Source organism: Peromyscus maniculatus, chromosome 7 (genome assembly GCF_049852395.1).
Source record: "Peromyscus maniculatus bairdii isolate BWxNUB_F1_BW_parent chromosome 7, HU_Pman_BW_mat_3.1, whole genome shotgun sequence".
Classification (NCBI taxonomy): Eukaryota; Metazoa; Chordata; class Mammalia; order Rodentia; family Cricetidae; genus Peromyscus; species Peromyscus maniculatus.
Genome location: NC_134858.1, coordinates 119,356,725 through 119,604,789, shown reverse-complemented (window position 1 = coordinate 119,604,789; position 248,065 = coordinate 119,356,725). Strand labels below are relative to the sequence as shown.

The 248,065-nt window shown below is 49.1% G+C and overlaps 6 protein-coding genes and 3 long non-coding RNA genes across 24 annotated transcripts; 3 read left to right on the top strand and 6 right to left on the bottom strand.

The window, feature by feature from the left end:
• Positions 1-10,026: 10,026 nt before the first annotated feature.
• Zbtb47 (zinc finger and BTB domain containing 47) lies at positions 10,027-20,907 on the bottom strand. 4 transcript variants are annotated; one of them, XM_016001476.3, is made up of 6 exons: positions 20,197-20,907; positions 15,701-17,203; positions 14,510-14,657; positions 13,610-13,725; positions 12,885-13,029; positions 10,027-12,757 (listed from the first exon to the last, which is right to left on the bottom strand). In XM_016001476.3, the coding sequence occupies exons 2-6, from the start codon at positions 17,120-17,122 to the stop codon at positions 12,483-12,485; spliced, it is 2,106 nt and encodes a 701-aa protein (XP_015856962.2). In that variant the 5' UTR covers positions 17,123-17,203; positions 20,197-20,907; the 3' UTR covers positions 10,027-12,482. The 4 variants fall into 4 exon arrangements, with proteins under 4 accessions (XP_015856962.2, XP_006982964.2, XP_042137908.2 ...); XM_006982902.4 differs by lacking the exon at positions 20,197-20,907 and adding an exon at positions 19,468-19,600; XM_042281974.2 differs by lacking the exon at positions 20,197-20,907 and adding an exon at positions 18,327-18,461.
• A 2,894-nt stretch (positions 20,908-23,801) lies between these two features.
• On the bottom strand, positions 23,802-62,642 carry Nktr (natural killer cell triggering receptor). Of its 4 annotated transcripts, none has more exons than XM_076577406.1 (17): positions 62,488-62,642; positions 62,267-62,350; positions 55,663-55,737; positions 54,865-54,972; positions 53,888-53,932; positions 52,056-52,143; positions 42,075-42,104; positions 41,440-41,585; positions 40,337-40,484; positions 38,995-39,150; positions 36,136-36,223; positions 34,893-35,038; positions 29,913-32,783; positions 29,026-29,121; positions 28,340-28,396; positions 27,714-27,818; positions 23,802-26,312 (listed from the first exon to the last, which is right to left on the bottom strand). In XM_076577406.1, the coding sequence occupies exons 2-17, from the start codon at positions 62,322-62,324 to the stop codon at positions 26,225-26,227; spliced, it is 4,305 nt and encodes a 1,434-aa protein (XP_076433521.1). In that variant the 5' UTR covers positions 62,325-62,350; positions 62,488-62,642; the 3' UTR covers positions 23,802-26,224. The 4 variants fall into 4 exon arrangements, with proteins under 4 accessions (XP_076433521.1, XP_076433522.1, XP_076433520.1 ...); XM_076577407.1 differs by having other exon boundaries at positions 40,337-40,559; positions 62,488-62,640; XM_076577405.1 differs by having other exon boundaries at positions 27,714-27,815; positions 40,337-40,559; positions 62,488-62,640.
• Positions 62,643-69,096: 6,454 nt separating this feature from the next.
• Ss18l2 (SS18 like 2) lies at positions 69,097-71,922 on the bottom strand. The gene is made up of 3 exons (XM_006982904.4): positions 71,766-71,922; positions 71,556-71,632; positions 69,097-69,382 (listed from the first exon to the last, which is right to left on the bottom strand). Exons 1-3 carry the CDS (start codon positions 71,832-71,834, stop codon positions 69,295-69,297), a joined length of 234 nt encoding a protein of 77 aa, XP_006982966.1. The 5' UTR covers positions 71,835-71,922; the 3' UTR covers positions 69,097-69,294.
• A 4,859-nt stretch (positions 71,923-76,781) lies between these two features.
• Positions 76,782-99,521, top strand: Sec22c (SEC22 homolog C, vesicle trafficking protein). Of its 4 annotated transcripts, none has more exons than XR_013053019.1 (8): positions 77,045-77,180; positions 84,466-84,673; positions 86,835-86,998; positions 90,027-90,206; positions 92,056-92,174; positions 94,358-94,423; positions 95,105-98,945; positions 99,025-99,521. XR_013053019.1 is itself a non-coding variant. In XM_076577403.1 (8 exons), exons 3-8 carry the CDS (start codon positions 84,492-84,494, stop codon positions 95,303-95,305), a joined length of 912 nt encoding a protein of 303 aa, XP_076433518.1. In that variant the 5' UTR covers positions 77,109-77,180; positions 77,439-77,691; positions 84,466-84,491; the 3' UTR covers positions 95,306-99,521. The 4 variants fall into 4 exon arrangements, 3 of the variants coding, with proteins under 3 accessions (XP_076433519.1, XP_042137911.1, XP_076433518.1); XM_076577403.1 differs by adding an exon at positions 77,439-77,691 and having other exon boundaries at positions 77,109-77,180; positions 95,105-99,521; XM_076577404.1 differs by lacking the exon at positions 77,045-77,180 and adding an exon at positions 76,782-76,910 and having other exon boundaries at positions 95,105-99,521.
• Positions 99,522-100,236: 715 nt separating this feature from the next.
• On the top strand, positions 100,237-103,899 carry LOC143274379 (uncharacterized). The gene is made up of 3 exons (XR_013053018.1): positions 100,237-101,938; positions 102,181-102,239; positions 102,746-103,899. It is a non-coding gene; the product is annotated as an uncharacterized LOC143274379 (long non-coding RNA).
• A 61-nt stretch (positions 103,900-103,960) lies between these two features.
• Positions 103,961-138,294, bottom strand: Vipr1 (vasoactive intestinal peptide receptor 1). 2 transcript variants are annotated; one of them, XM_006982906.4, is made up of 13 exons: positions 137,018-138,294; positions 126,151-126,256; positions 122,046-122,153; positions 119,927-120,033; positions 119,167-119,273; positions 118,649-118,781; positions 112,414-112,567; positions 111,888-111,948; positions 111,618-111,684; positions 111,215-111,306; positions 108,542-108,671; positions 108,299-108,340; positions 103,961-107,718 (listed from the first exon to the last, which is right to left on the bottom strand). In XM_006982906.4, the coding sequence occupies exons 1-13, from the start codon at positions 137,093-137,095 to the stop codon at positions 107,527-107,529; spliced, it is 1,377 nt and encodes a 458-aa protein (XP_006982968.2). In that variant the 5' UTR covers positions 137,096-138,294; the 3' UTR covers positions 103,961-107,526. The 2 variants fall into 2 exon arrangements, with proteins under 2 accessions (XP_006982968.2, XP_006982969.3); XM_006982907.4 differs by having other exon boundaries at positions 119,167-119,270.
• A 3,762-nt stretch (positions 138,295-142,056) lies between these two features.
• LOC121831157 (uncharacterized) lies at positions 142,057-144,830 on the bottom strand. Its single transcript, XR_006074559.2, has 3 exons — positions 144,516-144,830; positions 144,276-144,407; positions 142,057-142,435 (listed from the first exon to the last, which is right to left on the bottom strand). It is a non-coding gene; the product is annotated as an uncharacterized LOC121831157 (long non-coding RNA).
• A 32,343-nt stretch (positions 144,831-177,173) lies between these two features.
• On the bottom strand, positions 177,174-185,768 carry LOC121831024 (uncharacterized). 4 transcript variants are annotated; one of them, XR_013053016.1, is made up of 5 exons: positions 185,534-185,768; positions 183,518-183,935; positions 182,887-183,128; positions 177,888-178,395; positions 177,174-177,446 (listed from the first exon to the last, which is right to left on the bottom strand). It is a non-coding gene; the product is annotated as an uncharacterized LOC121831024 (long non-coding RNA). The 4 variants fall into 4 exon arrangements; XR_013053017.1 differs by lacking the exon at positions 177,174-177,446 and having other exon boundaries at positions 177,825-178,395; XR_013053015.1 differs by lacking the exons at positions 177,174-177,446; positions 177,888-178,395 and adding an exon at positions 180,624-181,473.
• A 41-nt stretch (positions 185,769-185,809) lies between these two features.
• On the top strand, positions 185,810-196,917 carry Lyzl4 (lysozyme like 4). 3 transcript variants are annotated; one of them, XM_006982909.4, is made up of 5 exons: positions 185,810-185,982; positions 192,091-192,291; positions 192,418-192,567; positions 193,579-193,657; positions 196,673-196,917. In XM_006982909.4, exons 2-5 carry the CDS (start codon positions 192,153-192,155, stop codon positions 196,740-196,742), a joined length of 438 nt encoding a protein of 145 aa, XP_006982971.2. In that variant the 5' UTR covers positions 185,810-185,982; positions 192,091-192,152; the 3' UTR covers positions 196,743-196,917. The 3 variants fall into 3 exon arrangements, with proteins under 3 accessions (XP_006982971.2, XP_042137918.2, XP_042137916.2); XM_042281984.2 differs by having other exon boundaries at positions 192,086-192,291; XM_042281982.2 differs by having other exon boundaries at positions 192,064-192,291.
• The last annotated feature ends 51,148 nt before the right edge of the window (positions 196,918-248,065 follow it).

The window sequence follows — 248,065 nt, the reverse complement described above, 5'->3', positions numbered from 1 at the left end:
TGAGGTGGGCATCAGGGAGGGAGCCAAAGATGATCGTGAGTGCTACAGAGACAGGTGGCGGACACAGCAAAACTAAGTGCGGTTGTTCCGTCCTGCCTCCGATGCAGATGACGCCCAGCCTGCTGGTTCCTGGCCCTACAGAGCAACAAGGCCCTGCAGGAAGGCTCGTTCCTGCCACAGACTGCACCCACAAGCCTCCACGAGTCCACGCAGGGACCACCACAGGGAGATGAAGCAGCAAGCATCCAAGGGAGGTGTCCTGAGCCTGAAACTCATTTTCCCGTTCAGACACAAAACTGGCCTAGACAGAGAGCATCGACCAAGGATTGAGAATATCACGACTTGAATGCCAAAAGAATCAACTGGCACCAACACGCAGGAAAATATTAAATGCTAGAATTATCTGGAAGGATTTGAAAGCAACAATCACAAAATTAAAAATCAATCAACTTAAAAATTCCCTTAAATTTCTCAAAGCAGAAAAATCTCAGTAAGAAATAGAAGTGATACAGAAAAACCAAGTGGGAATTACAGACCTGAAAAAATACACGAAGCAAAAGCTTCCTGAGTGGCCTTGACAAAAGTGAGAGACTAGCCGGGTATGTGTGTGTGTATGTGTGTGTGTATGTGTGTGTGTATATGTGTGTGTGTATGTGTGTGTGTATATGTGTGTGTGTGTGTCTGACACCTTTAATCTCAGCACTCGGGAGGCAGAGGCAGGCAGATCTCTGAGTTCGAGGCCAGCCTGGGCTACAGAGTGAGTTCCAGGACAGCCAGGGCTACACAGAGAAACCCTGTCTTGGGAAAAAAAAAAATCCCCCAAACCAAACAAACAAAAAAGTGAGAGAATAAATCACTGCAGAGAAGGGGCCTAGAACCCCCTACCAGGCAACAGCGAGGTGTTCCGGTGGGAGGTGTTGTTCCGGTGAGAGGTGTTGTTATGGTGAGAGGTGTTGTTATGGTGAGAGGTGTTGTTATGGTGAGGTGTGTACATAGTGACACAGAGGGTCTTGGGCCATGGGGCACAAACAGAGCCAAGAACTGCATTGTTTCCTAACGAGAGAGAGAGAGAGAGAGAGAGAGAGAGAGAGAGAGAGAGAGAGAGAGAGAGAGGAAGGAGGAAGCGAGACAGGTCAAAGGTTAAGTCCAGTAACAATGGCTGAAAATCCCCGAATTTAGCTAAGACACACCAGGAGAGGCCAGGACCACAAGGGCAGAGGTGTCTGAGGACCAGAGCTTGATAACTGGAACCACACGGTGGAAAGGTAACTGGGTCCCACGTGAACACAGCGGACACTCCACACACCACACCACACCACACACCACACACACACCACATACACACCACACCTCACACACACCACACCACACTACCACAGCACACCACAGCACAGCACACCACACCACACCACAGCACAGCACACCACACCACACCACAGCACAGCACAGCACAGCACACCACACCACACCACAGCACAGCACACCACAGCACACCACACCACACCACATACACACCACACCACACCACACCACACCACACCACACCACAGCACACCACACCACAGCACACCACACCACAGCACAGCACAGCACACCACACCACATACACACCACACCACACCACACCACACCACACCACAGCACACCACAGCACACCACAGCACACCACACCACACCACACCACACCACAGCACACCACAGCACACCACACCACACCACACCACATACACACCACACCACACCACACCACAGCACACCACAGCACAGCACAGCACACCACACCACACCACAGCACACCACACCACACCACAGCACACCACACCACACCACAGCACACCACAGCACAGCACAGCACACCACACCACACCACACCACATACACACCACACCACACCACACCACAGCACACCACAGCACAGCACAGCACACCACACCACATACACACCACAGCACACCACAGCACAGCACAGCACACCACACCACACCACACCACAGCACACCACAGCACAGCACAGCACACCACACCACACCACACCACACCACACCACACCACACCACACCACACCACACCACAGCACACCACACCACAGCACACCACAGCACAGCACAGCACACCACACCACACCACACCACACCACACCACAGCACACCACAGCACACCACACCACACACCACACCACAGCACAGCACACCACAGCACACCACAGCACACCTCACCACACCACACCACACCACACCACAGCACACCTCACCACACACCACACCACAGCACAGCACACCACAGCACACCACAGCACACCTCACCACACCACACCACACCACACCACAGCACACCACACCACACACCACACCACAGCACAGCACACCACAGCACACCACAGCACACCTCACCACACCACACCACACCACACCACAGCACACCACACCACACACCACACCACAGCACACCACACCACAGCACAGCACACCACAGCACACCACAGCACACCACAGCACACCACAGCACACCACACCACAGCACACCACACCACACCACACCACAGCACACCACACCACACCACACCACACCACACCACACCACACCACAGCACACCACAGCACACCACAGCACACCACACCACACCACACCACACCACACCACAGCACACCACAGCACACCACAGCACACCACAGCACACCACAGCACACCACACCACACCACAGCACACCACACCACAGCACACCACAGCACAGCACAGCACACCACACCACATACACACCACACCACACCACACCACACCACACCACAGCACACCACAGCACACCACAGCACACCACACCACACCACAGCACACCACACCACACCACAGCACACCACACCACACCACAGCACACCACAGCACAGCACAGCACACCACACCACACCACACCACATACACACCACACCACACCACACCACACCACACCACAGCACACCACACCACAGCACAGCACACCACAGCACACCACAGCACACCTCACCACACCACACCACACCACACCACAGCACACCTCACCACACCACACCACACCACACCACAGCACACCACAGCACACCACACCCACAGCACACCACACCACACCACAGCATACCACACATACTACACCGCACACACACCATACCATACAGACTACACCACACACACACAACCACATACACCACACTGCACACACACACACTATACACACACATACCACACCACACTACACACACACCACATACACACCACACATACACACACCACACACACACCACATACACACATACACCACACCTCACACACCACACACACACCTCACACACACCACATACACACCACACCTTACACACACCATACCACACATACCATGAAGAAGCTAAGCAAGCTGAAGACAGGATAGATGCAGAGAAATTCAGGCTTAAATGTATCATACTTAAAATTTTTTAAATCAAAGAGAAAGAAAAATATGTGTATGATCTATGAAGGGTGAAGGGCAGCTACTTGGGTGACAGTGTCTTCTCATCAGAAGTTATGGAAGCCACAGGAAGTGGCACACTTTTTATTTTTATTTATTTATTTATTTATGAGCTGACTGAACCCAGGGCCTTACGCTTGCTAGGCAAGCACTCTACCACTGAGTTAAATCCCCAATCCCACTTTTAACTTTTTTTAAGGCTCTAAAACCTATCAGTTGTGGATTCTATACCCAGTGAAACTCTGTCTGGGAAACAATCCCAGGGGGGCAATTTTTCGTTGTTGTTTAAATATTTATTTATGTAAGAGTGCTCTGTCTGCATGTCCTCTTATAGATGGCTGTGAGCCACCATGTGGGTGCTGGGAATTGAACTCAGGACCTCTGGAAGAGCAGCAGTCAGTGCTCTTAACGGCTGAGCCACCTCTCCGGCCCAGGAGTCAACTTTTCAAAAACCCAGAAATAGAGGTCTATGGTATGGCTCAGGAGGTAAAGGTGCTCGCCATTAAGCCTGATGACCTAAGTGTGGTCCCTGGGCCCCACATGGTGAAGGAGAGAACTGATTTTCTGAAGTTTTCTTCTGACATACACATGTGCCATGGCATGATCCTATCCCCAAACCAGGGATGGTGAGATGGATTAACTGGTAAAAGAGCTTCCTGCCAGGCCTTGAAGACCTGAGATTCATCCCAAGAACTGGCATGGTAGAGGGAGAGGGCTGACTCTGCAAACTGTCCTCTGATGCCCATATGTGCTTTGTGGCATACCCGTTTGGGGGCACACACCCCTCAAATAAATAAAATGTAAAAAAAATCCCAAACATATACAAATGTGATTTTGTTCACTCTTTAAAAGGAGTTCTGAGCCGGGCAGTGGTGGCACACGCCTTTAATCCCAGCACTCGGGAGGCAGAGCCAGGTGAGTTCGAGGCCAGCCTGGTCTACAGAGTGAGATCCAGGACAGGCACCAAAACTACACAGAGAAACCCTGTCTCGAAAAACCAAAAACAAAAAGAAGTTCTGACATCTTCTATAACATGCATGCAGCCTGAAGACATTATGCTAAAGGAAATAAGCCAACCATGAACTAAACCCTGTGACCCTCTTTGTATGGGACTCATCTGTGTATAGTTCTCAGGGGCAGTACGTGGAGAGGTGGTTGTCAGGGTGCGGTCACAAAGGACGTGGGATTCCGGTTTGGAGACCAAGCATTTCAGTTTGGGAAGTTGAAGGGTTCTGGAGGCGGGTGGTGGTGAGGCTCATACCTGTGAGTTTGATGAGGCCCATCTGTACCCTTGACAGTGGTTAAAATAACAGAACTGGGGCTGGGGCGGCAGCTCAATGGGTAAATCACCTGCCACAAAAGACTGATGACCTGTGTTCAGATCCATGGAAGAGTCAGATGCAGGGTGTAAGAGTCCACGTGCCTGCCAGATGGGCGGGGGAAACAGGGGGATCTCTAGACGGCCAGCTAGCCTGGCAGTGCATCAGAAAAATAAGATCCTGTCCCAAACAAGGAAGAAGGTCAAGACTGACTGCCAAGCCTGTCCTCTGACCTCCTCAGGCACAATGACACACTCACACCTGTGGTGATGTATTGTGTATCAAATAAAGCTTGCCTGGGGACCAGAGGACAGAGCCAGCCACTAGAGTAAACAGAGGTCAGGCAGTGGTGGCACACACCTTTAATCCCAGTACTTGGGAGCCACACGCCTTTAATCCTAGCTGGGCGGAGATAGGTATATAAGACGTGAGGAGACAGGAACTAAAGTCTTTTCAGCTGGACCCCTTTCAGCTGAGGACTCAGAGATGTTCAGTCAGGGGATTCATGAAGTTGGCGAAGTGAGACGTGGCAGTGGTTTGTTCCTTTGTCTCTCTGATCTTTCAGTATTTACCCCAATATCTAGCTCCAGGTTTTTGGTGTTTTTTTTTTATTATAAGACCATTTAGGATTCATGCAACACACACCAGCATTTACTTACACACATAAACACACACACAAACACACACACACACACATGCACACAATTACAACTCTTACATGTGTTTTATATTCACTAAACATACTTATACATGCATAAACACTGTGGGGTTGGGGGTGGAGCAGAGAGAGTGCCTTGGCAATCCTAAGACTAGATTTGACCCTTAGAGAGTCAAGTAAATGAGTGTGGCTTAGTAATGAAATCACGGGGCTGCAAGCCTTTGGGGAGACGCAGGAGAATAACAGGTATTTTGGGTCAGGGAGTGAGTCCTCAGCTCCAAGAACAAGACATGAAAAAGGGAATCGTGAACAACTAAATCTCAAAAACAAACTTTTGTTCTACAAAAGTCTGTGTAAAAACACATGGCGATCTCCAGAGCTGGAAGAGGAGAAAACATTTGTAAGCACACTCCAGGTTCCACAGAAGATAAAACATCCAGCACCCCTCCTTTGGACAAGGTTGGTTTTGCTTCTGGTAAAATCTCTGGTTCTTCTGAAGATTTAACTAATGTTCTTGTGTTCAGTCGCTCTCTGTTTTATCTAGACACGGTCTGTCGTTTACCACTGATAGCCCTGGTCCTGCTGAACAATGACCGCTTCTGAGGGCAGAAGAGGTGTGGTGCAGTATTTACAGAGCAAGTGGCTGGGACTCAGACAGACTTGTCATCTAGTTCCTGTGTCGATTAGTGTCTGCTCACGCAAGTGGCTTCAGTTCTCCGAGTTTCTGCTTCCTTGTGTCCTCAGCACTCAGAAAACTGCAGGCTGGGCAGCTACAGGGGGCAGCAGGGAGCTGCAGAAGCCCCTGGGGGCATGGGGACAGGTATGGCCACAGCTTCGAGAGCCCCATCTCCAGCTAGGCAAGAGTGTTGAGGAGAGTGCAAGGTGGGGTCTGCTCAGCTGCTGCTGGAGATGTGGAGAAGGATGGGACCCGTGCTCCCCAATCCCTCAAGGCCCCAGTGACCATCTGTGGACGGACATCTAGCAGGTTTCTCCAGACGAGGCCTTGGGGATGCTGCACCGTGTTGCCTTTTCTCAGACTCTCTTCACACTTTATATTTTTCATCCTCTACCCCCCAAAAAAGGTGTGTTCCGGGTAGGGATGTAGCTCAGTGGGTAGAGTGCTTGCCTAGCATGTACAGACCTGGGGTTGGCTCTCCAGTGTGGTGGCACATGCCTACCATCCCAGCATGGGGGGATGAAGGCAGAAGGTGAACAATAAGTTCAAAGTCATATTCAGCTACATACGGTGTGTGTGTGTGTGTGTGTGTGTGTGTGTGTGTGTGTGTGTGCGCGTGCGTGTGCGCACACACACATGAATTTGTATGGGAGATGACTGTACTGGTTGGTTTTGTGTCAACTTGACACAAGCTAGAGTCATCAGAGGAAGGAACCTCAGCTGCGGAAATGCCTCCATGAGATCCAGCTGTAAGGCCTTTTCTCAATTAGTGATCAATGAGGGAGGCCCAGCCCTTTGTGGGTGGTGCCATCCCTGGGCTGGTGGTCCTGGGATCTATAAAAAAGCAGGTTGACACCAAAACTAAACAGAGAAACCCTGTCTCAAAAAAACAGAAAAAAAAAAAACCCCAGCAGGTTGAGCAAGCCATGGGGAGCAAGCCAATAAGCAGCTCCCCTCCATAGCCTATGTCGGCATCAGCTCCTGCCTCCAGGTTCCTGCCCTGTTTGAGTTCCTGTTCTGACTTCCTCCCCAACTTGCTCTTTGGTCATGGTGTTTAGTCACAGCAATAGAAACCCTGACTCAGACAATGACTCGGGGTAAAATGCAGAACCCATGTGAAGCTGGGTACAGTATACGAGCCTGAAATCCCAGCAGCTCCATGGAAAGATGGGAAATAGTGATAGAAGAATACTTGGAAGTTTAGAGGCCAGTTAGCCTAGCATGCAAAGTAGAAAAACAAGAAATCCTGCTCCCACCCTCCAAACTGTGAGAATTCACACACACACACACACACACACACACACACACACACGCACCATTTTAAAAGCTGTATTCATTTTGAGACAAGGTCTATGTTGTAGACTGGCCTCAAACTTCTGGGCTCAATCAACCCCCTGCCTCAGCTCTCAGATGTCCTGCTGCCCTTGGCCGAGTAGACTGCCTGGCAACCTGGCCCCAGGAGACCAAGGCAAGGTACAGGAGCGGGTATTGCTGCCTGCTATAGTTCTAGAACTCTCTTCATTTCAGCTGCTCACCAGGGTCCTCTTTCCACATCACTCTGAAGTAGGGCTTGGCCATGGAATCTTAGGTAATGACATGTCATCTCTGAATAGCAGCACACTGTTCCTACCCTAGCTCGTCCTTCTGGAGACCCAGGTCAATATGGCTGTGCCACAGATCAAAGTAACCTGTCGTTCTGAGGCACCAAAGCCTCTCCCACAGACTTCACAGGGTCATAGGTGTTGTGTCACTGAAGTGTGGGTGGCTTGTCACCACCGTGGGATCCAGTCTCACCTGACTTACTATACACAGCTAAAAGGCCATGTCATAGCAAAGGAAGGCTGGAGAGTACTGCTAAGCCAGAGTGAATGTCTTATTCTTTTTTTTTTTTTTGGTTTTTCGAGACAGGGTTTCTCTGTGTAGCTTTGCGCCTTTCCTGGAACTCACTTGGTAGCCCAGGCTGGCCTCGAACTCACAAAGATCCGCCTGCCTCTGCCTCCCGAGTGCTGGGATTAAAGGCGTGCGCCACCACCGCCCGGCGAATGTCTTATTCTTATTGAATAACCAGGCATGCATAGACAGGGAACAGCCTTCCCAGCTGTGGAGGCCCATAAAGGTTTCCTTGCTTTACCCAGCAGAGCTGCATTAGAGGACTGCTTGACCATGTGCATGGTTATTAGGTGATTGGAAGGGTCTACACTTGGCTAACCCAGGGGAAGGTCTTTTGCTCCACCCCTCGGCATTCCTATAAAAGGCCCTTCTGAAGAGACAGAAGGGGCCGGTAGATAAGGATCCAGGCCCTCCCGAGGCTATCCTGTGTTTCTGTTTCTCTCCCCTCTATCCTTCTATCTAAACCTCTTATTCCTCTCTTCTCAAGAGTACCCTGAGGTAAAATGTGGGAGCTGGTCTCCCAGCTGGCCCCCCACACCAGCCAGGCTTCAGGAAGAGATAAGGCAGAGCAGCCTGGGCCCAGACCCTGGGGGAATAGAATGTTCTAGGCACTGCTGTGGGATGTTCTGTATGGCAAATGTGTTGCTCTGATTGGTTAGTAAATAAAACACTGATTGGCCAGTAGTCAGGCAGGAGAAAGTATAGACGGGACAAGGAGGAGAAGAATTTGGGGAAGAGGAGGGTTGAGTCAGAGACACTGCCGGCCGCCACCATGACAAGCCGCATGTGAAAATGCCGGTAAGCCACGAGGCACGTGGCAAGGTATAGATTTATAGAAATGGGTTAATTTAAGATGTAAGAACAGTTAGCAAGAAGCCTGGTATGGCCATACAGTTTGTAAGCAATATGAGTCTCTGTGTTTACTTGGTTGGGTCTGAGCAGCTGTGGGACTGGTGGGTGACAGAGATTTGTCCTGACTGTGGGCAAGGCAGGAAAACTCTAGCTACAAGGCACTCTGCTGTCTGACACCCACAGCCTATAGCCCAAGGCCCCGTGTGAAGGTGGCACACCGAAGGACAGAGTACAGAGGTGCAAGAGAGGAACATAACAGGATCCTCCCAGGAAGCCCACTTACAGCCGGGTGTGGTGGCGCACACCTTTAATCCCAGCACTCAGGAGGCAGAGGCAGGCAGATCTCGAGTTCAAGGTTAGCTTGGTCTACAGAGTGAGTTCCAGGACAGCCAGGGCTACATGGGGATATTCTGTCTCGAAAAACCAAACAACAACAAAAGAAGCAGCCCCTTCACATCACAGCTTGTTTTGAATCTTAGGCCTTTTTGAGACAGGGAGGGTGTCAATCCCATAGGGCAGGCTGGCCTGGAACTCACTGTGTGGCCAAAGGTGGCTTTGAACTCCTAACCCTCTTGCTTCTGCCTCCCAAGTGCGGGTGTTTCAGGCATGTTCTACCACATCCAGCTCTTCAGAGTGTCTTGAGTACAACCTGTTTCTTCTGAAGGAGACAGCAAACCCACAGGAATCTGCCTGGACAGCCAACTCCTCACCCACAGCCTTCCCCACCAGGCCTCCAGGTCTCTGTGGCACTCTGCACCTGTGAGCAGGGTGGCAGATGACAGTTGTAGAGACCCGTGTCTCCAGGGCCCAGAATTCCACCAAGCAGAGCACAAGTGGCAGGAAATACCTGTGGGGGCCCCTGGCTCTCAGAGCTCCCGGGGTCTGAAGGCATCAGACCCCAGGGGGATGAGAGGGGCAGGCCCTGCTGACCCCAGGACTGAGGCCCTGGAGTCTTATGGATGCTGCCTTGGGGGTTACCTCAGCAAATCCCAGAACTTCAGGTCTTTCAGACCCTTCTGTGTCTGGCCCAAGACCCGGAGGCAGTGTGGGGCCCGTCTCACCCAAACCTTTAGGGGGGAAGGTGGGCCCCATGGGTGCCCTAAACGCCCATGGGGGTTGTGTGCTGAGATTCTGGGACATATAAAGAAGAGGCTGGGCGGAAGACCAGGAGCGGTACCAAGTTTATTCCCCGTCACTCGTCTCCCTTGAATGACTACTGTCCCCACCCTGGGACCACGGGGGTGTCTATGCAACCAGACATGGAGGTTCCACACACTTGTGTCTGGCCTTCTCCACCACCTAGACCACTGAGGGGATATGGAGGTGGTCGTTCCTGGGTTCAGGGCCCACCATGCCTCCATGGAGACTCCCTAACAACTGTTCCAAGACCAGAACACCTGCATCACTTCAGAGGAGCAGGCCCAGGACTAGACCTACCAAGTCCAGCTCGGCAAGAGACCCCAGCAAGTCTTCCCAGAGGTGAGGGTCCCAAGGCCAGTCTCTTGGATGGGCCTGGAAAGTTGCCACCATGCTCCAGTTCCCACATGCCAACATTCAGCGACTTGACCATCTTTTTTAAAATAAAGTGTAAAAGCTGGCGAAGCAAGAACCCCAATTCTACAGCATGGAGAAGCGCAAGGGAGCGCCATGTGGGCAGGGTGAAGTGTGTAGCACCACACAGCGGCCTCCGAGAGGGGGCTGTGCCCACCTTCCACATAGCAACCATCCCAGCCAGTGCCCAGAACCCGTCTGGCCCCTGAGGGTGGGGGTATGTAAGGGAATGGGGACCCCACCTCCTGGGACAGTTTCATCTCCAGCCTCTACCCTTCAGACTGCTGCTTACTGAAGAATGCCCAGATAGACCAGGGTCCTGGCCCCATGAAGGCCACCAGGGCCAGCAAGTGACAAGCGGGGGGACCCCTTGAGGTGGTCAACTGTTCTTTTCTTTTTTAAATGTGAGCCAGCTCTGGAGAGCTGCCAGGCACTGGGGCCAAAGGTTAGAGACAAGAGGCAGGGAAAGGGTCCCTGAGGACATTGTGGAAGCCCAGAGATTAAGGGTGCCAGGGGAAGAACAGCTACAGAGAAGGAGCTGGAAGCCCAACCTTGGGCAGCGAGGCAGGAGTCTGCAGGCAATGGGAAACCTTCCTTTCTCAGACAGGGTCCCACCTGTCTCCCCCCGTGGACACAGAGGGACCCGAGGCCATGCTTGAGCCTGACTCTGCAGGCTGGGAGAGGTTGCCTACACCAGAGAAACTGGTCACTCAGTCCTTCCTAGCCCAGAGGACAGCCGAGTCAGCACCTGGGGCCTGCCCACACCTGTACAGAATAAAGTGCTTCGTTTATTGATGATTAAAATGTCCCCAGCCCTCTGTCCCAGCTCCATGGGCCTCTGAGGTCAGAGGGCTTTGGTGCCCTCTGCCTGGACCCTTGGGCGCAGGCCTCTTCCCAGTGTGGCATGCTGGGAAGGTGGTGATGGGAAGGGAATAAGGTGCAGAGTGTGACAAACAGAAGCTTATGAACAGTGGGAGACCAGAACAGCAAACAGCTTATGGAAACCTTCTCCCATTTGAACGCAGGAATAAGGACATTGAACGAAGACAGAGAAGGGTCACCTACTAGTGCCTGCCTCCCAAGGGGCAAGCACTGGGCACTGGCTGAGCCCCCTGGCTGGGCGGGCACAGCAGGCAGTGCAGAGTGCAGGGGGACCAGGTGCCAGCCAGAGGCGGGTAGTGGCCTGGCCCCATAAGAGGAGGCCTCATGTAGGCCTCTGGGGAGCAGACACAGATGCATGTGTCTCCTGATGGGGGAGGCCAGCCAGGCAGGCTGGTAAGGGACAGGGGTGCCCTGTGGACACCTCCTTGTCCCCTGACCCACAGATAGCACCGTGAAACCCTGAACTACTTGCCTGAGGCTCCTGTGAGACCCACCCCTGGGATATCATTCTCCTGCAGGACCCCTGGGAGCTGGGGCTGAGGAGTCAGCTTCTCCACCCCCCTGAAGGCTTGGTCCCCAGCACCCAGAGAAATTCTCTCCAGGATCTGGGGCTCTTTAAAAAGTCCTGCGCAGGCTGAGGATCCCTGAACCTGCCTGGCAGGGATGCGAATAGGAAAAGAAACCCATGGGGCCCAGCCCCTCCCGCCCCACTCTATATCACACAGAGGGGGTCTGCAGCCCTCACACCCTGCCATTCCCCTACCCTGCCATGCCTCCCCGGGCACAGGCCTGCTGGGGGGGCGGGTCCACAACTCCTTCAACAGGGGTGTACCCGAATTCCCCCCAAACCTTCCCGTCCTAGGGAGTAAGTCAGGGCACAGGAAAGCTGGGATGAGCAGGCGAGGCTGACCCAGGCCCTGCCTGGCTCGTGGCCATGTCTGCAGCCCAGAGTCCCCCTGCCCTGTATCTGTTGCCTCCAGCATCCCTCACCGGGAGGGGTGTAGCCAACCAGTCCCTCTGTGTTCCCTTACTCCAAAGGTAAGGAGCAAAACCTGCGAGGAGCTGCAGAAGGGAGCTCCCAGCATGCACCGGGACCCAGTGCCAGCCAGGGGCATCCCGCCTCTGCACAGCCCCCAGCCTGTGTTCCTGCTGTCCCTGGCCAGGAGGGCCTGTGCTGGGGGTCAGTTGGTGTCCAGCCTGGGAGCTGCAGGGGGGAAGAGGGGGGCTGTGGGCTGCAGGTGTGGGGTGGGCAGGGTGGCAGGGTCGCTGGGCAGTGGGTGGCTGACACGGAAGCACTTCTCCTTGTGTGCCTTCAGCATGTTGGAGAAGCGGAAGCGCTGCCCGCACACGTCACACGGGTAGGGCTTCTCTCCCGTGTGCGTGCGCCGGTGCCGCTTCATGTTGGGGCGGCTGGTGAAGCTCTTGCCACAGATCTCGCAGATGTATGGCTTCTCCCCTGCAATTGGAGGGGTGGCAGGGGTGTTATGGCCAGCCCGAGCTCCCACCCCACCCCATCCCACCCTACCCAACTCAGGGCCGAGGGGGCCCAGAAGTGAACGGAGCCCCGGGTGGAGGGCGCGCACCTGTGTGCGTCTTCATGTGCTCATCGAAGTACTGCTTCATGTTGAAGTCCTTGCCACACCACTGGCACATGAACTGCTTGTGGCCGATGTGGATGCTCATGTGGGAGCGCAGCTGGTACTTGTACTGGAAGCGTTCATTGCAGTTCTGTGGGGAAGGGCAGAGCTGCAGACGTCCTCATCCTGCCTCACCCAACCTGAAACTCGTGCGTGTGTCCACAGACAGATGTCCCCTGTGGTCAGCCTCTGGTGTTTCCTCAGGCATCCTCGAACCTAGCTGTTTTTGGCAGGGTCTCTCTCTGGCCTAGACTTTGTTCAGGCTGTGCTGACTGGCCAGGGAGCTCCAGGTACCCACTTGTCTCTGCCTCTCCAGCACATGCTCCTCCATGCCCAGCTTTAACTTAATAATAATAATAATGAAACAAAAACAAAACAAATACCTGGACTGGAGCTCAGGTTCTCAGGCCTCCAAAGCAAACATTTTCCTGACCAGCTGTCTCCCCAGCCTGCCCTTCGGTCGGCTGGTTCATGCGCCCCCACCCCAACTCATTGTATGACAGAGGCTGATCTTGAACTCCTGCTCATGCAGCCTCCGCCTCTCCAGCGCTGGGATTACAGGCATGTGTCACCAATCCAGACCTGCAGCTCCCTCTGACCTCCCTATCCGTGAAGATGGGGGTGGGCGGAGGTGGGACCACCAGGGGGACCCCGCAGCCAGCAGAGCTCACCTCACAGCGGAACGGCTTCTCTCCGGAGTGCTGCAGCGAGTGCACCTTGAGCGACATGCTGCGCTTGAAGGACTTCCCACAGGTCTCACAGGTGAAGGGCATGTCCTTGGTGTGGGCTGCGGGTGGGCGCCAGCCGTCACTTCTCCAGGGTACCTACCTGACCCCCACTTCCAGACCTGCCTTCTGGGAGCCCTGCACCCCGCAGTTTCCTGGGGGGTGGTACTGAACTCAATGGCATACCCAGGGTGAAGGCCTCATCCTTGGGACCAGTGACATGGAAGGCCAATGAAGAACACATCTGGAGACAGCCCTCCCAGCTCAGAGATCACCAACCTGTTACCCAGCATGCCCCTGGCCAAGACCTAGACCCCAGGGTCTCAGTCCCATCCAGTTTACACTGTCCAGTGAAGAAATGTCTGCCGGGCCATTTGTCTATCTGATCGATCCTTCCTAGTGCTCAGAGCCCAGTTGAGAAAAGGTAACCACAGGGAACTCCAGACACTCGGCCAGGTCCACCTGGAGGGTATGCAGCCTCGCCTGAGCACGGGGTGGCCATCACACTTGGGGAGGCCTCCTTACTGTGTCCAGGTGTGAGCCCTGGGGGAGGTTGAACGCAAGAGAAGCCTGAAGCCCTGTGAAGGGCCCAAAGGTGAGACAGTAGGAGAGGCTCGTGTCTGCCACACTGAGACGGGACTGCGCCAGCCCACGTGGAACTGTGTGATTCAGGAAAAGCTGTTCTTTTCCGTGGGTGGACAGGACCCACAGCCTGGCCAGCAGTGGGCAGCCGGATTCCCACCTTGCCAGCTTGCTCGGGCATCCCCTCCCGTCCCCCGGATGCAGTTCTGACACAGCCAGCAGCCGGCCCACCCTGGGCCCACACCCGCACTGGCGGGGACTCACCAACCATGTGCTTGCGCACATGTGCCATGGTGTAAAACTTCTTCTCGCAGATCTCGCAGGAGAATTTCTTCTCTGCGTAACCATGCACGATCTTGTTGTGCTCATGCAGGGACCAGAGCTTCTTGAAGGCTTTGCCGCAGGTCACACACTGCGGGAAAAGGAGGAGCTTTGGGTGTGGCCTGGGACTAGCTGCCACCTCGACAGGGCCTCAGTTTCCCCATCCGAAGAGTGCTGGTGAGATGGCCGGACCTGACGTTTCGAAGCTGGGTTGACTCCTCCCATACCAACCCATGTGGCTGCTGGGGTACCACTTCCAGGACCCCCTCTTAGGCAAGAGGCTGTGGACCATGTCAGGTAGGGCAGCTGCGCTGGTCGGTGGGGGGGCCTTTCAGGTTCTCGTCAGTGGGGGCTCTACGGACTGCAGAGGGTACCAGGACTTCCTCAGGCAGTGCAGGGTGGGTGGACTGAGACCTTCTCCTGGAGCCCCAGAGGTCAGAGGCCATGGGCTTGGCAGGAAGGCACCAAGGCTTTGCCGCCTGCAGCAGGAATAGCTGAGAAACAGCCCCGGGGCAGGAAACAGGTGCACAGAGTGGGGGTAGGCAGGTCACCAGGTCACACCTTCCCCACTGGCACCACAATTAGCAATTAGTGCAGGTAATTAACACCCGCCTACCTGTGGCCATTTTCCCCTTTGTCCTGGGCCAGGCTCATGTGTGTATGCATGCACATGCGGGGGTGTGCTCAGACAGACACAGACTGGCCCGAGACTGGCAGCCATCCCAGCACGGCCCCCCTACACACACACCCACACACACACACAGAGTCGAATGCAGGGCTTCCTCCCGATGGGCTGCCTGCGGCTCTGCCGTGACTGTGGCTGGGGGAAGGTGGCGCCCTCTCCAGGCGTGCCCCTCCCCTCTGTGCACACTCCGTGTGGTGTACACCCTATGCAGCCGCACAGGCAGCTCTGGGCCTTAGAGACTGGTTAAGACACATCCCTCCCCGGTTCCTCTTTCCCCTGACCACATGCATTCAGGTAATTCTCCACTCTTCCCACACACACCCTTGCTGCCCTCGTCCATCGGGTAAGGGTGCTGCCACAGTCCTCTGTTCATGACCCCACGGGCCAGAACAGAGCCCGGCTCCACCTCTCAGAGCCAGTCTGGGGACCACCTGGGCAGCATGTCTCACCTGGATGTTGCGCTCGCAGTCCGTCTGCCGATGTAGCTGCAGCTCACTCTCCAACAGGAAACGCTTCCCGCACTGGCCGCAGATCTGCATGCGGCTGTGGGTCACATTCATATGCTTCTCCAGGTACCAGCGGTTGTTGAAGACCCGAGGGCACTTCTGGCATGGATGCTGCTGTTTCTCTTCCAGCTTCACCTTGGCCCCCAGCCCATCCGCTGCCTGGGCTGCAGGAACAGCTCCAGAGGCCTTGGGCCTCTTCCCGCCTCTACGCCCGGCCTCCTCTGGCTCAGGGGTGGCTCGGCGCTGAGAGTTTTGTCCCCGGGACCGTGTGGACATCCGGCTGTGCAGTGGGGGCTCCACCTGGCTGCCCTGACACCCCGCAGGACCCGCAGTGTCCTGCCTGCCCTCAGCCTCCCCCTCCTCCTCGGAACTCTCTGCATCCTGCTCACTGGGCCCATCCTCTTCATCTTCATCTTCCTGCTCACTGGGCCCTTCCTCATCTTCCTCCTCTCCCTGGCTGCCTCCTTCTTCCTCCTCCTCTTCCTCCTCCTCCTCCTCTCCCCCTGCACTCCCTCCCCCTTCCTCCCCCTCTTCTTCTAAGCGTTCCTGCATCCCATCCTCCTGGCCCAGCACCACAGTGGCCCCAGAGCCTGGCTTGCCCTCAGACCCAGTGGACACATGCAGCGTTTGGTTATTGAGGTTGACTTCCACAATGATTTGTGACTGCTCCTGGCGCCCATAGGTGCCCGAGGCGCCCAATTCTGGCTCCAGCCCCTCTCCACTTTCTAGCTTGCACAGGCTACTAGGGGCCTCGGCCTCCTCAGGTGCCCCAGCCTCCTCAGGTGCCCCTTCCTTCTCCTCCTTGAAGAAGAGTGGCTGTGCCGGCCCAGGAGCAGCAGAGTCCCCGGCTGTCCCTGCCCCGTCCTCCACACGCACAGAGTAGGGGTCGGGGCCCTCTCGGGCATAGATCTTGGGTATGCCTGGGGTGTCTGCCTCCTGCTTGATGTCACAGTAGTAGGGTGGCGGAGGCACCGGGGCACAGCTGGTAGCCGGCTGTGCCAGGGTCACGGGGCCCGAGGGCGCCAGGGACCGAGCGTCCAGCAGCTCCTGGCAGGAGGCAGCGATGTCAGCCATCTGCAGCAGCGAGGCCGCGCTGAGCACCTCGTGCACGTTGGCTGCGTTCACCAGCAGCTTGGACGTGTATATGAAGTTCAGGATCTGCTGCAGGCCACTGGGTGCCAGCGCCTCGAGGGACAGTTCCACGCGCTGCAGCTGTTTGTTCTGTGTGAAGAGCGAGTGGAAGAACTGGCTGTAGGCAGCCAGCACGCCCTTGTGTGCGGGGAAGACGCTGCGCTGGGGCACCAGCACTAGGTCCACGTCGCACAGGTCCGGCTGGAAGAGGCGCTGCTCGTTCAGGCGGCCCATCAAGCAGGCGAAGTGCAGGGCCACGTCCTCCACCAGCGAGAACTCTGCCGCCGGCGAGTCTGTCGTCTTCTCAACCAGCAACTGTGGGGCCAGGACACAGGAAGGTGAGGCCCGCCACCGCACCCCCACCGCGCGCGCGGGGGACACCAGAGGCACGGCAGGAACTGTGTCCTGGGACTTGTGCCCAGGTGGCCACCCCAGGCCTCCTCCCAGAGCTCTTCTGTGCACACACAGGGCGGTCACACAGAGAGGGGAGGGGGCAGGGGCCGTGTGAACCGCTTGTGGATAGGTGGGGAACCTGGAGCTCCTTGGGATGTGGGGCTTTCTGAGAGGCCCAAGCATAGCAGGGCGAGGGGTCGCCCCGGGATCCTTGCTCACGGTGCCTCTATTTCCATCTATCCCCAGTGCGTCCTGACCGTCCCACCACACCGACAGACAAGAGCTTGCCCAGTGGTGAGCAGCCGGGGAGCAGAAGACCCAGCATCTGCTACAGCACCCAGGCTCCATCTGGGGATCACTTAGATGGTGGCCAGTAAAGGCCTTTAGGGTTACAGAAGACAACAGGCTAAAAACGCCCAGGCCTGGTCCATCATACCTCCCAGCCCTGGCCACAGCAGCTCCGGGGACCCAGGGCCCTCGCGGGAGGATGGGCCGCGTTCTCTGTTTACCACACTCCCAACAGGAGACTTCAGTGTGGCTGGGATGATGCGCAGGCCTACAAGCTCCAAGATGGCCCTGTCTTGGAGGCCACACCTCCTGGAGATCACCAGGGACCTCAGAGACCACTAGACCAGACTGCCAGAGAACTCCCAGCAGTTGGGTGCCTGGGGCTCGGCAGACACAGGCCAGCATTGGCTGCTTCTCAGGCTCTGCCTGGCAAGACAAAGGCTTCCCGTGTCTGAGTGCCGATTTGCCCCACTGGGGGACGTAAGCCCACCACCTCTTCCTCAGAGGTCCAAGGGTGAAGCTGCCCTGTCGGTCGATTCTCTGTCAGCCGGGGAGAAGCTGTGTTTCCGATGCAGGTGAACCCCGGGGAGCTATGAGCCTTTGCCCTTCCGGAGAGCAGCCCAGGGCAGCTCCACCAGCAGCGGACATCACCTCCCTTGAGTGCCCTCCGCCACCCACCTTCGACTACCCCAGAACTGCTGGCCCGTCGGGCTGGGACGTGGCATGGAGCCCCACCCGGCCCTCTCCTCTGACTCACTCTGATTCATCCCTTGGGACCAATTCCTGCTGCACAGATGGAGAAACTGAGGCCCAGAGAGGCACTGTGCTCTGGAGCTGTGGCCATCCTGCCCTCTTGGGTACCCCTTCCTTCTGGCTGGGACACTCCAAGTGGTTAGAAGGCTTAGTGAGTGCTGAAAGTGAGGTGGGGTGGAGGTGTGGGGTCTGTGAACATCCAAACACGGTCACTACACACCCTCCTCCGCAGTCACCGCGCCTGCAGGTGACCGGGGTCCGCACTGCTGAGGATGGATGGTGCCAGGGAGAGACCTGCGTACCACATACCCCACCCCACCCCGCCAGGGCCCACCTGCTTGGAAAGGGCCACCTGGGCCTGGCAGGAACCCATGTGTTTCCAGATCCACTTCCTAGCCTAACCCAGCCAGGCAAGCGGCAGGGCCCAGCTGTGGGCCCAGCCCCTCCCATCGGTGCCCACCAGCTGTGGGTCTCTGGCCAGATGCTTCTGCTCCCTGGAGCTGAGGAGGCCTCTCTCCACCTGGTTATGCCAGCTCCAGCAGCAGCCCTCCCCCAGGGGACACCTGCAGAGGCCACCGAGCTTTTGACTCCTGAGGGCCATCTGGTGAAACCTGGGGAGAGCCCAAGCCGCGCAGGGGTACGGGCTCGTGACTTCTGGATGCCTTCTTTGGAATGGCCTGGCTCAGAGACAGCAGGGGACCGGCCCAAGGTCACACAGGAATTTCCACTCCAGCTGTGGGCGCCCCCCGCCCTCGGTGCGAGCCGTCCCAATCTCCGGCAGGGCGGCTGCAGCGCCCACGTGGCCCAAGGCCTGGGCGGGAATCCGACTCCCTCTTTCCCCCCCATTACCAGCCCCGGGGCGGCGCCGTCCGGGCGCAGAGAAGCGCCCCCCTCCGCCCGCGTGCAGCAAGACCTCGGCCTTTCGCGCCTGCACCCCCACCCCAGGAATTTCACCCCTAGCAGCGCCACCGCGCCACCGCGCCGCACTCCGGGCCTGCGGACACCCAGCCGATAGGGTCGAGGACCCCCGGGGGAGGGGCCAGGTCGCTCCAAGCCCTGTACCGGGTCGCGCGGGACCGTGAGCTCCGAAAGGCGGCGCTCGCCGGTGGGCGGATAAGCGGGGGGACAGGCAGGGCCCTGCGTACCATGGTGCCGCGGCGCTGGGAGCTCACAGGGCCCCGCAGGATCGCGCTGCCCCCGGCGGCCGGGGCCGGGCCGCCCCATGAAGCGCCGCGCTGGGGGCCGCCCCCGCGACCATGGCCCCGGGGGCGCGGCCGGGCGGGCGGGCGGGCGGGCGGAGGCGCAGGGCCGCGGCGAGTCCCGGCCGAGCAGCTGCGGCCCGGGAGCCTCGGGCGCGGCGGGCGGGGGGCGCGGGGCGCCGATTGGAGCCCGCGCGTCAGCTGGGGCCGCCGTCTGGACGCTTAAAGGGCCAGGCCGCCCTGCGTGCGGGCTAGGGGCGCGGATGCGCGGTGTGCGCGCCGTCCCGGTGCGGCTGCCCTGCAGAGAGCCTCGGGGTCCCCGGGCCGGGCCGGCAGCTGACGTGGGAGCGTTTGAACCGCGCGACCCCACCCTCCCGCGCTGAGCCCCTCTCTGCGGGGAAGTTCGTCCGGAGTCTAACCCGAGTGTCCTCCCGCTGCTCCACGGGGGCGGGGCCAGGGCCCGGGTAGGCGTGAGGTCACTGAGCTGGGCGCGCCGGCCCCCGACCCACCTGCTCCCTGGAGCCGGGAGACGCTGAGGGCCCGAGCCCCGCACCCCAGCCACGCTCACCACCCGCCCCCTGTGGTCCCGGCTGCTCCGACTTGGGGGTGAGTCTGGGGTCCCCGGCTGCTCCGGCCTCCCTCCCATACGTTTTGCTCTGCGCCTCTGGGACCTACCTGGTGGCCTTTGGCTGCGCAGGGCCTCTGAGCCACCGCCGCAGCCGCAGCGAGGGAAGCCTGCTCGGGACAGCCGGGTGGGGGCCCAGAGGCCCAGGCCCGGCCGAGTGGCCTCTCGGCGCAGCCTCCACTGGGGAGATGCAGCCCGGCTTGCGGAATGCTGCTCTGGCACCGGCTCCGTGGGGGCAGGGGGCTGGCTGTGCTGGCAGGAGGCTGCGAAGGAACGCTGCCAGGCTGAGCGGCGGCAGGGCGGGACCACGGGCTACCACCGTGGTCTCTCCTTCGGACGCCCCGCACCCCTACCCAGCGGCCGCTCTTCAGCCTAGTCACTCCCCGCACTGCTCCAGCCTGACCGCCCCACTCCGGCCACAGCAGTCTCCCTGGGTATACGCCTTCCTCACGGTGGGCAGGGGCTGCGGCGCTTCCTCTAGAGCCAGACAGGTGCCATCAAATAGCTGAGGGTCTGTCCCCTAAGAATGCAAGGATCTCCCACACTGGGCTGGCTACCCCTGAGCCAGGGAAGCAGTCAGGTGGGATGAAGAGAGGTGGGGACAGAGGAAGGCCCCTTCCTCCATCTGAGCAGGACATGCCCTGTAGCTGGGGGAGCAAGCTGCTTGCAGCCCCGAATCTGCAAGAAGGCACAGATGCCTGACTGAGCTGTGAAACTGCCGGTTACCGGGATGTCTCCTGTCACTTCCAGCCGTTTCTCCTCTGACTGGTTTCTCTTCTGAGTGGTTTGCTACACTGACCCGGAGGTGGGAAGGGCAGGGCTATCTACCCACTGAGTGGACAAGGACAGAGTCCCACAGGAAAACTAGACATGCAAACAGAACCCTGTGCCAGGAGGCTGGAAGCTGGGCAGAGTGGCCAGCTTAACCACAGGCAGAACGCTGGACCTTTGGGGGATGCCCTTGGCTAAAGTAAAGGAGTGACCCCCCCACCCCCCGATGTCCTACTTGAGTTCCCAGAGCAAGAGCCTGAGCTCTGACCCACGGCTCCAGGACACACTGCAAAGGCCAGGAGGTCTGTCCCTTGTGCTCGTTGGCTACAGAACTGGGTGGTCAGGGCTGGGACACAGCCAAGATTCCCGTTGAGTGCACGTGTCCAGCTGGGGGGAGGCCTGAGAAAGGGCTGATGGGGGCACTCCACCTCCTGGAGGGGCACGGTGGGAGCAGAGAGCCTAGACCACAGCCTCAAGCTCAGGATAGAGGCCTGTGACCTCTGAAGCCCGGTGACTCCAGTCCAGACTTCACTTCTGGGGTTCCCTGTGCTTGGCTGGGAAAGCTAAGCACACCAGGTAGCATGGAGTGCAGTTTAGGTAGTACCTGGTGGTGCAGGCTGGAGGGAGGACGACAGCGGCCTGGTGATGCGGCCTGGTGGTGCGGTGCAGGGGGGGAGGGCCCTCCATCTGCCCGAGTTCTGGCTGCAGAGCCCAGCACTAATGGGCCACAGCTGCACCAGTGTGGCAGCCTAATGCAAACCAGCAGGTTCCCTTGCCCACACCAACTCCAGGGCCTTAGAGAGCCTCCCTGGTAGCTTCTAGAAGGCTGCCAGAGACCTTAGTCCTGCACAGCCCTGGGAGGCTAGTGTCTTGCAAAAGCCCCCACCCCCAGTTACTCAGTGAGGAGTAGCAACAGCCATGTCAAGGGCTGTTCACCACAGCTGCTCAGAGGCCCTCACAGTCCTGAGGAGCTGAGTGTAGGTTCTGTAGTGTAGGTCCTGAGCCCTAAGTGCCCCCTGGACACGGCCTGCAAGGAGGCAGACTCCTTTCCAGACCAGTGCAGAAGGGCTGAACCACCTATTTACACCTGCTTGCCCAGTCACATGCATCCTCTGGGTTCAACAGTTGGAAAACAAGGGTTCTCAGAATCTGTCGCTCCCACATGGGCAGCAGAGATCAAGGGCCAGGGCTCGGTGGACACAGGCACAGTCCTGGCCCTTTCCACTTTTTGCCTTGGTGTCTTCAAAGCTCCTTAGCCCAGGCTGTGGAGTTGGGTCTTAATGCATGCGTGGGGTGTGGTGTTGAGGAAAACAGCAGAAATACGGAGCTGTTCTAAGACAGGGAGGAGCAGCCATGGCAAGGGTGGCCCAGGCCTCAGAAGAATGCAGTCTGTGGGTGATTCCAGGGTGCTGAGCTCTCCCTCACCTCCAGGTTCCTGAAGGACTGCACCAACCAATAATTTGTCTCAGCCAAAACATTCTGAACTGTTCCAACTTGTTAAGATTAAAATTTATGGCCGGGCGGTGGTGGCGCACGCCTTTAATCCCAGCACTCGGGAGGCAGAGCCAGGTGGATCTCTGTGAGTTCGAGGCCAGCCTGGACTACCAAGTGAGTCCCAGGAAAGGCGCAAAGCTACACAGAGAAACCCTGTCTCGAAAAACCAAAAAAAAAAAAAAAAAAAAAAAAAAAAAAAAAGAAAAGAAAAGATTAAAATTTATGGGTGTTTTGCCTGCATATATGTCTATGTGAAGGTGTCAGATCTTGGGGTTAGTAGACAGTTGTTAGCTGCCATGTGGGTGCTGGGAATTGAACTGGATCCTCTGGGAAGAGCAGGCAGTGCTCTTAACCACTGAGCCCCATCCAGTCCCCACACCCCAGCTGTTACACACCCCAGCTGTTACACACCCCTCACAAGGACATCGGGGGCCCAATGCCTGGCTAATTCAGTAAGTTGAGACCAAAGCCTCTGGCAATGCCCCAGTACTGCCCACTCACCAAGCAGGTTCTTACCAGATGAGAATAAAGTTCTTAGAACTCTGTAAAGACCATAAGGGACTTCCTTAATGCCCTCCCCCTATCTTTTGAGGATGTGGAACAGGGTCTCATGTAGCCTAGGTTGGCCTTCCACTCATGGATCCTCCTGTCTCCATCTTCCAGGTGCTTGGATTACATGTTTGTGAGGCCAAACCCAGCTAATTTTAAATTTTACTTAATGTATTTTCTGAGACAGTCTTACTTCCCCCCCTCCCCAGACAGGGTTTCTCTGTGTAGTTTTGGTGCCTGTCCTAGATCTCTGTAGACCAGGCTGGCCTCGAACTCACAGAGATCTGCCTGGCTCTGCCTTCCGAGTGCTGGGATTAAAGGTGTGCGCAACCATCGCCACTGCCCAGCTATTGAGACAGTCTTACTATTCAGCCCTGGCTGGCCTTGAACTCACAGAGATCTGCCTGCTCTGAATACTGGGGTTTAAGATGTATACCACCACACATGGCACTTTCTTTAAATTTTAAAGGAAAGCACCCAGATTTGACAATTTGCAATTTCCTAACTTGGAAAGACAACTATTTAGAAAACTGAGTATCTGCAAACAAGTCAGGTTCCAGAGCTCACTTACTTGCCTGGCAGATCCTCACCTTTATGTGCAAAAGGTCACTGTGGTCTCCCAGAGGAGGTGGATGACGATGGGCACTGCAGTCGGGTGACTTGCTCCTGGGCCGAGAACCATGGAGGCTGGAGCTGCGCCCCACCTGAGAGGGCACTGTTCTGTCTGCCAGGGTTTCCCTGGCTCCACTCCTGCACCACTAACCTGCCATGGACACGTCTCTTCACCTGCTCTATCAGAAACTGACTGTGGACTCTGAGCAAGCAAAGACCAGTCAGCACAGACTCAAAGTTAGCATGTATTTTCATGTCTACAAGACCCTTTTCAAGTTGTAGGGAAATTTAATTGATGTATATACAAATTAGACACTGCTAATATGTACAAAAGTATTTTCTACATTTTTGACAATATCAACTATGCCATTTGCAGTAAACAGGATGTTACAAAACTGTCCAATAAAGCATTTTCTATTAAGCACATTACACAATGTAATTCAATTTTATTAAAAAAATAACTTCAAAATACAGAATGATCCTGGTTAGGAAAGAAAGCCATTTCTGTAGTTCACTTGAGTATAAACAGCCAGGCTGACACTGCTAAGGTGAGAGCCTGCCCGGACAGGTCAGGCTGTCCATGGTGGCAGGAGGTGGCACGCCCTGCCTCTTCCTATGCCAACCCCCGGAACCTGCCAACGCCTGTAACTCCCCTGGCCACCGGACTTCAGATATTTATCTCTGTTCTAGTTTGATCTAGTCACATGAACCTTTAAGACAGGAGGAAGGCAGAGGTTTTGAAGAAAGATGAAGGCTCAAAGGATCCCTGTTGGTTGAAGATGGCTAAGCCTGGGGCAGGGATGTGGGCACCCCCAAAAGAGCCCAGAGAGGCCCCAGCTGACAGTCTGCAAGAAAGTCACTCCTCCTCCGAGTCTTCATGAGGCATGTGTCCTTCCAGCCCTTAGCCACAGCCCTGAGACCCTGAGCAGTCAACCCCACCATGCCTGGCCATGAGTTACAAAGCTGATAGTCAGTGACACATGGGTACTGTTTTAGGCTGAGAAATTTGGGATAATTTGTTACACAGCTACAAAACAACGATACGTTGCCCAATAGTGACTTTTCCTTACTAATTCCATTTGGCAGTTTGTTTGGGCTCTGCTTGCATTCTTCTCACCAACTAGTAGATTCAAACATCCTTCTTTGTAGGAAACTTTTAGGGGAAAAAAAAAACCCACTATAAACCACAGGTTTAATCTTCAGCCAAGCAATAACTTCTGATGTTATCCTGTTTTCTAATGAACTTATATTTACTGGTATGCTGAACAATGGCTGGCCACCAAAATGCTACTTATGTACCTCATAAGGGTGACAGCATTATTTTTGGGGTACAAGAGCATCCTTACATGCTAAGCATATGCTACACTGAGCCACATGGCCCTGGAAAACCATTTTCACACATCGGTGCCTCCCTCCATCGGGCCAGGGCTGTAAGGTCCTCTAGCAGCTAAAGGCTTTTCCTCTTCCCAAATACACCGGCAGCAGGGCCTGAGATTGGATGGTATAGACTTTGACACCATATACAGAAATTCTTTCTGTGAACAGGATTAAACCGGCACTAAGGTGATTAAGTACACTTGGGGAAAGAATGCAAATTAAAGAGTGAAACAAAGAAACAAACCCAAACTAATTTCTACAGGTTATTTTAGGAGGAACCACGCAAAGCCACAAGAACATCTTTCTGTGCAGCAGCCTGTGATCCTTCTGCTCCCAACTCTTGTCCTGGGTTGTCTCCAGTCAGGCAGGGCTTCACGGAGCCAGTAGAGGTCTCAACACAAACAGGGAAGAGGTTGGCTGTTGCCACAGTGTGAGAGCAGAGCTTTGCCAAAGTGTCTCTGGGATGTGCTAACTAAAGAAGTGGAGTTTCTTCTGAAGTCCACTCTCCAGCTGACTCTTCCAGCACACACGTGCAAAGCAAGATGGCCAACCTTGCAGGCTCTGTTCCAAGACACCTGCACCACATATCTGTTTGGAAGAAGCCCTACCTTCATAGTGAACCCAGCTCAGAAGAAATAATTTTTGGTGCCAGTGAATTTAAAAAAAGAAAAGAAAGAAAGAAAAAAAAGCCATGATTCTATCTTCTGGCATCAGGACATGTATATGAAGTAAGGTGTAAGAGAACCAAAGGCACCAAGCACCAAAGTGAGAGCTGGAACAGCAACACGATCTGCAGTCTCTGTGCAAAGGCAAGCATGGCGGCATGCGCCACCACCCTGCACACCTGGCCACAGTCAATATGGATGTGGATGGCCTAGTTTGACAACACACACAAGACTATAACCAGCACAGGGATGTGGGGACCTGTAGCTTGTGACAGCTCTCCACAATTCTGTTTGGCAGCATGGATGCTAAAACCTGAAAACACTGTTGACAAACCTGAATTCTATGGACTATGTGAGCTACAAACACTGCAAATTATACTTACATCAACTTCACCATTTCTTGATTCAAGAAAATGAAAATTCCATAGTTGTCTACTGTAAAGTGGGGCATAAAAATATTTCTAGTTGACACCTGTACTTGAAGTGACAGGAACTATCCACTGTTGGAATTGAGTTCTAATACTGAAACACAACAGACTGCCGTCCAGTTTCTTAAGCTTTAAGTTACCAATTATTTACAGTTAAGATACAATCTGTGTACAAAGATCCCTCAGCTGTATCTGCTGCTCTCACTGGGGCTCCGGTGATGAGAGTAACTTCTGTCACTTTCACTGTCCGAGCCATACGATCGACCGCTCCTGCATAACAGAACAAAACAACACAACACAAAAGCCTTTAACTCCTATTATTTGGGTTCTAACTATGGCAACACTATGGGCTTTTCAAAGATGTATAAAATGGCAAATGGTAGCAAAATCAAAGTTAAGATAACAAAGAAACCTCACAATAGTGAGGTTTTATTTTTAAATTTACTTGAAATTCATTCATAAAATTGAGCAAACTACTTTTTTACTACACCCCAGTGAACATCAACATTGGATTAGACTGAAGCGGGAAGGGTTTAAAGGTACAGAGTCTCACTAATAGTGTGGGTGTGGGTTTGCATGTGAACAAAACCATTAGGACCCTAGCCAATGGGCTTGGTTATGGTCATAATTCAGTTCATGTAAGAGTATTTTCTGGCCAGGCAGTGGTAGCGCACGCCTTTAATCCCAGCACTCGGGAGGCAGAGGCAGGTGGATCTCTGTGAGTTCAAGGCCAGCCTGGTCTCCAAAGCGAGTTCCAGGAAAGGCACAAAGCTACACAGAGAAACCCTGAGTCATGGTAGGCATCATCCCACCACAAATGAGCAAACCACCTAAGGGCTCAAGGACAGTGTAAGACTGTGGACAGGTAGGTAGTGCACTGACAACCCCAAGGGTATATTCAGGAAGGAATGCACCTCAGAGTTAGCAGTGGGATGGAGGTGGGGGTTTCCCAGGGCAATGGGCTGCAGTGGAGACCCACTGGGAAGCAGGGGATTGCGGGGTGGGTGTTACATGATCACTTTAAGACACACAAAAAACAGAAATGATGGAGATGGCACTTATGTTTTTGGGCAGAAGGTTCTAGAACATTATAGGATGTTGGAACTGGAGCTGGTAATTGGAAGGCTTCATGTACAAGAGTGTAAGGCACCTGGACCTGTGAAGACAGCTGGCATCCCCTGAAACAGTTCAAGCAAGGGATTGGTCACATGCACTGTCTGTAGAAAGGTTTCTGGAGTGGAACTAGATGAGGGAGGGTGACAGCAGCCATCAGCAAGGGACAATACAAAAGTTTTTATAAAGTTTTACATCTTATTAAACAATACAATATAAACCTTAACCGTGCTGCTGAACAAATAATTATGATTAATTTAATAAAATGACAAACTGGCTGTTCTAGTAAATTAGCCTGACTTTCAGAAGTGAGCCATGATTTGGTCTTCTTACTCCTTCCAAAAGAAATATTTGGTCAAAGCTATACGAGTGTTTGAAAACCCACTTTAGTTTCAACTATAAAATAATAACTAACAACTAACTATTCACTGGCAACTCTTAGTATCAAAGCCATATTTAACAGCTGCCTGTAGGCCAATGGAATTCAAGAAGAGAAGCGTTGACAGTCCACTTGCACCAAGTGCCCAGTCACTTGTAGTGTTCTAAATCAGGACCCACCTGGACCGCCTGTTGTAACTTCTGCCTCGATGGTAACTGTCACTCCTCTGGCTGCGGCTGTGGCTGCGACTCCGGCTGTAGTAGCTATCATAAGTGTAGGATCTGCTTAAACAGAAACAGCACGCATTATATTTCCTCATTCAAATACGGAAAGTCTCCTTTTTAGGGCTGTCAGATGGTGCTAGCTCACATGGGCACTCTATGGAGGTGTGAGGACAGTTGCATAAGAAGTTCTAGAAACATCCAGCAACTGCCCCCAATTGGACTTACCATGTTAAAGAGAAAAATGCTAATTTCTTTTCTGCATTGAAAAACATCACAAAGTTAACACTGAGTTAGTTTGTCTGAGTCTGGATCTTATTATGCAAGTATATTCAACAAGCACCTGCCATTACAATTTGACATTGTTGCACAATGGGCCTCAGATCTCATTTTTAAAGAGTATGATTTCAAACGATAAACATTCATTTAAGTTATTTGATGGAAAAATCCAACATTTAGCTGGGGAGGTAAACTTCATGGCAGAGGAGGTGCTGTGTGCTGCACCTAGGCCCTGGGGGTCAAGCCCCAGCACTACACGCCAGCCCTCCTACCCCAGCACACTGGGGCCTCCCACTGCCACTTACCTGGAGCGACTGTGAGGGTCATAGGAGCTGCTCCTGGACCTGCTCCTGCTGGATGTCCTGGAATGTACCACAGGAGGGACTGTCACCTTGTGCATTAGGGCACAGGTCACATTAACAATCTAGACATTTTTGCCCATCAAAGTGAAAATATAGTGAAATCTTTTAACTCTTTATTTTTATCACAAGTATATTGGATTTTCTTTATAAAAACCTTGTATTTCATAAAGCTTTATGTAGTTCTCTGGAGAGACTCTCAGCTGGGTGGGAAGAGAAAAGGGCCATTTACATGAGTGGCCACAGCAGAAAATACCTCAAAATGCCAAAGGGAAAAGCATCTGGGAAGAAAAAGTGCACGCCCTGCCCTCTAGCACACACTTTCCTCTTGGTTTCCTCACTATAACCCCATTTTAACCCCTAAGTCAAGTCAAGAGGTGACTGTGCTTGTGACCCTCAGTAAGATCTATGTATGAAGGAGTTAAGAGTGACATGGCCTTTCCAGACTTCTGTTTCTCTGCCTCACTCTGAAGAAGGAACATCCAGGAAGAGTTCAGAGCTCCAAGAGCTGGATGAGAAACAGATCAGTGTGGTATCTGACAAGGACAGATCTACAGCTGTCCTGCTCTGTCCCAGAAGGGGTCCACTGCAAGTGACAGAGCACCACACAGCAAGGCAGGACCATAGCTTACCTATGGCTATGGAAACTTCCATAGGAACTGCTCCGGCTTCGGGTTCGGCCTCTGCTGTACCAGCCTCTGCTCCGGCTTCTAGAGTAGCTTCTTGATCTACAGTGGAAATGAGTGAGAAAGAGCACAATGTGTGTACTCCCCAGTTAGGATGGACAGTGGGGCAGGGGGGAAGCACAACCAGGATAAGGTCTCTCTCAAACTGCACGGGGACAGTCATGAACTTGCAAAGAAGTAGTCCAGAAGAGGCCACCATGGCTTAAACAAACAATGAGATAAAGAACAGCCACAGAAGACTGCTCATGAACGTAACCACTTACTGGTCTCCTGTCACCGGGACACCCCCCTCCCCGCCCTTTCATTAGTTGTCACTCTCATTCTTTGTATTCTTCAGTCTATCTTGATGACAAAGGCTGGATGAAACTTGAACAAAACATTTGAACATGATCACAAAACTTGATAACTTAGATAGAGTTGCCTTGGACATCAACTCTGCATCCATGGCATGTACCTTCCACATGTGTAAAAGGGTAGTTAGATCAACAATCCCTAAGCCCTGCAGATTCTGCTCAAAGGATTCTTTGCAAAAGCATGGCAACCTAGGCAAGAAAGCCAGCCACTTGACACCTCTGAAAATGGAGGGATTTGTCACTGGTCATGGCAAGAGAGCTTTCACTGTCCAAGTGATAAATCTACAGATAATGATGGTCTTTTCAACTCAGCCCAAATTTCTTCTCCTGAAATGCCCATTTCTTATCTATGTCCTCTATCTGTGGTTTTGGTCACATGGAATAATGCTTCTTATTCCCCTGTCAGATATTTGGAAACAGTGATCACATTTATGTTCTTCTGAGCTAAATGACATTGGGGGGGGGGGTGAAATTTCTTACCGGTAAGATGATGTGGAACTTCTAGATCGACTTCTTGAGTGACTATAGGAGACAGACCTTGTTCTGTGTCGAGATTTGGTTTCAGATTTACTTCGAGATCTGTGTGGACTCCTGGACTGGCTATTACCATCCCGACTAGGTGTCTGCTCATCACTGGAACTCTCTTGATTCCGTGGCCTCCGGTTTAGGCGTGCTGTCTTTCTTACTTCATCAAAGAGAGACCCGGGCCGAACTTTATTTTTGCTTTTGATTTCTATTCTCAAGCCTTGTGGTTTCACTTCAGGCACAGGAGCCAATGGCTTCACATCCAGAGCACTGGATGTGGTTGCAGTAGGCACTGCCAGATTCCCTACACCCTGCAATGGCTTCCACTTCTCTGTGAGGTTCATCTGGCTCTTCTCAGCCCCCTCCTTCTTTCCAGCAATTTCTACAGGACTGGCCAAGCTGGCAGAACTGTCCTGTTTTCCACCTTCACTTGAGGTTTTACCTTCAGACACAATGGTTTCTTGTTTCCCTCCTGCTCTGGGCTGTGCCATGTGCTCGACCTGCTCTGGAATAATGCTCACCTCTGGGCTGTCCAGCCTGTGGCTTGCTAATGGGGACACTCCCTCTCCCTTTGCAGGAGAACTCCTATCCGGGGTGCAAATGTCCATGTTGTCATCTGTCTGAAGCACGTCCTCCCCTCCACCTGGGACATGCTCTTCAATGGGCTGGGTGCTAGGGGGAGAGCTAGTAGCATTTTCCTCCACTTTGGGAGATGCAGGGCAAGGGCTGGGATGCCGATCACTCTCTGCAAGTGGGTGGTGCTCTGAAGTATCCTTCTTAGGGTTACTGGGACAGCTGCCTTCATCACAGGTTTTCTCTACTTTTGGAACATTGTCTTTTACAGTTTCACACTTCTCGGAGACATGCTTTTTTTCTCTTGGCTCCTGCGTAAGTTGCTTTCCATTCATCTCCTCCTCCTCTTCATCACCAAACTCTAGTGGAGGCTGCCAGTGAAAGGCTTGCTTCCGTTTCGGAGCCTTGTGTTTTTTGTCTTTTTTGGCTTTCAATTTCTCTCTCACCTTTTTTGTGTGATCCCCTTTAAGACTATCCTTTGGGCATTTTTGCTTCTGGGGCTCTGCTCTAACGTTTCCCAAGTTGGAGCAGGAGCCCTCTGACTCAGAAGCCGAAGACTGTGGTCTCCTAGACTTCCAGGCACCATTACTGTCAGGCAGAGAAGTGTTTGCTGAAGGCTTTGCTGGGGGTTTGGCTTTGAAGTGACTCTGACCAACTTCTGACTCGGAGTCTGAAGAGGCTTCACCCTCTTCCTTATCAGAACGTCTCCCAGGATCACTTTTCCTGTTCTTAGTCACATCTTGTTCTGAGTTCGACTCCGAGTCCCATTTACTCCCAGCACAGTTCTTCCCTTTAGACTTACTGCTGTCTCTAGAGTGACCAGAAAGACTCTCTTTTAAAGTTCTCTTTTCCCATTCAGGCTTGGATTGCCCTTCCTCTCTGCTTTTCCCCTGCTTATCACTCAATACTTCTGTTTTCCCCTGCTTCTCCTTCTCTGGGGCCGAGTGCAGTCCTGGAGCATGTGACTGTTCACTGTCTGAGGAGGAATCTAAAGACGATCTGCTTTCACTATACTTTCTGTGACATGGAGACTTCTCTCTGCCTCTGACATATTTACTGTGAAGTATCTTTTTTGAGCTGCTGCGGTGTCTTTTACTTGAGGTGACACTCTTTTTCCCACTAGATCTAAATGTCCTCGCGGCTCGTCTTCCATCATCACTGCTAACGGAAGTGTATGAAGATGACCTACTGCGCTGGGAACCATCACTGTACTTATTCTCTGAGTGAGACCTAGATGACAGAGACCTGGACCGAGAGCGTGAAGTAGGCTGACTTCGTGACCTTGACCTTGTGTATGACCTAGAGGATGACCTGCTCCTAGAGGACCTGCCCCCTGACCTCCCTGAGCTCCCAGAAGTTCTATCACTGTACCTTGAATGAGCACTGCCATCACTCTCAGAATGGTTTTCCCTTTTGTGATAGGAAGATGAACTCCCAGTCTCTTTAGTATGTGTTAAACTGTATGTGCTTTGGACAGGCAGCAGGTGGGTTGTCTTAGCCTTCATCTCCTGAATCCGCTCGTACGAGGGCTTCCAGGGCTTCTGTCCAGGCTTCCACCGAGAAGGGGGAGGGCTGTCACTCAAGGGTATTACAGGAATGTTTTCTGCTGCCACTGGCTGCACTAGCACACTTCCATTCTGTGGCATCGATGATCTTAAAGGTTCTGTCTTAACTGGCTTATTTTCACTCAAATGAGCAGGGTTTTTTGGTGATTTTGATGATGTTCTTCGGTGCCCTGACCTCGAACTAGATCTGGACTTTGATCTATTGTGAGAACGCGATGAGGACTTTGACAGAGCCCTTGATCTCGAGCTCCCTCTAGAATCCGATCGGGAACGAGACTTGGATCTGTAGGAGTCTCTGCTGGAGTGGGTAGAAGAGCTCCGGTCGTCCTTGTCCGAGTTAGACCAGTCCCGCTTTGATGAGAGACGCGAGGAGGAGGAGGAGGAGGAGGCACGAGATCTCCTTTCTCTCTCACAAGAGGTCTTCATTCGGTGGGTGGAAGATCTTGAGGGTTCCAAGTCAGGTGGCATAACTACTCTTCTCTTCTTTGTCTGTCTGTGTCTTCTGCAATGCTTCTGCTTTTTAGCTTTTTTTTTATGCTTAAACTTCTTTTCCTTTCTGCGTTTCTTGTGGTGACCATCAGAGTGTCTTGCTGTACTAAGATCAGAATAGTATCCATTATAGGACCACGATCTGGATCTCTGGGATAAGCTTCTTTCATCCCATCGGCTGGAACAGGGGTCACTTAGCCTGTAAGTGGGAGACACAATGTGCATGCAGTTATTTGCAAACATTTTCTGCGTCTTACAACACACTTCTTACTAACACAGAGTACCTAACTCCATACTTTAACATGAACCAGAGCGATGACAACTATTATTAGACTCACAAAAGATTCCTCTTGTTTCTAATTGAATCAAAGACTCTGAATGTTTGTGAAAAACACATCAACTAACCAGAGTCCTATGGAGACACAACTCCCCTATGATCTGCTCACAACCTTCTCCCTCCAAGAGCAATTTCTGAGAGAGTGAAACCAGGTTCCCAAGCAACCTCACTGAGGAGCCTCTACAGACATAAACTTGCAACTTGGATGACTTGTCTCTGTGGTGCTGGGCATCACTCAGGTGATGCATGCTAAGCAAGCACTGTAAACAGAGCTAGAAATCCAGCTTTGACTCAACTTCAAGAGTCTTCTTAAAAATTTCTTCTTTTAAAAAAATCCATGTGTGGGCTGGAGAGATGGCTCAGAGGATAGGAGCACTGGCTGCTCTTCCAGAGGTCCGGAGCTCAATTCCCAACAACCACATGGTGGCTCACAACCATCTGTAATGAGATCTGGCGCTCTCTTCTGTATACATAATAAATAAATAAACCTTAAAGAAAAATCCATGTGCACATGTATGCTTGTGTGCACATGTGGAGGGCACCCCAGGTGCCACTCTTAGGAACACCAATTCCTTTGAGAGAGTCTCTCATCCATACAGCAGACTGCTGTCCAGCAAGCCCCAAGGTTCCTCCTGTCCCCACCTCCCCAGCACTGGGGTTATAAAGCACTCACTGTCACACTGTGACTTTCACACATATTTGGTGTCCTCATGCTTGCAAGGCAAGCACTTTAGCAACTGGGCTATCTTCCTAATCACTTTGCTTCTGGTGAGACAGGTTCCTGTGATGTGGCCTAGGATGGCCTGGAACTCACTATGTGGTCTAGGCTGCCCTTAGCCTCCCAAGCACTGGGATTATAGTGCCATCAGGCCTGGCTAAAAAGCTGGGTTATTTATTTATTTAATTTTTCACTTTTTAAAAATTTAATGTGCATTGGTATTTTGTTCGCATGTATATTTGTGTGAGGGTGTCAGATCCCCTGAAAATGGAGTTACAGGCAGTTGTGAGCTGCCATGTGGGTGCTGGAAATTGAACCTAGGTACCTCTAGAAGAGCACTCGGTGCTCTTAACCACTGAGTCATCTCTCCAGCCCATTTTTCTTTTTTAAAATGTTATTTCTTTTTGAGATGTCTTAGTATACAGCCCCAGCTGGCCTGCGATGCACCATGTAGACCAGGCTTGAACACACAAAGATGCATGTGCCTGCCTCTCTTCCCCAAATACTCAAGACTAAAGGCAAGCATCACTATGCCCAGCTTCATTAACTAAGTAAGTCACATGACACAGAAATGTCCTTAGTGGGAATCTATTTACATGCTGAAATGACAACTACATTCTCTCCACTTCACTGTGGTAATTAACACTTTGTCCTAAGCTCCTATTAATTACAACAGAAATCAAACACAATGACACGAAACTGACAAAGGCTTTGTGATCTTAAGAGGTAAAGATGCAGCTCACAAGTGAGAGTGCTCAGCACCACGTCTACGCTATTTCTACACAGCAGCTGCCCACCTTTCCCTTGTTCTTTCAATTCAAAACCATTCTCTTAAGATGCCTTCAGAGAAACCAGAATCCTCCCATGAAGAATTCCTTTCCCACTAGCTATTCTGGAGCCAGACCCCTTTGGGAAACTATGGGGCACCACTGTTATCCAACAGTCCCTGGAATCAGAGATTAACTCACGTGTGATGCAGGCTCTGTTAACCAATCCATGCACCTGTGACGAAGGTATCTGTCAAGTCAGACACCTACTAGTAATGTCTAAGACCTGAACACTTCTACAATTGAGAGTCCATTCCAACTTTCAGCAAGGAGAAGCCGCACCTGACTGGAGAACCCCTTGGTCTCAGGTGGCAGCAATGTGCTCCTACTAGCTTCTCCTCTGGCCATCGTGACCCAGGTCTCAGACAGTGACGCCCGGCACTTAGCGCTCTGCCTCCCGGCTGTGCTTACACTCCAGGCACTTACTTGTCTCCTTTGCTCCACCTCTCCCCGCTTGGCGGCCGATACGCTCTTAGTCTCTGCATCTCCTCCTTCCAGTGAGGAGGAGTTTCACTGCTGTCATCATCTTCAGACTCAGAACGCGATCTTGACCTTGGAGGTGTGTGGTAGCGCTTAAACACAGAGAGGGCAGTGAGTGACTGTGGTGACAGTTTACTTGTGCTCTAACAAATAAAGCTTGTCTGGGGGTCAGAGGACAGAACAGCCACTGTATTAAACATAGAGGTCAGGCAGTGGTAGCACACGCCTTTAATCCTAGCATTCGGGAGGCAGAGATCCATCCAGATCTCTGTGAGTTCAAGGACACACTGGGAACAGAGCCAGGCATGGTGGCACACACCTTTAATCCCAGCACTAGTTAACCATAGAGGTTTGGAGGCCTGTACAGACAGATAGGAAGTGATGTAGCTGGCGGAGAGAGGAAGTGAGATAGTAGAGCACAGAAAGGATATAGGCGTGAGTATACAGGAAGTAGCTCTCTCTTGGGCTGAGGATTTCCTAGAGGTAAGAACTTGTGGCTGGCTTGTTCTATCCCTCTGATCTTTCAGCCCTCACCCCAATATCTGGCTCTGGATTTTTTTTATTAATAAGACTGTTTAGCAATTCGTGTTACAACTGTTCTAAAAATGCCCCTTGTAAGACAGAGTCAGCAAAAGTCTAACCTAGGCACTGATTTATATCAACTGGATAGTGTGAAGGTGTTTCAGGTACAAGACATTTACCTGAAATCCTATATAACAGCTTCCTGCAGTCCTAACACACGCCAGTCTCCATTACTCAAGAGACTACAATTTCTCAATATGCTATTGCACGTATTATTACATCACTGAATAATTAAATTCATCCACAGCTGTAAATGTATGCAATGGCAGTACCTTCCCAAACTATGGGAAATAAAAAAGATTTCTTAAATAGGAGGAATAGTCTTTTTGTCTTTTTTTTTTTTTTTTTTTTTTTTTTTTTTTTGGACATAGGGTTTCTCTGTTGTAGCCCTGGTTGTCCTGGAACTCGCTCTGTAGACCAGGCTGGCCTCAATCTCAGATATCAACCTGCCTCTGCCTCCCAAGTGCTGGAATTAAAGGCATCTGCCACCAATGCCTGACAGGAGAAATATTCTATCTAAAACTAAACCTCAGATTTTTAAAATAAATTTTAAAAAAATTACTATTTAGGTAAGCATTTTGAAAGAAAAACGTTCTAACATACGTACAATTGTGCCTCTTCCTTTAATTTTCCGTCCAGACTTTGATACAGATGGTTTCTGATCACTTACAACAGGTGTAACATCTGGAATGTTCCTGAAAAAGTTGTGATGACCATTAAAAATCAGCAAATGCCAGAATGTCTTCCAAATGTTCCAAGGCAGAACTACAGTCTTTACAAGGTTTCATAGTTCATGACATGAGAATTACATGAAATTCTCATCCATCCACATATTTCTGAGCTCACTCAGCTATGAGGTGCACCACACATCACCAGATACAGTCACAACTAGCACTTCAGGTGCTACATACAGGACCCTGCCAACATGAAGTGTGTGAGCTCTCGCTGCAGACTACAAGACCAAAGCTCTAACAACTCTTCTAACAGAGAATACTAACTTGAACTCTAGATAGGAGTTATCCTGCCCCAGAAGAATTCCATTAGTAAATATGTAATTTGAAAAATTAATATTTACTACTTTGATTTTTTTAAAAATAAAAGATCTATGGAGGAAGCCAACCATGCCAGCACATGCCTGTAATCCCAGCATGTGGGGGACTTCAATGCCAGCCTAAGCTATACAGCAAGACCCTGTCTCAAAAAGAAATAAGCAAAGCAAACAAGAAACTGAAGGGCTAGGGGTACAGCTCTGCCTGACTTCCCAGCTTCCTAAACTACTCACAGGAACTTCCGACTTACAGCAGGCACTGCAGCATCATTGTTCACAGAACGTAGTTTTCTCTCCTCCCTCTCCTTCCCCAACTCCCTCTTTTGAGACTAGACCTGGTCATGTTGCTCAGGATAAACATCACTCCTGAGGTCAAATAATCTTCCCCAATTGTCCCTGCCCCCCACAGGCTGCAGCACTCAGGAGAGCTGTCCCTGCACCTCACCTGGGCACACAATAGAACCAGCCCAGTTCACAGAGGTGTAGGCAAGCCATCACCGAAGCTGTAAGCATGGGAGAGCTGTCTCCACTACTTGTCTGTCAGGTGATGGTGTGGGTGGGGGAGAGATGCCCCTGTGCCCCCCCAACCCCTTCCCGTCTGCAACAGCCACAGCCGAGCAAGATGGCCCTCCCCCCTTGCCAGCTGCAGCACTCAGGAAAGCAGGCCCTGCTCCTCACCTGGGCAGCACAGCAGAGCTGGCCCTGTTGTTGCAGGTGTGGGTGACCTAGGCGCATTGATGCAAGGGAGAGCCGTTCCCTTTACTCATCTGATATTTGGCAGCATGGGTGGAGGGGAGATGCCCACCCCCACCCCCAATCAATGCCTGAGACAGGTGGAGGAGTTGGCCCTGGAATTCTAAGAGCACAAGGGTTGTCCCAGCCCCTTGTCAGCTGTAGCACTCAGCAGAGCGGCCCCTGAACCTCGCCTGGGCAACACAGTAGAGCTGGCCCTGATGGTGTAGGTGGGGAAGAGCTGACCCTGAGGGTGTGAGAGCAGAACTGGCAGGCTGGCCAACCCTGCAGCTGCCCAGGCCCAGAAGTAGGGCTGTGACTTGGCCCACACCAATATCTACCCCATCTATGATCTGCTGGAGCATGTGAAGGGGCCTGACACACAGACCCAAAGCTGCAAGATCTGCACAACACAGGGCAACAACAGAATATTCAAGAGGAGTCTCAATGAGGGCCCAGCATTGATAGTGTACTAGAAAACAGAGGTCTCGAACCAGACCAATGACGCTTTGCAATGAACACTTGCAAGTAAAGACATATAGACAAAGGGGTTTACTTTGTGACTCACTGTGTCACACAGCAGCTTCCATGATGAAATTTTAAATTTTTTCCTTTTTTTTCCTCTTAAATTCTGTTTTATTTGGGGGGAAGGGTTGCAGAGGTAGAGGGCGGATTCGAAGGGACAGGGAAATGAATGTGATCAAGATGCATGATGTAAAAGACACACTGAATAAATAAAAAGAAAAAAAAATCTTTTCATTTGTTTAAAAAAAAAAATCTTCCCCGTGGCTAGGCCACATGCACATGTCACCATGCTCATGTCCTTTTAATAATTCCAAATTTAAATCTAATACATGAAGTATATTAAATATTATTTTCTGAGACTAAACCTAAAGCCACAATACAGGGAAATTAACTACAGTAATATTATGATACTAAATTTTATCTCCAGTCACTATGTAATTAACTTTGCACTATTAAAAGTGAAACAGATTTCACCACTCAGTTGGATGCACAGGGCTCAATCAACCTGATAATCCTTTCTGAACAAAAGGCCAATCAGCAAGACCAGTAATATAACCTTTCCAAGACCTCTAAATAAGCACTTACCCTCCCTGCCAGGCAGGCAGCATATACATAGCTATAACCCTAATACTCTGGAGGGATAAAGCAAAAGGATCAGCAGTTCAAGGCCAGCCTGCAACACATAGCAAGATCCACAAGCAGACAAAAGCCACCGAAGCAAAACAACAAAACACACCTTCTTCAATGAATAACTGTCCACTTCCTTTACCTGTTTATGTACTCAAGTGTGGATTCCGAAAAGGAGTCATGGTGAGGGAGTGTAAGGTAGCAATGAAATAATGGATTTACCCATCAAAGAAACAAAAATATACAGTGTAATCGCTAATCATCACTGTCACCTCGACTGGATATCCAATCACCTACAAGACTGGGCATCCTAACTATCCCACGTGCTAGGGCCAGGGCAGATTAAAGGAGGAAGAAGGAGAAAGCCAGCTGAATGCCAGCATTCCCTTCCTTCTGCTTTTTGTCCACTGTGCTGTGGGCTGCTCCATGGTACCCCTCTGCAGTGATAGACGTAATTCCCTGAAACCATGAGCAAGGTGTTTCTGTCAGTGGACACAGCAGGGAGAAGATTAATACGTTCATCAGCCTACTTACGGTTCAGGCTCCACTGTGACAGCAGGCATATCTCTTCTAAGTAAAAATCGGTTCTCGGGAACTGGAGGAATTTCTTCTGGACGGACAACTGGCTTTTCTCTTTTAGCATTTGAATCACCTGATCTTTTTTCATTCACATCACTTCTCTCAGAATAACTAAAATATAAATCAAGCCACCAATTTAGATGCTAGTATTCACAAAATAAAGGCACATAAAACATCGAAACTTACACTCACCCTGAAGTGTTGACTTTTACAAACATATAAAAACATCAACATATTAAAAAATGCAAAGAAAATTTTTATAAAAAAAAAAAACAACTAAAATTTTGAAATGGAAGTTGTCAATTCTGCTAATGTTTCCTTTGTTTGTTGGTTTTTTCGTTTTTTTTTTATTTTGTTTTTTGAGACAAGGTTTCTCTGTGTGTAGCCCTGGCTGTCCTGGAACTCACTCTGTAGACCAGGCTGGCTTCGAACTCACAAATTCGCTGCCTCTGCTTCCTGAGTGCTGAGATTAAAGGTGTGCACCACCACCTGGCAATGTTTCCTTTCTTTAAATAGTATTTATTTACTTACTGGTGTGTGCTAGTGTGCCATGATGTGGACTGAGACAACAACTTGTAGGAGATGGCTCCCTCTTTAAACCAGGGGTCAAATTCAGGCGTGGTGAGAAGCCACTGAGCCATCTCAATTGCCATGCTTTAGGGAGAATCAAGCTTTCTTCAGGGTGTGGACCCTGGTGTCCTGCCTGTACCCCAGTGGGTGGCCTACACCCCTTGCACATCTAGGCCATATTCAATGGACTCGGTGGGTTACTGACAGAAGAAATAAAAGAGGAGGGAGACATAGTGGGAAATCTGAAGAGGGATTAGGAAGTAGATGATCAAATTAATGTATGAAATTCTCAAAGAATAAAAATACTGTATTAAGAAAAAGAATATCAGGCATTAGGACTGGCAAGATGGTTCAATGAATAGAGGCTCTTGTCACCATGCCTCATGTCTTGAATTTCATCTCTTGGGACCCATCTGGTAGAGAGAAACCACTCCTCCAAGCTGTCTTCTGACCTCCACATGTGCATCTATCACATACACACATCTCTGAATACACAAAATAAAACTTTAACATTAAAAAAAGAAAGTTCAGAAATACCTTCACCTGAAAACCCCACCAATCTTTGCTATGAGACGTCTAGACCACTCCTTGATTGTTAGAGGCATCAGGTTAAAATCCAAAGGCTCCCTCTGTAAGTACGGTAAGTAAGGACGCTGAGCTTGCGGCGTGGTCACTGTGCCTCCTGTTGCAGGCGGTGTGCTGGGTCGGACACTCGACTCACACTTACCCTTCAGGGCTCACTGTGCGCTTCCTCCTTGGCTCCTCTGAACTGCTCATTTCCTTCCGTCTCTTTTTAGTATGTCTGACTTTTGGCCTCCTCTTATGTCTCCTCCTTCTGATTCTCTCTTGTTCAACTTCACTTTCTGAGGATGATTCTGAAGAGGAAGAGGAATTGGAAGAAGAATCCGAGTCTTCTGAATGTGTTGGTTTCTTCCTTTTCTTCTCAAAAACTTTTAATAGATAGTAACAAAAATATTAGTGCTTGAGTCCAGTGCACACCCATCCAAGTGAAAAACGTGACTGCTGGTTATCATATCATGACTTCACGCATAGCAAACTAAAACTAAGACTTAATTAAACTTTTCCCCGGTTATATGTATAATAGTCACCTACAAACTTGAAAAATACCAAAGCCCTTACCCACCATGAAGTCTATAGTCTGAGTAAGTGTGGCAAGTGATGAAAGCTAAGACAGAAAATAAACCATAAAGGGAACAGAGAGATGCAGGTAGCTTAAGGTTACATTTGAGCAGAGACCTAAAGTAGGGAGGAGTCCTATAGATATCTTAACAAAGAATGTTCTAGACACCAAAGGGCAGGCACAAAGTCCCTTAGTGTCAGAATAAAGGTCGGTGTGGCTGGAGGACAATGCGTAAGGAAAAAGAAAGACAACAGAGACCACAGGCCTCTGTGCTAAGGATGCCACTGTAGGTGTGTCTAGGCAGGACGAACGTGTTTTCGAAATGTGGCTGAAGAGGATCACTGTGGTAGCTGTTAAAGACAAACCAAAGTAAAACAAGGAAACCAGCAAGGACACTCCTGCTGATCAATGGTCAGGGAACACAAGGAGACAGAGGCAAGGTAGGTAGCATGAGGGTACTGCGGTAACACAGGCATGGGCTGGCTTGGACAAGCCAGCAGCCAGGCAGAAGCAAGGAAAAGCTGACAGTATCTGCTGGTGGATGGGATAAGGCATTGGCACAGAAGCACCAAAGCTACCACCTCCACACAGAAATTGAGAAGGGATCTTAGAAACTGAGAAGGCAACTTCAAGTTGCCATACGCTTTACACTGATATCCCAGATTCCTCCACCCTTCAAAAGCTCTTACCATCTTTCGTCAACTTGGTGGCAAGCACACCACAGTCAATGACTCGGACATCTGCATAAGGTCTGCTTGCAGCATCTGTTTTCAGATTTTCAATCTGTTCAATTACTTCAAAACCGGAAATAACCAGTCCAAAGACGACATGAACCCTGTCATAATACAAATTCAAGAAATAAATTAGTCTGATAATTACATTATGAACAGTAATTGGGACAATGCCACAAAAAACATATCTACAGAATTGCAAACAAAGCCAAAGTATTACGAACCAGCTAGAAGGGAGTGACAACCTGAAATCTACTTCATTACAGGAAACAGCAACCGTTCATGTGAAGAAAAAATAGGACTGTTTCTGTAGTGGCTCCTAGCCTTTCTAGGGTTAAGAATCTGGTAACAGAGTATACTTCATACTGAGAAACCACCTCAACAAAGACAATCAAAACCACATGGCTGGGAAGACTACCCATGGGCACAAGTGAAAGACCTCTTTAATAACAGGAGAGATGGGCTCTTAAAACTACTGTCCTCTGTGCCCCTTCAGGAAGACTTTAGCTATGAAAAGACTAACCCCTGATCAACCAGTCTTTCAGGCTTAGCACCCAAATAACTCCCCAATATTTTAATAACTTGATGCTTACCCATCCAGGTGTGGAGCAGGCTTTGTAGTTCTGTACAATAAACATCAACACAAAGATGGTATCAAAAATGACGTATTCAGATGAAGAAAGCAGAAGGTTTAAACATAGCATGTAGTGAACAAAGAAGTAAAGATAAAAAGACAGAAAAATGTTAAGCATAATATATATCCAACCTTAAAGACCCCCAAACACCAATAATAGCCACTTTACTGATTAAAAAAAACAAGATTGCAATGAATTATAAAACCAACTCTATTAGAATATGAGATAGGTTTCATTTGCATTATAAAAAAATGTACAGAGTACACACTGAAATTAAATTTACTCTCAAATCAAAAACAATAATGGCAACAGAAACAAACAATAAAAAAAAAATTTCCCAGCAGAATTAAACGAGGAGGAAGGCCCCACACAAAGGAGTGATGAACACTGGCCACACACCCACTGGCTCTTCTATTTGTTACTTAGGACTGAGACAGTCTGCATATACTTTAAGGCAGGCAATGGAGAAGTCTCAGGAGTTCTATCCCTAGCTACAGAAATACCTGCCCCTCTTCTTTCACTCAAGCCTCGCCACTCACACTCTTGAAAATGCAATAGGGAGGGGCTTTCAAGCTGCAGATGCTCCTTACAGCAAAGTAAGAAATGAGGGGGGTATTATTGACATCTTCAATTTCCATGGTCCAGAAAACACCCCACTAGCTGCTCTGTGAATGTCCCACCGTCACTGTTGGGAACTCTGTGGGGTATACTTGGTTAAGATATTTTGAATTCAAGCTGGTTTTCCCGTAACATTTTCATAGATATTTGTATGTGAATTATAATGCAAAAATTCAAAAGTGGATAGCTTGATCATCATTAGACCAGAACCTTAACTAGTAAAGATAAAAAACAGATGAGCTATCAGGCCATATTAAAGCAGTCACTTGTGTAAGAAAAACTCATATGCATTTCTATGTACGTTTTAAAGCCATTCCAAGACACATGAACAGAACACAATCTAATAACCTTTACAACAATGCCAAAAACCATTACTGTACAAGAGACTGCAATGCTTATACTTACTTTAAGAGTATCCAGTTCTGTTAGAGGAGTATAGATAGTATTTAACTTAAAAATTTTCAATGTCAACTTAAGTTTCAGAACTTTAAATGAGTTTTGAGTTTTAAAGTCACAAGTCTCAAATATTTCTTAGAAAACTGAGCAGAAATTAAAGATAGTATAATTGTAAAATAAAAATAAAAACAGGTAACGAAAAAAGGGAAAGAAATGAAGAAAATCTAACAAACATTGAAACTATGAAACAATCACCCAGAAGCCATGGCAGACAACAGCCGTGAAACAAGATGCTTCCTCTATTGTAGGACTTTATCAAAACACAAACTAACACACAAGCTAGACAGAAAGCCCTTCTAAGAAGGTGTAAGGGTGCTTCCAGAAAGACAAAACTGCTCTGCCAGGCAGAAGATGAAAGCACATGGTTGTTTACTGATTAGATACACTCCTCCTTTCTTGGGCCTCACTCTCAGGAATCTAGTATTGAGAAGAGCCTACAGATTTTTCTAGCACACCGAATTTTCCAATTCAACCGCCACCTCATCTAATACTGTATAAGACATGTAAGGCAAACTCTTGAAGCAAATTCCAGATACCTGCAGCAACACAAACTCAGACTGAGGATGGAACAGTGATCTTAGGATATTCAAGCTAGAATAGATAACCTGTCTCATTTTGAGAATGAACCCAGGTCCCTCCCATGTGCTAGGAACATGCTCAACCACTGAACTACATGGTCAGGCCCTAGTTCTGTGTTTAATTCAAATGAAAACTGGTCGATAAACAAACCCAGTCCTTAGTGTACACATGAACAGAGGAAAGGGTCATCTCTGCCTCTGAGGACAACTTTCAATGTGCTCAGCTTTCAAACCAATGTGAATCTTTTAATTTCCTGGCGCCTACAATTCAGGACACAGAAATATCAGCTTGCACCTTAACTGGGATAGAATATATAGTAAGAACATGAACAGTATTTCACAAAAAAAGGAACTCTCTGGATCTGAGCCTACAAATTCCAAGAGGACTCACTGTAAGGCAGGCTCACTGAGACTGTGTTGACAGTACACATGATAAACAGTCAACAGACCACAGGGTAACAGGAGGGCAGGAGGGACCGTGTGCTCAGCCAAGTCTATGAAAGCAGACAGAGAAACCCCACCCACCAACTCTTTACTACATCCAATGTTCTCAATGACATCACTGGTGCCAGTGAGATACACACAGTAAATGAAGACTCAGAAGACCAGAGCCGAGCAGAGATGTGTAAGTTTATACACACTTATTAAAGCAAAGGAGAAACAAAGACAAAAAGAAAAACAAAAAACATTTCAGACTATAAAGCTTCAGTGCTCACATGTTTCTATTTTCTGCTATCACTTAGAGACACAGGCACTCCAGCCCCTGAATCTACTTAAAACAGTTACTGCAGGGGTTCATTTAAATCACAAACCCTAGAAACTGAAGAGTATTGCTGTTGTTCCAAAGAATAAACTACACTTATGCCATCATCAGACCAGCTTTTGGACCTTACTACCTTCTAAAATTCTAATCTAAAACACTGCCCAGTGCACACAAGAGCCACTGAAATGAACTGTACTTCTTAGGTTAACCATAAGCAACAAACACCCTTGTTTTACGTACACTGCTGCTACACAGAACAAGCAGAAAGCTTTTTTTTTTTCCTTAAAATGTTTCAATACACATAACAATAGGATTAAAGAAACAAAGGCAAAGAAAAAGAGAGAGCCTTAGAGTAATGAGACATTACCTTTGGAGCGCACGGTGTAACACTCTTTCTGTAAATTTTACACAAAAATGGCAAGAAATAAATTGTAGTACACTTTTAAGACAAGACTGAATCTATGTTCTAATATCAATATAACTTTGAAATTAAAATTTTATAGTTTTATGCAAAGCAAGAAAGCTTTTTAAAATGGAGGGCTCTAAATTTTCTTTCATAAGATATTTATGAAGAGATGAATATTGTTTTAGAAAGGCCTTGTGGAGATCTTCTCAGACTGATGGTATTTTAACACAGGGGATGGTAACAGCTAATAAAACATTAAAGCTCCATTTATAATCCCAGAGACTAGCTACGCCAAAAATCTTTCTCAAAAAGGTAATGCATCTTGAATATGAACACAGATATACAAATCCAAATACTAGAAGTAGGAACTTCTAGGAGAAAGCAATGACCCCCCACCCCTCTAAAAATACCAAGTTCAGATCATTCAAAACAGAACTTGAAGAACTTAACTATTTCAGTTCATTTTCATGCTTCTGCCTTTCAAACCCATTTTTGGTTATATATCACAACATAACAGAACTGACATATAAATATCAACATAAGTGGAAAATGATTTGGGCAGAGTCTAGACTATGCTCACTGCTTGTTGAACATACTCAAGCTGTTAAGTCACTGGACAGAATTAATAAAAACAGTCATAAGGGCACAATTAGAACTTTAAGATCTCCTCTGAGGCTCAAAAGGCAACAGAGGTGACAGCCTTAGAGCATAAACTCAAATCCTGGCCACAGGACTTATGTCTAATATGATTTTTCCCTTTATGAGAAGTCTTTTTTTTAAGAACACACACTGATGAATTTTAACTAATAAAACCTAAAAAAAAAAAAAATAACAAAAACTATGACTAGATAAACCAAAAACCCTACTAAACCACAAACAAAAATTTGCCAGGAATTTAGGTATATTAAGTAAAATGTTTAAAAGTAAATTAGAATCTCTCATATACATGAGATGATACATGCATTAGTGTCACACACAAAAAAAGTTTTAAATCATGCAGTTTTTCTTTTCAGTAAAACAGAAAGGTACTCCAGGCCTAAAGTAAGAGGTCACGAAAAACAACTATTCTAATGTCATCTTTGGTATACAACTCGTTCCTTCACAGCCTGAAACTACAGCTGTCACAAAGAGGGGAGCTGGTGTTCAGGCAGTGGGCAACTCACAATGCTCTGTGTCCCCAAGGTCACTCAGACAGAAGAACCTTCTGAAACTCAGCTCTAATACAAAGGAAATACACAGAAATGATAACTAGACACATCTCTTCCTGACTGCTAACATGTATGTCGCACAAGCACTCAGTAAATCTAAGCCCAAGTGTTAGAAATGACATCTGATATTCAGAGAAAGTGGCTTTGAGTTCAAATATCACAAACTCCTTCCCTCTTAAAAAATTTCTGAAGTTAATGCCGGGCGGTGGTGGCGCACGCCTTTAATCCCAGCACTCGGGAGGCAGAGGCAGGAGGATCTCTGTGAGTTCCAGGCCAGCCTGGTCTAGAGAGCGAGATCCAGGAAAGGCGCAAAGCTACACAGAGAAACCCTGTCTCAAAAAACCAACAACAACAAAGAAAATCCTAGATCACGTGTCCCTGTCTTATTTATGACCTCTGTAGTAAGCTGGGGATTAGAGATATGGCTCAGTGGTTAAGAGCACTTACTGCTCCTCCAGGACCAGTGTTCATTTGCTAGCACCTCCTGGTGGCTCACAACCAGCTATGTAACCCAGTCTCAGGAGACATGGTGCCCTCTTAGGGCCTCCAGAGGCATTGTGTCCATGTGGTACACTGACACACATGCAGGCAGAACAGCCACACACATGAATGGAGAGGAAAGAGAAGAACTTCGTTCATAGATATAAAATCAACAGGCTGGGTGTGAAGGTACATGTCTTTAATGCCAGCACATGGAAGCAGAGGCAAGTGGGTCTCTGAGTTGCAGCCAACCACAGTTTAGAGGACTGCTTGTACAGCATTTACAAGATCCTTAAGTCTGACCACCAGCACTGAGAAAAAGAAAAAAACATTTTGTTTAAAGGTCAAGTTGAGCTTTTCTTTTCATCTTGTTTTCATAAAAATTACCATGACCAGAAATAGTGGCCAGTGACAGTCTATTCACCAAAGCTTTGAAGCCATAAAAGGCCTACACTGGGGCTGGAGAGATGGTTCAGCATAAGAGCACTGAATGCCCAGCACCCACAAGGTGGCTCACAATTCCAGCCCCAGAGGATCCAATGCCCTCTTCTGGCCTGAGGGCATTGCATGCACATGATACACAGACATGCAGGGAAAACACTCATGTGCACAAAATACTGGTTTTTGGGCTGGGCGGTGGTGGCGCACGCCTTTAATCCCAGCACTCGGGAGGCAGAGCCAGGTGGATCTCTGTGAGTTCAAGGCCAGTCTGGGCTACCAAGTGAGTTTCAGGAAAGGCACAAAGCTACACAGAGAAACCCTGTCTCAAAAAAACAAACAAAAAAAAAATACTGTTTTTTTTTTTTTTTTTTTTTTTAAAAGGCCTGCACTGACCAATATTTTAGTAGCAGCTGAGGGAGTGAATGCTGCAGCTCCTGGTTTAGACAAGATGAGTCCTACGTCTTTCTGAGGAGCTTTTCTGATGAACATTATTAGGTAGCTATAGAACAATTTCTTTTAAAGAATGCTTGTACACAAATCATTCCATATATTCAGAAATTTATAAGACATGCTCTTTCTTCTATGACATTTTTGTACCAAAGTGTTTATAGTTTATCTTAAAAATAGGGCTATTTGGGGCTAGGCAGATGGCTCAGTGGGTACTTACTGTGTGAGCATGAGGAACCCTAGTTCTGATAGCCAGCACCCACACAATAGCTGGTAAGAGCATGTACCTGTAGTGCTGGAACTGGGAAGGGCAGAGGAAGGAGGGTTACTGGAGTTTTCCAGCTAGCTAGTCTAGGAGAATCTGGAGAGTTCCAGCTTCAGTGAGAAACTGTTTCAAAAAAAAAAAAATAAGGGAGAAGGGTCGACAAAGAAAGATACCTGATGACAACTTTTTTTTAAAATCAATTTTTATTTTTATTTTTATTTTATTTGCACTGGTGCTTTGCTTTCATGAATGTCTGTGTGAGGATGTCAGATCTTGGAGTTACAGACAGTTGTTAGCTGCCATGTGGGTGCTGGGAATTGAACCCAGGTCCTCTGGAAGAGCAGTCAGTGCTCTTAACCACTGAGCCATCTCTCCAGCCCCTGATGTCAACTTCCAACTTCTGCTCTCAAGTACACTTGAGAACAGGCACACATGCACACACATAAAGACATAGGCTTTTATAAATAACAAAAAGAGTAAAAAAATTAACTCAGGGTACAGAAAAACAGAACCAAAACCAAGATTTCTTTGTGTGTGTATGTATGTGTGTATGTGTATGTGTGTGTGTGTGTCTGTGTGTCTGTGTGTGTGTGTGTGTGTGTGGTTTTTTGAGACAGATTTCTTTTGCTGTGTGTCCTAAAATAATTCGGAACTCACTCTGTACTCAAATCCACAGCTGTTCTTCCATAGCCACCTGAGTGCAGGGAATCACAGGTATGAGCCACACCAGGCACCCTGATAGCTAGGTACATATTCCATCCCACAAAAGTAGTAATTGTCATTTTCTTTTGCAGCAGAATGTCCCTGACTCTGATACTTAACCACAGTGACTCAGAACACAGTGCTTATGACCCTGGAGCATGCCATCTGTCAGCAGCTTTCTTCTCCTGTCTTAACATTTTCTTCCAGAATGTGAGAGAAGACTCTAGAGCAGCCTAGACTGGGCATGTCTTTTCTTCCTTATTGAGCATTCATTCTCTATACAACATTAAACGTGTCCCACATGATCTCTAATTCTACAGCTTTTACCTGACTCGTTCACTGCTGCATCTATTTCTGCAGTGCTAGTGACTGGGCCTACAGCCTTGCACATACAAGGCAAGCTCTCGATCCCTGAACTACACTTTCTGCCCTAGAGCATTTATTGTTTTTGTTTGTTTGTTTTAAAATACTTGACCTAAAAAATGAACAGAAAATGACAAAATGAGTAAACACTAACAGGGGTTGACTTGGTGAGTGTGGTTCCAAGATTCTGAATTCATTTAAAAAAAAAATGTTTCAGTATGAATTCTTATTTCCTTAGAACTTTATGAGGATGGGGCCACAAACCATTTCTCTCCCATTTCTTGAGCAGTACTACTCCCCCATAAATGTCTTTTCTTCTTCTATATAAGCTCCCCAACAGAAGCACCAATTCATATAGCAGTCAATACAAGCAGCTAATAGTTAAAATTGTAAATAGCTGTAAAGAAAACCTCATCTTCACTATGTATGATCATAAAATATATATCTGCTAAAATATACTCTCTACACACACACACACACACACACACACACACACACAGATTTAGCCACTAAAACAATACATGTGAAATTATATTGATGAAAACAGTGTACACCTTAGGAAGGGAAGTTGCTAAATGTGTGAGCATCAAGACAACAGTTAGTGCACAGAGCACAATAATTGTGAGGCTTCCACATGCCACACTAACAGCACCAAATTTACTCCTTGGGAACTGTAAAAGATTTGTGGGACACAAACTGAGTACCATTTGTGCAGATGTTTTACAAGTCCTTGCAAGACCAATGAAACAATCTATAAGACACATGTGAAGCCTCTCTTGCTTTCCGTTTCAGAACTACTACTCAAGGTGCCACAGATGTGTGGTCAAAGAACAAAAGCCCAGAGCTGTTCCAGGAAAGCCACTGGGTAGGTCTCTCTATGATTATACACACAACTAAAGACAGTACATTATTCTTTTTACTACTTCCAACTCCAAAAGGACGTTAGCTTGCAAGATACAGAGTTTCAAAGACTTCCCCTTTATTGGCTACCATCTCTTTCAGGATATTTTGTTCAGAAATGTGAACATTAGTTTGATTTTAATCTTGCAACTTGTGGAAACTGGAATTTTCAGCCAGCATAAAGCAGCACATAGGCACACAAGTCACTTAAAAAAAATTAGAACAAACTTTGTGTGGGTGTAAAATGTTCAATTACCTCCAAGACTGTGAACTCCTCTCCACAAGGAAGTTTCAAATAAATTTCACCAAACTAAAGATAGATTTTTTTTTCCACGCATCCAGTGATTTTAGTGCTAGCTATAGTTAATTATGAAAACAAGCTTAAATTTTTTATTTCTAATTTACTGATTTAAATTTTTCATTTGGCATTCCTCTTCAAACAGCAGTCCAATGCAAAATTAGGCCACAGTGAAAGCAGTAATGCCTTTTCTAAATGTTTCTAGAGATTTAAGTAGCTATTAAAATGATAAGGTAATAGGATAGTAACAGAGGTCTGTATAAATAAGCTAACTATATGCAATAAAGGCAAGAAACTGCTACTACCTGATAAGGCAAATTTTAAATGTAATGATAAAAAAAGAAACTTTAGAGCCCTCAGATGGCACCATCCTGACAAATGAATTGTTAGTTTTTCATGTTCACAGTTCAGATAAGCTTAAAAATGGAAACAAAGAGGCCTTAGAGCAAACAGCTTTGACAAGGAGTTACTACAAAAAAGTTTTTGAAAATCTACCTCTTTACTTTGCACTGTCCCCGCCCCCAACAAAGAGTAAGACTAGGAAAAGTACTCCAGTGAAAAAGTGTGTAACTAACCATCTGTGGGATCAAAACAGGGCACATAAGTGACTGTCTCAGGTTTCCTTCCCCTGTAACTCAGCATGATCACTTTCTGCTAGCTTTCCATTTTTAGGACATCTTTAGGAAGAGAATGCCCCTTATCTGAACTTCTTCAGATCATGTTGGCAATCTTTCAAACTTAAAATGTGAGTTTTTTATATGAATAATTGACTCCTTTAAAGACAGAGAAGCGCTATTCATATTTATCCATTCAGAAAGATGTAAAAGAAAACGTGATAAACCATGAATAAGATATTCCTCCAACATACATAGAACAACAGAGATTACTATCAAAACTATTAAGCTGCATGCTGGGCAATTAATTACCTTTCATATGATGAGATAATAAAAAAATAGGTTTAGATAAGAATGTAATTAAAAGTATGCCAAAGGTTTTACTTAGAATTTTTACATGAGAATCTAGTCTTTGGTTGTGCATGCATATACAAACAAGAAAAAAACCATTATTACTGTGTATGACATCTGTATGTGTATGTAGGCACACATGTGGAGATTAGAAGACAACTTTGCAGAGTTGATTTTCTCCTTCTACCTTTATGTGGGTTCTGGGGATCAAACTCGGGTTGCTGGGCTTATGTGTCAAGTGCTCTACCAACACTGAACCACAGAGCCAGCCCAAAAGTTATTTGGCTTTTTGAAAAGAAAATTTAGTACTTTAAAGTTTGTTGAGTAATATTTACAAGTTTTGGGAAAACGACAGCCAATGTTGAGTTAATAATGTTCCTATACCTCCTTTTAGAAAATACTGTTACCTCTCTCAAAACAAGCTCACAGTAAGAGAGAAAACAAAAACAAAACCTCACATGATGATTTAACCCAAACCATTTTATGACTAGGGGTCCATCATAGACAATTTTTCTTTTCTTTCTTTTCTTTTTTTTTTTTTTTTTTTTAAGACAGGGTCTCACTATGTAGCTCTATAGCTCTAGCTGTCCTGGAACTCACTCTGTAGACCAGGATGGTCTCAAACTCAGAGACCGGCCTGCCTCTGCCTCCCAAGTGCTAGGATTAAAGGCGTGCACCGCCACATCCCGCTAGGCTATATCATGAACAATTTTTGCATGTTCATCATGAGTTCCTATTCCAATCTAGGTTTCTAAACTAAGCCTTCAAATGAGGAAAAGGCTACAAATTCCTTCCTCATGATGGCAGCATATTCTGGAAACAGTATGTGCCTTCAGGTTATATTTTTCAGTTCCATTCTTCAAATCCAGGATATGTGCTGAGCGCTGAAGAAGCCATTAGAGATTACAGTTACTACATAACATCAGAAACACAGAGTCAAACCAAAGCTGTCAAGTGTTTGAGCAGTAAAATGAGGTTAGCTATCCCATCTTTCTCATGAACAGCGCTTCTCTGTAGGAAAAGCTCATCTCTGCATTATGCCTACTCACATGAAAAACTGGGAACCATTGGTATGTTTCCCTCGGTTTGCCATTGACAAAAGGAACGCTCTGTCATGTTTGAGAATAAAGTTTTCATCTGTTTGAAGAAAACACAAATTTGTTAGTCTCCAATTATAAGCAGCTTTTAAAGTCATGTTCAAGTACTAAATTGAAAGCAAAGGATGAAATTCCTCTTCTGGTAGGTAAGATATTTGGCAATATTTAGAAAAAAAAAAATTAACTAATCAAGTAACGAAAGCACAAAAAGGCCGAAAAGATACTAATGAAAGCCTTGAGGAAAGAACAGGAACTGAACACTGTGCAAACAGCCTTAGAACAGTCACTTCCAGCAGTGCCCACTCGGCTAATGACATAAGCCACCGACTCTCAGGGAGACCAGCCAGAAGTTTCCAATTAGCCTGACACATGAACTATACGTAGGTGAGTTTAATAAGCCTAATCTTAAATGCTTAGCATTTGTAAGGTAAATTTATTATTCTACTGAAGTCAAGCTGGTCTATGAAAACAAAAATATTATATATATTAAGTTTTAGGAAAATATCAAATTAAGTATCAAAAGGATCACAAAATTACCTATGGAAGAAAGTTGTGTGAAACTAACATTTTAAAAGGCAAAATACAATCTTAAGATACAAAAGCATCTGCCACAGAGAATAGCCACATTAAAGCGGCCCACAACATTAAGTGTAAGTTGCTACATGCCATTAGAACAAGCTAGAAAGGGGGAAAAAAAATCTGCCATCACCATCATTTAGAGATGGCTTTAATTCAGTAGACTATCTTTAAAACTGGACAGCCATATCACTCTGGATGTGCCTGATCTCCTCTAATATCAGAAATTAAGCAGGGTCAGGCCTGGTAAGTATTTGGAAGAAACATCTTTAAAACAAATTTCCTTTTACATTCATACAAACAAATTTTTCTTTAGAACAAACAGAAACATAAAACTGTAAAAAAATGATTACCTTGGGGACAGGCTTCTGAAAAAAGAGTAGTGATCCATTTTCCCCAAAGGAAATATAAAAGACCATTCCACACTGAAGCTTTGATAGCGTCAAAGTCCAGCAATGCTGGAGCCCACTGTAAATCCCTGCAACTGACTTTTCTAAGGCTTTTTGGGGAAGTGCAATAGTTAGACTTATGAAATGTTACTACTGTAGGAATAAAATACAACCGTAAAGTTCTAGTACACAAAAGAAAACATACAAACCTTTTTGAAAGGAAAAAAATACCAACTTTTATTCAAAGAAATTGCTTGGTTTGTGGCGGGGGGGAACCACAACTAGATTCTTTTTTTCCCTGATGTAGAACGAATAACCAATTGTAAAGAAACAAAGGCACAGATGCATGTATGAAATCACATAGATTTTCCAAGTCTTCAAACAATACAGACATCCAGCCACCACCTGACCAGACTGTCCGTGGATTTATTAGGAGGGCACAAGGGAGCAGAGTGGAGTTTGTGTTACTGAGCTTCGTTCTCTTACCTTTTCATTTTGCAAAAGACCACATTCTCTATAAACAAAAGAATATGTTGACAGTTTTAGGCAGGAAGATAGGAGTTTTCATGTATATAGTTGCCTAACCTCCATGCTGAAAGTCATGTTTAACCTTAAAGTTAGCCTTAATTAATCTTGTCAATTAAAAGTTATATATTACAATATAATTTATCCCCAAACTCATGCAAATAAAGTATTTTCATGCAGCATTAGTTTCATGCAAAACGTGAACTACAAGTAAACCTCTTCTCATTAAAGTATGCGACCAAACTTGCTTTATATCAGAACTGAAACAAAAAAACACAAAATACCAGGCCTTACCTTTAAAGTATCCACCATAAATTGATTCTCCACCTTTTCCATTACCTGAAAACAATGAGCCATAATGAAAATTTGAAATATTCAACACATGAAAATTAGTATCTTTCAAACATCTACTAGTGTATGCACACATGTGTATGTGTGCAACAGTGTAAATGTGGAGGTCAGAGGACAAGCTGCAAGAGTCAGTTCTCTCCTTCCACCATGTGAGTCCCAGGGATTGAACTCAGGTCATCAGGCTTAATCACAGGTACCTTTACCTGCTGAGTACCTTGCCAGCTCCATTTGCTTTAGATTTAAAACACGGCCTCACTAGTGTAGGTCAGTGTGACCTTAAACTCAAAATCCCTAGCCTGTACCTCCCAAGTGTTGGGATTTTAGGTGTACGCCACCACATCCACCTCTATTACAATTATCATCACCATCATCATCATCAGTACTTCAGATTGAAACCAGGGCCTGGTACATACCAAGCAAATGCTCTACCATTCAGCTACCTTCCCAGCCCAATAAATTATTTTTGATGGCCTCAATATCTTGAAGGAAATCTTGAACCTTTTACCTGCTACCAAAAAAAACCTATGATTCTAGGTGCATTCAATTAATTTAATCTTTAAAATATCATGCTAAGTACTATCAGAAAAATGATCTCTATGACCCATTTATTTCCAGAAGTAGTCACACTAAGTCACACTAATTTCTAGAATAGCTGTAATTGGACAATACTGTGGTATTCACTGGAAGGTAATCTATGAGATAGTTATAATGTCAATAAAATAAACTACATACAATACAACATCATTTTTTTTTAACTTTTTCACAAATTCTCGATCTGTAGCATCTGTTCATCCAACAATGATGCACTGAGGACACATTATTCACATCATTCTGTGACACGATATTCACCATTAAAAAAATAATGAGAATCTTTAAAAAGTGACAGATGGATTTATTAGGAATATAACTTTTAGCTCTACCTTCACTGAAGTCCCCACCCTGAATCATAAAGTTTTTAACCACACGGTGGAATGTAGAACCTTTGTAACATAACTTCTTCCCAGTTGTTTTCCCAAGGCCTTTCTCCCCTGGGGGGAAAAAAAAAGAAGTTTAGCTACAAACCATCATTCTATGGGAATAACCAACAAGCTAATCTGCAGTCAAATCCCTCCCATGTGCTGATACTGTGAGAGATGTAAGACACAATGTATGTAGCACACATACATAACATACAAACTAAAATAAGTAACACAAAGCAGTTCATGTATTAAACTGATCCAGAAACAATTCTATGTGCTACAGGAGGTAAGAATGGAGATGAATAAAATAAATTAGTTCAAACATTGTGTCTCTTTGTGTTCAAATAAAGGTTTTAAAAATGAAGTTTGCTATTTCTAATGTTTAACATTTTTTTTTTCCTGCTTGGCTAGGGTATGTACAATGATACATAATAGAAAACAACACATTTTATAATTTAAAAAATTGAAATTTAGGTAAAAATTTTCCAAGATAAAATTAATTTTGAAGATGTCCTATTTGACAAACCAATACATAAAAATTGCACCACATGAAATAGAATCTTATCGTTTTAAAGATGATTTATTTTTCCTCCTGTCCTCTCAATTACTTCATTTCATATGAAGTAATGATTAACATTTTAGCTATAAAACTTACTTCACAGACAATTACGTTTTTATGAAAGTTCCCCTGCCTTAAAGCAGATACAGATACAAGTAGCCAGGCATTCTTACTGAAAACAGGTTAAAAACTTCACTGACCTGAGCATAGGCATAGGAAGTTTTTGCATGTTTTTGGACATATGTCTGAGAAGAGCTGAAACATAATTCGACCAACTGAAACAAAATATATGAGGGAAAAAGAACAGTGAACAAGTTAATACAAATATTCATGTAAGAACTGGGAGGTACCCTAGTAATAGTAAGTTTCTTCTTTGTTTTTTAGAGATCTAACACAGTGAGTTCTCTAGCACAAAAATTGTACGATTTAAAGTATTTTTTTAACAGAGCCTTCTTGTATATTCGAATCCTTTAGTACAGAACTAAGAACCCTCTTAAAAAGTATGACTTTGGTTTGCTAGGCTAAAGACCAAGCCCAGGGCCTCACACACGCACAGCAAGCACTCTCGTGTTGAGCTGCACACACTCCCAGCTCCAAGTGTTCTTAACTAAGCTGTGTGACCCACTAGGCCCTGTCAGTACATTAGTACCTCCCTCCATAACAGTCTATTTTGCTCAGCACAGTTAGAAGGAAAGTTCTTCCATGCTGTCTTTGGAGCTTTCTTCCCTCAGCTGTTTGGAGCCAATCACCTAAACTGTACCCACACTCAATGCTCATGTTCCACTCCCTGAGAGCCAGGGGAGAAAAGGTTGCTCAGAAGAACCAATGCTGTCTACAATAAACAACAATAAAAAGAAACACACTATGCCCTAAAAACTGTTCACAAATTCTGGTCTCCATATTCTTTTTTTTTTTTTTTTTTTTTTTTTTTGGTTTTTTGAGACAGGGCTTCTCTGTGTAACAGTCCTGGCTATCCTGGAACTCCCTTTGTAGACTGGCCTCGAACTCACAGAGATCCACCTGCCTCTGCCTCCCAAGTGCAGGGATTAAAGGTGTGCACCACTAACACCCAGCTCCATATTCTTTTGAGCTGTTTAAAATTACTAAGATGTTGTTAATGGGTTATACTTGTTAATCAGCATATATAAATCAAAACTCAGACATTCCTTTAAGATACAATATCCAAGCACATATTCCATTAGCCCTCAGGTCAGTGAAGTGAGATCTTCCTGAAAAGTGCAAATCCTGTTTTAGTATTATCATAAAAAATAGTTCTGAATCATGAAGTGGTATTGCACGCCTTTAATCCCAGCACTCAGGAGGCAGAGACAGGTGGATCTCTGAGTTCAAGGACAGCCTGGTCTACAGAATGAATGCTAGGACAGGTAGGGCTACACAGAGAAACCCTCCTGTCTTGAAAAACAAAAACAAATAAGAAACCAGTTCTGACTATATAGACCTGTTCAAAGAGTCTCAGTAAAAATATTTTTCAAGTTTACTACATATCCTTTTATTTATTGGGGGGAATGGTATGCATGTATTACAGAGCATGTGTTGAGGTCAGAGGACAACTTGCAAGAATGAGTTTTCTCCTTCCACTGTGTAGGTTCCAGGGATCAAATTCAGAGGATCAGATTTAGCAGCAAGTACCTTTTCCGGCTGAACCATCTCTCTGGCCCCCAAGAAATGGAGTTTTAGTTCATAATTCTCTCCTAATTCCATATCCTCCCTCATTCTACAAAGTCTTTTCCCTTATGGACATTTTATTTAAAGAAGCAGTATAAATCAAAATGAACTGTACATCAAATATGTCATGTTTAGAATAGACACAAACTGAGTCCTACTGTTTTTATTAACAGTTTTAATATATTTCTAGCTATCCCAATCTGTCCTTTACTGCACCTCAGATACCTGTCATGGACAATGTCAGAGGCCAGCTCCAACATGTAGAAGGGTTCTTGGGGAGGAGCGAGGAATGAGGAAGTATTAGACAGAAATACAGACGGAGACAATGAGAAAGACAGACATAGGATAGCTTCAGGAGGACCCTGGGTCAATACCCAGTCACCTGGACTTTATTCATGATGGGCTTTTTCTATATCCGCAAGGGGAGGGGCAAAAGACCTCCCCCTTTCAAGGTTGAGGTATAAAGTACCAACAAGTGTAGCTCCTTCAAAATACCTGGTAACCACGTCATTGGCCAAATCATCCCATTATGTATCTCTGCTGGGCAAAGCAAGCTCAGACTTGCAGACCTTGAGTAAGACCTCACTAGGGAGCCTCTGTGGGCCCCCACAGGACAACCAGAGGGATCATTATTGACCATCTATCATGTGAGGAAACTTCCCTGTGTCAACACTCTAAGACTAAACTCTGACAAAGTCAAAGTTTAAAACAATTTCAAAACTTTAGCTGATTCTTGAAGAAAAAGATACAAGCTCTGCAACTCAGAACATACTTAGATCTTTGAAATCATTGTACAATGTTTGCCTGTAAGATAAAATAAACAAACAAAAACCAATAGGGTGTGGTGGCAAGGGTCTTTAATCCCAGCACTCTAGGCAGGAGAGATCCCAGTGAGTTTTGAGGCCAGCCTAGTCTACAAACCAAGTTCCAGGCCATCCAGAGCTGTTACATGGAGAAACTCTATCCTGAAAACAAAACACAACATAAAACTATAGAGAGATCCTGTCTAAAAGAAGACCTGGGTTCAACTTCCAGTACCCACACCAGGAGGTTCACAACCACCTAAACTCCAAATCTAGGAGATTCCAGTGTCTACCTCTCTCTGCCTCACTCAGGAGGCAGAGACAGGTAGATCTCTGTGAGTTGGAGGCCAGTTTGATGGTCTACATAAGTAAGTTCTATGACAGCCAGAGCAACAGTTTCTCTGTGTATCCCTGGCTGTCCTGGAACTCCCTCTGTAGACCAGGCTGGCCTCAAGTGCTGGTTTTAAAGGTGTGTGCCACTACAATGGCTTCAACCTAGGCTTTCTTAAGATCATAGAAACATCTAAATCAAGTGGATTTTTTTTTGTTTTTGTTTTTGTTTTTCTTTTTCGTCTTCGCCCTAAAACTAACAAGGCTTTAAATCAGTGGCTCTCAATCTTCCTAAATGACCCTTTAATATAGTTCCTCATGCTGTGGTGACCCTCAGCCATAAAATTATTTTGTTGCTACTTCACAACTGTAATTTTGCTACTATTATGAGTCATAATGTAAATATCTGTGCTTTCTGATGGTATTAGGAGACCCCTGTGTGAAAGGGTTGTTTGATCCCAAAGGTGTCGCCACCCACAGGTTGAGAACCACCACTTTAAAATGAAAGCTGGTCAAGGTTTCTCCTTTACAGGTGACTAAGTTATTTATCTCCTAGTAGCACAATAAATTTGAAAATATGAAGTCTAACATTCAGAGATGTAGGCCTAACTATCATAACCTAACCTGATGTAGAACATTTTCTACTGGACTTAATCTCAGGAGGCAAGGGTTAGCAGCAAGTCTTTGTGTTCTCTATAGCACATTAGGATTGGAGAATAGACAAAAAATAAAGCTGCTATGACTTTAGTTTGGTGCAAGGTTAAATAAAAACACTGCCATATCAACTAGAGATGGCTCAGCAGTTGAGAATACTGGCTGCTCTTACAGAAGACCCACCTGGTAGCTCACAGTAACTCCAGTTCCAAGGGATCTTATGCCCTTTCTGGCCTCCAACGTGCTGGGATTAAAGATGCATACAGAAATACAGGCAGGCAGGCAAAACACCCATACACATAAAATATAAATAAAAACAAAGCAAACTGCTATCTGCAGAAAAATTTTTTAAAGTATCCTAGAGCAGTGATTTTCAACCTATGGGTCACAATCAACCCCTTTGGAGGTCGCCTATCAGGTATTTGCACTACAATTCACAACAGCAGCAAAATTACAGTTAGGAAGTAGCAACGAAATAATGTTCTATTTGGGGGTCACACAACATGAGGAACTGTATTAAAGGGCTGCAGCCTTAGGAAGGTTGAGAGCCACTCTCCTACGGCGAGGCTGCGGTGATGGCTCAACAGACAAAGCATCTGTATCACAAGTGTGAAGATCTAAGCTTGAACTCCCAGAGCCCATGTAAAATGCCAGATGCAAACCCATACACACATACGTGTACACACACACACACACACACACACACACACACACACACACTGAAAACAATAAAAAACTTCATTCATTAGCCTTCAGGACTGGCCACTAGGCCCCTGTACTCTTTATACCCTATGAGACAGTCTCCATTAAGTTGTCAGGCTGGCCTCAAGGTTCAAACTTAATTTCTAGCTCAAGAGGACCTTAAATTTACAAACTTCCAGTCTAGGCCAAATTCCTAAGAAATCTTAAGGAGGAACTGTTGAGAAGTTTCAGCAAGTCAAAGTGCTTATGAGAAAACTCCAAGGAAACAAGAGTCTTGTGGCCTCGGTTTCTTCAAAAACAGGGAATTGTTCTTAGATGTGTTTTCATGACCTTCCCAGGTGTGACAGACAGGAGTGAGTTCACTTTAGATTACTGACTACAACTGGCTATTATTTGTTTCTATGCCTTTATGGAAAAACATGTTTTTGCCATGAGCAGCTTGTGATTGTGATTAATCAGGTGACTCTTCTTAACCCGCAGAGTATAAACTGTGTGATGCTTTGAATAAAATTGGCCATAGCATGAGACTTTTGTCCGCCTCATTTTTAGGCTCCACTCTCCCAGGTTCATGCTGCCATTAGAGAGGTAAACAACACATTTTCAATCAGGAGGGAAAGATGAGCTATGACTTCAGACTATGGCAACTAATGCCTATGCACACAAATCTGACAAATTAGATAAACGCGTCAGTTTCTTAAAAGCTACAAACCACCACTACATCAAAAGGTAAGAGACATGTAGATGAATATTCCTCTATCAAAGAAATTAAAATATTCATTAAGAGCCTTAATAACAACAAAAGAACAGTCAGAATTATTTCCAATAGGAACAATTCACTGAATTCATACAGAAAAACTACTATATAATGTAAAGTTTTCCCCCCTTTAAATCAGTATTTGCATTCATTCCATAGTTTTATAATTCAAAAGTTAACCTGTTTTGCATTTGTACTGATGGTAACTGAAAATACACACTACGTTGTATTCTACTCTTAGCAGTGTATCTTGATTTCTGTACCACCTCTGCTTGTTAAAGTAAATCAGATACTGTATCTGTGATGCTGAGAGTTGAACTTGGAGCTTACATATGATAGGCGAGCACTCTCCCACTCAACTATATTCCTGTATGATTCTTACTTCATCTTTGCTCAGTAGTTAATCCATGCTCCAGATAACAGGAGTTTTACTAGTTTTTAAGGGTTAAAAACAAGCTGGGCAGTGGTGGCACATGCCTTTAATCCCAGCAGAGGCAGTCAGATCTCTTTGAGTTCAAGGCCAGCCTGGTCTAGAGAGAGAAACCAGAACAGCCAGAACTGCACAAAACAAAACAAAACAACAACAACAACAAAAAAAAAAACCTTAAAAACAGAAGATGCCCTAAAAAAAAAAAATAGACATTAAGCAAAGATTGTGCAGCCACATTAAGTATTTTCCTTTCAAGATCCGTATCTGTGGTGCTGGGGATCAAAGCCAGGTCCTTGGTCATTCTAGGAAAATGCTCTACTTCCGAGTTACGAGTTACGTTTCTAAGTAACTAATTATTGCTTTCTGAGTATGCTCACACCTTAGGTTTGCAAAGGTCTGTGAAAAAAATCTCCACAATAAGTTTGGTAAATGCTGAATGTACTGCAGAAACAGTTAAGGGTTGAAATGTTAAATGGGAGAGACAAAATGTTTAAGATCACTTGGTTCCTTTGTTCGGAACGCTTTGCTGTCTTCCTCTATCACGGAGTCAGGGTTCTCCTTACTCCCTTCCCTCCACTCCAGCCACACTGGGCCCTTTGCCTCCCTCGGAAACTGCTGTCCACGTCAGGCGGTTCTCAAATACACCCACGGGGTCCAGCTTCTCATCTACTTAACTGTCTTCACACCATGGCCGGCCTCTTCTCACCACCTCACTGAACAGCACTGGAAGGAATGTGTTTTTAACCCTTTGTTAACTGCCTGTGGTCTTCCAACAGGATGTAAACATAAAAGCGGCAGCTGTTTTGGTCACTGCTGTACCTTCAGAGCCCAGGACAAGCTCTCCTAAGACATCCGCAACATAAAATGTGTTAAAATTCCTGCAGTTTACAACTCTTGAGCCTAGCCGGCATGGTGCCACACGTCTTAATGCCAGTGCTTGGGAGGCAGCTTCGAGGCCAGCCTGGTCTATGGAAGGAGCTCCAGGACAGCCAAGGCCATACAGAGAAACCTTGTCTCGAAATACAAAACAAAACAAGGACTTCTGCGCCTGAAACAACTATTTCAGGAAAACAAATGTATGTTTATACATGTGTATGTATGTTTATGCTCTATGTGTGCATGTGTGTACATGTGCACGCCTGTATGTGTAAGTCTCCCTGTGTGTGTCTGTGCATTAACGAATGGCTGCACACTGGAATTCCTAAGACAACACAACACAGCGGCGGCGTATCCACGGCGCGGTCCCGGGGTTCGGGAACGCACACAAGCCCTTCCGTCGCCTGAGCGCTTTCCCCAGCGGTCCGCGAGGGAGACGGGAAGGCAGTTGACCAGCTCGTGACGAGCCAGGCTGGACGCGCAGGAGCGCGCTCCGCTGGGCGGCCCGCCCGCTCCTCCCCACGCCCGGCCCGCGGCGCGCTCCACCGCCCGGGGAGGCCCCGGCTCACCCGGTTCCCGGTTGATCTCGATGTCGAAGTGGCACTGCGGCCGGTCCTGGGCGCCCATCGCGAGCGCGGCGGCGGCGGCGGGAGCTGCGGACAGGGAGGAGGGCGCTGAGGGCGGGCGAGCCGGGGGGCGGGGCGGGGCCGGAGCCCGGGGCGCGGCCGCCAGGAAGCCGCCCGCCGCCCGCCCCGGCCGCGGGCTCCCGCACTCCCGTGGAGCTCCTCACCTGGCCGCACAGCTCCGGTCAGCGCAGGAGAACGCCCTGCCGGCGAGCCCAACGTCACCAACGGAAGGCCACCTCCTCCCGGCCCGGGCCAGCAGCCCAGTGCCACGCCAAGGCTCGCGAGACTGGAAGGAAATGTCGCGAGAGTCGAATCGCGCCGAGGGACGGCCCTTGTGCCCCGCCCCTCAGAATCAGCGGTCCAATCCCAAGTCCGCAGCCCGGTGCGAGCTGTCAACCACGGCTGGCGGCATCGCGAGACTTCCTGGTTGTCTGACCTGTGAATGAACGCGCTAGTGAAGCCGAGGTTTCCGGAGCCGACGTGGCCTTTTGGCTTGTTCTCCTTCTCGGGGTTGATACGAGTTTCCATAAATTTCCTTACGCTGCTTGTGCCGAGTTAAAAGACTCTTGGGTGCCGGGCGTGGTGGCGCACGCCTTTTATCTCAGCACTCAGGAGGCAGAGGCAGGCGGATCTCTGTGTGTTCGAGGCCAGCCTGGGCTACCAAGTGAGTTCCAGGGTAGCTAGGGCTACACAGAGAAACCCTGTCCCGAAAAACCAAAAAAAAAAAAAAAAAAAAAAAGGCACGGGAACCGGATGTGCCTCACTTGTACCTGCCAGGCTGAGACAAGAGGCTGGCCGCCAGCTTGAGGCCACCCTGGATTACTGAGACTTTCTCAAAAAAAAAAAGAAAAGAAAAGAAAAAGAAACCAAACAAAAAGCAACACCAAAGTCCCAAGCAAAACACAAACCATGGTGTGGCACACCTCGAAAGTGAAGTTCAAAGTCATCCTGAGCTACGTAACAAATATGCACGAATTTGAAGAAATGAAGCCAGGTGGCTGTAGCGATGGCGGCGCAGCACCGGTTGCAGCAGAAGTGGGTTCAATCCCAACACCCACAAGGTGGTATACAGCCATCTGTAACCCCAGCTCCAGGTCCCATCTGTTCTGACATCCGTGGACACGGGCACGCACATGATGCACAGACATACATGCAGACAAAACACTCTGCAGACAAAGGTGGATGTCTAGAAGACTGAGGTCAGAGGGGCGGGGGCGGAGCAACAAGATGTTAGCAGACCCGGACCAGCCACGTGGCAGCATATGGTTTTATAGAAACGGATTAATTTAAGATGAAAGAGCTAGCTAGCAAGAAGCTGAAGCCACAGGCTGTAGCACGACTCTTAAAAGACCTTATTAATAAAAACAAACCCAGAGCCAGGTACAGCAGGAATCTTAAAAGTTCTTATTAATAAAATCAAACTCGAGGCGAGTTATTGGGGTCCATGCTGGTAGATCAGAGAGACAGAACAAGCCACAGCTAACCTCATCTGGTCAACTTCTCAGCTGGTCTTGTTTCCTCAGACTGGAAGCTTCTGTGTCCTCATCCCAATGGCTCTCAGCTGAACTGCTGCTGGAAAGCCTGAAGCTTAACCAGCCAAAAGCCTCTAGTTTCTGGTCCTCACCCCTTATATATCTTTCTGCTTTTTACCACCACTCTCTGGGATTAAAGGCGTGTGTCACCATGCTTGGCTTTTTCCAATGTGGCCTTGAACTCACAGAGATCCAGAGGGATTTCTATCTCTGGAATGCTAGGATTAAAGGTGTGTGCTATCACTGCCTAACTAGTGGCTTTTCTGTTCTCTGACCCCAGATAAGTTTATTAAGGTACACAATATTTTGGGGAACACAATACCACCACAGCCAGGTACTCGGGTGAACGCTGAAAGATCAGAGAAACAGAACAAACCACAGCCAACCTCACCTGGCCAACTTCTCAGTAGATCCTGTTTCCTCAAACTGGAAACCTCCTTTTTTTCTTTTCTTTTTTTGTGGTGAACGCTGAAAGATCAGAGAAACAGAACCAGCCACAGCTAACCTCACCTCGCCAACTTTTTTGTCTAAAATTAAAAAAAAGCTTATAATACAAGAAAAACTATATCCAATAAGTATATACAATATATATAGTCAAAATTACATTAACAATGTCTAGTCCATTAACATTTGACAGATTCAGACAAAAAAAATTCATTACTTATCCTGTGTAAAACAAGTAGTTCCTTTTTAAAAGTAGATTCAATAATCTCCCTTTTTTATCGCATCCATATACTCTTTTTTTAGAGTAGATTCAAAAGTCTATCTTTTATCATTTCTATATCTTCTTTTTTCAGAGTAGATTCAGTGATCTAACTTTTTCTATAATAGGCCATACAGTTTACAATTAATATAAGCCTCTGAGTGATTATTTTATAAGCAGCTGTGGAACCTGGGGTGGGAGAGATTCGTCCAGACTGCTGGGCAAGCAGGACCGTTATAGATTTCCTTGTTAACAAATTCAGAAAAAAAAAATAAAAACACACTAAAAAGGTGTAAAGTGTATAAGTTTGAAAGACATCAAAAGATAGTTTTTGGTTGGTAATACAAGTCAGGATTGAAAGTGAATTAGGTACATTTTGGACTCACCAAAACAGAATAAATAATGGAGTGTTTTCTCTGAGTGTGTCAAATGTTTAAGGACTGGACATTGTTAATATAGTTCTTGACTGTATATATTATATATAGTTATTGTACTTTTGTATATAGTTTTTCTTATATTAGTTAAACCTTTTATTATTTTAGATGAAAAAGGGGAAATGTGGTGAAATATTGTGTACCCTAATAAAGCTTGCCTGAGGATCAGAGAACAGAACAAGCCACTAGATTAAACATGGAAACTAGGCAGTGGTGGCACACACCTTTAATCCTAGTACTCGGAGGCAGAGATCTGTCTGGATCTCTGTGGGTTTAAAGCCACCCTGGACTACATGAGATTGATTCAGTCTAAAAGAGAAACAGAGCCAGGCAGTGGTGGCACACACCTTTAATCCTAATACTTGGGAGTGACACTCCTTTAATCCTAGCACTTGGGATATCATGGCTTTGCTACCAGTATTTGGGAAGCACACACGCCATTAATCCAGCACCAGGAAGGAAGTGAAATGGCTGGGTGGAGAAAGGCATACAAGGCCTGAGGAGACAGGAACTAGAGCCTTTCGGCTGAGATCTTTTTGGCTGAGGACTCAGGTTTGCAGTCGAGGATTCGTGTAAATAGGATCTTGTCTCCATTTTGGCCTGAGGATTCAGTAATAGTAAGTTTCTCTAGTAGTTTGTTCCTTTGTCTCTCTGATCTTTCAGCATTTACCCCAATATCTGGCTCCGGGCTTTTCATTATAAGACCATTGAGGATGGTCTTATTCTGTCCTTGTTTACTTCATGTTTGAGCAGTCTTGTTGGTGAGATTTATGGGTGTAGCTTCTGACATTACTAGGGAACAATCTCACAACAAACTCCCAGATTCTCTCTCTCTTACAGTCTTTTTGTTCCCTCTTGGGCAAACATTCCCTAAGCATTAGATGTGGGAGTTGTTTTGAAGATGTAGCTGTTGGGATTGGACTCCACATCTTGATTGGTTGTAGTTTTCTGCAACAGTCTCTGCTTGTTGCAAAGGGAAGCCTTCTTGATGAGGGGTAAGAACTACATTTATCAGGGCTAGCCCCTGAAGGATGTCTCTTCTGCCAAAGTATTTATTTTGGTGGCCAGTCGACCCAACTTTTTGTTGTTTTTGTTTCTTTCCCTGGAAGCTGGGGATGTGGCTCAGTGGTGCAGGACCTGCTTAGAGCGTGTGAGGTTCTAGGTTCCGTCTACAGCATGGAAGGGAGAAGGGAAGCAAGGAGGAGGGAGAGGAGAGGATGGAGAAGGGGAGGGAAGAGAAAACCGATGTATCAACTTCAAGTTCATGAAAACTTCCTCCTGTTTTCATCTGGGAACTTAAGTTTCTCCTTTTATGTTTAAATCCAGTCCTCAGAAAACCATTAAAAATTGTGATAAGGATGCTGAAGTGTAGCTCTTCAAGGTTGACGGCTTCGGGTGGGGATGTGGGGGGGGAAGGGCTCAGTCTTCTCTCAGGGTGTCCACTGGGAGTTTGACATTGCCCAGTGAGTATATGAGCAACACAAAACAGAACTTGTTTTCTTCTTCTTCTGCTGTTTTGGAGAAGGTCACAATGGTCGGGGGCAGACCTGGGAGGACTGGAGTGAATGTGATCAGAGTGCATTATGTGAAATTTCCAAATAATCAATACAAAATTACATAATCAATCAATCCAGTCTTCCTGTGTCACATAGGATGGGGTTGAAATCTTGGAGGCCTGCCTGTGTTCCATAGCCATTTGTTGAAGACTTTTGTTTAGCTTCTTGTTTTTTTGACACAGAGTTTCTCTGTGTAGTTTTGGTGCCTATCCTCGATCTTGCTCTGTAGACCAGGCTGGCCTTGAACTCACAGAGATCCTCCTGACTCTGCCTCTCGAGTGCTGGGATTAAAGGCATGTGCCACCACCGCCTGGACATACTTTTGGTTTTTATTTATGGCTAAGACTATTTTTTTAACCCATAATTACTTGGCTTTATGACCATATATGATTATCAGTGCCACACTGCCATTTTTATAAAATTTGTTTTATAAAATTGTAAAGCCTGCATTATATTATCGTTACCATTTTTAAGTGCAGTTCAGTGGTATGAAGTACATTCACCTTATGGCACAGCCATCACCATCAACTGACTCAGAAGGTTCATCTGGCAGAACTGCAACCATGTCCCTTCACAAACTCATTTCCCTCTCCCCTTCACCCCTACTCTGCACAATACCTCCACTTTGTCAGTTGAGTGACTATTAGTACTTCCTGTTTGTAGAATCATGTTGTGAAGGTCTGTTTTGGTTATCAACTTGACTGCATCTGGAACCAACTAGAATCCAAGCCGCTGGGCACCCCTGTGAGGGATTCTTCTCATTGGATTATTTGAAAGAGGAAGAGTCATCCTGACTGTGAGCCACACTTTTCTTTTTCCAGATAAAAGGACCTGGACGGAGACTCTGGCCACTCACACTGTCACTGCCAAGTTCATCTGTCCTTTACTGGTTGATAGGAAAACCAGCTTCTTTGGGATTCCAACACTCTCCAGGGACCTTCCAGGCCTCCAGGGTAAGATGGGGATTGCTGAGATAGCCAGCCTCTTGGGCGGAGCAACTAATAGATTTTCAGTCTTTTCAGTAAGAGAGTGAGCCAATAGGCCCCAGTCTCCCATGGCCTTTGCTTCAGTTTCTGCCCCTAGATTTCTGCCCTCACTCCCCTTCATGATGGGCTATGACAGGATGTTTAAGCCAAATAAACTCTTTCCTCCATAAGTTGTTTTCTGTCACGGTGTTGTATCACAGCAACAGAAAGCAAACTGATACATTTGGTGTCTATCCTTTATGGCTGGCTTCATAACATAAAGGTGAAATACCTTTAAATTGCATCCATGTTGTATATCAAGCTTTTAAGTACGAAGGAGTCAAGAGTGATAGAAGTGAATATGGTCAAAATGCATTTTATATATGCATGAATATGTCATTATTCTCTGTGAGTTTGAGGCCAGCCTGGTCTACAGAAGAATTCCAGGACAGCCAGGACTACACAGAGAAACCCTGTATTGAAAAACCAAAAAGAAAAAGAGCCGGGCGGTGGTGGTGCAGGCCTTTAATCCCAGCACTTGGAGGCAGAGGCAGGTGGATCTCTGTGAGTTTGAGGCCAGCCAGTTCCAGGAAAGGCGCAAAGCTACACAGAGAAACCCTGTCTCGAAAAACCAAAAAAAAAAAAAAAAAAAGAAAAAGAAATCCATAGCCATGCCCTGGCGCACACCTTTAATTCTAGCACTTGAGAGGCAGAGGTGGGTGGATCTGAGTTCAAGGACAGCCTGGTCTACAGAAAGAGTTCCAGGATAGCAAATGCTACGGATTGAAACCCTGTCTAACAAAACAAACAAAAGAAAAAAAAAGAAAGAAAGAAAATATTGTTAAACCTATTTTGTATATGCTAACAAAAACATTTTTCCTTTTTCAGGGTCTCATGTGGCACAGGCTAACTTTGACTCACTGCCTCTACTTCCCAGGTGTGCCTAGTGCTGGTTATTCAACTTTTTTGCCTCTCAGCTCTGAATGCACCCTTTGGTTGATTCTCTGTAATGTGTAATTCAGCCTTAAGCAGGGATACTTGCTTCACCCTCTCATCCTGAAAAGAAACTTCGGTATTTTTTATAAACTAGGAGAAGAAAAGAGGTGAAAGAAAGGTGAGAACAGGGCTGTGTGATGGCATTAGTTGATTACAAAGAGACATTCTGGGATACCGAAGAGAGGTGTACATCATTGTTGTGGGATATATTGCTGTGATTGGTTCAATAGAGAGCTGAACAGCCAATAGCTAGGGAGGAGGTACAGGCAGGACTTCTGGGCAGAGAGGAAGGAAACGGATGAATCTACTTGTCCAAGAGACTCCAGGAGACACAGAAGAAGCAGGATGGGCAGTACGTGACAGAATATAGATTAATAGAAGTAGGTTAATTTAAGTTATAAGAGCTAGTAAAAAAAACAAGCCTAGGCTAAGGCCAACCTTTCATAATAAGTCTTTCTGTTGTTATTTGAAAGCTGGCTGGTGGGTCAAAGAAAGACTCATTACACATCATTTATTATTACATGATATCAGAGAATTAAGAAGCACTGTTGATTCTGGTGATATGGTATTGCTGTCACATACCTCAGTTTAGTTTTCCAGCGGGGTCTGCTTTATTACTAAAATATTTACACTTAGAATATAGTACAGTTAGCAGCAACTTTCTTCTCAGTCTAGAAAGAGCCACAGACTTCTCACCCAAGTGGCTCAGTTACTAACAATTCTGTCTCTGTTTCACAGGAGATGGGTTCCATTCTGTCATTCTGCATCAAAAGCCTCCTAGAAGATTATTCCACTGCCTTTGTAAGGCTGCCTGTGTTGGCATCTGCGATGGTAGCTAAATAAATGAGATTTCTATGCAACACGTGCTGGTACCTATGAGTGAAAAACAAGAATTAGAGGCTTGGGTTTTTTTGTTGGTTTGGTTTTGTTTGGTTGGTTTGGTTTTTTGAGACAGGTTTTGGTGCCTGTCCTGGATCTCGCTCTGTAGACTAGGCTGGCCTCTAACTCAGAGAGATCCTCCTGGCTCTGCCTCCCGAGTGCTGGGATTAAAGGCGTAAGCCACTACCGCCCAGATTAGAGGCTTGTTTTTACTCACCTTGCAAACTAGAAGAAAATCTGCCCAGTGTGGTGGAATGCTGTTCCCTCGACTGAATGACACAGGTCACCAACCTTTTTCTTACTTTTTGATTCACCTGCCTCTGCCTTCCCAAGTGCATCAACACACCTCGCTTCACCAACCTTCTTGTTTAACTTAGACTCTCATCCATTCTCACTTATCACTCACACATATGTCCTCTAGATCAAGCAACCATGACTTTTTTGTTTGGACTACAATAGTAGTTTCCTCACTCCACAGTTTATGATGAAGCCCTGCTTTATTCCCCAGAGTTGGAATGGTCACAGCACAATTTAAATCAAGATCCTGTCGTAACTGTTCTAAACCCCTCTAAAGATGCATCTCATTCCTACATGGTCTTAATGTGGGGGGGATCTCCAGTTACTTCTGTGTTCTCCTATGGCTTTCCCTTTGTTAAGTTCTGAACACAGGGCCTCCTTGATGTGGCCTGAGGGTATTCAGCACCTTTATCCTGCCTTACTTATCTCTGGGGCTCAAGGCTTCACTCAATGCTGCCTTATTAGAGAATTTCTGCCCCCTACCATAACTTACCCTACTTGATTTCTGCGGGGTTGGAAATTGAACACTGAATTTCCTGTTCATGACAGGCAAGGTACTCTATCACACCCCGCCCCCCAACTTTATCCCATTCAAAGCACTTATTATTATATATCTCATTATATTTGTTCCCTCTGGATTCTGTGTATGAGTGTTTTGCCTGCATGTATGTATGGGCACTACATACATGCCTGGTACATGGGGGATCATGCCTGGTGCCCAGGGCATCAGATGCCCTGCAACTGGAGTTACAGATGGTTGTGAGCCACCATTACTGGGAATTGAACTTGGGTCCTTTGAAAGAGCTACAAGTGCTCTTAAACTCTGAGCCAACTCTCCATCCCTCCCTCTGGATTCTGGACTCTAGAATGTCAGCTCCACAAGAGATTTGGAATCTTTTGTGCTTCTTATTCCCAAGTACATCAAACACTGAGTCCATAGTACACCCAACACTTGGGAGGCAGAGGCAGGTGGGTCTCTGAGTTCAAAGCCAGCCTGGCTTATAGAGCAAATTCACAGGTAAACCTTGGAGAGAGAGAGGAGGCCTTTCTTATGATCAAGGCAAGCATACGACGGTAGCACTTCTCAATTGCTTGCCATTCAGAAAGAATCAACAGACTTGGGAAGTGCAACCTTCACAATGTGAAAAAACAGGATAGGAGATTAGTAAAGAATCAATGTACTAAAGAAAAATGTGCAGCAGGCATTTTCTAAAAAACGAGAAAGTGTTAACTATAAACTGTAAAAAATCAAACCACCAAATGTTGGAGTCAAACAAACACCTCAGAATGGATTCTGCTATTCCATTGAGGTACTTGGAGAAGGATTGTAGGTGGCTAATTGTTGGACCAAATTTAGAAAAGGGTCTCGAATTCTGTTTCTTCTCATTCTGATATCCCATGGAGAGCACATTAATTCTATCCAGGATTAACCTTTGGTTTAAGGTGGATATCTCTTCGTTGGTTGTGCGTCTCTCTCACAGACTGACTGCTAGTTAACCAAATGCCCTGACTTACTGGGAATGGACGTAAAAACCACAAATAAAGAGACCGTGGCTCTTATCTGAGCCTAGCTTTCAGATGCTTCGCTGTCATCAGCTCACAGGGCTTATGCGAAACCCTGAATAAGTTCTACCATAAACTATATGGTCTTGAGTAGTAAGTAAATAACCTATAGAGGGCAGGGGGCACAGAAGTCTTGCTATGTAATCTTAGCTGGCCTTAAACTTGTGGCCATCCTCCGGCTGCAGCCTGACAAGTGCTAGGATTACAGGCATGCAGCGCCACTCAGGCGAAGTAACTTCTCATGTATCTCCCTTTTCTCATCCGCGACCCATCACCCAGACTGCCGCACGTCCCCAGTGGCACTTACTGGACGCACTCGTTCGCTCGGCCCTTGTTCTGATACTCCACGATACAGCGGATCAGCTGGTCATTCTCCTCCAGGAGCTGAAAGGAGGGCGAAAGTGCAGGGTACCATCAGGTGCCCCCACGCCGCCAGCAGGCGCCGATCTGGCCCGGCCCCCGGCCCTCCCCACCACGGCCCGGAAGCTGCAGGAAACTCCTGCACCGGGACGCTCACCCGCTGGATGGTCTCCTGGTTGACCTTGGCCTTGCCGCGAAGCCAGTCAGGGGCGAAGATGACCGACATGCTTTAAGTTCGGAATCCCGAGCCGGGGCAGCACGGTCGCGTGCTACTGACGCGAAGCTTACGCTGCGGCGTCCGTCCCCGCCCTGAGGAGGCGGGGCGAAGAGAATCGGCGACCATTGGAAGCGCTGCGGGGCGAGGCGGGGCTTGTGATTGGACGGACACGCGAGCTCGCGAACCAGCTCTTGGGAGTCTGTGACGCTCCTCTGGGGGCCGGACTTGGCGAGGATTGACAGCCACCGGCTGACCCGCCTCTCCCGCAGCCCGGCTCCCTGTACCTTCCTGAAGAAACTAGTTCCAGAGCAGTGAGAACTGTGGGTGTTGCCTCCAGCCAGCTCAAACCAGAAAGCACGGATTATAGATTTCCTGTTAGCCTGGAAAATACTTTAATATGCCTAGATTCTTTCCAGACCATAAGAAATTGAATATCAGAAGCTAGTGGTTAAGAAACTTAACTACTCTTACAGAGGACAAGAGTTTGATTCCAAGTATTTATGTCAAGTGGCTCACAACCACCTGTAGGTAACTTCAGCTCCAGGAGATCTAAAGCTCTCTTCTGGCCTGCCTGGGCACCCACATACACGTGCACATGAGTAAAAATTTGTTATGAAATCGTACTAGCTACACAGAGAAACAAACAAACAAACAAAAAAGAAATCGTACTAATTGCTTGTTGCAACCCTAAAAAGTATGAGTATTTTCCATTTTATAGATCAGAATATAGATGCATTCCCCTGAATCCTATTGGTCAAATGACCGCCAGACTCTGAGCCTGGGTAATATGGCTTTAGAACTTCATTTAAGGGGGAGATCTTGAGGGACTTCCTAGAGCTTCATTTCCCTGCCCTAGAACAGGTTTCCCCTAACCCCTTTCAGGCTTGTAAGCCAGCAGCTTCCACCTCATTTCCCAGCATGAGGCTTCAACGAGAGAAGTTGGGGTGACCTGCCTGAGTGGGGTCAGGACTCAGAGCTCCTTGCTTCTCAAGTTCCGACATCAGGTTCTCTCCCCACGGGAATCTCCCAGAGATTCTGCAGAAGACAGGATGGGCAGAAGCAGAGCCATCAAGAACAGGATGGAGACCTTGCTTTATGCCACTCTGCCTTTAACAATTCTGTTTTTTAGACAGTGGAGGAATGGCATTAGCAGGAGATGGTGTTGAGGGGGGCAAGTGCAGGGGATGGACAGTGGCCCAGCCATTGAGGGAGGCCAAGCCCTCCAGGGCAGGAGACGTCTCAGCGTGGAGATGTGCACATTACAGAGATGATAGGGCTCAACTCTGAATTTGGCATCTGCTGGATGACATCAAGGACCTGGCTGAGGGCTGGAGAGATGACTCAGCAGTTAAGAGCACTGGCTGCTCTTCCAGAGGACCTGGGTTCAATTCCCAGCACCCACATGGCCGCTCACAACTGTCTGTAACTCCAGTTCCAGGTATCTCCTCACACAGACAAATGTGCAGGCAAAACACCAATACACACCAAATAAAAAGAAAAAAAAAAACAAAACAAAAGAATTGACTGCCAGGCATGGTGGTGCACCCCTTTAATCCCAGTACCCGGGAGGCAGAGGCAGGCGGATCTCTGTAAGTTTGAGGCCAGCCTGGTCTACAGAGTGAGTTCCAGGACAGGCTCCAAAGCTACACAGAGAAACCCTGTCTTGAAAAAAGAAAGAAAAAAAAAAAAGGACCTGGCTGAGGTTGGCAATGTGTGTAGTACAGCTCCACGTGGCGGTAGAACGTACAACCCAGGAGGAATGGATAGTAGGTGGGACAGGATGACCGTGCAAGGGTGTCAGTGTGTCAGAAACAGTGTGATAGATATGATCACCCTGGGACTCCCAACTTATGTGGAAGGAAGTTAAAATGAAAAAAAGAATTAATGAAAAGGGCAAAGTAGAGGGACATGGACTAGAAATTTCTAGTTTGGGAGGGAGGCAGAAGAGGAGAGGACAGAGATCAAATGTCTAAAGTTATAAATAACTACTTGTGGAAGTTGTCTGTGGAGATGTAGAGATTGTGGGGGTGGAGAGCTGAAGAGGCTTGGAATGGAAAGCCTCTGAAGATGACAGTGGTTGTGAGCAGTCAGTGACTGGAGATGAGGGCTGGGATTATAGGTATCACATCTTACCCGTTTCCCATTCCATTCTACGCTAGTGCCAGGGGCTCACCAGGTGTACCAGACAGAAGGTGAAGGAACATTCTATCTAAATCACTCAAGTCTCAAATACTAATGTCCCAAGGCTCCATCCACATTTGAAAAGATCTTATTTTGTTTATTTGATTTTGATTTTAAGATAGTGTCTCAGATAGCCTGGGCTGGCTTCAAACTCACCAGGAATGATTGTGAGCGTGACTCTCCAGAGTGCTGGAACTGTAGGGGTTCATGTGCTGGGGGTAGAGCCCAAGGCTTCACTCATGAATGCTAGGCACACACTTTCCCACATGAGCCACACTCTAGCTTGGATGTTTCTATCTTGTTTTGTTTTGTTTTCATTTTTCCAGACAAGGTTTCTCTGTGTAACAGAGTAACTGTCCTGAACTTGCTGCCTTCCAAGTGCTTATTTATTTATGTGTATGAATGCTTTGTCTGTATATGTGTATGTGCACTGCATGCCTATCTGGTGCCTGTGAATGTCAGGAAAGGGTATTGAATCCTTTGGAACTGGAGTTACAGAAGGTTGTGTGTTGTGGAATATTACTTGAACTATATAAAGGTGTGTTGCATTTGTTTATGCTGCATTTGTTTAACAATGTAAAGATGTGTTACATTTGTTTATGCTGCATTTATTTATGTAAAGATGTGTTGCTGTTTTACCTTACCTGCCTAAGGCACCTGATTGGTCTAATAAAAAGCTGAATGGCCAATAGCTAGGCAGTAGAGAAATAGGGCAGGCTGGTGGGCAGAGAGAATAAGTAGGAGGAGGAATTTAGACTCGAGAGAGGGAGAGGAGAGAGAATGATGGAGAAAGAGAGAGATGCCCAGGGCTAGCCAGCCAAGCAGCCTCCATCCAGACAGACACAGAGTAGGACATACAGAATGAAAGAAAGTTAAAAAGCCCCAAGGCAAGCCGGGCGGTGGTGGCGCACGCCTTTAATCCCAGCACTTGGGAGGCAGAGCCAGGCGGATCTCTGCGAGTTCGAGGCCAGCCTGGGCTACCAAGTGAGCTCCAGGAAAGGCGCAAAGCTATGCAGAGAAACCCTGTCTCGGAAAAAAAAAAAAAAAAAGCCCCAAGGCAAAACGTATATGAAGAGAAACAGGTTAAAATAAGTTATAAGAGCCAGTGGGACAAATATAAGACAAGGCCCAGCATTCATAACTAATAATAAGTCTCTGTGTCATGTTTTGGGAGCTGGTTGGTGGCCCAAAAGGAAGGCTGCTACACTGGGTAGCGGGAGCCCCAGGTTCTCTGCAAGAGCAGTAAGTGCTCTAAACTCCTGAGCCAATTCTCTAGCCCCACTGTTTTGTTTTGTTTTAATAGGGACTTAAACTGTAGTCAAGCTGGCCTAGAATTCACTATTCCACCCAGGCTAGCCTCAAATTCATGGCAATGTTCCTGCACCAGCCACCTGAATACAGATAATACAGGTGTGAGCCACTACACTGGCTAAATCCAGAATTTTATAGGTCTAGCATCAAAGTTTCTCTAGACAGAGCAAACAATGGACAGGGTCTCCTTTATCTACCAGTTTTTCTCTGTGAATGTTATGACCCAGCCTTGCTGGGGCTCGTTATACACCAGCCCTGACTCAGTGTGGGAGGGACTATGGCAGGACTTGAATACCAGCAATGCCCAGAGGCTATCTTAGACTATCACAAGTCTTCCTCTGTTCATTTTGTAATTTGTCTGTGGTTACATAAGCCCAGTTTCCATTTCCACCCACAAGGAAAATGCCTTTTAGAAGTCTTCACTCAGCTCAGCTCTCTCCACCGACCTGCAACCTGTCTATCCGGCTGCTGTGTTTGCACCTGTACTAGGCTTCCCCACAATGACAGAACTGCTGAGGCTGTTTCTGTCTATGTGAGGATTTACTAAGAGAATGTGCTCACGTGGTGATGGAGGCTGAGAACCCGGGGGGGGGGGCACTTCTGGGGCTCACTGATTTGCACTTGGCCTCAGAATCAGGAAAGCAGACTCTGGGAATGTGGCTCAGTGGGCAGAGCTCTTGTCTAGCAAGCAGGAAGCCCTGGGTTAGAGCTCCAGGGCCACACAGACTGGTTGTGGAGGCACACTTCTGTAATCCCAGCACACAGGAAATGGAGGCAGGAGGATCAAGTTCAGAGTCACAGTCGGATATGTAGTGAGTTCAAGGTCAGTCTGACATACATAAGGCCCCTTCTCAAAAAATAAAAATGAAGTATCAGTAAAGCTGACAGTGAAACTTAGTGAGAAGCTGAGGTCCTGAGAACCAGGAAGTGGGGAGTCACTGATTCTCATTCTAAGACCAAAAGGCAGGAGAGCTTGGAGTTCTGATGCCAAGGACAGAAGATAGGGCTGATGCGGAGTTTTGTAGTTCAAGCATTCTACAGGGCTACATCCTCAGCTACACAGTACTGCGCACAAGCAAAAGTCTCTGAAGCACACCAGCTCTCCTTTGCCCAACCTGCTGCTACGTGGGGAAGCTTTCCCTGAGCCCCAAGTCCAAGCCCAATGCTCCTGTAAATTCTCTTTAGAACCCATACTTCTTTGAAGCATGGCTCATGTTTAGACTCTCCTGCCTCGTGCTCGACCCTACCCTACTCTAGGAGTTCCTTGATGTGTTCACACTGACCGGCGCACACTGCAGTGCTCAGCATGTGTCAAAACAGCAGGGGCCTAACTTTGCTACCCTACCCCTCCAGCCTCACGGCGAGGGTGTGTCGCTTGGGGATCGGACTTTGGCACCTCCTCCAGGCTGGCAGGAGGGACGTGCTCTTCGGATCCTCTATCTCGGGCCTCTAGCCCAGCTGCGTAGCCTGCAAGAACCCACGCCCAGGGAGTGTCACTCCAGTCACGCGGGGCCTGGACGTCTCTGGAGAACAGTCCTGTCCGCTCCGGGCCAGGCATCGAGGGGACATCGGAGCCTCTTCACACCGCTCGAGGTGAGATTCCCGCGTGGGCGGCTGTGGGGGGGAGCAAGCGGGTGCCAGCCCTTTAAGATTCAAGCAATTCCGAAGTCTGAACAACAGGACTGCGGAGACGCACCACGATTGGTCTGTTTGGGTGTGAGCGTCGCTTAGCAGCAGCGAATGAGAGTTTAAGGTGTGCGCAAGCGCACGGCATCCTATCTCCTGTAACCCGGCCGCCGGTGACCTGCTCCCGGCCGCCGGGTGGGCTGCGGTGGCCGAGGCGGAGGTCGGCCGCGGGGCGAGGTGAGGCTGGCGGGCCAAGAGGGCGTGGAGAGGCGGGGTCGGGGTTCAGGCCACCTGGGACTCCCCGAGGCCGGGCCCCCTGCACCGCGCCTACCTGCTGGGATGCGCAGCCCGCTGAACCTGCGGCCCGGGGCGGGGCCGGGGCCGGGGCGTGTCTCGGGAGGGGCGGGGTGGCGATTCCCTTTAGGTAAGCTGAGCTCTAGTCCTGGCTCTTGCTTCTTTTGATAGCAGACTTTCCTTAGCCTGCTGGTCTTGCAGGACTTGGTTTCTTCAAGGCCTGGTCATCCCTGCACCGACTTTTCCTGGACTTGGATACCCCAGGACAAAGGACCTACAGAGCAGGGCGGGCGTCTAGCTTTCACAAAGCCAAAGCCACGGAAGGAAGAGAGCTGCCTCTGATGAAAGGAGTTGGTGCAGTTTGTGGTTTTGTGACACAGGGTCCCTCGTAACCCGAGTTTGGCCTTGAGCTTGGGATCCTCCTGCCTCCAGCTCCCAAGCTCTGGGATCACAGGTGTGTGACTTCCATGCCCAACTTAGTTGGTGTGATTGGTGATAAGGTCAGAAAAACAAAAGCAACACCCAGAACAGCACCAGCGGGTAGGGCAGATGTCTGTAAAAGTCTACAGGAAGTTTCTCCGGGTGAAGAGCACTTTAGGGAAATGAAAGTGGGGACAGTTTTAAGCGGCTTGACACTGACTCGCAGGATTCAGTTGCACAGTAGCTCCCTCAGGAAGACGGTTGTACCTCTTAGTGTAGACACTACTTAATGTTTTACAGACATCAGAGAGGACATCTTGAGGTCCCATTTCAGATCAAGCCAAGGGTGTCGTACACCTTTAATTCCAGCATGTGGGAGGCAGAGGAGAGGCGATCTCTGTGTTTGAGGCCAGCCTGGTCTACAGAGCGAGTTCCAGGACAGCCAGGATTACAACAGAGAAACCCTGTCTCTAAAAGCCAAAACAAAAACACAAAGCAAAACAACAACAACAAAAGGGATTTCAGATAAACTATGCCCAAAATGTGCGTGGCCAGACAAGACAGCTGACTTTAGAGCATAATGCAGTAAGGACAGGCGGTTTTGTTTTGTTTAAGAGACAGGATCTCTCTATGTAGCCCTGGCTAGTTTTGAGATCTGCTTGCCTCTTCCTCTCAAGTGCTGGGACTCTGGCACCTCACCCACCGACTTTGTTCTCTTTTAGACAAAGTGTCATGTAGCCTAAACTGCCTTGAACATGCCACTTAGCTGGGGGTGACTTTGAACTCCTGACCTTCCTGTGTAAGCTCCCCAAGTACTAGTATGATCATAAACCACCATACCCAGCTTCTTAAGGGGCAGGTGTAACAGGTGTCACCTTGGGCCTCCTTCGCTACCAACAAGACTCTGGATTTTTTTTTCTTTCAAGCAGAGTCTCACTATATCCTCAGCTGCCTTGGGATTGCAGGTTTGAGCCCCACACCCGGCTTCTGGTTAGCTGTTTGCAGTACTACTCTGGAGAAGGAAGTCTTTAGAGAAACAGTAGCTGTGATCCCAAAGGTTTGGTTTGGAGGTCCTCGTGCCATGGAAAGAATGCAGGAGTCTGGGATAGAAGCCCAGTTTTACCTCTCAATCCATAGGAGAAGCAGTTTCTTCTCCTGTGTAGTGGACCAGAGGAAGCTCTGAGCGCTTGCTAGCATTATCCATACGAAGGTCCCAGTTCCTCTGCATCCTCAGGAGATTGGGCTCAGTTCATCCTATGCAGTGGCTTACTGTTTGTGAATAATATGTGCATATTCTCTTGTATGCTTCAGATAATATATTCATTACTTATAACGTCTTGTGCTTTATATGTGGTTGCTACATGGCATTGTTTAGGACATGATAAACCTATATATGTTCAATACAGATGCAGTTTTTTCTTTCTTTTTTTTAAAAAAATATTTTCCTTCTGAGGTTGGATGAATCTTTGGGTGCAGTACCCACGAATACAGAGGTTGGGTAGGATTGTTTCTCAGACTTTGGGCTGAGATCAAGTGTAGAAGGACAGTTGTGATGTTACCCACGTCCTATCCAGTTCAGCTTCCTTCAGTTTTCAGTTCCCTTAAAGATGGTATGGTTGATCTCTGTTTCCCTCTTTACGCCATCCCCAAGCAACTTGGAACCTACAGGATCTCAAGTTAGGTAATCACGTCTCAGATCGTGTGGCTGAGAGTGAATCCATCATGGGTTCCCTGCTTCCTTAGCATGCTTTCCTCAGAAGTACTGTGCCTGTGGTGGGTGCTTATACTTGACTAAGTGTTTGTGTGCTAAATTTGGCTCATTTTGCTAGTTGACATTTGTATTTTTGCCCCTCCCCCATGCCTGCACGTTAGGGGGATTTGTGGGAAGCTATAGCGTAAAATGATAATCACAGAGTGGCTTCTGGTATAGGCACAAAGTCTATGGAAAAGAGCAGGGATAATCTGGTGTTTGGCAGTTCCCCACATGGTAAAGGGAATTTAGGGAGTGAGGGAAGTGGATTAAGATATGCCATATAAACCTGCGGTTGTGGCCCACATCTTTAATCCCAGCACTCAGGAGGCAGAGGCCACACTGGTCTACAGAGTGAATTCCAGGACAGCCAGGGCTACACAGAGAAGCCCTGTCTCGAGAGAAAAAAAAATGTGTTATATAAAACATGAGCAGGGACCTTTTGATTATCACCCATGCTTCTGCTCACACAGAACGCCACCCATAGAAACCTTCCTTGTTTTCTCTCCAAGAGAACTACTGTGTGAGAATGCTCAAAATATGGTTCAGAAGTATGGCATACGCTCTGCAGACCCACATTTCTTGTTTCCGTGAACAGAAAACTCGGTTCCTTATCCATCTGCTCAGCAATTCTTTTAAAAAAATATTTACATTGCTTGATTGATTGGTTTTTTGAGATAGGGTTGCTCTGTGTAGCCCTGGCTGTCCTGGAACTCACTCTGTAGACCAGGCTGGCCTCGAACTCAAAGATCCACCTGCCTCTACCTCCTGAGTGCTGGGATTAAAGGTGTGGGCCACCACGCCTGGCTTATTGCTTCCTTCTTTATCTAATGGTATGTTGTGGTGTGAGTCTCCTGTGGCGTGTTTAGCTGTCCATCTGTGGGCCATGTTCAGTTCTAGCTTTTGGTTAGTGAAAGCCAAGATATAAGGAGCAGCTGTACGCAGTCCTGTGGGGTCATCCTTAGCCTGTTCTGGGATGAGTTCCAGGAGTGACATTGTAGTGCCCATAGTTTATTCTGAATGTGGGTAATTTGTCTTTTCTTTTTCTAACTTAGTTATATTGGTTTCTACTCTATTCTGTCCTACCTTCTGCCTGGACTTTTAAAAATATATTTTTATTTATTTATTTATTTATTTATTTATTTATTTATTTATTTATTTAGGCAGTGTCTCACTGTGTGCCAGTGGCTATCTTGAAACTTGCTATGTAGATCAGGATGGCCTTGAACTCATGGAGATACCCTTGCCCCCGAGTGATGAGATTAAAGGTGTGAGCCACCATGCCCACAATGTTTTTTAGTTTATAATATTTCTGTGTTTATATTTATATAGTTTTTTTCCCATTAGTTGAGCTATGTGTGTTTTTGTGTGTGTGTGTGTGTGTGTGTGTGTGTGTCTTTAGAGAGAGAGAAATCGTCACAGTCTCCTGATAAAAGCATTTTATTATTTCAAGTTAAATGTAGAAACTTTCCTGTGGCTCTTCACCCTCCCACATTTATGGGTGTAGAAGGACAGTTGTGATGTTACCCACATGAAATTTTTTTTCATGTGCATTGGTGTTTTGTTTGCATGTATGTCTGTGTGAGGGTGTCAGGTCCCCTGGAACTGGAGTCATAGACAGTTATGAGCTGCCATGTGGGTGCTGGGAATTGAACCCAGGTCCTCTGGAAGAGCAGCTAGTGCTCTTAACCACTGAGCCATCTTTCCAGCCCCAGTTATGATTGTCTTGTATGTTTCCTTTGCATACAGGAGAACCACACCAGACACAGCCATCAGGCCTGCTTTACAAAGCTCAGTGGGAGAATGGTCTTTTATGTTTCTTTTATTTCTTTCTGCTCCAAAGTTCCTGCTTTTACAATTTCCATCTTGCTAAGTGAACTTTCTTTAGCAGTTTATGATAGTGGCACATTCTTTAGGTATTCCTTTAAGCATGCTCTGATTTTCCCTTCATTCTTTTCATTTTAGATTTCGTTTATTAATTGTGTGTCTGTGTGTGTGTGTGTAGGTATGTGCACATGAGGACAGTACCTGAAGAAACCAGAAGAGGGCTTATATCACCTGGAATTGGCGTTATAATGGTTGTAAGCCACCATATGGGTGCTGGGAATTGAACATGGGTCCTCTGTAAGATCAGCCAGTGCTCTAAACACAAGTCATCTCTCCAGCCTCCAGACTAGTCTTTAATGCAAGGCTTTCCTAGTTTTTGAGGCTGCACCACTCCTGATTCTGAGTAAAGGAAGCAGGTTTTGTTGTAGCCATGGGGTGTGTGACCTGTGCCCACTCCCCATTGGCTGCTCTTAGTGCTGATTCTTCCAGCACTAGGTCTGAGATCTGAGACACAGAAGGGTCCCATAACCCTCCCGTTTGCTCTCTTGCTTCCTTTTAGGACCTCTTTGTGATTGTTCTATAGCTGAGGTCCAGGGTTTTATTTGCACTCAGTAGGACCTGGGAAAGCCTTACTTTGCACTTCCAGGAACAGAGCAGCCACATCTCCTCTTGGTCTCCCATTTTTCTCTTCTGAGTTTTGGAGGTAGGGTCTCACTTTGTATCCCAAGCTGGCTTTGAACTCAGGGTCCTCCTCCTTCAGCCACTGGAGAGAAGGGACAACAGGCCTCCAGGCAAGCCCTCTTATTCAGTATAGATTGCCTCACGATAGCTCATGGCCCCAAGTTCACAAACATAAATCCCCACAAAGGTCAGCCCTCCCTTTATTACAAACTCTTTCCATCTGTTGAAGCATGTAGTTCTTTGCTTGCCATGCTGGAGGTTAGCCCCAGGGACCTTGTGCTTATGAGATGAATGTGCTACTACTGAGCTACGTCTTCCAACCCCAGGGTGCATGTTATTAAAGGAAGATGGTGTTAAAAGCACTGTCTCCATTTTTTAAATTCTTCCTCAGCTGGTGTTAAGTCCCTCAGCCCCCTCAGGCAGCTGCCATCTCAGTTGCTCAGACAGAGGTGACATAATTTACAATGCCACCTTTATTCAAGATACTTAGAAGGATTCTAAGGTTTCGGTTCTTGGCAGCTCTCATATACCTGGACAGAGCTGAAGTCAGAACTTTTGTTTACCTTATTGAGGAAAAGCAGGTTTGGTCAGTCAAGTCTTATGGGTGAAGTTGAGGTCTTCTGGGTCCTTCTGAGAGCGGGCACACTGGTTCTCAGGATTATTGTCCCCTGGAAATGGCACCTATTTCCTCCACGCAGCCTTAGCAGGCAACTAACACATGGTAGTTTTTGTTTTTCGTTTTTTGTATTTTTCTCATTTTCCAAGACAGGGTTTCCCTGTGTAACCATGGTATGGCTGCCCTGGAACTCACTCTGTAGACCAGGCTGGCCTCGAACTCACAGAGATCCACCTGCCTCTGCCTCCTGAGTGCTGGGATTAAAGGTGTGTGCCACCACTGCCTGGCTGGTAGATGTTTTACACTGGGGTGCCTAGGGCTTGTCGTAACTCTTCTGGCATAGTTTTGATTTGTTTTTTCATTTTATTTTTTTTCGTCATGCCAGGTAAGACCATACTGACCATATGAGGCCCTTGTTTGGAATTAGTGTTTTGAACCCCAGGCCTGTTCTGTTCTCAGACTGATCCTGTGTTCTTCCTCTGTTTCAGTAGGACATTGTAAAAATGGTTTTAAAAATCAATATTGCAAACACAAAAGTGTGGCAGGTAGCGCCGTTTGACCTCCATGCCCAGTGCCCTCCTCACTGGGGTTGGTCTCAGCGTTAGCCATGTAAGGCTATAAAGCCTACAGTGCCCTCTGGTGGTTGGCCTGGCTCTGCAGGTGCTGCAGGATATTTGAGGCATGGCTTTTGTTCTGAACAACCTTCTGTAGGGGAAGTGCAAAACCAGGGAGACGAGAAAAGTGGGTATGTCCAGCCTGGAAGGTTTGGGGATATAATGGGGTTGAGAACTCCCTTGGTTTGGGTGTGTGTGGGGTGTGTGTGTGTGAGAGGGGGGTGGTGGTGGAGAGATTCCCTGTCCCTGAGAAGGGCACAGGTGAATAGAAGCCAGGAGTGGTGTTGGAGTAAGGTGTCTCCCGGGCAGTACCACTGGCGTACCACTAATGCCTCAGACGGTGCAAAGAGGACATGCAGCATAGAAAGACCAGCTGAAGCTGCTTGGCCACCTGGCCAGTCCTGGATGCAGGGCTGAATCCTATGCAGACGTGCAGGAGAGTCCACAGGAAGACCTCCCCCTGCTGGGCTGTGTGTTTGCGCTAGCACAGGTTTCTGTCCATCCTGAGAGGTTCCTTTTCCTCATTTGCCAAAGACACCACAAGGCCCAGATCTGTTTCCTCTTGTTTTTTAATGTGTTCTCATAGCATGACCAAATATTTATTATCTTGCCGTGATGCGATTCTCTACCTGATTCCCTTCAGCCATCTGTGGGGACTCATCGGTTTGAAGACCAGCTTGGTATCGTACAGCAGAAATTCGAGGATGTGCTCTCTTAGCTCCCAGCTGCCTCTGCTTCTCCCTGTCCCCACTGCTGCAGTGCCCAGACCCTCCTCCCCTCCACCACTGCAGTGCCCAGACCCTCCCCCCCTCCACCACTGCAGTGCCCAGACCCTCCCCCCCTCCACTGCAGTGCCCAGACCCCTGCCCCCCTCCACCACTGCAGTGCCCAGACCCCCGCCCCTCTCCACTGCAGTGCCCAGACCCCCTCCCCTCCACCACTGCAGTGCCCAGACCCCCCTCCCCTCCACTGCAGTGCCCAGACCCCCTCCCCTCCATTTTCTTGTGTGGCAGTTGGACTATTAGTACCACCTTCCTGGGTGACCTCACACACACACACACACACACACACACACACACACACACACACACACTGCCACTGTGTCAGGTACTTCCTGTCCTTTCAGGGCCTTGAACTCTGCAGCCTGCTGGCTGCTGTTGCTGCTGTTGCTCCTGAGTCCTGCTGGCCCCACCTCCTCTTCCATCCCTTTGTGCTTCAAGGTGGAGAGAATCGCATTGACGGAAATGATTCACAGTTCCAGCAGTGGAGTGTCTGGCGCGGGCACCGGCCTCCCTGACAGGGCGACCTTGCTTTCCTCAGGTTCCTCATGACTTCTCTTGCGGACCATGCCCATGATCTTTTTTGCCAGCGTAGTACGGGTGAGGGATGGACTGCCCCTCTCGGCCTCCACTGACTTTTACCACGCCCAGGAGTTTCTGGAATGCAGGAGGCAGCTCAAGGCCTTAGCCCGGAGGCTGGCTCAGTATCCAGGCCGAGGTTCTGCAGAAAGCCGTGACCTCCACATCTAGTAAGTAACACACGCACTTTTCCAGACATCAGCAAAGCTGGGGTAATTTTACCCACATGCTAGGGGAACACTGCTGAAGGCAGTGTGGGTCAAAGGTTAAATGTCTGGTCTCGGCAGTCAGGTGGTGCATGCTTACAACAGAATCAGAGAAGGAGTCGGTGTCCTCGGGGCCCCTATGCAGCACTGTTGACCCATTTGCTGTTGGTCGAGCACCCTCGAATGTGGGGAGACCTGGCTCCCCTGCAGTGGGCACCCTTTAGTCACTCTTTACTTGGATACGCCAGAAGGAGGGAAAGGATGAGGGCGGGGCGGGGGGGGGGCAAACACAGAAATTCCCCAGGCCACGTCCTTGGACGGTAGCTGAGGCTGGCCTTGAACTTCTGACTCTCCTGCTTCCACTTCTGGCTGCTGGATTTACAGGCATGTGCTGCCACACTTGGTTTGTGCAAGCACTCTACCAACCAAGCCTCATCCCAGACCAGTTTTCCCTTTTGCTATTCCGTGACAGGAACAGGGGAATGAAAATGAGTGAGGCTAGGTCTCTCCTTCAAAGAACTTAAAATCTCATGAGAGAACAAGAGAAATGGATTATTTAGTTAATAAAACAGGGAAAGCCCGTGGTGGGTACCAGTGATGATGATGCCGGAGGCTGTGAATACTTTGGCTTTCCTGTGCTTCCAGTGGCTTATGAAGCACGTGGCAGGATCCGGCAGGTCAGGCTGGGTCACGTGCTTTACAGAGGAGGAATTGAGGTCAAGGGACTTAAGGAAGCTTTAGCTGGTGATGGTGGAGCCAGGATTTGAAGGCAGCCAGTTGGGCCCCAGGTCCGCCACTCAGGTGCTCGGTCCTTCTTGTGTTGAGGGGCAAGGCAGGCTTTTAAATAGCAAAGTGGCTTGTTACAGACCTGACACCTGCGATTTCACTAGTTAGGTCTGTGCTTACCAGGTCCCTTCTCTTCCCCTTTCACAATACATACAACTGGCCAGAGAAATTGGCGTCACTTTAGGGCTGTTTGGTCTCAGAATCATAAAAGCAGAAAGCAAGCGCCAGCCTGGCCTGAGGGAAGGCTGAAGGGTAGTACCAGGCAGGGAGGGCGGTGGATGGAGACCTGGATGCCACCTTGTGAGGCTGCCTCCTCCTCCTCCTCCTCCTCCAACCATCTACTTGAGCCCTGAGAAGCTATTTGCGCATCAAACAGGACTCGCTTTTCCGGAAAAAAAAAGTCTCCGACATCATAATCAGATCCGGGTTAGCTTGGTAACTTTTAGAAAACAGGATTATAAATGCTCCACCTTTGCTTTTTCTCATTTGCTTGTCTTTGTGGTGCAGGACCCCAGCACCTGTGCATGCAAGGCCAAGGCTGTCCTCGTGAGTCACCGCCAACTCACACTATTTATCCTTGTCACAGAGGAAGCTTAGTCACTTTTTTTTTTTTTTAGTTTTTCAAAACAGGGTTTTTCTGTGTAGACCTGGCTGTCCTAGAACTCACAGAGATCTGCCTGCCTCTGCCTCCTGAGTGCTGGGATTGAAGGCGTGTGCCCCCACTGACCAGCAGTCATTTCTATTTTAAAATTGACTTGTTATCATGTGGTGTGTATGCACGTGTGCACACATGTGTTCACACAAATGTGGTTTTTCAGATATCGTAGCATGCACAGGGAGGTCCGTCTCCCACTGTGTTAAGGTCATACCTCCCTTGTTGTTCCAGGCTAGCTGGCCTGCAAGCCGCTAAGCAGTTCTGCCTCCAGGTCCCATTTTGCCCTGGGGTGCTTGGATTGCAGATGCACACCTCCACATCCAGCTTTTAAATTCTGGGCATTTAGCTCGGTCGTCAGTCCCGGCAGCAAGCACCATCATTTGCTGAGCCATCTTGTCAGCCCTAGTCTTTTCTTAATTTTTTTAAAATTTAGATTTATTTATTTACTTTTATGTGTCTGAGTGCTTTGCCTGCATGTATATGTGTACTCCAAGTCTGCCTGTAATCCTAGCACTCAGGAGGCTGAGGCAGGAGGCTCATCAGTTAAAGGCCAGCCTGGGCTACATAATTTGAGGCCAGCCTGAGCTACATAGAGAGATCTGTCTTTAAAGCAGAGCAGAGACAACGGCACAGATGGGGATTTATTCTGTTTCCTGGCAGCTCAGACATCACCTTCTCTTTCAGTTTTTCGTCATCGGGGGATGTGGCCTGTATGGCTATCTGCTCACACCAGTGCCCAGCAGCCATGGCCTTCTGCTTCCTGGAGACTCTGTGGTGGGACTTCACGGCTTCCTATGGCACCACGTGCATTGGCCTGGCCTCCCGGCCCTACGCTTTTCTCGAGTTCGGTTTGTGGCTGTCTTCTTGCTTTTCTTTTCTCGTATGATGTTACGTGTGTGGAAACTGAAGTTTAGGTTTGTCTTTAACCATCAAGGAAAACCGTGGGAGGTTCAGCACATGCCCTTGATTTCATAGCAGTTAAGGTGGTCATGAAGCTTACGGTTGCTTTCTGTGTCTTCACAGCCGGTGGGGAGGTGGAGGAAGGGAGCTGGAGTCAGCAAACCATAGCCTGTGTAGTTCAGAGCTGTGTTATAGAAACCAGGGCTGTTATCTATGCATCATAGATACCTGTCTGTGGAGGCTTTGCCCAAGGCAGGATGTGTCCAGCAGCCTGAAGTGTTACTGTCTTACACTTGGAGAAAGCTCTGCTGACACCAGTCCTGGGCAGAGCCACTCAGGAAGTTCCTCCATGGTGAGTAAGTCCAGAAGGTGGAGGAAGTGTTTCCAACTTCTATGGTGATTTCACATTCCTGCAATATTTTTTTCTACATTTTTTTCAAAACATCCTGCTGTGATGGTTTGGAAATGAGAAATTTTGGTCCTTCCTTCAGCAGGTTGACGAGGCCTGCTCTGGCAGAAGACATTTTTGTTCCAGGCTCAGCCAGAAGGGCCTGTATGGTTCCCAAGTCTACAGAACACAGCCTGGTGGTCACAGTGCGCATTTAGTTTTTGCTAAGCATGATTCATTTTGAGCTCTAGGGCAGCAGTTCTCAACATGTGTGTTGAAACCCTTTTGGGGACTTCTAAGAACCTTTTCACAGAGGTCACTTAAGACCATCAGAAAACACAGATATTAGCTAACGGTGGTGGTGCACACCTTTAATCCCAGCACTCAGCAGGCAGAGCCAGGCGGATCTCTGAGTTTGAGGCCAGTCTGGTCTACAGAGCGAGATCCAGGACAGGCACCAAAACAACACAGAGAAACCCTGTCTCGAAAAAACAAAACAAAACAAAAAACCCCAAACAAATGAACAAACAAACAAACAAAAAAACACAGATACTTACATTACAATCCATAACAGCAGCAAAATTACAGTTATGAAGTAGCAACAAAATAATTTTGTGACTGGGGGTCACCACAACATGAGAAACTGAATTAAAGGGTCGTAGCATTAGGAAGGTTGAGAATCACTGGTCTAGGGAGTCAGAAAGGTGGGTGTTGGATATTCAGTCTCTGGGGTGGACTTGAGCAGGGATCTGGGAGTGTGTGGTACAGGCAGTCAGGTATGAGGCCAGCACTTAGGCCATCTGGCTATGACTGCCAGAATCCTTACCTTCCCTAGGTGACTTCCTACCTGGCCATTGGGTGTAGTCAGATTTTTCTTTTGTGACCTCCAGCTCACAAATAACAACACAGAGACTTATTATTAATTATGAAAACTTGTCCTTAGCTTAGGCTTTTTTCTAATTAGCTCTTATAACTTAATTAACCTGTTTCTATTAATCTACGTTCTATCACGTGGCTTCATTACCTTTCCCCGTCCTGTATGTCTGACTTGTTCTGCAATCCAGTCACATCTCCTGCTTGCCTAGATTTATCCCTCTGACTTCCTCTCTCTGCTAGAAATCCCACCTATCCTCTCCTGCCGAGCTGTTGGCCATTCAGCTCTTTATGACACCAGTCACAGCGATACATGTTCACACAGTGTACAGATGTCCCACAACAATTGGGAATGGGTGGGAGCAGCACCCCCTGGCTGTCACTCTTGGGTAGGGACGCCCTGGTGTGCAGACCTTACTGTGGCAGACCTGAGGAGCTCTGGGAGGCTGTGAAGCTGCTGCCTGTGGACCCTCTGTTTGCTGTCAGGAATGTGCTGGCTGTCCCCAGGCAGACCACATCTGTGGCTCCCTTGGCATCAGTTAATTTGGAGAGGATGGCGCTGCATTCTTTGCCCCGAATCTCTGTATGTGCCTTCCTTGCACAGCTGGATCTGCCAGGAGACCTTCCCTAGCACCACCATGACTCCTTAGTGTTGGGTAGGAGTCAGAACAGTGGCATTAGGATTGTGTGTGATTGGGCCTCCAAATGCATGCACAGTTCTACTTCAAAAACTTGTTAGGCCAGGCATGGTGATACACACCTGGAATCCTGGCACTTGGGCCCATTAGGCATTCAAGGCCATCCTTGGCTACACAGCAAATTTGAGGCCAGCCTGGACTGTATGCCCTCTTGGCTTTAAAAAAACCAATTAAAACCATGTCATGATTTGTTGAAATGGGTTAATAGTAGTACAACTAAAAGAATCAAAACCAGTACTCCTCTCCTAGTTTGTTGTCTACTGTTGTGGTAAACACTATGACCAAGAGCACCTTGAGAAGAAAGGAGTTGTTTGGCCATATGTGTATGATATATATATCATATATATATATATATATATATATATATATATATATATGATATATCAACATCACAAAGGGAAGTCAGGCAGGAACTTACGAGGGAACCTGGAGTGGGAACTGGAGCCGAGGCCACAGAGGAACCCTGCTTACAGGCTTGCCCCTCATGGCTTATTCAGTCTCCTTTCTTGTACAGCTCAGGCCTGTCTCCCCAGGGGTGGCTCTGCCCTCCCACATCATAGGTCAGCCTCATGGACGTGATTTCTCATCTGGAAAGGCCCCTCTTCCCAGATGACTCTAGCTTGTGCCAAGTTGGCAAACACAACCTGCACACCTCCAAACATGGCATCCCAGCTTGTACATCGGATCCGGGTCGTATTTATTTGTGATTTTTGTTTTCAAAAAGCTTTTGATATGAGACCATTAGGGATAGTCCTTCCCCCTTCCAGGCTCGGCCCAGTGCCTCCTGCCAGGTCTGGGTCCCTGAGGTTGGTCTTCCTGCAGCCACACTTAATTATTCTGCTTTGAAAAAATGGATCAGATTAGTGTTAATGCGGAACAGTCACCTGACCTTCCGTAACTGACTCAGTTTGGAAATCTGGCTGACTTACTAGTTGCTTAGCAACAGGCGCTTCGCTTCCCACACGCCGTCTTGGAGCACCCATTCTGATGATGCTCAACTTGGGCTTCTTTCTGCAGACAGTGTCATTCAGAAAACAAAGTGGCATTTTAACCACATGAGTTCCTCCCAGATGAAGAGTGGCTTAGAAAAGATTCAGGAGGAGCTTGAGTTCCAGCCTCCAGCAGTTCTGTCCCTGGAGGGCACAGATGTGACAAATGGCGTGCTGAACGGCCACACCCCAGTGTACTCTGAGCCTGGTAAGTGAAGATGAAGGGATGCATGTCAGATAGAACTTTTTTTTCCCCATTGGAAAAATGGGCTGGTTTGGTGGTGGCATATCAAACATGTTGGGAAGAATCCAGATGGGCCCTATATCGGACCAAATGTTTGCATGGTTGTTGTAGAAACAAAACAAAAACCTTACTATTGTGATCGCAGCTTGCTTCAAGGAAGCAGTCTGATGACATTCTGGAGTTTCCAGACTGACTTGGCAGGTTGTTCGTCAAGGTGACGTTCACAAGTTTACCCGTCATGAGAACTGGTGTGTTGGAAGCCCCTCGTTGGACTGTGGATTCTCCTTGGCTTACCACATTACTGAGACACTGGAAGCCTGCGCTGGGAAGCCCCAGCCCTCTTGTTGGAAAAGGGGAATAGGGAAAGGATTCTGCCCTGGGGCCAGTGGGACGGCTCTGTATAAAGGCCTCTAAGCCTAAGACCTGGGTTTGCTCCCTGGGGACCACATGGTAGAAGGACAGTCCCTTCAGTTGTCCTCTGACCTCTGACCTCATGCGATGGCACATCCCCTGGAAGATCTGTCTACATTGTAACAATCTGATTTTAAAGATATCTGTATTAAACTCCAGGCTTGAAGTTTTAGGTGGCATATTAAATATGTTTGGTTTTGGCTTAATGTGTTTAAACCAGTAAGTTCCCAGGTTGGCTCACTTGCCAGTCAGCAAGCTGCCCCTGTTTATGTTGGGAGGATTTGAAGAAGGCTGGGTAACTGAGCCCAAGCTTCTCTCTTGCCATGCATGAACACAGGGACCCCTTTGTAATGTATGTTTTGTTTTTTTAAACACTTAGAAAAGAGGAGCAAATCCCCAAAGCGCCAAGTTACCCATCTGTCTAGGACATTTTACTGCCTCACCTAATTGTCCCAAGGCTAGAGTCCTCACAGGTAGCATGTTCTGTTCTAACAGGAACTCGAATTGCTCCATGGGAACTAACATACTAACATTAGCATTAGCTGGGCTGTGGCTTACAGGGGATGTGTGTGTGTGTGTGTGTGTGTGTGTGTGTGTGTGTGTGTGTGCGTGTGTGCGCGTGCGCAGGGAAATGTCAGGACCAGAAAGGATACTGAGGAAGGAGCACAGCAGGAGAACAGGCTGGGCAGCATCTGTGAAGCAGACTTCGTTTTAATGGTGACCTTCGGGAAAGAGCAAGTCTGCGTTCCCATTATCGTCCTGGCTACAGTTGTAGCCTAGACAGTCGGATTGTTCTAGGTTGACTACCTCCTCTTCCTGTGCATTTTAGTTTAAGGACTTGTCTTCTGTGAATTTCTCTGGATGCCCACATGACACTGAACATTGTCCTTGTTGGGAAAAGAGTGGAGCAGTTTACAAACCGAAGACTGATGCGGGTGGTGGGGTGCTCTGGAGTCTTGACAGTCCCTGCCCCCAGCATCTCAGCCTGACCTGTTGGCATGCAGTATCGGGTGACTCTGTGTTGGGACATCCCATGTCCCACAGGACGATTGACAGTGTCACTGGCACTTGCCTGTCCTGGTGACAGTTATAGATGTCTCTGGACACCTCCCTCTGGGAGCACATCACCCCTGGTTAAAATAAAAAAACAACTACGTGCTTACAAATTTGTGTTTGACACAAAAAGGGCTTTTTCCCTGGAAGAGGTTCACCTCCGTTTCTGAGATCCGTTCTGGCGTTCATTCCTGGCTTGCCCCGCTGACTTCCGTTGCTTTTTAGATGTGTGCTTGTGGTTCTGCGTTTAGCACCGTGAGTCTGTTAGCAGAGGTCTAGTCGGTGTCCTGTTCCCTTCTGTCATGGAGACGCAATTCTCACAAGACACTCTTTTCTTTTCATTGTGAAGCTCCGAATCTCCGGATGGAGCCGGTGACAGCGCTGGGTGTCCTCTCCCTTGTCCTCAACATCATGTGTGCTGCCCTGAACCTCATCCGTGGAGTTCACCTCGCAGAGCACTCTTTACAGGTGACCCCTTTACAGGTTCTTTGTGTGTGTGTGTGTGTGTGTGGTCTTGGAGATTGAATCCAGGACCTTATGAATGCTTCAGCATGCGCCTTTTGCCCTGGAGCTGCATCCCCAACCCTTCTTTACAGTCCGGATAGAAAGACGGGCACAGAAGCTGTCATGGGAGACAGATTGTCATGGGGTTAGGATTTTTGTTTGTTTGTTGTTTTTGTTTGTTTGTTTGTTTTTGATTTTTCGAGACAGGGTTTCTCTGTGTAGCTTTGGAGCCTGTCCTGGAACTCGCTCTGTAGACCAGGCTGGCCTCGAACTCACAGAGATCCACCAGCCTCTGCCTCCTGAGTGCTGTGATTAAAGGTGTGCGCCACCACTGCCCAGTGCTTTTTTCCTTTTTTTGAGACAGGGTTTCTCTGTGTAACAGCTCTGGTTGTTCCAGAACTCATTCTATAGACCAGGCTGGTCTTGAACTCACAGAGATCTGCATGCCTCTGCCTCTCAAGTGCTGGGATCAAAGGTGTGCGCCATCACCACTGCCCAGCACAATTAGTTTTTATGAATGTTAAAAATTCAAATAAAACGTTTTAGAAATTTTAATCCGTAAGCTGGATATGGTGATGCACCCCCATAATGCCAGCACTGGAGAGGTAGAGGCAGGAAGATCAGAAGTTCACATCCCATCATCAGCTACATAAGAGTTCCAGGCCAGCTTAGGGTAGAGTATAAAAATAAAAGAATCTGAAACAAAAAAAAAAATTGCTCTTTGTAGTAAGTTGAACGAATCTGGAAGGATCCCTTTGTGGATATCTTTGGAAGTTCTGGGATGTTGCTAAGAAGTAGGTAGCTTGCTGTAAGTACTTTGGGCTGCCTCTGAGCCCTTAGGAACCAAGGATCCACTATCCACAGGTTGCAGGTTGCATTTTCACATTGCCAGGCTCTGGGTAAAGATGTTCCCACTGAGTGGTGTGTGGCCCACAGGAGCCTCTTCTCTTGTGGGAGACCCACATCCCTGGGATGAAGTGAGCATCCCACCCACATCCCTGGGATGAAGTGAGCATCCCTTTTGTTGGCCACTGGTGTGAAGCAACTTTCTATTTCAATGCTTTCTTCAAATATTTCTTAAAAAAATTGTTGGAAATATTTCAAGCACTTGACAAAGGAATAGAACTATTATTAGTATAAGCAGGTAGTTGTTATTTTTAAAGATAGAACCATAGGTTTTTTTTTTTATAGATTTTTGTGTCATTGTTTTCTTTGGGCATTTTTAAATCTTACTGGCCTTTTGATTATATATTATGGTTTCTGCTCTTGTGTTTTTATGGATTTTGGGGTTTGTGTGTGTTTACTGTGCTTTAAAAATTTTTTATTTTCTTTTTCTTTATTTTATTATTATTATTTTTGCCTTTTTTTTAAAGAGAAAGAAAGCATGGAATTGGGGAGAGGAAACCGAGACCAGAATATACCATGTGAATTTTCAATTAAAAAAGAAAAGATAGCCAGGCAGTGGTGGTGCACGCCTTTGATCCCAGCACGAGGGAGGCAGAGGCAGGCAGATCTCTGTGAGTTCAAGGCCAGCCTGGTCTACAGAGCGAGATCTAGGACAGACACCAAAGCTACACAGAGAAACCCTGTCTCGAAAAACCAAAAAAGGAAAAGATAAAGCCGCAGTGCTCACAGACTGGAGAGTGAGGATGGTGTTTGGTGGGTGTTGAACCAGGGGGCTGATGTGGACCGAGCCGCTGTCTTAGGGCAGTGGCTGTGAAACTCCTTCGTCTGGTTACCACCTCCCACTCTTGACACTGTGTGTGTGGCTCAGCATCTGTCAGCTGTTTGTGGTAGGATTGGTACCTGGCTGGCAAGGTGGTTAAGATAGACCCTGCCTTGAGGTTCTCATGGCCTCTCGCAGGGACAGCACTGAGGAGGCGGCCGTGCCCGGCTTCTAGAAGCTTAGCGTTGACAGCTGAGAAAGGTTCTGAAGGGTGAAGGGTGGAGCTCCCTGCATGTGGAGGATGTGTCATGGAGGCCCGGGACAGGAGTAGAAACAGTCTGTCTGACTGTTGAGAAAGGTCACATCCAACCCTGGGTCTGGCTAGGCATCAGTCACACCACTGAAATGGGAATAACAAACGTCATACCCCAGGGGTTCCTTTCAGTCAAACCTTCTTCTTTGTGCCCCGGATCTGTCTCAGGTTGCCCAGGAAGAAGTTGGAAACATCCTGGCCTTCTTTATTCCTTCTGTGGCCTGCATGGTCCAGGTGGGTACAGTCCCTGACTGGGTGCTTTTGGAGACTGCAAACAGGTGCCTGAGGAAACAGTGATCCCCGGTGTGGCCGTGACTCTGGAGAAATCACAGTAGGGATGCATGGCTTTCCCTCATAGCTTGCTCAGCTGTCATGGTCTCTGAGGAGGACTTCACAAGGAGGCCACTCAGTGTTGGGAGGGCCTTCCTGCTTGCTCTGCATCTCTGTCTTCTCTGCATCCCCAGTCTGGACATCTGCCTGTGTGTCTCCAACATTCTCCCTCCTCTGACTCCTGTTTTGTTCTCTCTGAATCTCCTCCTGTTCATCCGGTGGTCAGCAGCTGCCGGTCCCAGCTTTGCTGTAGCGAATTCAGTTAATATGTGAACACATACGGTTTTTTTTTTTTTTTTTTTTTTTTTTTTTTTTTTTTTTGGTTTTTCGAGACAGGGTTTCTCTGTGTAGCTTTGCGCCTTTCCTGGAACTCGCTTGGGAGACCAGGCTGGCCTCGAACTCACAGAGATCCGCCTGGCTCTGCCTCCCAAGTGCTGGGATTAAAGGCGTGCGCCACCACCGCCCGGCACACATACGGTTTTTAGTGATTCACAGTCATAGGTGAACGCATGTAACTGTTGGTGGCTGCATCTGACTTGAGGCTGTCTGCTGCTCTCTGATTGAATGTGATTGGTCTCGTTTCAGTGTTACCTGTACCTGTTCTACAGTCCAGCAAGGACTCTGAAGGTGGTGCTGATGCTGGCCTTCATCTGCCTGGGCAATGTGTACCTGCATGGGTTGAGGAACACCTGGCAGATCCTCTTCCACATTGGAGTGGCTTTTCTGTCTTCGTATCAGATCCTGACCAGACAGCTGCAGGAGAGGCAGTCTGACTATGGAGTGTGAGGACAGCATCATGCAGTGATGCTTTTGATTTTTTCCCCCTGGAAGGCCAGTCTGTTTCCACTCCTGCTTCTCAACTTCACCTCAAATCTCCATCCTTGAAGCTCACGGGTGCAGCGGAGGACCCAGGGCTGCTGGTTGCAGTCTTGGTCTGCGTGGAACATTTGTGCAGAACTGCCAGCCGAGCACAGGACGGGGCGGCCGAAGCTGGAGCTTGCTCAGAGAGCATCTCTGATGGTCAGAGTAGCAATGTTTTGGTCTCCCGAATGGAATGATGCTGCAAACGGCTAGGTTCCATGATGGTAGTTTTAGTCATTGGCAGGTGTCTGCTGAAGTCTGTTTGCAGTTTCAGTGTGACTCCAGCTGTCCTCAGAGTGTCAGTTCAGGGTGAATATGCTTCATACATATAAGCTAGGTAAATTTTGTTTACATTTTTGATAACTTGGGTTCCATATACTTTTGGAATATTTAAATATATTTTGGATATAAATTGAAGCTCATTTAGAACAAAGGCAAACTTAGACTGAGGAAATGCTAAGGAAATCCGAGTTTATTTAATTTACAGAGACCCTTTATGGTGATGGGACTGTTATGGTGGGATACAGATGTGGTTGATATCTATTTTCAGGGTCTAGCTGAAGGTCTCTGAATTAATAACCAATGTTACTGGGTCACAAGCACATGGGCGTGAGCAGACATGAGAGCGTCGGGGTGAGTGGGAAATGCTGGGGCTCAGAGGTCTTTGATATAACTAGGGAGAGGCTTCTGTCATCAGGCGCTGCGTGGCAGCTGACTGCCTGTCATGGCGGCATTGCTGGAGACGTGGTCTTGTGAACCTCCTGGAGAGGCCTCCCCTGAGCATCTCGGTTAGACCAAGGGCCTCACTGTTCTGTGGACAGGCGTTAAGTAGGCATCAGCGCAGTAAAGCTTGGTGTGACTGACATGCGCGTTGCAAAGCTGCAGAGGTGTCTGGTGGCACTCAGGAAGCCATGCTGGGGTTCACCCCTCTGACTTCTTCTTGGAATAATGCACCCACAGCTGTGTGGGCTGACCTGTATGGTTCCATAGTTGGTAAATCCTGTACTGATCGTTTTTAAAGGAGAAAGCCATCCCCAGAGTTACTAGGAGTAGGGCAGACAGGAGTGTAGGGTTAGAGCTCTTTTGTTTGGATGTCCCTAGTACCGTGTGTTGGTGAGCCACCAGGTGTCATTTTAGGAGAAAGCGTCCGTGACTCAGAACTGGGTTAGGAAAGTATTGCCATTGTGATTTTGTTTCCTTAGAGAATTTTCTGTTTTTAGTCAAATCTTTAATGTCTGGGTTTGAATTCGTAATGGGAACATCCTTGGGCGTGAATTTCAACCTTGTGCCTTTGTTGATTTCACACCTATGTGATTTTGTATATACTGTGCAGGCAAATGCTCACTCTTCTGAGAGACTTTTGAAGTGGCCAAAGAAGAAGCCAGAGGGAGGAGAAAATTCTTTTAATTCAAAGCACACACTCAAAAAAAAATTTAAGTAAGTTAAAAAAGATCAGCCTGAAAATGTATTGTTTTCCTCGTAAGCCTGTGTGGTATTGTGTTGCCTGTGTCTGGAGACCACACACTCGAGGGTCTGAGCCTGTGGTTGTCAGTTCACAGGGGTAACGAAGCGGTCTCTGAGGGTGAGCCCTTGCTAGAGACACTTCGTAGATGCTAGTGAGGGTGTTATCCACACTTGGCTGACACAGCTTGTGAGATGCTAGTGAGGGTGTTATCCACACTTGGTTGACACAGCTTGTGAGTTATCATCTAGACAGGGTTCCAGACTGTCATAAATGGAAGGAAAAGGTGTCCTCGAGGGAAACAGGAAATAGAGAACCTTTAACCGGAATCTAGCCAAGAAGCCTCCCCTCCCTGGAGGAAGGGACCGGTGACAGGAAAGGAGCTCCAGGGAAACCCCAGGCTTTGGGCTGACTTGTTCAAGCCTAAATGGTGGTAGCCCCCATGGGATGTTTGATGCCAGGAAGCTGCTCCCTCGGCAGGAGTGCTCCTCTGTCCACCGTGCACTGGCTGCTGCTCCGGCTTCTTCAGGTGAGCGGTTAGGTGGTGCTGCCCAGCTGGCTCACATGAAACGGTGTTGAAACAGCCTCAGGAGCTTTCCGGTCCAGGTGCTCACAGACTTGGCCTTCTGCAAGTGCCGGTCTCTGCTGGTGTCTGGGTGGGAGTGGCCCGGCAGAAAGCACATGATTTGGGTTGCTTTTCCCTCAGTGATCCTTATCTTGACGGGGACTGTACCTGACTTTCCTTTTTCTAGGTGGAGACAGCTGGACCATCTAGGGTCAAGTTTCCTCTCAGTCCCAGATGCCTCACTGACTCATGGCTGTGGTTCTTGCTGTCCATGAACCCTGTTGACATGCATTGTGGGCTTTTCCCTTGACCCCCCCTTTCTTTCCTAGCCGCCATGAATTCCCTCTCCCCTGCCTGCTTCCACTCTGCCTCCTACATTCCTGTCTCCAGAGAGAGGTACAGGCTGGAGTCTGTGGAGAGACAGGAATCATGACGGAAAGGGAGCCGGCTTTGCAGTCTCACCCTCTGCCCCACCGTGGCTCAGCACTCAGGAGAAACAACTCTTTGGCTGTCAGCCCTGGTGGGGGCTAGGGCAATAGCCAGCAGACCCACGAATGTGGCTGTTTGGAGCATAGGAAACAGGGTACGAGGGCCGAGCTTCTGTCCACACCCATGCTGTGCTGATCCTTGAAGGAGCTGCCTGCTCCATGTAATACCAACAAAGCCCCTTCAATCTCTTCTACGTGTTTGACAATGAATGACACACGAGAGAGGCCGGGCATGGTCAGGAGAGCACACACACACACACACACACACACACACACACACACACACACACACGAGAGAGAGAGAGAGAGGTCGGGCATGGTCAGGATGCTCAGGTCTGGGGCCGTTCTGCCTGTGTGCTGTGAGAGCCAAGAATGGTGGAGGAAGGAAGAGAAACCAGGTGTGCCCTGGAGAGATGAAGTAAGGGAAGGGTCTCACAGGTCAGCCGCCCCAGTGGCCTGGAGACTTCTGCTCAGTCCTGGTCACAGTGGAAGTCCCTGCCTGCCGTCTCAGCGTCTTCACCTGCAGGAGGACAGGAACACCAGTTTGCAATCCTTGTATGCTCCTGTGAGAATTGCAGGTGGCCACAGGGTGGATTGTCATAGAGAAAGAGAAGGGTTGTGAGATCGCTGGGTATGTGCAGCAGACAGCAGACCTCACCTGTGTTCAAGCATTCACAAGGTGGCATTTTCTGCTGCTGCAGATGGAGGCTCCATGCCTTCATTCCAGAAAGGAAGTGGCTCCTTTCTCCCTTACCTGCCTCTGGGTTTTTGTGTATGGATCGTCGTCATCATCACTAGACCTGCTTTAGGATCCAGGAATCTGGTCTGTAGACTGATCAGACTTGAGTGTCTGTCTCCAGTCTCAACCAGGGGAGACCCTCTCCGCCCACCCACCCACCCAGAAGCAGTGCTGTCACCCTTGTGTCCCTGGGCACAGCTGTGGAAGGGGCGCACTCTTCACATCTGGTAATAGCGGGCTGGGGGAGTGCCCGCCCACGGGAAGTGATGGGCAGGGCTGTGGAAGGGGCGTACTCTTCACATCTGGTAATGGCGGGCTGGGGGAGTGCCTGCCCATGGGAAGTGATGGGCACAGCTGTGGAAGGGGCGCACTCTTCACATCTGGTAATAGCGGGCTGGGGGAATGCCCGCCCACGGGAAGTGATGGGCAGGGCTGTGGCCCACAGTTGCCTTAAATTAAACCCATTCTTTCTTTCCCTTTGACCCAGGTCTGCGCTGTGTGTAACCTTTAACCCTTATCGTTGATATGATCCTTAATTGCTTCAGAAACGTTATCTAATGAATACTTTGTATGACTCAGCCCCCTAGGATTTGATTTGGCTTAGTGGGTTTTTCTAAGAACATAAAAAATTGAGGCTAATTTAGGCAAAACCATTTATTCCACATACTCATCCCCAGGGTTTGGTGCCCATATTATAAGCTACTTTCAATTGATAACAAAGATCTATTTTGAGTACATGATGGGCACATTTTAACTTTCACATACTGGTAAACTGAAACTTGTGACAATGTACTGATGTTGTACAGCTGTTTATATACCGTGTATATTAAAACGACATGAGGTGGCTTCAGAATTGTGTGGAGAATAAATCTAAAGTGTTTAACCAATGTGTGTGTGTGTGTGTGTGTGTGTGTGTGTGTGTGCGAGCAGTTCTGAATCGGGGTCTATCTTACTGGTCTGAGGTGGTCTGTGAGCCGCCTCGCAGGTGGGAGAAGCGACATCTGGTCTGAACAGGTCTGAGGACTTCAGTACAGGTCTCTACCCAAGTAGCAGGGGTAGAACTGCTCTATGGGCTGGGCAGCCTGCAGGTTCTGGAACTCCACCCTGCTGTGTCCCACAGGCCCCTCAGAGCTCTGGGCTTCTGTGAGTGGCCACCAGGAGGCGCAGCAGCCGGCCACATCGCCTCCTCCCAACTTGGGGACACTCTCCTTTGTCAGCCGCTGCTTTGGAGCAAATTACCCAGGAAGGGGTTTGACGCAGCCTTTGGACCAGCCTCCCGAGGAGCCGTTAGGAGTGTGTGTTCCCAGCATCCCTCCTTTGTCCTGAGTCCCGGACATTGGAAGCCAAGCCACTTTCCAAAATATGCATTTGAGTTGCTGGATTTTGGTATTTGAAAGTAGACAAGTCCTGTTGCTCAGGTGTGGAAGCTGCCCTGGTCTAGAGAGCCAGTCAGAGAACATCCCAAGGATCTGTCCCCTGGCCTGGAAAGGGAAGTCTGTCCCCATCTGGTAGTACTCAAAAATAATAGCAGCCTTGGACCGTGGAAATGCTTCTTCTGTGCCAGGAGGACTGGGGGGGGGGCGGGGGGGGGGGGGCGGAGGAGGTTGGGCTGATGAGTCTCTGCCTTTTCCTTGAGTCCTACCCTTGCAGGGGGCCTGATTACAGCTGCCAGCCATGCTTGCCCAGCACCAGAGGAGGAAAGAATAAAGAGAAGGGTCTGGCAGAGCTGTGAACCAGGTCTCGGACGGAGGGTCAGATGGACGGACAAGGCAAAGTGTGTGGAGTTTGCTGAGCACCAAAGAGAAGACCTTCTGATCTGAGGGGGAATGAACTTTACTTAAAGTCATAGGCACAACTATTAAAAAGATTGGCAGGTTTGGGGCTGGAGAGACGGTTCAGCAGTTCAGGGCACTGGCTGCTCTTCCAGAGGACCTGGGTTTGGTTACTAGCATTCACATGGCAGCTCACAGTTGGCTCTAACCCCAGTTCCAGGGAATCTGATGCGTGTTGGCCGCTGCAGGCACCAGGCATGCATGCGGTGCACAAACATGCATGCACAGAAAATCCCCACAGATATGAAAATAAGTAGGTACACATTTTAAAAAAGAGCTTGATGACAGGAGATCCTGGGAAAAGTGGAAAGAATGGGAGGGCTTGGTCACAGAGCTGGAGGCGGTAATGATTGGCATGGGAGCAATTTGTGTGGATGGGCAAGAAATGGCAACCCTGATATAAAAAACAAAAAACTGAAGACAAGGTCTGAAAGGCTCATGAGTAAGCAACAGAAGAGATGATCGTTAGAACCGTGGGCACACATTAAAATAACAGGGAGACACTGCCTTATGGGGAGGGCTGGGGTGTGGCTGAGTTGGTAGAGAGAATGACTAGTACTTATGAGGCCTCATGTTCAATCCCCAACACCACATAAGCCAGGTGTGGTGGCTCAAGACTGTGGTCCCAGCACTCAGGAATGGGAGGCAGGAGGATCAGAAGTTCAAGGTAATCCTTGGTATATAGGGGGTTCAAGGCCAGCTACATGAAACCCTGTGTCAAAACAATGGAAAGAGGGTCCATGGCTGCTTCTGGGACCAGGGAGGAGCCAGAGCGGAGGCTAGCGGCTGGAGGGGTAAGGGTGTGTTTCTGGGGCCCTCGGGGGATGGGGAAAGTAGGAGCAGAATGAGAGGGAGAAGAAGCAGTGGGCACCAGTCTGACCCCCCAGGGACTGTCCTCCCCAGATCCAGGCCGCCTGAGGTAGTTTCCTGGCCGAGGCTTTCCCACAGGAGGCACGCTGCTGAAAGGCTTCATGAGGACGAGGAACAGCTGAGGAACAGATGCAGGGGGACAGAGGTGCCCCACAGCCAGCCTTCCCTCCCACCCCAGAAATAGCCTGAGCCCAGAGTGTGCGCCTGGGGAAGTGAAGCCAGGGTGGTGGGGGGTTGGTGAAGCAGACCGGGACCACCCTGGCCCTGGGGGCTTGTTCCAGGCACATTTCCAAGGCCCCAGGGATCCACACAAGGGCCAGAGGCAAGGGACGTGGGGCCAGTCAGAGTGAACTTTCTCACGGGACCGTCCAGCAGGCCTCACAAAGGCCGGGAGCTCACTGTCCTGGAGGTGTGCAGGCCCAGGGGCTGGGTGCAAGCGGACCTCAGAACACGCTGTCCCCATATCACAGGCATTGTCTTGTCTCATCCTGGTATCTGAGAGGACGTCTGTTTGTCTCCCGGAGCGCTGCCTGTTGTGTCCATCCTCGGGTGAACCAGACGCCAGCCACAGGAAACAGCCCATGCCAGCTCCCGTTTGAAGAGTAAATATTAGTCTTTTCAAGAGCTGCCCGTTCTCTGTCACTTGGCACAGAGGACGTTGAGTTGGGCGGCGGGGGTGGGGGGACCTCTTGGTCTACATATACTAATGGAGTCTGTGGCCCTCAGTTGCTCATGCAAGGGAGGGCTCCAGAAAGAGCCTTTTCCTAGGAGCTGTACCCGAGTGCCTGTGAAGAAGACCACTCTGAGACCCCAAGCCCTACCTTACCCCCACCTCTTTCCCCAGACATGGCTCAGGCTGCTTCTACTGAGGAAGGGGACTGGAGAGTCTGACTTGATCTTGAGGTATCTGGGCCCCAGTTCTGAATTACGTGGCCGTGAAACCCACTGCTTATCAGGAAGGGGAAGAGCCTGCCCGTATCTTGCATTAGTGCCTTGGGAGGACCCCGCCTGGCCACAGAGTCCTGACTCTGGTTTCCCACCTGTTTCTGTCCTCTGTGATCACTCCCGGGAGGGTCCTAGCCTCACCCCACCCTCAGTGTCTTAGATTTGCACGGGGGGGGGGGGGAGCGAATGTAACGGTCGTTCTTCATGGCAACCTTACCTAGAAGACATGCCATTGGGTATGCCTGTGAGGACATTTCCGGAAAGGCGTAACTAAGATGTGGGTGTCTCCATCCCATGGGCTGGGGTCTCAGGCCGAGTAAAAAGGAGAAAGCGTATTGAACACCGGTGTTCATCTCTCTCTGCTTCCTGACTGGGGACACCTGCTTTGTCTCCTGCTGCACTGAACGCTTCCTTCTGTGACCTCACCGCCATGATGGACTGTGTCCCCTCATGCCGTGAGCCAGTACGGCAATGAGGAGACAGTTAAGAAGCCGGGCGGTGGCGGCACACGCCTTTAATCCCAACACTTGGGAGGCAGAGCCAGGCGGATCTCGGTGAGTTCAAGGCCAGCCTGGTCTATAGAGTGAGTACTCTGCCAAATGAATGTGAAATGACAATGTGAAAGCATCAGAGAGCTGGGATTCGAACCCCCGACTCCTGCAAGCCACTGCTCTCTTCTGTCCCAGGGAGAGTTGGAGAAAAGGCCTTCCATCCCCAGAGGAGGTACTATAGAACAGCTGGGCAGGGAAGGGATGATAAAAGAGGAGTGTGGCCCCCACTTGCCGCTGACACAGGAGCCCCGTTTCAGTGCCTCCCCCAATTCCTAGGCAGCCTCCAGGGACACATGAAGTTACAGATTGAATAGAAGAGGATTTGAGTGAAGGTGAGGGAAGCCAGGGCAAGAACTCAGGCAGGAACCTGGAGGCAGGAACTGAAACAGAGACCACGGGGAATGATGCTTACTGGCTTGTTCCCTGTGTCTGCGCAGCAAGCCTTTGTATATAACCAGGCCCGCCTGCCCAGGGTGGCACTGTCCACAGTAGGCTAGACCCTCCCCCATCAGTTAACGATCAAGGAAATGCCCCACAGGCATACATGCCTGTAGGCCAGTCTGACGGAGGCAGTTCCTCAACTGAGGTTCCCAGGTGTCTCTAGTTTGTGTCAAGTTGAATCCCTTCTCTTGATATTCACGATCCTTCCTGTCCCGTGTGGAGGCTGGGGCATTGACAAGATGGCCTCATGACCTATCTTCCTCATCCTTGGGATCTGCAGAAGGCAAGTCCTACATGAATTACGTTTCCCGATGAGGCATATCCTTCGTTCCCACGGATGGGCTTCTGAGGACAGGGCACCTAGGACATTGACAGGCATCCTACGGACAGTGGCTGAGAAGAAAAGCCAACACACTGAGGAGAGCAGTGGGAACACTGGGCTCTATGCTGACAAGAGCTGCTGGGTTAGCCCTGGGGCTGTCACAGCTCTCTGGCATCACCCTGGCGAAGTCCTTTGTGGAAAACACAGAGGACAGCCTGGAGCTCTTCAGTGTTTCTCCCACTGCGGCATCCTGGAACTCAGGGATGCTGGACTCCTGGGATTGAGACAAGGACTAGGGTGGCCTGAGGGAGGAGGTTGCTGAGAGCATGGGATCTAAGCAGGTAAAGAAAACAGCGGCTCAGGAATCAAAGTAAATAATATTTTAATGCAGTATTTTAAAATATCAAAATTAATGCAAAAATACAAGATGAACAATATATCAAGACAGAATCAGGATTGCTGGCTGGTGGACGCTTCTCATGTCTCCAGGTAGGGCACACCCAAACGATCCCATCTTTGACAATATATAGACTATCTGAGGCACGGCTATGGGATTTGAGGGCTGGGTTCAACACCATCCTCTACAGTGACTTCCCTTCTCTGGATTTTGGTTGTGGAGGCTGGGACATTGCCAAGATGGCCTCCTGACGCATCCCTCTGGCCTGCTGAGGTTACTCTGTCCCTTTTCCTGGGAGTCTGTGTCTTCAGAGTCATAGACTCCGGGCTATTAATAGCTTGGCCATCCTGGCTGGGGCAGGGTGTTTAATGACTGCCAGCTGTGGTCCCGCTCCTTCCCCTTCCCCCAGAGAGATAAGAGCCATTCCTGTTCCCACACGGGGGGAGGGAAGCTCGCCACTGCTCCTCAAAACAAGACCTTGCATGGCAGCTAGGGTGGAGGGGCTGAGTCAGAGTCCTCACCCACTGTGCCCAGCACACCCGTGGGAGTGCTGGGGACTTACCCTTCCACTCACTGTTTCTTCCAAGGCGCTGCCTTGGTCTTCCCACCTTCTGTCCCTTTATGTCATATTTCCAGTAGCCTTAGAGGGTCTCTCCTCAGACACCCTGCAGACATTACAGTCAACATGTCCCACACCAGGCCATTGTCTCCCCAACCGACCGCCTCACTTTGCTGTTGATGGCCTAGCATCCTTTCCAGACATACACCCTGGGTCCTTCTCCGCATCAACCCCCCACCATCTCTCCACCTCATCTGACAGACCTGCTCTTTGTCTCTACTGGCAAGCACCCCAACATCGACTCAGCTGGATTCAGGTGTCCCTGACACCTAAACACGTTTCCTTGGGATCCTAAGGCCTTGCATATCCTCAAACACCTCAGTGACGTTCTGCTAGCAGGTAATCCAGCCTCCTTGGACAGGCTGTGTCCCAGAGTGGGAAGACTACCAGCAATCAGGCCTTTCCCAGAGAGCGGATGGAGTCTCTCTGGGTTCAGATGGTATGGCTCCCTGCCCTTACCCACCTGAATTAACTGGCCTTTGTCCTTGGAGACTGTGGGTAGTTTTAAGGAGCCACCAGAGTCTGGGTTTCATTAGGTTCTTTTGGGTCAAGGCAGGACTCACATGGGCCAGTGGTTTGATCTGAGGGGAGGTGTGGAGCTGGCCTGGGTATGATCCTCACCACACCCTCTGTCTTACTCTTGGGAGCTCAGAACAGAGGCCTGTTTCTGTGTCAGTTGCCTGCCTGTGAGAGACCTGACTCTATTAAGCTCCAAGGTGGACAAAGTTGGTAAAGTCTTTCTTTGAAGTGTCCACCAGATGGCGCTAGAGATGAGTTGGCCTGGTTTGACAGGACCCTGGCAGGACTGGAGAGCGACCTGGGTATTGGCAGAGGAAGGAAGGGACTGGGCTAGCCCTGCCTGGAGTCACCCCTGCCCCACGGCTGTCACTGACCCAGGATATCGGCACACGTTCTCTTAGCTCCTCAACCAAGGCTTCCAGCCTCTCTTTATCCCAGAACACCCTCCACTGGGCATCTCGCCTTTGAGCAGTGCCCCAACTCTGCCCTTCCTGTCTTGAACACATCTTGAGTCTTACTTTTACTCACTCTTTATCCTCTTGGGTGGCGACTGCTCCCCTCCCAGGGCTCCATGATTTACCCCACGCCACAAGGCGTTACTGCTGGGGAGACTTAGGGCCCATTCATTTAGGCATGGGGTCCCTTCTGGCCTTCACATACCTCAGGAGGTATTTCTGCCATGTTCTGGATGGTACTGAGAGGCAGCAGCCTTTGAAGGGGCCTTGCAGGTATATCTGAGCCTCTGCTAGCCCATTCCAGCCTCTGCACCAGCCTGGCGTCCATGTCTGGCTTGTCCAGCAAGACAACGCCACATGTTTACAAAGTGGAACCACAGACATGCGTTTACAAACCCTCGGGAGCTACATCTCTCTGACCAGCTGATGTCACCTGCTTTGCCACACTGCTATGTCTAAACCTTTCTGTTAGTCACACGGCCTTCCCTCGCTGACTTGCGCTGGGACATCTGCCCTGATCTAATCCTCTTGGTTGGCTCCTAGGCAACAGTGACCTGGTTGTAGGATCCTCTGTTTGCCGTGTTTTCAGGAATGAGTGTGAAATCTTGCTGTTTCTGACTGTCCTATTGGCTGTTTTGAGTTGGTCCGATGCAGAATCAGTCTCCTTCCAGCTGGATTTAGGGGGTGAGGGTCACAAAGGAGCCGGTTACAACCTCTTCACACCCAGGTGTGAGTCAAAGGCTCTGGGGGATAAGTCCTCACATGGAAATGTAGGGCTCCTGTCCAAAGCTAGAAGGGTGGTAACTCCATCTCTCATTGGAAAAGGGGGTGGCACACTTGCTTAGAGGATGCAAGAGACCCACACCAGCCAGGGGAACTAAGCCTGTTAGAGCCAATATTTATTGTAATACAAGGTGCAGTTCTGAGGGGACCTGCTGAAACCAGCTTGGGTTAGAAGCTGTGTGGCTGCAAGGGTAGAGGGAGGCATAAGATGCCTTGACCCCCCCTCCCCCCATCTTTAATGTCAATGACACACTCTGCCACTCTCTAAGGAGGCACAGCAACTGGGGGATGAGGGTAATATCTCTGGTAATACAACTCCAAGAGAATCCAGCAGGTCACAATATGTAAAAAGGTAGTCTTTATGTTGGCATTAGTGACAGGAAAAGATACTTGTTCTCTCTGAGACTCAGTTTCCTATTTGTGACCTCAGGATCAAGGGGCCTGCGTGTTCATGTCTCTGGCCCTTGCTGTGGCAATGGCGTGTAGACGAGCACCCAGGGTGGGCGCTCACTATTGCTTTGGTTGTGCATAAGGCTGGTGTGACTGGTCCTGCAGACGAAGCCCCTTGGTGGGCACTGGCTGGGGCTGTCTGCTCCCTTCCCAAAGGTAGGTCCCTGAGCTCCCAGGTCTGAGAATAGACCGACACTGGGACAATTCCTTCCTGAGCGAGGATCACAACACAGCTGTGGTCCCCAAACTGAAACTCCAGCTCACAACCATATCTGCCTGAGGTAGCGGAACTCACCCACGGGAGGAGCTGGCAGATAAAAACAGGGGAGAGGAGCGCATCCTCAGAGAGGAGTCTCACTGGCAACGCTTGACCCAAAGCGACATGAGGGCCACAGTGGAATTCTAGGCACGAACAGGGCAGAACCATTTTGCCCAAAGCTTTGAGGACCGGCGGTTGCTCTCCAGGAGGTGTATGCTGATTTTGTGCGCATGACCGGCTGAGGAGCCTTTGGAGGCGGAGTCTGATGCTGGTTCCTCTCCGCATCTTCCAGGGTTGGACCTCCCTGCTCTCCAGCTTCCATGGACCCGGTCCTGGCTGCAGCAAAGGAATGTGTCGAGACCAAAGGTTGGGGCGAGCGGCGCCGCTGCAGACCTCTGCTCCCGGGGCCGGCGTGGGGAGGTACGAAGGGGCCTGGCGGCCTCTGGCGGTCAGACTAGGGAGACCTCGGCTTGGAAGCTGGAGGAGCGGCGCGCGCTGGGGCTGACGCGGGTCAGCATGGACACCTGCGTGCTGCACGTGGCGCCGTTGCTGCCTCCCCACGGGTGCTGCGATTTGGAGCTCCAGCCCAGGACGCCCTGCAGATGCCAACGCCGCCACTTCCGGCGCAGCTCCGCCTGCACCTAGGGCGCAAAGGGTGGTTAGGCCCCATACTGTGGAGTTCCAGGGCAGCCTTGTTAAGCTAGCCTTGGATGTTCCCTGGCTTACATTGAGAGGTGTGGATGTTATCCCGAGAGAGGAGCCGAGTTGGGACAGGGTTGAGCGTCAGGAAGAGAGGGAAGGTGGGATGAAGATGGGCACTAAATGTAGTACAGGGAGGCCGAGGAGTGCTGCCTGGAGAGTGTACCCCGATTCTTCATCCAGGCACCCACTTGAGCGCAGTTTTATGGCGGCAACCGCACCTTCCCTTGATGACTTCCCCCCATTTCAGCCCACACTCGCCTAGCTGGAAGTAGTCTGCACCTCGGATGCGCACAGGAGCCTGGCTCCTAACCCCACCCAGGGGATATAAGTGCAGGCTGTGTCCCCACAGCATATCTTAAAGTGAGGCCCTAGGCACCTAGGGTGCTACAGGCTCCTGAGAACTACTCTTGAGAGAGGCAGGCTTTCATCTATCCTTGCTCTCAAAGATCCCAACAAGGTTTGTAGACCCTGAGCCCGGGAGTTCTGGTCCTGGGCCACCAACATCTGGGAGGTGCTTACCTCGCCATTGAGGAAACAATAGAGGATGGCCACCACAAAACCCTGAGAAGGAAGGGGACGGGAGAGGTGAGGCAAGACCCCAGGCACTTGCAGCCCCACCCAACCCATCCCTGGCAACCCACAGTCCCTTTAGTCCCCTGGTTAAGGGAGATACTGAACACAGAGTAGGCGTTTAACCAGCACTTAAGATAAGTCCAGAGCCCACGGCAACCCCAGATGAGTTCCCTAATCCCACATTCATACCTGGAAAGACCCCACAACAAGTTCGAAGACCATTTTCACCTCGGCTTTGAAGTTGTCAGGGAAGAAGGCAAACATGACGTAGTGGACTCCAAACAGGGGGATCAGCAGAAGCGTGGACTTGGCCAGTCTCCTGGGGACATGTGGAGATGGGTGTGGTATACCAGATGACCAGACCGTGTGAGGATGAACAGTGGCTCCTCTATCCTCACGTTATGCCCACATCTATTCCTGTCCCCTGTCTGTCAATGTTTCTGCTTCCTTGTCCCCTGCCTCCTTGCCTGGGGGAAGCACATGAGAGAATTAAACTCCCTCCATGCTCTCTCTTCTGGAGGAAGCTCACTGAGAATGTAGTTGTAAGAGGCAAGATTTCCCAGTCTCCCTCCTCCTGGTCAGTCTCCCCTGCCTAAAGAGTGAGGGTAAATGCATGCCCAACATAGCCATATGAGAGATGCTGTCTCCTCGGAAGTGCTTTGGGTACACCCACGGACACTAGCTCCTTTTGGGAATGAGAACTCTGAGGAATGGAGTCTTCCCAGCCCAAAGGCGGATCCCGTGTGCCCCAGGTGCAGGAGGGTGATGAGCACTCAGCTTTGTGCCTGGTCATCAGGAATAAGGGCAGACTTGTGGCCTTGCTCCTCTGCTGTGACCCTGTCTCTGGGAGTTGCCTATTTCCCCGATCCTGCATGCCTCCTCCACTCACCACATCAGTACAGAGTCCTGCTCCCAAGAACTAGGTTGTCTTTCTGCCACCCCGGTGCCAGCAGGGCCAGCATTCCCTCTAGGCACTCATCTGTCCCTCCACTGTGTACACTCAACCAACCTGACAGCTGGTCCAGGAAGTGAGGGCCATGGTTTCCTGAGTCCTGGCAGAGAATAGGTCTGGGGGGATGTGGGTGGGATGGGGTGCCCCTGTCTCTCCTGCCTTAGTCCTGGGACCCCACCCCAAGCTCTGTGCAGATGCACCCTGGTCCTTCCCCTCCTTGTTGGGTCTGGCTCCCAGCCACACCTCTCTGGCCATGAACCCATCCCACATTCGGAGGCTGACAGATGGAGGCTTTCTTTAAATTGAAGAGTGGGAACTGCCAGCCCCTCCTTAGGAGTTGCCAGCTCCAGCTCCCCTTCTGCCTTGACAGCTGTTCCTTTCCCCTTCTCCCACATAGACCTGGCCATGGTCAGTTCGGGTTCTGTCCCCAATATTAGCCCATCGTGGCTGGACTTTTGGAAAACAAGGCTGCTGAGGTAAAGGGCACCAGTGTGTGCAGGACGGCAGTGGGCAAGCCCCGTAAGTTTCCTTCTGGAAAGGAGAGCGATGTTCTGCCCACACAGCCTGCTGGGTACAGAATGCTGTCACACCAGGAATGGGAGGAAGCCTCAGTCTCAGGCCTGACAGTTGCAGGGTTCCAGAATAGAATCCCAAATCCAGCAGCTCGTGACTCTAGCGGGGAGTCTTCCAAGCACGCTGAGATTCCCCTAACAGGGGCCAGTCTAAGGACACCTAGGATCCCAGGCCTGGATGGCCCTTGTGGGACTTCCAGGCTCATCTGGCCTGCATGGTGGTCCTCCGTTCTTCATTGCCACGGTAAAATGAAGGTCCTATGGGCCTCTGCATAGGTGCCCTGGTCATGTTTTGTGTTTCTTTCCCTTCCTGTCAGCTCCGATTCCCTTAGGAACTTGCTGATCTCCCCAGTACCCAGCACAGGGAATGGACTTCCTCTTTCCAAACGATGAACTCAATGTCTGTCCCATGGGCACTATGACTCTCTGTGATGGTTAACACCAACTGTCATCTTAACAGAATTTAGAAGCATGGAGGAGACAACCCTTTGGGTGTGTCTGAGAGGGGGCTTTCGAGATGGAGTTGAGGTGGGAAGACCCACCCCGGCACCATTCCATGGCTGGGGTCCCAGACTGAATGAAAAGGGGAAGTGGGCTGAGTGCCAGCGTTCATCTCTGTTCCAAGACTGTGGATGCCATGTGACCAGTGCCTACACTCTGTAGCCACATCTCTGCCATGATGGACTGCACACTTGTACTATGAGCTAAAATAGACCTTTCCTTCCTGGAATTGCTTGTCAGGTACTTTGTTACAGCCATAAGGAAAGTAAACACCTCTTCTCTTCCTGCCCATAGACCCCAAACCTTGGAGGGTGAGGAGGTGTGCATCAGTCTTTTGTTCAAAGTGGGGAGCATTTTACAGGGGACTCTGAGTGTGGCATGGGCTGATGCATGGAGACCTCTTGGCTGGTGCCTGGTATGAAATCTGAAAGTATGATTATTATCAATGGGGAGTATGGAACATGGCTGCCTCATGGTGGAATGGGAGCTCCCTGGAGCATCACCTGCTGGACATCTATTATATCCCTTTCTCCACCAGGTACAGGTCAGGGACTGAGCACAGCTCAGTGTGAAGAAGGCACAGGTTTTTCATCCCCATCAAGCTCCCTGGGGGGCAGTAGGTTTGGACTTCAAGGACACTGGGTGAGTATGAAAGCAGCAGATGTGGGGTGCAGGGGGAGGGCTGCCTGGTGACAGGCAGTGGATGCTGCTGAGCCTGGCCATGGATAAGAGTAATGTCTGGTTTGGGGTAATTCTAGAGGTGTGTGGTGAGGTGTAGCGGATAATCCAAGGCTCCAGGATGGAAGTTTGGAGCTGGCGTGCTGGGTTCACACTTACGAGTATGGGCTTCTGTCATTCTTCCCAATGTCGGGTGGCCGTAGTTTCTGAACCAGGATTCGGATGATGCAAATGAACAAGATGAAGTTCACCTATTGAATGAGGGACCCCCAATGTTGGTCACTTAGAGCAGGCTAGGGGTGGGTTGTCTTCCCCAGTGTTCTGCCATCCCTCCATAGTACCTCTTAGCATCTCCTCCCTTTGGAGAAAATCATCTGGGGACTCTCCTGAGGACCTGGCCTCCAACTTACCTGGTCTAGAGGGAGAGCTGGAAGCATGGGGAGGTGATGGGAACCTGACCTTAGGTTCCCTTAGGATGTTCCTTCCTGACCTAAACACTCATTTCCTGTGTGTTCTGTGGTTAGTTGTCTACTCTGGGATCAGTGGGAAGAGGAGGGCTTACCAAGATGGAGGTGAGGATGGGGGCCTTTATGATCCACCACAGTGAGGAGTGGATGGTGTCCCAGCACCTGAAGAGAGAGAGCACAGAGGTTTGGGAGGAGAAGCCCTCAGCTTGAAAGTCAGCCCTCCCCCAGAGTCTGCTACCCCCACATCTCCCTCCAGCCTCTTGCTTTGGACCTGGTGCTGTGGTCTGTCCGGGCAAGTGTCATCATTCCCAGGGACTGCCCCCAAATGGCAGCAGCCAGAGGGAGAGGATGGGACAACGGCTCACCCAAAATCTTCAAAATGGATCCTGACAATGGTCCATACCATGATGAATACACTGGGCACCCCTGTGAGGGCCAAAGAAGAACGGAAGGAAGGAAACGGGCAGAGAACACAGCGAGAGTTTGGAGAAGGAAGCAGAGAGAGGGGGGGAGAGAAAAGGGTGGGCGTTTAGGGCTTCTGCCTCCAGCGGCACAGGTTGTTCACCGTGTCAAGACCTCCCCGAGTTACCGTGGCTGTATGTCGGAGGGGCTGTGACCGCTTAGACAGTTTTTTTTCTTTTCTGATTTTAAGCCCTTATAGATTAGCAGTGGCCCTTCATGTCAGGATCAGAAGTGGGAAATGGATGCTTTTGTTCGGGCTCTGTGCCACAGAGCAGCTGTGGGGGGGGGGGTAGGAGGTGGGCTACCCCAAGGTCACACATTCTGGGGACATCCATCACTATTGGTGGAGCACCTCATAAGCAGGCTAGGGCCGCACCCTCCCACCACCCAGTGAGCTTTCCCAGCCCAGCCCCCTCCCTGGTACCATACCCCAGCCGATGAGTATGTACCCCCAGAAGTACTTCCGTTCGGAGAAGAAGGAGACGGCCAGCAGGGTGTGTAGGTAGAGACCCTCCACCAGCAGCCAGAAGAAGTTGGCCATGATACAATACTGGAAGAAGACCACAGCTGCCTTGCAGCCGACCTGCGGGGAGGAGCGAAGGGAGGTTCAGGGGTGGCGGGTCCCTCGCGGCCCAACCTCTGGTTGTGGGGACAGACACACTGCATCTCTGTCAGCTCCCAATCAGGCTCTTGAGACGTACACAGTGGGTTTTCCTGCAATCTTGACTTTATATCCTTGGGCACTTTGGGCCAAGCTGGTAATTCAAATTATCCATCTGTCAATGTATCTTCTGTACTTCTTCTGGCTACAGATCCCAGTGACTCTGGGCATTTCCAGTCCTCAGCCTGTGGCTGGCTGCATGTGGCTGGGAATAGCCATGGATGCAGTCCAACACAAAATGGTAAACTTGTTTAAAATGTTAGGAGAGTTTTTTCTGGTCATATTTTTTGGTATCTGGATTTCAAGATTCTCCAGCATGAGCTTGATCAGTAACAACATGGTCTCACAATGTCAGAAAGTTGGACAAAAGCTGCAGACATACTTCTTGTCTGTCTATACACCTGTTCATTTACCCGTCCACTGGAAATCTGTCTATTTGTGTATGCACATTATGCATGCTTGAGTGTATTTTCAGTCAATCTCACACTATAACCGGGCTGGCCTAGAACTCACTATGCCTTCCAGTTCACAGCTAGCATACCTCAGTCTTCTGCGCACTGGGGTTATAGGTGTGAGCCACCATGCCTGGCCATTTATCCATTTATTGACCTCCCAACTCATGACAACTTAGCCATCTATTCATCTACCATCCAGACATCCACTCATCAACTGTTTATCTGCTAAACAACCCACCCACTCCCCCATCTCCTCACCCGCTCCCCCGTCTCCTCACCCGCTCCCCCTCCCCGCCCCCCGTCTCCTCACCCGCTCCCCCGTCTCCTCACCCACTCCCCCGTCTCCTCACCCACTCCCCCATCTCCTCCTAGCTGTCTCTCTGTTCACTCCCTCCAGCTGTCTCTCCACACATGAGCTGGCTCTCTATTTGTTAACCACTGCACCCATTCAGTACCCTTTGCTTTTTGAGCCAGCCCAGGACTCACGCAGCCCCGTCTTCTTTCCCCTCTCCTTTGTTCTCTGCCCACTCAGCCCTCCATACACCTCTTTACCCTCCCCAGAGCCAGCCCATTGCCCCTGCTCCCTGTCCTCCAGTGAGGACTGGGGGAGATGGAACCCTGAGGGCAAATTCTTGCTGGAGACTTCAGGAGCTCCCTGACCATAAGGTGTGAGCTGAGGCGTTGGAGGAGTCCCAGAGACCGTGCAGTGGACGCTGACAGGAGGGTAGAACAGGGTACTGCCTAGTTTTCTGTCAAAATGACACAAGCTGTCTGTTCCTTGGGAAGAGGGAACCTCAACTGATAAAGTGTCCCCACCAGTGTGAGTAGGGCTGTGGGACCTGGTCTTGGTGGATGATGGATGTGGGAGGGCCCAGCTCCCAGTGGTACCATCCTCGGCAGGTGGTCAAGGGACTATAGGAAGGCAGGCTGAGCAAGCCATGAGGAGCAAACAGTAAGCAGTGCTCCTGCATGGCCTCTGCCATCACCTGCCTTCCCTTCATGACCAGCTGTAAGAGGAAGTCAGCCCTTTCCTCTCCAAGTTGCCTTTGGTCACGGTGTTTATCACAGCACAGAAACCTGACAAGAGGAAGGGAGGCAGAAGTAAGGGGAAGAAGGGGGCGAGGATCTTCCTTCTGGGAGCCATCAGAACTGGTGGAAAAATGGCCCAGGCAGGGAGGGACAACAGGACATCCAGAGAGACATGGGGCAGGGTGATCAAGGGACTCTGGGTGGCTTAGTTGACATGATGGGAATGAAGACTCCTGGGCCTCTGTCTTCTCTCAAAACCCCTCACTCATTTCACAGCTTCAAGCACCCTCCCAGAGCAGCCATTTATTTTCCATGCCCCTATACACAGAGCCTGGGTCGCCTGCCTTCTCTTTCAGGCCCCTGGCTGTGTGGCATCCTCCTGGAGCAGCTCCCCGCCCCCCATGACTGGAAAGTCCTTTCCTGGGTCACAGTCTAGTCTCTCTAGCTGCAGGCCTGCCTTGCCGGCCTTACAGGACTACTCCACAGAACCACTCACGGTCCCAGACTGAATAAACAGGAGGAAGTGAGCTGAGCATCAGTGTCTATTGCTCTCTGCTTCCTGCTGTGGACGCCATGTGACCAGCGCTCACACTCCTGCCTCCATGGCTTCCCTGCCATGTCCCACTGCACCCTCACAGTCTGAGCAAACCAACCTTTCCTTCCTTACATTGCATCTGTCAGGCATTTTGTCATAGCAACGAAAAGATAACAAATACAGAGGCATACTCTCCAGTGCCTGGCAATGAATTCCTCAGAGGTTCCCGGAATCTCCTGACCCCAGGAAAGCCTAGGACTGGGCTGATGGAGGCAGTCAGCAAGAGCAGGCAGAGAAGGACAGCAATGTGGGGACCAGCACCTCGGCTGTAGAGAGCAGAGGGTTGAGCTGGGAGCAATATGGGGAGGGCTTGCAGAGATGGGGAAACTGAGGCAGGGAGTTGTCTGAAGTCAGAACAGAAACTAGGGATGAGGCAGGATGGGGTCCTGACTATGAGGTGTGGGGGGATCTGGGTCCTGACTATGAGGTGTGGGGTTCTGGGTCCTGCCTATGAGGTGTGGGCTCTGGGTCCTGACTATGAGGTGGGGGCTCTGGGTCCTGACTATAAGGTAGGGGGGCTCTGGGTCCTGACTATGAGGTGTGGGGGGATCTGGGTCCTGACTATGAGGTGTGGGGGGATCTGGGTCCTGACTATGAGGTGTGGGGGGATCTGGGTCCTGACTATGAGGTGTGGGGGTCTCTGGGTCCTGACTATGAGGTGTGGGGGATCTGGGTCCTGACTATGAGGTGGGGCTCTGGGTCCTGACTATGAGGTGTGGGGGGCTCTGGGTCCTGACTATGAGGTGGGGGGGGCTCTGGGTCCTGACTATGAGGTGGGGGATCTGGGTCCTGACTATGAGGTGTGGGGGTCTCTGGGTCCTGACTATGAGGTGGGGGCTCTGGGTCCTGACTATGAGGTGTGGGGGATCTGGGTCCTGACTATGAGGTGTGGGGGGCTCTGGGTCCTGACTATGAGGTGTGGGGGATCTGGGTCCTGACTATGAGGTGTGGGGGTCTCTGGGTCCTGACTATGAGGTGTGGGGGTCTCTGGGTCCTGACTATGAAGTGTGGGGGATCTGGGTCCTGACTATGAAGTGTGGGGGATCTGGGTCCTGACTATGAGGTGTGGGGGATCTGGGTCCTGACTATGAGGTGTGGGGGATCTGGGTCCTGACTATGAGGTGTGGGGGGATCTGGGTCCTGACTATGAAGTGTGGGGGGATCTGGGTCCTGACTATGAGGTGTGGGGGATCTGGGTCCTGACTATGAGGTGTGGGGGGAATCTGGGTCCTGACTATGAGGTGTGGGGCGGCTCTGGGTCCTGACTATGAGGTGTGGGGGATCTGGGTCCTGACTATGAGGTGTGGGGGGAATCTGGGTCCTGACTATGAGGTGTGGGGCGGCTCTGGGTCCTGACTATGAGGTGGGGGATCTGGGTCCTGACTATGAGGTGTGGGGGATCTGGGTCCTGACTATGAGGTGTGGGGGGCTCTGGGTCCTGACTATGAAGTGTGGGGGGGCTCTGGGTCCTGACTATGAGGTGGGGGATCTGGGTCCTGACTATGAGGTGTGGGGGATCTGGGTCCTGACTATGAGGTGTGGGGGGATCTGGGTCCTGACTATGAAGTGTGGGGGGATCTGGGTCCTGACTATGAGGTGTGGGGGGATCTGGGTCCTGACTATGAGGTGTGGGGGGCTCTGGGTCCTGACTATGAGGTGTGGGGGTTCTGGGTCCTGACTATGAGGTGTGGGGGGATCTGGGTCCTGACTATGAGGTGTGGGGGGATCTGGGTCCTGACTATGAAGTGTGGGGGATCTGGGTCCTGACTATGAGGTGGGGGATCTGGGTCCTGACTATGAAGTGTGGGGGGCTCTGGGTCCTGACTATGAGGTGTGGGGGGCTCTGGGTCCTGACTATGAGGTGGGGGGGGGCTCTGGGTCCTGACTATGAGGTGTGGGGGTCTCTGGGTCCTGACTATGAGGTGTGGGGGGTCTCTGGGTCCTGACTATGAGGTGTGGGGGGATCTGGGTCCTGACTATGAAGTGTGGGGGGATCTGGGTCCTGACTATGAAGTGTGGGGGAATCTGGGTCCTGACTATGAGGTGTGGGGGATCTGGGTCCTGACTATGAGGTGTGGGGGGAATCTGGGTCCTGACTATGAGGTGTGGGGCGGCTCTGGGTCCTGACTATGAGGTGGGGGATCTGGGTCCTGACTATGAGGTGTGGGGGATCTGGGTCCTGACTATGAGGTGTGGGGGGCTCTGGGTCCTGACTATGAAGTGTGGGGGGGCTCTGGGTCCTGACTATGAGGTGGGGGATCTGGGTCCTGACTATGAGGTGTGGGGGATCTGGGTCCTGAGTATGAGGTGTGGGGGGATCTGGGTCCTGACTATGAAGTGTGGGGGGATCTGGGTCCTGACTATGAGGTGTGGGGGATCTGGGTCCTGACTATGAGGTGTGGGGGGAATCTGGGTCCTGACTATGAGGTGGGGGGGGCTCTGGGTCCTGACTATGAGGTGTGGGGGTCTCTGGGTCCTGACTATGAGGTGTGGGGGGTCTCTGGGTCCTGACTATGAGGTGTGGGGGGATCTGGGTCCTGACTATGAGGTGTGGGGGGATCTGGGTCCTGACTATGAAGTGTGGGGGAATCTGGGTCCTGACTATGAGGTGGGGGGGGATCTGGGTCCTGACTATGAGGTGTGGGGGATCTGGGTCCTGACTATGAGGTGTGGGGGATCTGGGTCCTGACTATGAGGTGTGGGGGGATCTGGGTCCTGACTATGAAGTGTGGGGGAATCTGGGTCCTGACTGTGAGGTGTGGGGGATCTGGGTCCTGACTATGAGGTGTGGGGGGATCTGGGTCCTGACTATGAAGTGTGGGGGAATCTGGGTCCTGACTGTGAGGTGTGGGGGATCTGGGTCCTGACTATGAGGTGTGGGGGGTCTCTGGGTCCTGACTATGAAGTGTGGGGGATCTGGGTCCTGACTGTGAGGTGTGGGGGATCTGGGTCCTGACTATGAGGTGTGGGGATCTGGGTCCTGACTATGAGGTGTGGGGGGTCTCTGGGTCCTGACTATGAGGTGTGGGGGGATCTGGGTCCTGACTATGAAGTGTGGGGGGATCTGGGTCCTGACTATGAAGTGTGGGGGAATCTGGGTCCTGACTATGAGGTGGGGGGGGATCTGGGTCCTGACTATGAGGTGTGGGGGATCTGGGTCCTGACTATGAGGTGTGGGGGATCTGGGTCCTGACTATGAGGTGTGGGGGGATCTGGGTCCTGACTATGAAGTGTGGGGGAATCTGGGTCCTGACTGTGAGGTGTGGGGGATCTGGGTCCTGACTATGAGGTGTGGGGGATCTGGGTCCTGACTATGAAGTGTGGGGGAATCTGGGTCCTGACTGTGAGGTGTGGGGGATCTGGGTCCTGACTATGAGGTGTGGGGGGTCTCTGGGTCCTGACTATGAAGTGTGGGGGATCTGGGTCCTGACTATGAGGTGTGGGGGATCTGGGTCCTGACTATGAGGTGGGGGGGGATCTGGGTCCTGACTATGAGGTGTGGGGGATCTGGGTCCTGACTATGAGGTGTGGGGGATCTGGGTCCTGACTATGAGGTAGGGGGGGGATCTGGGTCCTGACTATGAGGTGGGGGGGGGGGATCTGGGCCCTGAATATGAGGTGGGGATCTGGGTCCTGACTATGACGTGCCCACGTGCATTTCTTATTAGCAGAGTTAATTTCTTATTAACAGATATGTGAACTTCCGGATGGCCCAGCAACCAATGGTTGCTGCTGCTGAGAGTGGGGAGGGATTGGAGGAGTGGTCAGGGTGTGTGTGGTTCTGTCCGAGGAGAGAGGAGAGAGGATGGGCAGAGACTGGAGGAGAGAAGGAGAAAGAGAGGAGCAGAGAAGAAGAAGGAGGAGGAAGATGAGAAGCATGAGGAGGAGGTGGAGCAGGGGTGTGGGGATAAGGTGGGTCCTCACCGAGCCCTCAGAGCAGTGGTCCATCTCTCCTCTGTTGAAGAGGGCCAGGTCCTTGATGAAGACAGCAGTGGCCCTCAGGATGAAGGACATAAAGAGATGCATGTGGATGTAGTTTCGGGTACAGTGCAGCTTCCTGCAAGGGGCAGAAACATCTAGAATGTGGAAGGGACCTTGGTCTACCTCACCCTGACTGGCATGGTGCCATGCTTTAGGCAAGGTGGTGGGAAGATCTGTGGCCTCCATGTTACAGGCCTTGCCTCCAAGGTGACAACCCTCATCCCCAACCTCCTGGGCATCAAGAGTATTTTGGCAGGCCCTCCCGCAGGTGCCCAGCATACAGGAAAGGGGACAAGACTGCTCTAGAGGTCACACCTTGGCCACTTGCTGTTGAGGCTGGCCTGGCAGAAGCAAGGGCAGGGGCTGTGAGCTGTCTGAGGGTGGGGCGCGGCAACGGAGGGCCACACTGGGGCGCCACCAAAAAGAGACATTTCATGTTGGCTGCTGGGGCTGGGCCTCACCTGAACAGGCTCAAGACAGCCATGGCAACCAGGAGGCTGACGAGGGACAGGCTGTAGCCGATGGTGTAGCCAGTCTTCACGGCACTGTAGAACTCGGTCTGCTGCTGCTGGGGGAGGTAGGCAAGGATCTTGGGTAGGAGTCGGGGGACCTCAGCTTGGGGATGAGCTGGCTATACGCTCTCCTGGTACCCCTGCCTCACATAAGGAAGATGTGCTCAGGGCTCCCAAGAGCAGCTGAGTGGTGCCCACTACGCTCTGGGTTTCCTAGACACATGGACACTGTGCCCAGAGGTGATCGGGGTAAATGGGTCCCTCTTTCTGCTGTGCATGATGGATATCAGTGTGGCAAAGAGCGGAACTTCCAACTCCCACTTGTCAATCACTCATTTTTTAAAATAGAATTCTGAGAGTCTACCTTTATAGCACAGGCTAACCTCAAACTCATGATCTTTTTGCCCCAGCCTCTCAAGTGCTGGGATTGCAGATGTAGAGATGTAAACCAGCTTGAGGGTTAGCCCAGGCTAGCCTCAAACTCATGATCTTTTTGCCCCAGCCTCCCAAGTGCTGGGATTACAGATACAGAGGCAAACCAGCTTGGGGGTTCTATTTCAGTTCTGGCTGCTCTGAGGACAGCTCCCCTTGGGTGTGATCCTCATGAAAGGCCTGTGTGTACCCTGTTGGGGGAGTCAGGGGACGGGCCTCGGGAGTGCAAGCTTGAGGAAAGTGGACCTCGGTGTACAGAGGCACAAGACCCCCTCACCTCATCCAGACTCGATGTGTTGTCATCCAGTCCACAGGCAATGTAGTAGGAGCCCGACTCCAGTTGTGACCAGCCTTCTTCAGTGCAGCTACGGCTGATGTTATGTCCTGGAAGCAGGTGACAGAGGGAGAGATGCAGAGTCTAGAGCCAGGAGGCAGGGCAGAAGACACAGACAGAACTCGCTCTCCCCAGCTCCCAGACCCAGGCCCTTGGGGTTCCCCTAAGGTGAGATGTTCCTGCAGAGAAGGTGCCTGATGACAGGCTCAGAACAGACGTTGCTGTGACTCCATTTTACAAAACAGAATTTGGCTCCTTTTTTTAGTGCAAACACAGAGAGAGGCAGGAAGACTCTGGTGTGTGTACATTCTCCCTCCTGTGCAGCACCAACTGGAAGGCACAGACCGAGGAGTGGTTTAGTCATGCCAACAGAGAAGTACCATGCTCTACACTTACCAGAGCACATTAAGAACATGTAGACCCATGGAGATATTAAGACCATATCAGAAGAACCAGGCAAGAAATTGTCAAACACACCAGACCAATGAAGGGTTCAAGAAACCCCCTCATCTGAACCCCACCAAGAGCAGGACACCTAACGCTAGGCTCGCCCCACCGACCTGTTATCTGAACACCCAGTGTGTGTGCCAAGGGACAGAGAATGCCTCATTGTCCCTGAGGCTGCAACTCAACCTTTCCCCACTGCTTGGCATGGCCCACTTGAATTTTTATTCACCTGTCCATTCATCTACTTGTCTGTCTGTCTATCCATCTGTACCTAGTCCTATGTCTTGCCTCAGTGGTCCTGTACAGACTGGGCACTCTGGGCTCTCACCTCCAGCAGCCCACCAACTGGGATCTTAGTAACTTATCTAACCACCTGATTTTTTCCCATCTCTGTCAGTTCTGCCTTTAATGTTGGGGTTGCAGATGCACCCCACATGTCTGTGTTTACAAGGGTGCCAGGGATCTGAACTCATAGGGGTCTTCATGCTTGCACAGCAGGAGTTTTCCCATGGAGTTATACCTCCAGTCCTCCTGCAGGTATTGTACTCAGCCAGAGTAGACTTCCTTCTAACCCTCTGGTTTTTATCTTCCGTAAGAACCAAGACTCTTTGTAGGGGGCATGCTTTCTTCACTCCTGTTACCCTAAAGGACAGGAGTGGGGGTTGGCATCACCCTTTATCCAAACTTACAAATGCCCCCCTTGGGGTTGAAGGCCAACTGATCTCACCCTTTCATCCACACTCTCTCCTGTATATCCAGTCACTAGCCATAGTCTCCCATTCCCTCCCTCAGCTTCAGAACTGGGTCCGCTGAGTATTGCTGCATAGACTTCACAAGGTCTTCACAAGCTCAAATCTTCATATTCATGTGCACTCTGAGGTGAGGTCTGCAGCTAAGGAAGGGCTTGCTTGTTCACATCCCCTCAGGTCCTCATCTGAGCAGAGCATCACTTGCGTCTCCACATCCTCCTCCCTCTCAGAACCTCTGCCCATTTACTGTACATTTGCTTATTGTTTCACTTAAAGCTGTCTCCAGCTAGCACCATGACTCCCAGAGGGCAGGCAGGTGACAGTCTCCAAAGTCCCTTCCCACTGTGCAGCACGGAGCTCAGAGTGACGGGAGGCATCTCATCTACTGGCCGAATGTGGGCTGGAGGTCTTAAGGGGGCCCCGTCCTTTTTTGTCTAACGTGAGTGTTAAGGGGGCCCCATCCTTTTTTGTCTAACGTGAATGTTTGATCAAATAGAACATGACAAGGTATGTAAGCAAAGCGGTGTGGCGGTTTCCTAGGGCCCCAAAGGTCATCTGTTCCAGGCTGTGATAGACTGAGTCATAACCAAGACAAGAACACGGGAGGCATAACTCAATCAGACCTGCCAGTCAATCAGTTATCAATTGCTGAGCAAATATTTAGTGAGCCCTTCCCACACGCTTATCTCCGTGGGAAGAGCTAATCAGATCCCACAAGCCCTCTCAATGCCATCCTTGGCCGTGAAGCCCCCAGGATCCGCTAGACCCTTGGAGAGCTTTCTCACTTCCTTAAGTGGCAAAGCCCCCAAGCTGACACCATTCACAACACGTGGCCCAGCTTCTGGCCTTCAGCCCACAGCTCGTACCGTGAATAGGAGAGAAGAGCTGAAAGATGAGTGGGCAGTCCAGCACCACCACCTGGCCCAGAGGGGTGGGCGGCCAGCAGGTGAGGTTATCCCACATCTTGCTGCAGCCTGTGGGGTGAAAGCAGAGGACACGTGTCAAACAAATGGGCACAGTGACCACTCTTCCTCTCCTTTCCTTAGAGGGGCTTGTCAGAGTGGAGGCCATGCCTGCCCAGGCTGCAGAGGTGCTGTTCTGATGGAAAGAAAAGAGGACCCTCTCTCCATATGGGACGGAGCTCCCCTACATGGCATCAAATATTTATTTATTTTAGACAGGGTCTTGTATAGCCCAGGCTGGCCCTGAGGAAGACCTTGAACGTCTGGTCCTCCTGTCTCTACCTCTGGAATGTTGCTGGAATGACAGGTGTGTGCCACCATGTCCAGTTTATATGATGCTGGGGATCGAACCTAGGGCTTGTTGTGCGTGCTAACTGCCAATTGAGCTACATCTCCATTTGATAGACGAGCACCAGAGATGCCAGGCAGGTAGCTAGCTGGTTCTGCCCAATGGCAAACTGTCTCTCATTCTGGATGAGTTACTGGACATGTGTATAGGTGTCAGTCTTTTTGAATGACAAGAGCTGAGGCTTTGGCATCCAAACACTCAGAACAGTGGCTTTAACTCTGTGGAGTGTTCTGGGAAAGCCGTCCCTGAGAAAAGGGAGCAAAACCTGTTTTCATTTTGTTCTGAACTTTAATGGGAGTTGGTCAAAGTGTGAGAAGGTCATGTCACCTACTGTAGTGCTCGCCCGTGGTATCTGAGTCAGTGACGGCACAGCTGTACACTCCAATCCGCGTTTATAGCGCTCTCGTTCCCAGAGCTTATATTTATAGGCACAACCTTCAGACTGTCTCCTTTATCTTTTACTGCTATCACGCCTGCACATGCACACGGCATTTGATTATAAATCACTCTCCTTTCTGTTTTTTTCTTTTATAGCGAGTCGTATATGTTTCTAGCAGCACAATGAGTGGCCTTCATTTTTATGGTTTGTAAGAAAACAGACATTTAGATTTCAAAATCTTACATTACCAAATTACCAGCAGCAGTTTCAAGCAATTCAGCCCCACAGTTTGAGCCTGCCTTCTCGACACAAACAAGGCTATTAATCCACATTCAAAAGAGCAAGATCCATCTCAAGAGGCTCTGTTAGAAACCATCATTGTTTAAAAACATAAGCATGCATCTTCTTTCTGAGTTTTGTAATAGTAACGGCAGCACTGGAGATGTTTCCAGAAGATGCTGGGTACTGGGAAGCACACTGACAGCACTTCTTCACAGAGCTTGCAGAGCATTGCAGCCGGGCTGGTGAGGATGCTGAGGGGCGTCTCCAGGGGGTCTACAAAACTGGGTGTCCCTGAGGAAAGACGACTCCTCTGGACCCCTCTCCTGGAGGAGGCTGCCTCTTGCAATGCTGCCAGCCCCGCCGATTTGCTCAGGAAACCCAACCCCAGAGTCAAAGTCAATGCCAGCTGGGCCAAGCCCAGACCAGCCCAGGTCCGAAGGTTCACAAGTTCTCAAGAAGGGGGCCTGGGAAGAGGACGTGGAGGGATGCACCCACTTGGGGGAAGAGCCTCCGGACTCTCAGTGCTGTGGTCATGTGGCAGCTAAGGAGGGGAGTGGGGTGCGTGGGGAGGGGGGACAGGACCCCTGGTGCTGTAGCAGTGTGGCTGGACCTGCAGCCAAGGCTAAGGAAGTCACCCAGAGTGCATCCTCTCTTCCTGTGGTCCTGCCACTTTATCATGTCCCTCATCTATCCTGAGTCCCATGGTTGGCTTTGGCTGATAGTCCTGTCTTCTGCTCCTAGGAGGACATAGAGCAGCCCCTCAGGCTGGGAAAATCTGCTCATGATTTATGACCTGTTTCAATTAACATCAGCCAGCTCTAGGTTTGGAATGTCCCAACATTGTTTCAGTCTCTAAATAAGCAGCTTATATAACCGGTCCATTTCACAGATGAGGAAATGGAGGCAAGGTGGCAGGATGAGGTGTGGCCGAGCCTCGGGCTTGCCTATTCACACATTCCTCTCCTGGTTTACAGGGCTTGGTAGCATTTCTCTGGGAAATTGGCCGCTGCTGGACTTTATGTACCCTTGCTGACAGTGCTGGGCACACCCTGTTTTGCAGGCCAGCTATTGTGTCTGGGTCTCTGCCAGACCTCGAGCTTTCAGAGTTGCCAGTCAGAGCTGAAGAGTGGAGGGCAGGGGTTCAGCTTCACCAGAGGTGGGACGGAATTGAAGGGCACTGGGCTGTGCCCTGTGGGGACTCGGCCAAGGCCATGCTGTGAGCGGGACCCAGATCAGCAAGAAGACCCTGAGGAAGAGAGGCCTGCAGGTGTGCGGGCTGGGGAGCCCCTTGCAGGGGGCACCTCAGGGGTGGGTGGCTTGCTAGGGCAGCTGCGCTGGGAAGCATAGAGGACTGACAGTCCTGAAATGCTTGGTTTGTAGAAATGACTGTGTCGGGGAGATTTTCCTATGTGCCCATGCAGGGCTAAGACCCCAATAGGAAAACCAAGAGGCTGAGATGATGGATAGAGAGGCAGGCAGGCACAAAGCCCCCAGGAAGTCAATTTTATGTAATTTCCTATACATAATGACACACACTTACATGTACTTCCAGACACACTGACCACAGACACACATGCAAACATACATGAATGTTCATCGGAAGGCCACCAAGTGAGCAGACGCAGACAGACACAATGCACAAACTGACCCCACACGGATGCACTCACACACGGACATTCGGAAGCAGGCAGAGTGGTATACTGGAGAACCAAGCACAGCCTCAGGTGGACGTGAGCCAGGGGTGCCCACTTGTGCCCATGTGAATGCACAGAGCCTCAACAGCAGTCAGGGCAGGCCCGAAATCTGCACATCTACGCCTGCCTTCCTTGGGATCCCAGTCTCGTTGCTGCGTACAGGGCGTTGGCACTCCACAGGCACCCTGTGCCAGCAGTGACCTCACTGGGCTCATGAGGGTGGCCAGTCCCCTCTGGGGACAGGTCTGGAGAGGAGCTACAGTGGAGCTCAGGGCCTGGAGTCGGGCCTCTTGGGTTTGCCCCATGCTCTCGAGGCCTGCTGAGACCAGTCTGTAGCTTGGCAGCACAGGGCGGGGCGTATAGACAGTAGGCAGGCTAAGTCTAGTCACCCACTGACCCAGGCCTCAGTCTCAGGGTCACGGGAGTCAGGGGGCCATTCTGCCATAAAGTGTGGCTCAGGCCAGGCCCATCTGTGAGAATACATACCCACACACACCCATGAGCACAGAAGGCCTTTGCACCAGGGTTAAGGAGGGACCCAAAAAGGTTACATAACAGCCCCAGAATGGTGTCGGTAGCCAGGAGCCAGCAAGCTGGACAGGTGCTCCCTGCTCCCATTATGTAACCATAAACACAGCCTGGAGGGATGACCCAGGATGGAGGCCCAGCTCCTTCCCGCCTCTGCCACGCCATGCTAGCCCTCTCCCAACACAGTGAGTCTTGAGTTTCCCATTCTCCCAGGTCCTCTGCTTCCCTACACCTTCCCACCTTTTCAAATTTACTCAACCCTGGGCAACCAAGCCAAGTAGACAGAGCTCCCCTTTGTCCTGACGGCTTCTACAGGGTCTGGCCAGTTGGTCTCATCTACTCTCTGGGAAAGTCAGGAGTCAAGGAAGTTATTTGGGAGTGCTCCCATGAGCGGCGGGATAGGGAGGGGACGGAGAGGCCATGGGCCCACTCGGCTCATCATGGAAGGTCTCTACCATTGAGTACCCTAGATCTCCCACCTCAGATACTCCGGCAGCCATGGCTGGACCCTTGAAGGCGGAACTGTCTGCACTTTCACAGCCATCCACGGTTTACCGTGTTGTTTCCAGATAAGACTGGGAGCTCCTCAGACTTGGGTGGGGTCAGGAAGCATGGGGGCATCGTGGCCCTTCTGCTGTGTGACTTCTCGGACCCAGAGCTCTGTGGTGAGATCCTTACCCTCGATCCCCATCTGACCGATGGTTATGGAAGGCGCATGCTTTGGACGGGCTGGTGACACAGGGGAACTTGGGACTCCTCTGTTTCCATCAGACTCACCCGTGGTTTCATTCTCCAGCTGGGCCTCCTCCAGGCATTGCTGGCGCTGTATCTCAATCATCTGCAGGTACTCACACTCCTGCTGTGGGCTGGCTGCCCGGCTGCCCTGAGGACAAAGCAGACAGAGATGTCAGCCTCATCCACAGACTTGAGGAGCAGGGGGATGAGCAGGGCCAGCAAAGGCTGAACCAGCTCTCATCCTGAGGATATGAGTTCCACACTGGATGTCCATTGCGGCCAAGGTCTTCACCATAGCCTCAGACTGAACCCCCAACCCAATCTCAGTCTATAACCCATCTTAGCCCAAGACTGAACTCATCCTAGGCCCAGATGAGCCCTTATTCCAGCTCCACTTTGTTCCCTACAACAGCCCCAGACTGTACCCCTGCCTCAGCTCTAGACAATCTTCTCACTGACACCCAGATTCTGCCCTGAGGATCCTCTCGGGCCTCTTGGCTCCCGAGCAATGCTGCTGCTGCTGGATTCTGACTCTGGGGGAAGTATAACCCCAGGTGGAGGCCAAAGATCTTTTCCCCAGAATCTTGACCTGATCACTAAGCTCTGCCACTCTGTCCCTGCCTCAGTCTCCCCTGCATGGGTGGTGCCATTCTAGTGATTATAGATCACCTGTTATAGGATGTTGGACACCAGCCTGGAACTCCTGGGGCCAAACCTGGGCAGAACAAAGGAGTCTGGCTGCAGCATCTCCTTCATATACGTAGCCTCTGTTCATTCTTGCTTATGAAGATGGGACAGGATACTGACCCTTCTTACCCAGTCCTCACCATCTCCTTCGCCACAGAAAAAGGAAAAACAGATTCCACAAGGACTAGGGAGGCTTAAGCAAGTAAGTGAGGCCCCACAAGAAGTCCCCAGCCCCCACCAGCCTCCTGAGTCTCTAGGAAGTCAGAGGGGATGAAGAAGCCCTTGCTTCTCTCCTGCCCTCCAGCATGCCTGGGCCCAGGAGCAGGGTTGGGTGGGCAGGCAGCATGGCAGCACATGGCACTGTGGTGCCTGGGATCAAGGGGAAAGTGTCAGGTGTTGAGGGTTTGTGGGTGTGCAGAAGGTGAAGGCCTCTGGGAGTGAGCAGTGGCACTAGGGCAGCTTCTGTCTGCCTCTGACTTTAGGACGTGGCCACCGTTCTGGGCAGTCCTGTTTCCTCATCTCTGCCTGGGTTGGAGAGTATCACAGTCTCCACCAGGGCCCACGCAAAGCTCTGGGGGAAGACCTCACAGCTGAGATTCCGAGTCTCCCTTTCATAACTCTTACCTGGACTCGGTCTCTGCATGGAAAATGAACATTAGTCCCAACCCCCACCCCCGACTCAGCCTTGCTGACGGAAGCTTGTGGAAACAACGTAGACATGGGAGCTTCTCTTTATTTCCTCCCTCCAAGGGGACCTCCTGGCTTGCAGCATCAAAGTATATAGAACTGGACCAGTGGTCTAAGTGGGTCAACACCAGTGACTGCTCTGCACCCAGACAGCAGGGTGCTCTCCACTACCATCAAGAGAAGGGTCTAAAATGAACCAAGCTAGTGGGAACTCACGAACTTTAGACCAACAGCTGTGGAGCCTACATGGGACTGGGCTAGGCCCTCTGCGTACAGGAGACAGTTGTGTAGCTTGGTCTGTTTAAGGGGCCCTGCAGTGGGATCAGGATCCATCCCTAGTTCATGAGCTGGCTTTTTGGAGTTCATTACCTATGGTGGGACACCCTGCACAGCCTTGATGCAGGGTGGAGGGTCTTGGACCTGCCTCAACTAATGTACCAGGTGTTTTGCTGACTCCCCATGGGAGACCTTAGCTTTTCGAAGGAGGGTTTGGAGAGGGAAGGTGGGGGGGGGAGCAGGATGAGGGATGAGGGATGAGGGGGTATCTGTGGTTGGTATGTAAAATGAATAAAAATTTTCTTAATAAAAAAAAAGAGGTCTAAGCTGAGGCTTGGCCATGACTGGCTTCTACCCCAATAGGTCTTTCATTCCCGGGAAATTTCATTTCCCAGGTCACCAGTGGTCCAACTAGCACTGTGTCTGTCCTAGCTCAGGTCCATAGGAAGACCTCCTCCTTCACCTATTCCTGCCACCCAGACCTCACTTGTCTAGGACTGGAAGTCACATACTGAACAAAGGTACCCAGCCAACTGGGGTCCAGACAAGGACTGCTAAGTTCTTTTCAACTTGGCAAATGGAAATTAGCACGGGACTGTCAAGGAACATCGCAGAATCATTTAAAGAAAAGGCAGTCTGAAGGAGACCCAGCACCTGTGTGTCCTCTTAGGGACCATATGCCTCACCTCTTTCATCTAGAATGCTTGTAGTGATATGGCTTAGGGGATCTGTGACTGGCTCATCCTCAGGTGGAGAGAGTACAGGGGCAGTCATGGGTCTCCTGGAGGTGACCTCTGAAAGAGGAAGTTGGGACTGGCCAGCCAACTGTTTTACCTTGCTCATCTGGGAGCACGCACCACTCACTAGGTACCCTCCCAGGCCCAGCCTATCAACAGCTAGATATCTTAGGATTTGGGGCTTCATCCCCAACTCTCAGGATTCCCCTCACATTTTCACCTTCTTCACACTGTACTGTGATATGAAGACAGGGATGCTGTGTGGATACCTGCTGTTTCTGTGTATAAGCCTACCCACAAGCTTTCCTCTCCTCTGGTGCCATGTTCTCATTAGAGACCTCCCCCATCACTGCTCCTGGTGAACCCTCTTGCAGGGGATTGGTGTGACCAAGACTTAAGGCAATCAGCATTCCCAGACTCAGCGCCTGGCACCTGGCCCAAGCCATGCTCCTCTGAGCCAGAAGGCTCTCACTCCTGGGACTTTGGATTAAACTAGGAGGCAAGTGGGTTTAATTCTCCCCACTGGATTGGGAAAACCTCAAAGGACCAGAGGCTGGGCTACTGTAGTAATCTTGTTGACAAACAGAACATGAAGATGAAGGCCACTGAGGGGCGGCAGGATGGAGACAGAGAAAACCCAGAGCTGCTTGACAGTGAAGGCAGGCAATGTCTGAAGCCAGATCTTCCCACAACACGAGCCAATAGCCTTGTTTACAGTTTAAGCTAGTTAATTTTTTTTTTTTTAATCTCAGGAACCCAAATGTCCATTTTTATGGTCTGAGGACAGAACAATAACTGTTCCTCACTTTTGGAGTCTTCTTAAGCCAGAGTAATGATCACACAGATTGCCAAGTTACCACTTTTCCATATTTGTGTGTGTGTGCATGTGTGCACGCATGCACGGGCATAAATGTGTAAATGTGCACATAGAGACCAGAGATAACCTAAGGTGCTGTTTCTCAGACACTCTCCACCTTATTTTTTGAAACAGGGCCTCTCATTGGCCTAGAATGTGCCAAACAGCCTGGGCTGGCTGGCCTGCAAGCCCCAGGAACCCACCTGTCTCGGGTTCCCCAGCACTGAGAATCCAGGTTCCTGCTAACCATCCGGTTTTGTGTTCCTTCATTCCTTCCTTTCCTGTTTCTTCCTTTATTTTTAGCGCGGGTTCCAGGGTCTAACTCAAGTATTTGTGCTTGCAAGGCAAACAGGTTACCAACAACCTTCTCCCCATTTTGAATCACTACAGGACACCTAGTTCTTAGCCACTTCGGCCTGATACTCTCTAATAAAATTCTGGCTGACACCATGCAACTGTCCCTCCAGAAGTACTGCCTCAGAGCATGGTTTTGAGTCAGAGAGAGGAGGGGGGCATGGATCCAGCAGTCCCCAGGGTAATTTGGAATCCTGGATAGCTGTGAACCATGAAGAGGTATGGTATCCAGTAGTTAAACTATCTTTGCCAAAATTTAGTTGATTAAAACACCCTTGTCTGGAAGAATGTAGAGGAAATAGTAACCCAGAGAGGGACCTGAGGTCACCCAGTAAGTCACATCCTCAGATAGGACCCAAGTCTTTGACCCCAGTCTGTGTAGCATCAATCCTTTGCCGGAGATTTGCCTTTGGCCATCTGGTCAACCATGGCCCTTGGGAGGACAGAGCTAAGGCAGCTCCCTGTGGCCCTTATCGTGGAGGAATTCAGGCAGACCTTGGACTTCCTCTCTCATTTGTTTCCTTTTTCTAAACATCCTCATTATCCTTCTGGACTTCAGATCTACAGTGGACATTGAAAAATTCCCTGGGCAAATACAGCCAAGTTTGCTGATCACTGGACAAGCTCCAGGGTAAGATCCTGGTGGACAGTGGGTATCAGGGTGGGGCGCAGAGTTTATATAGAATGAGGAAGAGTTAGACAATCTGGGGTGGGCTCAGCATCCCAGGGTACACAGACGGGGAGACATGAACTCCTCACCATGTTGCAGGAAGCCTTGTGTAGCTACTGTGAGGAGTTCTAGGGACATCTTGTGAGGAGTCATAGAAAGGAGGCAGGGATAGACTTGGGAAGGGCCTCGAATGTCAGTTTTGAAGTATGAACTTTGACTTCTAGGCTACTGGGGACCCTCAAAGATGTGGTCCAAAAGGATGAGGGTAGGGGAAACACACTTTGCAAAGACCTGTCACATTATAGGTGGTTGGATACAAGGGAACAGGTGGCCTCTGGGGGGAGTATGAGGTGGACTGAATCAGGAAAAGTGTGCTGTCTGCAGATTTGTAAGCACTAGGAGTCACTATGAATGACTTGTGCTGTTGTGTTATAGAGTTTGGGACCATCAGACGAGGTAGGGAATCAGCAGAAGTTGGTAGGACACTGGGTGTCCTATTGGATGTCTTCCTTATTGCACTGGCCCCATACAGAAAGCATCACACATACTGAGATTTGTTTAAGTCCCCCCATCCCTGAACCCGGATCACGTGATGATAGGCATGCATGGAAACTGATGACCGGGAAAGGAAAAGCTCTGCAGAGCACCAAAGATTTCATCTTATTGGTGCACAAGAACCCCCAACAGGAAGGTGTAGTAAGTTGACCTGTGTGGTTGCCTCACCAACACACACACACACACACACACACACACACACACACACACACACACACTGATTTACTGAGCTGCCACTTCAGAGCTGTATGTTTTTCTAATTAAAAAAAAATATTTGGAAGTATTGGGGCAGAACAGGGCACAGCTCCAGCCCTTGCGGAAGAGGCTGTGGTGAGGAGGTGGCAGAGCCTTGTGAAGACCACAGGATCAGACTGTCGGTCACTACTCGGGTGGGTGACCGGGTGATTTACTCAAGCATGTCTGCACAACAACTGATACAACAATGGCATTCAGTTCACACTTGTGACTCGGTCTGCCTCACACTCCCCCAAAAGACTCTTGCTCCCAACGGCACAAGCATACCATGTCGAACTTCACATGTCAAGGACGCTGGCCTCACAGTACGGGGCTGCTGAGAGTGGGCAGCAGTTATGACCAAAGTCCGAGCCCCGTCCCCACACCAGGCTGGACCTGCCCCTGCCACCATGCCTGTCAGACACCCGGGCAGTCTGAACCTCTGTGGAGAGGTCTTGAGCCTGTCTGTTTCCTCCATCTCTAGCACATCTGATTTCTTTTCCCTTCTTCATATTTTTATGCCTCTTTCTCAAGAACATGAACCTTCCCTCTCGGTTAATCCACATTTTACAAATCATGGCTCCTCTTGATGGGAGAGAGGGGAGACAGGGGAGGTGAGGAAAATGAGGAGAAATCAGGGTGCAGAGTTGCATTTGGGGGTTAAAAAACTTTCCAGGGGGTTGTAGAGATGCCCCCATCTATAAATTATTTGCCGGGCAAGCATGAGGAACTGAGTTTGGATCCTCAGCACCCACGTAAATGCCATGCACAGTGGTGTACATCTGGCTAGCCAGTCCAGGCATTTACCCAAGAAAACAAAATATATGTCCCCACACAAGCTTTTCTGTGAATGTATATGGCCACTTATTTACAAGTGCCCCAAACTGGAAACCATACTCCTAGCAATCCTCCTGCCTCAGCCTCCTAAGTGCTGAGCTTGCAAGTGTGTGTCGTCATGCCCAGCTCATTTTAAACACACACACTCTCTCTTACACACACACACACACACACACACACACACACACACACACACCACACATCATCTCTGTTTTTGACAAGGGCTGGCTGTGCAGTCAGAGCTCAGCTCTACCTTGTGATTCTCTTGCCTCAGCTTCTTCAGTGCTAAGATTACAGATGTGACACCATGCCCAGCTGTCTAACACCACACACACACACACACACACACACACACACACACAGACACACACACACACGAGACAGAGAATTTTCGAGAGCTCTCATAGTTGCTGGAATCTCAGCAGAGACATCCAGTCTGCTCCATCCTCAAGCACTTGCTGGGAAGTTTCCTCTGGGGCAGGAAGCCTTTCACAGGGTACATATTCAATGTAAACCCCCTGTTGTCCTGGACACCCCCGGGGAAGAGGACCCAGGATCTGTGGGTGCTGCTAGAACTAAAAACACCAACCTCCCACGGAGCCCGAGGCTGCAAGTCTTCAATTTACAGATGTCAGCCTGTGGACTCTTCCCCTCCTCCAATGCCCTGTTATGCAGGAAGAACTTGTTTTGAAGGTGGCTAGGAGGAGGTGCTTCCTGAGAGATGTGGATCTTAGTACCTTGAACCACATAAGACAGAATGCATAGAGAGAGGCTTCCCCAGGCAGGAAGCCTCCCTGCCAAGACACCTCACTCTCACCCCAAATGCCTGCCAGCTGGCTGTCTAACCCCATCAGTCAGACGGAAGGGCCACTGCCATAAGACAACCCTCTGAGAATAAGTCACTGTTCACCTTGTGGTGCTTAAGTGTGGTTGGAGAATATTTAAATATTGGATATGAGGGAGACTAGCATGCATATCATGTTAGGTGAGACCAGAATACCATAGTTATACAGGACAATGGTCTTTGATTTTAGAGATGCATTTGGATCCAGGTTAAAGGTCAATATTCCCTTAATTGACTTTAAATGTACTTTAGCCAAAATCAACAAGTGATGTAAAAATTAAACATTGAAGTTACCCAATTTCAAACCTAAGGAATCTGTATGTCCATTATACTATCCTTTTACAAAGATTTTTACATTGTGTATGTGTGTGTGTGTGTGTGTGTGCCTGTGTGTGTGTGTCTGTATCTTAGCATATGTGTCTTCATCACACATTTGCAGGTGCCCATGGAGGCCACAGGAGGGTACTGGACGCCATGGAACTGGAGTTATGTGTGGTTGTTGAGTGTACCGACACGGGTCCTCTGCAAAGCAGTTGCTCTCAGCCACTGAGCTCTTCCTCCAGTCCCTATTAGGCTATTCTTTTTTTTTTTTTTTTTTTTTTTTTTTTTTTTTTTTTTTTGGTTTTTCGAGACAGGGTTTCTCTGTGTAGCTTTGCGCCTTTCCTGGAACTCGCTTTGGAGACCAGGCTGGCCTCGAACTCACAGATATCCGCCTGCCTCTGCCTCCCGAGTGCTGGGATTAAAGGCGTGCGCCACCACCGCCCGGCTTAGGCTATTCTTATTGACTTATTAATTGGAGACAAGTTCTCACTGAGGAGCCCAGGCTGGTCTTGAACTCAGCCTTCCTGCCTCAGCCTCTTGAGTGCTGGAATTACAGGCATGAGCCACTACTCAAAACATAATATTCTTTCTATTTGTTTATGTTTGAAACATTTTACAGTAGAAGGAAAAAAACTTATTCATGTATTGGAGAGATTAAGCTCTTTTCTTCAGAAGCACTGCTGAGAAGCAGGAGAGAATTTCTATATATTGTGGCTCTCCTGCGTACAATGTTGGGAATCCAAACAGGAGGGCAAAGTCTGAGAGGCTGAGAAAAGGCCAAGGCTCACTTTAGTCCCCAGCCTCCAACCCTCACCTGTGAACCAAGCGGCCACAGTGAAGGGGTTGGTAACAGCAGGAGGGTGACACAAGTCGGATTGCCATGAAGGCTTCCCTCACTGTGAGATGTCCTGCCAACTACTGCCCAGCCTCCTCTAAGGAGGCTTTGTCACTTCCTGAAGACACCTCATGAGGATACCCCACCCACTCCATGGATCTTGCCTGCCCTGGCTGGACAAAGGTCCAAGCTTGGGGACCGAGGAGCAGGGATGACCTGTCACATGGGCCACACAACATCTTCACTACCTTTTCTTCCTTCGGAGTTCACACAGGTCCTGTCTGGACACCTATCCCTGTCTCACCTGGACCTGGGGTTCAGAGAATATCAGGCCCCAGCCAGAAAGTGGGGCTAGGTCCAGCCCCGCCTAGCCTTCTCAATTCTCCTTCACAATGGGCTAAGGGCTCCTTTATCCCTTCAGAGATGAGGGAATCAGGTCCTTCTGTGGAGATTAAAGACGTTTCCCAAGCCAACTAGACATGGCTGTGGGGTAAGGCAGGGTCTAAGGCTCTTCTCCTAAGCTGTGACCCCCATGCAAGCTACAGAAGCCTCAGAAGAGGCTAGGTCTCCAGACTCTAGGGTAGGGAGGCATGAACCTCTAGAGAGTTCTGTCTTTCCGCGTGGCCCTGGGAGTCCTGAGCAAGCATAACTGAGGTTGTCTCTCTATTCCAGAAGGTAGCCTGGCCCAGTAGCCACCATATTTCCTAAAGTTCACAGTATGGTCTGCTGAGGCCAGAGGCCTGGGCAGTAGTGGGAAGACCCTAGAGAGGCTGATTGTAGTGGCCAGGAAGGACTCCTCTGGTGAGGCGTGACCTTCAGGAGCAGGTGGCTTCCACCTGAACACTGAGAGGAGCTGGCCTTGCCTTTCATCCCAGCCATCCCAGTTCTGATGGAAACTGGGCACTGGGGTTCTCTCTACCTCTGGGGCCAGGCTAGCAAAGGCTGTTTTCATAGTTTGCAGTTGAAGTTGGCCAATGGAGCCAAATTTAAGGGCATTGCCCTGCTTCTTCCAAGGAGGTCTCCCTGTTCGTCTGTCACAGCAACCCTGTCCGTTAGTCCTAAGAGGCTGTTCCCCACATCCATTTGGGGTCGCCGGTTGTGCCATGCTCCTACAGTGGAGACTCTTGCAAAGTAAGGCCTCAGATTGTCTCCAGTCTGAGTGTTCCCACTAGCCTGGCACTGGGCATCTGTCTGCTGCCCAGGGGGCAGGAGCCATGGAAGGCCTTGGGACATACTTCACTTCCTCCTCTGGGACACTGGAGGTTTTCTTTCTTTCTTTCTTTCTTTTTTTTTTTTTTCTTTTTGGCTTCCCCGTTCAAAGATTTCCCTTCCCAGGCCAAGGCAGGGCCCCATAAACAGAGTGATAAGGCTCTGTGCCTTCAATGTGAACTCTGCAGCTGCCATTTTATGGCTCTGATAACGTGTCCCCCCCAAGTCCGGCTGGAGCAGGAACACTGGGTGTCCATTCCAGGAGAGAGCAAGTAAGGACAGCGGGGCAGGAACTGGGACCCTCCTCCATGCCAGGCTAAGTCCCTTCCCCTCGTTTTGTGGGCCAGGCCCTGAACTGGGCCAAGAGGACAGTGAGTCTAACTCCACAGGGGAAGCAGAACAGCTCAGGCAGGGAGGCTGTGGAGCTGAAGGATGGGTCAGAGTGGGCGATCAGAAGCAATCAGGAGCCAGAGTTGGGAAGATGGGAAAAAAGGTATTGGAGGGGCCAGGCTCAAGCTATGTCTAGATGGAGGGCACCTGGAGACCACCAGTGGTCCAAAGAGTCCTGACTTATCCAAAATAAATCAGAGTAGCTGGGACCCAGAGTTGGGAGCACTGGAGAGTTGCTGGTGTGTGGCCGGAAGACTGTGACACTGAGGGCCACCGTGAGTCACACTGTGAGTCCAGTGGAGCCTGGAGTGTGAGGAGGTGGGACTGTGAAGTAGAGGGAGGGGCCACACCTGTCAATTCTCAGAGGGCTGCTCCTTCACCAGGGGATGAGCTTTCCCAGGTTAGCGCGTGCCAGACACCAGCGAGGTGGGAACAGATTCGTGTTCTGATGGAGGCGATGGTAAGGGAGGTAACCGTGGGACAGAACCCCCTAGGTGACGAAGATTCCCCACCCTCCTCCAGGCAGCCTGCTGTTTCCAGACCAGAATCCACTTGGGGAAAGACTATCTTGAAGCAACAGCCCCACAGGCGGGAAGCAAAGGGAGGAAGACGATCACCTCTATCCAAGTACGTCTGACAAGGACAGGTGTGGCTCCTGTGGCCTCATTTTGCCCTTCTGTAAAATGGGCAGACTGAGTCTTGAGGTCTTCCTTACTCTCAGAGGAGGTGACCCAGCATCTGCCCCACGGTCCTGGTGAGCCATCTACAGCCACAGGATCACACCCACACACATATCGGTGTGCTGAGGAAGCAGAAGTCGAAGGCAGAGCAAGGTCCCCTGCTTTTCCCAGCACACCTGTCCCTGCCACCAACTCTGACCTTTCTCTGCTCACCACCATCCTATCGTTAGAGGAGATAGAGCACAGGAAGGCGAGTCCTGTCACCCATAAGCTCCCAAAGACCCCTTCCCAGGCCATAGGTATAAACGCTGCATCTGCTGCTGGCCGGTCTTCATCCCACAAGTTCACAAAAAATGCCTCGAGAAGCTTTCAGAACCTCATAGTCTCCCTTCCACCTCACAGTCTACCAACCTCCCATCTCACCCGATCCTGCTGCCCACGGCTCTCCTCCCCCATGCACCCCGACAAGCACTCCTCGAAAAGCAAGTCTGGGGCTCCCTCTGGCCCTCAACCTCCCCACTGCTGCCTGGGATCGCCTCGAGGTGAGCGCTCTAGGCTGCGCTAGGAGGGCCCCGGTGCCATTGAGCTCCCACGCCTCTGGGCTAGATCCGGCCCCGGGTGCAGAGAGAAGATGAGAACCGCGCTCCCGCTGCGCCCCCGATGGCCGGATGGCCCCAGATCCACCGCCCCCGCAGCTCCCTCATCCTGGGGATCTGGGTGGAGGGGCGCATACTCACCGCTGGTCCGAGGGCGCAGGCGAAGGCTCCTGCCAGCACGCAGAGCCAGCGGGCAGGCGGTGCGCTCGAAGGGCGCATGGTCCGCCCTGAGCCCGCCGCAGGCGGCCGGGGCAGCTGCGGGGTCCGGGGCGGGTGCAGCGCGGCAGAGTGGCGCGGGCCGGCGGCCCCGGCGCTAAGAGGAGCAGCTCGGGGCCCGGGAAGGGCGGCGGGGGCTCGTCTGACGGGCGGCGGGGTTACCCAATGGAGCGGCGGAGGCGGGGCCTCGGCGCAGGTAGGGGGCGGAGCCTGGGCGCCCCGGGGCGTGAGCGCGGAGTCCCGCTAGTGGTGTGGGTCGTCGGGAGCTGCAGCTAGCGAGCCTCGTCCTAGCGGCTCCGTTGCGGGACTCCGCCCAGCGTTTCCCGCGCCCGCACCTTCTCTCCCAACCCAGGCCGCGCCCTCGGTCCCCGGCAGCGTGCTCCTACGGTCGTCTGCTCCAGGGGGTGGGGGTGGAGGGGAGCGGCCGCCTCCCTGGTTCCCACGCCGGCGCGCGGCCCAGATTCCTGGACGAGAAGGACCGCAGCTTTCCGGGGCTTCAGGCTGGGTCCCAACGAGGTCCGGTGGATCACGCTGCTGCAGCGGTCTGTGACGAGGGACAAGCCGAGGGGAGCTCAGCCGGAGTCGGGGAGCCCTGACTCGGGGTTCCTCCTGCCTGGCCCTTCACAGGGCGCACTCAGACGGTGGACTCGTCTCGGCCCGCGCAGATCGCGAGGGACGCGAAGTCGACGTTCCAGCGCCCGGGCGTGGGGGACAGAAGCTTGTACCTGTTCGCGGGCCCAGACTGCCCACAGACCCTTCCTCCCGGAGTCTGAGGTCCTCAGGAACTAGGACCGGGGTGTCAATGTCCCGCGCTGAATCTCCAAGATCGCGCAGGCCAGCAGCGGGTGATGGGAGGCTGCGCTCCCTCCTACGCTTGTCTTTAGGACTCGGTTATTCGGTGCTAGCGTGGAGCGCAGGGTCGCCGTCTCTGAGCTCCCTGCGCGCAACTTGTGAGGGAACCAGTGCGGATGGCTGCCTGGTCTCCTTGCCGAGAGCTCGGGCGGTCACAGTGAGAAGGTGTTGTGGGGGGCTGATGGCGCGAGGGGATAGGAGTGGGGAGGAGTGGCGGAGTTGGGTGCAGAGATGGGGAGAGCCGCGTGTCCCTGCGCGCGAAGTGGGGTGTGCAATCCGCTCGAAGGAGGTCTGTCTCCAGGCGCTTTCTGGCCAGCAGGGGCGCGGGAATTTCCCGAGGACGCTCTGGCCTTCCCAACCTGCAACGTGGGAAACTAGGGCTGTGGGCGTGGCCTTGAGGTCGGTTACAGAAAAGTCTGGAAGCGACCCCTGGCCTTCCTCCATTTCTTCAGGCTGGGTGGAGCTTTCTACCCTCCCTCCTTCCCCTCCTCCTCTGCATCAGTCCACCGCACCTCCCTTGCTCTCTCCCCCTACTTTATTAGTCTGTGAATCCGAGCCAGGCCTTTTACACACGGGGCATAGAGGTAAGAGGATACAGGAGGCGCTCCCTGCGGTTTCTGCTTCCTTACGGAGAACGGGCTAGCTGGACACAGGCCTTCCTCCAGATGCCGGGATGTCGAAGGAGCGAGTTGTTCAGTAGTTGCCTTCCAACGCTTCAGCATGGGCACTGTGAGCTCAGGAATCAGGGGTTTACCTCTCTCTGTGACCCTCGGGACCCTCCTCTCAGGCCTTAGGCCCCTCATGGGGCAGTGGGGTCTCAGCAGCACTTGAAGTGGTGTCCTCAAGTCCTAGATGTGAATGTTAAACTTGTGGGCTTTGGCTCGCACCACATGTCACCAAGGCAGTTGCAGAATGCTGATTTCCCATCAGCAAATGGGGCATGGTGGCACATGCCTTGATCCCGGCTCTCTGGAGGATTGCAGTGGATTTCAGGCCAGTCTGGCAAAATGTTGCAATACTTCACATTATGGGCCTGTTAGCATTTCCTTGCTCTCTGTGGACAGGATCTTGAGGGGGCTTTAGGGTGCGTGGAGGGGAGTGGGGACTGGAGGGTGGGAGGGAGCCAGACCCCATTTTGCCCTGGGACCCTCACCAGGTAGTTGAGGGAAGTGGATGGAAGGGGGGCAGCAGTGGTGATGGCTGCCCTGCCCACACTGACTCCTCTTAGGCTGAGAGGGCAGGTGGGGTCTCCTGCCTGGTGTCTTCCCAGCCCACCCCTGGAAGAGGAAAGTGCCTCAGGGGGAATAGTTTTCCTTCCAGTTCTCTGCCGTGAAAGCCACTCCTGGTTCTTTCTGGATTGTTCCCTGGGGGATCCATCCTTCATTGCCATTGAAGGACACAGGCACGTTCAGAAATAAACGGAGCAGGACACAGCAAACAGGCCTTTAACACTCTACTTAGGCTACACCCACCACGCGCCGACCCTTGGCTCTCAAACCCTGTGTCCTGACACACTGGGAAATCAACCATGTGCTTACCCTGAGGAGGGCACCTGCTGTTTACCTAGGCCATAGGAGAAGCTTCACAGGGAAAGGGAAGGCAAAGGCAGAGGTGGAGGCAGATGGGCTTCCTGAGGCTGAGGGAGCAGGCACTTGTGGTGGTGGGTGTAGCTACCTCCCTTCCCCACATGCCCTGAGAAGGAGCCTGCATGGATGCCTTTGCTTCAGTAATCCACATCGGAACAGTTCCCGCTCCTGAAGCTCTTCTTGCTAGGCGGATCTGTTCTGGATCCCTGCAACCTGTTCCCAGATTTCGGCTCAGCCCCTCACCTCCCTTCTAGTTGTCAGAATCACAGGGGTGCAGCAGATTCAGGGGCGGGGGAGAAGGGAGACAGTCACTTGCCATTCCCCGTGACAACAAGCTCGGCAGAGAGAATCTACAGTTACTCATCTGAGCCTGTCTGGCTTCCAGCCCGATGCATCCCTGTGGCGTGTGCCACCCTCGCCTCCTCCGGGCCTGCAGCCGCCTCCCAGGATGCTTTAGTCTCCGTGCCTTGTGCTTGTGGCTGATGAATCAATGGTAAGGCAGCGGTGAAACATGGAGTGTCCCTGACCGGCATGGTGGGAGCTAAGTCAAGTCCTGGGCAGCCATGCGCCGGGGCTCACCAGCAGATCCGCCCACATTGCCATCTGGATGAGGACAACCTTCCCTTCCCCGAGCTCCGGGGCAGCTGTCCCCTCTTCAGTGCACCCCTTCTTTGGGGGCTGGGCCTTTCTGAGTGTCAGAGCATTTCAGCTCCATGTGTGTCTTGGAGGAGGGCAGGGAGGGCTGAGCAGATGTTTGAAGGCTATTCCTGTGTGTCTTCTGTAACAGCATGGATATCCATCCATCCATTCATTCATTCATTCATTCGTTCGTTCACTCATCTCTCTCTCATGTATCATGTCTGGCTCTGTGATGAGGCAAGGCTTGTCACTGATGGACACATGGATTGTGCCTTCTGAGGACCCTAGCGTTGCTTGAGCAGAGGATAGGGGGTCTTGAAGAGGCCCTGCAACCCCACCCGGGAGCAAAGCTCATGGAACTTGGGGTGGGGGAAGCCTTGTAATGACTGGTGGGTGGCGGCAGTGAAGCCCGGGGCCCAGTTCTGAGAGAGTCACCCTTGACCCTGAAGGCTGGGCCCTGGGGAGGGCTGGCGCCATCAAGTGTATCACCTCAGGTGGTCCAGGGAGCAATACTGAGATGGATGTTGGAGAAGTTTATTGAATACAGGGTTCCTTGTGAATGGTAAAGGGGAGAGAAGCAGGGTGAGATCTTCAGGCTGTGCTACGGAGATGAAACTTGAAGACTTCCTCTCCATTCCCCTCGCCCCCGCAGGGTCTCATGTAGCCCAGGCTGGCCTTGAACTTGCTATGTAGCTGAGGATGCCTTTTGGACTTCTGATCCTTTTCATCCATGTCCTGAGTGCTGGTCTTATGGGCAGGCCTGGTTTAGGAGTGCTGTTGTTATGGGATGGTGGGATTATGAGTGGTGGGAAGTGAACCCAGAGCATTGAGCATGCTGGGTAAGCACACTACTCACTAAGCCCTACAGGTTCTTCCTTGAGGAAGGTCCAAGTGATGTGCCTGTGTGTCCACAGAGAGAAAACTGAGCCATGGAAGGTGGAGGCAGGAAGTAGGAGAGCTTCAGTTCTGCCCCAGAGGACTGAGGAAGAGGCCCTGGCCCTGTGTGAACAGAGGATGACTTGAGGACTCCTTTCTACAAACTCGGGAGTTAGCAGTTCCTCTTCTAGACTCTCCAGACCCCTTCACCATGAACCTCAGCAGGGTCTGCGGAGGGACTGTTGACTCCCGAGCCTTGAATGTGCACACCCAGACATATGTGTTGACCTGCAGTGTCCATTAGGGTGACTATCACTGTGAGGAAACACCATGATCTGGGGTTGGGCCAGGTGCACAGGACAACAGGAAGTACCAGGTTGTCTCTCAGCTCATTTCCCACTCCAGGAGAGCTCAGAGTCACACACACACACACACACACACACACACACACACACACACACACACCCTTTCCCAGCCCTGTGTTCCTGGGAACTGTTGTACAGGTGACCTTGGGCAGAGATTCTGGAAGGGGGTGGGACAAAACACACATGGAGTTTCAGCAACATAATTAATGTTGCCAGAGATTACTGAGTGTTAAACATGGAGCTGTCCACTGGGGAAATGAAAACTCCCATGTAATTCCTAAACAATCAGGAGGAGGGGGAAGAGGAGAGAGAGGATGAGGAGGAAGAAGAGGATGGGAGGGGAGGAGGAAGGGGGAGAAGAGGAGGGAAAGGAGGAAGAACAGAGAAGGTGAGGAGAAAAAGAAGCGGAGTGACCCAACAGTCCAATGGAAGACGGTTATTGGAGGGTTAAACCAAGACTACGTCACCGTAGAAGCATCATATCAGAGATTAGGGATAGTTTTGAGTTTTAATCAGCATAAACAATGTGAATGAATGAGAATTTAAGATGGAAAGCAATTTTAAAAAGCACAAAGAAGACTCTATTAGATGGGGCGCTGAGGGAACACAACCAATAAAATGTGAATATATTTTATAAGAGGTGATTTATTAGAATGGCTTACACTGTAGGGGCTGGGCAACCTAACAATGGCCGTCTGCAAGTTTCAGAGGTTAAGAACTGTAGCTTCCCATTCCAGAGCCTGAATGTCTCAGCAGTCCCAGGCCAGTGTTGAAAGTCCAGAAGCTCCCTGGAGAGTCACTACTGTTGAGAACAGGTTGGAAGGCCAAAGAAGCTGGAATCTGATGTCAGTGGAGGAGGGAGACAGCCACCGCAGACGCGCTTCCTCAGGGACACTGCCTGCTCCCCAGAACTCTGAGCTGCCTGTTCCAAGATGCCTGTTTTGAGATAGGTTCCCTCTCTCCTGATGTCAGTCCTTCCTGGAAATGCCCTCACAAACATATTCAGAGGTGTGTCTCCTGGGTGACTGACAATCAAAATTAACCATCATAAGAAAAATTTGTATTGTTAGAACATTCAGTCTATCAAGTAGGTATATTGACCCCAAACATCTAATAAATAGCATCAAAATATATAAAATGGCTGTACAAACTGTCAGTCTATAATTGTGGTGAAAAGACCAGGAAATCTTCACTCAGCAGACTCTTCAGCAAACCAGAATAAGTGAACCAAAGTCACATCCATAGGTCAAGTTATATCTATCTAAAATACATTGTTGGGCAACTAAGGCAGGAGGCAGAAGTAATATGCATCAGTCACTAAAGAAGAATTTAAACCTCAACATAATACTAACTAACTCTTACAGACACATAAATATGTAGCAAGGTATAAAAAGTGTCCTGGTGTTGTGGAATATTTGTTTATGCAAAGATGTGTTGCATTTGTTTAAGTGTGTGAAGATGTGTTGCTGTTTAACTTGCCTGCCTAAAGCACTTGATTGGTCTAATAAACAGCTGAATGACCAATAGTGAGGGAGGAGGTGTAGGTGGGACTTCTGGGCAGGGAGAATATGTAGGAGAAAGAATTTAGACTTGGAGGAAGAAAGAAAAAGAGACACCAAGGAGAAGCCAGGGGCCAGCCAGACAGACACAGAGACAGCAGGAAAGTGGGACATACAGAATGAAAGAAAGGTAAAAAGCCCTGAGGTAAAATGTAGATGAAGAGAAACAGGTTAAATTAAGTTATACGAGCTAGTGGGAGAAGCCAAAGCTAAGGCCGAGCATTCATAATAAGTCTCCATGTCTTTATTTGGGAGCTGGTTGGTGGCCCAAAGAAAAGTCCAACTACATCCCAGAACAGTAAACACCCAAGTCATGTGAAGAATGGATGCATTAGGTTTCAATTGCTGACTAAGACATGACAGGATTGCAGCAGTTTGCAATGATACCCACTGATTCTCCTAAATTGTCTGTAGTCAGGGGTCCACATGCTGGGTCATCTGCTGAAACCAGCCAAGGTGTCAGCCAGAGTTGTTCTGCAGAACTGGGGTCTTCTCCCAAGTTCATCCAAGCTGCTGGCAGAACTCCATTATCTGCTACTATATGACTCTTTTAAAAAGATCTATTTTATTATTAATTATGTGTAGTTGTGTATGTGTGTGTGGGTATGTGCACATGAGCACAGGTGCCCGTGGAGGTCAGAAGGGCCAGATTCCCCTGAATCTGGAGTTACAGGCAGTTGTAAGTTGCCTGAGGTGGGTGCTGGGAACTAGGCTCTATCTTTCATAGGAGCAGTATGTGCTCTTGACCCATCTCTCCAGCCCTTGACTCCCTTTATTTGATGGCCACTGGTTGGGTTCATTATGAGGTCCTAGGGACTGACCTCAGGTCCCAGCCCCATGACCCGCTCCATAGATGTTTACTTCACTGTTGGGTTGCTCTTTGAGTCAAGGTCTCTATAGCTCAGGCTGGCCTTAAACTCCTAATCATTCTGTCTGAACTTGTGCTGGATTGCAGATGTAGTCCATAATGTTTGCTTTTTTTTAAAACCAGGCTAGCAAGAGAACTACTACAGCTTTAAACCTCTCTGCCTCTCACCCTAGGACCTCTGTAAAACAGGCTCACCTGGGGCTGGAGATGTAGCTTAATCGGGAAAGTACCCGACTAGCATGCATGATGCCCTAGCTTTGATGCCCACCACGTAAGCCTGGCGTGGCAGGGCAGGCCTACAATCCCCGCACGTGGCAGGTGGAAGCAAGAGAATCAAGGACTTAAGGTAAATAGGGAATTCATGCCGGCCTGGGTTTCATGAGACCCCCACTTCTGCCCTCCCTCCCCTCAAAATCAATAAAACCAAGAAAATCTCACCTGATGAGGTCAGGACACCCATGCCCAAAGGGAGAAGATCACACAGGGCAGGGTGTGGTGGGCAGGAATCTTGGTGTCACCTGAGAACTCTGCCAGCCGCAGCAAGAATAGTTTAGTTCACAACTAAAAACACTAGAAACAGATAAGAAAAGACAAATTAAAGACAAAGAAAGAGGGAAGGAATTAGTAAAGATCAAACAGAAAGCGATGGAAAACAGGGGAAATATCAAATGAACGCACTTTCCTCTTGAACAGAGATGGGTATTGAGTCTGACGACAGTGAGAGCCAAAGCCAACGAGCACAGGGCACAGTTCCAGAAGAGAGGGCGTGTTAACAGAATGCTGCTGTCAGTCAAATGGACAGGTTTGGTTGTGAGCCTAGCCTCTAACGGCTGAGCCATCTCTCCAGCCCAGAAATGGACAGGTTTTTAAAGACAGGGTTTCTCTGTGTAGCACTGGCTGTCCCAGAACGCACAAAGGTCTACCTGCCTCTGCTTCCCGAGTACTGGAATTAAAGGCGTGCGCCACCACTGGCTGCACAGATAATTCTTATCAAACCAAATTCCAGAGCAGCAAAGAGCTGCAGCATTTCCTGACATATTCTGCAAGGCGCTATAATGTTTATATCAAAGCAGGAAGCCAGGGATGGAGCAGGCCTCCAGTCCCAGTCCTGGGAAGCTGTGGCAGGAAGGTGGCCAGTTTAAAGCCAGTCTAGGCTATCTAGCAGAACTGTCTCAGACAGAAAGAGAAAGTGTAGTCCCATCCACACAAGCCTTACAGCCCGAGTTTAATCCCGGAAAACCTGCAGTGGAGGAGAGAACTGACTCCCAAAAGCTGTTTTCTGACCTCTATGTGCCTTGGTATGCACTGGCCTGTGCCCCACCCTCAACACACACACACACACACACACACACACACACACACACACACATTTGTATCACCAGCTGTGGAACAAGGGTTTACAAAACCAACCCTAGAAAGTTTCAGATTCATACTGACTAAGTAAGTGGCCACTTGTGTGCCTCCAGTACTGAGGTAGGCTCTGAGATGGGCCAGACCTGTGGTTTGAAGACTGGCAGACAGCAAACCCTTGGATATGATGGGAGAGTCCATCTCCTGTCCCTTTGTCCTCAACCCCCGCCAAGGGAGCTTCCTGATGGCCTCTAGGGTCCTGTGGCCCTACTGTGGCCACAGTGCACTTTTCTGTCTTCCTGTCTCATGATCTGACTTCCCTCTGATCCCTGGGGGCGTGGGGCCACCCCTCCTAGAGACAAGGCTACTGGATCCGAGGGGTGGGCTGCTCAGTCCTCAGGATGACAATGGTCTGCAGTCTACATCTGTGGGACCTTGGGCCTGGCGTACCACAGCCCTCGGTCTCCCTCCGGTCTTCCCTCGTGTGAGGGGAGAGCTGCTCCACAGACTGAATCTGAGAACAGGGCTTGTCGTCATTTTCTAGAGTTCAAATTAATTTTGACTTCATCTTCTCATTACATTACAAAAAACCCCAACTTCAGCCTTCTTGGTCCTTGGGTGGTTTGTACTGGGGAAGGCAAACCCTTCCATGGCTGGTGCCAAGACCTGTGTTAGCCCAGCAGCAAGGTCCTAGCAGGAGCAGAGGCTGGCACTCGGCCTGAGAACCATAGGGAGGTGAGAGCTAGTGTCCTGTGTACCCTGCTGCTAACTTCCTGAGGTCCAGCCCTGCTCAAGGGAGGCACTCTGGGGATCACAGAGAAGTCCCCCACCACTCTTGGGTTCCTAGGCTTGGCACTCCAAAACAAATGCCTGGGCAGGAAATGTCCTGAGCCACTTCCGCCTTTTTTCCAGCCAGTCTTCCGCTGTGGCAGCAGACTGTCTATCCAAGACAGAAACCATCACCGGCCGTTGCCAAGCCGGGCCCTGTGAGCCACCATCCCCGACTCCCCCAGGCTGTTCTGAAGGGCTGCTACCCCCAGCAAGGGGAGAGCAGATTCAGGGGGTCTGGAGTGGTGGGGCCCAGAGGACTCACACCGGAGCTTCCTGGCAACCTGGCTGTTGGATGGGGCTACCTGTCCAGGGCTAGGAGGTGGTGGGAGGCAGGGAAAGAGAGATGAGGAAGTGGTGACCGGGAGGAAGAGGGTGAACACAGGATGGAAACTTGGGAGGGAAAAGAAGGACCAGCATCAGGGAGGGAGGAGGAAGCTGGGTGTGGAGGCAAGGAAGAAGGGGATGACTTCTCTGTCCCTCCTTTCCACTCTGTCCTGCCCAGGTTGCCTTTATCTCCCTTATATGCACCTCTTCTTTCCATGAACCTTTGGCTTCTCCTGGTGCCACAGTTTGCAATCGAAATACTGGGTTGAGTATTCGTGTGTGTGTGTGTGTGTGTGTGTGTGTGTGTGTGTGTATACATATTATTCATTGTCCCTGCCTGGCATGACAGCATGCACAGAGCAAAGTGCATGCACATGTATGTGTATGTGTGTGTGTGTGTGTGTGTGTATGTGTGTGCGTATGTATGTGTGTGTGTGTGTGTGTGTGTGTGTGTGTGTTCAGACCCAAGGCTGCAGTAGTCACTTCATGCAACATGAGACTTCAAGCAACTTGAGTGAGCCAGAAACACCTCATATTCATGACACATTTGATTTTGAAGTAATGTTTGGTCGCTGTAATGTTGGACACATAACTTTCAATCCACTGCGGTCCACTCTGTGACCTATGCTGGGCCGAGGCTCACCATTTAAGGAGCTCTGCTCTGAAGAATGAGAGCTGGTGAGCAGTTGGCACCAAGCCGCACCAAACGCTGTGATTCCTTCATAACTCTTGATCTATAGTCAGTATTTAATTTTTAATTCTCCTTCCTGCTTTATAATGCTTTTTAAAAGATGGCTTGTTTGTTTAAATAAGCCTCACACATTAGACAGATCCCTACCTTTTTCTGATGGTGCCTCTTACAAATTCTCTTCATCTTGTGCACCAGCCGCCGGTGGTCAGAAGTTGGCTGACTTCCTCTCTCTGCTGTTATTTAACATCGTTCTTTTTTGTTGTTATAGTTTTCAAGACAAGGTTTCTCTGTGTGTAGCCCTGGCTGTCCTGGAACTCTCTCTGTAGACCAGGCTGGCCTCAAACTCATAGAGATCCTCCTGCCTCTGCCTTGGTGTGCAGCTGTAACATCTTTCTTTCAGACTAATCCTCTTAAAACACCAGTGATGCCTTGACTCTCAGAGGATTGCAGACCCTGAGTGTTTGGGTCCTGACTTCTCCTTTTCTCCTCTGTCTTCTGTCCCCTCCAGCCACTCAGGCCTCCTGCTATTCTGAGAACCTTTTCCTGGAATCTCCCCTAGTTTGAAAGCCCCAGGGATTCCCCTGTTCCCCTCTCTCATGTTTGAAGCCACAAACTGCTCCTTCTCCCACCCCAGTTCCTAAGCCCCCTCCTATTCAGATACCCCACCCCTGCTCTTACCAGCTTCAAAGATGCCATCTAATTATTTGTGATCCCTAACCAGAACATCTGTCATTCACTCCATCCCAGAACATAAGCTTCGAGAGGGCAGGAATTCAAGACTATAACCTGAGTGCCTGGATTGCTGGATTAACCTGGGCTAGTCATGTTTATGGAATAAACACTGAATCTTCGTAGCAACCTTTGTCTGCAGGTCTCTAAAGTTGCCCCAGTTTAGGGGACCCCTCCTGCCCAGCCCTTCCTTCTGGCCCTCAGTGTTCTTTCTTTCCTGGGTCCTGAGATCGGGGAATGGGGAGGGAGATCATACTCTCACCCTAACTTAGCTCTCACAGGTCCTTCTGGGAGGATACCTCCTGCTTCAGGGGAGAATGCCCTGAGGTTCTGAGCAGTGAACCCTGTCAGCCAGCCACACCTCTAGGAAGACTGAGGGGCTTCCACTGGGATGACAGGCCCAGAGTGGCTGTCAGTAAGGGTGAAGAAGCATGGAAAAGTTTGGCTTGGGAGTTTTTCTCAGCTTTTCTCTCTCTGGCTGTGACCAAGCCTCTCTCATGAGTGTAGGCTAATCCCCAGGTCCAATCCCAGGCCTCCACCCAGCTACCCAGGACTCTGAGTTCACTTCTGACCCCAGCCTGACCCTTGACCTGATTACAGGCTCCAATTCAGATGGACCCCTGATCCTGACAGTGATCCTTTCAGTCCTCATCGACCCATGATCCCAGAACCACACCTGACTATGATCCCTCTACCCACCCTGACCTCTGACTCCCATACTCTGACTGCAGCCCAGCCCACAGGCCTGATATGGGATCTGAGAGGTTCAGCTTGTTCCTGGCAGGCAGTGGCTGGGTCTGAGCCCACCTTGCCTAGAGGGAGCTAATGCCTCCAGACAGAAAGTCCCCAGGGCACCTAGGGGCAATTCTTACTGCCTTTTCTCTAGCTGTCCGTCCTGCCTCTGTGGCTCCAACCAAGCGGGCACTGCCTACCTGGTAATGGCCCTGTGGGCCAGATGCCAGGGGAGGGAGAAACTAGCCGGACCAGCCCGCACCTCTGTTTGCACAGGTCTTGGTAAAAATAGCCTCATCTACGCACACCTCTGTCATTTCCTCCCTGACCTGGATGGTGCCCCAGGCCCAAGACACTTGCCAGCTGTTCCTTCCCTGAGGCTTGTTTTAGCCTGGAACAGGACAGAGCTCAGAGGGACAGGGCAGTGGCCTCTCCCAGGGTTGATCAGAACCACTCGACCAAGACCGTGGTCTCAGGTGTCTAATTCTTAGAAAATTAATTCCTGTTGTTTCGGCCACTCTCTTTGTGGCCCTTCTTCACACTAACCCTAGAAACTCACGGCGGTGACTGACATCCAAGGTTCAGGTGACACCCAAGGGGTAGTATGCGGAGATAGGAGCACCCTGAGAGAGACGGGAACACCCTGAGAGAAAGACGGGAGCACCCTGAGAGAGACAGGAGCACCTTGAGAGAGACGGGAGCACCATGAGAGAGACGGGAGCACCCTGAGAGAGACGGGAGCGCCATGAGAGAGACGGGAGCGCCCTGAGAGAGACGGGAGCGCCATGAGAGAGACGGGAGCGCCCTGAGAGAGACAGGAGCACCCTGAGAGAGACGGGAGCACCCTGAGAGAGACGGGAGCACCCTGAGAGAGAGAGACGGGAGCACCCTGAGAGAGAGACGGGAGCACCCTGAGAGAGACGGGAGCACCCTCAGAGAGAGACGGGAGCACCCTGAGGGAGATGGGAGCACCCTGAGAGAGATGGGAGCACCCTGAGAGAGACGGGAGCACCCTGAGAGAGATGGGAGCACCCTCAGAAAGAGACGGGAGTACCCTGAGAGAGATGGAAACACCCTGAGAGAGATGGGAGCACCCTCAGAGAGAGACGGGAGCACCCTGAGACAGGAGCACCCTGAGACAGGAGCACCCTGGGTCCTCAGCACCCCAGCAGGAGTCTCCCTGCTGGCTCAGTAATAAAGAAACAAGGTTCTTCCTTTACATAAGGTGCTTGTTGGTGCCTACCACTTGCAGACATGTGGCTGAAACCGCATTCCAACAAGTGCACTGTCTAAAACTACCCTGTATGTCCTCCAGGGACATGAGTCCCCCAGGAAACAGACAGCAGCCACACTGGGTATTAGGCTGACTTCTCACAATGGACATGTGGACAGTAACATCCCCTGCTAGGCTTAAGGTTTTTCATTTTCTTCTTCTGTGTGTGTGTTCATATCTTACATGTGAGGTTGCACATGGCGGTGGGGGCATGTGGAGGCCCTAGGTGGGTGTTGTAAAGGTTCTTTTACTGTATTCTTTGAGGCAGGGTTTCTCAAACAAGCCTGGTCCCTGACACAGCTCACTGCCTTGCTCAGGAGACATGCTGTCTGCCTTCCAAGGCTAGGATTACAGGCAGGCCGCTATGCTCACTAGGGATTTACATGACTTCTGGGGATCGGAACTCAGTTTTTTTGTTTGTTTACAAATCAGGCACTTGAACTGCTGAGCCACCCCCCCCAGCCTGACCCCTGTGCTCCTTAACTGACTTGGGGTGACAGGTGGGCTATCTTTGTCATTGTTCCTTGACGTGTAGAAGCCACACCTCGATCTGCTCTTTCATGGTTACATGGGTTTCCCTATGCAGCTCAAAGCTGTGGCCAACCTCTTCCTATGAGTGTGTGTGTGTGTGTGTGTGTGTGTGTGTGTGTGTGTACACACATGGAGGCCAGTGTTCAATCTCAGTGTCGTTCTTCAGGAACTGCCCACCTCTCTTTTTTTCTGACAGGCTCCGTCACTACCGCTGGCTATGTAGCAAGCCCCGAGCAGCGGCCTGTGTCCGTCTTTCCGTCACTAGGGTCCCCGGTGCTTAGCACCACACTTGGCTTTTTTTCTCTGGGTTCTGGGGATCAAACTGAGTTCTTTATTCTTGTGCAATGAGCACTTTCCTAACGGAGGTATCTCCCTCATCCAGCAGCACTCTTTTCAGGGTTATATTGGATGGGGCCCACCCTAAAATTTCATTTGAGTCTGATCACCTCACTAAAGACTGTTTTCAATGCCACCACGTCCTGAGGTCCTGGAGGCTCAAGCAAGACTTCAACATATGAATTTTTGGAGAGTACATTCCAACCCACAATAGTTGTCTGATTTAGCAATTGACGCTAAGATTGAATCATTGTAATAAATCATGGTTGTCTGCCTCTGTGGACCCAGGTGACTTGGCCAGCAGTGTGAGCTGGGGACCTCCCTTGCCGCACTCTGCAGGTGGATGGCAGAGTGGTGGTCCTCTGCAGGCCTGGCTGGGTGGAGGATCCACTTCTAAGGGGGCTCACTCATGTGGCTGTCGAGAAGGTCTCGGTTCCCACACCACAGTGTGGGAGGAGGTACCACAGGGTGTAAATGCCAGGAGACTCCCAAGTGGGCCACCGCTACTTCTGCTTTCCAGTCAGGAGGAAGAGGTCAAGGAAAAGAAGAGGACATGCCTTTTCCTAGGAACAAGATGGCTTAAAAGTTCACAGTGACCTCTTGTCACGTCTCACTTGCTGTGAGCACTCACAATGGCTGTGTGTGGCTGAAACACAGCGAGGAAATGCAGCCTTTGTAAGGGACTTTAGATCTCTCGCCTGAGGATGTCATAGGCCCTGCCGCCAGAGCTACGCTGTTTTCACTAACTAGATGGAATTGCCCATCAAATGGCCTTCCAATCCCCTATGCTCACACCTATGCTCACGCCCGTGGGTTGGCGTTCTGATCAGTTCTGATCACCTACGCTCACACTCTTGGGTTGATGAGCTGTCAGCTTTGGTCAGAGAAACTTGGTTCCAATGGGCAGCAGTTCCTGGAGGGACACATAACTGGTCAAACTGCTGAGAATTAGTGACTAGTGACTGCTAGGCCATAAACAGGATAGACATGTTTATCACCCCTTCAAGGCTCAGGAAACACTGGAGACAGGTGGAAAGAATGTAAGAGCTGGAGGGAGGGGTGGAGTTTTGTGGAACACTGTCTTCTGGCATAGATGATGTAACTCTTTTTTTTTTGTTTGTTTGTTTTTGGTTTTGGTTTTTTTTTTTTTTTTTTTTTTTTGAGACAGGGTTTCTCTGTGTAACAGCCCTGGCTGTCCTGGAACTCACACTTTAGATCAGGCTGGCCTTAGACTCACAGAGATCCACCTGCCTCTGCCTCCTGAGTGCTGGAATTAAAGGTATGTGCCACCAATGCCACCAATGCCTGGCACTGTTGTACTTTTGAAGTCATAAGGTTGTGACTATCTAAACAAGATTGGGCCTGTCAACATTCCCTCTTGGATTAAGACTGGGCTCTTAGGGCCCTGCTCCTTCCTGAGGAGTTATGGGCAATTAGTGGTTGCTGGGAAAGATGTGTTCTTTAGCAGGATAGCCACTGGTAAGTTGCCCACCCTCCTGTGTGGGTTTCTCTGAGGGCAGAAGTTGGGACTAAGGACTCGAGTCCTTTACTTGGTGATGGGCATTGGAGGATTGGAGGAGGGGAGCATGGAGAGTGCTGTGGAGTCTCTGCCTAGGGGAGGCGAGCAAGGGCTTTGAAACCTCAGATCCAGGGCTCCCATCTAGAAACATTCTCTCTGCACTTTCTGGTCACAGCCTCCCTCTGCCAGACCACTCCATGAGATGGATAAATGGAGATATCATGTAATCTCGCAACAGGACCCCAAAAGAATGTACACATGTTCCACACTCTGTGGCTGTCACAGAGGAGGGCCCCAAAGTGTCCCCTGTGCCATTGAAGATCAAGGGTCAGACTGGCTGCAGCCTGGCATCTCTGACAGAGTTGACCAGTTCTTCTCCACTGCACAGGGGTCCAGATGTGCCAGCTACTGCCTTTCTGGAGCAGGTACCATAAATTTACTTTATTGGATGCCAAAGATCAATTCTGCACTATTTGCCAGCCTGAAGGACAACCAACATGGTTGCTCTCCAAAATTGTCACTTCTGAGCTCCCCTGGGAGACTGAGAGCTGCTGTGTGTCCCACCAGACCTAATCTAGAGAGAGGGCACAGCTGGTACCTACCAAGCTTTCCCTTCTACTACCCCACGCCAGTAGCCCTTATCCTGCTCAACTGAATGCTGGGCAGAGAGGAAATATACACAAATTGAAACCATATATAAACGTGTGTGTGTGTGTGTGTGTGTCACACACACACACACACACACACACACACACACACACACAGGCTTTTAAAAAAATGAGTGAGAATACAAAGTGGAATAAAGTCTTTTTCTAGGCTGTCCACTTAGACTTGCCCCAAACCCTAGCCGCCTCTGAGTGAGTGAGGATGTGTCTCCTTCCCTTTCCAGGAAGGGGTTGTCTGTCTATGGAGAAGTTTGACCTCTTCACAGCCTTGGATCTTCTGAAGCCTAGGGATTCATGTTAGAATTTATCTATTACTTCTGCTGTCCAGAATCAAGCTTAGGGGTTCACACACGTCGGCACGTGCCCTATCACTGAGCTGCATCTCCAGCCCAGCATATTTTAAATGCACAACACATCAAACATACAGGGTAACAATGAGTTGAAACATAGCTACCGAAAACATTAAACACAGGAGCTGGAGAGTTAGCTCAGCAGTGAGAAGCACTGGATGCTCTTGCAGAGGACTCCCATTCACTTCCTAGTAACTACATGGTAGCTCATTTGCAATTCTAGTTCCAGGGGATCAGTGCCTTCTTCCAGCCTCCATGGGTGCTGGGAAACAAAGTGGTGCATAGACATGCATGCAGGCAAAACACTCATGTGTAAAATATAAAAGTTGTTTGGTTTTTTTTGGTTTTTCGAGACAGGGTTTCTCTGTGTAGCTTTGCGCCTTTGCTGGAACTCACTTGGTAGCCCAGGCTGGCCTCGAACTCATAGAGATCTGCCTGGCTCTGCCTCCTGAGTGCTGGGATTAAAGGCGTGTGCCACCACCGCCCAGCAAAAGTTTTTTAAACTAAAAAATAATTAAAATTAAAATTTGGTCATAGCGAGTGCTTGGGGAGTCCCACACCCCAAAGTGGCTTCTTAAGAAGCTGTGGAACCAGGGTGGGGACCAAATTTGAGTCTGGGCTAAGCCCATGAGCACAGGGGGCAGCTCACAGAGTCACTTCATCTTAAACTGCAAACCTAGGGTGGAGCCGCCCTGAGCCTGGGCAAGGGCTACTGGTGCATTCAGGTTTCGAATCCTGCACAGCTTCAGCAGAGTCTGAAGAGTTGGGCTAGGGATTGGTTCCAACTCTGGGTAAGGCCCACCACAGGTAGTTAGTTCCACAACCCACAGAGAAAGCTGCAAAACCAGGCGGAGGCCCTCAATGACAAAGACAGTATATGGATCACAAAGGAAGACTTGAGATAGAGCCTCAGGCCTGAAATACCAGTCTCATGGGAGGAAATGACTCCTCAGCCTTACATGAAAATTGTAAAAACCACTACTAAAAGGAAAAGAGGACTTGAATTTAAAAATACAAAGTAAAAAAGAAAAACTCAACCAACTAACTTCAGATGTACAAGTCTCAGAACGGAATATAAACAGCATGAATAGCCAAGACCTGTGGCCTTCATCGTCAACAATCCTGATGTGGTTTAGCTGTTACTGTGCTCATAGATAGATAGATAGATAGATAGATAGATAGATAGATAGATAGATAGATAGATAGATAGATAGACAAGACAGACAGACAGACAGACAGACAGACAGACAGACAGACAGATAGATAGATAGATAGATAGATAGATAGAATGATAGAGAATAGCCAAAATAGTAGGTTTATAAGGAGAATGCAGAGTTCAGGGGAGGGAAGCCCATGAGCTGGGAAAGTTTAGGGTAAGGGAGGGCCAGGATGCTAGGCATGGGCTTTGAGGTACTCAACAGGTACTTGTGATTCTGAGGGGTCTGGAGGCCAGCATGTGCTTTGGTATGCTAATAGGCACCACAGAGAACCATAACAGTGACTGCCATGGTGCGCTAGTGGAGGTTGCCATGGTCCTCACCTTGCACCTTGAGACAGGGTCACTTGTTAACTAGCTGGGTACACCAATCTAGCTGACCCACAAGCTTCTAGGAATTCTCCTGTCTCCACTTTCCAGTTCTCTGTGGGAGCCCTGAGACCATAGACAGGTGCAGCCTCATCCAGCTTCATGTGGTTCTGAGGCTGTAGACGGGGTCCTCATACGTGTGTGCGGCAAGTGCCTTTACCCACCGAGATACCTCCCCAGATGCCTGCAGTGCCTGCTCCTTATTAAAATGTTTATGTCAATTCTGGTCTGGCAAGTTTTAACCCATACCTTGGACTCATTGTTTTGGGCACAAGAATTCCCTTTGGAAGACTGCACTGAGTGGCTGTGTTGTTTCATATGCGGGTTAAGGAAACCAGGTTTTCTGTTCATGGACTGCCATCATCTTGAAGGCTGATCCCAGGGGGAGACTCCCCAGCTCCCTGGTCTATGCATGGTGTTTGCATGTCTTGAGGCCAAGAAAGCCCTCAGACAGAACTGAAGGTACTCGCAGTAAAAGGTTGCAGGGATGTTTTGATAGGGGCGGTGGGTGCGTAGGAGATCTGGGTCGGGCACACCCTCAGCACTTGCCAATAAACCCTTCTTGTGTTCCCATGCCGGTGCTTTTTGAGGGGTAGGTCAAGGTGCAGGACTCAGCCCTGAACACAGGTAGTTCACTCAGTGAAGAAAGAAAACTGAGGCAAACTGCTCTGAGCAGCATCTGAAGGGGCTGGAGAGCCGAGGAGCGTGAGAGAAGGGAGCCAGCCCCTGACAGGACGGAGGCACGATTGCGAGGATGTCCCATAGGCAGCGCAGGAGGAGGGCGGCACTGTGGCTGGCCAAGCGAGGTAGGACACAATGGGAGGGAGGCCACGGTCCGGGCATGGAGACAAGAGCTTGGGCTGCTGGCTAGGCCCCACTGCTCCACTGAAGCCCGAGCATTTCCTCCTGTGGAGGCCACTGGAAGAGCCAGTCCAGCCAGCAGTCCTGGCTCTGGGGCATCTTACTGAGAAGTCACCAGCAGCTGGGCACTCCAGCAAGAAGCCATTGATGTCACTTATTCAAGTGGGATAAGCCACTCCCAGGCTCGGAGTCCTGGTGTAACAAAACCTAAGGGTTTGTAAAACCATCAGATATAAAAACCTAATTGTGCACACCTTTAATCCCAGCGCTCAGGAGGCAAAGGCAGGCAGAGTTCAAGGCCAGCCTGGTCTACAGAACTAGTTTCAGGACTGCCAGGGCTACACAGAAAAACCTTGTCTGGAAAGAAAAAAAAACAAAACCCCAAAACAAAACCAACCAACCAACCAACCAAAAACCACCACCACCAAAAAACCTAATTGCCGCATTTGTCCTGAGCCTGGCTCATCCCACTCAATGCCTGGCTTGGTTTAATTCTGCCGGAGAGTGTGGAAGCTGGGACAGGCTTAGTGGGACCCTGGGCGAGCCTGAGCCTCAAGGTCGTGGGGGTGTTTTGCCCTGATAGTGCAGAGATCTGATTCTCACCACAGTCGTGCCCAGCTGTGTGCTAGGCAACCCCTCACGTTCACTATTGAGTGCACTGCGGGGTCAGGAGGAAAGATGACATTGGAGGACAGAGCGACTGCTAACGACTGGCTGCTTAGTCTCCATCGCCCCTAGTGCATCCTGGGAGAAGGAGGAGGAGCGGACTGCTGGGCTTCAGAAACCAGAGGGAGACCCTGGTCAGCTTTAATGTGGCTCTGGCTTATGAGATGCTTACTCACGTAGGTGGTTGTGCACATGCGTGTGGCGTGTGGGATGTGTGTGTATGTGTGGTGTGTGTGTGCATGTGGTGTGTGTGTGTGTGTGTGTGTGTGTGTGTGTGTGTGTGTAGTATGTCCTCAGAGAGGATAGGGGTTGACATCAGGTGTCTATCACTCTGTGCTTTGTTTTTGGGAACAGGTCTCTCTCACTGAACCGAGAACTTGATGATTTGGCGGGGGTGGCTGGCCAGCAAGCTTCAGGGGTCCTCTGGTGCTGTGGGATGTCTTTCTGTGTGCTGTGAATATGTGTTGCTCCCACTGGCTAATAAATAAAGTTGTTTTGGCCTATGGCAAGGCAGCTTAGAGGCAGGTGGGAAATCCAAGCAGAGAGACGGGAAGAAGAAAGACAGAGAGATGTGAGCCAGCCGCCCAAGGAGCAACATGGAATGGGACCCAGGTAAAGCCACAGCCACGTGATGATACACGAATGAAAATGGGTTAATTTAAATTATAAGAGCTAGCTTGTAAGAAGCCTGAGCCATAGGCCATATAATTTACAATTAACATCAAGCTTCTGAATTGTTATTTTATAAGCGCCTGAGGCAGGATCGGGCTACACTCTGGCTCAGCTCCCCCAGGGTTGGGATTATAGGTGTGTGCTGCTTCACTCAGCCAGGTGCTCACACCCGCACACCAAGCACACTTTCCAACTGAGCCATCTTGCCACGCTCCTAGGCAGCTCCTGGCCACTGTCTTCACTCTGCTCCTTGGTCCTCCACTCTCTTCAGCTCACTCCAGGCTCAGCCCCAAGTCCCTCCTGATCCCTTGCACCACATTGGCTCTCACAGCCTCTGAGTCTCCTCACTGCCCAGCTCTAACACTCTTTAACTGCCTCAGCAGAGAGGGCTCTCACACTCACCATGGTGTGTGCCATTCTCTTGTCCCCCACCTTTGGGGCTCCTCCGACACCCACTCCACACCTCTTGGAGAGTCGACAGAGCCTCTTGAAGGCCGAGCAGTGTGAGGAGACTTCCTGGCTCCTGCCAGCTCTGCCACCTGTTGGCTGTCTGACCTTGGTGAGGGGCTAACTTCTCTGCACTCGGTTTCCTGTGTGTAAAGTAGGGCTCAATCTGGGTGTGGTGGCTCACATTTGCAACCCCAGCATATGGGAGTTAGAGACAGGAAAATCTGGAGTTCAAAGTCAGCCTAGGCAACTTAGTGAATTTAAGGCCAGCCTATGCTATATGAGACCCTGTCTCTGAGGAGGGGGAGGGGGAGAAGGAGGAGGGGGAGGAGGGGGAAAGTGCAATAACAGCCTCCAAATCCTTGTGACTGAAGACTAAATGAGATAGATGTGGAGAGTGCTCCGCTCAGTGATTGGGTGCTTACCATGGTGCTTCTTTCCCAGCCAAAGACGGATCAGGAAAGGCTGAGAGACCAATCCACCCTTCTGGTAATTGCTCAGTAACACACAGCAGTGTCTGTTTGATATTCCCCTGCCTGCACCCTGCCTCTGCCACCTCGGCCCAATATTTTGGCATCTAACAGCCACCCTTAACTATTTCCAGTGACCCAAAGTTCCATCAAAACTCCCCAGTACAACCCTATATCGTCTGTCCACGATTGTATAACAAATCAAATGACCCCAACCTTTGCTGCCTAAAACAACCATCCATTCTGGACCAGTTCCCACGGCTTGGGAGCCCATCACAGCTCCACAGGCTTTCTCTCTACTCCCTGGCAGAGAGTTGAGGTGTCTACCAAGCTCAGTCTTGCCTGAAGCTCACCTGGGAAGGGTCGGCTCAGGGGTCCCACAGCTGTAGACAGTTAAGTTCTGTGTGGCTGGAGGACTCGGGGCTTGGCTTTCGTGCCAGCTGCAGGCTGACTATGCGGGGTTCCTCCGTATGGCTGCATGCTTCCTCCCTGCCAGGGAAGGCGGCAGGCGCGTTAGCAAGAGGCCACCAGCATTGCATGCCAAGCCCACAGTCACGTTTGCACAAGCCCACTTGCCTCCTCGCCATTCTGCATTCTGTTTGTTAAAACCTAGGAGCAGACACTGCCCAAGCTGAGGAGAATGGACCATATGAGGGGCCGGCTCACCCCGAAGGGGGGTGGGCCACACGAGGCAGCAATACTAGGAAGCGGGGATGGTGGGGTGACCTGTCTGCCACAGGCCCCAGCTCTTTGTTTCTGCCTGAGAGGCTGTCTGTGTCCCAAGATCTCCCCCTCTTCCTCCTCTTCTCTCTCCTCTCGTTTTCTTCCTTCTTCTCTTTCTTTCTCCTCTTCCTCCTGTTTCTTCTTCCCCCTCTTCTTTCCTTCCTCTTCCTCTCCTCCTCTCTTCCACCTCCCTCTCTCTTCTTGTCCTCCTCATCTTCATCCTCTTTTTTTTTTTTTTTTTTTTTTTTTTTGTGTGTGTGTGTGTGTGTGTGTGTGTGTGTGTGTGTGTGTGTGTGTGTGTGTGTGTTTTGGAAACACTGCCTTACAACGTAGCCTGGCTTAGACTATAATTTTCCATCCTCCTGGTTCAGCCTCCCAAATTCTGGGATTACATGCCCAACGTTCAGGTTCCATTTTGCATGCCTCCCATGCTTCTGGAGACTTGTTGCACCCCAGGCCTGTGTTGGGCTCTAGGGTAACTAAAATGAACAGCACAGTCCAGTCCACAGAGTCATCACCTCCAAAGAGCTTCTGGGCAGCACCCATGGTTCTTAGCTTGTCTGTATAACACGGTGCCTTGTTCTGTTGTCCCCACAATAGCGCTTACATTATTATAATAGTGTTTATACAAGTGTTTGTATAAACACTTCTGTCTCGACGGGATCCCAGCCTCCACAGTGCCAGGGTAAGTCTGGGTCAAGGTCAACACTTGCTTTGAGTCTAGGCATGAGAACAGAGCTCTGACTACTTGCTGGGTCCGAACTGGACTGTTTCTTTTTTAAGTTCATCAGTGAGAAACGATCAATTTGCTTTCAGAAGCAGGTACAGGGCCTTCCAGAAGCCACAGTGAATCCAAGTGACCAGGCCCTGGTTCTCTCTGCTTGTCCTGGGCACAGGAAGCAACAGCTGACAGCAGGGTTTGATTTTCCCACTTAAAGGCAGGGATTGCCATCTGCAGCTGCTCAGCCCCAATTCTCTTTTGTCCCAGAGGGGGGCATCCTGTTCTCTTGGTCTAGGCTTCTTCTGGCTGGGCTGTGTCTGGACCTGATTACCACTTGCCTGAAGTGGGATGATGGGACAGACAGATCTAGCATGAGACAGCACTATTTCCCTGAAGGAAGGGAGGGGAAGCAGGCTGGAACTTCCTTGCAGTGTGACAGTCAGTGCAAAGTGACAGAAGAATGATCTGCAGGCAGGCGACAGACCCAGGTAGGTGTTAGGTCTGGATTCTACTGGGCTCGTTCATGTGTTCATTGTGTTGAAGGGGAAATCATGTCTGGAAGAGGCAAGGGGAGCTCGGGAAGGTCACCTGGTAAGCCAGGGTAGGTGGTCCTCACAGCCTGGTTCTTTCTTGTGCTGTTGTATCGCCATCTCAAAGCTCTGCAATGTATAATTCCTGGTTTACGTCATCCTTGGGAAGTGAGATGAAGCTGAAAGATCTGGGGTGGGGGCAGGACTTAGTTCAGTAGCCTTCTGGAGTTGCTAGGTATCTAAGCTTGAGGGCAGGTTGGGACTTTGGTATCTAGTGGAGAGTGGGTTAGCCTTGCATTCCTGCCTGTAGATGCAGATGATAGTGTGGAGTGATGCATGGGAACTACAAGGTGATGTTCTAGTTAGAAACAAGAGGCAGCCAGTCCCTAAGATAGGTCCGGTCTACTATAGGTCTATTAAGCTAGGCTCAGCCTCTTGTCTTCCATGGGTCAGTTAAACAAAGTACCGGTTAAAAAGCTAAGAGAGATTTATTCTATTTCACCATATTGGGAAGATCTTCAAATCTTGAGGAGATTCCAAAGCCAGACAATACTTAGAGCATGACTGGGCTAGCATGTGGGCTTCCTTCTCCACTTCTGATGGTCTCTCTAGATGTACAGGGATCCAGGACACACCTACACAGCCCTGTCTTCCTGAGAAGGTACTCCCCGTTGAAGCCAGAGGGTGTTCTTTTTTTTTTTTTTTTTTGGTTTTTCGAGACAGGGTTTCTCTGTGTAGCTTTGCGCCTTTCCTGGAGCTCACTTGGTAGACCAGGCTGGCCTCGAACTCACAGAGATCCGCCTGGCTCTGCCTCCCAAGTGCTGGGAGTAAAGGCGTGTGCCACCACCGCCCGGCAAGAGGGTGTTCTTGGTAGCCAATGTCTGGCTAATAGGGACTATTGTTTAAGTTACAGCTAGACTTAAACCCCACACCATGCTGTGGCCCTGGAGGAGGACTGGACTTCCTGTGAGATGGTGAGGGTCCCCCACGCATAACATCTGGCAGACATGTTGGGGCAGAGGCAGATCCTAACCTCTTGGGCTGTGGGCTGAGGCCCAGGTTATCTGCCCTGGACAATGGACACCCATATTTGGCCCTCCTGAGCAGTGTCCTGGCTTGTCACATGCGCAGGAACACAATGCTTGCAATTGCATAATGGACTTTGCTTGGAGCCTGAGGGAGCTGGCTGGAAGTAACAGGTATGATTCAGGTGTGTCATGGGATGAGGGGCTGTGTCTTGCTGCCAAGGGCCCATCTGGGAGGAGGGAGAGGTAGGCCACTCTCCCAGGAGCCTTCTCCCAAGGTCAGAATGCTCCTCACTGCCAGGGAGGCGTCAACAGCCTCTTTGTATTCCACAATGGGAGAGAGGATGATGCCTGGGGGGATGGCTGCCCTGGACGCCTGTAATAGGTTCCTTGTGGAAACAGGTGACAAGGTTTGTCTAGGAACAGAGGCCCAGCTTTGTTCTGAGAGCTGGGGTGCAGGTTAGTGGACCAGATCCCTGGGAGTGTTGAATTCCTGAGTTTGAAGCAGCGCAGAGTTAGTAGCACTATTCCCAATAACCAGCCAGATCTAGGAGCAGGTGGAAGATTTTATTCAAGGACCAGGCAGGGGAGAACTGGAGCTCACATTTGAAAGACATTCTGCCCGTCAGGCCTGGGGCTGGGTTTTCACTGGGGCTGTGTTTTCACTGGGGCTGGGTTTTCACTGGGGCTGGATCACAGCATCTGTGCTGTGTGTGCTGCGTGGGCATCTGCAGGGGCCGCCCTCCCCCCTTTACTTCTATCTGCATTTATTTTATGCTGAATTTATCCCCGTGCTGTTCCTTTTCAGTGAGGATCATCTTGATGTGGCGGCGGGGGAACTCATGTGCGGGTTAATTCAGCCATGAGCTCTGTAAGTCCGTCGGTGCATCTTAGGTCTTTGTTCACCTGGACGTGTTCAATGACCAGAGAATCTGCATCTAAACCCTTAAGTTCAGCGTCACTCTCTGCATTTTAAGCAAGTGCAGTAAAAACTCGGCACTCTTTTTAGGCCACCGGCCCTGTGTCCAGCCCCACTGTTTGGCCTGGGCGCACCTACCGACTCCACCATTATACCCGGGAAAGGCACACATTGCTTCTTTAGAGTGACATCTTTCAGATATTTGGTGGCTTTTCAGATATGCATACCCTTGATGGCCTGGGCAGTTTCACGGGTGTTCTTAAAGTGAACCTGAAGATTTGAACCTCTTGATCCGCATGATTTTGTAGGGTTTTCTGGGTCAAGAGAGTAGTGAGCCATCTTCACAGGTCACCTCAGGTCACTAACAGGAAGAGCCAGGGGCTGCTGCCCTTTTTTGTTTTTCCTGATTTGATCATAGTTGTATCTCTCTGAGGTTACTGTGGATGGCAGGTTACTGTGGATGCCTCTGAGGTTACTGTGGATGGCAGAGTCACAGCCTGGACCCTGGCAGCCCAAACACGCAGGCTCAGCCACCTTCCTCAACAGGCCGGTTAGACAGATGACAGTGAATGCAGAGAAAGGAGATTTGTGTGGTCACACTGAGAAGGGAACAAGTGGATGTCCCCACAAGTCCGACTTTGGGGTCCTGACAGGAGGTCCAGGTTTAGACAGGAGACAAAAGGTGAGCATAGCTCAGACCAGGTCAAGTGTGTTCCCACCAGTCACTGACCCACCATTGTTCCACTTCTAGTTTGCAAGACGACAGAACTATGTCAGATCTCTTCCTGACATAGTTCAGAGAACAGAACAGCCACTAGATACAGAGGCTAGCAAATGGTGGCACTCACACCTTTAATCCTAGCCTTCTGGAAGCATGGATCTCTGTGAGTTCAAGGCCACACTGGAAATAGCCAGGCATGGTGACACATGCCTTTAATCCCAAGAAGTGAGCCTTTAATTCCAGGAAGTGAGGGCAGAAAGCAGAAAGATATTTAAGGCATGAAGACCAGAAACTAGAAGCTTTTAGCTAGTTAAGCTTTCAGGCTTTCAAGAAGCAGCTCAGCTGAGATTCATTCTGGATGAGGACACAGAGGCTTCCAGTCTGAGGAAACAGGATCAGCTGAGAAATTGGCAAGGTGAGGTGGCTGTGGCCTATTCTGCTTCTCTGATCTTCCAGCGTTCACCCAATACCTGGCTCCGGGTTTGTTTTTATTAATAAGAACTTTTAAGATTCCTGCTACATCTTAGGATTGGATGAGGGAGCTAGGGGTGAGGTAGTTCTTTGAAGTTATTGGCTGAACTATAAGCATGAAATTTCTAATGGCTGACAGGATGCAGGGCATCTGTAGAGACATCATTTTTTTTAACTCCTGTATCCCGTTTTACTGGGTCCAGGATGTACATTTAGATTTATTGTTCCAGCTCTATTTCCATGTGAGTTCAGTCTCCAGTCAGCTCTGAGTTTAGTCTCAGATCAGCTCCTGTCAACAGATACCTCAAGATGGGGGCTGACTCTCCAGAGGGCTGCTGACTTTTCCCCTTTAGCTCCCAGGCCTGAGATTCTTGGGAAAATTATAACTTCTTGGGGTCTATTGTTTCCAAAGTCGGATAGACAAAGTCGGGGCACATGTATCTTTTCTTCAATTATCTTTGCTTCCGCCAAGACAGTAACACCGTGCCAGTGTGTGTGTGTGTGTGTGTGTGTGTGTGTGTGTGTGTGAGAGAGAGAGAGAGAGAGACAGAGAGAGAGAGACAGAGAGAGAGAGACAGAGAGAGAGAGAGAGTCATTATAATATTATAAAAGAGAGATTATAAAGAGCCCAAAGTCATTGAGAGTGTCAACATGGCTTTGGAACCAGATGGAGTCAGTCTAGAGCTCCGTTTGGTGCTGGGAGTTATGGTCTCAGAGGTCTACAGTTGGGAGCACCTGCCTTCCAGCATCCATACTTTAACTTTGCAAGCCAGAAGCCCAGCAGACAAGACAATGGGAACCCGACATCCCTTTGACTACCACGTAAAACCTTTGGAATATATTCTTAGCAGGAAGCTAGCTGTCACCAACCCAAAAGCTTAGAATGTCACCAGACTGCACCTGAAACCTGGGGCAGGTTTCCCACTGTGCTGTGTAGCTCATGTCTGCTCTGACATACTTGTCAAAATGCCTTGATTTACAACTTTCTTTTGTTCTGTGACTAGAAAAGCTAATGTGATCCATTCCATGCTGGACCATGTCATTTTGGACAACCCTAGGCTGTATTCCCAGGCTTCAGTCACTAATTTTTGGCTCAGAACAATCTGGACTGTTGTGTGGATGCCAGAACCAAAACCAGGTTCTCTGCCAGAGCAGCCAGTGCTTTTAACTGCTAAAGCCAACTCTCCAGCCCCTCATTGAACTCAGATCTGGTGGCAAGTTCTTATATCTGAGCCATCTCTCTGGTCCCGAGACTCTGGACACACATATTCTCTATATTCTCTATATTCTCTCTCTCTCTCTCTCTCTCTCTCTCTCTCTCTCTCTCTCTCTCTCTCTCTCTCTCTCTCTCTCTCTCTCTTTCAGCCGCTGTCAGCAGCCGGTCCCTGTGTTTGGATGTAGCATAAGGCCTGTATGAGTTTATCTAATTAGTTTTCTACAGGATCTTAGCACACCACCCTGGGAAAAGCAGAACCCTGACTTTTTATAGAGAGATGTATGTAGTTTTAGTTGACTTTGGTTTGGCATTACAGGAAAAGAAGCTCAGTTAGCTCATGATTTTGTTGCTTGGAGGAGCCAAACAGCCTGGGACTGGCATCTGGTATAACATGGAGGGAGGTGATGTGGGAACAGCGTGTAGGAGGGTCCATGGCTGTGAGTGGCCTCCCTTTGTATAAATCCAGTCTTGTGAGAGCTATCCAGGCCCGAGAGTACTTTTTCAGTCCCCTAGAGATGTGTTTCGGTGACCCCGTCATCCTCCCCTGTGCCCTACCTCTTAAAGCCCCCCACCTCTCAGTCTGGCTATATGGAGGGTCACACGAATCTTTAGGGGGCACAGGCAAACCACATCCCCACCCTAGCCATGGATGGTGTGACCTTTGGCCCACTCCTAACCAAAGGAAGGTTTGGTAGTGTGACTTGAGTGAGAGTGTCCTCCAGAGGCGCCTGTATTTAACCACTTGGTCCCCAGTTTTTGGTGCTTGTGGTTTGAAGAATGACTCCCATAGGCTCATACGTTTGCACGCTTGGGCCCCAGTTAGTGGAAGTTTTGGGGAAGGTAATTACTACAGGTGCCAACTCACACTGCCTTTCTCAGAGCAAGAGTTTGAACTCAGCTCCCCATTGACAGCAGAGCAGACCAGTTTTCTCTGTCTCTCTCTCTTCCCCTTGTCTCTCTTCATGCTAGGAATTGAACCCAGGACCTTGCAATGTGAAACAGGCATCCTACACTGAACTACATCCTTCCCCCACTGATAATATTTTCTTGCTACAGGGTAGGGATAGGGATGAAGCCCACTCTCCCCTGGGCTTGATGATGCATACAGTGATGACATACTTTACTTGTTATCCTTCTCGAAGCCTCATTCAGCCTCATTGCTGCTGGGCACAAGTGGACATTCCACTCTCAGTGAGGCCTCACTGTCACCAGAGGTGGAAGAGAAACTGAGTGGTGACTACTCCCATCTTGCAATGCCTTTTTGAGGTTCAATGATGCTGGCTGGGGCTGGAGGTTCAGAGCCCCTCTGCACCCAGCTGACATCAGAAGAGGAAGTGAAACTTCCTGGTATCAAATCTCACTTTGCACCATCTCATTAGGTCTTGTGGCTGCGTGGTAGCTGAGGTTTAGTTCCCTACTCAATGCTTCTACCTTTTAGGGAAGTTGGAGTGCTGCCTGCTTCTGCCAGGCGGAGAAGGGACTGTTAGCTCCCTGTTCAATCTTATAATGTCACCTAACATGATGACCCAGTTGTGCCTGGCTTCTGTGAAAGGAGAGGGTGGGTAGAGCACCCCTCTCTGCCCTAAGTGGTTCTGTAGAAACTGCCAAGGGCAGGTTGTGTTTGGCTGGAGTAAGGAGAGTATTGCTAAAGTTTTCAATTGTTAGGCTATTTACCCCCTGCTCCTTTGGCTGCAGAGAACAAGCTTTTCTTAGAATTGTCTGTCTGTGCCTGTTAACAGCTCTGGGTTGGAAATTTCTGTAGTGCTCTGCCCAGAAGATCTGAGAAGCAATGAGAGGCACCAGAGGACTTACTGTGGGGTGTGTTCAAGTCCACCTTTCGGGGTCTCCATAGTCTTGCATTCTGTTCAGGTTTTCCATCATTAAAGAGAAGACTGCAGGGTTGGAGAGATGGCTCAGCATTTCAGAGCACTAGATGCTTTTCCAGGGGACCTGGGTTCAATTCCCAGCATCCATATGGTGGCTCACGATTGTCTATAACTCCAGTCCCTTCTTCTGGCTTCCATGGGTACCAGGCATGCGTGTGGTGCACAGACATACATGCAGCAAAACACTCATGCACATAAATAAATTTAATTTTAAAAAAAGACAGAGGAGGAGATGACGGCTTCACCCAGGTGGCATTAGAAAGCTGCACAGTTATTTTCACATGAAGCAGCTTTCTCAGCCCTGGTTAGAGAAGCTCTTCAGTGCAGAGACTCAGAACCAGTCCAAGAGGATGGTGAAGCCCCCCCAAGGCTCAACACACACTGTGGAAGAGGGGGCAGAAGGAATGTGAGTGTTGGAGGACAGGAGAGGGGCTGTGAACTGTTGTGTTCTGCACCTGACACAACCATCACACTCGTGAACTCACAAGCAGCTGCGGTTAACTGTGCAAGAACAAGCCAACAAGACCGGTCAACATTCTGACAGGCAGCGCTGACTGGACTGAGTGGGTTACCAAAATGAATGAATGAAAAGTAAATAGTAGGAAGAAAAAAGAGGTTGAAGGTAGGAGGGGGCATGCCGGCGGTTCCTGGGGGAAAGTGGGAGGAGGAAGTTGCAGGTGGATATGGTCAAGCTACATGACCACCATTCCAGGTTCAATCACTGGGTGGAAGGATCCACAAAGCTGTGGTTCATCATGGTGAAAAGATACAGGCTACGATCAGGAACAGGAAGAGATGTACAGAGCAGAGTTCAGGGAAAGCCATCTGGGAGTGGGGCTTGGGGGCTCTCGATGTTCTCGTTCAGGAGAGTCACGTGGACAGTGCTCACTTCTAACGACTTGTGCCACAACCTCACCACAGTGTGGCTGCTAGCACTGGCCACCAACTTTTGTTTTAGTTACTCAACCAGCTGATACCATGTGACCCCAGGCTCCCCGAGTCAGTCACTTGGGGAGCCAGACAACATGGTGATCGAAAGATCCCAGGGTGAACAAAGACACTCGGGCGGAACCTTTCAAAGTCTCAAAGGGAATCTTCCGGAAGCCAGGGGCAAAGGGCCAGCTCCCTCCCTGGGCAAGGCTGACCCTGGCTTCCTGTGCTGCTCCTTCTGTGTCAACTTGACACAAGCTAGAGTCACTTGGGAGCAGGGAACCTCGCCTGAGGAAACGCCTCCACCAGACTGGCCTGTGGGCAAGCCTGTGGGTATTGTGATGATTGATGGGGAGGGCCCAGCTTATTATGGGTGGTGCCATGCCTAGGCTGGTGGACCTGGGTGCTGTAAGAAAGCAGGCTGAGCAAGCCATGGGGAGCAGGCCAGTAAATAATCAGCTCCTGCCTCCAGGTTCCTGCCATGCTTGGGTTCCTCCATGACTTCTCTGGATGATTGACTACAAGCTGTAAGATGAAATAAAACCTTTCCTCCCCAGCTGCTTATGGTCACGGTGTTTAACACAGCAATAGAAACACTGACTGGGACATTTTCCTGGTGTCTATGGCATCCCCTGTGTTTTTTGTTTGTCTGTACACCAGGACAAGCTCAAATCACACCTAATATAGTTTGTATCCAACTCACCATCAAACACAACAAAGTGAACAGCAGACTTGGATGAAGGAACAGCACCACAAATGCACGCAATGAGGAAGCTGGTGTCATCTTACCTTGTGCATTTGCCAAATGTCTTCGGTCTTGCCTGACTTTGTTGTCTGATCTGGTGCTGACATGTGTCTACTCAGCTGTTATCCCAAGTTGGCATCAGTACCATGTGGGAAAGGAGCTGTGACACCGGACCTGGCTGATCTGTATGGTACATATGTGCACTGTTGTCTTAGTTAAGGTTTCTATTGCTGTGATTAAGCACCGTAACCAAAGGCAACTTGGGGAGGAAAGGATTTGGTTTGGTTTGGGTTTTCTCCATACAGTTCTATTATCACTGTTTGTCAGGGCAGGAGCTCAAGGCAGAGACCTGGAGGCAGCAGCTGAAGCAGGAACATGGTTCCCAGCTTGCGACCCATGGCTTGTTCAGCTTGTTTTCTTATCCCCAGGACCAGCTGCCTAGAGGTGACACTGCTCAAAGTGGTCTGCCCGCCCCCCACATCCATCATCACTCAAGAAAACGCCCCTGCAGACTTGTCTACAGGTAATCTGGTGGAGGCATTTTCTCAATTGAAATTCCTCTTCCAAATAACCCTTACTTTTGTCAGGTTGACAAAAAACAAAACATACAAAATCAACCCCACCAAAAAAACCAAACAAATCTAACCAGGACAAATAGATATATTGCATTCGTATCTATCATGTGCATTGATTACATCTAATGGTCCTGCTGACTTTCTTGGTTCCATGGAGAGCTCAGCATGACCACAGGGAGACCGAGAAGTCATTACGAGTAGTATGGGGAGATGACCTAGCTTAGCCAGGGCGAGGCCCTAGTGGGTAGAAACAGCCATCATAGTGGCCGATGTACCATGGACACCACAGCAGAGGTCTCAAGTCCTCTTGGACACCTCACAAAGGACTCGTCAGCCTCCACTGACTGCTGGTTTCACAATGACACATTGCTTCCTTGAGCATTTGCAGTCAACCATCCAACCCAAGACAAAAAATCAACACTGCGCCATACTCTCCTGGTGGGTTAGTTTTGCTTTACAGATTTTATCTTGGTCCTAATCCAGAGTAACAACTTATACATGTTTATTGTTCTACTTTTCCTGGGGAAACATAGTGGACTGGACCCTCTCACATCAATTAGCAATTAAGAAAATGTCTCATAGACATGCCCACAGGCCAACCTGATGGAGGCAATTTCAAATTGAGAGTCCTTCTTTCAAGTATGTCTAGGTTTGCATCCAGGCAACAAAAACTAATTACGACACAGTTCAAGAGCACAGCCCTTCAAGGTGGGGAAGGCATGGCAGCCGGACTATGAGATAGCCGGTCAGTCCCATTGTGCCCACACTCAGTGGGGCGAGAATGATGTATACGGCTGCTCAGCTTGTGTTCTCCTTTTCAGCAGCCCAGGGTTCCAGCCCAGGGAATGTGCCACTCACCGTTAGTGTGAATCTTCCCAGCTCAACCTAATCAGGATAATTCCTCCAGGCATGCACAGAAGCTGACATGTCTAGATAGTCCAACTTGGTCATGCCCAGAAGCCTGTCTCCCGCTGATTCTAGAGCCTGTCAAGTTGCTAGCCAATGTTAACCTCCATCAGCCCTTCCTAGGGCTAGTGGAGGGGCTGTGGAGTGTGAATTACTTCTGAGTTGTCTTGAGGATGGGTGTTTGGTCCCTCTGTGACAGTTGACAGGACATGTGAGAGCTGGGATAACTGGAAGGGACTCTGTGCTGTGGGAAGAGGCAGCCTGGGCATGGTAGCCTAGGGGACTGATGTACCCATCCTGCAAGGGCATCAGGCCAGGGCATCCACAGATACAACCCTGATCCTGAACCTTGTGCGTGTTCAGCCCTCACATCTGGCTTAAAATTGCTTAATTCAACTTCATCTCTTGAAGGTGGAAACTGATTAGCTGTGTGCAGTTTTAAATCTCTATCAATCTTGTCAACTTTGGCCTGGAGGCCAGGCCCACCTCCCGTTTGTGTGGGTGACAGATGAAAAAGTAGGTGGCTTGCCAAGTGATACAGAGGCACTGTCCCAGTGACAACCTGCAGGCCGTGCTCCAAGGGTGCCATTTGTATAGGGTCCCTTGCAATAGGTGCCACAGGGACAAGTAGAGGGTAAAGAGTTTTGAGATGAAAACCAAGTGAAAATGTGCCTCCCCAGTGTGGCACTGTCCCAAGTGTGAGGGAGCATGGGAAATATGACTATACGCATACTGGTGGGATCTAGAGGGTCATGTTCCTCTTTAGAGGATCCCTCCCACATTATCCCAATTCAGAGAGTCGGCATGGAAGAGCCAGAGGTGACAGCATCACAAAGGGGCTGTCACCTCAGCACCCTGAGCTAGTCACTCTTCATTATTAACTGGACTGGATTTGGAATCACCTAGAAGACACGTCCTATGGAGGTGTTTAACTGAGGAAGGAAGACTTGCCTGTATGTGATATGCACCATCCCTGGGTTAGGACCTGGGTAAAAAGCAGAAGCCGGCAGGTTACCAGCATCTACCCGTCTGCTTCCTGACTACGGGAACAGGATGGCCATGGCCTCACAGCCCGGCCTTCATGACTTCCCCACCACGATAAGCTTCACACCCAAACCGTGAGCCCAAACAAACCCATCTTTCCTTAAGCCTTTGCCAGGTTTTTGTCACAGCGGTGAGAAAAGTCGTTAATGCAGGCTCTGTATCTCAAGTCCCTCTCTCCCAGCTTCCTCCTCAGCGCTCACCCATCCTGCATTTCATCCCATCTCCTACACAAGGGCTTGGTGAGCAGCTGCTACATGCTGATGTACCAGTGACATGTACAACCCTTTGCAGACATTGATCTCAAGTCTTCTCTTTGAAGGGGACACCATCCTGAGCTCTCTGGGGACAAGGTTTCCAGAGAGGGTTGGGGAACTTAAGGTATTCTCTTAGTGTGTCTGTCCTATGGTAGTCCTGGGTTCTGAGTGGTTGTCCCCAGGGGTTCTGGGTGGTTGTCCCCAATGGTTCTGGGTGGTTGTCCTGGGCTGTGTGGCAGAGTCCCCACCAGGTGGCAGTGGCATCTTGTTCATAAGTCCCCAAGAAGCTTCGTGGATTTCCTCCTGTATAATGTAGTTGTGTCTGGTGGATCTCCAAATACAAAACTAGTTGAGTTACCACTATAGCGTGTGGTGATACTTTGTGTATGCCCTAGCAAATAAAGCTTGCCTGAAGATCAGAGGGCAAAGCCAGCCACTAGTTAGCCATAGAGGCCAGGCAGTGGTGGCTCACACCTTTAATCCCAGCATTTGGGATCTCATGCCTTTGCTCCCAGTACTTGGGAGGCACACATATCTTTAATTCCAGCACTAGGGAGGTTGAGGTAGGAAGTGATATGGCTGAGCAGATAAAGGAATATAAGGCAGGAGACAGGAGTCAGTCCTTTTCGGCTGAGGATTGGCAAGGTGAGAGGTGGCTGTGGCTTGTTCCTTTGTCTCTCTGATCTTTCAGCATTTACCCCAATATCTGGCTCCAGGTTTTCTTAAGACCAATTAGGATTTGTGCTACATCAGCAGCCAAGCTGTCTGGCACTGTTGGGACTCAGACTGTATTTTTCTTTGTATTTCTTTAAAATTAAGGTTTTGTTAAGAACTAACAACTGAAAAATGTCACATGGTAAGATTAGCCAGGTCCAAAGCCTATACATCTCAATAGCTTTCTCTAAAGTTAGAGTAGCCATGTTGGAGGTATGAAGCTTCATGTCACAGTTTACATGTCAACTTTCAATTGTATTCTTAGCTACTTACCAGGAAATGAACATTCCAGTACAGAGTTAAAACTAGAAAAACATCAACTCTATATCTCATTTCATGACTGAAGTACCAGTTACCTACAGTCAATCTTTCATCACCTAATATTTTTCCTTTCTACATTATGCTGTACCCATGTTCACATATATACACACATTATTGTTCATATACTTACATGTATATAGTATTATATTCATAGATATGTTATGTGTATATTATGTTTATATACATACATGTATAAATTGCATATTCAGGTTCATACTTTATTGAGGGTTTGTTATGGTTTAGACTTATTCTAAAGATTTTCAAAGTGTGTGTGGGTTTGTGCACATGGGTGCAATGCCTGAATAGTCCAGAAGAGGATGTTGAATAGCTCAGAACTGGAGTTACTGGTGGTTGTGAGCCACCCAGTGTGGATGCTGGGAACCGAACTTGGGTCCTCTGCAAGCGCAGTGTGCATTATTAACCACTGAGCCATCTTTCCAGCCTGTCTAGGCTTGTGCTAAGGATTTGGAAGACAGCTCAGTCAGTAAAGTGCTTGATTCAGGAGCGTGGTGGAACAAAGTGAAGACACAATCTCTCCAAGGAGAAGGCTTTCAGTGTAGACATGAGGAAGAGTCCAGAGCAGGGAGAAAAAGTAGTAGACTGAACATTTCCAGTAGACTGGACTGGGCCATGGTGGGGGGCGGGGGTGGTGGTGGTGAGAGCAGAAGACCAAAAGAAAGAGAGAGGTAAGAGGACCAAGAGAAAGATGACCAAGAGAAAGATGACCAAGAGTGGAGGACCAAGAGCGGAGGATCATGAGAGTCAAGAGAGCAAAAGAGAATGCATGGCCGAAATGGAAGGGTTATATCGGAATGAGAAGCTGGGGGAAGTGAAGCCCATGAGCAGATGTTTAGGGATGCAGGGTGAGAAGAGAGTTATAGGAACTGAGTGAGGCTGGAGGCAGCATGCACTTTGGTATGCTAATAGCCACCACAGTCATCCATTTGTCCCAGCTTTCTTTTGGACTCAACAATGAAAACTCTGGTTTGACCCCCAGAACCTACATAAGAATCTGGGTGTGATGGTGCACACTTATAACCCTAGGGCCGGGGCCCGGCAGGTCACGAGAGACTGTCTCATAAAAAAGGCGGCGACTCCTGGGGACAGCAACTGCCGCGTCCTGCATAGCTTGGTCCTGGAAACCTTCCTGGGGTAAGGAGTGAATGAAGAAAGGACAGACACACAGACCATGTCCAGAGAAGCTGGGATCAAGTGGGCTCTGCCTGCGCTGATGGAACAGCACCAACTACAGAATACTGTAGAATAGCCCAGGACCTCAGTGCATTTATTCCGTACAGCATGAGGAGGAGGGGTTAAGAGTCTCTGAGGTCTCTGTAAGGGAACAGTCTCAGGCGGCAGTCATCCCGGGAGGGAAGCTGCACTTGCTAGTTTTTGCACACATTGGTCAAATGTTAGTGAACACTTGCACTTGGACTAAAGGAGGACTCTGCCATGCCCCTGAGCCCCACCCAGAGAAAGGCTCTGCGTTTCCCTCGAGTCTGAGGCACTGGTGCCCTTGACATGGCTGTGCCCATACACTCAGGTCTTCACCCACTCTTTTCACATTCACTCAGGGCTTCCTCTGCTCCCCACGAGCACCTGAGCATGACCTCTGGCCTCCACATGGGTGCACACACACATACAGGAGCACCACTATTCCAGATGGGGAAACGGAGCCACAGAGAATTTCAGAACTGTGTTCAACATCATTCAGCTAAGCAGAGCTGGGATTTGAACCGGGTGGGCTGGCTTCAGAGCCGCTCTCTTCTAAGCATTTGTGACATCAATGTGAGTTACACATTGTCTTTAGCAACAGCCCATGGCAGAGGCCCCTTTTCTGAGGACAAGACTACAAAATCAAAAGAATCACAAGGGCTGATTCTTCTTCCTCAGCCCCCCCAAAAACAGCCTGCCACCTTTCCAGAGTCCCTGACATAGGGACTTAATGTCACAGGCAGGCCTCTGTGAGACTTTACTGTCTTGCTCCTGGGAGAACTGGCTCCCACCACCCCTGCAGGGTACTTCTAGTCCCGACACAGGGGTGCCTGCTGCCTGGTTTCCTGGGATGTGTGAGGACTGAATGCTGGGGGAGAGGACTGTTTCTTTGAAGTCCTAAAAAAATTGCAAAGCCAACCTATGCGGACAGAAACCACACAGTGGGCTGTTGGGTAAAGGCACTGGCCACCGAGCCTGACACAAGTTCAGTCTCCAGATGCACGTGGTGAAGAAGAGAACCAACCCTGGTAAGTTGTCCCCCAATCTCCATGTGTGGGCCGGGGCTCACTTGTGTCCCCACACACAATAAGTAAATGTAAAAAGAAGAGACCTTGAAACTTTGTTTTTTGAGACAGGTTTTTACTGTGTAACTCAGACTGACTCAGACTTTTAAGATCCTCCTGCCTCAGATTCCTACCTGCTGGGATAATAGGCACGCACCGGCATCTGCCCCTGGCAGTTCTGCTAAACCTCAGCCTTAGCTTTATCATTTCTTTGTCTCCCCCCACCCCCTCCCCTCCTTCCCTCCCTCCCTTTTTCCTCCCTCCTTCCCTCTTTCTCTCCCTTCCTCATTCCCTCCCTCCCTGCTTCTTTCAGACAGTCTCATGTAGCCCAGGATGGCCTTGAACTTTCAACATAGCTAAGGATGACCTTGAACCCCTGATCCTCCACTCAGCTTCAGCTCTTGGATGCTGGGAAGACAAACTTGAGCTGTCACACCTGTTTTACTCCATGCCAGGGATCAAACCCAGGTGTTCCGTGTGTGCCAGGCAAGCATTCTACCAACTGAGCCCCACCCAGTCCCCTTGTCAGCTTTTTGAGGAATCCTTGAGAAGCCAAGCTGATTCCTTTGCCGGCCCCACCCATGGCATGCCCAGGGGAAGGATCGCTGCAGCGAACCTGCTAGAATCAATGACGAGGCACTCCAGAAGGGACTTGGCTGTAGCTGTCACTTCGGCCTTGGCTGGCTCGCTCTTAAATTAAAACACCTGCTTGTCTCAGCCACTAACCGGGGTTTTCTATTACTTACGGCCATACCCTGAAAGCACAGGCTGGGGATTCTGAGTACAGACTCAGTGCTTGCCTAGCACACACGGAGCACCTGGGTTTGATCCCCAGTACCAAGTAAAACTAGGGATGGTGATACAAACCATAGTCCCAGTGCTTGGGAGGTAGACTAGGAAGGATCAGAAATTTAAGGTCATCCTTAGCTACATAGGAAGTTTGAGGCCAGCCTTGGCTTTATGAGATACTGGCAAAATAAAACAAAAATTATGCAAAAGCCAGGTCAAGTTTTGACTCCTGGTCTTGTCCAGATTCTCCGCAGGGTTTCTCAGCTGTTGAAGCTGAGGAATAACTCAGATATAGGAGGAAATGTCCCGAACATGTTCCAGCATGTTCCCCAGCTGCCCACGACATGGTTCTGTGACGTCTCCAACACTTGTCCTTCTCTTTTGGTCCCAGCTCATGTTTCCATGGCCACTGGGGCATTTCTGTCACAGCTGTCAGATTGCAAAGGATGGGAAACCTGGACCATTCACAGCTTCCTCCCCCATCATCTGCCAGTGAATTGGCTTCCCAGAAGGGGGGCTGTCATGGTGTCAGCTCCACCTGTCGGTGCCAAGTGTGGGCGTTGGAGAATCCCAGTCTGTCATCCAAATGCTGGTGATCAGAACTGAGGTGTGGCCTAGACGCTGGAGCCGGGAAGCTTGCTGTACACCAGCCAGCTCACTTCTGGTAAATTGTGCTGCGATGTTCCTGTGTCCTCATAAGGGAGCAGCTACTGAGTTAACTTGGAACTCACAGCCTGGGCTGTGCAGACATGGTCTAGGGACTGCAGAGACCTAAGCATGCCATTGCCTCCAAGGTACCCTGAGCTTGTGAGGCAAGAGGGGGGGGGGGGATTCTGGCAAGTGTTTTTCCTCTGCCATCAGGCTAAAAATGTACCCATTTGTCTAAAACATGGGTCTTAGTCACGAAAGAAAGTGAAGGAGTGATGGAGAGAAGCGTCCCACACTTGGCAAACTTGCGATGAATTTGCACTTCCTGATTCAAAGTCACTGACATTTTTGGAAAATCCAAATTTAATCAAGGCATTTTAAAAGATCCGAACTGAATCAGAGAGACTCGAGGTCCATTAGCATAAATCTCAACTAGAAGGAATGTATTTTTCTGGGAAGATCGAATTCACTGGAGGCAGTCTGAGCATGGGGCTGGGGAAGGGGATGAAGTCACGTCATTAAGGTTGAACTTGGAAGGAACAGTGATACTCTGGCTGCCACATTCACCCCAACACAGAGCTCACAGTCTGGGGAACAGAGTGGGTTTTGCGGCATGGTGTAAGCCTTGAGGACTGTGAGAGCAAAGCAAATCTTATTTAAAAGCCGAGTGAGCAGCATACTAAAGCTTTTCTCTGAAGTCTGCGCCTGCCTGGGCCCTGCTGGGTTTGCCCGGCTGCAGGTCTTCTCTCTGGACTTGGCTGACACTCAGCGCTGTCCCCAGTGCTCTGAGTACAGTCAGACCCTGTGGCCTGGCTGTGTGCTGAAGCTGTGGAAGAGTGTTCCCTGTAGGTGTCAGGCTTGGGAAGGGAGAGGATGGGGTGGAGCCAAGAGCTCCTGGTTCAGCAGCCTTCAGCTAAGAGCTATGTGAAAGTCACCTCACCAGTGTCACAGGGGCTGAAGGAGGGCACTTCAAGGCTTCAGGCCACCCAGACAAAGGGAACATCTGCTCTTTTAAAAAGTGATGCCTCTGTATGTATGTGTCTCTGTGTGTGCATTTTTTTGTGTGTGTACACTGTGGGTGCACATGTGCCATGGTATGCATGTGGGGTCAGAGCATGGCCTCTGATTTGGGTCCTCATCTTCCTTCCATCTTGTTGATGCTGCTGCGTGGACCAGGCAAGCTGGCCTGATTCTCCGACTTCCATCCTGCTGTAAGAATGCTGTGATTACAGGTGTGTGTGACCATGTCTGGCTTTATGTGGGTTCTAGGAATCTGGATTCAGGCCCTCACACTTTTGGAGTAAGGCTGTTAGCCACTGCCCCATCTCCCCAGCCCTCCAGGTATATACTCTTCAAGATTACCCAGGGAAGTGGTGTCCTGAACCCCTGAAAGAAGCTGGCTTAGTGAACACGTGACCTGTGCCACATGGCTGCAGTCCCCAGGTGTCAGGAGTGGTGGTGGTGAGGACTTGAAGTTCACAAGAGCTACAAGCAGGGAAGCTGCCGGAGCTGGGCCCACCTGTCAACCCTCCACAGCACCAGCTGAGCGTCTATTCTAACAGCCGGGAGCTTCCACTTTCTGCTGCGTTCCTGTCTTGTGCTCAGAAACGTAATGTCACCATAACCCTGCACAGTAGGGGCCAAGCTATCCAGGCCCTGACTGCCCTCACTGACTTATGGCTTCCCAGTCCCTCAACTTATATCAGAGATGCTTTGTGTGTTTGAGGAGTCCCTGGAGAGCTGGAGGCTGGCAGAGGGAAGGGGTCTGAGGATGTCCCTGGGGTCGAGGCTAGAACTGAGATCTGGTTTCTCTGTTACCTGCTGTCAGCTGGGCTAGAAACCACCCTTCTCTCCTCCCGCCCCTCCTCCCCCTTACCTGCTCTCTGTATGTATGTGTGTGTGTCTATTTAGCAATCCTGGAGATTGAACCCAGGACCTTGTGCATGCTAGGCTGGTGGTCTGTCACTGAAGCTATAGTCCCAGCCATCTTTTGATTTTTTTTTTTTTTTTTTAATTTTGAGACAGAGTGACAGGCTGCCTTTGGACTTTCTGGCTTCTCGTGCCCAGGTGTCTGGGATCACAGGTCTGTCCATCAACCTGGTTAGCAGCCTGTAAACCCTCAGAGATGGGTCTTGTGGGCTTGTCTAACATGCCCAGGGCCTGTAGAGAAGAAAACCAAGTGGGATTTAAGAGGGAGGTTTCATTAACTCACAGTCCCTAAGAAGGCCTATTTCCAAAAAGTCTACTTTGTAGAGAGCTTATGCCTTTTTATACCTGTGTGCACATGCACACACATGCACGAACACATACATACACTTGCACAAACAATACACATACACATGTACACACACATGTACACACACATACACACATGTACAAACACAGTGTACTCTGAAGCACACACACATGCACGCGCACACACACAAACTCTGAGATGGTTGATGCTCCTAACCAGTACGTTCAGCATGTCTACAATTGTGATCACAGCTGCTCTAAGCTGGACTTCTGCTGGGCATTTTGTGATAAATTTATCAAAGCCACAGGAGCCAAATCTTTATAAATGACTCTGGCACCTGACATCATTCACTGTTTGCCACCAACCTGCTGGGGCAGTTAGTGTCTATAGCGTGGAGAGGACATCCACCCACGTCATTGAATCCCGGCTCTTCTGTTGGATCTCACAGACTCCTGATGGGATTGGAAGTGGTGGAGGCTTTTTAACTTGTGAAGACCTCACAGCTGGGCTGTGTGGTGTGGCTGAGACGAGGCAGCAGAGAGGGGGAAGCCAGGACGCAGTTCGATGTCTTCCTCTCTCCCTTCACTTCGTAGGGACCCCTGTCCCATAGCCTGGGGGCTCTACCCTGCCCCAGGTAATCCTCCCTGGACACCTGAAAGTGCTCATCACTAATGCCACAGATGCTTCTTAATCTGTTCCCATTGACAGTGAAGCCTGCCATGTGTTTTCGTGATGGTTGACGCCATCTTGACAGGCTGCAGAGTACTGAAGAGAAGAGCTTCCGGGCTTGCCTGTGAGGGATTATCTTGGTTAGGTTAACTGAAGTGGGAATCCTCACCTACAAGTGAACAGCACTGCTTCTGTGCGGGGGTCCTGGGTTGCAGAGAAGGGGAAGGAGAGGCAAGGAGCCAAACATCAGGTGTCTCAGGTCTCTGCTTCCCGAGTGTAGGTGCCTCAAACTGTGAGCCAAATGGTCCTTCCTTCCCCATGATGCCTTTGTCAGGGTGTCTGCTCACAGCAACAGAAAAAGCACTGAATATAGTCCTCTAAGCCCAGCATGGCGGGGCCCGAAGAATTAATTATCGAAGACACACTGGAAGAGCTGTGGTCCAACATCCCTGAAGCAGCAGCTAGTCTGTACTAGACACCAAGGTATCAGGGCCTTTTCCCACCTGTGCACCAATGAAGGGTCTTGAACCTTCCAAAGACCTGGTTGCTCTCATTTCTGGGCGCTGCTAATTTTGTGTTAAATACATTGTCACAGACTGATCCCAAGATGTCAATTCCCACTTCCTAATCCCACAGTTACAGGAGCAGGAAGGATCAAAGAGCTTTCGTAGAATTTTCATTGGGTCTTATTGTCCCAGATGTCTATGTGTCCCTGTCCCTATAACTAAGGGACTGCCATGCACTGACTGGCTCATGAGATCACAGCTCCCACCTTGAGCACCTAGGCTAAAAGAGGGCAGATTGTAGAAGAAATGACCAGTATGTCATCAGGGGAAGGGTGAGGGGACCGCAGGAAGCCAGACCAACAAAGTTCTGCCTCATCAAGGAAGGGATGAGAGATGGCACTGGAGACACAGGTCCTCAGATTTATGTCTAGACTCCAGGGAGAAGACCCATGTCTTGAACAGTTTGTCACCAGAACCACGACCCAAGGACTTGCTTGTTCTGAGATAAGAGCAGAGAGTGGACCAAACTGAGATCTCGTATTTATGTTATCATCTTTAGTGTTTTCCATATAAAATACAGAATTTGCTGTTTAAATGCCCCCTTTTTTGGAGGGGGGTTCAGGGTATCAGGTATCTAGCCCAGAATGGCCTTGAACTTACTATGTAGCTGAGGGTGGCTGTGAACACCTGGTCTTCCTGCCTCTGCTTGCTCAGCACTGGGCTTGTATATGAGCTCGTACACTTGGGTTGTATTAGTGCTAATTCTCAAGGGTCCCCAGAATTCCGTGTGGAATAGCATCTTTCTGTGTCCCATGGCATCTTGATTTGACCACGAAGGGCTGCCTCTCGCCTGGCTGGGGATCCAGCTCCTGTTCTCACCTATGAACAGCCCCAGTTTGTCCACACCGGCAAGCTGCTCCTCACAGGCAAGAAAAGGCCCTTTGGGAGCTACTTCCCCTCAGTGACTCGGAGGCCTCACACAGGCTGATATGCTCCTGCTAATCCCCAGCCAGGGCTCAGTGTGGGCTCTGTTGACACCAGATAATGTCAGTCTGGCTGATACAGTGACCGGTGGGCAAACACAGGTGGCAGAATCCCCGACTTCCTGAGTATCCACTATCAGAGACGCATTGAAGTTGAAACATGAAAAGACCTATGCCCTCGCCCTTTGCGTGTGCTGGGAGATGAGGTTATCCCTGATCCACATGGTAAACAGCGACCTCTCATTTCCCCTTCAACCTGAACTGTGGATTTTAATTGGGTACAAAACCTGCTTGGCATTTTGCTTGTTTTCCTCATCTATAGGATGCAAAGGCTAGTCCAGAGTTGCTTAGAATTCTGTGTGCACACAAATCACTGTTCACTCTGGTGTGTGTGTGTGTGTGTGTGTGTGTGTGTGTGTGGAGAGAGAGAGAGAGAGAGAGAGAGAGAGAGAGAGAGAGAGAGAGAGAGAGAGAGAGAAGAAGGAGGAGGAGGAGGAGGAGGAGGAGGAGGAGGAGGAGGAGGAGGAGGAGGAGGAGGAGGAGGAGGTACGGGTGCTCTCATGTATGGCACACATGTTGAGGTCGGCCCGGACTTCACCATGTAAGCTGGTTTAGTCAGCTCACAAGCTCCCAGAAGACTTCTGTCTCCCAGCTGTGGAGTTGGAGCTACAGATGTGTCCTGGCTTCCTTTTCACCAAAACTCCCACCCCGTGTTTGTGACATAAGTGACTCAGTCATGACGTGACTGACTCAGCCGTCTTCTCAGGCCTAAATGTGATTTTTTTTTACTCATGGCCTCGTGGCCCTCTGTTTCTTTCCTGTTGTGGGGTGTCACCATGGGAGGTAGTGAATTGATGGATTGGTCAGTTAACTGAATTGACACTTCAGTCATTGGAAGATTGTGTTCGAACAGACCCGTCGGGTAAGTCAAGCCATCCCTCACTCAGAGTCAGTCATTTATTCATTCATACATCATCTTCTGTTTCAGGGCCCAGGAAAACCCCTGCCCACTGCTTATCTCTCCCATGATAGGGGTGCAGGAGGTGAGGAGGTAGGGCTCCACCTCAAGTGTACCTCCTGTGGATCCATGACTCCTCTTTGGAGCTATGCCCTGTCTTCCTGCAACCCTGCGACCTGATGCCTCATGCCTTCCACTGTCCCTTTCAATGCCCCTTGGAGGGCTGTCTGGGTGAGGTGGCCCTGCGGTTTTTCCCATCTCTTTTGTGATGTGGGCTCATAAGGCTCCGGGGATCAGAATGGCATTCCACCTCCCACCATGCCAAGTCGTGACAGGTCTTCTGCCTGCTCCCTGTGCAGTATTTCTCCTGGCACAGCCTGAGGTCTTTCTCCATCTTTGCACTGCATTGTGGGTAGCTGAGGGAAGCTTTGTCCTCACCGGGGTAGCAAGAAGAGTGTTCATAAAAGAGCGTGTCCACCTCCCTCCGCCTTTAGTGGCCTTTCTTCAGGCTGCAAACATACTTCCCTTCAGACAACCCTTAGTGAGTGCTCAGGAGCGGAGCTGTCCTCCTGATGCCAGCTCGATATTTTAAGCTCAGAAGCAGCACCACCACTAGGAACATTTAGATTTGAAAAGGAATGCGTGGTAGCCACACAGATTCCTCAGAGCAGTTGGGAGCTTGCAGCATCAAGAGACAATACGGGACTAAATGGGGTTCATGTTGTGGCTTAGTCTGGAGGTGGTGGCTGCTGACATTGTCCTGTGGGGGCACTGATGTGGGGGCATTGATGTCGGGCTCTGGATGGTGCTGCTGCTGTCCTGGTCCGCTGCCACCCTGTCATCAGCAATAAAAACACCATACTTCACGTAGCTGGGCTTAAGGAAGAAGCAAATTGGCTTAAAAAGGGACCCCTCCTTTTTCTCTCTCACGAGGATGCCCGTCAGAATCCTCTTCTCCTCCATCCTCCTGTCAAAGCCGGTCTGGACACCAGCTAAGGGCAGGGCCCAACTTCTTTGGCATGATCTCTGTCCCACACAGCATTGGGACTCATCTAAGATGTTTTAGCTGCACGCCCAACCCTCTTTCTTTGGGATTCGGAACTCTGAATTCTGGCTTGGGGCCTGTCACAGTCTTGCACATGTGTGAATGTGCTGGACGGAGTGCACTCACTGCCCATCATCCTTCAGCTGCAGCATGGCTCCGTGGGCCACTGGGAAAAGAAGTAATGTGAGCTGCCAGTGAAGGGTGCTGCACGGGATGGCTTTGACTGAAGATGTCACAGAAGGAAATGACTTTGCAAACAGGTAAAGAAGAATGTTTTCAGCGTGCTCTTCTCAGAATGGGATTGGCTACCTGGACATTTTCTAGACTTGTGTGGATACTGTACAGATGTGGATGTTGATATCAGTGAAGATAGAAATACAATTATTGATTGTGGTTCCTGAGGATGTCAGTTCAGCAATACAGGCCATCTGTCAGTGAAGGTTCTGAAGAGGGCTGGTGAGTGCCCGGTGCTGGGGCACACTGAAGGACCTCTACTCAGTAAGGGCAACTGTGACTCGGGGGGTTGGAGCTGGGTCCGCGTCCCCAGCTCAGACAGCAACCGGGTCTAGTTTCCAGGTCCTTGACTTCTCCAAAGGCCTTGAGGCTTAACACTCCTGCTTTGGGTCCCCCCCCACCACCACCACCATTAGACCCTCTGAAAGTCGACTACAGATGTTGTAGCATTTTGCTCCAAAATACTTGGACTGGGCTATCAAGAGCAAGGACAGAACCTTCCCAACCAATGCCACCCAGGCTCTTAGTTGAAGTCCCACACATGTCCTTTATAGCTCTTCTATTTTATTTTGTTTATGAATGTGTGTGTGTGCTTGTATGTGCACACATGTGGAGGTGGTGGTTAGCATTGGTTGCCTTCCTCAATTTTTCTCCATCTTTTTTTTTTTTTTTTTTTTTAAGCTGAGGTTTCTCACTGAATCTAGAGCTCACTGATTGGCTAGGCTGGCCAGCCAATAAGCTCTAAGAATCCATCTGTGTGAGATGGCACTGCCCTGTGCTCGGTGCTGGAGTTACAGATGGGTGCCTGGTTTTCACAGTGGTGCTGGAGATTGAACTCAGGTCCTCAAGCTTGCGTGGCAGTCACTTTTCCATCTCCTCAGCCCCTACGGCTATTTTTCTTTTTTTAGATCCCAGAACCCAGCCAGAGATTACAAATTGCCCTTAGCTGTTATGAAGCTTTAGTCTTACCCAGTGACATGTGGTTTCCAGCCCCCTCCACTCTTCCTGATTCTGAATCTTCTGTTTTTCAGGACATTTGCATTCAGTGTGTGTGTCTTCATGATCACTTAGGTTAAATATTTCTGGAGGGGGGGGGTCTAAGAAAGACCCAGGAGATGCTGTATGCACAGTGTTCGGCTCTGTCCCACCACCTGGACACCACACTTCATACCTTGGTGAGGATAGTTTTTCCTTTGTTGCTCTTGGCAAACCTGGAGGGAAGGAAACTGCACCAACTCATTTTCTGATTCTAAGTGACCCAACCTGAATCAGAATGGCCTCCACACAAATGGGGATCTATTGTCTCATGGAGCCAGCAGGTGATATTTTCTAGATTTAATTTGCTGAACCTCGGGTTGGATATCATGTCATCACATATAGATTTGGTCACGTCTGTTTCTCTCTGTAGTCAAAGATGCTCTCGACGGCTAGCCCTCCTATCCCGTGCGTGCTTGGCAAATTGCCAGCTGAACCATGCGCCCGCCCCATTTCCTCAACCCTTTGCCATTTCCCTCCTGTGGGATTTGTTCACCAGAGGCAATTTTAGCTGAAGGCTTACTGACTTTAGCGTCAACCAACCACACCACAACGGGGCACTCACCTTGAAGGACGGCTTTGCTCCCAAGGCCCAGGGATGGCCTCACTGCTCCCTTTGTTGCAGGCTGTCAAGGCCTGAACTGCTTCTCTTGAAGCTGGAGTCGTCACATGTAGCCTCCTCCCTCGTCTTCCTTGGACTGCACCAAAAGGCCCGCGCTGGAGCAATGTCCTGGCGCCAGACACCTGCTCATCAGGAACCTCGGGGGAGGACCAGGGTGTGTGCTGCTCGCTTCTTCAGAGGACGTGGAGCCCTCAGTCCCCTCCGCTGGCACTGGGACACCGCGGTACTGGTGGGCAGCGGGCAGAGACGGGTGTCAGGTCGACTGTGTCGCTGTCTTGCTGGTGCTGTTTTTGCCCATCTTCTGAGGCTTGCTTTGCACATCCATTCCTGGTGCGGGCTGTGCGCTGCGTGCACACTGTCTCTGTGGAGAAACGGGAGCACACAGAGGAAGACTAGCTGCCCCGAGGCCACACAGCCAGTTAGGGGCAAATGCAAAACCAAGTTGGTCCAGTCAAATCCATGCTCCAGGGGGTAGCATATTATTACTTTGAGTAATAAACACTTCAAATTTCAAAGGCCTTTTTAACTCAACCTCAGTTCTGCCAATGCAGCCCAAAGCAGCCATTAGACAATATGTAAATGATTGGACATGGCTTCATTCCAAAAGAACTGTTACAATAACCGCGGCTGGATTTAGCTCCTGTGCTGGGACTGTCAGTCCTTGCCCTCAGCCAACAGCAATAATGGTAGCGTGGGACATGCTTCCCAGGGTGTCCCAGTGACCTCTCTGTCCTCACCCAATAGGCGTTTCCACAGATGAATAAGAAGTCTGCACAAACAGCAATGGGTATAGGGAAGGCAGAGGTTCTAGAAGCCAGGACAGCTAGGACGCCTCTGCTCTCCCCTGAAGAGACATGGTCTCCTGCCTAGAGGCTGTAGGGTGTGCTGACTCAAGATGATCCTCAAAAGCTATTTAGAAGTTCATCAAGTTGCATGGTGCTCTCTGGCATGAGTAGCAGTGGATGCTCCTTCACCTTGGCTATGGGGTTAACGGCAGCCAGGCAACCCTCAGTGCTGACATGCCAGCCGAGGTGAGTGTAAGGCTGGGGCAGGGGGGACTATCCACACTGGACACAGGTCGGTCACCCTAGCTTACGGTAACAATAAAAGTAAGTTAAGTGCTTTGAGAAACTTGAAAAATGCAACTTATCAAAAAGTATTTTGCCGAAGGAGTAAATGTAGAGTGAGTTTTAAACATCTTGAAGGCTCAGAAGGGAGGGTCAGGAGAGGTTGTTTTGCTTGTTTTTACATCATTGCTTCACTTCACAGCAATAGAAACTCCAAGTGAGACACAATGTAGTATATAGTGTACACACACACACACACACACACACACACACACACACACATGTACACACACATGCACACTCATATAGCACTGTGGTTGATAATACCTAAAGAAAGACCAATGCTGAGAGTTGCTGATGCACTTGTGGGTCTAAGCAGAAATGTTTGTGGCTGGTCTGTCTCCACTTTCTCATTTTAAATCAATTGTGCACTTACCAGATTTAACTGAGCTAGCCAGAACACTTCAATGTTTCCAAGAGACCAGCTTTCCCTCTCTCATCTTAAGGTCGTTTGTCTTTTGAAACCTAACAATAACCCCAGCACTTTTTCATGTCTCAAATTAAGTTGCCAAGGTCCCACGAGAGAGCCTCCTTGATCCCGGCCTTGTGAGCAGACACACTGACTGAAGGCTCTTCTGTCATGTTCTACCTGTGGGAATGTCATGGTTGGCAGAGGACTGTCCTGGCAAATGTGTCCTAAGCTTTGGGACATCAAAATGTGTTACTAGCAAAGGGATTTCAGATATGATGAAGGCCGAGGGCCTTGAGAGGAGGAGGTTTCCCTAAAGTCTGGGTGGACCAGTCTAGTGGTGGAAGTCTTCAGCATGGTGGAAGAGGTGACCTGAGGAAAGAAGACAGCATAAGGTCGTGGTGGGAGAGCATATGGACTCACCCTTGATGGCTCTGATGACCAGAGTGAGAAGTACAGGCAGCCCTCCGCAGTTAGGGTGGCCTCCAGCTGACAACCCTCAACTTGTGAGAACCATATTCTCACGACACCACCTTTACTGTCTCCAGAAGGAGCCTGGCCCGGCCAGCACCCTGCTCTGAGTCTTCTGAGGCCCACATCAGGCAGCAGTGGCAGAAAGCTAACAACACCATTTCAATGGAGACGGATTCCTTCCCTTTTCATAACATTCTGGTTCACAGATGTCATAGAGAAGGTTCTAGAAGAGTTGCTCATGGAGCGGGATCGACGGTGTAGAAACTCTTGTGTGAAGACAAAAGAGTTACCAAGTAATTGGCACCCGAGAAAGCCCCGGGGACCCAGGGCAGGCAGAGCACCCAGCCTGCAAGCAACGTGGAGGCAGCTGCAGAGCCCTTGGAAACCCTGCTGGGCTGGTAGGTGGGCCTTGGTGGGGAGGCGCAGACAGGGACAGGTCGCCCGGTTGCAGAGCACACTTATCAGCAAAGTCCCCTCTGGATCATCTGGAGACAAGTTTGGGAAGGGTAGTTTTGCTCATTCTTTAAACGAGATCAGTGAGAATCAGCCATCACCAGACACTAGCCTGTGGGGGGGAGACAGCACTCCCACTGCTCATATTCTAGTCTGAGAGCAAAGTCATAAGCAAGAGAACAAATTAACACTGGGATTTCTGTTAGGGGGTATCACAAAGACAACCAAAGCCGCCTTCCCTGATGGGTCAGCAACCAGGGCTAAAACCATGGTGGTTGGAGGAGTCTGCTCTAGGTAGAAGGAGCAGCTGGTGCAAAGGGCATGTGGTAGGGGTGGTTGGTGTGGTCATGTGGGAGGGTGTGGTCATGTGGGAGGGTGTGGTCATGTGGGAGAGTGTGGTCATACGGGAATGTGTGGTCAAGAGAAAGTGTGCGGGGAGCCTGTGAAAGAAGAGATGAAGGAAGAGCCAGGAGTGACTTGGGGTCAGACTGCAGAGTTGCTCAGGGACCAGATCGGGGGAACTGAGCAAATCGTGTGTGTGTTTGTGGGGGCGTGTTGTTGGAAACCCATAATTAGTTAGAGATGTTGGTGACCTGGGCAAAGATGGGGGCAGACAGGCAGGTCTGGATTAAACAGATCTTTGCACCTTTGCCCCTATTAAAGGTTTCATCTGGGCTTTAGAACAGCATCCATGTTCCTGCTGGAGGGAGGGAAATGAGAGCCTGTTTTTCACCAGCTGCAGTAGGACCTGGCCTGGGAAAGACAGACATTTCCTGAAATACTGTTTGCTCAACTGGAAAATGTCAACACGGGCTTTCTCCACATGCATAGAAATTCAGTTATTAATGAGGACCCAGGGCATGCAATCAGAACTCAGAACAAGGCTGTCTCCAGAGCATGAGAGTTGCTGTATTGAACTCATTTGCTCAGCACAGTTAGGCTAGGAGTGTTTTCCTCTATGTGACAGGCAAGGAGACAAGCACAGAGAAGTTGAGCAACTTGGCTAAGGTCACTGCTGGGGTCTCTGACATCACAGCTCTCAGGGGTAAAGCAGTGATTGGGGCCCAGGCTATCTAAATACCAAGGCTGACTTTGCAATTGGTGTCCCAGATACCACCTCTTCTGGGACAGTGGTCAAGTGTACAACTAACCTCACAGCTGGATTAAACAGATGTCTGCCACCTCTGCCCCTATTAAAGGTTTCATCTGAGCTATTAGTTCATGACAGAGAACAATTTTATTTTCCAGAGGTTATGTTGCTTGTTACAGAGGGAACCATGTAACTGAAGTTTTCTCCGGTCCTGCCCAGCCCCACGGACCCCACAGCTGCTTATAAAATAATCACTCAGAAGCTTATATTAATTAAAACTGCTCAGCCATTAGCTCAGGCCTACCACTGACTAGCTTTTACACTTAAACTCAGCCCATTTCTGTTAATCCATATGTCACCACGTGTTCCATGGCTTTACCTGTGTGCCATTACATGCTGCTCCCTGGACGGCAGGCTGGTGTCTCCTCCTCAGTTCTATTTTTCCTTCCCAGAATTCTCCTTGTCTGCTTATCCCACCTATACTTCCTGTCTGACTACTGGCCAGTCAGCATTTTATTTATCAACCAATCAGAGCAGCACATTCACAGCAGAGTGATATGACCCATCATTTCCCCTTTTCCTTCTATCTAAAAGAAAGGTTTTAACTTCAACAGTAAAATTACATATAATAGAACAGTAATCAAGCAAGAATTATAGTAACAATATCTAGACTGTGTATTTTGTAAAGTTAAAGAAAATATTCTATCATCTATCCTATATTTGTGAGTCTAAAGTTTCATATCTAATTTTATCTTTTATCATAACCAAGGAAAATTATAACTATCTAGTCTTCAACTACATCAAAGACCTCAGAAGGATATAATATTATCTAAGTAAACAGGAAGATCATTGTAAGCAACCTCCAAAAATCTAGAATGACAGAGACAGCTGGCTGCCTGGACAGTCACCCAAAGTTCCTCTGTAACATTAAGGCATCCTTCTTCAGCCTACAGGCCTAGAGTCTCTCAGTTGCTTCTCTCTGTGTCTTGTAGAATGTCTGGCAGTTCCTCTATGAAGCAGGAACCTGAACGACCATCTCAACTTGCAAAGTTCAATGGTCACCTTCCCATGGGTCCTGTATGTCCAGTCGACACAATATTTGCCAAGCAGTCCGGCAAGAACAGTTTCTTGCCCAAATGGCTATTTTTGCCAAGAAGATAAACTCCATATGGAATGTCTTTGATGCCCATTTTTCTCTTTGAAGTAAATCAGTGCTGCCAGAGACAGATGTGTCTCACTGTCCAGAAAGTCTAAGTTTTTAAAACATTTTAAATGCCATAGTCTGTAGGTCTTTGAAGTGCTTGGAGATTACCTAACTAATTGAATTATATCTATGTATACCTAGAAAACTTAACATGACTATAAGTTTGACTATCATAGAAGACATTATCAATCTGTATTTCTTAATTATCCATTATAATTTAAATGAGTTACATAAACATAACACCTTAAACAAGAGTAGAAATACATGTATATTTATAATATAACAAAATCAACTCCAAATTTGTATCAATAAACCAAAATCCATAGCAATGTAAAACACTTTTAAACAAGTTGTTACTATTTATCCTATCCTATCTATATCCCCTTTTCTTCTTTAGAAAGAGATTGCATTTATAATCAACCTGCTTTAAATAAAAATAAACATTCATAAACAATATTTTGGGAATTTGGGCATAACTTCTCATACTACTAAGGGCACTGGCAATCTAATGGGGATCCTGAGAAAATTAAGAATTATGATCAAGTCCTGACTGAAGTAGTCTGTGACGCTGTATTCTCTGAGCCAGTTGCCTTGAAGCTGTTTTTGAATGTTGGATCATCTGGGCCATGGTGTCATTGGAGACCTTTCAGGGGGTCTTGGCTGGTCAAACCTGATGTATCTTAATCTGGAACAAATCCATAGCCTCTTGCTTCCTGTGGAAACAAAAGCAGAGCCTTCTTTCCAAAGCAACATATCCTTACATCCAAATTTTGAAGTCAAGATACCTTAAATATATATATGCTTAATTTAGCAGCCTTTACAATCAAATGTCTTTCTGCAGTTAAAAATATCAAGGACAACACAATCCAGATTCTCTGTATAATATCCATCTTTACGTGGCTTATTTTTATATTACTTTTACTGTCTCTAAAGACTTCATTTTTTAAAACTATTTCTTTATATACTGTCTATATTCATTTTCTTCTCTCTTCCAAGCCTACGTGCATTTTTACACACACTGTAAACCATTTAAAGTCTTGTTCCATTTGAATATGCCTTATTGTTAATCTATTGCTTTAAACTGTAGAATGACTAGGACTGAAATGGCAGTTTTGGCTGCTGGCTCTGCCCACCTCAGCTTCCCAAAATGGTGGAACTGTTTACCACCAGCTCTGGGAACCAGGCTGTCCCCTGACTCTAGGAGGAAAGTGGGCCTATGCTGCCATCCAGCAGTGTGTAGTCCCAAACCCACCCTCCCTCCCTCCCTCCCTCCCTCCCTCCCTCCCTTTCTTTTTTCTTTTTACCACACAGTGTAATGTGTGGCTTGGAGATGCCTCTGTGTAGTGTGGCATAGGTCAAGCCCGCATGCCATGAACCTGCGTAGAGTAGCTCAAGCCCGCATGTTGCGGTGTCTTGCAGCTCGCACGAGACATGAAGCAGGAGCCTGTTTTTGGCTCCATTTATAACTGCTTATTAAATATTCTCAGGTTTCAGGTGGAAGCTCAAGCTGCTGGGCACCATTTTCATCTGAAGTTTTCTCCAGTCCTGCCCAGCCCCACGGACCCCACAGCTGCTTATAAAATAATCACTCAGAAGCTTATATTAATTAAAACTGCTCAGCCATTAGCTCAGGCTAACCACTGACTAGCTCTTACACTTAAACTCAGTGCATTTCTGTTAATCTATATGTTACCACATGTTCTGTGGCTTTACCTGTGTGCCGTTACATGCTGCTCCCTGGACGGCAGGCTGGTGTCTCCTCTTCAGTTCTATTTTTCCTTCCCAGAATTCTCCTTGTCTGCTTATCCCACCTATACTTCCTGTCTGGCTACTGGCCAACCAGCATTTTATTTATCAACTAATTAGAGCAACACATTCACAGCACACAGAGCGACGTCACCCGTCAGAACCACACACCTGGTAACACAAGAATGGAAAGATTTCTGTGTGGCTCTGGTTGGAGGGTACGGCCCATCATGGTGGGGAAGGCATGGTCACATGAGCGTGAGACGACTCCTCGCATTCATAAAAGCACAAGGTGATGTGTCACATTGTGTCTGCAGCCAGGAAGCAGAGACAGCTGGGAAGTGGCCTGGTGTCACCTCTGAAAGGCTCTGCAACCCTCCAGAGATAGTGTCACCACCTGGGGGCCAAGACTTTAAACACACGAGCCCAAGGGGAACAGTTCACACCTAAACCACCCCCCAGGTGTGCCAGGACTCCAATCCTCAAAGGACTTCCTAGCCCAAGCCATGGCTGTGAGCCCTTAGTGTTGGAGAATATCACCTGGAGAATGTACTTACACCTGTGAACGGTGACACACAGCAGTGGGAGGGTGACTGTCCACCGGTCGGCAGTGACAGAGTGTGGGGACGCTGGGAAGAGACTAGGTCCCACTTTCCAGTTGTATCTTCTCTTTTGAGACATGGAATAAAAACCAAAAACAGGATTCTCACTCTTTAAGGGTCAAGGAAGGGACTGTGACCAGTGAGAGCTGAGTGGGGGAAGGGAGACCCCATGAGGACCAACCAGCCTTGGGGTAGTTACCAGGGTGGAGAACAGAAGATGGAGAGCAGCATGTAGGTGGGGGTGGTGTAGAGAGCCCTGTGGATGGGGAAGGCCGTGTTCAAGGGCACCAAGGCGAGACTCTAGTGGGACACGGTAGAAGGGGCGTGGCACTTGAAGACAGCCCGGCCAGGGTGTCCTGTGAGTTCTCAAGGGCTGAGTTGCTTCCTCTTGATGAAGCTCAGCAGGGTGAAGGTTCTAGAGAGCTTGGAAAACAAGGCCTAAGTGTGGCAAGGGATGGCGCGCCAGCGGCATCTCAAGGTGACGTTTGTATATGTTTGGGGCTATTGCTCAGTTGTACTTGAAGGTGGCAGCGTGTACCTGAGCAGGTGAAAGGTTTAGATGCCGCTGCAGAGGTGGAGAAGGTGAGGTCAAGAGTCAGTCATCCGAGTGACTACCCACCATTACAGACTAGGAGGTAGAGCACTGTGAGGTCGGTGGCTTGTCTTCTGGGACTGTTTCCTGTGTGGACAGCCAGGGAAAAGGTCAGTGAGATTGTAGACAGAAAACCTAAGACTGTTGTAAAAGCGTAAGGCGGATGGGGCATGTTGTAGGCTAAAAGGCAGCAATGGAACTAATTCAACATGGCGGACAGGTGGTGCTCAGTGATGTACATACAGTGAGTTGTGCCCCTCTCCCTCCTCCTCTCCCTCCTCCTCTCCCTCCTCCTCTCCCTCCTCCTTGCCCTCTTCTACCCTCCTTTTTTCTTTCTCGTCCTTCTCTTTTTCCTCTTCTTCCTCTTTCTCTTCCCCCTTTCCTCCTTCTCTTCCTTCTCTTCTCCCTCCTCCTCCCCTCCCCTCAGCCCCTCCCCCTCACTCCCTCCCTCTCAGCCCCTCCTCCCCAGCCCCTCCTCCTTCTTCCCAAAATGCCCATAACAAGTTTGACTTTCACAATAGACTCTACTCAGTAGAGGGAGAGGAAAGGACTCGAGCGTCCATGTCTATTGATGGAACCAAATGGCAGAGCTAGAATCCAAGATGCCGCTGGGTCTTTCTGGGAGGCAGAAGATTTCCAGAGTGTAGTTTCCTCCTCAGCAAATGGGAGGTCTGGGTGAGATGGGCCTCAGGCACCCATGTTTGCAGGAGCAGAGAATGGAGGTGGGACCCTCTATCACGGGCAGGCAGGCGATGCCATCTTTGTGGACACCCCAAATGCCCCCTTCCTTAGTGCCGCTCTCTCCCCTGGGAAGTGCAGTGTCCCTGTGACCTTGGATTCAGCTGGCATCCCCAGCCCTGAGCCGCCAGAGTGTGGAGAAGATGCGGGCACACCTCGTGCTTCTGCTCATCGGCTCCTTCCTGACACCGATTGGTGCTTCCATCTTGGGGCGCTGCGTAGTGGCTAAGAGGCTCCACGATGGAGGCTTGGATTACTTTGAGGGCTACAGCCTTGAAAACTGTGAGTAGGATCCTTAGCCCCTCTTTCCTCACCTCCTGACCTCCGTTCCCTACCCCGCCACCCCTGCCCACCACCCCTGCCCTACACCCAGCATCTTCTCACACCTCATGCTGTTTCACCTCTTAGGGGTGTGCCTGGCTTATTTTGAGAGCAAGTTCAACCCCTCGGCTGTCTACGAGAACTCCCAATGTGGCTACACTGGCTATGGCCTATTTCAGATCCGAGACAATGAGTGGTGTGACCACGGCAAGAACCTCTGCAAAGTGTCCTGCACCGGTGGGTCCCTTCCTTCCCAGCTCTCAGGGCACTGGAGGCTGCAGAGCTTACACATTTGGAGAAGACAGGAGGAGGGAACTGGCCTGGGCTGTGTCTAAAGTTTGTCCCTGGGAGGTAGGGTCCCTGAGAGGTGGCTGTTGGGAAAGGACATGCTAGCCTGAGAAGGAACAAGGATAGGAACCAAGGCAAGTGGGCCCAGAGGGCGCTGGGATGCTGGGATGCTGGGAGCAGGGGCGGGGAGCAGAGCCCAGGCAGCTTGCTGGAGAGATTGCTCTTTCTGTCCTATGTCACCCATACTTCACCACTCTTTCCGAAGGGGACCCATACTGTCACCATGACAGTCAGAAGTGGTTGTAGGGAAGAGACAGGACTGGCCAGCACACAGGGAATATATCTGCCCCTTTTAAAGGGACCTAAGAACCTGTGGCCTCGAGGAAGCAGTTGGCCAGGATCCACTGCTGTGTTCCGTGAGTTTCTGGGGCTTTATCAGGAACTTCCCTGGAGCCTTTGCAGGTATCAGTTTGTTTAATGCTCACAGTGGCCTCTCAGGAGTAGGCAATTGGTTCTATTTCTATTTTATAAACGGGGAACTGGGACCCAGAAACAGTGAGTCTACTCACATGACTGGTGAGTGGAGCTAGGGGCAGACAAATTCCTGAGGTGTCTCTGCAGCACACGGTCTAAGTGTTAACCCCAGTGTCCCCAGGCTTCATTAAAGACGCATTTCCCTCTGCCCTGATTGGTGAGGAGTGGCCCAGGGTCTTCAGCTTCTGGGGGGACCTACATCACCCACCCACACATCAGTCTTCTCCCAGGCTGCACCAGGCTCAGAAGCCTCTGTCACCTCTCCGTTCTGTCTTCTAAAGTCCACTGCTCACTCACCCGTGCCCCCTGCCTGACCTGTCTTGAATGGCCGGCGGTGGGGCGAGCAATGGCAAGTGAGGTGTGTGGTCGAAAGACACGCTGGCGTCCTCGAATGCACGGCCTCATTCCGTTCCACTTCCTTTGCAGCTTTACTGAATCCGAACTTAAAGGACACAATTGAATGTGTCAAGAAAATCGTGAAAGGAAAGCAAGGAATGGGGGCATGGTAAGTGGCATGTCTGCCGCAGCCGGTGCTGTGTGGTACCTTCCTCTGGCTGTGACCAGATACCCAACAGAAGCCGCGGAAGGCAGGCAGGGGTGCAGCCTCATGGCAGAGCAGTCAGGAGGCAGGAGTGTGAGGTGGCCAGTCACGTGGTAGTCACAGGCAGGAAGTAATGAGGTGGATGCTGGGTCTCGGTTTTATTTTCCATTTGGTCAACCCAGGGCCCTTAGTCCATGGGATGGTGCCCACATTCAGGGCCCCTGCTCAGTGGACCCTCCCTGGAAGCCCTGTCATAAAGACTCGGAGGTGTGTGCTTTGGGTGAGTTTAAGTGAAGGTGACAATGATGATCCACCGCCATGGCTCACATTAATAACTCTGTGGTGTGTGTGTGTGTGTGTGTGTGTGTGTGTGTGTGGTGTGTGATGTGTGTGGTGTGTATGTGTGTGTATGGTGTGTGTGTGTGTCTGTGTGTGTGTGTGTATGGTGTGTGTGTGTGTGGTGTGTGTGTGGTATGTGTGTGGTGTGTGTGTGTATGGTATGTGTGTGGTGTGTGTGTGTATGGTGTGTGTGTGTGTATGGTGTGTGTGTGTGTATGGTGTGTGTGTGTGTATGGTGTGTGGTGTGTGTGGTGTGTATGTGTGTATGGTGTGTGTGTGTGTATGTGTGTGTGTGTGTATGGTATGTGTATGTGGTGTGTGTGTGGTATGTGTGTGTGGTGTGTGATGTGTGTGTGGTGTATGTGTGTGGTGTGGTCTGTGTGAGTGTGTGTGTGTGTGTGTGTGTGTGTGTGGTGTGTATGTGTGTGGTGTGTGTGTGGTGTGTATGTGTGTGTGTGTGTATGGTATGTGTATGTGGTGTGTGTGTGGTATGTGTGTGTGGTGTGTGATGTGTGTGTGGTGTATGTGTGTGGTGTGGTCTATGTGTGTGTGTTATGTGTGTGGTGTGGTCCGTGCGTGTGTGGTGTGGTCCGTGTGTGTGTGTGTGTGGTATGTGTGTGTGGTGTGTGGTGTGTGCGTGATGTGTGTGGTGTGGTCTATGTGTGTGTGTGTTATGTGTGTGGTGTGGTCCGTGTGTGTGTGTGTGTGTGTGTGTGTGTGCACGCGCGCATGAGCGCAGTGCCTGTAGAGCTCAGAAGAGGGCACTGCATTCCCTGGAGCTGGAGTTACAGGCAGTTGGGAACGGTCTGCGGTTGCTTTTCACTACTGGGCCACCTCCTGCACCTTCTCACTCATTTTGAACGTGTCCTTTATAAACTGGGGCTGGTTGGTGTTCGGAATTGCATCTGTGGCTTGTTGTCTTAGGTTTGTCATTTGTGCTTTGACTATGTGGCGTCTTCATCCTAGACGAGACCTAACCGTTTCTTAGAATCAAATCCCTCTGTCTTCTCTCTTGCGGCTTGTGGGTCTACGTGAAACCCCTTCTTAGAAACGTCTTTAAGAACCGAGGAGGAGGCTCAGTTGGTAAAGTACTCACCTTGAAAGCATGAGGACCCGAGTTTGATCCTCAGAACCTGTGTTTTAAAAAACGTTAAGTATGGTGACATGCATCTGTTGTGATCCCAGCACTGGGGAGGTGGAGATGGGTGGGTCCCTGGGCCTCACTGCAGCCAGCTCCAGACCAATAGGAGACCCGATCTCAAAACACAAGGTGGACCATGCCTGAGGAACAACACCTGATATTATCCTCTGACTTCCACGTGCATACACATACACAAACACCCCCCCCCACATTTGTACATCTGCACACTCATGAAAATACAAGTGCACATGAATTTAAGATATTTTATACTTGAGCCTTGAAAATAACTCCATTCGCATTTTCTCCATATCAGAACACTGCTGATGCCAAGTAAACCCTAGATATTTATGCTAAATTAAAAAGAAAAATAGAATTTTTATGATTTTATCCTTTTATACTTAAAATTTGGATTCCTCTGTAATTGATTTTGATATGAGAAGTGAGGTAGGTGGATCTTTAATTTCTGCTAAGTCTACTCATTGTGGTCAACATCATGAGTCCATTTGTGCAATTTCACTGCTAACAGAGCAGATTGCACCCAATGGTGGAAATCTCCTTGTTAATGACAACTGTGCCTTTCATATGTGGTTTGGGCTTTCTCATTACTTACTTGGTGAGCTTGGCTGAGTCTCTGGGATAAACACTAATGAGCAGAAGTCATCTTTATTGTGTGGCACTATGGAACAGTAAGCTGGGTCATGCTGGCTGAGGTGCCTTATTGTGCAGACTCCTGGTAAGGCAGGCTCTGAGTAAGCTGACGTGCAGCCATGGATCTGCCACAGCTCAGACAGAGTCACCTTCCTGGTCTGTGTGAACAAGAGAGGAAAGAAGATCCTCCAGTCCTGGGGAACCCCTTCCCTATCATCTGCCCCTGGGCTAGAAGGAGCCTTGGGACTTCTGAGAATGTGGATGTGTATATTTTCTGCTACGCCACAGCTACAAGGGGCCAGGGACCACTTAGGGACTACTATGGGTCCCCATCCTGAAGATGAGCGGAGCCCTGCAAGGCTGAGGAGCAGTAGATGGGGTTAGGGACTTGGTCCGGGCATTAGGGGCTGGAACTAGGGGAAAGACCACTGGGGACATCGGGAGGAAAGGTTAAAGGATCAGTCAGATCCCCAGGGAAAGTGAAGAGAGGAAGATGCTTCAGATGCTAGGGAATGAAGTAGGAACACAGACAGGTGGAAGGAGCCCACGGCTGAGGACACACCTGGGACCCTGGGCTGGTCAAAGACCCCTGACGCTCTCCTGGAGGAGTGACTAATAGTTCACAAGGCTGTGGTGCCTCAGCTGGGTGGGGTTCCTGTGCGAGGCAGGGGCAGTGTGAGCACACCGTGGAGGAAGCACCTGTATCCACACCAGGGTGAATACTAAGATGCACAGAAGCCTGAGGAAATGTGTCCACACTGGGGAGACACACAAGTCCCAGGGCCAGGCTGGTATGAACTGTGTGGCTCCAAGGAGCCACTGCTGACCACTCTCTGGCTTTCCCTCTGCAGGCCCACCTGGTCCAGGAACTGCCATCTGTCGGACACCCTAGAAAGGTGGCTGGATGGTTGTGATCTGTAGCCACCTGGGTGCTCCTGCTGTGCTCGCCAGCCATGTCCTGTGACTAAGGATGCTTTTCTGTTTGCTGCTCCGATCCATCCAGTTATCTCACCGCTTGACAGCTCCAGATGGAAAAGGACAAAAGTCCACTTCATCCAGGGGTACAAGGTGCAGAATAAACCAGCTAATTACTCAACCCAGGCCTGAGGTGTCTGCCAGGGTCGTTACATTGTGAGCGCCATGGCCATCATCATTACCACTTACATGACTTCTCATTTCTGATTCTCAGGGGAAGAGTGTGAAGGCAGAGGTATCAGTGTTCAGTAGGGAAAGGAGGAAGAGACTCAGTGGAAACTGAGAGGAGCCACAGAAGCAGGGATGAGAGGCTGGGCACAGGGCTTCTTTTCATGGCCAACTTGGCTGGACTTGGAATCACCTGGGAGACACACCTCTGCATGTGCCCTCGAGGGGTTTCCAGGTTGGGTTAACTGAGGAAGGGAGACCCAAACTGAGTGTGGTGACATCATCCATGGTGGGTCCCAGGCTGAACAGGGGAAAAAGAAGGAGGGAGCCACAAGCAAACAGGGCCAGGGCTATCGCTCAGTTTGTAAAGTACTTGCACAAAGCCTTGGGTTGAATCCGAGCCACTGCATAAAACCAGACATGGTGGCTCGGAATGGTAATCCCAGCACGGGGAAGGTAGAGGCAAGAGAGTCAAAGACAGGGTCAGCCTTTGCTACATAAGGCCAGCCTGGTCTATGTGAGACACGGACTCAAACAAATGAAAACAAACACAGTGACATACAATCCCCCGTGTTCATAACAGTTTGATGCAGGAAGGAGTCTGTTTCTGAAGCATGGTGGCTTATTGAGTTCTTCTGCTGGAGATTTGGTTTTGGAGCCTCAGAGATATCTAAAGCCAGGTTACTGTAGGATCCAAGTCATTAGGAGCTTGGAAAACTCAGTCCTTCACCTTCCTACAAGAAGAAAGGAGGCTGGGCAGTGGTGGCGCACACCTTTAATCCCAGCACTCAGGAGGCGGAGGTAGGCGGATCTCTGTGAGTTTGAGGCTACACTGGTCTACAGAGCTAGTTTCAGGACAGGCTCCAAAACCTACATGGAGGAACCTTGTCTCAAAAGAAGAAGGAGGAGAGGTAGGAGGAGGGGGAGGAGGAGGAGAAGAGAAGAAGAAGAAGGAGGAGGAGGAGGAGGAAAGAAGAAGGAGAAGGAGAAGAAGAAGAAAGGAGAGGCATTGGGGTTGAGGGGGCAGCATCGACCTTCTCATGACATCATGGATGTTCCAGTGTGAAAGCTTCAGGCTGGTTAATTCTGTGTTGTGTGAATGCACAAATTTCATTTATCCCATCCCCTGCTGCTGGGTTCTTGGTTTTGTCCCCTTTAAAACAGTATAGGTGGTGCTGTGCCTGTTCTGGAACCCGCCTTTTCCAGGTTAAAAATGACACAAACATTAGATGAAGAAAGCTGGGAATGCAGACAAGCAGGGTGTTAAAAGAACCCCCCCCTACACACACACACACACACACACACACACACACACACACACACACACACACACACAGTAAACAGGTTTTCATTGCTGTAGTCCATGTTGAGAGAGCCTGGTGACCATTAAACTTTTTTGTGTCTCTTTCCTGACTTTAGGGGTATGTGCACACATGCCATGTGTTTTTTCCCATTCATAAGCATTGGCCACTATTAAATATACAGTACGATATCTTGCTTTTCCAGTTAACAATTTGTGGCCTAATATTTTCAGCCTACACCAGGAACCTCAGCCCTGTTTTTGATGATCTCCCCATGTCTCATTTGATAGGCAAACTGCAATGTGCAGAATCCTTTACTGCTGTCCATTTAACCTATAGCTAAATGAAGGAGCTGAAGCAGGCCACCTTAAAGGCAGGCAGCACACAGCCTGGCTTGTGTATGCAAGCGGTGGCTCATCCCCCTCCCCCCAGCACCCCCACCCACCCACCCACCGAGGGAAGCGCTGTAAGTCGGCAACTTCTGGGGCAAACTTCCAGTCAAGCTCAACGTTGATGGGTCAACCTGGTCCCATGTTGTTGCATGGCTCCCCTTGTCCCTGGAGAAAAGGTTTATTGTATTTTCCACACAGCATGAACCATGCAGTGTCACTGATGTCGGTGACACTGGTTCCTGGGCTCAATAGAAGCCTTTGAGGCCGTGTGGGGATCTTTAGTACTGAGCTGTGGACCTGGCGTTGTTTCCAAGGCTGGGCTCAAGAGTGACAGGGCTCCTGATCCCAACCCAACGCTGCTGCAGACCTTGGTGACATTAGTGACAGCCTGAGATTGATCCTGACACTGCCATCTCAAGAGGAAGTGCAGCTGCTGCTTCCTTTCAGCCCATTACTTCCAAGGCTGTCCTCTGTCCCTAATGGCCTCTGTGTCAACAAGGGTGTGAGACTCAAGGACAAAGCAAATGTTAGGGTATTGATGGGAGCAGCATTGCCCACATCGACTCCTGGCATCATGCCCCCAAGCTCTCTGATCACAGTGAGCACTGAGTAGGCAGGTGCCCTGCCCTGGCTCACCACCATCAAAGCTGGATGTCACCATCACAGGGCTCTGTCATTATGATCTCTAGTACCAGCCCGTTACTATAGCAATCCTGATTTCACACTGCACGGGACTCTTCCCTCACCCACATCTCCAAACCTCTCAAAACCTTAGATGCTGGATATGAATTATAACCATCTTACAGGTGTTAAAACAGCTTTAGTCCAGTAATGGTGGACATGGTATCTCCTTAGAATTCATGCCCCTATACACCTCTCCCCAAACCCTGCAACTGTGTCAGTGTTAATTCTCTCTCTCTCTCTCTCTGTGTGTGTGTGTGTGTGTGTGTGTGTGTGTGTGTGTGCCTATGAGTACTTACGTGAGTGCACAGGTGTGCCTGCTCATGGCATGTGCATGTGGAGGTCGGAAACAACCTTGGTACTTGAGTATTGTTCTTGCTGCATTGCCGTCCTCTTTTTAGAGGGTCTCTCACCAGCTAGAACTTGTCAAGTAGGCTAGGCTTGGTGGCCACTTCTGCCCCAGTTCCCAGTCAGAGCAGCTGGTATCATAACACCATTTTGGAGGAAGATGTGATTTTACATTTAGGTTTCAAAAGTACCATCACCAGAGCAGATTGTCACGTTTTATGAGACACCCCATTTATGTGTCTGCACCTCAAAAATAAGGGCTCGCACATCTTGGAAGTGTTTACAGCCACAGTCTGTGCCGGTTCGTAGGAAGTTTCAGCTTTGTCAGGAGCCAGAGAGGGCCTGGTGTGCTCACAGCTTGTGGGGCAGCATCCTCTCAGTCCATTCAGCCTGACAGTGATGGCTGACAGGTGTCAGCCCTGGAAACCAGGTGAGTCCTACATCCCCTGCACAGAAGCTAGGCTCCCATTGGAGGCAACATATTTCTTTTTTATTTCTCTCCATCTCTTATAGAGATGCACAGATGTTTCTTTGTATGAGCTCCATACTGGGTGGCTTATGAAATTTATGTCATTAAATCCCTCACCAGGCCCGTGTGAAGCAAACATTTGGAATCCAGCATTTCCCGACCCGGGGCAGAGTACTTAATCTAAATCTCACTTCCACAATCTGCACGATGAGAATAATAGTAACAACATCCCATTGGGTGTGAAGATCTAACGAGGCGCCATGCTTCGGCCTCCACATAAACTCCTGAGGCTTACATCTTGTCAGCTTGACTGGATTTAGAGCCACCTGGACGACGCAGCCTGGGGCATGTCTGTGAGGGTGTTTCTAGGGAGGTTAACTGGAGAAGGGAGACCTGCCCTTTGTGAGGACTGCTCCATCCCATGAGCTGGAGTCCAGAACTGAATAAACAGGAAGGGGAAACAGCGAGCACAATGCTCCTCTGTGCTTCCTGGTTCCTCAAGAAGTGAGGTGAGGGGTCGGCGGGAGTCTCGCCTGCCACGGTGCCTCCCTCACCACGATGGCTGCGTCCTCAAACCATGAGCCAGAACAAGCCTTCCTACTGCGGGGCGTTTCGGTTGGGATGTGGGGAGGGATTGTGTCACAGCAATGAGGAAGTAATCAGCGCAATGATGGAAAAGGAGGCCAGAGATAGGACAAGACAGGGACCCCGTGGGCAGAGCAGACAGGACCGCGGCTGGGTGGGAGGTTATGTGCCGTGGCAGCAGAGATCAGTATGCTCCCCTCTGGAAAGACATGGCTTCTCTGCAGAGTGTGCAGAAAGGGAGTGGGCCCAGTGGACGGAGGCTCCTGGAGTCTCACCTCCAGGATGGAAGACAGTGCATCCCTGACTGTCGATGGGGGCTTCAGCGCACACCCCCACGCTTGTTCTCCGTATTTTATAGCTGCTGCTTGGTGGGCCCCTGCTGAGGTCAGACTTAAAATGCATCCTTGGCAATGCAATCCTGCCACAGTGCCAAGGCCTCCCCAGCATCCTTGTGCTCTGGCTCCCAAACCACAGAGACAGAAGTGGGACCTTCGAGAGGCTCTGTTGTCGTGAAGGGACAAGCGCAGTAGTAAGAGAGAGTCCTCATGAAATGGGTTTGTGACAGGAGCAAGCCCTCCTCCCGTCCATGCATGCACCTTACACGTCTTCCTTCTCAGCAAGGCGGCCCTGGACAATAAGTTCCTCTTCCCTGAAACACCACATCTCAAGTGTTCTGTCACAGCAGAGGAAATGGGCTGAGCTGTCTTCAAAAGCAGAAGGCTTTGAATGTACAATGTCCCCACGCTTGGTCCTCACCTGGCTGTGCTGTTCTGGGAGTTGGTGGAAACTTTACAGGAGGCCTTAGTTGTTGGGGGGTGGGTAGGTCTTTGGGGAGGGGATGTCTTGGAAAGTTACAAAGGGCCACTTCCTCTGTCCATTCTGAGGTGGGTATCCTCTGCCACATGCTCCACCATCATGATATTCAGCCTCACTGTGAATCTGTAATCAACGGAGGCAAGGACTCTGGGCTGACACCCTGAAACTGAAGCCCAGCCAATCCCCTCAAATTGCTAATGTCAGGTGCCTTGTCACAGTGACGTGACATCTTGATGAACACAATGCCATCCATGTGACAGCTGGGTAGACCTGGGTTCAGAGTTCTAACAGCTGAGTCCACGCAGCTAGTGAGCGGTGAAGGAAGACTTGAAGCCTAGGTCTCTCCATGCTCCCTCCCCTTCCCTTCCCCAAGACCTTCCACAGTGCCAGAGAAGATCAAGACCTCCTTCCTGCTAAGAAAGGGATTCATAAACTTAAAAAGAAAAAAACATAAAACAAAACAAAACTGTGCAATCTCAGAGAGAAACCCAGTTTAATTGAGTTAATTTGTTAAGGACTTACTGTAGTGAGGGACATTTAAATGAGTACAGTTTGTTTTCTTTAATTATTAATTTTCCCCACAGAGTTATAGAAGCTCATAATATAAAGAATAAAATGGCTTTAGCTGTGGAAGTCAGAACCTCTTCATTCCCTGTCCTCTCGGGAAAACAACCACCCACATTTGCTCTTCTGCAGCTGCTTAAGGAGTTTGTTTCTGGTTGCAGCCTTCAGCTTGGTTGGATTAACGAGCGCCCGCCCGCCCGCCCGCCCGCCCGCCCAAGCTGAGGCTGGAGAGATGTCAGTGGCTAAGAGCACACACTGCCCTTGCGGCCGGTCTGAGCTTGGTTCTCAGCACCCACTTTAGACAGCTCACAACTGCCTGTAATTCCAGCTCCAGGGGTCTGACGACCTCTTCTGGCCTCCCTGGGCTCCTGCACTTGCATACATGCCCCCTCCCCACATGCATTGTTAAAAATAGTAAGGTCAATATATTCTAAAGAGAAGCACCGAAGTGGTTAATGAGCATGTTACTGAGTGGGGAAGAATTTCCCCAAAGGTGAGCGGTGCCCTCCCCTGGACTAAAGAAATGGAGTAAAGGAGGAAGCCTGCTCAGTACTCCTGCTCCCTTTCTCTGCTTCTTGACCCCCAGTATGCGCCAGCCTCCTCTGCCCGCCACACTACTCCTGCCCTGATGGATCTGAGCCAGAAGAACCCTTCATCGCTTATGTAGCAGCAACAGAAGGAGAGACTACCACAGCTGACTACAGATGTCACTCATTGAACTCCAGCCTCTCCCCAAAGGACCAATCGTCCCCTTAGGGTGCTCACATCAGGTTTTCTTTCATTTCATTTACCTGGAGAAATCTTCATGGTGCCTCTGCCCTCAGGTCTGCACTGTGCCCACACCTTGCCCATACCTGCCATGCCAAGAACATCCTCTGTCCCCACGCCCTCACCCTCTCCTGGGGAGAGACTGTTTCCAGAGCTTGTGTCTTGTTCCTTCTAAGCTGGCCCTCTTGTACTTTTTATTTGTTTTTGTTTGGTTGTTTGGTTTTGTTTTCTTTTTGGTTTTTGAGACAGGGCATTTCAAAATATGTAGCCCTGGTTATCCCAGAACTTGATTTGTAGCCCGACTTGCTTTGTATACCAGGATGGCCTGGAACTCAGAGATCCTCTTGTCTCTGCCTCCCAGTTGTTAAGACTAAAGGCTGTGGCATGTGATTTCCCTTGCACTTAGGGATGATGGTGCCTGCCTGTGACCACACTGTGCTCCTTCTTCTATGAGTTTATATAGTTTGATGGAAACAAATTAATAATTAAAAGAAACAAACTGCACCAATGTACTTTTTCTGCAATAATACTTAACAAACTAACCTAATAAATTGCTCTCTCAGGATTTATATTTTTGTCTCTTTTTAATAAATCAATTAAGGAAGTAAATTAATTCTGCTTCCTATCAAGGAAAAGACACCAGACAGGGAACCAGATCATCACCAGTTCCAAGCCAGCCTGAGAGACAGTGAACTGAAGGCCAGTATGAATTTACATAATGAGAGAAAAAAAATCCACGAGTCGGGGAACAGGGAGTGTGGCCCACTGACATAGCACTTGCTCAGCGTGTAAAAAGCCCAGAGTTTAGACTCCATTACCACATAAACAAGCAAACAACAATTCCATTGTCCTGAGTTTTATCTAACATCCCCCAGTTCAGAGATGCCTGGCTAGGACTTCGAGGTAGCAGAGCGCATCTGGCTTTATGAGTGGTGAAGAGGGCTGGGTCCAGACTCTGAGCCACATAACCGTTAGCCACACTGTCAGATATGATTGCTGTTAGGCATCCTGGAGCCCCTGCAGGCTCCAAGGGGTAACTCAGGCTGCATCTGGTTAAATGACAGCTAGCAGAGAGGCATCTTGACACACAGCTGTCATTTCCCCAATTCCAGCACACTGTCTAGGTATCCCCACACCTTGTCCTTAAGCATCTATGTATTAAAAGGATTTCTTTTTGGCTCAATGGTTAAAAGAATACTGCTCTTCCAGAGGACCCAGATTTGATTCCCAGCACCTACTTGGTAGCTCACAACCATCTGTAACTACAGTTTCAGGGAATCCAGTGGCCTCTTCTGGCCTCCAGGGGTACTGCATGCAAACCTGGGACAAATGGCTGAGATGCCTATTGAATATCAAAGTGGACACCAGCCACCAGGTTCTCCCAGCTTTGTTAGGCTGCTACCTGTTCCAGGGGCCTGCCTGGCTGGAAGACCCCACCCCTACCCTAACTTCTCCAGCCCAGGGGGCTGGGCGGCTCCTCTCTATATAATCCGACCATTTTGGTTGCCCGCTCTCTTTGTACATTTGGGCCGCCTGGCTGCTGCACCAGGTTTTCCTCTCTCCCCTGTCTCCTCCCCCTCTCCTCACACGTCCCAGCTCAGTCTAGTGTCCACTCTGGAGTCTCCCAGATGTCCCTGCCTCTGGCCATGCTCACCCACATATCCACAATAAACTTTCTCCTCCACCATACCTAGGAGCAGTCATGTTTTCTTACCTTATTTTTTTTTCATTCAGTGCACAGACATACAAGCGAGCCAAACACACATACACATAAAATTTTTTAAAAATTAAAATCTTTTTATTGATAGGTAGCATATCTCAATAATATCAACAAGTATGACATGTTACCTGGAGCAGAATAAAAGCCTGATAAACGATTAGTAGATCATGGAATCTTTCTAAAACTGTTGAGCAGAGGAAGAGAGACATCAGGATATGACACAGCCCAAGCCACAGAAGCCAGTCATGAATATTAGCTACCACTGTCGACTAGACTCTTGGGACACTCAGCATTGGGCATCACACCCAAACACTTTACACGAGTCATGTGTGAGTCATGCATATGATTCAGACGGAGTTGGGTCTGGATGAATGCTTCCGTCTTTTATTTTGTTGCTTTTTAATTGGATCTGTATTGATAGTCCGTTTCCCTCCAGAATCAAATGGGCCGTCTGTTTTGCTGCACTCAACACTTGGGCAGTTTAAAGCGCTGTTAGAAAATAGCGTGGTCCCAGACTCCCTTTCCCCACGGCAAGCTCTGTTTCCAGTGTTATGTGCTTCAGTAGAAGATGCCCAAGTCAGAACGTAATCCACATAGATGTGGACGCCCTGTTTGGGGAGAGGGCTCAGAGGCAAATCAGGGACCAGGCTAAGCCCTGGAATCTCCTTGGAGTCTTTGAAGGTCAAAAGTAAACAACAGTTCCTATGCCTGCTTCCTGGGCAAAACAGACGCCTTCTGCAGAGTGTTACTTTTTTCTCACCCTGGTGACAGGGACGCTGCACAGGAGCCTGAGGTTACATAAGCTTTCTTCTCAGGACCTGTCCTTTCACAGGCTTTTAATTTTAGGCAACTTTGTGCTATTTCAGATTTCCTTCTAGAACATTCCAACTTGTCGGTGAATTCTCGCCCTTTCCAGGTGTGCCGCCATTTAATGTTGACTTGTTTTCTTCTAGAGTCATGGACTTTGAGCACTCCATGGAGCAGGGAAGGAATAGGGCCTGGCTCATCCCTTCTTTATTTTTAAATGAAATTCTGAAATAATATGCTGGTGTAGTTAATCCCTTTGAAGGACAGCTTTCTTTACATGGCTTAATATTAGACTGAAATCTGGCAGAGACAGGTTTGGGACTGCACTCAGGGTGGGAATGTACGAAACAAAAGAGGTCAAGGGACACTGCAAATCAGAAGAGCCCAACATCATTATATCAGTACACCCACTTCTGAGTCTTCTCCCCAAACAGGGCGTCCACATCTATGTACCCAGGCAGGGGCTTCGGGAGCATCTCTGGGGAATAGGATCAGCCACAGCAGACATCAGCGATGCCCACAAGGAAACTGCCCAGCCAGAAGGCTCAGTGAGCCTCTGTGCTCCCAAGAAAACCCGCCCAGGGCCACCTGGGATGGCTTCTCGATGTCCCTTTCAGATGTTGATACATAATGGCAGGCATTTGATTTTGTCTCTCAGATCTGTGGGTCACCTGATCTGTTGGCTGGAAATTGGGTTCTGGTCTGCTACAAGGAACAAAGTTCTTCCCATGACAGAGGCGGGCAGGTCAGCCAATCACCACACATGTGTATTGAAAGAAGGCCAGCCAATCACACATGTGTATTCAAGCCATTGTCTGTGCCACACCTGCTGACATTCCATACACCAGAGTCAACAACATGGCCAGATGCAAAGCTGAGGAGTAGAGCAGTTCATAGATGAAATATAGCCAAGACTATCCAGGGTTTGTACCCGACTGGTCCTGATGTGAGAATGCTGTAACAATGGCAGCAGACAGAGAGACTTGGACAACAACTGTTGTTTCTCACAGTTCTGGAGATGGGCACTAGGAAACTGGTGTCTGGTGGAGGCGTCCTGGCTTGCTGAGAGCTCTCTTCTTGCTGTGTCTTCGCATGGCAGGGTTGTGTGCTCAATCTGTAGCACAGCTAAGAGGCCAGCCTGACCTCTGTCGGAAGAGTTTAGGATTTTGCAATGGGAAGCACAGAGATTGGAAGACAGGAGGGTGAATCTTTTGGACAGCAGAATTCTGGCACGAAGAGGATCCTTCTGGAATCTGTCAAATACCGTGTGACTAGAAATAAATCAAGAAGTGAAGAGGCACCCCACTTGGGCTTCTTCTGCCAATCAAGATGAGACAGGATCTTGCTATGTGTCACAGGCTGGCCTTGAACTCACGACAATCTTCCTGCCTCAGCCTCCCATGTGCCACTTGGCAACATTAACCATCACGTAGAGCTGGAGGGTGGGAAGGATGCTGTGAGATGTTCTTCCGGACGTGATGTAGTTTATTGCTGTGGTTACCTGCTCAAAGCAAGCCAATTAGTTCAGCCATCATTCCAGCCGCACTAACCGGACAGACGCAGCAGGCTACTTACTAAGGCTACAGCAGAGAGAGTGGGCGAAAGGTGGGGAGGGAAGGACAGGTGGGGTGGGTATGATCGAGATTCATTGTATGCATGTGTGAAACTACTGAAGAATAGGTACAAGACAAAAAAACTGATCACCAGGATACATTAGCATCTTATTAGATGGGCATCTTCCATTTATTTGTATTGTCTTCAGTTTCTTATACCTGTGTGCTACAGTTTTTAATACATAGAACGTTCATCAACTTGGTTAAATTTATTCCTAAACATTTTTGTTTTATTTTTTGTATGCTATCATAAATGGGGCTGGTGAGACCAGCCAGCAGGTAAAAGTACTTGCTCTAGCAATAAATTTGATCCCTGTGTCCCCACACAGCAGAAGGAGAAAACAGACTCCTAAAAGCTGTTCTCGGGCTTCTACAGGCACTCTGTGGCATGCATGTGAAAACACACACACACACACACACACACTACATACATACACATGTATACACACATACATGCACACAGAGATACACACACATACACACACATACATACACACATATATACACATACACAATATATACATACCCATGTATATACACACACATACATACATACATATACACATATACACAAATACATACACACATGCACACACAGATACACACACATACATACACACATACACAATACATACATACCCATGTATACACACACATACACACATACATACACACATACACACACATACAGTAAATGTAATAATTTTTTGAATGGGATATTTTTTTTCTTGATTTCTTTTCAGATAACTTGTCCTCAAAGGAAAGAGTTCATCTTTTTAGCTTTGAACGTGATGTCAGCTGTGGGTTTGTTACTCTGGGGCCTATGGGTGAAGAATATTTCAGAGTTTTTCAAATTTTTATTTATTTATTTTTATATTTACGGGTGTTTTGGCTGTGTGTACATGTGTGCCACCTGCATGCAGTGCTTGAGAAGGCCAGGAGGGGGCATCAGAGCTTCTGGAACTGGAGTTAACAGATTGTGTGAGCAGCCATGTGGATGCTGGGAACTGAACCTGGGTCCTCCATGTGAGCAGCCAGTGCTCCTAAACTCCGAGCCACGAACTTGGGTGCAATTTTTATCTCTGCTAAGATGACTCTGCCGTCTTGGCCCTTTGGTTAACATGGCACATAGATTAGTTATCACATCTGTTGGACTCTTGTCCCCTGAGCTAAGTGATACTTGATTAGGACAAGAGGACTTTGTAGTTTAAGGGGCTGTTGAAGTTGGTTTGCTATGATTTAGTTTACAATGTTTGCATCTGTGTCCACTGGCGTTATCATCCCATAATTTTATTTTATGTTTTTATAATAACCTTGTCTGGCTTTGATGTCAGAGTAATGTCCCTGATACCAACTAATTTCAGATTCTTTTGTATGTGTATGTGTGTGGGGCAGTTTAAGATTTTGGAAAATTTAAAAATTGGGATTAGTCCTTTTTGAATATGTGATTGGATTCAGCAGTGCAAGCATTGGGTCCTGGGGTTTCTTTGATGGGGACTTTTCCCTATTCAGTCTCCTTGCTTTTTGCCAGGCTGTTCAAAATTTCCATTTCTTTCTGATCTGATCTTGGCGGGGTACCTGTTTCTAGGAATTTATCCATTTCCTCTAGGCTTTCTAATTTGTTGACATGTACCTAGGTGTGATTTTGGGAGCCTGCTGTGACATCTGTCTATACTTGAGTTTTCTCACTTGTCAAATGAGGAAACAGGAAAAAAAAATATTAGCTTTGCATCACTCTGTTGTAGGAACTGGGTCTGAACTGCTGTGGTGTTCACAATGAACGCTGAATCTGCTCATGGTAGAGGCTGTTGTTCTAACAAATGCAGACAAGGCTTTCAGGAATTGGCTGAAAAGTAGCCCAGCTTAACACACAAGAAGAAATGGGGAGTTCTGACCTCAGCATGGGCACTAGACAGCCCTTCACATTCAGAAGCTAAGTAGCCTTTGTTGTCCTAGGAGCCAAATCAGGGCTGGCGGTGACACACTTGGAGAGAGGTTTGCAAAATGCTATAATTTATGGGCTGGAGATCACCCACAAGACTCAGGAAAAGCCCCCCAAAGAAGACAGGGTTCAGGCTGGATCGGCATACAGTGGAGTGATGGGCTGGAGAGGTGGGTAAGAACGCTTGCTGTGCAAGCTAGAGGACCTGAGTTCAAGTCCCAGGACCCACACAAACGCCTGTAACCGCACACTCCCGTAACCTCAGTGCAGTGAGGGTAGAGACAGGAGGAATCCAGGACCCACATAAAAGCCTGTAACCGCACACTCCCGTAACCTCAGTGCAGTGAGGGTAGACAGGAGGAATCCTGGGGTTCAGTAGCCACTAGCCTAGCTCTGGGTTCAGTGAGAGACCCTGCCTCAAGAGAATACGGTGGAGAGTGATAGAGAAGGGTACCTGATGTTCTCCTCTGGCCTTCTCAGACACCCCACATATATACACCACACATGCACACACACACACACACACACACACACACACACACACACACACACACTTTGGAAAAATGGGGTCTTTGAGAGATAGCTTATTAAGAGATTAAGATTAAATTATTAATCTTAATTGATTAATTAATTAATTGATCAATGAGGATTGAGATTAAATGATTCCAAGAACTCGCTGTTCTCACACAGGACTCAGGTTTGGTTCCCAGCACCTATAGTAGATCGTTCACAGCCGCCTACAACTCCAGTTTCAGGGGATCTGACACTTGTCTGGCCTCGGTGGGCACTTGCATGTATGTAGTATACCTATAAAAAAGCAGACAAGCATACACGCACATAAAATAATAATATTTAAATCTTTTCTAATAAGTCAAGTGGTGGCAGCAGACTATGTGTACTTTTCAGCAAGATGCCTCTGTGCCAACCCTGTGGGGCTTCAGGGCACCAGGCATTTGGGTCTGGCTAATTTTCAGAGTTCTTTGCTGCCTCTATGCAAGTGTCATGATCAACACACATGGCCCCTGGGACGCTGCTTCTACACCAATCCCAATGCCAGCTTCTGGGACCCTGGGACTCTACCACTACCAACAGTGTCTCATGTCCTGTGCGGTCAGCCACCCCAGGTGAACAAGCTCATGTGGGTGGGTTTTGTCTTTACCACTCATGCCCAGGCCTTTCTTGGTCACATGCATCGCATCCTTACACTGGGAGACACAAGCCTAGTGGAGCTGAGTCATCGCATAGAGAGGGACCAGAAAACCTGAGGTCCCTCTCCAGCCTCGGGCTGGCCCTGCCAAACTCTGAGCTTCAGCAGAATTTGCCTAGTAAACATCCCTCTTTCTTCAAACTGACCTGAGTAGGCTTTTCTCATTTCCTACCCAAAGAAACCCAGTATAAACAGGGCTGGGAAGATGGCTCAGTTAATAAAGTGCCTGCTTTACAGATGTGAGGACCAGGGTTCAGTCCCCAGAACCATGGGAAATGTGTGGTTGTGCACACTTATAGTGACAGGACTGAAGAGGCCGGCCAGGCGGGTCCTGGGCTTGCTGGACAGCCAGCCTAGCCTACTTGATGAGCTCCTGGCCAGCAGGAGGCCCTGTCTCAAAAAAAAGAAGAAGAAGAAGAAGAAGGAGGAGGAGGAGGAGGAGGAGGAGGAGAAGGAGAAGATGAAGAAGAAGAAGAAGAAGAAGAAGAAGAAGAAGAAGAAGAAGAAGAAGAAGAAGAAGAAGAAGAAGAAGAAGAAGAAGAAGAAAGGTGAGGGCTGGAGAGATTGTCAGTGGTTAAGGGCAGGTGCTAACCTGAGTTCAATTACCAGCACCTATGTCTAGCAGTTCTATGTCCAGGGGATCTCACACTCTCTTCTAGCCTCCACAGTAACTGCAACAATAACACACACACACACACACACACACACACACACACACACACACACCTGAAAAAAGAGAAACCTCACACTGGTATTCAGGCATGTACCTGCACACCTATGAACACACATGAAGAAATCTAATAGTTTTTTTTAACCCAGCAAATGTGCTGCTCTGTGGACACACTATGGCTGATGGATCCTCTGGGGTCCTCCGCACACCCCCATTCCTTTCTGCCTCTTAGATATGTGCACTTGCCACCAGAGGCCGGCTGCCCTGGGGTGCCGCCATCCTGCTCCAGGATCCTTTAGGCCTTCACCATCTCATTTCCATTCCTAACACAATTGCTAGGCATGATACACGGGAGCCATGGCTGAAAACTCCCAAGATTTATTCCACTCCACAGTCCTAAAGATTGGGGGCATTTTTTAAACATGCTTACTGTCACTGAACAATTCAATACGCCATTGTCTAGGCAACAGAATTCTCCTCAATTAGATTTTAAAACTAATGCGGCAAAGAACTTTTCCCCCTTCCCCTCCGATGCTATTGGGTAAGTCAGTCCTGATGAGAGCAAAGCTTGCTGATGCTTCATGGAGCTTCAAGCCAGACTCTTTTGTGGCAGTTCCATGTCCTGCTGTGTGTGTGTGTGTGTGTGTGTGTGTGTGTGTGTGTGTGTGTGATCAGAGGCATGCCTGTGGGAATGCCAAAGGTTAACAATCGAGGTATCTTTCTCAATTGTTCTCCATCTTATTTTTGAGACAGAGTCTCTCACTGAACTTGGAATTCAGGGTATCAGCCAGGAAGGTGAATGAGGTTTAGAGTTCTGCCTACCTCCCCCACCCTCTGCACTCCTCCCTAGCACTGAGACTACAGGTGTGCACCCCATTCCCGGATTTTCCATGAGCTGGATATCTGAACTCAAGTCCTCATGCTTGGGAGGCGGCACTCTACTGCTCATCTCCCAAGTCCCTCAGACGCTCCTGGAAATTGCTCATGGGAAGAGCCCAGAGCCAGAGAGAGGAGCCCAGAACCACAGTGGGAAGAGCCCAGAGCCAGAGAGAGGAGCCCAGAACCACAGTGGGAAGAGCCCACAGCCACAGAGAGGAGCCCAGAGCCACAGTGGGAAGAGCTCACAGTCATAGCGGAGTCCAGGTGTGAGTTCTACAGAGAGGCCTCAGCAGTGGCATTGACTCTGTACATAACCTCAGGCTCATTTAGCTGGTTGAATCCTTTCAACATCTCACCAGGAAAATATCAGTATATTTTATATCTCCCAACCACGTCTGGCTCTTAACTGTGAGAGCTCAGTTTCAGTCTTTGAAATCCCAGAAGTTACTGGATGCTTAATTACACATGACTAGTGAGGGAACTGAGAACAAACTAGAAGGAAATTTAGTCATTTTGAGCATCTTGGAGATTCTAGTCAGGCAGAGGAGCTCATCTTGCTCCCCGAGACACCCCACAGAGGCTCAGTAAACATGAACTTGCATACTGACTCTCAATGTGCAGCATGAAGGGCCTCCCACAGGCAGGGGCACAGGCAGCCTCTGCCTCTGCCTCTTTTGTTTGCCTGCCCAGGGCCGAGCACTGTCATGAGCAGATCTCATGGCTTAAATCTCAGGATATTTTTAGTTCCTTTCTACACTCATAGGGGGCTCATTCAGTCACCCCTGTGTGGATAGAAACTTGACTGGGACTGGACTTGGGGTGGGGAAGAGGGAGGAGTTGGGCTGGCTCAGGTGGTGCTTGTGGGTGACGGCTGGATTGCGGCGATGCCGTAATGACAGCATCGCTCCTGAGTTCTGCACCCACCTTAAGGCCACGAACTCATTAAATCTTCCCGACAGTGCGAAGAGGAAAGCGCCCGTGTGCCTCCCAGTCCGCTCAGTGGAGAATGTGATCAATGTGTTGCTTTTTTTTAATTGGCCATTTTTTGTTCTGTCTTTATAGCTGCTAAATAAGAATGTCTGCTCATGGCTGTACATAGTGTCGAGAATAAGGAACAGTGAGGACTCAGCCTGAGACAAGATACTTATATCATCCCTTCTAAGGTTCAAGGAACATTCTGGAAGAGGGAGCAGAAAGAATGTAAAAGTCAGAAGATAGCAAGATGGGTTGTGAAATGCCATAGCAACCATGACCTGTACTGGGTCTGTACCAGATTGGACCGGTCAACAGCCTGGCACAGATGGAGGAGAGGCTCAGGTGAGAGTAACCAGAATATATTACGTACAAGTGTAAAACTAAGAACCAAAGTAAAAAACATAAACAATGTGTATATGTAAGAACATCCACTGCCTCTGCTCACACTTTTACTGCTATTGATGAGAAAGAAGAAGGCATCAAGAAGCACAGTGTGTTCCTGTGAACCTTCCACAGCCTGCCCCCCATTCCCCAAAGCTGTCCATGCGGGAGATCCTTCACACTAAACGACATAATCTCATGACTGTGATACCCCTACCATCCTGTTTGCCTCTCACTGGCCCTCATGTTCTTTATCCACATCTCTTTATTTCCACTTCCATGGTCCAATCTCCAGCCATAAGAAAGACAGGGAGACAGCTGCATATTCTATAAAATCCTGTTGTAGAAACTGTGAAACCTGGAAAACAAACCCAGAATCTACAAAGGATCACATGACTTGATGAATTACTCATTTGGCAGATGGGCTTTGGTGTTAAGGGCAAAGCAGTCATTAGGTTTGGCTGTGAGCATCTACATTCTCACTGGGTAGCCTGGATCTGCTCTGCAGACGAGAAAACCGAGGAAATTGCCTGAGTTGCAATGACAAGTCTTAGAAATGTGATGTTTTGTTTTGTTTGAGACAGATTCTCACTTTTAGCCCAGGCTGGCCTAAAATTCACTAGGTTTCCCAGGTTAGCCTCAAACTCAGCACTAGGGAGGCTGAGACTCCTGTGTGTCATTAGGAGTCATTTTATTGCTATGTTCCTTTAGTATTTGTTCTTCCACTGGGCCCATAGCCTATCTAGTCTCAGGATCTTAGCTGCCCTAGCAGTGTCTGGTGTGGGTTCCATCTCATGGAGTGATCCTTAAATCTAATCAGACTTCTGTCTCAGCCTCCCTAGTGCTGGTGTGCGCCACTTTACCTGATTTAGATGAAAGATACAAAAACTTTTTTTATGTGTGTGTATCTGTGTGTATGTGTGCATGTGAGTATAGCCACAGAGGCCAGAAGAGGGTGTCAGCTCCCCTGGAAACAGAGTTTCAGGTGGCTGTGAACTGCTTGATGTGGTGCTGGGAACTGAACTCATCCTCTGCAAGAGCAGCATGTGCTCTTCTCTTAACCATGGAGTCATCCTTCTTGTCCAAGTTATTTTTTGTATAGGTATTGCACACTATCTGGAGCAACTCCTGTAGTTTGGAGTTTGGCACAGATGTATAAACTGAGGACTTGACCACTCCAACGTATGATTAAAGGGAAGGTTTTTATTGTAGATATGAAGGAGAGAACAGCCAGAAGCACCATAGAGAGAATCCAGAGCAGAGACAGAAAGTAGCAGACTGGATTATAAGATGAATTGCTGAATGGTCTTATTAATTAAAAAAAAGAAAAAGAAAACCCAGAGCCAGATATTGGGGTGAAGGCTGAAAGATTAGAGAAACAGAACAAGCCACAACCAACCTCACCTTGACAACTCCTCAGCTGATTTTGTTTCCTCAGACTGAAAGCCTCTGAATCTTTACCTGAATTTATCTCAGCTGAGCTGCTGCTAAAAAGCTTCTAGTTCCTGGTCCTCACGCTTTATATACCTTTCTGCTTCCTGCCATCACTTCCTGGGATTAAAGGCATGTGTCCTTTCCCAAGCAAAGACATGAGATCTCAAGTGCTGGGACTAAAGGCATGTGCCACCATGCCGGCTCAGTTCCCAGTGTGGCCTTGAACTCACAGAGATCCAGACGGATCTCTGCCTCCCAAGGGATAGGATTAAGAGCACTTAATCTGGCCTAATATAGTGGCTGGCTCTGTCCTTTGATCCCCAGATAAGTTTTGTTTGTTAGAGCGCAAACAAAATATCACCACACTGAACCTGAGAGATAGAAAGAGGGAGAGCTAGAGAGCAAGACAGAGAAAGTGCAGGCAAAGGAGACCGAGAGAACCAAGAGAGGGCAAAATAGAAGAACCGAGAGAGAGCATAGCCAAAATAGCAGGGTTATAAGGAGAAGGAGTGTCTGGAGGGGAGGGAGCCCATCATCTGGAGAAGTTTAGGGTAAGGGAGGGTCAGGATGCCAGGAGGGCTTTGCATGTGTAACAGGTACTTGTGATGGGAGGGAGCCTGAAGGCCAGCATGTGCTTTGGTGTGCTAACAGGCACCATTTGCCCCTTCCACTAGTGATAAGAAAATGGCTCCTTTTGGGAGAGGGGAACCAGCTTCACAAGTTCCTGAGGAATGTTGGCTTTTGCCTAACTGCCAGAATTTGGGCAAGTGTAGTCTCCTTTGGAACTGACCCCTTCCAGCTCCCCAACTGGGGCTGGGGGCGTCATGGGCACCTTTCCTGTTCATTACTGAATGTTAAAATGCTCAGTCTTGTGCAGGCCTTGTGTGGGTGTCCATGGCTACTGTGTGTTCATGGCTGCGATGACCACATCCTGTCCAGATGGAGGCATTTTGCAGCCCTCTTCTCCATCTGTGGATCTTGCATTCTCTCCATCCCCTCTTCTGGAATGTTCTCCGAGCCTTGGAGAGCAGCTCCCTCTTACTTGCTTAGCAACCTGAGGTTAACAAGCCTCTTGGGGCTTTTTCACACACATCTGTGTCTTGGTGTGATTTCAGTTCAAAAAGACACAAAGGGCAAGATGTGCGGCTCTCGAGAAATGTTAAAATAGCAATAATGAGAATTATCATTACAATAATGATAGCTATTATTACCAGTTAACACATTTATAAACCCCAGGAAAGCCTTAATGGGAACGTCAGAAGTTCCTCTCCTGAGTGATTTTCTGCGAAAATGATGTCAGGCTGGTGTCTCATCTCATAGGAAGCCAAACAGCCTGGCATTTTCTGTTTTGTAATTCTGCCTGCAGAGCTGGGGAGGAATACCCAGATCATTCATTTCTGACTGCAGCAGGAATGCCACACTGGCTCAGCCTGAATCCTGCCTGATGTTCTACCCCTGGCCTGTAAGGATGTCCCTTGTGTCTGAAAAAGAGTGAGCAAGTCTCATCCGCATAGCCCAGGTTGGCCCAAGTCATTCCTACAGAGAGAAAGCTGAGTTCTCACATGATTGAGCCCAGGAATCCAGGGCCAGGAGCTCAGGAGAGCTGGTGGCAGATGTCTAGGACCTGACTCACTTCCTGTCTTCCAAGGATACCTGTGCCAGCTCCCAACTCAGGTTTTATGTTCTAATTCTATCCCAGAGCCAGACCAGGGGTGTTAGATTTGGCTTCTGCTGATGGCACCAGAGACTCTGTACCATCCCTTTCTGCACGCACATGGATCCGGTGTGACCATACGCCTGAAGAAATCTTTCTTTCCCCACTTAAGCTCACTGAACAGATGCAAGGAACAAGTTGTGCCGAGAAGCTAAGCTCCACCTCCCGGTGTCTAGCTCCGTGGTGGACAGGAGTTGGTGGACATACAGTCCAGCTCCCCTGGCCCTTTGTGGGCATACAACTCCAACGCATGCTCCACTCAGTCCTCCAGGGCGTCCCATGGGGTTGGGGTCCAACCTCTCCCAGGGATTAACCACACATCACCACCCTCTCCTGCTCCAGCGCCATGTTAGATTGCCATCTCCTTGCACTAGCCTGAGACAGTCTTCATTCTCACCCAGTGAGAGACTATTCACTCAGGACTCCTGTGCTTCAGCCACAGTCCTGCCTCCTGCCAGCTCTGAGGCCGACACGTCATCATTATTGCTGTGTAAGAGAAAGTGGAGGCTATGGGGCCACCCCATGAGTAGCCAGGATCTGATGGGCCCCAAAAGTCTTGCCCATCTGGTCCAGTGACCTACCCTTGACATCTTCTGCCCTGGGTCTCCTCCCTGGCGGATCAAGCTTTGCTATCAGGATAGAACTGAGCAGTTACTACATGCTGTGTGACTTTGCCTTGGAAATGTGAGCAGGTGTCTATTCTATTCACCCCAGAGAGTTCACAACAAAAGACAGAAGAAGTTATTTTACCTAAATCTAGCTTGGTGACCTAGTGGGTCTCCTGGGGCATGGGTGACTCACAGGCAGATAAATCAGCAAAAACTCCCACCCCAGCAAGGGTCATGAAAGCTGCATGCTGGAGTTCCTGTCCCTGCCATTGATGCGGCTTGTATAACTGGGGAGAGGCCTCATGAGTCTTCTAAGTTCTCGAAGCTTCCTTATTGGGTTTGCTTCCTTCCTGGGACTTAAGTTTTATTTACCCTCTGAGTCTTCTGGTCTTCCCTCCTCCCTCCAGGAGGGAGTGTTTCAAGTTGGAGGACACAGCTACCCAACACTCTAAGTAAAAGGCAATTACCACTGCTTCAATTATCACTGTAAGAGGCAGGGTGCTGTTATACCAAGACAGCCAGCTCAACCCACAGAGGCCAGCAGCACCAGTATTTTAAGAATCCTCCTGAACAAGGACTAGCAGTCTGTGTGACTGTGGAGGCTGGCAACAGGGATGGTATGCTGTCCTCACCACCAGGCTGTGTAGGAAGGTGAAATAGTTATTCCGCCTGGAGGCTGTCCTGCTGGCTAGCCACGAACCCACAAACTGTTGACTCCCTACAAAGAATAGAAAACCAAATAGCTGAAAACTTGACTTCTAATCCCCATCCCTCCCCTCCTGCGACCTCATGAATCTGGCTTTCTGTGTTCTCATGTTGGCCCTCAGCTTTGTGGGCTGCATGTACTGAATCCAGGAGTATGGACTGACATGGTCCCATCACCTGCACAGAAAGACTGACGGATGTTTTGCTTGAAGATTTTTCCATCGATCTTTGGTCCATGGCTGAGCTCAGACACAACAAATAAAACAGTGGCGACATCCTGTCACAGATCAAAGGAAACGTAAGACTGGCCACAAATATTTCTATTATATATTCTTTGGATCAAGATTCTAGAAGAGCTGGCTACTAAAAGTAGCTAAGAACATTTTAAAGCTAAGTTGGTTCTAGACCCCAAGCTCAGTGCCACAGCCACAGTGTAGACAGTACAGGAACCTGGATCTTTAATATCAGGACACGTCACTTCATGAACACTGATGAGTGTGAGCAACAAGTACGGTGGCTCTCTGCCTCCCCTGAGCTGGCCTTGCTGAGTCCCCTGTAGCGTAGAAGGAAGAACAGCAGCGGTGGAGAAGGAAAATCAACAGCATTCAACCCAGGGACAGCAACGTCCAGTCCTGCAGAGGGTGCAGAGCCCCAGGGAGAATTGGAGCCGCTGGAGTCAGGGAGCAGTTACCCCAGGCAAAGCATAAATGCACATAGTTATCCCCGGGAGAGACATGGGAATCTGTTCGGGACAAGCCTTCGTGCTGGACCCAGTGGAAGCTGAAGAAAAGAAGGAGAAGGTCTAGAAGCATCTGTTGAGAGCGAAGACTCAGATGAGAAGGAGTCTTGCTCGTGAGATGAAAGGAAGCTTCACCTGCCAGTGTTCTGTGTTACAGGCAGCAAGACGCGAACGACTTGCAGAGAGGTAGAAGGCAGCGGCAGCGAGCAATGTGTAAGTCAGGAAATGCTGCGGGGAGCTGCTTGACAGACAGTCCCCACCACTCAGTGGCTTACAGCAAACACAGTTTCTCATCCGCAGGCCTTCATGCTAACTGGAATTGCTCTACTTTGGGCTCTATTTAGGTCTGTATTAGGTATCTGTCTGTCTGTCCCTCTGGACCAGTGGCACCTGTGATTTCTCTCTTCATAACAGGGTTCAGAACAGCAAGCCAAAGCACAGAGGAATTCTTAGGGCTTTGCTTCAGTCAAACTCCAGAATATTCCATTGACCTGAGCTCGTTTACGGGAATTAATGAATTGTTGGGGGTCTGTAAGGCGTGTGTGTGTGTGTGTGTGTGTGTGTGTGTGTGTGTGTGTGTGTGTAACCATCCACAGGTGCCCCTCTCTGAGAACCCTCAGTGGCTCCAGCTCTTTCTCAGCTCTGGCCGTACACCCCCATCATGATTGACAGAAGCAGAACACAGTTAGGTATTAATATCCTTTCCCAGCCTCACACTGTGGGATCTCTTGAATGGTTTTACACATTCCTGCTTGGACCCCATTACCTGTTAGTACACGAACAAGGCTTTCAAAGGTCCCAGAAGCCATCCTCCACTTAGCTCTGTATCCAGCTCCTGCCCTCACTGAGAATCTGGGGTTCCCCTGGGAGTACACATGGACTACCGCATTTCTGCATCTCATCTGGGGCTGTGCTTTTGGCTGCTCCATGGTTCAAAGCTAAAACTTTTTATTCCAACCAGTGATTTTCCTCTTGGCCAGAGCTGAGGCGTCTGTTTCTATAAGCAGAGCCCTGGTTGCTAAGCAACAGCTTCACTCTGCATCCTGGAGGCAGCCGAGGCAGCAAGGAGCCAAAGAGACTTGAAGCTTCCACTAGAAGAGTAAAGTATGAGATCCAGGGGAAGTGAGACCCTACACTAATTGGAGAGTTACATAACAGCCAGACACAGTCCTGCCAAGACCAGGAGGGTGGATCTGAATGCAGCTGATAAAATGGGGGGAAAGAGAGAGGGGCGGGGAGTCAAACAGACGAATATAGCTGGGCCCTTTGATCAAGAGAGGAAACTTCTAATTACGTAGCTCTTCTGGGCTTCGTCCATCAGATCTGCACGTTCATTAGCCTCTAGTCGTTAGTAGACTTATTAAAACAATTAGATCTGCAGAGAATTGCAGCTCTCAGCATCTCTGACAGCTGCACCAGGAATTTAAACTTTTCATTAAAACTGAACAGACGCTTTGCAAATCAATAAGAAATAGATGCACAAGTGAAAAACTCAGACGATTCACAAAGGGAACTAAACAGGTGGAGAAAATGTCTGGGGAGATTCACTAAAACCACAGTGGAAGGTGTTTCTCATGTGCTAAATAGCAAACATTAAAAAAGAATATACAGGATAGCAAATAAATACACACTGAACCTGATATTTCTGTGCTCTTACTGGCAGACAAAAGGCCTTTCTAGAAAGAAATTTGCCCCAGCCTGAAAAGTCTTAAACACACCCACACCTTTTGGTTGAATCATGTGGCATCTTCATTTACAGAGAGTTATCCAGTTATCGACACAAAGAGAAAGCCAGCATGGGATATTAGCTAAATAAAGGAATTTATTTATTTATTTATTTATTTATTTACTTACTTACTTACTTATTTATTTATTTATATGATGTGTGTGTGAGTACTTGTGCGTTTTGTGCATTTTGTGGGTGTGCATGTGAGTACTCACACATGTGGAAGCCAGAGGTCAATGTCAAGTGTCTTCTATGATTGCTCTCCACCATATCGTTTGAGGCTGGGTCTCTTTCTCTCTGAACAGAGTTCACAGATGGTCAAGACTGGCTGCTCAGTGAGTTCCAGGAACTTGCCTGCCTCTCTCCCCGGGGCTAGCGTTACAGACATGCGTGACCATGCTTGGTCTTTGTGTTAGTGTGCGAGTTCTGAACTCGGGTCTCACGTTTGTGCTGCAGGCATTCTATTGAGTCATCGCCTCCGGACCCAGGAAAGCATTCATTACATGGAGAAGTAGCCTCAAGGTTCTGAAAGGGAAAAAAGCAGGCTAGAAAGCTGCAAATCTTTTATAGGTCTTCTCGGCAAAGTGAAAGAGGAGTGATGTGTGTGTGTGTGTGTGTGTGTGTACACCTATCCTATATATATATAGTGTATCTATTATATATCCTATATATAACATATGTACACCCTATATACTGTATATATTATATATCCTATATACTGTATGTATACCCTATATACTGTATATATTATATATCTTATATACACTGTATATATATTATAATTCATATACACTATAGAGAACACCATACACTGGAGGACTTTGTGGCATGATCACTATCTCAGTGACCCTCTGATGGAGCCCCCATCCCACCGTCCTTCCCCACACACCAAATGTAAACCTGGCATTTCATTAATTAAGCAGTTGGGTCCAGACAAATCGACAGTGGCAGTTTACACTGCATCCTACAGATGTTGCTACATCCCCCTGATTACTGCAGCCACAAACCAAACAATAATGGGGTTTGAAAGAACATTCTAGAACTCAGTGTCTCTGCTGGAATGTAGGTTCTGTCCTTTGCTAAAAGTGGCCTTATGCTAACTGTCTTTTTGGTTCCTCAGTTTCTCCATATTATAAATAGAAATGTGCTTGCCTTTTAGGATTCTTGTGAAACCTGTGACATTCTATGTTCTCCACCTTTGAGGAGAACTATCAGAGACTGGAGGCAATTTAGATTTTTTTTGCCTTTTCTAAATGTTACACAATGGACAGGCAATACTTTTTTGTAAAAATATTTTTATTTTGAAGTCAGAGCTCACCTTGTCCTGAGGCCTGAGTGTGAACAGAGGACCATCTTAGAAAGCTGTGGGGTAATGTCTGAAGGACTGCTTATTCAGCCCAGAAAGAACATTGACTGTTGTGAAATATTACTTTAACTATGTAAAGGTGTATTATATTTGTTTATGCTGCATTTGCTTAACTAGGCAAAGATGTGTTACAGTTGTTTATGCTGCATTTGCTTAACTATGTAAAAATGTGTTGCGTTTATTTATGCTGCATTTGTTTAATTATGTAAAGATATGTTGATTTGTTTATGCTGCATTTGCTTAACTAGGCAAAGATGTGTTACAGTTGTTTATGCTGCATTTGTTTAACTATGTAAAGATGTGTTACATTTGTTTATGCTGCATTTGTTTAACTATGTAAAGATGTGCTTCATTTGTTTTACCTTGCCTGGCTAGGGCACCTGATTGATCTACTGAAAAGCTGGACAGCCAATAGCTGTTCAGGTAGTAGAGGGATAGGCGGGGCTGGTGGGCAGAGAGAATAAGTAAGAGGAGGAATCTAGGCTCTAGAGAATGAGAGAAGGGATAACAAAAGAGAAAGAGAAGGAGATGCCAGACAGACAGACAGACACGAGAAGCAGGAAAGTAGGACATACAGAAAGAAAGGTAAAAGGCCCCTAAGCAAAACATAGATGAAGAGAAACAGGTTAGTTTAAGTTGTAAGAGCTAGTGGGACAAGCTGGAGCTAAGGCCGAGCATTCAGGACTAATATTAAGTCTCTGTGTCTTCATAGGAGCTGGTTGGTGGCCCAAAAGAAAGCCTGTCACAACTGACAGATCAAAGACACTATGTGGTCCAATCCCAGCTTGGTGAGCCAATGAGTTGATTGGGCTCATTTGCAGGAGCATGGGGTGGGTAGCAACAGTACCTGCAATGCTGAAAGTCCTGCCCTGCCTGGGAGACAATTTACAAAACCTACGTCGTTAGCATCTGATCTTTAGCCCACTTTCCACATCCTATATACGCCAGTACCCATCAAGCACCCTGAACCTGGGGCAGGAGGAGAGAGGGCCTGCCAGCTTCCCTCCTTTTCTATGAGGACAGCCCCATCCCTACACAGAGCCAGCACTATATTGTTTACTCTCTTGCTATGCCAGCAGCGTGATGGTCCTGTGAGGCACCACAGATGGGTACAGTCAGTGGAAATAGCTACACCCCACACCCTGTCCCATCCCTTCCTCTGGCTTCTACATTCCTTCTCTTCCCTTCTCCATGAGCTTAGGAGAGGGTGCTATGAACACACAATTCTTCAAGCACAGGGCTGTGATGTCACAACAAAGGTCACTTGTTCTCAGTTATAACTCTCTGCAGTATCTGCCTGTTACAAAATAAAGTTTCCTTCTTCTAAGGCAACAGCAGCAATAACATAAGAATGCAAACATAAATGTCTAGATGGGAAATTTTCAGGTAAAGGAAGTCCATTTAACAAAATATCATCAGTAGCTCCCCACTTGAGGTCTGCGATTTCCCAGCCATGAATTTTTTTTTTTTTGATTTTTCGAGACAGGGTTTCTCTGTGTAGCTTTGCGCCTTTCCTGGGACTCACTTGGTAGCCCAGGCTGGCCTCGAACTCACAGAGATCTGCCTGCCTCTGCCTCCCGAGTGCTGGGATTAAAGGCGTGCGCCACCACCGCCCGGCTGCCTCCCAGCCATGAATTTTTGCCCCATCCGGGTCCAAGCATGGGTACCTTCCTCTGGAACTGTTCATGAACCCAACTGGGAAGCAGCTGGCTGCACTCATGCCTGTATTGCATCAGTGGTCACACCTCGCTTGGCTGGCTGACCATGAGTGGAATACTGGGTCACAGCCACACAGAAGGAGTTGGCCTTCCCCTGACACTTAGCTATTTTCCCTTCTCTTTTCTCTTTCCAGCCTGAACAGTTCAAAAGCCAGCGTTTATCAGCTGTGTTCACCCAGTTATCTCTAGTCTCAGATTTTAAAAACAGAAGCTCTAGACTGGGGATGTGCTAGCATGTGCCAGGCTCTGGGTTCAACACCCAGTGCCTCCCCCCCACAATCTATTGCTAGGCATGGTGGCATTTAGTCATGTAAATCCCAGCACTCTGGAGGCAGAGGCAGGTGGATCTCTGTGAATTCATGGTTAGCCTGGTCTACAGAGTGAGTTCCGGACCAGCTAGAGGTATATGGTGAGACCCTGACTCACAAAAAATAAAATATAAACAGCAGTTCCTCATTATTGCAGAGGATTGGTTCCAGGACCCAACATATCAGAATCCATAGATGCTCAACTCTCTCTCTCTTTCTCTCTCTCTCTCTCTCTCTCTCTCTCTCTTTGGTTTTTCAAGACAGGGTTTCTCCATGTAGTTTTGGTACCTGTGTTGGATCTTGCTCTGTAGACCAGGCTGGCCTCGAACTCACAGAGATCCTCCTGGCTCTCCTCCTGAGGGCTGGGATTAAAGGCATGCAACACCACTGCCCAGCTTCAAGTCTCTTTTATATAATTATAATCACATATATATGTGATTATATATATATATATATATATATATATATATATATATATATATATATATATGAGAGTATTTTTTATTGAGAGATTTTCTATTCATTTTACATACCAACCACAGATTCCCCTTGTAAGGATTCTGTCCTTAATTACGTCATCATCCTGCAACGGCGTCCCAGCCTAAAAAGCAGGTGGGCCCTCTGTGCACCCCCCTTCTTCTCTTTACGCTCTCTCCTTCCTTCTGTCCTCTCTCTCTCTCCCTCTCTCTTTCTCTCCCCCCCCAATAAAGCTCTAAAAAGGTAACCATGGCTGTGATTCTTCCAACCAGCACTCTCCTCCGCTGGCATGGCCCCTGTAGGCGGTGGCCAGCCACGAGCAGCGCCGTTTAACCAACATTGGTGTCGTGACTTGAATACACCACCGAGCACTGAGGACCTGCTGTGACCGCTGCCGCCTGCCGCCTCTTCCCCCATCCAGTGAGACCACAAGACCACAAGCGCATGCGCGTTCCTCGCTTCCTCCGCTGGACCCACACACAGCTGCCGCTGCCATCACCACAGTGAGTCTGCCATTCTCGCGGTTGTAGTCTGAGCTATATTCTTTGTGACGGACACCCCGGGGGTTGTCCTCGGGCTGTACTGGCAAGGGCAGGCACATTTCCGCTCCTGACAAGGGGGTAAATGGTGTCTAGGGTTCAGTGGTGGACCAACTGCAGTACAGCCGAGCCCTCACCTTCCCTTGATGAAGAGGATCGGTGACTTGAGCTGATTCATGGATCTCTCTCCACTCTCAGGGATGCCCAAGATTGTAGTCTGATCCCCGTTTGTTATTTTAATTTTTTATTTTTCTCTTGGCTACAGCCATGGGACACTTGGGTGGATACACTGGCGGATAGGAGCGGGTACCAGTAAACCTGGCTGCATAACAGTGTCACGGGAACTTTTGCCAGTGAACGGGCAAATAAGAGTTACTTTATCCCCAAGCTTTCTGCTAAAGTTCTAAACTCTTCTCCCTCCCCATTTCTGCATCTGTCACGTGCAACCTTTTCTGTCTGACTTCCACCAGCAGTGGCGGGCTCAAATGGGCGGGCTTGGGCGGCTTCTATGACTCTCGCCCTAACTCACCTTAACTCCACCCACTCATCCTCAACCTGCCTTGAGAAGCACAGACGGGTCTGGTAGCGGCTAAGATCCATACAAAAAAGTCTACAGTAGTCAGGATGGCTCTTAAGCCAAAAATCAACTTATAGCCTCAGACAAGTCTTCCAAAAGGATCGGTTTATAGTCTGCCTACTGGCAGATCTTCCAAAAGATGTCCTTAAGCCACCAATCATCAGGAAAAAAAAAATTCAGGACACGGAGTAAAATCCGTCTCTTGTTCCCCACACCTCCCCGACTAAAACTTAAGCATCTGGAGAGCAAGGCTCCTGACCCCACAGGTGAGAGAGTCATCTGTGGGATTTAAGGTGTGCCAGGAAATTGATAAAAGCCCGAAAACAAAATTGCCAAGTGCTGGCACTCACTGACTCCCAAAAGCTGTTGGGTCCCTCTTTTAAGTGAGGAAAAGGCCACGGGCTGGCGAATGCCCTGCCAGGCCATCAACAGCCTTGTTAAAAGTGCTGCCTAGAAAGACAAAGAGTCAGCTGACTGCCCCCAGGCGCCAAGACACATGGGTACGTCAAGCTAAGACCTCCAACAGACCGAGGCTTGGCTACAGACATGACAGGGAACCCAGAATGCAGCAGGGAAGCGATCCGTTTCTTTCCTTCTGGACACCAGAGCCACTGACTCAGTCCTGGGAGTTTTGGGATGTCACCTCTCCTTTATTGTCGGGTACAGAGGACAGCCTTACCACCTCACCAGATTTAATTGCACCTTTAGAGTTACTGCCTGTGTTTCTCACGTGCATACAGACAGGGCCCTGATCTTTGCCTTGTCCCTAATTCCAAGAAAATAAGTTCTCATACACCACAAGCTTTTCTCTTCCCAGTTCCCTGTTCTAACTCACTGTTCAGCCAATGATACAGGACCATCACAGAATTGGAGTCCAGAGATCATCAAGTAAGAAACTGTAACAGCTAAAAGGTATTTACACCCCCAGACCCGAAAGCATCTGGGCGCTACAAAAAGACTTTAATATAAACATCTATTACTGTGAGATGCTTTTAACAATTGATCACCTGTCTCCTGGATGCCAAACTAATAAAGGAAACAGGTGCTTTAAAATAATCTGTCTCTGATAAAGCTTAACATATTTCAAAATCCATAGGGACAGGCCGGATCTACCTCAGATAAATGTCAACATAAAATAATAATGATTCTTTTCTCTCTAAGCTTTTTTCTGTGTCACCAGCATCTTGTCAAACAAAAAGTTCCCAGCCACAGCCAAGAGGGATATATGTTTCCAGAGCAAATGGATGACAGACAGCATCCCACAACGCCTGTCTACCTCGGAAAATTCCCCTTCTCCATTCCCCCAAGAGTCAACTGACGTCCAAAAGTCAGCTGGGAAACAGTTTTTGAGAGGAATGACGCCTTATTCCCATCTACCTGCTTTTTTTTTTTTTTTTATAATAAGCAAAAGTCTGGGATGTAAGGATTCTGTCCTTAATTACGTCATCATCCTGCAACGGTGTTCCAGCCTAAAAAGCGGGTGGGCCCTCTGTGCGCCCCCCTTCTTCTCTTTCTGGTCTCTCCTTCTATCTGTCCTTCCAATCAGCACTCTCCTCCACCGGCATGGCCGCTGCGGCCTGCAGCCAGCCATGAGCAGCGCCGTTTATCCAACACCCCTGTCCTCCCTCAACCCACCCCCCAGTCCTCACCCCCCAACCCACCCCCCATTCCCACCTCCTCCAAGGCAAGGTCTCCCATGGGGAGTCAGCAGAGTCAGTTGAGGCAGATCCAAGCCCCTCCTCCCTGCACCAAGGCTGCACAAAGTGTCCCACCATAGGTTCCAAAAAGTCGGCTCATGCACCAGGGACGGGTCCCATTCCCACTGCCTGGGGGCCCCCTAACAGTTCAAGCTAATCAACTGTCTCGCTTATCCAGAGGGCCTAGTCCAGTACCATGAGGGCTCCTCAGCTATTGGTCCACAGTGTCTCCACTAGTTTGGCTCGTGAGACAGAGTATTTTTATAGACCCTCCCCAGTTCTCTTCCACGAATCATCATCTCTGGACTGCTTATAATGGCTACTGTGATGTAAATGATAGGTAAATAATCATTAAACTGTATTGCTTGGGAAATAATGACAAGGAAAAAGTATACATATATCGTGACGTGTATGTTACTTTTCTCATTGTTATGACATCGTTACTTAATGAAGGAGGTCTGAATTTGTCTGGCTCATGGTTTGAGGTGTAATCTATTTGGAGCAATAAGAACGGCGGGCACAGGAGACGCTGTATCCCAGTCAGGAAGCAGAGCAAGATGGACGCTGGTGCTCAGCTTACTTTCCCTTCTTTATCCAGTCTAGGACCCCAGCCCCTGGGATGGTGCTGCCACCACCACCCACATGTGAGGTGGGTCTTCTCACCAGTTATCCTAACCTAGATAAGCCCTCACAGACACCTGGTGCTAAAGCGCATCAAGTTGACGATCAAGATCAGCCATCACATTGCATGCTCTCATGCGTGCATGCTTCTGTGTTCAGAAAGGCAATATTTTCAAAATACTTTCGTGTTTTCTTGACTCCCAGGGATACAGATCACTGACTATTCAGAGTTTAAATACCTGTCTGCTTGTATGTCATAAGGAGTTAGAAGGAAGAACACAGAAGCATTCGCATAGTGTTGTGGGAACAGACTGGAGATATGTCTAGTGTGTACAGAGGATGAAGAGAGGAGGAGGCAGAGGAGAAGGAAGGGACCGAGGGGCAGGAAATCAAGTCACTAAGACCCAACTTTCAATGGTCATCTGCACTATTTACTGTTTCATTACTGTTTACCGAGGATGTGTTTGTGTATGGCTCTGAAACGTCAACCATTAGAACAGAAAGATGAAGTCATGAGCTGAGCTCAGTCAAGAGGCTTTAAACCCGTAAACCTTAATTTTCAATCTTTTTTTTGCGGGGGTGGGGGGGTGGGGGGGTGGGGGGGGGGCGGGGCGGGTTCAAGATAGGGTTTCTCTGTGCAGCTTTGGTGTCTGTCCTGGATCTCGCTCTGTAGCCCAGGCTGGCCTAGAACTCACAGAGATCCACTTGGCTCTGCCTCCCAAGTGCTGGGATTAAAGGCATGCGCCGCCGCCGCCGCCGCCGCCGCCGCCGCCGCCGCCGCCACCACCACCACCACCACCACCACCGGCCTTAGTCAAGAGGCTTTGAAGGAGACAGAAAAAAAAAGTCTTTTTGGAGGGAACCGTGGGACGGACATGGGGGAGAGGTGCTTCGATGGATAAAGGGGAAGGGCCTCTTGGAGAAATAAATGATGTAGAACGTGAGCAGGGACCGCTTTAAGCTAGATTTAATGTTTTTCATCCCCACTCCCACTGCCCAAAGGAATCCCTGCCTACGGGTCTGGGGCTGTTCTCAGTGCCGAGCCCCTCAGACAGAAATGAGTTCATCCAGAGGCTGATGGAGATGGGTAAAGCAAAGACTAGCCGGACACTCTGTTTCTGAAACTTGAGGAGTTGGAGGAGGAAGGAGGGCAGGGTGAGAACATCCTCACCCAGCTCTGATCTGATGATAGGTCCACAGCTTGGGGACAGAGATGAAAATATAATCTGCTAATTAAGCTAGCTGTCTGAAAGGCAGTTTTTTTCTCCTGGTGTAGTCATCAGAAAGAGCACACATAATGAGCACAAACAAAGCGACTTTATCTTTTCATTCACGCCTTAATCATCGATTAAGGACCACGCCTGCTTGGTGTAATTACAGGCTGGCTCTTGCTACTGACTGAAGTTGCTTTCCAGAGGACACAGAAGCCACTTCCCTGCTCAGCTGGAAAGCTGGCCCAGCTCTGTGAGAGGCTTCTGAATAAGGATCACCTCTCTCCCAGCCTCAGTTTACCTGGATTACTTTGGCAGTGGGCAGGTGTGAGTAACCCAAATTCATCCTACCTAGGCCCCACTTTCCAGAATGTTCTCTCAAGGTGAAGCTCCAGCAGCCCATGGCAGCAGCTAGCTTCGCAGCGTGCCTTTGTCCACTGCCTCCCTTTGCCCAAGTATCTTTCTCTTTTACAGCCCATGTTCCTTCCAAATAAACCTCTTGTGTTCAGATCCCCTCAAACTGAGACCTGCTGTGTAACAGTGCCCGTGAACTATCAGCTCTGACCCTCTGAGGCAATCAACACCCCTCTAGTCCTTGCTCACTACTCAGCCTTCTGGACCCGGCTCAGGGTTCCCCCTAGGTTCTGCATTCTTGAGACTTTGGAGGCTTCTCCAGGTAGAGAAGTAGGGGGTTCAGGGGCCTTTTTGCCCTCTATCAACTGTAATATTTTCTGCTTTAATCTGTGACTTTATTTTTAAAAAGGGTTCTGCTACCAAGCTGGTGGTCACTGAGTGAACCCTAAACTGCCGGCAAGTGCGATTCTAGTTTCAATGAACTGTGGTGTAGGGATTCTGGGCTCACAGAGCTTCTTGGGAGATGTCTGCTGGCCTTGTCCCTTGGCATCAACTTGCATCACTAAAGTTGTCCTCACATCCTGCGCCTGAGTGAGGAACCGATGACTGTCATTTATGACCTTTAAGGAGGACCCATGAAGAAATGTTTCTCCCCTTGTAAGTCTCCCCTTTGGCTCCTTCCTGTCTCATTCCTGGTCAGCATTCCTTCTGTTACTCCCACCACCATGATGCCCAGCCCAAGCTCATGGGGCTAGATAACCAGGGCCTGGACCTTCTGAAACTGTGAACCAAGTTAAATCTTCTCTTTTAAGTTGTTCTCCTGGTGTTTTGGTCACAATGTCAAAAGTCTAACTAAAGGGTGTTGATGGGCGTGACTCTGAGACATACCTCTTCCAGACAAAGGCAGATGAGCCTCAAGTTTCTTTGAGGTAACTGGAGCATTGGCTGTTCCAACAGTGGCTTTATCTTTTGCTAAGAAACCATGTGGGGTGCTAATGCAAAGCAGAGTGTCCATCCTCAGCCTTACCCTTGCCCCGGACGCCCTGAGATAAGGCTGCATCTTATCACACTGCTTTTAAACCTGTCTCTCAAGCCAGAGGCAACAGCTGTTTGCAGGTAGTGGTTGATTTGAGCAATGATTTTGCTTAGGAAGAACCAAAGTCCCCACAATTTGCACTTTGCTGGGCTTCTTTCATAATGCACAAGGCCAAAGACCCATAACATAGACTGCTTTTACTCAAAGGCTTGTGGGAACTGATTATCTACCCAGGGAACATTTTCTCCTACATGAATGGGCATTGGCCATTAACCTTGCCCTGGGCTCTTATAATTCCTGCATGATTTGTACCCTGAAAACATGTCATGATTTGAAATGCATCAAGTTATCTCATCAAATCAACTAGGAATAGGGCACACCCACGGGTTCTGAGGATGGGAGCACACCATTCAAGAAATGGGGGGGCCCTCATCTCCAGTTCTCATTGACAGCTCCGGGTTTCATATTGTGGTGTTTACATCTCAACCTGTAACGTAAGCATCTGGGAAGATGCTCAGCTAGTGAAAAGTTGCTGTGCAAGCTGGAGGAGGTGAGTTCTAGCCTCCAGAGCCACGTTTAAAAGTTGGACTTGATAGTGTGTGCAGCTGTAATCCCAGCACCGGGGAGCTGGAGACAGGTATATCAGCCAGTCTTGTCAAACTGGTGATCTCCAGGCTGATGAAGACACCCTGTCTCAAAAACCAAGGTGCATGGCATTTGAAGTCGATCTCTGGCCTCTCTGTATACATACACAAGCACCTATATGTACACATGCACACACACACACTTGCACACATGCACTCATACACAGCACAGACTGGACATATCTTTCTTCAAAGTCTTTTCTCTCACAGGCCAGAAAACACGTTTACCAATCCAAGGTTATTCTACCTGTTCTCATTTGAGTCTTTTTTATACACATAGTCAATTAATTCCAAGTTCTTCTTTCTGTCTGGAATGGTAACTCCCAAGGAGACTCACGGCCCCCCTCCTTTCCTTCCCTCCTGTCGGTGCTGGAGAAAGCACACACTTTATGTTTTTATGATGTGGCAGTGAGGAAGGGTTGGGCCCTGCCAGCCTCCCCAGAGCGGCTCCCTGCCCCTCCCTGATGCGTTCCCAGCACCAGAGTCTGTGGACTGAACTATGGCTGCCACTGCCTGGTGTGAGTGCACGGGTGGTGATGGTGTTCCTGACGTGGGCTGTGGCCTGGCCACTGTCCCTAGTCAGGAGGCCTCTGGTTAGGAGGTGCTGTGGTTTTTATCTGAAATGCACCCCTGTTCTGTCTGGAGAATGATTTATGAAAGACATACTTTTAGTTTCAAATGAATGACTTTATTAAGTATGTAGCAAACACGATAAAAGAACAAATACCAAGCAGCAGATGGGCGACACCATCAAACTGGGCCCTTACTACATCCAGCAGGAACAACAGGCAAGCTGACACCGGGCTGGGGGACAGCTCAGTGCCTACTGTGCCTCCTGTGCAAGCCAAGTTCTGTTCCCAGCACCTGCAAGGAAACAAAAGCCAACGCCTGTCATCCGAGCAGATCCCGGGGGCTTGAGGTCCAGCCTGTCCAGCCTATTCAGTGAGCTGAAGATTCAGACAGAGACACTCCTCAAATGTAAGGTGAACAGAGGCTGATAAAGGCACTGGACATTGAGCTTTGGACCCCACGTGAATGTGCACAGTTCACAGGAACCTTGGGAGTCTGCCTGCACCCTGAAGCTGGGGAACGTTCTCAGAGCTGTCTCCGTTCCTAGGGTGTTAGTGAGAGTTAGCTACCTAATTGGTCAGAGTCCTGTCTGCTCATCAAGCTACAGAGTCCCCAGAAACACTCTCCTGGTTGCTTCGGTACAGCTCCATCTACGCCTGTCTTTGATGCACAGTGCATGCTTCCTTCCAGTGAATGTGGCCTCCAGGAAGTTTTGCCTCAGCGGCTTCCCAGCTGAATAGCAAGAGGCATTTGCTGCTCTGAATCCTGTAGGTTTTGCATCTCAGTACTTAGAACTTTAGAACTGCTTTTGGGCTCTTGACACAAACAAAACCCAATGGCGCCATTTAAAGGAAAACACCCAATGTTTCAAGTCCGCAGTGAAAATGAACAATGAATACCCTGGAGGGATCTTGAAGTCAGGCGTGGGATCTCAAATTCGTTATAATTATTTTCCTCCCAGCCAGAGAGCTAGGGAACGGCTCAGAATTTTGCTTATATATAGTAAACAGCCTCCAATAAGAGAGGAAAGGATGGTCTCTGGGCCTGAGTCAGTGGGGAGAAGGGCGAAAAAAGGACATCACCCCTAGTTGGGGAAGGGAGTGTTTTACCATAGCAGCTGATGCTGAGCTGGGGAGGGGGCAGGTGCAGGGGAGAGGGCAGGTGCAGGGGAGGGGGCAGGTGCAGGGGAGGGGGCAGATGCAGGGGAGGGGGCAATGAGAGAGAACACAGAGGGAAATGCAATCCTTGTGAACAAGCCACATACACTAGTTCATGATGTTAGATCATTACTGAGAAATTTGGGGTATGATAATAGCATTACGGTCATGCTGAAATGATGACACACACGGTGTGACTTCCTAGTGGACTCCTAAGTGTCCTGGGATTTGCTGTAAAATGAGGAACGGATGTGAGTGATGGTGAGAAAGACTTCTAATGTTGCTTTCTCTACTTCTACAAATGCTTGAAATTTTCCATAGTGGAAAGTTAAAAAGAACAATAAAATATCCATTTAGCTATCTCAGCTGGCTGATGGCTGTGGTTCCTTCTGTTCTGTTAGTGGGCTTCAAAATTTCACCACATAGGTCAGGGAGGTCGTCAGGCTAGTCTCCCCAGGACAGAGAGGAACAGAATGCTTATGAAGTGCCTTTGACAGATCACATGGACTGGCTTGATGAGGGCCTTATGGAAACCAGGGAAGAGACCCAAAGTCTCCAAAGACAGCCTAATTAGGGGGCTGGAAATCTCCAGCTTTGGACCTCCTCCTGTGTATTTCAGGGCTGAGAGCTTGGTTTGTGTCTGTGGATCCAGGGTGGTCTTGCTAAAGAGGGTCAAGAAATTAGCTTGGTATCCAGTGAAAATTTGATTGATTCAGTGATTGATCGACTGGCAGAGGCAGGAGGATTTCTATGAGTTTGAGGCCAGCCTGGTCAATAGAGCAAGTTCCAGAACAGCCAGGGCTACACAGAGAAACTGTCTCCAAAACAAAAAACAAAAACAAAACAAAAGGACTCAAAGATTGATTGATGATCACCTGGTGGTCCCCAGCCGGTTGTTGAGAGGCTTGTAGAGACACGAGTGGTCTGAAGACAAGCAAGCTCACTAGATGTCGACCCCTTCCCTGTGACACACCCCCACACTCACACCCACACACACCTGTCATTTACCCCAGAATCTGTCGAACTGCCCAGAGCAATGCCTGGAAAGACCATTTCTTTTCTTTGCTCTAAACATGTTGCAACTAAATTTTATGAGAGTGATTTAGAGGAGAGTCTTTTACTCTGATGCTGCCTGGACTCTGCAATGTGTGTTCTCACCACCACCACCTGCCTGCCCTCACCACCCCTGCCTGCCCTCACCACCCCAACTCCACCCCCATCCCCTACCCCCCACTTCCCCTACCCTCACCCCCGCCCCCACCTCTGCCTGCCATCACCACCACAGAAAAGCAGATCTGTCAAGAGTTTGAGGCCAGCTGGGGGTACAGAATAAAAACAAACAAGAGTTGAGGCAATAGCTTAGTTGGAAACATGCTTGCCTAGCATGCATGAAGCCCTGAGTTCAATCCCCAGCACCAAATAAAACTGGATGAGGTAGTCCACATCTGTAATCTCAGTGCTCAGGAGGTGGAGGCAAGAGGATCAGAAGTTCCAAGTCTCCTTCAGCTGAACGAAAACAAGGACACAACTGCTCCGAGGTGCGGCTGGAGAGGCTTAGGGGACAGGGAGGAGCCGCGGGCACTGCATGAGACTTGTTTCTTTGGGACCTGACACAGCCCAGGCTACTGGAGAACCTTTCTCAAACAAACAAAACAACAACAACAACAAAATAAGTAACAACGAAAAGCAAATAAAGCCACGAAGAGGCCGCCAGTCCCTGTCATTCCTTACTCCAGAGGAAGCTTCCAGAGGAAGCTTCAGTTCACATCTGCACGGGCTGATTCTCTGACCACTCTCTAAGAGCCAAACACTGTCCTGAGCTCTGGTCCCATAGTCTCTCTCATCGGCCTCTCATGAAACACAGGGAGGCGGGGCAGTGAGCATCCTTGTCCTCTCTATGGTTTTCACACTCAGTTACTACTACATCTTGTAGCTCCTTATTGGTGTACAAATTAATTCGCCCTCTTTCCAAAGCAATGACAGTTTTCCATTTGCAATCTTCAAGCTTTTACATGCAAAGTGTTTAGTATTCTTTTGAAAGCCTGTTTAAAGACATCTTTGATAAAGTGGCAATTACTAGGCATGTGGCTTGTGCCTCAAGATCATTTATCACCTTATAATCCTGGGATTGATTTCACCTCTGAGCACTGTGACTCTGAGTGTTCCCAAGAGAACAGTTGCATCACCAAGTATGGCCAAGTCATTATTATGATGGATGACATATGGAGCCTGACAAAAATGGGGCTCAAGGACATCTTGATCCCCAGATCTTTCCTTCTAGCCTCAGGATTGTTAATGGAAAATAGTTCAAACCCTGAATTTACAGTGTCTATATTTCTTTCTTGGAACTCAAGAACAGCTTTGTTGATATTTTAATTGCCTAGTGACACTTTGTAGAAAGTGTATAACTTTGATTAAGAGGATAATATACACTTTCTGGTCCCCACAAAGCCTGTACAAAGTGAGAAAATACATATTCTGAAAATCCAAAGCTACCTTTGTAAAGCAGGAGGGAAACACTTTTATTGAAGTTCTGAGGGATGCCTGAAAGTCAAGGACAAACAGGACCAAGCTGAGAATGCTAAAGCCCAGGTCGTTCAGGACTCCCAAGAGGGGTGGTGCATGGCTTGAGGAACCCCAAGTCTGAAGAAGAAGCTGGAGGGGCCAGCGTGGGACATGGCAGGAACAGCCCTTCTTCTTATGCCTAGGAAGGAGACAGTGGAGGGATGTGGCTGCTTATGTCAGAGACATGAGCACCCTTTGTGGTTGATGATCCAGTAACAAATTGTGACCCAGACATCCAGAAACCTGGACATTCCTCACATAACTACATGTGCCTCGTCACTGGTGATGGGCTGTGGTAACACAGACAGGCTTTTAGAAAAGCTCAAATGAAAATATGACCAAGGAATCACAATTTATAAAACAACTGAAAAAAATCAAGATTCTAAGAATGATATTGGCAAAAGAGGAACAAATGCCTGCAGAACCTGGCCAACCAAATATACTTCGTGCTAAGCCTGGAGAGTTTCCTATCAAGCCTCTGGTGGGTTGAATGAGAATGGCCCCCACAGACTCATACATTTGAGTGTTTGGTCCACAGTCACTGGGACTCTTGGAAAGGACTAACAAGAGTGACCTCGCTGGAGGAGGTGTGTCACTGGGGTGGGATTTGAGGGTTCAAAAGCCCATACCAGGTTCAGTGTCCCTCGCAGCCTACAACTTGAAGTTAGGTGTGAGCTCTCTGCTACTTCTCCAGAACTATGCCTGCCTCTGTCACACTCCTTGCCATGCTGAAAATGGACTAATCCTCTGTAGCTGTAAGCAAACAATTAAATGCTTTATTCTGTAATCTGCCTTGGGTATGGTATTTCAGTGCAGCAATAGATAGATAATTAAGACAGAAGTTGGTACCAGGAGTGGGGTGTCGATGTGATAGGCCTGGCCATGCTATCTGTTGGTGGAAGGTAGATTTGGGGACTTTGGATTTGGGAAGTGGTTGAATGCTGTAAGTGGGCCTTAATGGGCCATCTTAGTGGGAGCTGGGAAGAGAGTAATGCTGAGAGCAATGTGGACTATTCAGATCCAGCTCAAGACTTTTCAGAGGGGGCATAATATTAATATTAGCAGCTGGCATACAGACCATTCTTGTGGTATTTTGGCAAAGAATGTGCCTAGTTTTTGCTTTTGTCCTAAAAATCTCCCTGAGTCTAAATTGACAACTTTCAGACTAATATCGTTGGCAGAGGATGGTCTAGTATTGACTGAGTCACATGTTTGTTAGTGATCACTCTTGTGCAAATCTACAATGAAAAGAAGAACGTGGGGCAAAAAGAAATACAAAATGTGCAGTTTGAGGAGAAAAGGAGGCCAAGGAAACATAATGTTGGAGCCAAGTCTTGTGCTCGAGGAAAGAAGTTTAAAGAAAACCCTGATGCTAAATAGAATAAAGGGAAAAGTAACCCCAGGCAAGGCCCACCTAGCTAATCCTGCAAATACAATTCAAGGAGGGGCCAGGTTTCAGCCCAAGCAGGCAGAAGAGCTTGGCAGCTTCAACAACTGTGGTTCTGGATTTAGACTCAAGAAAGATATAGGAAAGGAGTTGTGGAATCTTCATGGTTAAGGAAAGCCACTGAGGTTAGGTCTTTGGCTGGTAAGTCTTTGCATAGAACCTGGAGAGGCCATTTTGTAAAGTTACAAAGGTAAAGCCTAGATTATGATGGAGATCCCAAGATGTTAGAGATGCCAGAGTCATGGGATCCCTGCCAAGGAGAGCTGCAGATCCCATGTGGAACCAGCCCAAGAGAGAGATGTGTGTTGCAGTCAATAAAGCTGAAAGGAGTTGGAAATCTGAAGAGCATTTTGACATCAGACATGGAGATGTAGAATGTAGTTTGCCCTGCTAGTTTTCAATCTTGCCTTGGTCCACTGTCTCCTTATTATGCCCCCTTTCCTCCATTTTGGAATGGTAATGTATAGTCTGTACCATTGTATGCTGGAAGTATGTAACTTGTCTTTTAATTTTGCAGGGGGTTGCAGTTAAGAGAGTGCCTTGAGTCTCAGAAGAGACTTTGAAGTTTGGACTTTTAAGCAGTGTTGAGACTGTGAAAGACTATGGGGACTTTTTCAAGTTGGACTGAATGCATTTTTGCATTATGATATGGCTAGGAGCCTGTGGTGGCCAGGGAGTGGAATGTGGCGGTTTGAATGAGAATGACCCCCCTAGGTTCATTTGTTCGTTCACATGCTTGGCCCCACTTAGTGGAACTGTTTGGGAAGGATTAGGAGGCACAGCCTCATTGGAGGAGGTGTGTCACCAGCAGTGGGCTTGAGGTTTCAAACGCTTACGTCGGGCCCAGTCTCTCTCTTGGTCTGTAACTTGTGGATCAGATGTGGACTCTCAGGTATTACTCCAGTGTGGTGACTGTCTGTCTGCAGCCACACCTTACCATGATTAGAAGGGACTAATTCTCTGGAACTGTGAGCAAGCCCCCATTAAATGCTTTCTTCTATAAGTTGCCTTGGTCATGGTGTCTCTTCATAGCAAGAGAACAGTAACTAAGACAAAACCAAACAAACATGTTACTAAAAATAAGAGCTAATTACATAATACCCAAAAAAATAATGATACCTCCAAATGCTGAACAGGAGAAACATGGCTGAAGAGCAGATTACTGAAGAGAGGAATTAAGTAGAGGGAATCTACCATCATACAGGGCAAAATGACCGGGAGATTAAACATGAAAGAGAAATTGAGATGTGAGTCATGATGCCGAAGGGTTAGCATAATTTAATGCGGGTTCTGGTGCATAGCATTCATACTGGCTGGTTTTGTGTCAACTTGACACAAGCTAGAGTCATCAGAGGAAGGATCCTCCTTGAGGAAATGCCTCCATGAGATCCAACTGTAAGGCTTTTCTCATTTAGCTCTAGGAGTTTGGAAGATAAGAATACTGAGAGCAGTGCAGAGGATGGAAATTTCAGAGGGAAGTTTGAAGACTCCACCAGGGCCATTGGCTGTTTTAAGATTCTGTAGTTCTGGTTAGTTGGGACTGAAGAATCAGCAGTGATGAACATGATACCAGAACTACTAAAGTGAAACCTTTATATTACAGGGACAACTGACACTGGGTAACTGGAAGTAGGAAATTAGCAGTGATTAAGAAGAAACCAGCATCATTGAGGTGAAATCTGGAAAAAGAAAAAGTGTTTTCTGAGAGAACAGAGAAGCTGTTTTCCAGAGGTGGCCATAGTTGTACCTCATGTTGGCAGCTGGACTTGGTACTGTGTAGAGTCACCCAGGTGGTACTGGTTTTGAAGGCATGAAGGGATCATGGAGAGCAGCTTGGCACTGAGAGGCAGGAGAGGCCATTGATGAAGGTGCAGCCTCAGTGGCAGTTGAAGGCCCAGGACTGAAGGGGATGTCAGGGCAGGAACATGAAGGAAACCCTGTATGCTGTTCTATACAGTATTACTTCTGACCAGGGGACTCACTCACAGCCAAAGAACCACGGCAGGAACCATGGAGGATGTTGTTTGCTGGCTGGCTCAAGGAAGCTCATACCCAGTTATCTTATACATCCCAGGACTGCCTGCCTGCCCAGAGAATGGTGCTGCCCATAATGGGCTGAGTTCTTCCACATCAGTTAGCAGCCATGACAATCCTCCATAGACAAGTCCACAGGCCAATTTTTATCTAGTGAATTCTTCAACTGAGGCTCACCTCTTGAGCAATTTCTGGGTTGTATCAAATTGACAATTTAAGGTAGATGGAACAGAGTGTGAATATGAAAGATTGCATTCATGTAGATTCAGATGGAAGCCAGCACTCCACTGGAAGTCAACCTAGAGGCTACAAAAAAACCAGCCACTGCAACTGACCCCTTGTTGACTCGATACACCAACACATCACTATTAAGCCACCTTTCCTTTCTTATTAATCCCCAAGATCTCACATTAAAATAATAATTTCAAAGGTCCCACAATCTTTACAAATTCAAACACATCAAAATTTCAGTCTTTTTAAAATATCCAATCTCTTTTAAAAGTTTGCTAAAAAACTTGTCTGCATTTTGCCTGTGTCCTGAAAATTTGAGTGAATCTGAGTTAAAAAATAATGGGCTAATTAGTTTTACAGAGCAAATTTCACAGCAGTTGGGCTGTGGTGTGGTTATTGATGGCTGCTTTTGTCTGGGTTTACAGTGAGAATTAGGAATAAAGAGCAGTGCAGGAGGATTTGATAAACACCCTGTCTGACTAGTAAGGAAATGAGTTAAAAGTTGTAGACATTGAGTGTGGTCATCAAGGAGATTGGGGCCATTAAAAAGAAGCCTAGCACTTTCCACGGAGGCAATAGGAAACTAGTCAGACCTCATCCATCGTAGGCTCAGGGCTGTGATTTGAAATTCACAGTATCCCAGGCTGGCCTTGAATTTATGATCCTCCTGCTTCAGTCTCCTGAGTGCTGGGATTACAGATGTGTGCCACTGCAGCAGCTGAAAAATGGTTCTTGTCAGGTGAGAACTTGGGAGAAATTGTGTGAAGGGACAACTGCCTGCTACTAGAGGCAGGGGCAGACTGAGCTCACGGAAGGAAAGATCACAAAGCCCTCACAGGAGCTTAGAGAACTTGGCTTCACCGAAGAGGCAGCCATGGGAAGGTTTCAGGTGGAGGAGTCGAATTATATGTTAGTACAATTCTGGGGCAATGGCTGATGAATGTCATTGAAAAAGCATTTCAAATGCAGCTGCGGCTCAGTCTAGATGCCACCCAACCAAATCAACCCAGAGACAGAAATTCCAATCATGCCTCACATTTCATTGTTTAAGTGGCTTTAAAATGTATGGAGTCAGTAGATTTATTTACAACTAAATGGAAGACCTCTGTCACTTTTTGCTTCTAAAACCCCAGAGCGCTCCATGGGGTGTAGGGCCGCCTCAGAGCAAACACCATAGTTGCTTCCAATCTGTCTTCTCTTCACTTCTGTTTTCCTGGGCAGAGTGCTGGAGAGAACCAAGCACAAAGCCTAGTCTAGTAGACAAAGAAAATGATGTTGATGCTCATGAAAAATTCAGCCCTAATTATACCCTGGAAGCCAGCGGGCATTGTGAGCTAGTGTGCCCAGGGTGCTCATCTTGTTAATAGTTACTGGCCATGGGTATTTATTTCCATGCCATTTATAAAGCCTTTGTGATGGACAAGCTGCTGACGTCAGTCCATAAAATTATAAAATAGAAAGAACATTATGGTAATTCTTTGGGATTATTTTCACTTGGTATTTAGTCATAAGACTGCCTTTCCTCTTGTGAGTGCTGTATCCTAGTGAATTAAATGAAATGGTGATCTAGCAGGGCTCTTAGAAGTGTATGAACCAGGGCTGAGAAATAGCTTAATCCAAAACCAAGATGTCAGCAGAGCTAAGCCTTCTGAAGGCGGGGCAGAATCTTTCTTCGCTCCTTTAAGCCTCTGGAGCCCCAGAATCCCCTGGCAGCTGGTGGACACTCACTTCCTGTTTACACATGTACCCCTCCCCCACACCTCTGTGGTGTGGTGACCTCTCCTCTTCCTATAAAGGTGTCCATCACTGGAAGGTCTGAACTTGAGACTCTTAGCTGATTGCATCTGCAAGTCGGGTTACATCCTGGGGTTCCCGGTGTGCACTAACTTTGAGGGACACTCTCCAGTCAAGAGCATTTCCTGCCCCACCTTGCTCCCCTTTATGTTTCCCTCAGTGTCAGTCCCTTAAACATAAGCTGGAGTCTGGATTTCTGGTTTCTGTGAGTCCAGAGGTTTTGTTTGTTTGCTTGTTTGTTTTCTAGACTCTTAGTTTTCCTCACTCTGCACACAGTGAGCACCGAGTTCCACAGACACCACCTCCGAGATGCTGTTCATTCACCCCATTCTCCCGTCTTGTCTATCCCCGTGGTCACTGCTCTGGTTCAGTCTCTCTTCCCCACAGCTGGGTCACTGTAGATTTCCTCACGTCCAGCCTTTAGCACCTAGAATATTCTCTGTGAGTCTTTCCTGTCTTTCTCACGCTCACAGACTTTTAACGACTCTGAGTGGAGTCTCCTCCTAATTAACTTCATCATGATCTTCTCAGCTTCATGTCCCAAGACACAGATCACAGGACAGCCATAATCACCAGGAATGTGCTGGGTCCAAAGAGATCATCTAAGATGTTAGGGATCCCCAGCCTGTCTATAAGTGTGTTTTACTTAAGATTGGACTGATCTGAGTTGATCGGCATGGACGTCATCTGGACGAAATGCCAATTAACTGGCCAAATGGTGCTGTGTCTGGCCTATGACTTGGGTCACTAATACCCAGTCAGCACAAGGCGGTGGATGTTGGACATGGGAGGAAAAGTGAGACAGAGTGGGGATGGACTGACTGACGACTCTCGTCTCCTCAGGGCCGCTACAGCATTTGTAGTTTGCATAAACATAAAAAGGCTTCCAGGGCAGTCAGCCATGGCTGTCCTTTCTTCACCAGGACTCACAGTGTCACTGTGAGTGTGCACCAGGACTCCATGCTGTCACTGTGGGTGTGCACCAGGACTCCATGCTGTCACTGTGGGTGTGCACCAGGACTCCATGCTGTCACTGTGGGTGTGCACCAGGACTCCATGCTGTCACTGTGGGTGTGCACCAGGACTCCATGCTGTCACTGTGGATGTGCTTTACCAGAAGCAGAGACTTATGCTTGTGACTTATGTCAGAATTTATTGAATAACAATAAACTCACAAGTTATGTTGACTTAGTTGTAGTCCTGATTTTCCTCAATACCTGGCTATTGGCAATCACAGATTCTTTTTTTTTTTCTTTTTTTTTCATTTTTCTTTATTAAGAAATTTTCTACTCACTCGGCAATCACAGATTCTAATATTTTTTTTTTTTTTTTGTTTTTTTGAGACAGGGTTTCTCTGTGTAGCTTTGCGCCTTTCCTGGAGCTCACTTGGTAGCCCAGGCTGGCCTCGAACTCACAGAGATCCGCCTGGCTCTGCCTCCCGAGTGCTGGGACTAAAGGCATGCGCCACCAACGCCCGGCTCTAATATTAATTACTTAATTCTAATCTTAGTTACTAGACTTGGCTCTCAGGTCAGCGATACGTTTCTTATTGTGATATTTGCTACCTATATAATATACATTGCTAAATTTATAAATGATACTATTATCATCTAGGAGTCTTAATCAGGTTAATTCTCTCTGCTAGTTAAAGAATTAAAAGGCAGGGAAATTCTCAGTAGCAAAAAGTAGCAATGGAAAGCCGGGCGGTGGTGGCGCACGCCTTTAATCCCAGCACTCGGGAGGCAGAGCCAGGCGGATCTCTGTGAGTTCGAGGCCAGCCTGGACTACCAAGTGAGTTCCAGGAGAGGCGCAAAGCTACACAGAGAAACCCTGTCTCGAAAAACCAAAAAAAAAAAAAAAAAAAAAAAGTAGCAATGGAGAAATCTTGGTCACAGAAAAACTTTTATTAGGGATGAAGCCAGATGTTGTCCTAAAACCTGAGTCCCCCAAGTCACACAGTACCGAGTGACTTGCTGGGGGATCACAGACTGAGCACAACAGTAGCTGAACGGTAGAGAATGTGCGAGAAGGGGTGACTTTCAGCACCTCATATCGCCTGCTAACCAGGGCCTCTATGCAGAAGAGACTAGGAGGGGCTGGAGGCTTCTGGGCAGGAGAGCGACAACAGCCGGGGACGCTGAGAGGGACAACATATCAGAAACTGCGCCAGCCGTCACTTGAATGCCCGTTTACTGGGAAGGATGGATCCTCTGTGGATTAGCTGGGCGATAGTCTTGACCTGAGGGACTCTTCTCTCCAAAGACCAGCTAGTCAGCTAAGAGATACAGACAGCATCATCAGACCGCCATTTGGAAAACGTGGGGGTGTCGTCTCTTCCAGCAGGTGGCAGGCCTCCATGTCCTCTGGGGCATTTCCAGGTCATGCCTAGTTCCCACAGCTGCATCTGGGGTGGCCTTTCCAGCCAGCTAAGCTGCCGGCTGGCCCCCAAGTTTTTCCACATGCAACAGCCACACCTTCTCCAGAGAAGACCCATGAAGGACAGCACAGAGCGTAGCTGTCTGGCAGGAGTGGAGGTACCCTAAAGAGACGCTGTGTCCCTCCATCGAACCGTTGAAACAAAGGACTCAGGAAATTAGAATTATCCCTGAAATCTGTGCTGGGAGAAAGAAAAGGCAGAAATGCTTACAGCTGGTGCCAGCTGGAGGGGACTGTCCTCCAGAAAGATTGTCATGCTGCTTGACAACTTGGACACCCAGCAGGAAGGAAAGGAGCTACGCTCCTCTTTGGCCAGGACCTCTTGGCTGTACAGATCCCCTCTATTTGAGGCCTGAACCACATGTCAGGATCCCTATGGACTTGGAGGTGGCGGCACTGGACCTCTTTGTTCTATTTCCCATGAGCCAAATAAACATCGAACAAGCTTCGTTCCTTTGATTTTCACAAGTAATTCTCCTGTTAATTGGCCTCGAGGATGGTTGGTGGGGCTGCTAGGGTCCAGGCTCCGACCCAGATCTCCAGGGATGAAGGAAGGGGCCAGTAGAGGATGGAGACCTGACAGTCTGGAAGAGTCAGCAGAAGAACCCACAAGAAAGGCTGAGAGAGGGCCTCAGATGCCAGCCTTGGGGAGCACAGCCAAAGAAAGGGCACCACAGCACAGAGAATGGTGAGGTGATGTCTCTAGCATGCCAAGATGAGGGGAAAGAGACTGACAGGGAAAAGCTGGGCCATGCAGAAGTCAAGTGTCTCAGTGTCTTTACACCTGCCCCTGGGACTCGTGGGTGAGCATTCCCCTATGGGCCCAATAAGGATGGCCACAAGGGCAGATCTTATGTCTGAGCAGAGCAGGTGGAAGTCAGGCCTGAAGATGGATCTGCAGTGATGACCTTCTATCATGGCGGAAGGAGGTGGGGAAGGCCTGGGCCAGTTCCACTGCTCCTAATGATACTAACTTGTGACTTAGCAGCAGTTTTGTAAGGAAGGTCTGCAGTTCCCATGACGGAAGCTGCTGTGGGATGTTCTGTATGGCAAATGTGTTGCTCTGATTGGTTAGTAAATAAAACATTGATTGGCCAGTAGTCAGGCAGGAGGAAGTATAGGTGGGACAAGGAGGAGAAGAATTCTGGGAAGTGGAAGGCTGAATCAGAGACACTGCCTGCCACCGCCATGACAAGCTGCATGTGAAGATGCTGGTAAGCCACGAGCCACGTGGCAAGGTATAGATTTATGGAAATGGGTTAATTTAAGATATAAGAACAGTTAGCAAGAAGCCTGCCATGGCCATACAGTTTGTAACCAATATAAGTCTCTGTGTTTACTTGGTTGGGTCTGAGCGGCTGTGGGACTGGCGGGTGACAAAGATTTGTCCTGACTGTGGGCAAGGCAGGAAAACTCTAGCTACAGGAAGCCAAGCCCCCCCTTGCCTTGTAGCCTAGCTCCCATTTTTTTCTTTTCCCTGTGTGTCTCCCCTACACTGTCACTTCAGCTAGACAGTATACTACAAGCTTATAACGTTGATTCTTGGGCTCCACTCCTCTGCTGGCTGTGATGGCACCCGAGACCTTGAACAGTCATGTGACAATAGGAACGACCTCTGGTCAGGAATGTCAGCCTCTCTGAGCTCCTGCCCTGTGCTTTCCCAGATCCTGTAAAAGTCCCGTCTGTGCTTTGATCTGGAGGCTGCCTGACCTCTGCACTCTCTGATGCATCAGCTGACTGAAGTCTTTATTCTCTATTTCAGTGTTCCCAAAATAACTTCCTTTTGATACCTGAATCTCAGGAGGAAAAGTAAAAAGAACAAAATCCGGAATGGCATTTGGGTTATCTACCCCTAAAGCATCTTGTGTGCCCAGTGGCAGCTGGCTAGGAAGGGTTCAGGGGTGGCTGGTGCCAGCCTCTTTTCTGTAACAACAGTGAATGCTGTGTGAGGATTATATATATTGCCAAAGATAGCCTTGATCTCCCAATCCTCCTGCTTCCACCTCCCCAAGGCTAGAATTATAGGTATGTGCTGCTGTGCCAGCATGGCCTGCTCTGTTTGAAGCAATGCACGCCCTTCCAACTCAATGAGGAGAACAGGGTAGGGCCCGGGCAGACTCTGCTTTCCTTCCTTAGTTGCCTCCTATGCTCTCCATGCTGAGGCTAGCAGCCTGGGGTTTGAATTTACAGATTGGTTTACTTTTCCTGGGGCCCATGGTAGGGTCAGTACCTACCCAGTGGCTTGGGTGGGAATGGAGGACAGGCTGCTGCTGGCATCAGGGAGCACTTGGCAGCCTCTTGTGACATTTTCGTCATCCCATAATGATTGGCCCTTTCTTCTCTGTGGTCCCGGAACACCTTCTACTCCGTGCATAGCTCTGCTCCTTCCTCTCTGTAGACAGAATGCTTCTGAGCTGAGGAGTCCTATTTATTCATCTCTGCACCTCCAGGCCTGAAAGACAGATGCTGAGTGAAGAGAGATCCAGTGAGTCATTCCTGGGGATATCACGGACTCTCTGTACCTGCCATGGGCGAACTACACACCAAGGGTGACCGAGGCCTGTGTACAGAAACAGGGTTGACACTGACCTGTACATCTCAGCAAAATTAGAACCATTGGGTCAGGTGCATGAGCCAAGGCAAATTGGAAACCACCAATGCTCAGAGTACAAAACCGTGGACTCCAGTTGCAGAATCAGCTGAGACTCAACAATGGGGAATCAGAACTGAAGCCATTTCAAAGAAGTGGGAACTGGCATCCTTGAAGCCTGTGACCTCTTCACCAGTCACTCTTCCTCTTGTGATCAAACACCTGACAAGAAGCAACTCATGGGAGGAAAGGCTTATTTTCCCTCATGGTTTCAGAGGGTGCAGCCCATGGTGGCAGAAGATTGGTGGTAGGTGGGACGCCTCAGCTCTTTCATCTTGCTGGAGCAGGAAGCAGAGGGGAGAATCTGGTATTCAATTCTTTCTTCTTTTCCCTCTTTTATTCAGTCTAGGACCCCAGTCCACAGGATGGTGTGGTCCGCATCCAGATTGGGTCTTCCCACCTCAGGTAAACCTCTTTGGGAACACCTTCAGACACATCCAGAAGTGTGTCTCCCAGGTGACTCCAAATCCGGTCAAGTTGACAATGAAAGCTACCCATCACAAGTCCCCTTTCTTGTCACCACCCAACATAATTTATCAAAGGCAGAAATCATTTTAAAGTTTTAAGTAGGGACCTGGAAAGATAGCCCAGTAATTAAGAGCACTTTCTGCTCTTCAAGAGGACAAAAGTTTGGTTTCCAGCACCCACAATCTCCTATTACTCAAGCTCCTGGGAATCTGGTACCTTCTTGTGGCCTCCCCAAGCACCCACACAAGTGACTGACATTCACACAAACATATATATAAATAAAAAATTAAGGTTGTGAATTTTATCAGTATGTCATCCCACACCCTGAGCCTGAAAGAAAAGAACCCAGAACAGCAAATGCTGACTTGTCTAGGGTGGTTTGTTGTGGGGTATTCACCAGAGAAGTCTGCTTGGACATGGGTTTAAGCCAATAGAAAGTCTTTATTAGCCAGCCTGTGACGACATTGGGTGTTTGGGTTCCCAGTGTAACACTGAGCTTTCTCAGGGTGAGCTTTTAAGCACAAAAAAAAAAAAAAAAAAAAAAAAAAAAAAAAAAAAAAAAACAAAACAAAACAAAAAAAAACCTGTTCTAAGTTGACACACTTCAGTTAACAAGAACAGTTAATCAGAAGTGGAGCTAGAGAACCCAAGAGGCAAAGTCAACACATTTAGAGACTTTCTCAGAACTATGGACTTCGATTGGATTAGGTCTTTGTTTTCATTTTGGCTGGTGGTGCTGATATTATAGCCTGAATGGCATTTCTATCATGGAGTCAGTTGTGCTAAGGTCTGGGGCCCTGTGACAGGGTGAAGAGGGCCAGGGCCAGGTTCCAGGAACTTGCCAATCAAGTCTCTATTTCAACCAACTTGTCATTAAAATAAATTCATTACTATTAATAATACGAAATTGAATTTTTAAACCCATAACACAGCAAAACAAATGCAGTGTTAATTAGACACAATAGTAATTAGCATTTCTCTAACGATGTCTCCAGAGAAGAGGTGGTAACAAATACAATAGGGTAATGAACTCATCTGCTGAATTACTTGACACTCTTGGCGTCATCCTGGCGAGCAGAGTGTTAGACATGTAGGAGGAATACTGCTGCTTGTCCAAACAGAAACATCAGAACCAACCCGAAAAGGCCAGCACATCAGCAGACCATGTGAAATGCTCCAGATCTACTTTTTCAAAGTGAGGCAGGTTTGTTGCTGTGCCCAGGAGGGCAGCCACAGGTCTTCCTGCCTGGCACATAGCGTCAACATAAGGGCAGTCATCGAATGAGGACGTGGATGCACTGTTAAGTGTTCAGAAGTAAAGAATACACAGAACAAAATTCTACTTCTTGACTGAAAGGTGATATCATGACTTCAGATCTATTTTTCATATCTTTATAAACAAAAAATATTTAGATGTGTCTATGCCAAAACATAACCATGGTTACTGCTGACCAAGGGATGGAAGGATGGCCAGGGGATTTTTCACTCCAGAAAAAAAGCCAGCCAAGTTCCTGGAGGATGATGGCTCAAAGTACAAACGATACAATCAATACATGGAGCCTCACATCAGCATAATTGCACTCTTAGAAGATAATTAATTTACATGTCCATTTAAAAGATGAGATGATTCTGCAGCTCAAAGCACCAGTGCTAAGCCCTGGTACCCATTTAGTAGGAGGAGAGCAAAGACTCTGGTTGGCTGTCTTCCAACTTCCGAATGTGTGCTATGGCATGCATGCCCACACACACAAATGTGGGCATACACAAGTAAATAAAATGTATATTTTTTAAAGTAGAAGAACATGTGACACCTTCAAACAGGTTGTGACATATTTTTGTTTATCCATTTGTGACAAAGTCTCACGTGTCCCAGGCAGACCTCAAGCTCACTATGTAGCTGAGGATGACCTCATCTTCCTGCCTCCAGGATGAGATGACAGGTATGCCCTACCACAGCCAGATTTAGGACTGTTATTTTCTTTGATGCTTTTTTTTTTTTCATTTTCCAAGATGTCAACAACACAGATGTGTCACTTTATCATATACAGATCTACACTTACTCTAAAGGATGCACTATCAGTGTGGAGAAGCCTTGTTAACCCCGAGGCTTTTCGGTGTGGAGACTGATCCTTCTCTCTGCTACGTAAGGGAAATTTG

Bases quoted from the DNA above. Each gene is read 5' to 3' on its own strand.
- Lyzl4 (XM_006982909.4), top strand. From the start codon at position 192,153: ATGCGGGCACACCTCGTGCTTCTGCTCATCGGCTCCTTCCTGACACCG. The intron at 192,568-193,578 runs GTGGGTCCCTTC...CTTCCTTTGCAG, and splicing joins CTGCAAAGTGTCCTGCACCG to CTTTACTGAATCCGAACTTA. The intron at 193,658-196,672 runs GTAAGTGGCATG...TTCCCTCTGCAG, and splicing joins AAGCAAGGAATGGGGGCATG to GCCCACCTGGTCCAGGAACT.
- Vipr1 (XM_006982906.4), bottom strand. From the start codon at position 137,095: ATGCGCCCTTCGAGCGCACCGCCTGCCCGCTGGCTCTGCGTGCTGGCA. The intron at 112,568-118,648 runs GTGAGGACCCAC...TCCTCCCCGCAG, and splicing joins ACCACTGCTCTGAGGGCTCG to GTCGGCTGCAAGGCAGCTGT. The intron at 111,307-111,617 runs GTAAGCCCTCCT...CTCATTCAATAG, and splicing joins CCATCCTCACCTCCATCTTG to GTGAACTTCATCTTGTTCAT.
- Nktr (XM_076577407.1), bottom strand. From the start codon at position 62,324: ATGGGCGCCCAGGACCGGCCGCAGTGCCACTTCGACATCGAGATCAAC. The intron at 55,738-62,266 runs GTGAGCCGGGGC...ATTTTGTTTCAG, and splicing joins CGAGATCAACCGGGAACCGG to TTGGTCGAATTATGTTTCAG. The intron at 52,144-53,887 runs GTAAGGCCTGGT...TTCTTCAAACAG, and splicing joins TTATGGTGGATACTTTAAAG to ATGAAAACTTTATTCTCAAA.
- Sec22c (XM_076577404.1), top strand. From the start codon at position 84,492: ATGCCCATGATCTTTTTTGCCAGCGTAGTACGGGTGAGGGATGGACTG. The intron at 84,674-86,834 runs GTAAGTAACACA...CTTCTCTTTCAG, and splicing joins AGCCGTGACCTCCACATCTA to TTTTTCGTCATCGGGGGATG. The intron at 86,999-90,026 runs GTTTGTGGCTGT...TTCTTTCTGCAG, and splicing joins CTACGCTTTTCTCGAGTTCG to ACAGTGTCATTCAGAAAACA.
- Ss18l2 (XM_006982904.4), bottom strand. From the start codon at position 71,834: ATGTCGGTCATCTTCGCCCCTGACTGGCTTCGCGGCAAGGCCAAGGTC. The intron at 71,633-71,765 runs GTGAGCGTCCCG...CCCTCCTTTCAG, and splicing joins ACCAGGAGACCATCCAGCGG to CTCCTGGAGGAGAATGACCA. The intron at 69,383-71,555 runs GTAAGTGCCACT...TTTCACTCATAG, and splicing joins CGAGCGAACGAGTGCGTCCA to GTACCAGCACGTGTTGCATA.
- Zbtb47 (XM_076577408.1), bottom strand. From the start codon at position 19,546: ATGGGGCGGCCCGGCCCCGGCCGCCGGGGGCAGCGCGATCCTGCGGGG. The intron at 17,204-19,384 runs GTACAGGGCTTG...CTGGCCCCACAG, and splicing joins TCACGGTCCCGCGCGACCCG to TTGCTGGTTGAGAAGACGAC. The intron at 14,658-15,700 runs GTGAGACATGCT...CTTTTCCCGCAG, and splicing joins ACTGCGAGCGCAACATCCAG to TGTGTGACCTGCGGCAAAGC.